Genomic DNA, 288,358 nt, shown 5'->3' with positions numbered 1-288,358 from the left:
AAAGTGAATTAGCATTTTGAGCTTAGTAATAGTATAAGTTAAAGTGCAATCAAATATAAAACATTATTTCTAAATTAAAGAAACAAGTAGTCTAATAAAATTAAACATCCAGAAACAAGCAACAAATAAAACATCAACAATACATTTAAAATAAAGAAATAAAAGGAATTTAGATACTATCTACTGACCCAAATGTAAATTAATTTACCTTCGATGTCAATTCCGAAATGAATTTATTTCTCTCTTCTCCTGAATAATGACTTTTTTTCATGTTGCGTCTCGTAATGCCGTTTTATGTTGCTTTTTTTTTTTTTTTTTTTTTTTTTTGCAAATTATATACTTTTTTTTACACAACAAACACTGGACTTCATCACCATGTTCGAAGCATAAATATTGTATCTTCCACTCTTCCTTGAAAGCTTTAAGCGTTTCCGTTCCGTCATGATGCGCTGTGTTCTAGGATCTGTACATCCTTTAGCAATGTTTACAGGTAAAAGGGCTCCGCGCGCGCGCAGCGGGCATAAAATAGCTCTCGCTCGCAATTATTAGGCACCATCGCAAAACTGGTCTACAGTATCAAAAAATGTCCATACAACATACGATGAAAACTTGATAGTTTTCCCAGAAAAAATATTTCTTTTATTATATTATTTGCCTTATACTGCTTATATTTTTTGTAAAATTTGGAAAACAATTACATCAGTAGGTATATCAACCAAAGAATTAATATTAGTTTAAATAAATATTTGTGTGTTTTATTACGTTTTCGTGAAATTAAATAAAAATTCATGATTAAATTTGTTAATATTCTCGCGTGAGAGACGTGGAAACGTTCAGCATGCAGTGCTCTGCACAGACATAAGTACGGATCAGCTGAGTTGAAGCTCCCTCTCCATAGCTCTACTGCAGAGCGAATGGCAGTGCATTACAGGGTATTCGATAAATAACACAATGTCATTACAGTTTAAGAATTGATTTATGGAGAAAGTCGTCGTAATTCAAGTGAGGCAAGAAGGATGTATAGCCGGAGGCACCGATTTTGGCAGATTACCTCGATGACATTTCCAGTAGGCGAGCCAATATTGTTTGTGTAAGCTGCGAGAATGAGATGCGATAACATTCTGAGTAGTTCATATTTTCATAACAGCAGCTCATATCAATTATCCTTATTATGAAATACACCACGGTACAGTCCTACTCAAAGAATACCTTTAATAAATGTAAATGACTTCCGTTTGCAATGATTTTACAATACGTCTCCTACATTTTCTAAATTAAATTAATTCTCAATTAAAAGGAAAAAGCATTGCATTGCGCATATATATGTATATATATAATCCTACCCTTACCAGATCAATATACAAGATTTGTCCTGTAATAATCTAGGGATCGTCTACTGATGGTGCGACAATTCAAGTTAATAAAATTACGATTCTTCTTAAGAATCAAAATATAATTTGGTTAATTGGGTAAAATTGCATGCTGCGGAAGTTAGATTTATATAAGAGTATAATAAATAGGATTGTAATTGATATTACAAGGACAATAATTTCTTCACACGCAATTGTGAATAGAACAGAGAAGAAAGCATTTTAAAATATTCGAAATCGTACAAAATATCGGAGAAACCAATTTTCCCTGCACAAATTGCACCAATTGAAAAATATAATTACCATTCACAATAAATACTGTATTTTATGGATTCTAAAAAGTTGTTATTAATATAGAGGTATTGGCTGATTATATGAAATTCCAGCACAACATTCATTAGAATATGTAGAAATTACACTTTGGATTTTACTAAATGTATAGGCCTACTATCAAAAGGTGTTACATACCCCCTTAAATACTGTACATGTGTTACCTGTGCGATATCCGATGTTTAATTTTTTAAAATATAATTCATAGTACTGAAACTGCCATATTGAATTCGCACAAATTGTATTATTCGTAATTTTCGTCTCGAAAACCCCTAAGATATCTAATTTAATTTTTCACCCATTTTTGTCCAACTCCACCACTTTAGGAACAAAGTCGGACTAAATAGTACCTTATTCGTATTCTGTGATCGCAAAGATCCCCAGATATCGACTTTCATCGAGATCGGATGACATGTGATTTCTCACTCCCTTCTGCCTTTTCATCAGTACCTTAGGATATGGTATTTAAAAAATCTAAGAATGTTTAACCAATATTGTAGAGAGTAACCTTCATTTTAAATTTTACGTCTCTAGTTAAATATACTTTAAGGAATTTTTAAAATCGTCGACTTCTTTCTCTCTCCTCTCTGCTCGGGGGGGGGGGACAAATTATTTCAAGGGCGTAGCCTACATGAAATTGAATTTTTTTTACTTTCCGTGTACATTTTAGGAACAATTATGAGAGATGAGATGAATACTCTAACCCAAATTTATGAGTTAATCTTTGTTTTAATTTTAAAGGCTGCACGTCTGCTGGTTAAAAAAAATAAATCGGTATAATTATTTTGATCATTACTGCCTCCCATTTTCCATCCCTTAATGTTCGTATTTCGTAAAACTCAGACATAATCATATACTTTTTATTTTCGGGATTTACTACCAAACCTATGGCTTTATTTGCTTCAAGTAAAATTTCCGCGTTTTCCCTAATCGTTTGTGGAGTTTTTCCCAACATATTTTCGTCATCCGCATAGACAAAAAGCTGATACATCCCGTTCAATTCCAAACCCTCTCTGTTATCCTGAACTTTCCTAATGGCATATTCTAGAGCGAAGTTAAGGTGATAGTGCATCTCCTTGCTTTAGCCCGCAGTGAATTGGAAAAGCATCAGATAGAAACTGGCCTATACGGACTCTGCTGTAAGTTTCATTGAGACACATTTTAATTAATCGAACAAGTTTCTTGGGAATACCAAAGACACATATAGACTACTGTAATATTTGTTTAGTTTTTGGAGGTGACTGTCCATAGTGCACAAATACTCGGGCGTGCATGTTTACTCTTATGTCCTACCCATTCCACTGCGACAGAGATAACAGCCGATCTTGCAGCGGTGAGGAACTTGCTCTCCAGTTCACATTAAGAAAATCCATCTGCCAAAATCCCTGGCGCGACCTATACCATCAACGTTTTCCGCAAAGAAGGTTACCTAATCGGGGAACTTTTGTAGCCGTTTCTCAACCATTATTAGAAACTAGAAGTCTCGTACCTCGTTTCGAAAATAATACAACCAGAAATTTATTTAAAAACGACACTGCTTTACGGAAGCGGGAGAGATTAAAATGTTGCATTAGATAAAGTTCGTGTGGTTTTGTGCAGAAAACCATTATTGTTTATTCTTCAGACATACAATTAAAAGATGGAGCAGTATTGTTACATAAAATATAAATTTACCTTAATGTTCTATTAATGAGATTGAAAGTTTGTATTTGCTTCTCGTTTTATGTAAACAACAGTATTTTCATGGTGGCTCCTGCATTAGAACACCAGTATCTGTTTTGTACCGGTATGTCTGTACCAGCTTGAGCTGTACTGTGTATTTCTAAACCCCCTACACTCCGCTTGAGCTGTACTGTGTACTTCTAAACTCCCTCCTCCCCATCCAGTAATGTTGCACAACGTGTATTATTGTAAACTTTAATAATTACTTAAATATTGCAATTAGAAAAAAATTTTAAGAACATTTTTTCTTCCTTATGACATGAATAGTCATCATTTAAAATAATGGAATTTATATCCCTTTGCCCTGAAGTATATTCTACGGCTAAAAGTTGCCTACAAGAAAAGGTCGGGAAATGAGAAACTTTATAATTTTAAGAAATCCGAGTCGAATAGTAAGAGCTGGAGAGTTAATTACAACATAATCTAATCAATGGTATAAACGATCAACTGTTAATAAAGGAAAAGGATCAGTAAAGTCAACAGTATCAATATAAAATATTAACGTAAATACGTTTTTGTTCTTAAGTTAATTTAAGGAAATAATTCGTTATCAAGGACAGCCATGATACTACTCTACATATGTTGTAACACTCCTGTTAACAAGCTGAAGTCCACACAAGCTACAGAGTAACTGTCAGCGCGTCTGGCCGCGAAACCAGGTGGCCCGGGTTCGAATCCCGTTCGGGTCAAGTTACCAGGTTGAGGTTTTTTCCGGGGTTTTCCCTCAACCCAATATGAGCAAATGCTGGGTAACTTTCGGTGCTGGACCCGGGACTCATTTCACCGGCATTATTACCATTTCATTCAGACGCTAAATAACCTAGATGTTGATACAGCGTCGTAAAATAACCCAATAAAATAAATAAAATAAACAAGCTGCAAACGCCTTTATTTGTACAATTATAAACCTGTAATTTCCAAACTATTTGACACCCCGCAATGTAATTACGTATTTGAAATGGACATGGTTTCTCACGTATTTTGTGCACTGTTTATTTCGATCCATCTATAATATTTTGACACGCGTTTGAACGCGATCCAATTTGCAATTATTTTGCACGTTGTAATATTACAAAGACAATAAAAGTTTAATTCATAGAAATGTATACATTAATAAAGTGTATAGTTTAAAAGTATTTACTTTGTGACAATTTTGTGTATTATATGTTTCATTACTCTCTTCTTACCGTTTTTACTTATTGCAAGATATTTAACAGTTCAGCTAATCGTTTTCTGTAAGTCCGTTACATGTAGGATGTATCCGTTACTGAAAAACACGATAAACTAATTTTTGTACATCAGCATTATAAACAGTCTTTATCGTTAGTGAAAATCGTGCATTATATGCCACATTCTCGCATAACTTACGAATGGTTTTTAGAGAACCCCGACGTCCATTGCCACGGTCACAAAAGCCCGACATCAGTCCCTATCCTAAGCAAAATGAATCCAGTCTGTACAATCATATCCCACCTACCTCAAACTCACTTTATTATTATCCTCTCATACATTATCGCATTAGTGCAGTAAAAACGTTACTATGACAACCAAAACGTCATGACTTCTACGAAAGTATAACTTGTATCGTAAAGTTAACAGTAAGAAAATATTTGCCAATGATATAATATCATTGTTGTCATAGCAACTTCTTTCTTCACAGACCATGAAATCAAACTTTCCCTCATTACTAATCTGATGTTGTTTCTTTATTAATTACTAACCATAGCCGTGCGCTACGCTGCACTTGTTACAAATAAATATTACTGACTTGAATCTAAACACAGTTTTGTAATTACTTAGCGAATAATAGCTTTTTGTATGCTGTAAGTCCTTTGCTCCTGAATCATTCTGAAAGTTGTATTTTTTATTAGGTTATTTTACGACGCTTTATCAACTGCTTAGGTTATTTAGCGTCTGAATGAGATGAAGGTGATAATGCCGGTGAAATGAGTCCGGGGTCCAACACCGAAAGTTACCCAGCATTTGATCTTATTGGGTTGAGGGAAAACTCCGGAAAAAACCTCAACCAGGTAACTTGCCCCGACCGGGAATCGAATCCGGGCCACCTGGTTTCGCGGCTAGACGCTCTAACCGCTAAAAGTTGTATTTAAAACTATGAATTTAACTGTTATTGTCATGCAATACTTCCTGTAGTTATTCAGTCAATTCTACTTTTAAGATTGATACTACACTAGACCTAATAGACAATTTTATTGTTCAGAGTCTGAAATGAAATACACTTGTAAGACCTGAAGCCTCTTACTCTCAGCTGGAAGATTTCCTATTAAATGATAAGCCTATACTTCAACTTTAAATGATGGCGTAGAATTGACTTTATGTATTTCTTTTGCACCAAACGATGCCACTTGGAATAAAATGTACTTCTTAAGTTATTCAAAAAGTGTGTTGATAACGAATGTACGACAATGGTTTTAATTGATTCTGAGGGCCCTTGAATCTCAGGAAGAACAAATTTTACAACAGCAAAACATAATCCGTTTGGCTCATTACCCCATTCTTTATGCATTCCATTAATTGCATAGTTTCTTCAAATTATCTATTTTAACACAATTCAAATAAGTATAGTTAATATTTGGATTATAAAATAATGGAATGCTAAGCTAACGTACTATTACTACATACTAAATCAATACATTCTCGTTGTTCGTTAATTCTCTGAGATGAGAATGAATATGTACATAAATATTACTTTAAGAAACACAGGAAACAAATATGGGTAAATTATGAGCGCAAGAACACTATTGCGTAACACTTTGCAAAATAAAAAAGCTGCAGCGAGCTCAACGGTAAAATACTAATTTTTACTCTATATGACATGACGTATTATATTTTTGGTCCCGGGAAAATACTCATCTTTACGACAAAACTCTTACAAATACAATTATATTATGTTCTATGGACAAGAAGAAACTGAAGTGTATAAAATTAGAGTATTTTATGAGGACCAAATAAAATTTAAATAATCAAGTAATATAATATTGCGACAGGATATCAAGCTTTCAGTGAGTAAGAATCTATTTTAATCTTACCTGTCCTCGATTCACTCACGAGTTACCGTAATAGCATATAGCATTATGTCCATCTAGAGATCTCACTTTGAAATGGTGATATAATAATTATACAAATTGATTAAGTAGCTTCTGAGATTACTTCATACAAACACACAAACATTCTCTATATGTTAATAATGATAAGCATTTATATATTCCCATCATACAATAATATTATATACTTATAAAATAGTGTTAAATGAATAGCTTCCGTTTGTTGTTGTGGAAGGCCCCTTATAGACGAAGTCAATTGTTTTCATTTCATTGTAGCCTGTTAATCTGAGGTGGGCGATGATAAAACGCATTGTTATTTTAAAACTCGAGTACCTCGTTAAATAATGTCAGCCCTATCAAATTCTTGGCTAGAATAAAACGTATCGGAAATCATTTTTAAAGTCACTTTGGTTATGTAATATTTTTCATAAAACTCTATAACAAGCGAGTTATTTCGATTTCTTTATTCCAGGCCCCCTTATAAGCCCCTTTTAAATAAAGTATTTTGAATTCCATATAGCCTAAAATCTAAGTTAGAAGAAACTTAATTTATATTCCAATTTTCATGAAAATCGGTTCAGCCATTATTGCGTGGAAAGGTAACAAACACCTTGACAGACATATAAACAAAAATTTAATTTAAAAAAGCGTTTTTGATCTCAGGATGGTTAATTATACATGGTAACACCAATTACCTTTGAAAAAGCGAAAATTACTAGAAAAAATTTGGTTACAGATTTATTATTAGTACAGACAGATGGTACGTGCATATAATTTATTTGTTCTGTTTTCCCATATAAATCACCGGTGCCGGCATGTAGCCTACCGCCTACTTAGGATCAGAGAGACATATCTACAATTTCCCTATTTTTTAACCAACACAACTGTAAGAAACCAGAAATTGAGATCTATCTAAGGATCAGACAAACGTATCTGTATCTTAACTAGTTCGAATTTTAGGTGCTAGCGTATCTATATTTTATGAATAATAGCACGGATCAGACAAACGTAAGAGCTTATCCGTCTTTGGATTCTAAAAAGCAATACCAATTAATGTAATATTTGAAACGTAACAGCGCTTACGTTTCTCTGATCCTTGATAAATAGTTATGGTTCGCGACATTCCTCTTAATCGTATCATCTATTACCAGGGGCGGCTTTCGAAGATGGGCTGCGGAGCTGCAGCACCCCCAGACATTTGTGGTTCTTGTCTCATTTTATGTTGTGAAATACATTTTTTATACAGTCTCTATTTAGCGGCTCGAATTTTTTTTTTAAATTTCGCTCTCATTGACATGCACGCAATCGTTAGTGAAGTCACTTCCTCCCCTGGTGCTGCCAGAGCGAAAGCAGAGACAAGGACTACAGGTTGAAGCCACTTGCTTCCCTGGAGCTGCCAGTCTCGTCTCGGAAGGTTTGCGCGTTAGTTTTACCCCTCCCCCTGCTAGCCCCTTGCCATGAATCCAGAGTTTTCAGGCGCTGCAAAATTTGCAGCAGTTTGTCAGTAGCGTGCAGTTTTAAATACATTTTCTTTAACGTTGTGAGTATAACAAGTGCGACAATGTTTAATTCTGTACAATATTTACAGTTTTTTCAGTTCAGTACCTTAACAATTCAGGAGAAATGTGAAATTAAGTGCCCATCAGTTGAATCTCATAATGGAAAGAGCCGCTAAACAAAATAGCCTATTTTTTGCTAATGTATCCAGTATCCCTGCTTTCTTCTCTCGATCTCCACACAGTCTATATTAAATTAATGTGTTTGAAAGACAATTCCATCAGCTGAGGCAACAAGATGGATTTTTAAATAAGAATAGTAAATGTTGTTCATGAAAAGAAGGAGCCATTGCTAGAATGTTTTCAAACCATAATGGAATCTGAAACATCTAACAACATCACAATAAATGAGGCAAGCGCCTGGTGCGTGCTCTTGAAGATCCTGAATTCAATTTCTGGCTGAGGTTTTTTTTTTTTTTTTTTTTTTTTTCATTTATTGATGTAGCATGTAGATATGTTATACAACCAACTACAATATCGCCAGTTAGATATTTCTAAGGTTCAAATCTGCATATAAAAAAATTAAATTATGGTTTATTTAACGACACTAGCAACTGCAGAGGTTATATCAGCTTCGCCAGTGTGGCGGAATTTTGTCCCGCAGGATTCTTTTAAATGCCAGTAAATCTACTGACATGAGCCTATCTCATTTCAACACACTTAAATGCCATCGACCTGGGCCGGGATCGAACCCGCAACCGATTATGCTACCGAAGCCGACTCTGCATATCAAGTTTTGTTAATGCCATACAGACAATACGGAACAGTGCACAGTTGAGCAGCGAGATCTGTGAAAATGAAAACCCTAAAAAGCGTCGTAAGGTCGAAGGGATTCAGACAAGGGTTGCGGCAGCCAAGGAAGTGTGTGGCCTCATTTTCACACAAGCTAACACCCGATTCCAGTTCATAGATCATCTAATATTATCTTCTCTTCTCTGTCAAGAAAAATTTGAATGCTACAAAAGCTCATTTCCTGAAAATGACCTAAATGTATGTGTGAAGCTTTTCCAAATGCTCGATAAAGACAAACTAAAAACGGAACTCACTGTGTTGTATCAGAGACAAGAATTCAGAAATATCAGTGACGCAGTCAAGCTCTTGCAGTTTCTTCTATCTGAGAACTTGCAGGCCTCATTTTCAGAAGTTGTGGAACTACTACGCATAGCTATCACTATAAGCTTACCAATGACAACTTCCGAACCAGAACGTTGCTTTTCGTGTTTAAAGTGAGTAAAGTCCTATTTTAGAAATACAATGAGAGAAGAGAGACTAACCGCATTAGCTATGTTTTCCATTGTAAAGATTATGTTAAACGACATATCGGATTTTAGTAAGAAGAAGATTCAAAAGTTTGCAACCTACAAGACAAGGCGCATGGAACTAATCTTTAAATAAAGTAAGTTGCTTGGTTTATTTTTGTATGCAGCCCCTCTTAATTCAATACCCACGAGCCGCCACTGTCTATTACCCATGTTCTTTGTCAACAATGCATTAATTTAAATGATGATTTGTATCAGGAAAAGTATCATGCAGAAGGGAGGGCACAAAGAAATTATGATTCTATCGGCAAATATTCAAAACAGAATTCAATCTGAAATTGCATAGGCCTCGAAACGTTATGTGTGACAAGTGTTTAAAATTTGCAAATTTTTCTCCAGAAGAAATAAAGGACGACGTTTTGGAAAGGGAATAGGGATATCACATTAATCTCTTCCCTTACTATATATTTTACCAGTTTTGTGAAAAAAGTGTCATATTTTTTTTTTTTTTGTATAGAGGTCATTTAATATTACAGAATCACTGTGTATCACTAATTTTCTTACATACCTAAAAAATCACTATGAAATTGACATACATTCATACCTAAATTATTATCCCGAGTTATCTCGTGCACCTTAATTCCAGCTCTGGTAGTTGTCCCACTTTGATTTTCTCCTGAACTAATTACCAACTTATGTTTTTTTATGGATTAATTTATGAGGTACAATACCAGTGCTGTTATCAAGGTGTTAAATGTTGCTTGTCGTGTTAGACTCGAAAGCAGGGTATTACGCACAGTGCACATTGCATTCCGGATAGTAGTATCTGCTCTTGTGTCGAATTTGATTGCATTTTGAGTCTCTCGCAACACTACACATGAAACACTGTCTGGTTGGTTGTTCTTCTTCAGAGTTCGTGGAATAACTTCTGGAGAATGTCTACCTTTAAGCCGAAGGGGGTTGGGCGATTTTCCTGGCCATCCTGCCTTGAGTGATAGGACATTCGGGGTGTATTTTTTCGAAAATCTTAGGAATTACCACCATTCGATTGTCCAAGGGTGTTTTCCTGCCTTCAGATATCGTATACAAAACGTAGGAATTCCACAGGGCCAACTCGAGAAGATGAAAGAAGATATTTCTATAATTTCGCTTTCCACTATTTCGCGGGACAGGATAAGCTGCCAAGTGCTGGTCTACCTTGTCGACTCCTCCCATTGAGTTGTTATAGTCGACCACCATTTTCGGCTTCAAATCATCCTTGATGACGACCATCTCAGCACTGTGTATTGTGCTAAGAAGCACCACATCTTTTTTATCCTTCAACCTGAGGGTAATGTTCTTGCACCTCTTGAAGGGAAGGCCGCAGTTTCACCCTTCTTCAGCTTTGTTCTCTTCGTTGCTGGTGACATCTCTTTCCTACTCATTCTCATAGCCCCGTAAGTGTCTGTAGTGTGTGAAATGCATGTTGGATAACAGGGGTGACGTGTAAAATTGTCAGTTGTAAGACAATAGTCCCGGCCAAGTAAATACTTTATGAGTGTGATGACTACTTGGCTAGACATTGGAATATCCTTGTAGTCGTTGTCAAGAACGGTACTTTTCCAGCGTAAATTATACTGGACTAAGCGTACACGCTCTTAGATTCACAGAGCATCTTTATCCCAAACCTGGCTTGTTTTAGTGATATACTGTACCCACTCTAGTCGCCCCTTATAAATAAACAAGCTCTCTTCGATGGTGATATCTCTGTCGGGAGTGTATTTGTCGTCAAGATTCCGAAAAATAGGCCAGACTTCATTCAATTTCAGATATGGGTGGGTTTCCGGGTCGTAGTCCTCATTGTTGACGAAGTGCAGGAATTTCTCAATTCGACAAATTTCCTAGGCTATATAAGAGCGTTTTGGGAAGAATGGTGTAGCAGTCATTGAATATTTGTACCAGTATATCTGTTCTTCAGGTTTGTGAATAATGTTCTGCATTATCACTATGCCCAAAAGTACACGTATTTCAGAGTCTGTAGTAGGGCGACACGAATTATTTTCAGCATTCTGTGAACACTTATGAGCATGCCGAATCGTCTCCTCGAATATAATGTTGATGAGGTCATTATCAAAGAATAATTTTAAAATTAAAAAAATTTCGTTATCGGAAACAATGTTAAAATTTCAAGGTATGGGGACCTCGGAGGTGCAGAAGAAGTGATGCCAGATGTCTTCTATTCAAAACACTCTAGAAAAGGCGCGACATCACTGATCTGAATCTGTATAACTACGTATTCTGATACCGATGTTTCATTTCCTAATCTTCTACAGGAATATATTCCTGATCAAAAGTTTCGGAATCACTAACTTGATCCATCTTCATACAAAACAGCACAAAGAACACTAAGCACAAACAGAACCGCCAAAACTAACTAGCAGCTACTTACTACTGTGTGTAAATGCAATATGAACATAGAATTCAACTCGCAAGGAAGAAGCGCAAAACACACCACCAGATGTAGCAATATCACCAACTTCTGTAGCCATTTAGTAAGGGAAAGATTAATGGAAGGATGGAAACGTATATATTCTGGATTATAATCCTTAGCAGCGAAAATGGGACTCAAACTCGGGTTAATAAATTTTGACAGAAGTTAGCAACCCGAGTTAACTCGGGTTAATCAGGGATGTGCTTAAAAAAATAGAAATGGCAAGAAACTTCAAAATGTTCAGAAGCAATAGGCAAAAAAGGTAAAAGTGTTAGACTAACTTGAAAGCTGTGCTTTCCTATCCAAAAATAAATTTAAAGGCAATATTCTGCAAGGGGAGATTATCTGTTTATAATCTTACTGTTCTAAGCATATTGATATATGTCAGATGAAACGATCGGAAAAAGAGACTCGATAGATGTGGCTTCTTGTGTATGGAATTTTCTAAAAAATCAAAGAGGTGGGAAAGAAATAACCTTTTACGTCACAAGTGGAGCCAAAAATAGTCTGTGAGCTCGTATATATATAGTAGTCTTGATGGGGGGGAGTACTTTCGATGATAGGTCGTAGATTCTCCTTCTGGCATCTGATTGGTCCTTCGTTGTCCAGTTCGGTTGAGGTCTGTGTGAAGGGAAGTATTCATATTAAATACTGGCTCTCATAAGGTCCGAAAGAGTGACCTTCATACCATGCCCGATGTCCGGATGAAGGGGGAGGGCGCGTACATGTGGAGACCTGGTTTCTTGTTCCTAAGTTTGATCTTGGAATAGATTCCCCATGAGTTGCTGAGTTGTAACCTCTCGTCCTTGTTGATGTTGTTGGGATGTAGTTTGATGTGGAAGGCTTCTTTGACCAGTCTTCTGTATAAGTTGTCTTCTTTATCTAATATCTTGATATTGTCGAATTCGATGGCGTGGCCTGAATCTGCTGAGTGTAAGGCTATAGCTGATTTTTCGTATGGACCGTATTCGCAAAGTCGGATGTGTTCCTTCCTTCTATCTTCCACCGTAGTCCAGTTTGGCCTATGCATTTTAGACCGCAGGAGCAAGGGATCATGTATATTCTGGCTGATTGGAGGTATGGAAGTTTCTCGTTGACTTTGACTAATGAGTGGGAGATCTTGTGTGGGACGTTGTATACCGTCTTGATATTGAATTTCCTCTGTAATTTCCCAATTCTATCTGTGGTTACTTCTATGTATGAGAGGAAGGCCTTCTGTTTCATGTTCATAAGTTCAGGATCTTGTTCGTGTGCTTTTGGTCGTGGGTTCTTGTATGTGGACTTCCTTATATTGTTGTTGTCATATCCGTTGTTTTTTTTTTAGGTTTTGTGTAGGAATTGAAGTTGTGCTTGTAAGTTGTCAGAGTCACAAATTCTATGAGCGCGCTCAGTGAGAGTTTTGATGACCGATCTCTTGACTCCTGGGTGGTGGTGTGACGAGGCGTGTAAGTATCTATTGGTGTGGGTAGACTTCCTGAAAACCGAGTGGCCGAGAGAGCCATCACGTCTCTTCTTAACCCGTATGTCCAGGAACGGGAGTTGACCTTCGTGTTCTAATTCCATGGTGAACTGAATGCTGGGATGCCGTGCGCAGTGTTGCCATACCTACTGATTTAACAGGAGATTTTCTGTTTTTCCATTGAATCTACTGCTCTACTGACTTTTTTTTTGTCAAAAGTCCGAATTTCTCCTGCCTTTTTGGCATGCTGCAGTGACCTAGTTCTATGCCCGGATTTTCAACTCATTACTTTAGTACACAGAGGCCTATATTATGTCATCATGTCTTATTTTTGCATCTTATACACAAGTCAATGCTTTCATTTGTCTCCCTGCTCATATTGCGTCGCCACAATGATGCTTACTAGAAGCAAGGAGTCGGCTCTCGCCTGTAGTCCAGCGGCGGATTATGATATCAGCACACATAAGATAAAGACCATGTCTTATACACACGGCTCAGAGTTATGGGTCTCTCCAATCCACTCGATAGTCTAAACATAATTACAGAATGATAGAGAACGAATGTTTGACACCTTACCACGAAAGCGCGCGCGCGCACACGCACACGCACACACACAGTATATAATCTTCGTCCAACGTAAGCATGTGATAATTGTCGTCAATTTGCAAAATGAGACATTTCGGAAATAAAGTGTTGGAAAATCGCAAAAATATAAGTTAAATAATTAAAATGTTCATAATTTTTTTTTCTAATTAGATCACTATGGATACATACATTCAGGATTCATGAACAATAATTTAATATTTTAAGTTTATGATTTTTTGTAGCGATTTTCCAACACTTTGTTATTTTGGACGTATCCCCTTTTGCAAATCGACGACAGAATTGTTAGCTTATTTCATTATTGTTTGGAGGCCTCAGGGAACAAAGGAGGAACGAAACTTATTCAGTATAGTGAAGTTTGTTTCTGATTGTGTGCACGTGAAACAGTGAGAGAGTGAAGTGTAGGTAATGGCATTTTTGTGTTACATATCTTGCACGGTGATCTTCTAAAATGAGTGAAAGTGTCCCAGCAAGAAAAAAAAAAAAGTAAATACTCCCAGAATATTATAAATTATAGTGGGAAAATGGTGAACAGTTTAAAGGATAATTATGTAAAAGCAAGAAAAGGGATAATTTTTCGTCTGTTATAATCGCAGCTAATGCAGTACTGTATTTAATATCACCTTTAAAATAAATCGTTAGTGAATAAATGAAAATTTCCAGATTTAATGCGAAACATTGTCAATAAGACATTACTGTATAACAACAAAATTGCATGACTTTGATACGTACGCTGAGTAGAGATAACAGTAATTATATTTAGCAAAATTGTTCCATTTCATTGGTTAGTGAAATGCTATATAGTAATACAACAGTATCATCTTTCTTACAGTACACTGTTTTGTAATTAATATTATAATACAAAGAGGAAATTCATGTTTAATTAATTTACTGTAATCTCCTATTTTTTTTTTCCGATGATTTTCTCCTGATTTTCGTGAGTAGGTCGTGGCAACATTGGCCGTGGGTTGAGATTGGTCAGGAACGTGTGCAAGGTTGCTTCACCGTGTGGTCATATCACAAATGTCGTCAACATATCTGTACCAATATGAGGGTGATGGTTGTATGTTGGCTAAAGCTTCAATTTCGAAGGCTTCCATGAAAATGTTGGCTGCTATAGGTGATAATGGGGAGCCCATCGCCAGACCTTCATTCTGAGCATAGAAGTTGTTTTGGAACTGGAAAAAGGTTGATTGTAGACAGAAAGCCGCTAGTGTTGCCCATTCTGTCGGCAGATTTTGAGCTATGAGTTTCTGGTGTATGATGTAGGTGGCTTCGTTGAGTTGACTGGAACATTGGTGATCAATGAAGTTATGTCAAATCTGACTAGTAGATCTCTTCCTGTAGCTTAATTTTGTCTATAATCTCGATGAAATGGCCTGAATCCTTGATGTTAGATTTGATTTCGTCAGTGAGGGGTTGGTACTTCGTAGCCAGAAAACAAGCGCCCGCAATGACACTTCGCCTTGGCAGCATATAATTAGATTTTACCTAACTCTCCTTTTCTGACATAATGACATCAGAGTCTGAAATTTATTTTAATATTCAAACCTTTCTGACAGTAGGAGATATTAAAACATAAGAAATTAAAGTTTGTTTCATGCATAATTATTTCATTATTTATCAAAATTTTGCATTCGAAGTGATTTTTTCCATGAAATTTCATATTTGTTTTTTTATTTGTGAGTGATTTTAAGATTACACATGTATTCCCAATAGTTTCTAGTTGACAAGCAGCTACCAGGAGGCCATCTGCTAATAAGTAAAAACAGCCTTATCATCCTCGAATAGAATAAATTTATTGTATTCGAAATCCATTATGTGTGTGTCTAATGCCTGTGTGTCGGGTACCGCATACTGCGGATAGATGGCAGGACTGTGACCCATTTTCATGCTGCACATCACTTCGGTGGGCCACTTTATGCATGATGTGTTTCTGTGAAGAGTTATGTCGAGCACTATGATAAGTATATGCGTAAGTGTTCGTGTAAGTGTAGTAAAGGGAATGGGTGAGGATGATGAAGGTAAGCAAGGGAGAAGGTGAAACCCGGTGCCGGCATGTATTCTACTCCTGTCGAATAGCACTGAAGGGGGTCGCCAGGCTTAACGGGGACCGTCTGACGGACGAATCAACAGTGACATATGCCATCTCTTCGTATGAACTTGCGGAGAAATTTGATATTTTAACCCAGGCATATTGGTGCACAATCTAGTGATCAGAAGTTGTGCACCGCCATGCCATCTCTCCTAGTCCCGAGGTAGAAATATTACATAAACATTTCTGATCCCCACGGGAATGGAACCCGGGCCGGCTAGTCTGGTGGCAGACACTCCACCACAAAGGTAACTCAGCGAACAAAAAATCCAAATGTTAACTTAAAAATCTTTTAACAAAATGTTCTGATATTTCATTATGGCTTTTAATCTCATGAATATTAATGGGGTACGATAATTTCAGTAAGATATATTTATATAACTTATAGCGTCATAGTTTGGGATCGTAAACTACAGGTCATTCGTGTAGGGGGAGTAAGCAAGGAGGAAGGATGTTACAGGATTAGACCTCCCCCCCCCCTTTGAACGTAAAAAATGGCATATTTGGATAGGAGATTTCTAATCCATAATCGTTTTTCCTTACCTAATTTTTCACTATCAGAATAACAAAATCTACATGGACATAAGACATAGTCCTATCCCTCCTTCAACATATTCTTCTTCCTTGCTGAGTTCCATGTTCCATTATTGTGTTTAATTAAATTTATATCAATATATCTGATTCATTGTATTTTCTTGTTATGTAAAGTAAAGTGTCTCACCTATGATATATAAATACCTGTTGACTAAATATGATATAAATGATTATTGTGTAAGTGTAACAATGACACAAGCATTTTTATTTTACAAAATTAAACAGAAGTTAAAATTTGTTAAATATTGAATTTATGTAAGATTTTCGTATAAGGATATTCATGAATATAATATTAATAAATATATCGTAACATAATAATAATAATAATAATAATAATAATAATAATAATAACGATACGATTACATATAATTTAAAATACCGATAATGTAAATTGTAAAACATTTTAATAATAACCCTCCCACGCCAACCTTGACAAAATCCTGCGTACGCCACTGCATTCTTGTAACGAAGAAATAGGTTATGCTCTGTTTTTTTTTTTTTTTTTTTTTTTGCAGAGGGCAATTTCCCGCCGGTGAGTTTAAACGTTAAGGGCCAAATACATAGACATTCTTAGTGCGGGCTTCCGGTAGATAATCAGCGAACTAACGTTTTTCGTATTCATAAACCAGTGTTAGCGATATGATATATATGATAGGCCTATATGATATGATATGTGATGTGATGTGTGATATGATATATGATATGTGATGTGATGTGTGATATGATATATGATATGTGATGTGATGTGTGATATGATATATGATATGATATATGATATGTGACATGTGATGTGTGATGTGATAGGCCTATGTGATGTGTGATGTGATGTGTAATGTGATAGGCCGATGTAATGTGTGATGTGATAGGCCGATGTGATGTGTGATGTGATAGGCCGATGTGATGTGTGATGTGATAGGCCGATGTGATGTGTGATGTGATAGGCCGATGTGATGTGTGATGTGATGTGTGATGTAATAGGCCGATGTGATGTATGATGTGATGTGTGATGTGATAGGCCGATGTTATGTGTGATGTGATGTGTGATGTGATAGGCCGATGTGGTGATAGGCCGATGTGATGTGTGATGTGATAGGCCGATGTGATGTGTGATGTGATAGGCCGATGTGATGTGTGATGTGATAGGCCGATGTGATGTGTGATGTGATAGGCCGATGTGATGTGATGTGTGATGTGATAGGTCGATGTGATGTGTGATGTGTGACGTGATAGGCCGATGTGATGTGTGATGTGATAGGCCGATGTGATGTGTGATGTGATGTGTGATGTGATAGGCCGATGTGATGTGTGATGTGATAGGCCGATGTGATGTGTGATGTGATGTGATGTGTGATGTGATAGGCCGATGTGATGTGTGATGTGATAGGCCGATGTGATGTGTGATGTGATGTATGATGTGATAGGCCGATGTGATGTGTGATGTGATGTATGATGTGATTTGTGATGTGATAGGCCGATGTGATGTATGATGTGATGTGTGATGTGATAGGCCGATGTGATGTGTGATGTGATGTGTGATATGATAGGCCGATGTGATGTGTGATGTGATAGGCCGATGTGATGTGTGATGTGATAGGCCGATGTGATGTGTGATGTGATAGGCCGATGTGATGTGTGATGTGATAGGCCGATGTGATGTGTGATGTGATGTGATGTGTGATGTGATAGGCCAATGCGATGCGATGTGATGTGATGTGATATATGAATCCTGTAAAAGTAATCAGTCGACAGCCGGGGCTAGTTTAGCACGCTCGTAGCGCGGGCTAGCGAAATGTTTAGGCTATGCATAGCACCCTAAGCTTTTTGTATGTTGTAAGTCGTTTGGCTTCGCTGCACTTGTTGAAATAGATATTGACTTCAATATAAATACAGTTTTGTAATTACTTAGTGAATAATAGAATTTTGTATGTTCTAAATAGTTTTCTCCTGAATCATTTTGAAAGTTGTGTTTAAAATTATGAATTTAACTCTTATTATCATGCAATACTTTTTGCAGTTGTTTAGTCAATTCTACTTGTAAGATTGATGTTATATTAGACCTAACAGACAATTGGTCAGCGTCTAAAAAGAAATATATTTGTAAGAACTGAAGGCTCTTACTCTCAATTGGAAGAAGATTTGCAATTAAATGAGAAGGTTATACTTGAACTATAATAATGGCGTAGAATTGACTTTATGTATTTGTTTTGCACCAAACGATGTCTCTTGGAATAAGATGTTGTACTGTCTTATATTGTTTAAAAAGTGTATGGTTCTGGGAGCTCTTCAAGTTCAGGAGGAACAACTTTTACAACAGCGCAAATAATCCGTTTGGCTTGTTACCCCATTGTTTGCATTGCATTTATTGCATAGTTTATTCATTTTAACACAATTCAAATGAACATATTTAATATTTGAATCATAAAATAATGGAATGTTAAGTTAACGTACTATTACTACATACTAAATCAGTGGTCGTCAGCACTCGCTGAAATGTGCAATGGGTACGCGGTGCTGTCCCGTGTGCAACAGGAAGAGATAGAGAGCATACCCTCTAGCAGCTACAGAGTGCACCCTAGTGCATTGCGTTTTCCGCGGGTAAGAGAGACTAGCCCCAGCGTGCTCTGTGCTGACGACCCCTGTACTAAATCAATACACTCTCGTTGTTCGTTAATTCTCAGAGATGAAAATGAATGTGGTACATAAATATTATTTTAAGAAACATAGGAAACGAATATGAGTAAATTATGAGCGCAGGAATACTATTTCAGGACACTTTGTAAAATAACAAGGCTCCAGAGAGCTCAACGGTAAAATACTCATTTTTACTCCATAGGCCTATGTACTGTATTTTTGGTCCCGGGAAAATATTCATCTTTACGACAAAACTCTTAAAAATACTATTATGTTTTGTAGACAAAAAGAAACTGAAGTGTGTAAAATGAGAGTATTTTATGTGGACCAAATAAAGTTTAAATAATCAAGTAATATAATATTACGAGAGAATATCAAGTTTTCTGTGAGTAAGAATCTATGTTAATCTTACCTGTCCTCGATTCACTCAGGAGTTATCGGAATAGTATTATAGCATTATGTCCATCTAGAGAGCACACTTTCAAATGGTGAAATAATAATTATATAAATCGGTTAAGTAGTTTCTGAGATTATTTCATACAAACACACAAGCATTCACTATATGTTAATATTGATAAGCTTTTATATATTCCCATCATACAATAATTATATAAGTATAAAATAGTGTTAAATGAATAGCTTCAATTTGTTGCTGTGCAAGACCCCAATAGTGTTAAATGAATAGCTTCCATTTGTTGTTGTGCAAGACCCCTTATAGACGAAGCCTATTAGTCTGAGGTGGGAGATGATAAAACGCATTGTTATTTTAAAATTCGTGTATCTCTTTAATTATCAGTCCTATAAAAATTTCACATAGAATAAAACGTATCGGAAATCATTTTTAAAGAAACTCTTGTTATGTAATATTTTTCATAAAAATCAATAATAAGCTAGATATTTCGATTTATTTCGGGCCACCTTATAACTCCCCTTTTGAAAAAGTATTTTGAATGCCATATTGCCTAAAATCTAAGTTAGAACAAACTTAATTTATATATAAATCGGTTCAGCCATTTTTGCGTGAAAAGGTAACAAACATCCAGACAGGCAGACAGATAGACATACAAACAAAAATTTCAAGAAAGCGATTTTTGACTCAGGATGGTTAATTATACATATTGGCACCAATTATTTTTGAAGAAGCGAAAGTTACCAGAAAAATTTCAGTTACAGATTTATTATTAGTATAAATTTTATGATGTTGTCGTACAAAAATAGAGTACGAAACACGTTTATAATGTTATACAATTATTACATTACAAATTTGTTTCATAATAGGCTATACTAGTATAGTTACTAAACGCGTAATACTAAGTCCACAAAATAAGATAAATTGTGTGTCTTCGTACACATGTTTATATAAATACGTAATTTTGATTCCGTAAAAATTGCTTAAGCATAATGTATGCCTAAGAGTAAGATCCTTTGGTGCACAAACTTCAAATGTCAATAAAATGGAATGAACGAACGGGAGGACGGACGGACCGTCGGACGAACGAGAGAGTGGGAGGAGAAACATTTAAGAGGTACACGATGATCTTCAGCTCTCCTTTTTGTTGACACTCTGTTGTGATTCGTTCCCACTTCATGCGGGAGCTATTAGGTTACGTCCATATTCGGCTTCCTCCTTCAGAATCAATGTAACCAAACTTCAGATAATAATGATATGGAGTGAATGTTTCCTGACTTGTTTGCTCGTTCCAGTAACATACACTAGCATTTCCCGTTCCTTGCGCATACGTTACTCGCCTTCCGAAGTTAGTTGCGCAGTACGCATGCTAGCCCCGGAATCAGTTGTAGATCTCTTCTGGAAAAGTTCTTGTGGCTTTGGCTCGCCAAGGCCGAGGCGTGAAACCATAGTGCAAGGTAAAATATGATACTTTATGTACCTAGGCTGAAACTTACAATTTTGTTGGGAGTAGGCTACCTAATCAGATTAACTCCATATGTAGATGAAATTATTGGGGATCATCAGTGTGGTTTTAGGCGTAATAGATCAACTATTGATCAGATATTTTTTATTCGACAGATAATGGAGAAAAAATGGGAGTATAATGATACAGTGCATCAGTTATTCATAGATTTAAAAAAGGCATATGACTCGGTTAAGAGAGAAGATTTCTTATTGAATTTGGTTCGATTAATTAAAATGTGTCTCAGTGAAACGTATAGCAGAGTCCGTATAGGTCAGTTTCTGTTAGATCCGTTTCCAATTCACTGTGGGCTAAAGCAAGGAGATGCACTATCACCTTAACTTTTTAACTTTGCTCTAGACTCTGCCATTAGGAAAGTCTAGGATAACAGAGAGGGTTTGGAATTGAACGGGTTACATCAGCTTCTTGTCTATGCGGATAACGTGATTATGTTAGGAGAAAATCCACAAACTGTTAGGGAAAATACGCGAATTTTACTTGAAGCAAGTAAAGAAAGAGGTTTGGAAGTAAATCCCGAAAAGACAAAGTATATGATTATGTCTTGTGACGAGAATATTGTACGAAATGAAAATATAAATATTGGAAATTTATCCTTTGAAGAGGTGGAAAAATTCAAATACCTGGGAACAACAGTAACAAATATAAATGATACTCGGGAGGAAATTACACTCAGATTAAATATGGGAAATGCCTGTTATTATTCGGTTGAGAAGCTTTTATCATCCAGTATGTTGTCAAGAAATCTGAAAGTTAGAATTGATAAAACAGTTATATTACCGGTTGTTCTTTATGGTTGTGAAACTTGGACTCTCACTTTGAGAGAGGAACATAGGGTAAGGGTATTTGAGAATAAGGTGCTTAGGAAGGTATTTGGAGCTAAGGGAGATGGAGTTACAGGAGAATGGAGAAAGTTACACAACACAGAACTGCATGTATTGTCTTCTTCAGCTGATATAATTAGGAACATTAAATCCAGATGGGCAGGGCATGTAGGACGTATGGGCGAATCCAGAAATGCATATAGAGTGTTAGTTGAGAGACCGGAGGGAAAAAGACCTTTGCAGAGGCCGAGGCGTAGATTGGAAGATAATATTAAAATGGATTTGAGGGAGATGAGATATGATTATAGAGACTGGATTAATCTTGCACAGGATAGGCACCAATGGCGGGCTTATGTGAGGGCGGCAATGAACATGCGGGTTCCTTAATTTTATTGGGGGATTTCAATGCTAAAGTAGGACGAGAGGATATTTTTAAACAGACCATTGGAAAAGATAACCTACAAGTAACTAGTAATTATAATGGAGTTAGTTAACTTTGCCAAATCAAAAAATTTAATTGTGAAAAGTACAACATGCGGATGTACATAATAAATACACTTGGACTTTTCGAGATGGATTGTGAGACACAACCAAATAGATCACACAACCACACATCTTGATAGATAAACGAAGACATACTAGTATAGTAAACATTCGATTCTTCAGAGGGACAGACTGTGATTCTGAACATCAAAAAAATATATATCAGGCAAGTATAAACGTGTTCAAGGATGAGAATGGTGACCTGGTTGCATAATCTCATTGCATCCAGAACTGATGAAATAACTATTTTGGGCAACTCCTAATTGTACATAGACCAACTGTGATTCTGAACATTAAAAAAATATATATCAGGCAAGTATAAACGTGTTCAAGGATGAGAATGGTGACCTGGTTGCATAATCTCATTGCACACAGAACTGATGAAAGAACTATTTTGGGCAACTCCTAATTGTACATAGACCAACTGTGATTCTGAACATAAAAAAATATATATCAGGCAAGTATAAACGTGTTTAAGGATGAGAATGGTGACCTGGTTGCATAATCTCATTGCATCCAGAACTGATGAAATAACTATTTTGGGTAACCCCTAATTGTACATAGACCAAATATAAATGTTCGGTACGATATTTATTTTATTTATTTATTTATTTAAATTTAAATATATACAGAATAAAGAATATAATTACAAAGAAACCAGAGAAATAGAAATAAAATAATACAAACAATATAAAACAGGAGATACAGTAGTATTAACAAAATTTAAGACCGAATGAGCAGCGCTCGTGTTCGGTCGCAGTTCAGATATAATATTAATGAGTCTATAAGAGAATATAAAATAAAATAAAATAAGAAATAGAATTAAAATTAACAGTTACAAAAATTATATAAAACAATATTAATGTAAGAGAAATATAGAAAAAAAAAATAATAATAAAAATAAATAAGTAAAATAAAATAGGAAATAAAATTTAAATTTACAGCGGCAATGGAATTATATAATATAATATTAACACTAGAGAAGAATATCATCGCACGTGAAAAGTAGGATTATATATTTCAAAATTATAGAATACAAATATAATATAGGTTGATTAATTCATATACATAGGCTATAAATTTATTTAATCAAATTGAAGATATTAACACGTTTCTAATTTTCTTGTTATATGTTAGTGGGTTACATGTTAGAAGTTCTGGGTGTAATTTAGTTAAAGCATTGTACAACCGAGGGCCAAAATTAATGCTATGCTTTAGACCAGCAGATGTGAGACATTTAGGTTCTACCAGAGGCGTGTGGTGATAAATAATCCTGGTGGTGCACAAATATTTATGTTTATTATTATTATTATTATTATTATTATTATTATTATTATTATTATTATTATTATAGGTACTAACTACTACATAACTATTAACATATGTTAGTAGGTATAGATTTACATAATTTTGTTAGTCAAGAAATTGCAGTTAATTAGTTTCCTATGTAGGTCCAGTAATAGCAAAGTAAAGTGTTCAATTTCTATTGCAGCACACCGTAAATAATATTGTTTTCGCTATATTACGTTTTATAACACAGTTCACACGTTCACAAGCATTCGATACGTATGTCGTCTCATCAGCCTTAACTGCTAAAATGTCAGCAGCTTCCTTTATTTCTTTGAAATCTCGTCATGGCATACATCAGAATGGCTTGAAGGACTTCGTTCTGTATAGTGTTTAATGTGCTCTTAAACACTGTCCCTCTTTCCAAATGTTCCTTAAGAGTGCGTCTGATTCAGAACTGAAATTGATGAGGCCAAGAAAAATACTAGCGTTTAAAGATGAGTTTCCGTCTTCGTGATCTCTTAAAGCCAACTCAAAAGCTCCACAAAACCGCACGCACATATCTGTTCTTGGTAACTTTATCATTGTGAAGTGCAACAATCCAATTGAATCCAATTGTGTCTGTATATCTGTTTGACCCAACACTGCTAATTTAACATTGTTGATGTGTGCTGAAGATGTGGTTTTTAATTATTTCATTCATGTGCTTCAAATCAATCATATCTGCAGAACGATAATCAAAATTATTTAGTTACTACTCACAGTCCTAAATTCAAACAGAAAAATAAATTAAATTCATAAAACGTACTTATTTTTGTCAATAAATGTTTGCCGTCGAACAATAGGCAAGGAAAACAAAATACAGCGTCTTTTATATTGTAGCCGCATATTGCATTTTTCGTAAGTCCGAATGTTGAATTTTCTTGTCACTTCTCTGTTACTGTTCTTCGTCACTTATAATTTTAATTCATGTGTAGATCTACCCATCTTCTTTATTTTGATCTTTTCGTGTAAAGGTCTTATAGAAAATTACACATTTAAAAGATTTTGCACACTATTTATTGTAACATTTATGATGGAACGGGCTTGAGAACACATCTGAAAGTGCTCCTAACCCCTCCTACGCACACTGTACTGCCTCCCTACCATGCTCCAAAGCCCGCCAGTGAAACAGTACTACTGCGCATGCTCGAATGCAACAGTGTGCCGCAAGTGTTGAGCGGTAAACGTAAGTCCCAGGCGTCAACAAGAACAGTACACATGCAGTGTTATTTTTTACACAGTATTATAATAAAGAATTATGTCGCTCGCTTAGTCTACTGCAGCTCATTGATATACATTTAAAAACATGTGTTAATTGAAGAGGTGGTGCACTGCTCCTGTGCTCCTTAAGAGAAATCGCCACTGGGTTCTACTAATGTTAAATTAATATTTCGTCTTGTGTCATAATTATGTGTCTGTAATACAAACTTATTACGATTTTTATGATAAAATTTTAACAGCGTATACTTATAAATTTGTTCAATATTAAATACATTAAATTCAGAATAAATGAATTTAGTTGGATAATCTAAACGTTTCTTCAAACAAATTTTAATTATTCGTTTTTGTAGTAAATTTAACGGACTAAGATTACAATGTCATTGACATTGTAAAACATTAAGCTTATCGGCATCTCCAAAATGAAACTAATAAACGCTAACCAAGCAAAAATCATAAACGCGTATATCAATACAAAAACCAAAATATTGAAAACCAATGCTAACATTTGGTTCAACCAACAATGCTTAATACACAAAGTCACTCCGAAATATGCAACCATCACTAAAAACAGATCTTACACACAACCAGCACAGAAAACCAATAATCAATATCAGAAACTACGAATCAAAAATGAGATCAAATTCTTACACAAAAAGAAAAACTACTTGAATAAGAAACTTTACGACCTACATTTGCAATTAGCAAAATCTTTCGGCAACTTATGGGATACTATCTATAAAAATAGCCAAGAGAAAATTAACAAAGTAATCCAACAGAAATACGAAACACTACAGAAAAAGCTAAACAGCCTAATCAATAACCAACCACAAAAACAATCCAACAACTCTACACATAACAATAGAATAGTAAACTTAACAACTCTAAAACTAAACAATCAAGAAATAAACATCCTAAATAAAGGTCACAAACATAATTACCCCCCGAGCAATATACACAAGGTAATAGAATACCTAGCAATTGAAACCCAACATATTATTCAGAATAGCGACCACGAAAACAAAGAATTTTTACAATATAGCACTGCAAAAATTATAGAGAATTACGTCAAAGACCCAACAACTAAAGAAGAGTTCAAAACAGCCAAAAAACAATACAAAGAGCTAAAATCACTAAAACAAAAACTAGACGAAAACAACATCATACACATAAAAGCAGATAAAAATGACGCAATAGTACTGATGAATAAAACAGAATACATAGACAAAACCAACGCATTCTTTAATGGCAACCAGATCACAGAATTAAAATCAGACCCTACAGAAACATATAAAAAACAAATAAAAACTGCAATAAAAATGCACCAGATTTCATACCAAAAAACAAAACCCATAACTTTATTATGAAAAACCCTAAAGCACCCAACCTAAAAACACTGCCCAAAACCCACAAAACAGAAATGACAATGAGACCAATAGTAAACTGTAGAGAAGCCCCAAACTAGAAACTCAACAAACATTTATATAAGTTTCTAAACAATAACATCATCCAAGACACTCAACACACTATCATCAACACTAAACAAATTCTAAAAAAACTTCAAAAATTGAAAACCACGAACGACACCAAAATACTCTCATTAGATGTTACCAATCTATACACCAACATACCAATAAACGAAACCATCAATATAGTCACTAGAAAACTTAACGAGGCCCAATTAGACAATAACCTAATCAAACAAGTTACTCAATTACTGAAAACATCTTTAAAACGGAATTACTTTAAATTCTACAATAAAATATACACCCAATCAACAGGATTAGCCATGGGTGACCCCCTCTCCGGATTTTTAGCTAACATATTTTTACTAGATCTAGAAAACAAACACATAAACAACCTAAGCAAAAAATTCAACTTTAGTATTTACGCGAGATACGTCGACGATACATTAATACTATATGATAACACTCAGAACATAGACAATCAAATATTAAATGAGTTCAACAAATTGCACCAAAATATAAAATTTACACTAGAACAAAGTCACAATAAAAATAGTCTCAATTTTCTAGACCTCAATATAGCAATAGAACCCCCAATAATAACATTCAACATACACAGAAAACAAACCTCAACCACACACACTATAAACAACATTCCACGCACCCCATTACACACAAAATCAGTAAATTCCGTTTTCTTATTGACAAATTGCTTACAACCCCACTAAACAAAGATAATTATAACAAAGAACTAAATTATATAAAAAACTAGCTAGTGAAAACGGATATGAAAACCAATTAATCAATAAATTAATACAAAAAAGAAAATTAAAACTAAATAAAAAAGACTCCACTACACTCCAACCCGCAAAAATAAAAAAACAAAAAACAATGGCACAGTTTGACTTTCTACGGGAAAATATCAAACAAACTCTGTAATTTTTTCAAAAAAAACAAAACAACATAGCTCCCAGCACCAACAATAAACTAAACAATATAATCCCGAACAAAACCAACAACAACGAACCATTACTAAACAGCGGAATATATCAATTGAAATGTAAAAAATTGCCCCAAAACATACATAGGTCAGACTCGACGTAACTTCAAAATTAGATACCGTGAACACACCTCTGATTTCATTTACAATAGGAACAAATCCAAATTTGCACAGCACCTCATCGAAGAAAATCATGAATTAACAAATATAAATGACACATTAAAAATACTAAAAATCATAAATAACTCCACAATAGACACCGCGGAACAATTCCACATTATAAAAGAATTTAACTCAGGAAAACCCCTTCTCAACGAACAAATAGCTTATTCCGCCAAAACAAACATACACAACAACCACACAGGTCCCACCAATACCCCCTCCACTTCCTATTCCAGATGACGTACATTAGGAAAATACTGTAATTGAGCCCGCCATTCTAGTCTCAGCCATGTACCACACAGGAACACTCCGACATCAGCTATAATTGTAAGTATTTTCCATGCATCAGTTTTACGCGAGATAAATTTCAACTTAACAATAAAACAAAATCGTCTTAATTCAATCTATTAATACAATGTAAATTGTTGCAGACACGCACGGCTGAACTAGATATACGGACTCAACAAAAATATCTTGTATCATATACGTCTAAGTACTTACATACAGTAACAGCATCAATGATTTTCACAGTAGTCAACATGAACAACAAAAAATTAAAAAAACAATAAGCCTACATAAAACTCCAACAACATACAATACCATACTACAGATAATCAGTGAAAGTGCGTCAGAAAGACAGTGTTTTAACAGTAATCACAACCCAATTTTACGAAATAACAGGCTAACACAGCCAATCATAAATATGATAAAAGTGTTATAGTGTTTACAGTGTTTTATAGTGTTTTATAGTGTATATTTTACTTGTTTATATTTATGTGTCATAATATTGGTTTTAACATAATTTCCTATTTACCTATGTGGGCTTTCAAAAGAAAGAATTTTAACAGAATCATAACAAGCAACCACACACTGCATCAAGTACATTTATAGTAATTTTAGCCAAATCAAGAAATCATGATAGGTCACACGCACGTAAATCACCCACGACACAATAAGAGGCTAGGTCTTCACAACACATATTGACATACATATCTGAAGATGATACACATTGAGTATCGAAAACGTTAATATAAGTCCAAAAACATTAAGATAAGCAAAGGTGGAAAATAAAAAATTGACATTGTAAAACATTAAGCTTATCGGCATCTCCAAAATGAAACTAAGGACTAAGATTAATTTCTGTACTTCCACCACAAACAATTATACCATATTGAATGATAGACTGAATAACGGCCAAATAAACATTTCGTACAACTCTAATGGGTAAGTAGCATCGAAAATTAACGCATTTATAAATTTTTTTTACGAAGCCTCTTACGAAGATAAGTAATGTGATGAGGCCATTTTAAATTTTGATTAATAATGATACCCAGATATTTGACATACGTGGCTTCTTTCAATGGTGGACATTTACAACTTTTGGGATCTAAACAGTATACAAAAAAAATATAAGTTATATATAAAAGTATATAAAAGTATATAAAAAATATAAAAGTATATAAAAATACAAACTACTGAGTTATTTGTACCCAAATCCACACTATCTGAAGCCCAAATATTGGGATATAAAAACTGAAAAAGTAACTTACAATTCTCCAGGTATCGATCAAATTGCAACAGAATTAATACAAGAGAATGGAAACGCAATATCTAGTAAAATTTATAAGCTTGTACTTGATAATTGGGAAAAGAAAATTGTACCAGAACAATGGAAGGAGTCCATAATTGTACCTATCTTTAAGAAGGGGGACAAGACTAACTGCTGTAACTTCCGGAGAATATCACTTTCATTGACGTCACACAAAATTCTGTCCAATATTCTTTTGAGATCCTCTAATTGAGGTTCAGGCTGATATGTACAACTTTACCATGCAGTACATCTCACTTGATGATATGTGTCAGGTGTCGCCCTCGGTAGCGTAGTTGGTATAGCGCTGGCTTTCTATGCTCGAGGTTGCGGGTTCGATCCCGGCAGAGGTCGATGGCATTTAATTTTGTTTAAATACGACAGGCTCATGTCAGTAGATTTACTGGCATGTACAAGAGCTCCTACGGGACAAAATTCCGGCACACCGGCGACGCTGATATAACCTCTGCAGTTGCGAGCGTCGTTAAATAAACCATAATTTAATAATAATAATAATATGTGTCAGAGGAAGAATAATTGTTTGTATACATCTGAAGTCTGATTATTACCGTTAAATGTTACTAGTCAGCGATTTATGGAATGGAGGGGGAAAGGAACTGATAACCCTACTCCCTTATCTTCTGGCCTAGTTATCTTGTGAGTGATCCTTATTAGTATCACTTATGAGGTTCCAAACTGTCTTCTGACAGTTGACTGAACAACAATTCTTTTGAGAAGATTAACTTGATATGTAAGTGAAATTATTGGGGATCGTCAATGTGGTTTTAGGCGTAATAGATCGACTATTGATCAGATTTTCTGTATGCAACAAATATTGGAGAAGAAAATGGGAGTATAAGGACACAGTACATCAGTTAATCATACATTTAAAAAAGGGAAATGATTCGGCACGGAGAGGTTTTATATATTATTCTTATTAAATTTGTTATACCCAAGAAACTAGTTCCATTAATTAAAACTTCTCTCAGTGAAACATACAGTAGGAATACGTTAGGAGAAAATACACAAATTATATTAAGGAAAGCACTGAAATTTTACTTTAAGCAGTAATGAGATAGGTTTGAATGTAAATACCGATAAAAGAATGTGTATGATTATGTCTCGTGACCAAATTGGAAATTTATCATTTGAAGAGGTGGAAAATTCTAATACTTTGGAGTAACAGTAACAAATACATATAAATGACACTCGGGAGGAAATTAAACGCAGAATAAATATTGGAAATCACTTTTTTTATTCGCTTGAGAAGTTTGTCATCGAGTTTGCTTTCAGAAAATCTGAAATTTAGAATTTATAAAACAGTTATATTACCGGTTGTTCTGTATGGTTGTGAAACTTGGACTCTCACTGTGAGAGGAACAGAGGTTAAGGGTGTTTGAGAATAAAGTGCTTAGGAAAATATTTGGGGCTAAGCGGGATGAAGTTACAGGAGAATGGAGAAAGCTACATAACACAGAAGTGCACGCATTGTATTCTTCACCTAACATAATTAGGAACATTAAATCCAGACGTTTGAGATGGGCAGAGCATGTAGCACGTGTGGGTGAATCGAGAAATGGGTATAGAGTGTTAGTTGGGAGACCTGAAGGAAAATGACCTTCGGGAGCCGAGACGTAGATGGGAGGATAATGCTAAAATGGATTTTAGAGGGGTGGGTTATGATGGTAGAGACAGGAATAAGTTGCTCATGTTTGGGATCGATGGCGGGCTTATGTGAGGGCGGCAATGAACCTCCAGGTTCTTTAAAAGCCATTTGTAAGTAAGAAAGTAAGTGTCGAAAAACGCAGATCCAGATCGTCTCTGAACTTTAATTCTGATGTATAACTAAATATCATCTGTGTAGCAAACGCCAGGAACTAAGGCACTTAGTTTTGAATCGTCGGAAATTTTTCAGACTTAGAAATCTTTCAACTGTCGGGAAAGGGAATAACGCTGTTTATGATCTGTCATAAAAATTGCCTTCAAGACGATTACAACAATAGGCGGTGAATCCTCTCTTCTCATAACTGAAAGATGTAACATCTGTGTTTCAGATGTCAGTAACCAATTAGCTGGGAAGAATAAACAAAAATATTTCACTTAAATTGAACATTGAGGCATTGTGTATCCGGTGCTCGGCACTGAACAGTCATAGTGAATACTGTATTCGCATTGTAGTGTGTAAGTGATTGTTTCAAAACCCAAGCGTCGTGATTTTTTTCTTTAATAATAAGCTTACAGATTTAAATTCGAATGTGAATATAAGATGCAAGAGACTTTTCTTAATTTTGGTAATAAGAAATTTCGTACTGAAGGTACTTGTGACGCATAAACTAGTGATTCATCCACCTCAAGCCCACAGAGCGGTCTCCAGGATAGGCAAAATGAGGGAAAAACTACCAGCTTACAGAAGAATGTCTGCGTTCACTCGTCGAAAATTTTTTTTACATGGGGGAATTTAATTGAAGTGAATTTATTATGGCTGGCAAAGTAACTATCACATACCCCCATGTTTTAAAATTGCTACCAGTGCACTTCATTAGAACCAGGTACCCAGCTTCGAAGCCGTTAGCCCTGTGAACTTACAGTATACTTATTTCCCCCTATTATCATATTATAGGATTATCCAAGAAATTAGCAAGTTCTTTGTGATAGTAGAAGAGAAAGAATGGGGGAAGGGAAGAGGTCCATGGCTCATTTCTTTTAGGGCTCATCCCGACATTTGTCTTATTACTCAAGGGAAACCACGGAAAAATCTTGAGCAGGATGAGGTGTCGTGCTGACGACAAGCCAATTGGCTTCTGTAGGGACTGTATATGTTGAGATGGAAGGTTGTCGTTTAATCATGATTTATAATACAAGTACAATAAAAATACTTAAAAATTATATACAAGAAAATATGTAAAATGCATCTATGCAGCCAATAACTCGTCGACAACTATTTAAAATTTGATTTTATACAATGTCCCAACACTGACCAATTCTTACGGTAGTGGCTAGAAACATTTTTGTTTTATAAATTTAATTTGTATTCGCTAGCTAGTTAAATGAAAAAACGAATGAATAAATAAATAAATAAATAAATAAATAAATAAATAAATAAATAAATAAATAAATAAATAAATAAATAAATAAATAAATAAGTAAATAAATAATTTATGGACCAGTACTAGATAATGGACGCTGGCGTCTAAAATATGACAAGGAACTAGAGCTGGGGACAGAGCGAGTAGAACTGTTGAGTTACTCGGTTCTATCGGTTTATGTGCTTGGCAGCGGGGCACCGAAGTTACTCGGATAACCGTAGCCGTTACCGGTCAGTTCAAACGTTCAGAGTTCACGTGTTAATTCTAGCAGACAACAACGTAGGTACTGTTGTATTTAAATATTTTCTACTGCTGGACAAATTATTTCCTTATCCCCATGGCGGGCTGAAGGGCCTCTAGTATTGAAGAGGAGTTCATCCTATTATATGACCTGTCAAGTGAGCCTAATGAACACTGACAGTCTGAACATATTATTGTACATAATAATAATAATAATAATAATAATAATAATAATAATAATAATAATAATAATAATAATAATAATAATAATAATAATAATTATTATTATTATTATTATTATTATTATTATTATTATTACTATTATTATTATTACTAATATTAAAGTCCAGGTTAAAAGAGAAAGTATGAAATTGAAAGGGTTACATCAGCTCCTTGTTTATGCGGATGACGTGACTCTGTTAGGAGAAAATCCACAAAAAAATAGGGAAAACACGGGAATTTTACTTGAAGCAAGTAAAGAGATAGGTATGAAAGTAAATCTCGAAAAGACAAAGTATATGATTATGTCGCGTGACCAGAATATTGTGCGAAATGGAAATATAAAAGATGGATACTTAGGCCTATCTTTTGAAGAGCTGGAAAAATTAAAATATGTTGGAGCAACAGTAACAAATATAAATGACACTCGGGAGTAAATTAAAAGCAGATTAAATCTGGGAACTGCGTTTTATTTTTTCGGTTGAGAAGCTTTTATCATCCAGTCTCTTCTCAGAAAAGCTGAAAGTCAGAATTTATATAAAAAAAAAAATTATTACCGACTGTTCTCTATGGTTGTGAAACTTGGACTCTCACTTTGAGAGAGGAACAGAGGTTAAGGGGTTTTGAGAATAAGATGCTCAGGAAAATATTTGGGGCTAAGAGGGATGAAGTTACAGGAGAATGGAGAAAGTTACATAACCTGACATAATTAGGAACATAAAATCCAAACGTTTGAGATGGGCAGGGCATGTGGTATGTATGGGCGAATCCAGAAATGCATAGGCTATAGAGTGTTAGTTCAGATGCCGGAGAAAATAAGACTTTCGGGGAGGCCGAGACGTAAATGGAAGGATAATATTGAAATGTATTTGAGGGAGGTGGGATATGATTATAGATATTGGATCTACCTTGCTCAGGATAGGGACCGATGGGGGTAGCCTACATGTGAGGGCGACAATGAATCTCCGGGTTCCTTAAAAACCATAAGTAGGCCTATTGTTATTATTACAACTATTATTGCTGTTGTTATTATCATCACCATCACCATCATCATCATCATCATCATATTAGAGTGTTTGATCAATATTAAGATATGTTAAAAAAGGAAGTGCATTATATTTTTCTCCTGTTTGTGTTTATTGGATTTGTGTTACCTCATTAGTCATCATTTTATTTGTATTTATTTCTACGAATTATGTTACCTAATTGCTTTAATTTATTAATATTATTACTCTTCACCAAAGAGAACATGATTGTATTGAAGGCTAGTAATGTTATAAAATAAATAAACATTATGTTTTCAGTTTAAGATTCCACGTTTTATTGATTATTTTATCCACTCTCCGTAATAGTAAATAATTCTGTGTGTTATTTTTAAGTGTTTTAGGCAGCGCTTCATTGAGCCCGTTTCTTTCTATCTTCTTTTTTAATTAACATCAGCGTTTAACGTTTACCTCACATGTTAATTTATTAGCTGTTAGTATTATAAATTATTTTATCAATTTTATTTCGTCTGTCATATATAACCACACTGAAAGTGAAGTAGGCCTTTCATACAAAATAACTCCGCAAATAGTTGTAATCACGCAAATGAAATTTGCAACCGCCATTTTGCAATGAAGAGAAGCACTTTTTTCTCGTCAATTGGCAAAGCGAAAGCGCTTTACTACAACGCTTTTAAAACACGCTTGGTTTCACTTTCAAAGTACGTTCTAAAATCGACTCAATCCATCTAAATTTCAAATCTGCCGCCACAAATTTGTACTCTGTAATGTAATGACGTCACAGTAACTGCTCCGAACCGAAACGCTCCTTCCCCAGCCTTACAAGGAACTGTATGATTTGTACAGGGACAAAAATATAGTCGATAACATAAAAATCAGAAGACTAAGATGGGCAGGTCATGTTGTAAGAATGGATGAACCAAGGAAGATAGTAAATGTGAAATTTTATAACACCAGACCAGTAGGCCAACCAAAAGCAAGATGGGAGGATGCAATCCAAAACCACACAAGAGAACTGTTGAGAGTATTGGGATGGAGACGTCAGGCTGGAGACAGAGAAGAATGGAGGCGATTTCTAAAGGAGGCCAAGGCCCAGTAAGGACTGTAGCGCCATGTGAATGGATGGATGGATGGATGGAAATAGATAGGGAGACAGACAGACAGATAGACAGACACACAGACACATAAATAAATAAATAAATAAATAAATAAAAATTAATTAATTAATAAGTAAATAAATAAATAAATTTGCCACGACTTCGATGAGTCATTTGTACTAATTTTCTGGGAAATGAAGCTATAAAGTCATCGAAAATTTTTCGCGATTACAATACAAAACATTTCGATTGAGTCAAAAGTCCATTGAATTCTTGATGCCTAAAATAGATGTACTTAAAATAGAAAAGAAAATTATTTCCCAAATTTCAGTCACTGGTACTTTTTAAAACTCAAGATTACATACGCCACACTCAATTATGAATACTTGTGTCAGTTAAACATATAAACTTAAAAAAAAATTGGAACGGTAGGCCTATTTGCCAGTCTGGGTTGAGTCTGGGCCCATTCTTATAGAAAAAGAAAGGTTGAGAATCACTGCTCTAGTATACATAAGTAAATGTTTAGTCTTATGTTCGGAAACTATTACTGCTGAATTGACAACACATTAAATTACTACTTTTTTTAGCATTCCACGCATTGAAAGTACTTGGGAAATAAACTCTTAACAAATTGTCCCTCCAAGATTTATTGTTAGCAGAGTGCTAACTCTTTTTACCGAAAGGTGGTTTCTAAAATCAGTTTTTACAGGATTCATGCAATTGAATCCTCACCCACAATGTACTGTAGGCAATGGAGGTGTTGCAGCATAATATATGATTAAATTAATATTAGAGGAAACTGTTCGATTAACTTTTGATCACATAATAATTACACCAATTTTCCACATCCATTCCTGAATATCTACTGCTCAATACCTTCTTGAACATTGCCCATTCCATTAACATTTCATTTAAATGTACGTATTTTCTAGAACTAATTAGTTCATACACATCTCTGATATCTTATCCTTTAAAAAGTTTGAAAAGTTCAAATATCTTGGAGCAACAGTAACAAATAGAAATGACACTCGGGACAAAATTAACGCAGAATAAATACAGGAAATACCTGTTATTATTCCGTTGAGAAGCTTTTGTCATCCAGTCTGCTGTCAAAATACCTGAAACTTAGAATTTATAAAAGTTATATTACCGATCGTCCTGTATGGTTGTGAAACTTGAACTCTCACATTGAGAGAGAGAAACAGAGGCTAATGGTGTTCAAGAATAAGGTGCTTAGGAATATGTTTGGATAATTGATTTGATGGCGATCTTACTCGTGTTAATTGTGTAAGCATGTGCGGCTTACAGCTGTCTCGGTGCTTCTTCACACCATCCTCAGAGCCTACTAGATCTGGGCGTCATGGTGTGAAGAAGCACCGAAACAGAAGTAAGCTGCACATGCTTACACAATTAACAAGAGTAAGATTGCCATCTAATCAATTATTTATATTCAAGTGTTAAAAGTAGAGTACGAAAGATTCAACATGGAATATATCTGGGGCCAAGAGGGATGAGGTTACAAGAGAATGGAGAAAGTTACACAACGTAGAACTGCACGCATTGTATTCTTCACCTGACATAATTGGGAATATTAAATTCACACGTTTCAGATGGGCAGAGCATGTAGCACGTATGGGCGAATTAAGAAATGTATATAGAGTGTTAGTTGGGAGGCCGGAGGGAAAAATAACTTTGTGGAAGCCGAGACGTAGATGGGAAGATAATATAAAAATGGGTTTGAGGGAGGTGCGATATGATGGCAGGAACTGGATTAATCTTGCCTAGGATAGGGACCGATCGGGGATTTATGTGAGAGTCGCAATAAACCTTCGGGTTCCTTAAAAGACATTTGTATATAAGTAGGCCTAAATACATCTCTAGTATCATTTTCTCCATTATCAGAAGTTTTCTCAAGTCCACTATGGTTGTCGCATTTTTTCACATTTATATTGGAAGTTTGTAGCAGTTTTAGAAGTGGAATAACAGAACGCGACAAATGTGACTGCGGCTCAAAACCTGGTTTTGAGTATTATACGTTATCTTCCCTAATTTTTTACAGAAATGTCCAAGTACGGAAACCATTGAATGCTAAACAGAAACGGGCAATGGTAAAGTGTTATCCCGAAAGATTATCATTCCTTCGCCCGTAGATGGTTTATACAATATTTCTTTGCAGATGAAGAGAATAACTGCTTCATAGTCGTTTTGTTCACTGCAATCTCAAAAGATTGTGTCATGAATCACCAGGCAACCGACCTAATTACAAGTGAATTGTAAATTATTTAACAACATCCCATATTTATGCCTTACAATCCTTACAAGTTATGAAATCTGGACTCCATACACCAGCGGTCGGCAAATCGCGAGGCTTGCGGAATTTACGTCATATCTCTGCAGGGGCAGATACTCAATCGCTTTATGTATTACGGGTTGAGTTGCCTGTGACGTAATCCTATATGACGTTCTGCCGACCCCTGCCATAAGTAGCTGATCTCTCCCACTGCAGCATAGCATGTTCTTGTGTCTGGGTGTCACACAACAGAAGTAAGTAGTGTGGAAAACGCAGAATGTCGGTTGGGACCGGAACTGCTGAAGTCAGCAGCAGTGTGCCCTATCTGTGCCAGGTCAATAGCAAGAGGTACTTGTAGATCTGACATAGTCGCCATTTGAGGAGAGCTTCTTGTGCTTTAAGAACAGAAAGAAGGTAGAGTCAAATAGACAGAAAGAAGAGACAGATAGCGAAGAATTGAAATAGAAAGGAGAGAGAGAACAGACAGAAAGTGGAACATAGTAGAGCCGAGGAACAGAAATCGAAGAGAAGCGACATTACAAACAAAAAGAGAACAGACGCTAAGTTGAAAAGGTAAATTAGAGGCAAACGTAAAAAGGAAGTGACAGAAGATTCATCGAATCCCTATAATTGCGTGAAACGTTTGTGCTGTTCGTAAATATTATTGTGAGCATGGTTGGGATTCTAAGAATGTTTGGAATTTTTAAATAAAATTTTATATGTCTTTTCCTTTCGTCATTTAAATGTAACAAGGCGGGACCTCCTCGTTAACTACTTCATAAACACTCCTCATTCCATAAGGCCTAGTTTCGAGACAAAAATGTAACTGATATTGGAAACGATTCACACATTAATATAACTCCCAATGAGTTGTTTGAAATTCTAATAAATAATAATAATATATCATTACAGAAAATTGGATTCATTTGGAAGTTATTAATTTCACAGTTAATTCCATAGTTAAGTACTTTATAACTGAGGGGATCGGGTGTAAAACATGGTAACAAACATTTTGGTCAAAATTGAGATAAGTAGCGTATAATATGGTATCTTACATTCTGCGTCTAATGCAGTAGTTAGTTTTGCAATATCTCAATAGATGTCAGAAGTATACAGATTTTACTTTCCTGGTAACTATACAAATTGTTGCTTGTATAAGTGTTTACCTGCCTATAACTTCAAAATACTAAAACGTCACTCACCTTATTTTACTTCCGAACCCTTCAATTAGATTATGTGAAATAAACCATTTTATGTCTTTACACTCTCCTCATTTATAATCACACCCAGTTGTGTACGAGTAATAACAAATTATTAAATTTTAAATATTTAAATTTAAATATTTACCTTTATTTAAATTTAAATATACATTTATTACAATTATACTTATTACCATAAGAAAACCATACAAATACACATTAAATGTATGACAAACAGAGCTACATTAAAAAACTGTTATATACATAAAACAGGAATATAAATTAAAGAATTTACCCCCGTATGAGCAAACGCTCATGGGCGGAAGTTAAAAACCGCATTGTAGATAAACAGAAAGAAGAAGATAAATAAACAATTAATATAAGCAATGAAATAGTACAGATTGCAGAAACAAGAGCCTATATCATAAAGAACAATCACAGTTTAAGGGATTAAGTACCTACAGATTACAACAGTAAAAGTTTTCGAAGTATTCAACATTTTTTTCTCCTTTACTGTATCCTGTACAATAATGAAAACTGGTGTGTGTAAAACATTGTTCTTTTGCTATATGAAAAAAATATTTTTACGATTAAAAAAATTATATATATATATATATTTTTTTTTTTCAAAATTAAAAACGGTGGCAGTTCACTGTGCAGTGATGAAGCGTTTCCCTCATAACTCACAAACTTGAGAGCTTTTTCATGTTCTCTCTATTTCATTTTATTGCTGAAACTCATGTTTACAATACCATGCTCTTTCAACTACATTCCTTAATAAATAATGTATTTTTTTTTATTTTGTGTGAGAAAAAAATACTGATATTTAACCCTTTTTGAATGAATTTATTTTTATCAAATAAATAATCTATCAACGGTAGAGAAGTAATTTTATATCATATTGTACGTAGATATGACATGCAAAAATACACACAAAAAGCTTATTCACAGAATGTTGAATAGTTTCTGAGTTCTGTGGGAAACGCTTCATCACTGCACAGTGAACAGCCACCATTTTGAATTTTGAAAAAAAAATATAAATACATTTTTTTAAATCGTAAAAATATTTTTATCATATAGCAGAAGGACAGTGTTTTATATAACTTAGTAATTTTCACTATTGTACAAGATACAGTAATGGAGGGAAAAAATGTTGAATATTTCAAAATTTTAAGCTGTACCTAACCCGTTAAAACGTTAATAACCAATATTCATAAGTATGATATAAGAATAATATTTAGAAATTAATTATCTAACCCTATGTTCAGTTCCCTTAATAATTTTTTTTTTTATTTTCGGTTTAAATTTAATCAATTTAATTAATTGAATCGTTTATTGTTGAAAGGAGCTAAGTCCACTTTTTAAAGTTTTGAGATAATCGAAAAAAAAACTGTTTTGTGAATAATCTATCGAAGATTAAACCAAAATATATTGTACACATAAAATATATATGTACAATATATTGTGGTTTAATCTTCGATAGATTATTCACAAAACAGTTTTTTTTTTTTCGATTATCTCAAAACTGAAAAAAGTGGACTTAGTTCCCTTCAACAATAACCGATTCAATTATGATGTTACATTTATTTATTTCCCCTTTATGTTCCATCACGGCTGGCAGGACTCGAAACAACTTTGGTTTATACACACATAATTTCAGTTTTCAAGGTTTACTGCACCGTTTCAACAGACAGTGTAACCAAGCCCATAAATGTTTCACGTTAAAAGATAACAAGTCTGGAAATACGTGACGAGTAAACTTTTGTGCGTTTGTAATCAAAGAGCGACGTGAAGAAGACATGGAGAAAAATTCACAAATAGAGGGATGCGTGAAAGCGGGAAGGGAGAGGTGAAACAATAGAGAAGAAAGAGAAATGAGGGAAAGTGCAAGAACATGCGATAAGTCGCTGTGGTGCCTCATGGGTAGTGAGTGAGACTGTCATGAAAAAAGGCCTGGCTTCAATCCCCAGCTGCGACTAACATGAAATTCGTCGCAGACAAAGCTAAAATTGCGACGATTTTTTTACGTAGAACTACATCTTTGTATTCTGCACGATGGGTTTCCAACAGCTCAGTAACGATGTAGAAAAAATGTGCTACATTAGTATCGCTTACAACTTTTGAACAAAAAAACATAACTGAAAGAAAAGTATACCACCGTGTAGACAAAGGAATCTCATAAACGTAAACATTCGCATGAAACTGGTCGGTTACTCAAAGTTCGCGAGATAGGCCGGAAAATACAGGCCTCAAAAAGTGAGTTCCGGCGGCCATTTAATGCTCACAACTCCGTGAGATCTGAACCGATCCGGACGTTTGAGGTGCCTATTGATCGACCGCGACGAGATCGACTGAATAAATGAAAAATAAGATGATCTAGAGTAAATTGAATCATCAACTTTTTAAGCGATTGTGAAAATTTGTGAATTCTAAAATGTCTCGTTTATACTGATGATATTGACATTGTTGGGAGATCAGAAAGAGCCATCAAAGATGTATTCATCAACCTAGATGCTGCAGCACAGCAAATGGGCCTCAAAGTAAATGAGGGTAAAACCAAGTAGCCTATATAGAGGTATCAATCAATCCTTCAGAAATGGAGTATCTTGAAGTAAGAGGATACAAATTTGGAAAAGTTACCGAATTTAAGTATCTAGGTTCACTAGTTACCTCAGATAATAATGTGAGTGCAGAAATCCAACATAGATTCCTCACAGCAAATAGATGCTATCATGGACTACAAAAACTGTTAAGACCACATGATATCAGCCTCAAAACCAAGTGAAAATTATATAAAACATTAATAAGACCAGTCTTGCTTTATGGATCTGAAACCTGGGCAGTTGGCAGTGCCGACAATTGTTGACTGAGTATATTCGAGAGAAAGGTTCTGAGGACGATATACGGACCAGTAACTGATGAGGGCAGTTGGAGGAAAAGGTATAACTATGAATTATACCAACTTTTTAAAGAACCAGATGTTTGCAGAGAAATTAAAGCTAGGAGAGCCAGGTGGCTGGGCCATATCTATAGGAAGAATGAAAATGATCCTTGCAAGAAATTGACTCTCACTATACCTTTTGGCACCAGAAAAGTAGGGAGTCCTCATCTAAGATGGATGGATGAAGTGGAGAAGGATGTAATAGCTGCAGGTGTTAGAGGATGGAAAAGCATCGTTGGAGCGGTCAAGGCTGGAACCCGGCTGTAGAACCAAAGTAGAAGAAGAAATGTCTCGTAATTCACACGTTGAGAGAGTACATAACAGAGGAAAAGGACATCCAAAGACGAATGAAAGAAGCCAAAGACCACTGCTGCAGAGTAGAAGATGAAGCAAAAACAGTGCAACAGGGAGGTGGCACACGCGAACTTCGCGGTCTCTGCGGCTGTAGAAGGGCGTGTCACCTGAACCATTTACATAAGCTCAAACAGTGAATTCGTGTACTGTACACCACCAGACGGACGAGATGGTCACCTGGACCGATTGATACCCACGGAGACTGAACAGTCCGTGTCGCTAGTCGGCCAGAGACTGCACAAAGACCACGTACATCGACAAGAACATCGACGAATCATTAAACAGAGCAGCATGTGGCAACATCGTCATCATCTGAACGATCCGTCGAGACCAAAGACAAGCAGAGCGGTTGCTGAAGAACTTCACTTCTAAAATATTGTAGGCTGTTAGTCTGCACAAATGGCGCTCATCGAGCGCGGCCGCTCCTTCGGAACGGGGAAGTCGTCTAACAGCTCGCCGAAAAGGTACGTCGGAATGACGTATGCCTGCTATAGGTAGAGAATAGTCTACGCAGCTATCTGGTGTAGTGTGTATTATCAGTAGCTATTTCACTTTGCCTATCCACGGCTACATAATGGAGGAATCTAAAAGACGGAAAAGTGATCACCAGGCAAATTCCTTCGATATTACATGGGAAAATGCTAATTTTTTTCACAGCGGCTGGCGCCAATACTCAGTGCCTTATCTCCCACAAAACTTTGAAAGAAAGAGCAAAATATAATAATTATAATGCGTCATTACTAGTCCACAAATAGAGATACGATGAGTTTGTTGGTGAAGATCGCAGTAAAGAGGTAAAGGAGTTGAAAGTTGCATTATTACATGAGATAGGGTAGTTTAGAATTTATTAATCTTCAACAATTTAAATATCTCTCTTCAGGGAAAAAGTCAGCTCATTGTTGATATGTTGAATAAATTATGGAATTTGAGTCGTGAACTTACACATTTCGTAAATCAGTTTCTGGAAGATAATATGGCTCAGTTTTCAAAGATAGAAACTGCTCGTGATGAAGCCATATTAAACGAATATGTGCAAATATTTATTGGAATTCAAAATGAATTTAATTCTAGGTTCCAAGATCTTGTCTTAATTAGAAAGACATTTAAAGTTATCATAATAAATTCCTTCAACATCAGTTGAAAGAGTGTCACACTGACCTATGCCTTAGGTTGCGGGTTCGATTCTGGGCCAGGTCGATATCATTTAAGTGTGCTTAAATGCGATAGGCTTATGTTAGTAGATTTACTGCCATGTAAAAGAACTCCTGCGGGACAAAATTCCGGCACACCGTCGACGCTGATACAACCTCGGCAGTTGCGAACGTCGTTAAATAAAACATAACATTTAACATTTAACGATTGACTGCTTGAACTTATCGGCCTTCAATGTGACCTAAGGGCAAAAGACCGTTTGAATAATACTACTAGCCTGATTGAGTTTTACAAGACTAAACCTCAGCAATAATATCCACGACTACACAGACTGCCTGTGAAAATGATTGCTATGTTTGGCTCAACATTTATATTTGTGAGCAACTGTTTTCTATAATCAACTTTAATAAAGGCAGGCATCGAACATCTGTAACTGATGTTTCATTAGATCATTACTGTTCCTTTCAGCTGCCAAGAGCATCCTGTTTTGATGTACTGATAAATAAAAATACAACAAAATTATATTGTATATTTAAGTAGCTATAGAATTTCTATTATTTCTGTAAAATAAATATTTCTTAATTAATTAATAATAGTCCAAGATAATTTTGTAAACACTGAACTGCAATACATTTTATGAACACTCGTACTAGTACTTCCTTTTGTGTACATTTTGTACGAGATCACCCCTTCTTTCAGTCCACCCTTGTACAGAGCGCAGCCAACATCTGCATTCCTCTCACGAGCTGTGAGCCGACTCGGAGATCGCAAATCTCGTGCAGGCCTGGTCTAGTCTGTAAGCATAGTATTCTACAAACCATGAGTCCGTCTTATCTTTAGTCTGAAAATACAGTATAATCCTCCCCTGAGCACGAGAACACACTCTTTTAGGGGAGTGCTAGAATTTTGTAATTTACAATTTATTTGTATCGTATTTTCTGGCAATAAACAATATTATTACTTACTTACCTACAAATGGCTTTTAAGGAACCCGAAGGTTCATTGCCGCTCTCACATAAGCCCGCCATCGGTCCCTATCCTGTGCAAAATTAATCCACTCTGTATCATCATATCCCATCTCCCTCAAATCCATTTTAATATTATCCTCCCATGTACGTCTCAGCCTCCCCAAAGGTCTTTTTCCCTCCGGCCTCCCAACCAACACTCTAAATGCATTTCTGGATTCGCCCATACGTGCTACATGCCCTGCCCATCTCAAACATTATTATTATTATTATTATTATTATTATTATTATTATTATTATTATTATTATTATTATTATCAGGCTTTGGATCTGGGACACTTTAGCAACCAATGTACGCGCAACTTGACTACAGAGTTCCTTGAACAAAGTAGACAGACATACTGTGAATGTAAACAACGACGTCAATGTGCTGCATTATATTCTACTGTTAATAGTACGGTGGAAAATGAAGTAGGATACATACTTCACAAGCTTTCATGTCTCTCGGCGACACTGAAATCGTTAGCGTTACAATGAACAACCATGTAGTACATACGTGCGACTAGTTCGAGAAAATTGTTCGCTATGAATTGAAAATGCACTGTGATGGCCTGAATTCGTTTCGTAGGGACAGACGGAAGATCACTGTACCTCACGAACCGGATTGTACTCTCACGCACAGGTAAACAAAACTCAACGCGCCACCTCACTCCATCTATACTCCCTTGCACTGTTAACTTGACTTCATTCTTAAGTTGTCTCGGATCCTAAGCCTGATGATGATGATTATGATTATTATTATTATTATTATTATTATTATTATTATTATTATTATTATTATTATTATTGTGTACTCTCCAAACCATTCATCCATGCCGCCATTCATCCATGCCGCCATCCATCCATGCCGCCATCCATCCATCCATCCATCCAATCAATTCAACTCAATTCAATTCATTCAACTCAACTCAACTCAACTCAACTCATTCAATTCAATTCATTAAACTAAATTAAATTAAATCAGTTCAATTCTTTCAATTCAATTCGGTTCATTCAATTCATCCAGTTCATTCATTCAATTCAATTGACTCATTTATTCACCTATACATAAATTCAAGGAACGAAACAAATTCAAAACATTTCTTTCACCAGTTTCGCCCAGAACCACCCCCGTTGACAAACATTTCTTTCACCAGTTTCGCCCAGAACCACCCTCGTTGACAAACATTTCTTACACCAGTTTCGCCCAGAACCACCCTCGTTGACAAACATTTCTTTCACCAGTTTCGCCCAGAACCACCCTCGTTGACAAACATTTCTTTCACCAGTTTCGCCCAGAACCACCCTCGTTGACAAACATTTCTTTCACCAGTTTCGCCCAGAACCACCCTCGTTGACAAACATTTCTTTCACCAGTTTCGCCCAGAACCACCCTCGTTGACAAACATTTCTTTCACCAGTTTCGCCCAGAACCACCCTCGTTGATAAACTTAGTTGTAATATCTCCGGTTTACTTCATCACTGAGCCACTGGTGCATTTTCTCGGGGTTTTTCGTTTTTCCTCATCATTACAACGCCCTTCACAATCCGTTTTATCATCATCTCCTTTTAGAAAATACGGCATTTCCTTGTATTTTCTGGTGCTTACTTGTCAGTTTGCCGTGACACGGGTGTAGTTATTTTAGTTTCCTCGATTGCATTTCGGTGAATTCTTTGAACGACAACTTACCGCTCACTTAAAAGATGTAGGCTATTGCTTCCAGCTAAAACAGCTCTTACACCCCAATTAACACTTTGCACAGTTGCCACATTCGACCTACAACTGACGGGGTTTTTAGAATTCGGAAACGATGTGGCAACTCTCCTTCTACGTGAAGATGAAGGGAAGTTGTCAGTTTTTCTAAACGAGTGTTGTGATTGGTTACTAAGCGACGAAGACAAAATTCCTGTCTCATTAAGAAATACATTTATTCATGACAGCCAATTAGTAGAGGATGATAGAGGGTCAGTCAGCGAAGTACTTTCTGTGAAACATACTTTAAGATATTGAACGAACTATATCCTCGTGGTAAATCCAAAGACAAGCAGACGATACTTCTGATGGTTTTAAATGACTCCGAGGTCTTGGGTAACGGAGAGTTGTATCCTGGGGATTTCGACGACTCAAGACAAAGAGGTACGGAATACTGTCATCAGGGAATGATATATTGCGGATATACAGTAGAAGGCTGGAGGAACGAGTGATACCCGTATGAAGGGACAAGTTGATAAACCGGATGCAACTCACTCCACAGGGGAGTACAATAAGTCGACTGGGACTGCAATAAGTAAAGGATAGCTCCTCCCGCTCTGCAATGCTGTATTCATAAAATATACGGTAAAGGGAGAATTGAAAAATAAACTTAGAACATGTGAATTATTAAGTATTATTCCAGGAGTAACGTTTCTGCAGCTATATGCAAGGTATAGGATTAGTGAAAGGGACTGGGGTTGGCATGGGTTCAAATCCAGGTTAGATCGATTACGCCGTTGGATTTTTCCGAGGAATTCCCAACGGTTATGCGAATTTTGGGTAAACCCAATGATGAACCTCGGACACATTTCCCAAATTTACTATCTCATTATGAACAATAAATTTTATTGATATCAAAAAACAGCGGAGTTTATATTGTGACGCTAAACAACCGATCTAAAATTATCACTGGACTCTTCTCAATGCATCACAGAGTATATCGGAAATGATATTCTTGGAACCAGAAATATTACAAATTTGTGTACAATTATTAACAATCAATACAAATAAATAAAGCACGTTGCATGAGTAGACACTAAATTATGTTGGAAAACATACCAGTTTATGCATACATAAATTTGATAGATGTAATCCATAGCAACGGGAAGTTAAACATTTGCGAACAGATGTGATCAAAACACCATACATTACATGAAAAGATAAATTCTCTCATAACTGACTGGGCGGGAAACTGTATAAAAAATATAACTGATGACGTAGCAACTATACAACATTTAAAACAATTTGCGTAATGAAACTAGAAGAGATTAACTTTTAAAATGTACTTACATTACAAAAGGGATTTCTGCTGATGTGACAATTATCAGAAAAGTCTCCACATGAGTATGGTTTTATACGATACCTGTAATTTGTCATATTATGAAATATCATCATGGAATACTATCTTCCTGCTACAAAAGGTATTGATATTTTCACGACAATTGACGTATTCAGCATTCCTTACACTCAAGTAATTTTTTTTTCTTGTTATTTCAGTTTGTGTACAAGAAATTCTTTTGTTCTATTGGTAGGATATGTTTATACTTGCAAATTTGAATAATTTCAAGAGAAAAATTGTTCCGGGGCCGGATATCGATCCCAGGACCTTTGGCTGAACGCACCAATGCTCTTACCAACTGAGCTACCCAGGAACTTCACACGACACCGTCTCAATTTTTCCCTTTATGTCCACATAACTCGAGTGGGCTGACAAGACGCTAGACACCCACATCGAATCCACATAAACTCCATGTGACATTATGCAAATCTAGCTTTCAGATAAAGTTCTTTGTGGAGCAGACTTAAATAATTTGAAGAGAAAAATTGTTCCGGGGCCGGATATCGATCCCGGGACCTTTGGCTGAACGCACCAACGCTATTTTCCCGATTTAGCTGGCCAAAATATTATTTAAGTTATTTGAGTCAGGAAGTGGTTATTTAGTGACTTAAGATATCTGTAACAATTAAAATGCGTTTTATTTTTCTAAATAAATATAATTGTTTTTATAAGTCTGATCGTAAGCTCTGACAGTAATATAACAATCTTAATTCATTATTATCCTCTGATATAGCCAAATCATTTTCATTCTATCTTACAGTCTTAGCACTAAAAGAGATGTTTCTCTGTTATTGTAAGACGTTAAATAAAATGCCCACATACCATATTAATTGGGTCTATCAAGACTTTTTCGTATATAATATTCATTAAAGCTGCAGTTACATTTTATTTGTCTTATACGTTCTTTTCATAAAGGGTCAAGACTGCCAGAGCTATAAGAGAGAATGAAAATTATTATCCTAGAGGCTATCTGTGTTGTGATAGAATTTAATACTATAGGTTACAAACACTTATTCGAAGGAGGATGGCATCCATGGCTATTCCTCTGATGATATGTGTTCTTCGTCTGAAGATTTGTTTTCCTCGTCCGAAAAAAACATTTGCGACATTTTCAACATCTGAAATGTATGTTCAGTTGTAAGAAACATTTACAGAGTTTCCTTTAAATTCAAAATTCAAACTTATTTATTCAATACACGGGTTTTCACTAGGTACATTAGGCATTGCAGCCCAAAAGTGCACAAGCTTGTGCTCGAGTGCAGTAAAGGAATGGTTTTGATTTTTTTTTCCTTGGTAATTCCGGTTATGAGAGAATCTAAAGTGACCAATAACCTGTTAAACAGATTTAAATTACAAGATTCTCTCGAAAACTTCCTTGCAAAGCTTTGCCGGTATACACGGAAAGGTCAACACCTGTGGAGTAATGGTTAGGGCGTCTGGCCGCGAAATCAGGTGGCACGGGTTCGATTCCCGGTCGGGGCAAGTAACCTGACTGAGGTTTTTTCCGGGGTTTCCCTCAACACAATATGAGCAAATGCTTGGTAACTTTCGGTGTCGGACCCCGGACTCATTTCACCAGCATTATCACCTTTATTTCATTCAGACGCTAAATAACCTAAGATGTTGATAAAGTGTCGTAAAATAATCTACTAAAATAAAAAATAGACGGAAAGTGTTTGTTCCGTGCTTCTGCAGCCTTTTCGGATAAAGTGTCCTATGGGCAGCACAGCAATATTTCATGATCACGGGTCGTGCACCGGATTTTATGCATGGTAGGAGTCATCGGTCACCGAGTCTGCAGTACTACGTAGCTTCTCTGTCTTAATTATTTTACTTTGCTCACTCGATTCCTACAACGTCTCGATCATATTGTTGCTTTTCATGCTTCAAACGTGCTTTCAAACAATCATGTTATTTCTTCTTTATTGTGTACTACCGACCATCAACGTTTTTCGATATCTTCTTTCTGTTTCTCTGAGAAATCTCCATGACTCAATAGAAACATTCTGGCAAATTCCAATTTTTCTTTCATATTGATGTCTTTGCGTCGCATGATGTCAAATATTTATTTTCCAATCATAATTTGGCTACAGGTATTTCTAAATATAAAGAAAATTGAATAATTTGAATAATTTCAAGGGAAAAATTGTTCCGGGGCCGGGTATCGATCCCGGGACCTCTGGTTGAACGTACCAGCGCTCTGCCAACTGAGCTACCCGGGAACCCCACCCGACACCGTCTCAACTTTCCCTTTATATCCACACAACTCGCGTGGGCTGACGAAACGCCAGAGACCCACATCGAGTGCACACAAACTCTGTGTGACTTGGAATTGTGGTTTTCTGTTAACGGACACAGTGACGTATATATTATGCAAATCTAGTCTTTCAGGTAAAGATAATTGTATATTAAAAATATTAACTGGCCCAAGAAAATTTATATTTATAACAATAAGAATTTAATTGGCCTATTATAAATACATTCACGCGAATCCGCGATTACTGTTTTTCTAGATTAAAAATATTTACCTTCATAACTTTAAAACTGAGACATAAATTGTTAACAAATTAACCTTTTAATGGAGCTTTGACTATTTAGAAATTAATGTAATTGTGATTGAAATTAGTCACATATTTTATGTTCCCACTTACACTCTTAAAAAAAATCTATAGTTTTAATACATATACCACTTTTCGAAACAAAGAAATGTCAACTTGAATATACAGAATGTCGAGAGCAGGTATGCGCTCTGTCAGAGACGACAGAATTCCGACTGACTAGAGTGCTATGTTGTTAACACGGGGGAGAGGAAAAGGGTGATGTGGTTCCCAACTATTCAACTGTCAATCGTGTAGTAAATCATTTTTACCTAAGACAGTTTTAACAAAATCGACTTTTGGCCGGCTAGATTGAGCTAATACCCCACCGTACGTCGTTATAAAAATATTAACATAATTTACTTTCCATTTGGAATGTCAAAGCTTTATCCTAATTTATTTTATATGATGCATTTTTCTTTAACTGAGGAAAAACCATGATGAATAATTTTGATCTCGGGAATGAAAATTATTAACTGATGATTTATTTAATAACTTTTATGTTATTATTTGTGATACGTTCAGTTTCACTGCTTAATCTACATGACAGACATACTTCTTTGTATGGAATGTTAAATGTTATGTTTTATTTAACGACGCTCGCAACTGCAGAGGTTATATCAGCGTCGCCGGATGTGCTGGAATTTTGTTCCGCAGGAGTTCTTTTACATACCAGTAAATCTACTGATATGCGCCTGTCGCATTTAAGCACACTTAAATGCCATCGACCTGGTCCGGGATCGAACCCGCAACCTTGGGCATAGAAGGCCACCGCTATACCAACTCGCCAACCAGGTCGACTCTTTGTATGGATATTTAAGGCTGTTGAGAGACACGACATTCACATACAGAGGGATTCGCACATCGGTGGACAGGAGAGACAAAAACAATGCATATTGTACATATAAGCATTTGTCCTTATTGATGTTGCTTATAAGTTGTAGTGATGTTTGTACTTCAGTAACGTGAAGCTGCTTACCGTCACAGGAAGTACCCTTCTAAGGCCACTTTCAGTCGGAATGGAACCCTGCAATTGTGTCCTATTTTTACAAAATACCTGGTGTTTGTCCGATAAGTTGTCTGCCGTCTTGGATGCTTTGACGAAGTTCAGTACAGTAAAACCTCTCATAGAATTGAATAATATGAATATAATAGAGAAGAATATAAATAGTATTAATCATCTTAAAGATATTATTAATTGTGGAATAGAAAATTATTATCTTGTCAAGATAATGTTATTATTTAACTTAATTTCCTCATCAGAAGTAATTGCTAAATTACTATAATTTGGTTTAAGAGACCATTACTTGCTTTCAGTCATCTGATGACTCATTTATTTTTAGGATTCAGTTAATAAAAACATTTGTTGAAATACTTTCAATTACAATAGGTATAAATCTGTGATTCTGTGATTTGCCCCACAAATTTCAGAACATTGACCCACCCCTTTAAACCGACCACCCCTCCTGAAGACCAGTTTTTTTCAGGAACGAATATATATTCCCATAAGACCTAAGCATTTTACCCCCTTTAAGACGACCTTTCTCCGACCAACGACCAGAATTTTGGGTAGTAAAATAACAATTCACCCTCTTTAAGACGATCGCAGTGCATGCAAAATGCTCAGCACTGTAATATTATATACTAATTATATTCCTGTTTAAAATTAAATTTCCGTAGCTGTGTTGTAAAAATCATTGCCAGACATGGTACCTAACGTTACAGTATTTCGGTGGTGGTCCCCACGACTGTATATTAAAAGGTTTAAGGCTGGTTCACAATAAAGCGGAAATGGAAACGATATCGAAAACGAGAACGGAAAAAATGTTGAAATAAATGTATTTAAATGTGAGCAGTCACAATAGTTAATTGTGAATGCTTACATATAAATACATTTATTTTAACAATATTTCCGTTCTCATTCTCGTTGTCGTTTCCGTTCCCGGCTTATTGTGAACCAGGCTTTACTGTCTGTTCAACGACCAGTGCTATTGTAAGGAATTTATGAGGCAAGCACAGAAGAAATAGTTAAGGCAGCACACTGCTTCAGTTGTGATTTTTCCCTAGGAGTATCTTATGGCTAATCGAGTCATTATGGCGAGTTCACATACAGTGTGTTCTTTTGTTGTAAGAGCGTATTTCTGTTATAACGGAAAGTGATAAAGGAATATCCTAGCGGCAATTAGGGAATCAATTTAATTGTGGCAAAGCCAAATTCAGAGCGTTCTTGCTAACCCCGATCGATACACGAAGAAATGGGAAGAAAATACGAATAAAGACATTAAGAAAAGATAATGGCAGCCATTCCAAAATGTTAACGTTGTTTTTTGATGGTTCAATTCAGCACGTGCTATAGGGCTATCTATAAGTGGGTCAATTCTCCAAGAAAGAGCGACGACATTTGTTCTGTTCTCTGCATCGATAATTTCAATTCCAGTAACGGATGGCTGCAGAGATTTCGTGTGCGATACAACATTGTTTTAGGGAGGTTGCAGAGAAAGTGCTGAAGTGAAAGAAAACTCTGCTGCCGAGTGAAAATTAAGAGTTCCGCAGATTACTAGTGGCTATTGTTATCGTGACATTTTCAAAGTTATTCCCGAAAAAACACTCACAGTAAAGGGCAAACAGTAGGAAAATGACTAAACAAAGATTGACAATCCGTCTTTGTATGAATCTATGTGGAGAAAAAGAAGAACTGATAGTTATTCGCACAGAAAATCGCTCAACGTGCTTCAAAATCACCAACTACAGTATTTTAATAGGATTTAATAAAGGTAAAAGGTAAAGGTATCCCCGTAACATGCCATGAAGGCACTTGGGGGGCATGGAGGTAGAGCCCCATGCTTTCCATGACCTCGGCACTAGAATGAGGTGGTGTGGTCGGCACCACGCTCTGACCGCCTTTTACCCCCGGGAAAGACCCGGTACTCAATTTTATAGAAGGCTGAGGGAACCTTGGGGCCATTCTGAAAGTTTGGCAACGAGAAAAAATCCTGTCACCACCTGGGATCGAACCCCGAAACACAATTATTATTCATTTTTATTTAGGCTACAGTGAAATCATTTTTATTGAAATATGCAGCACACAGCTCAAATATGTGAGACAGTCACATTTTTTTTAACTGTACAGCATTTTAAGAAGACCACACTTCAGACGACCACTTTTATGAAGAGATTTCAGCGGTCGGCTTAAAGGGGTTTTACTGTATTTCAATACTGGATATGAGTTATGAATGAACAATTATTATTTATGCTCGCTTACGCCCAAATGTAGTAATTATACACCTGGTAGCAGACCTTTAATGGACCTCATTAAAGTACACCTATCCATTAAAGAATCAGAAAACACCATTCTGGCAATATGAAAGCGCAAGTATCGATTATTCTCGGATATGCAATCGAAAGACAACTAGCGAAACGTCACAGAGGCTGGAAATCCAATACTGTCGCAGAAGGTTATGTTCTGTTACTATAATAATTAGCGTTAATTGTAAATAACATTCAAATAAATCCAATTTGTCATCTCGTTTTTCAATGTCTAAATCAATTTCAAGGTTTAATTACATTTATTTTACTCTCTAGATTATATCAAGGTTAATGGCATTTGTTTCTCTGAAAAAATCAATACTTTCGCGTCTGTGCACATCTCACAATTTACGAGATATTGCACAAGGTCAGTTCCGCTCCACAGTCAGAGAAGACTAACATGAATACTTATGAATAATTTCAAGTTAGAAATATGGTCGAGCATAAAAAGTCGTATGAAACTTGTCTATAATGGTAATTAAGACTTTCGTATGAAAATTATGAAACGAGCGTAATCGAGTTTCATAAACATACTCGAGTCTTAATTACTACAATTATAGGCTCGTTGCATAATATACTATTTCAAGAGACCCGACAAATAAAACAGCGAAGGTTTCAGGCCTGAAGCATGTGTGGGTTCAGCCATGAGACGGTTCCTCGTATAGGATAAGGAGATTTTTCATTAGATTAGTATTTCGTGTTAATATTCTTATATGGATAGTAAGTGTGGGACGTGTAAGAAGTTCCAGAATGTGAGGCGGAAGTAACAGGTGGACAGGAAGGCCGAAGCGACGCTACGCTGACAGGAAACATGTGTCCAGGCGTGGAGTTGACTGATGAGGGAATGTATGGACTTTGCCTGCGGGTGGTCAGTAAGATGACGCCAAGCCAGGTTCCAAAAGAGATGATCTGGTATATGTCAGAGAATTGTCAGGACGCCGGAAGTAAGGGGATGTTCCAGTTAACGAACAATTTTTGAAGAACGCGTCTTAAGTGACGTAAGTGTAATCATGGCCAATCAGGATTCTTAATAGAGACACGTGATATATAGATAGGAGGGCGAAATGGTATGTTTGGTGGTTGAAAGTAGAGGATAGATTTGGCAGATAGACAGAAGGCATATACAACGCGTACGGAGAGGTCGCACTCCACATATTCTCGGCGAACCTAACTCGGAAGTATAACAATTTACGGACTTAGAATTTTTCAGTGGGTTTAGTGTTGTATCATTATTATAAGCCTGAATTCTTTTCTCATCATTATTATTACATTCGGAATAAATTGTCATCAAGTTATCAACTCTCCGTTATATTACTGGTGTTTTATAGTACAAAATATATAATTACGTGAGCTCAGAAATTAGTCTACCAACTTGCGGGAAGTGAGAGAGAGATATTATACACTTGGACGCGCATTTCTGCTAATCTGAAACGAACACTTAATAATAATAAACGTTTTCATATTTCTTACCAACAACTTCTGGTGTGCGCCTACATCATTTCAATCTACGATCACGTCTCCCAAACCCCATGTCCCGACCGTTTCTGCAGCTGACCTGGGACCTCATCCTTTACCGGAGTAATCTCGAGGAGGCTGGCGCCCAAATTAATCAGTGTACATAGTTAATTATTGACATCGACGTGCCTCCTCGAGATACTTTCCATATACGACTGAGCTGGCAGCCGAGGGCAAGGAAAGGCGTCGTGGGCAACTACGTCGACGACGACAACCGCTGCAGCCATAACATAGCCTACCTAGTAAACAGATCGAGAGACAGTCTGTACATATAGTAAAGTTGATCGTAACTCGGCAACAAGGAAACATGGAACAAATTTGTACTGATATATGAACTTTTTTCCAATCTTCTGTCTACCGATGAAGTGAGTCCCGCATATTACGAAATATTCTATTAGGAGAATATTCAGTGAATCGTTTTAATTCGTAAATAATGCGATTACGGCTATATGGATCATATGCGGAGACCGAGAGAAAGGTAGAAAATAGGAGAGCTTCGAGAATGCTGCGTTTGCAGTGAAAGACCTGCCCTTGGGCAGAAAATATGAGACACTTAAGTGTGCACATACATAATATATGCATGATGGCGAGAAGAGAATAATACAGGGATATCGAAATAAGAGTTAAACCAGTTAAATCTATACTAATTATAAATCTGTAGCCAAAATTTTTCTGGTAATTTTCGATTTTCCAAAAATAATTGGTGTTAACATGTATAATTAACCATCCTGAAACCGAAAATCTCTTTTTTGAAATTTTTGTTTGTATGTCTGTCTGTCTGTCTGTCTATGTGGATGTTTGTTACCTTTTCACGCGATAATGGGTGAACCGATTTATATGAAAATTGGAATATAAATTAAGTTCGTTGTAACTTAGATTTTATGGTATATGGCATTCAAAATACTTTATTTAAAAGGGGAGTTATAAGGGGGCTTGAATTAAATAAATCGAAATATCTCGCTTATTATTGATTATCATGAAAAATATTACATAACAAACGTTTCTTTAAAACTAATTTCCGATAAGTTTTACTCTATACAAAATTTTGATACGACTAATATTTAATAAGATAAATGAGTTTTAAAATTACAATAACGCCATCTAAGGCGCTGTACTGAAATAAAAACAAATTACTTCGTCTATAAGGGGCCATGGACAACAACAATCGAAAGCTATTAAACATAGCCTAAGAGAATGTTTCTGTGTTTGTATGAAGTAATATCGGAAGCTAATTAATTGTTTAATTATTAATTCACCATTGGTAAGTGTAGTTTCTCTATATGGACATAATTCTACAATGTTATTACAGTAACTTCTGAAACATATAGCAAGTAATATAAAGTATAGACATTAAAACTAAATGATATGTCAAACTTCATTAAACTCTGGTTGCATGTAATAGCAATTAAGAAACATGTTACAGGAATTGTCATTGCACCAAATGATTGCTCTCTGGACCAAAATGACCGCATTTTAATTGTTTAAATACAATTTAAATTAAGTAACATATTAAACGATTTATCCTTCTATCAAACACGAATGTTCCCTGGATCAAACGTCCTATTTTGATTATGTAATTACTTTATATTTATTTCTAACAGGTGCAGCGGAGCGCACGGGTACGGCTAGTTATTAATACAATCACTAATTAAGGTCTCTTCAAACGTCACGAAAATTTGTAAAAATGGGAATGAAATAAGTACAGCTCTAATGGATACTATTTATGATACTGAAACGTACTGTCGTCCCAATTGAAGGCCAATGCAATGTTCCATAAGGAGAAGCTGCATCATTACTTTTCATCCAGTACTATATCTAATCCTGAAGAAAAACTCCTGGTACAAACTTCTTTCGCTGCCTTTATTCTTTCCTTCCCCGAAGATGGAATAGATAGATCCGAAACATTGGATGTTTCTAAATCTACGACTTGTATGGGGAGGGGGGCAAAAATGTCGCACCAAGTTGAAAACTATTGAAACTATAGTTTTATACATTTTCTCTTTTCAAGCATTATCTCCAGTGGAACAGTTCCACGATTCATGTTTGTTGACAGTTTAATACGCAAACGCTGCAGACTGAAACAATGGTGTGTATAAGTCAAACACAAATTTCAACTGACATTGGCTAGAAGACAACCGCCAATTTCTATGTCTTTAGAGTCCTAGTTGTCGTAGAAACGTCTCTATCTGCCGCTAATGCGGAAATAGTCAGTCTTTTGTTCAAATCTCTCTAGTCCTGATTTCTACTTTAGAACAATAGAGAGTAGCCACCTCCCCCCATCCATTTCAACTGAGGATGGGTGGGTTTTGAGAGTGACGTCGGGGGCGGGTGTATTCGACGGGGGATGAGGCAGTGAATCCAGAGAGGGATCAGGCAAAAGGGAGGGTTTAAACCAGAGCAATTTTAATCACAGAGCCCATTCACTCATCCGCACAACTCCGCTCATGTTGAAACAGAAACAATTAAAAAACGAGAGGGATAGAGAGAGTGGAAGAGAGAGGAAGGGAGAGAGAGAATGTAACAAGCACGGTTCATTCCGCAAAACACGGCCTAACGAGCACAAACTAAAGGCTGCTGTATTTTTTTCAAACTCTCTAAACTTTCGACTCAACACAGAGGAAAATAATAAAAAAAAAAAAACACACAAGCGGAAAAAATAAAAGTGGTTAAATTTTATCTTCCCAATGATTCATTTTTTTCAGTCATCGGTGGCGTAGTGGCTAATGTGTCTGTTTCTCAAGCAAAGCATCGCATGTGGCTTCAAACCTTGCTGAAAATGATTTGAGGAAAAATCCTGTATAGAGGAACTGAAGACATATGTTATAGACTAGTGGTCGTCAGCACTCGCTGAAATGTGCAATGGGTAAGCGGTGCCGTCCCGTGTGCAACGTCGTGTAGCAGGAAGAAGTAGAGAGCATACCAGCTAGCAGCTACGAGTGCACCATGGTGCACTGTGTTTTCCGCGAGTAAGAGACGCTAGCCCCAGGGTGCTCTGCGCTGAGGGCTGCTTTGTAAATAACCGTTTTCGTTTACGACTAAAAGCGAAAAATGGGTAAAAATTGTCATGGTCCACCCTTACTTCATTTACAACACTGTAAATTGAATAGTAGGCTAGTCTGTACAGCTCAATTTATGAATTGTATATGCTGTAAATGGTATAGTAGTCTCTATAGCTCAACTGATGAATTGTTTATAATTACTGTATGTACAAATTTGTATAGCTTAATGAAAGTATGCTTGTAAATTGAATTAATCTGCTTACTTTGTATTGTATATGTTACTATAGTTTTGGTTGATGAATTGTATATGCTTTAAATTGAATGGTATTCTGTATAGCTCTATTGATGAATTGTTTGTGTTTGTAATTTGAAGTAATTTGCATGATATGTATTATCAATTTCTATATATTACAACTGATTGAATTGTTTATGCCTTAAATTGAATTAACTTACTTGTTTTGTATTATATGTTATATATCAACTGATGAATAATCGTTTGCGTTTGTAAATTTAATTAATCTGATTGGCTATGTCTATATTTTTAGTAGAGCCATCGATGTAGCTCAGTCGGCAGACTCGCTGGCCTGCTGATCCGGAGCTGCGCTCGGGCTTGGGTTGGATCCCCCGTTTGGTCTCATTGAATGGTTTCTTCTATGGTCTTCCCCAGCCGTGGGACTGAAGCCGGATGGTCTATGGCGAGTCCTCAGCCTCACTTCATTTCACCCCCTTTGGTCTGATTACCTGGTTGGCTTTTTACCGAGGTTTCCCAACCATAAGGCAAATGCCAGGTAATCTTTTGGCGAATCCTCGGGCCTCACATCATCTCACTACAGCTCCCCAAAATATTGTTAAAAATTGTAGAAAATTACAAAATTGTAAAACTATAACAATTGTAAAATATTGTAAAAATTGTAAAAATTTGTAAAAATTGTAATTGTAATATTGTAAAATGTTTCACTTGTTCCACATCTTAAACCTTCATTGCTCATGTAAGATCTATAGAATATAATAAATGAAATGAAATGAAAAAAATAAGATATCAGACGACTATGTCAGAGAAGAGTGGGTACATGTCGACTAAAAATCTCATTGGTTCATGTAGGTCTGTGTGTATCACACTGAGCTGAGAAACAGAAATTGAAAATGGATGTCAAAGTTAGAAAAGTTGTGGAGGACTACTGATTCAGTTATCAAATAACGAACTGAGTAACAGACCGACCGACCAACCGTGCAGTAAACAATCCAATTAAGTTACTCACGGTCCAACCAATTTCAAACCAATCAAACGACAGTACAACCAACCAAGCATCCAATCAACCTACCCAAGATCCAATCAATTTCCAACCAATCAAACGACAATTCAACCAACCAAGCATTCAACCTACCGTTGAAATAATGAACCAACGAAACACCTAGCTCAACAATCAGTCGTCCAACCAAACAACCAATCGACCGACCGTCGAACCAACAAATCGACCAACCAGCCAATCAAAGAACCGTCCGTACACCGAACTAACCGAACGACAGCCAAACCAAACAACCAACCAACGAACCATCCAACCGACATACCAGCAACCGAACTTCCAATGAACGACTGCCAGACCGCCAAACTAATCGACCGACCAACCGACCAACCGTACAAACAACAAATCAACTATCCAAAAGACCTTCCAGATTCCAACCGACCAACAGACCGTCCAACCAACCGATCGACCAGTCAACTAATCAACCAAACTTTTATGCCCCAAGGCTTAAGCGGCCTATAGCATAATTTCCTGCGGGGTGTTAAATTTGCAACACTCCAGGAACAGTGTCAGCGGAATACATGATTTTAAGCAGACGCACAATGCAATCCCAGCTTGTGAAGTAAATAGATGCTTAGCCAGTGTTATAGAGTTATGTCGCGCGTGCGGTAAATCACTGCCTACGATAAAGTATTCTTACGCCACGAATCACTGTTGGACTAATCAGATTGGTCCAATGGAACAAAGCATGCTTTTTAATTGGTTAAATTAAATCACGCATTGTTCGAACTTTTTCTTGCGCGTAGTCTCATTAAAGCGACTTATCACTGTATTGCACTGAATCGAATTAATTGTAACAGATGATTGATTAAAAGATCTTTAAGCACGTATAATCAAAAGGGGTTTAAAGCCCATCTCACCTAATGGATAGCGTGGGTGGTACCCCGGCTGGTAAACCGATAAGAGAACATAAAATGTGATGGTGAGAAGATTGGCGGCAGACAGTGATACAGTCAGTGATAGAGTCTGAGGAAGAAGGAAGTCGAAGGCAGGATCGTAATGGCGTCAGCTCCGACAAGAGATATACCATGTAAGTAACTCTTTATGTATATATTTAATAAATCAAGTATAGTTTCATTCACAACTAATTCAGTCTAGAACCTAAGTTCAGTAACCGTATAGTTTTCCTATAATATACTGAGAGCCCCAGCTCTTTCTGTAAAATCGTTTCTTTTCCATTATGAATATACAGTAACGGTGGTGTCAGAAATCCTGATAAGTGTGAGCGGGAGGCGAACGCAGTAGTCATCCGTTCAGCAAGTCATCCGACTTAAATTGATGGTCGCACAACACAACACAAACCAAACCAAACCCAACTCAATTAAACCAAACAACAACCAGGCTGGGCAGTATTTGAAATACATGTATTTGAAGTACATTTGTATTTTGTATTTTGTAATTTGTAAGGATTTTCGAAAGTATTTTTATTTTGTATTTAAATACATAAAATTGATGTATTTTGTATTTCAGATACTCAAAATACTTCCTTCTTCTTCTTCTTCTTGTCCAAGTTTTGGATTTGGATTAGAAGAATGAACTTTTGTCTTATTTGCCTACCCATTTCAGATGTGCTAGCCATACACTTAGCTTTCTTTCCACAACTGATTTTCTTAATGCCATAAAGAAATCTCTAACAGCATCAAGGATCCATCACCCAACACTTGCTAAATGTTCAGCATTATGGAATGCGTCTAGGAAACCCAAATCCTCAGAAATTGTATCAGATGTCTTGAAATATTAATTAAAGTTTCCTTGCGCAATTCGATGGAATTCCCTTTATGACTCAATCTCTCAAATATTGTAATTCAAACATGATATAACAGTATATGTGAAAAACTGGGATTGCCAACCTTCAAAGATGTTGAGTTTCAGTACCTTGAAAAATATTGTGCAGTTCTGAAACCCATTGCCGTAGCCCTTGATTTAATGCAAAATGAGAAGACGTGCTATTATGGCCAAATTTCCCACATTAATTTCCCTCAGAAACAGATTACATATTCTGTTATCTAACAATCTACGCCATCTGTTCCAAGTAACTCCAATCCTAATAAGTTCGCTTTCGTCAAGATTTAAAGCGATGTTTGATCTGACCCCAGAAGCAAATTGAGCTATTTTCGCAGCTTGCTTCCACCCATCACTTAAGATGGATGGCTACTTGACACTGCCTCACCAAATGATAAGAAGAGGACACAGAATATGTGCGTGAAATCAGCTGGGCGAAACAATTCTTGTTTTCAACTCAAGTACAACAGACTTTGAAAAGCAAACAGAAAAGAAATTTCCTACTGCGGAATATGAGCTCATACAATTCTTCAATGGCAAAGGGACAACCCTGTGCACTCTAAAGAATTACCCAACAATGAAACAAGCTTTTATAAAGTATAATACAAGTTTGTGTTCCGCTGCACCTGTAGAAAGACTGTTCTGTTTTCCAGGATTTTTCATTCACAAGCAAGGGGATCCTTATCAGATAAACTTTTTGAGGAAGTGGTTTTTTTGAAAGGGAGCAGTAATTATTCATATATAGCATAATTCCATTGCTGACTGGAACAAGGAAGAATGTTCAGTTACAGTGTTTATATAAAACTTCGAGGTAAAAATACTTAGATTTTCAGTAATATTGTTATTTCTTTATATATCGTAACGAGTATTTGAAATACAAATGTATTTTGAGTATTTGAAATACAAATATATTTAGGTTAATTTCTTTTTTTAGTATTTTTTATTTGTATTTCAAATCCTATTCTTTGAAGTATTTTATATTTGTATTTGAAATACTTGAATGTCAATATTTTGCCCAGCCCTGACAACAACTAACCACTACAGTTAGATCAGTAATGGGCAGATTCCTACAATACTTGCACTGTGCAACACTATAACGGAAAGAATACAGAATTCCATGCATGCGGAATCGATTCTCAGTCGAAGCGTTGAGGAAAGCTTAAGCATTAGGGAGTTCACTCGATGGTGTAAACAAAGTATAGTAAGTAGCTTGAATAGTTCAAACATTGAAATTAATTACACTGTTGTCATTTTTTCTTTAAATTTATATATCTCTACTTGGTCTAAAGAATCACCACGCTTAAAAAGAGTATAAAATAAATAAATGCTCATTTTAAAAATTAACACATTTCAGAGAAATATTTTTAATAATTTATAACATATTCATGAAATACAATCAGATTAATAAACTTCTATCCCAAGTTTATACTGACAAAGATCATTTTGAACGGCTCCACGATCCACTCCTACGACATCTCCATAACGTCGCATATTTTACAATGGCGCTCTAAATGGGATTTTCTAACATTTGGCATAATTTTTCACATACTGAACACTATATCCCATTTTCTGTGTCCGAAAATAAATAATAACTTTCTCACAGAGTATTCAATTAAGATCCTGACCGTCGTTTAACATCACTCGTGGTAGCCATGCTGTTAACTGAATCGCAAAAGCTCTGTTCTTACAGTATTGATTATATTCGTTCAAGCGCTGCAATCGATGTTTGTCGATCACGGAATTCAGCAAGAAAAGTCAAGAGCGCCTGAAGGTTAGCCAATCTTCAGAACAATTTACACGAATAATACCCAAGTCCATCTTTAATACTACAGTCCTGATCATAGCGGTTATTGACTTCTAATATGGCGGACCCTACAGGATGGATGTAGAATGCATTTGCGTACAATGCGTTTCGTAAAGTAAAATACCTACAACCACGTTAGGAAAGTGATTCTATTCATTCTATGAACATCCTGCTGCAATAATGTAAATACTATATTATCTTGTTTATAATTATTTGGCATAGTATTAACTTATGCTCAGAAAGTGCCAACGAAAAATGGAGAGAAAGATGCTGAACATCACACTCAGACACCGACTATGTAACGAAAACATAAGCAGCCAAACACATCTCAAAGACGCAGCAGAAACGACCGACAAGCTGAAGAAGAAATGGGCAGGACATGTTATGCGTCTCAACGAGAACCGGTCGACATGTACATACTTACCACATGGGACTCAAGGATTGGCAAACGCAACGTTAGAATACAGAAGACAAGGTGGGCAGACGGACTTAGATCAAGATTCGGCTATCTATGGTCAAGAACAGCGAAAGACCGACAACAATGGAAACTAATCACAAAGTGACTTGCAACCTAAACAGTGACTAGTGAACAGTGGACCCTTCAGTGTTAACCCAGACAGCATCCCAAACTATTACATTACAAAAGTGACCATCATTCCCGGAGTGGCTAACCAGGACAAGCCACTCTGCAGTCAGGAGACCCTTGCCCTTCACGGGATTTCGTGGCTAATTCTTAATTCTTAAAAGTAGTAATTTGATTATTAAGATCTAAGTAAACAACATGACAGGTTGTTACGTTTGGTTATAAATAATTATGTAGTTGTCATATGGAAATTGCACATTCATTCAACAATATTAAAGAAATGATCATAAGGTAAAATTTGCATAAATACAGAGTGGACATAAAGTCTAAATCCATTTTAATGAAATAGGCTAATGGTTATTCGGACATTAGGGCTATTGCTATGGGTATTCCAGTCCTGCAGAACTGTAGCTCCTTAAGAGCGACTGTCTTACCCCACCCACCTTTTCTAGCAGTGCGGTCATAGCGTTCTAATTACGCTCGGCTGCATCAACATTCATTCTCGCGGTGGTAGGTATACAATACGCTATTAAGAATCACAAATGAGCAGATAATAAAATCCTAGGAACATACCTTTAGAAAGTAAGAGAAAAACGAATGAGGGAAATAAATAAGTTAAAAGACATGTAAAATAAATTTTAAAATGTATGTGTGAATATAATGTAAGAAGGTCTACCTATGTATATATCATCCTATTACTAGTAAAGCCGATTAAGTCCACTTTTTGTGTAAAATAAGTTAAGTACAGTCCCCAACTTGTCTCTTACCGTGCTCTGTATTCTACTGAAATGAAATAAGTCCGAAATGTTACATGCAGGCAACGAACCAATTACTTTAATTTAAACATTTATTATGATTTTTCGTGCATTAATTAAGTTTTAATTCTTGTTTTTACAAAGCTTGCATTATTGGTCTTAACTGGTTTTACTAGTAATAGGACGATAAATAAATTGTACTTTGATAAGTGAGTAATAGCTATATGACCGGATGTCAATGCTGTCATTCAACATTGTAACACACTCCAGTCAAATAAATAAATAAATAAATAATAAAGAATAAATTATATTATATATACGGACAGAGAATGTAAACAACTCTAAGCGGAAATAGATCATCCCCAATAGAAGTGGAGTGAGGCTGACGTCATATTTCTCCTATTTACGGGTTCTGCAGGCCTGGTGTATACCAAATGTCTGCATCGGACGTTTTCGCTCGCGCCAAGTAGTTCATAGCATAATCCGATAGTTAGCGCACATGCATGATGGGTAAAATTGTCACGAGCGATAAATCCTCGGACGGTATAAGCAGAGCGTTAGACATTCGTTCTTGTTACAGTGATGAACTGTGTAGTAACATCATAGACGTTTATCATTTCAAAACTTTGCAGTGTTTAACTAACCTCTCCATAGTACAACTACAAAACTTTCTTTAAAATGTAGTATAAATGTTGAAGGTAAATATTTATTCTTCCCCCCCCCCCCACACAGGAGTGATTTTGTTTTTGCCACATCTGATAGATGTTATTGGATGTAAATGTAATTATTATAAACGGAGAACACAATCACGATAATGCAAGAAGAAGTATATCAAGTTTTCTAGTAATAATAATAATAATAATAATAATAATAATAATAATAATAATAATAATAATAATTAGTGCATCAATCTTTGCGTCTGTAACAGTTGTGCAGCATGATTATTCGTTTTATTATATTTTCTGTGACGTTATCTCTGTACTAATATTTTTATTAATCTACTGCTATATCAATAATATTTTGTAAAACGTTTCTACATTGTCGCAGTATATAGGCGGAACACTATGTATGGACCTATCATATTAGGCCTACATATGTGGTAAATCAAATATTGAATAATTATTAATTAGCAATAATAACTGTATATCGAAGTTTTTCATACTATTTTATTTATAACTTCATGTTCCTGTTTTGGTACGTTCCATTGACTGTGCCATTAAACGTTTGTCATAAACGCAGAAAATAAAGCCTTATTTTTACCGCGTGAGCAAAACATGTGTGTATCTTATCTGTCGCCTTCCATACAAGATAAGACATGTCGATGAGATGACCTTGTACGAGCGTATCACGACCGATCGTATCTCACTCGAGGGTGCGACATTCGACCGAGTTCAAGCAAGCGATTTAACTCCAATGCTGCACTCTGGTGTATACATATGTAATTCATCGTAATAAAACATGTCCGCCATTCATTTGACAGCACTGTGTCCAACGTTTGAAGGAGGTGCTCAATGTGATATCCATTTATGACAATGCCTTTTTTGTCCTACAATACAGCAGACTACCAGATAATCATACCCCTGGCATGGAATACTGATACGTCGCAAGCAATACTGAGAACAGAGGTTTCGTTGCGGATATGAGAGGGATTCAGCAGAGATGGTGTTGTGAATTTTCGTTATCAGCATGTGTGGGCTGATGAAAATCCCCGTACAGTTGAAATAAGGCATCAGCACCTATAAGCAGGCGTTCTTGGCGATAGATTAAGGGTCATATGTGCTACTACAGAGATTAACTGGAGCTCGTTATCAGGACTTTCTTATTAAGATATTGCCTACCTTCCTGGAGTATGTGCCATGTCAGCAAAGACTACAGATGTGGATCATGCACGATGGCACATCAGGATATTTTTTCCGCAATGAGCGTGAGCACCTGACGCTGACATTTCAGGACCGGTGGATTGATCTGGGAGGCCCCACACCTTGGCCTGTTCGTTCCCCAAACCTAAATCCACTAGACTTTTGGTTATCAAGAACAACCAGGTCATTTTCAAAGAGTGCATGATTCCTTACGCCGAAGGGCAGAGGAATGCATTGCCATGAATGGATGTCACATTCAGCATCTCCTACGACCAAGTGTTCAGATCTCAGAAAGTATGTGTTGTAGGATACATGTTTATTAGACATTATTTTCTTGTTTTGATACATACTAGCACCTCCTAAAATATTGGATACTTTTTAACACTCTGTATTTACTTCAATTTTATACCGTACATGTATTTTTCAGATGCAGCGAAAGAGTGTTCTGGGCTCCAAATCGAATTATTACACTAATGATCCTACAGTATCAGCATTTACGTTTCCGAAAGATGAGAGTTTGAGACAGCTGTGGATAGAATAAAGTACATACATCGAGTTTATTATGGACAATCAGCATCTTCAGTAGTGTGTGTGAAACATTTCCCAGAAAATTTCATTGTTCGATAAGATAAGTTTACTTGTGAGGATGGTTGTTATTTTTATGCCTCGAAAAAAATTCAAGTTAACTGATGACGGCTATTCTACAGTTTTTGAAAACCTGTCCTTATAACCTTACAAAAGTCTTACCTCCAAGCCGAAAGGATCCCAGTGAAAGAAGAGATAATTTAAGTAAAATATATCATTAAGTTTGAAGACAGGTGTGCAAGTAATACAATTACTTCATTTGAATTATCTCGAGGTGGTTTTAAAAGAAAAAGCGTGACTCCCTTCTTGTAACTGATAGCAAAGACTGTAGGAAGTGGAAGTGTATCACAAGAACATGTGCTTACTTATATACAATGTTTTAAGTAGGTTCTTGGTGATGAATATAACACGAAACTTTATGGACTAAAAAAAACTTGAAATTATGCATGCATTATGTAGTAAAAACTGTTGAAATATGCGCTAAACATTTTAATATGTGTAGTAAAAGTAGACTTTAGAGATTTATTTGGTTTAATTATGTGATATAAATGAAAATATTCTAAAGTAATAGGCCTAATTGTCATCAAGCTATCACCATATTTATTATATCAGTCTTTTCTATGTTTGAATTGGTACATTTTTAACTTTCTATCTGTCCAACTTTCTTCAACTTTGCTTACCTTTCACATAATTATTATGACATTAAACAACCTACGATTTCTCCAGATTCTCTAATGTAAAACTTCTGTTAACTGTCAGAATTAGTTTAAATGCTGAAAACGATATCTCTACTGTTTCACACTGAGAATGTCAGCAATTCGGAGCATTTCTTTATAGTCAGGATTTTTCTTTAACACACACTTAAATTTAGCAGCCACTGCCTTACCTTGTGATCCATGAAATGCTTCCAGCGAGTCTTTTACCTTTTGCACAACTGCAAGGGACTCTGTTAGGGGAGTACCCCCGTTTTCTAGCATGATGCTGTTGCTCTCTATGATGCAGAAGTTAGGAGACACATAACAGAGCTTGTTCCGGAGGTTCTTTTTTCACATAATTGTTACGAAGGAGAATCAAAAAGTAACCTTAATAATTGTTTTATTAATTGATTATGTACAATAAGACTACAAATACATCACTTTTCAATATAGTGTAACAGGAACACTTGCAATTAACGTAGTTGGAACTATGTTGAAAAGTGATAAAGTGTTTGTAGTCTTATTGTACATATTCAATTAATAAAACAATTATTATGGTTACTTTTTGACTCTCCCTCGCATATAACTTGGAAATTATTCTTATTTTTATCAGAGATAAAATTATATAATAAGTCCGGAAAGGCAAGGAAATATGTTAATATATGCATTTAAATATGCAAAATAAAAAAAAAATATATATATATATATATATATACATTAAAAAGGGAAAACCCTCAAAATATGGATCTATGTAAAACAAAGTTGGCTTCATTCGAACGTAAAAAAACATGATCGGTAAAGATCCACTTTTACTTTTTCAATATGCCAAATCAATAAAACATGAACTGCAGGAAGTTCTGCGGTCTAGTGATGAACTTCGTTGTGATGACTGTAACAAAATTGAAAGTATGTTGAGCCATTTATTACATTATTCAACTACAAAACAATTTGTAGTGTTTTTTGTAACGCAGTTTTACTCCTGGTTGAGTGTTAGAGAAGGCCGTATGGCCTTAACTCTGCCAGGTTAAATAAATCATTATTATTATTATTATTATTATTATTATTATTATTATTATTATTATTATTATTATCAGTACAAAAAAAATTGAAATATTAAAAATAAAATATATAAAGAATAAATATGAAGTCTAACAAGTATTAGTATTTTTTATTTAACCTGGTAGAGATAAGGTCTCCCTGCTGCTAGCAGGTAGTGAATTCCAGAGTCTTGGCAGGACTATTGCGAAAGAGAATGAGTATGAGGAGGTGCGATGAGATTGTATTATTAGTAGACCTATTGTTTCATGGCGATAGCGGGTGTTCACATTATGGTGGGGAGAAAGGTAAGTGAAACGAGACGACAGGTACGAAGGAATAGTCGACCTGGTTGGCAAGTTCGTATAGCGCTGGCCTTCTATGCCCAAGGTTGCGGGTTCGATCCCGGGCCAGGTCGATGGCATTTAAGTGAGAGTGGGATGGGGTAATATGATGATATTTGCGAGCATTGCTTACAAAACGTACACAAAGTTATGAGCACGTTGAAGTTTTGTCTTGTTGTCGTTGGAAATGTCAGTCAGTATAATGTAGGTATGTCAAACAGGGCAATACAAGTATCTGCACAAGTGACTTTTTTAAACTAGAGGGAAGATGGACATGTCAGTAGATTTACTGGCATGTAAAAGAACTCCTTGCGGGACAAAATTCTGGCACATCCGGCGACGCTGATATAACCTCTGCAGTTGTGAGCGTCGTTAAATAAAACATAACATTTAACGAAGGAATAGAAGAGTTCGACATTTCGAAGAGAAGGAGAAATGAATGTAAATATCTTCTTTTATCTAGTTTAAACCAAACTACCGCTTCCGGGGATGGGGTAATATGATCATATTTGCGAGCATTGCTTACAAAACGTACACAAAGTTATGAGCACGTTGAAGTTTTGTCTTGTTGTCTTTGGAAAGTCAGTCAGTATGATGTCGGTATGTCAAACAGGGCAATAGAAGTATCTGCACTAGTAACTTCTTTAAACTAGAGGGAAGATGAACATTTATCCTTTTTAGCACATAGATAATAGAATATACTTTTCTGTAGGTATAGTAATTTCTTGCCACTGGTACAGGGACAAAGGGACGGAATGCTGCTATTCAAGCCTGACTTCGTGTGTGTTTTGATAGACGAGCTGACGTTGCGCTGTTGCCAATCTGCGCAGACTTTCACTCTAATTTTCTAATTAACAATGCACTTAATTACAAAACACATAATATTATATTGTTATTTAATTTAATGTATTCCTTTGCCCCCTTTAATCTGCAGATTTATATCGCTTCCACTCTGCATAGTAAGACCTGAAGGTTCGCATACCGTACTGAGCCATCATGGATGGCAATTTAAAACAGCATGACGTCAACCACAATTCCTTTCTTTGTATAAAAATGTATTTAACTGTATTATTAATCACTGAACAACAAGAATTTTGCTTCGACTTAAAACAATGTGTCCCTTATGGTTTGATGTGCGCTGAATCCGAAAACACATCCCTTTTCTTCGCATCACGTAAGGTTTTTAAGATATACTATGATTTCACTTTTCGATAAGCGCTCCCCCAGGAAACATCGGGCGCGGGTTGAGGGTATAAACCAAAACAAAAGCTAATGCATTTTATGAGTTTATGACTTACTTTCGGTTTTGTATGGTTGTTGACATGTTCTTTTGTACTTATAATAAATAAACAGATATTGGTTCCTTCTATTAAGTAAATTTCATAACAATTCAAAGTGAGGTCTATGCAGTGTACAAAAAAAGTTTTGGTTTCAGTATTTAAAGGAAAAGTTTACCAGTTTGAGTGAAGGAAAATTAAAAGAGGACATTTTCATCGGTCCACAAATTCACAAAGTTATGGCTGACCCTTTGTTTGAGGAAAAACTTTCCGTTACAGAGAGAATGGCACGGAGCGCTTTCAAAGACGTTTGCTGAAATTTCCTTCGAAAGTCCAAGGCAGAAAACTACATAGAACTTATTGTAGAAACCATGTTAAGTGCATATGACAAAATGGAGTGTAATATATCTCTCTCTCTCAAAAAAAAAAAAAAAAAAAAAAAACTTTTTACGTTCTCATTTGGATTTCTTTCCTCCTAATTTTGGAGCGATAAGCAATAAGCATGGAGAAAAATTTCACGAAGAAATATCTGAAATGGAAAGGCGATATAAAGGAAGATCACCATCCAGCATGCTTGCAGATTATTGTTGGTTCCTTGCAAAATACAGTTATAAACGGAAGTCATCTAGAAAATTATTTTAAATGTAAGTTCAAATTTCGAGATTTTCTCATTATAGGCCTACGCATGAAGTATTTTTTTTATTGTTGTTGTGTTTTAAACTACGTAACATCATTTTTGTCTCCAGTGCACATTTGACAGTATCATGAGACATTTTGAATCGCTAGTGTGTTGTAATTTTATCAGTAGCAGTGAAAAATTAAAAACAAATTAGATTTGTCATAAAAAAATTCAATTCATTTTCCCCGGAAAATGGTACGTGATAGAGCAATTGGATTTTAAATTGAGATTTAGGGCACACTTATCAGTAATATTCACCTATTTTTATTTCGGAGCAAGACAAAAAGTAAAAATTTCTTGTGCAGTGATAATTCATGGCATGACAATTTGTCGATAATGCAAGAAGAAAACTTTCATAAAAAAATTCTTTTCGTCCTAGTCACAGAATCTGCTTGGTATCAAACCCACGTTCTTTTGGTAAAAGTCTTCAGCTGTCTGAGTGTTACAAAGATCGCAGCCTCGTTATTTCCCTCCCATCAGTTAACCCCGTCAACCGCTGATAAGACTCTAATTTCGGAAAGGCAAGGATTAAGGGCGTAACTTCCCGTCAGGAGTTGTTAAGCAAGTCGACGACCACGCCCTCTGTGAAACAAATACATCGATTAATATTTCACCAGCACTCTTTTGTTTGCTTGACGTCACAAGTAGTTGCCCGGACAATGAGCCCGCCGCGGGTGTAAATAGCGGAATCGAGTGGTCGCTTGGTCACTGCCCCATATTCATTACAAGCCGGAGCGAATGAAAAATCGACTATCCTGGTACTCAACGAAGGGAATTGGAGAGCGTACCCTACACTGCTGGAGTAATTTAGTAATCGTTATAGCCAATAACACAAAACAAATGTGTAAATTATTATTATTATTATTATTATTATTATTATTATTATTATTATTATTATTATTATTATTATGCATCTGGTTATGGAACTCAATTACTTCCACTGACTCGGCTAAGCTGGAGAATATTCAAAGAAAATTTATTTCCTTGTGTTCTTATAAATTTTTACCCAATTCTGATGATTATAAATATGAGGTTAACTGCAAATATTTTAATTACTGTAGTTTATTTGCCAGACGTCAAGATCTTTATTATTGTTTTTTTTTTTGTTCTTTGTTTTTTTTTTTTTTTTGTAAAGTCCTTAAGGGTGATATTGATTGTGAAGCTTTCCTAAGCAATATCAGTCTTCGTATTCCTGCTAAGGGTTTAAGATTTCATAAAATGTATTACAATATAAATTCTAAATATCTCTCTCTCCAGTCAGCAGATGTATAAAATATGCTAATTTGCATGGATCTAACTTGGATCCATTTAATGTGTAGTATATAGGCCTACTTTTGGAGTTTTATATCAGTTTAATTTACGTCTGTTGTTTAAATATGTATTATAATATTATTCTCGTTGTCTTTTATTTTATTTTGTAATTTATTCATTTATATGATTCCATCCTTTCATTTTCAATTACAATTACTTTTAATTGTCATTACTTTATGCACTTTAGTCATCCATTTTATTCCGTTCATTCAATGTCATTATTGTCGTTAATTGTAATTATTGTCTTTATGTGTAATAATTATTTTATGTACTTTTATTGTCATTATGTCATATTGTAATTATGCTTTGTGCTGAACTGTTATTGGCCTCTGGCTGTTGTACAGCAAAATAAATAAATAAATAAATAAATAAATAAATAAATAAATAAATAAACAAATAAATAAATAAAGACTCATTTCCCTAATATTTCACTTTCATTTCACTCAGGTGCAAGAAAAGGCATCGTAAAATAAATATATTAAAAATTACACACATGTAACGTTAAGTTCAAACACGTTACTCGATCTTGTGCTTCCGATAAAGAATTGTCGCTCTTTCGACTAGTAGTCTATTAGCGGAAGCATCATCACTCCGTGCGCCATGCTGTGCACAGATTGCCCTTTTGCAGAAATGAAATAACTTCTGCTCTGCGGTGTGGTTGTGGTTGTGTTTAAGAAAACTTTGTATGAGAAGAGTCATTCCTAGGTGCGTCGGCCATGACCATTAACTCACGCTGTCACTCATGTCTTCTGTATTCTAGTAATGCGAATACTAACGTCACAACGTGAGATAACATGTGTGCTGCAGTCATAAATATACAGTTGACATACGAAAGAATTAGGTACGCAGCTATGGACCAGTTCATAAGGAACAGAACTTTGGCCGCTAGCAGCGCTGTGAAAGTACTAGGGGCGCTAGGAGCACGTCAACTAACAACACGACCGCCAATAGCACGATCCGCATAGGGATTACATGATTGATTCTCACCTAATAAATTAGTATTAAAACTAATATGAGGCGTTCCGTAAGAGAAGGGCGAATCCGCCAAATGTACCTTCAGAGATAATCGATGTTCAAAGTATTTTACTTGTAAAAGAGATAAGGGCGAAGCCGTCAAGGACACGTCTGTAAATAATGATAACTACTTTGTACACTGAAAAACGAATATCTTTATTGAAAATTGCAATTAAATGTCCAATTTAATATTCCAACTTAATAGTGATCATAGAAGACATTATGAATTCACAAATATTATGGGAATAATTTGAAAACAGTAAAAAAAAAAAAGGTAAAGGGCATAAAATGAACTCAATAGTGGTAGACAATAATAATAATAATAATAATAATAATAATAATAATAATAATAATATTTATTTATTTTATTTATTTTTATTTCTAGTAAGATTGAAATGAATACAAGTTAATAAATACAAAGAAAGATAAACTAGCCCACTCGTGAATGAGTAAGACTCGTGCTCAGGAGGGGATTCCAATACAGACAAAAATAAAATTAAAATTGAGAGTGAAAAGATATTAAATAGTGTTTAATATGTTTAAACCCAAATTATAAATCCAATTTTTATATTTTTTTATTAATTTGGAGAGGATTCGTGGTCAAAATAATACTGGAATAAAATTTGTTTAATAATAATAATAATAATAATAATAATAATAATAATAATAATAATAAATAAAAACACTTAATCGTACTGTGATGTGACATATACAAAATGTCTGAAATTATTAATAAACAAAAATAACTAGATGCCTGTCATGTTATTACCAGGCTTCGGCCTAGGGACACAGAGTAACCAGTATGAGGTTTAGAGTACACGAGTATAAATGACGTCATGACTCGTGTGGGGTGACTGCAACAGCACAGGTGGGTCCGTAATGTGCATTACCGTTGTGTGTCTTGCTGCGTGGCTGCGCTACGTGTAACAGGCTTCGGCGTAGGAACACCTGATTGAAGGTTACAACTCACGTTAATACTTTAATGGTAGACATTTATTGTCTACACTAGGAATGTACTGTATATACTGCATCTGTACAGGGCGAAATATATTTTGTGCCGAACTATGACGGACCGTTTACAGGTTGAGACACGAAGTAACGGCCCGCACCATCTCCCAGTCCACTCGACAAATACAACACTATCGACCGTACGTTCTGAACTTCACGCGTTTCTGTGTCCAGGACCGAAGCCTGGTTATTACCCTTGCTATCCAAAGTGGTCTCACTTGTTCTGGGAAGAGAGGTGCTAATAATCCATCACATCATCTTCATGAAGATGTTCCTCTGAGTCGGTCACTGCTAGTTGCACGTTTTGGTTGCTAATCACGTCGTCCAGAAACGTTCTGAGGCACATAATTAAGGAGAACTTTCAAATCCGTTACTTTATCAGAAGTGAGCTTTATAGGTGTGACATAGTACCTCTTTGGCAAAACCAGCTGAGCGAGGTCGGCCTGTTTTTAATGAGACATTTGTTCACACCAACACTGGTTACGAGCTTAGAAATATAGGCATTCATAATCACTCAACTCCCAGAAACTGCGAAATACAGGTTGTATTTTCTCCATACCTAATGCGTTGAAGCACCCTCAAGTACATGGCGGGCTTGCACATGTCGAGATGTTTCCGTACTAATGTACGATTCACCTTTGTTCATTTTAATCTTTGCTTGTACGTTTATTCATTTTTCGACATGCCTCTGACGTTTCCTACAATAACCAGATATGCCTGGTTGATTATTACTGTCACTATTACTCAGTCTAAGTTATTACAATGTCCATAAATACACGTAATTCCTCAGTATAATTGTACTCGTCTGTGTGATTACAACAGCACTGAGATAATGAATGGCGCGCGCCTTCAGGCGGAGTGGCGTATTCGCCTTTCTCGTACGGAGTTATATGAATATTATGAACCTGTCACAGACTACGCAGTTTCTCCAACCTTACAAACAATGATAATTTCGATGTAGCACGGGAGAGCCTGCCAACGTCTGCCAGGCTTAAGTTGTAGATATGTGTCTTAAATATTCGGAGGAATAAAAAAAGAAAAAATTCAACCCTTGGCGCGCTCGCTCTTCTCTTACCGAACGCCTCATATACTCTAATTGAAATTAGTATTAAATTGTAACGAAACTAACATAATCTAATTTAAATGCTGCCCAAATTCACTCTCGCAAATTTTAAGCCCAATGATTGACATCAGGTTCCTAATAGAAACAACAACAACAACCAAATCTCTAGGCTTACAGATCAATAATATGTCAATTTAGGAAAATTATATTAAAGAATTTATTCCAAACAAAATTCAGCATGTTTTGCATATCACATCTGTGCAAGAAATAGTAAACATCATTACCATAAAGGCAATGTAGTTTGCATATTTCCACTCGGTAATGAGTTTTGGAATAATATTTTGTGGAAATTCTATATAGTAACAGTACATTCCCACTACGAAAAGAGTAATTACAATAATAGCAGGTGCCGAATCCAGGGAATCGTGTAGGCCATTTTAAAAAAAAAAGTACAAATAATGCCCACGAATATTCAGTATATTTTTTTCATTAATAAACTTCCTCGTATCTAATCGTGAAAACTTCGTAACTAATCCAAAAATTCCTATCATAAATACTTGTCAAAAATGACTTTAAAGGCTCATTCACAATTAAAAATTAAACATAACGTAAGCGTTAACTTAAAAATGTAAACGTTACGGTAGAACAGGGGCGTATTTTGCGGACTACCGGGGCTACCGGCGGTAGCCCAAGGAAATTACAAAAGAAAAAGTTTATAATATAACATAATGTAATAATTTTGTATTACCGTATTAGTTTTACCACAGTAATTAAAATTAAAGTAATTGTTAGATTTATATGCGCTCTCTGCTCTCGAAAAGAAACAAGTTGTCAAGGCGGCATCTCTGGAGAAACTGCTGCTACGAAGGGTAGCCTGTGACCGTTCCGCTCACGTCGCACAACTGCCCGTCCCCCACTCCCTTCAGTTTCTATCGTGCAATGTAGGTGGGTGAGTTGCCGCTCTCGTGATCGGTTTCTTGGAAGGCGCGAAGCAACAATATGCTTAGTACGCTAGCTCATTAATGTGATTGTATTCTTGCAGTGCAGTATTTTAAATTTGTGATTTGTTCGAGTGTCTAAGAGTTATATTAATTATGAATTATTAAGTTTTTAATTTCCCAATCAAGTGATATTCTGAAAAATATGGCAGAACAAGTTTCTGGAGAGGTTTGTGTTGAAAATGATTGTGTAATAGAAGGTTTATTAAAAGTGCCTTTTAACCGTCGTACATACAACGAGAAAGTTGAAATTGTGAAAATGGAAAGACCAACTCCTGAGTTAAATTTGTCCATGGACGTAAAAGAAAAACAGCGTGAGTACACACGCCATTTCACTTCAAACATCATATGGTAAGTGGAATTGGTTGTGTGGTAGTTCTAAACTGTCTAAACTATTTTGCTGGCCATGTTTGTTATTTAGCCGCGAAACTAATGTGTGGTCAAAAGACGGGTTTTCTAATATGAACTCCCTTCGAACGGCAGTCCTAAAACACGACAAATCAAAAGCTCATATTTATAGTAGCATGAACTTTGCAAACTTTGGGAAGACAAGAATTGATTTACAGCTAGATAAGCAAAAAGCTCTACACATCAACCAACACAATGCTCTTGTGAAAAAAAATCGGGAGATTTTACTGCGTCTTATTTATTAACGCAGTCTGCTTTCTAGGAAAACAAGAATTGGCTTTTCGGGGCCATAATGAGAGTGTGGAATCAGACAATAGAGGAAATTATATTGAATATTTAAGTTTCTTAAGTGAATTTGACCATTTACTGGCCAATCATCTTGAGAGTTCAACAGTATTCCGTGGTACTTCTCCCGCAATTCAGAATGACTTAATATTTACTATAAGTGGGATTATGATAAAGAACATAAAATCTGAAATAGAAGAAGCACCTTTTGTGGCCATTGTTGTTGATGAAACAAGTGACTGCTCTAATCAGAGTCAATTGTACACTATTTTAAGATACGTCGACAGTACTGCCAATGTTCAAGAACGGTTTATAGGATTCACAAATGTCAGTTCGGGCAAAACTGCTGCTGCTTTGTTTCAGCATGTGGAAGGTGTTATAGCAGAATACAATGTCGGCAATAAGTTAATTGCACAGACATACGATGGTGCTTCAGTTATGGCGGGAAATATTAATGGCTTAAAAACAAAAGTTCAAGAAAAGTATCCTCAAGCACTATTTATTCATTGTTACAGCCATGTTCTCAATTTAGTTTTGCAACAAACTACTTTATCCATTCCAGAATGCCGCATTTTTTTCAAAACACTGTCGGGTTTAGCTGCATTTTTCTCATCATCTCCTAAAAGATCAGAAAAACTCAAAGAATTTATGAAAAAGAAACTCCCAAAAGTAGCACCAACTAGATGGAATTTTACATCTCGGCTTGTAAATACAGTGAAGTAATACAGAGAACAACTGACTGCTTTCTTTGAAAATATCATTTGTAATGACTCTGAAGAAAACTGGGATGATGATGTAATTGTGCAGGCTCAAGGATATTTGTATTTTTTCACACAGTTTCAGAATATATTTCTTCTTGAAGTCTATGCTAGAGTGTTCGCACATACAGATGTGCTCTACAATATTCTTCAGACAAAAAGTCTAGACATAGCATACTGCTTGCAAGAGGTATCAAAGTTAAAACATACTATATCCGAGTTCAGACGTAGTGGGTTTCAGTCCATATGGAGTAATATGGAAAATGAAAATTCTTCAGCCAATACAATGGAACCACCATTAAAGCGAAGAAAAGGAGATGATGAATTGAAATACAGGCAGCTGTACTACAGCATACTAGACAGATTTTCTGATTGTGGAAAGCTTCAGTTCACACATCTTGTAGATTCTCAAAAATTTTCTGCTTATAGAGAAAACTTCCCGAATGGGGCACTAAACAAATTATTTCAGTCCTATAACAGTCACTTTGATCAAGTACGTTTGAAAAATGAATTAAGTGTAATATATTCAGCAGAAGTCTTTGATTTTTCGAACAAACCTATCCATGAAATATTATCTGCCATATATGAAAACCAGCTGAACCAAGTTATTCCTGAAGTCCTTAAATTGGCAACATTAATTGTGACAATACCAGTTACGTCAGCATCGGTAGAAAGAACATTTTCTGCGTTGAAGAGAATAAAATCCTAGTGTAGATCAACTCATACACAAGAACGTTTATCCGGCTTGGCACTGATGTCCATTGAAAAGTCATTTCTACAGAAACTTCGCAAGCGGCCCAACTGTAATTTCAATGACGAAGTCATGAAAGTATTTTCGTCCCAATCAAGACGTCTGGAATTCACATGTAAATAGGTAAGGAATTTTATTATAGGGTTTTTAAAATATATTTTGTGTAATAATAGGGTCAGTGGTAGCCCAGACCCTCAAACCAGTATACGCCACGGCGGTAAAATCAAGAGCATTCACGATGGGAACATAAACATAACCGCAAAGATACTCGGTAACCATGGAAACCTAACAACGACGCTATTTCCTCATATTCTGTCGTATACTTCAGCGCTCCACGATTGTGTACTGTTTGCAAATCACGTAGGCCCTAAGCATAAGCATGAAAGTTTGGAGTTTGCAAACTTTCATGTTAACGTCTTACGATAATGTTTATGTTAATGTTTATGTGAATCATTGTGAATGATCCCATTTGGTAGCCTGGGCGCAAACTTCTGTGTTTACGTTACGGTTATGTTTAATTTTCATTGTGAATGGGCCTTAATACTCCACCGGCAAGTCTATCGTGCTATCAGAAAGGATTGCGTTATATGGGAGTAAACATTTTTAAAAGCCTCCCTATGGATATCAAAAATCAAATTCAAAACATAAGATTATTTGAGGCCAAATTAAAGAAATACCTAATTTCTCACGCCTTCTATTCTGTAGGTGAATGTATGACATTCAACAATGCTGCATTAATATTTCTGTCTTGTATACGTATCAGTAATAACCTCTTGTATTGTACAAATACATTGTAAAACTATTTTGTATATATTTCAACTAGACTGTGACTATAATTAAGACTTTGTAGCATTATTAAGATTTTTTTTGTGTTCCATCTTCTAGCTATGAACGATGTACAAATTCCATGGAATGTAAATAAATACCGGTACCACAAAATAACGGCCAGATAACAAAGGACAGCACTCGACAAAGGTCAACAACCGAGCCGCATGGACAAAAGATAAAACTCTTCCATTGCCCATGCCGGAAATCATACTACGAACGCTTCAATGAGAAGCGGATAAACTATTCACGTAGAAAAGGCGGCAACGCGACAATTAATATAGCCTATTTTAGGAAAGAAAATGAAAGTTTAAGTGTGGTAGCTACAGTGAATTAATGAATCACATCGTGAAGAACAAACATGTTTCGAGAAATATAAAGGTACGATATTACGATTTTTTTCATTTTGTATATTATTATTTCGTAATAATATCCATGAGAGATTGGTAAACAGGCAGTTGTTTTTACACTGATATGACGCTGTGTTTTCTTTAGCATAGGTTTGAAGCCTGCGGCACATGGTAAAAAATGTCCCGAAGGGGTTGAAACACAAGCAAAGGAACTGTTTGGAGTTTCGTTCTTTGTGCTGTTTGAGGGGATTTAATTATCTTAATTAAGCATCCAGCTTGCTGGAATTAACATACAACAGAGCTGCCGGAAACCTACGCTGCATACAACCAGACAGCCGTCACTGTAGTCTATGCGTGTGTGAAACGCAGTAGGCACCATGCTGTCTGTCTATACAAGACTACACATCTTCGTTGTAGCAAAATCGGAAATAATAATAATAATAATAATAATAATAATAATAATAATAATAATAATAATAATAATAATCATAATCATCATCATCATCATCATCATCATCATCAGGCTTCGAGACTTCGGACCCAATAGAGCAGCAGTTCAGTCGGAAATCCGCATAACGACGTACTGATATAGTGGTAAAGCGTACAGTGGGTCCCCATTGCCAACAAATACGCAAAGGAAAACGCTCTGGATTTGAAGGTCCTGACGAATAATTTGGTTTTCATACAAACTGTGCCTGAAACTATTACACGGTTAGAAAAGTCAGCGCAAGAGATGCTGGAAGCCCTCAAATTAATTTAGAAAATGATGCAGAGAATTAATGAGACATCAAGTACACCGGTTACTGAACGTGTAAAACAGAAGTGGAAATCAATTTTATGTAAAAATAACGGATATGTAACATTGTGTAAAAGAAACAGTAAATTAATGGGCATAGAGTCACCCGAGAATAAAGGACTGTCTCTTAGAGACTGCAATGATGTTAGGTTTTTTCGTTTGCTCCTATCACGTCATGCGACGTAGAGCGAAGCTTTCTACAGTACAAACTTTGGCAGATAACCGAAAAAGATTTACGTCTGAGACACTGAGAATGTATCTTGTAGTAGGTACATTGCAATTCGGTACCGTAACTGCACTTCCTAAACACGACCAATAGGATAAATGAAAAAAAAAAGAATTAAAATTGCTACATGCTTATTTCCACCATTAACACTGTGTATAATTAAACACAAATGCTTATAAAAGACAGGAGAATAAATGCTTTTCACATTCTTTTGACATGATCATTTTGTAATGTATATTACTTTCAGAATGTACACATGTGTGTTTCCCCATACTACCATACTCTACTCTAAATAGCAACGTTGTTACCTCAACACATCTCTATCTACCTGCAGCGAGTCAATAACCTATAGTGCATGCACAGTAAACTTATTGTATCGGGTCCAAAGTCTCGAAGTCTGATCATCATCATCATCATCATCATCATCATCATCATCATCATCATCGTAGTGCAATTTGAAATACTGGACCCATTCTGTTTTGAATGTTCTGAGAACTGTGAAATAACAGAGTCCCTCAGTCATTGTGTTTGCACATGCCTATGTTGGAAGGAAGACCTTCTTCACTTGTCATAATCGGTCCAATATACATGAAACTCCTAGAATAAATTTGTGTGCATTATGTTAATAAAAACTTATCCATGTATGTGCATATAAGCGCAATTTGACAGCTTTAATCTTAATTGAAGAGTGTGATGCCACAGCTCGCGTAGTTTATTTGGACATATTTAAAATTTATACATAATGAGTAGTTGACAGCAGAATTGGTGCAAGTCAAAAATGGGTAATGAGGGTTAAAAAAAACATTCTGTAAAATACAGTGCAAAGTAGCAAACAATATTCAATTTATTTAAACTGTTAGTAGTCAGTGGACAGCACTAAGGACATGTTAATTGCTACTTTGCGCTGTATTTTACAACATTTTTACTTTAAACCTCATTACCCAATTTTGACTTACACCACTTCTGCTCTGAACGGTTCACTACATTATATGATTATGTTTCAGACTTCTATCATTGTATGTTAAGCTTGTTTTCTCCTAAAACAACGATAATCCTTGTCTAAAAGATTGTGTTACTGTGCATGTTACTTCAGAACTTCCTTTTTTCATTTCATTTATTGTATTCCATAGATCTTACATTAGCAATGAAGTTTAGACTTCTATCATTATATGAGCCGTTCAGAGCAGAAGTGGTGTAAGTCAAAAATTGGTAATGAGCAGAGGGCGGATCAGAGTGACCAGGTTCCGTGACTTCATGTTACTGATGCAGAGAGCAGAATGTCTCGGCGCGTGTTCCCTAGGTACAGACAGTGGGTAAAGAATTATACAGTACGTAGTAGGAATATCATGTTCCGCTTCGCAAACAGGTGACGTATGCTACTACTAGTAAAAGTAAATGCGAAGATATTATATGGGAATACGACTATCCGATGAACTACTCATAGTAGTGGCCTACTGGAAATAAATATTTACTAACGTGTGAGATGATAGAAAAGGCGAACCACACAACAATGGCAACTGTATTTTCTAATGCCATGGATATTTTGTGGCCTAATGGTATCAGGTATAATAATGTATTTCTTTAAGCACAGATGCTGAGCCCTATGTGATAAAGACGGCCAAGGACACAAAAATAATGTATCCTAAGTTGGTTCGCCTAGCTTGATTAGCACATGGATTCCATAGGGTGGCGGAAGTAATTCGCTATTCTTATAGTGACGTCGATAGCTTTATAGGTAATGTTAAGAAAATGTTTCTGAAAACACCTTCCCGAATACAAAAATTCAAGGAAATGGCTCCCGGGGTTCCCCTTGCACCAAACTCCATAATAACAAGATGGGGTAGTTGGCTGGACGCTGTCTTCTATTATGCCACATATTATGATCAAATTGTGAAAGTGATCAATAGTTTAGTTTCTACAGAGGCACATGCAATTGAAATAGCAAAATCCCTAATTTCAGTCGATCTTTAGTTTAGATTTCATACAGAAGAACTTTTGTCACTTACTGAAAGCCATAACGTTGTTACAAACATATGATTTACACATGCCAAAGACTATAAACATAGTGGAAGAAGTATCTGCAAAACGTAAGGAAACCAAAGCCGGAGAAGTTACGAAAAAAGTGAACGAGAAACTTTAGAATGTGTTAGCAAAAAAATAATGAATTTTCAATCATGTGTGTTGTGCGAGATGTGTTGCTGCAAAAACAAACAGAGCCCTCCAGATCAAAAAGTGAAAGAAATATATCAGATATTGATATAAGTTAGTATATTATTCGTATTCACCTATTACGTCTTGCGATGTAGAAGGGAGTTTATCACGATATAATTTTTGTTTAAGTAAGATACGCAAAAACGTTCACTTTCGACAATCTCCGCATGTACATTATTGTCCACTGCAATGCACAGACTACGTAGTATTCACTTTACACGTAAGTACAATCTACTGTTTTATAAGGGAGTACAAATTAACAGCCGTCATGTACAGCACAGTGTACGCATTCTTTTGACACAACTGTACGGACATTGCAGGTAGGCGCCCGTTGTGTACTTCTGCAGTCACCGTCTCTGCTTCAACATAAACAGACTATAGTAAATGGTGAGTAAACTTGTAAGAACAGTCACTCTGATCCGTCCTTTGGTAATGAGGGTTAAAGCGAACATTCTGTAAAATACAGCGCAAAGTAGCAATCAATATTTAATTTATTAATCTATTAGTAGTAAGTGGATAGCAAGAAGGATATATTAATTTCTACTTTGCGCTGTACTTTACAGAAGTTTTACTTTAAACCTCATTACCCAATTTTGACTTACACCACTATTGCTCTGAACGGCTCATATTTTTAAACTTGTTTTCTCTTAAAACAACGACAATTCTTGTCTAAAAGATTGTACAGGGACAACATTTTATTTTTACTTCAATTTTTATTGTACCAGAGTTTTTGAATGTACTTCACTCCCACCCCTTAAACCGTCTTCCACACAGATCCAAGACCGCATATACAGTCATAGTAGCCACAGTACGTTCCAAAAATATGTTCGCATTTTCCAGTGACGAAAGAGCTTTCAATATTGAATCATTTTCGCACAGGTACTGTCGTCCATTTGCCTACGTCGTATCCCGGTTTCCCCAACCAGCTTTTATATTCGCCAACTAGTGGCTGGGCTGTCTTAGCCCTTTTCTGAGAACATTAATTTCTGTTAGGAATTGGACGTTTACGTAATATTATACAACTGTTTAAAATAACTTAAATAAAAGGGCCTGGTTAAATAATTAACTGTCACGTGATTTCCCTCCTTTCTACGACCCTACGACATAACCACTTGGACGAACAGTAGGTAGTATGTCTGAGTAATTTTATCTTTTCGGGCAGAAGTGAAGATTGAATTTACAGTACGTAAGGTACTCTTTTATAGAGTAGGTACAGAATTATTTCAATATGAGGTACTAGTACGAAGAACTGGTAATTGGAATTAAGTACAATATACTATAGTGCGATAATATGCACATTAGAACTGAAGCCTGTATCGAAATGTGTTTAAATATTCATATTATGATTATTTTTCAATTTAACTTCATTCTCTATATTGTACGCTAATGTGCTGTAGACAATATAATATACACTGCATAATGAATACGTCCACATGGACAGCTCAGTTCGTGAGTAAAAACACGCATTGTTAATACTGTACTTATTTTGATTAAACAAAAACCTAATGAAAATAATTAAACTCAAAAGCGCAATATTTCCTAGTTTACATAAATGGATGAACTACTTTTCTTCCCTCCTATAGCTAGTAAAGTGATTTGTTTGTATATTACGTCAGTATCATCGAACTCCAGTCGTGGAAGGGGATAGCAAACGGCGTTGATCCAGAAGTATAGGCAAGTTAATATTAAAAATGTTAGTAAAAATAAAATGATGTCCCTGTATTACTGTGCGTGTTACTTCAGAACTCCCTTTTTTCATTTCATTTATTGTATTCCATATATCTTACGTTAGCAATGAAGCTTTAAGATGTGGAACAAGTCAAAATTTTACAAGATTACGATCAGAATTTTTACAGTTTTTTGGCGTGATGTAGTGAGATTAAGTGAGGCCGAGGATTCGTTAACAGATTACCTGGAATTTGCCTTATGGTTGGGGAAAATCTCGGAAAAAACCCAACCAGATGATCAGACCAAACGGGGGTGAAGTGAAGTCAGGCCGAGGACTCGCCATAGAGCACCTGTACATCAATGGATAAGGAAACTAGCCCTTTTATAGAAAAGGACTGAACTCATTTTGGGATTACACTGTACAATTATTTCTGAATAAACGGGTCATGTGTTTCTAAAAATGTTACATAAAGAAAAATGCAATTTAAAATGTCATATCAGGCATTTAAATGGATGTGTGACCTATTAAATGACAGTTACAGGGCTTTCTGTGATATAGAAAAAGCTTCTAATATGTTGAGGAGCCAGATTTATTCAAAATTTTACAATAGAACAATATGAAATATACAGGCACACAAAAACACACCCCAATGAAATTCTCAACACACAAATGAATTTCAGAAGACACAAACCCTTTGACTCTACATTACACCACACGAACACACCCTCATGCGAAACAAAACAAGAGGCGCCAAGACCAACAACAACCAGTTCTGAGGATGACCCATAATAGGTCGAAACATGCAAACCAGGTACGATAGAATTTAACACAAGGAAGTCTTATAATACATATTCCGAAGAGAATTTGTTGTTTACATCTTCCGACCATCAATGCACATGGGACCTGCAGACTACAACTGCCACTCGTATAGCCTATTGGGGAGGGGATGTAGTAGGTGGCATTGTTTATAACGCCTAAACATGAATGCACTCGAATGTACGTATAAAAAGCTTTCAACGGTAAAATATTATTATTATTATTATTATTATTATTATTATTATTATTATTATTATTATTAGAGACTAAAGATCTGAGAGCTCTCAAACTTTTTTGTATTATGAATCCAAAATCTCTTTTTTCAGTCTCGAGATGCATTAGAAATGCTAACATGCATAGATGCTATTTTGATTCATTCAATGTATAGCCTTAGTTCTCCGTACTGGAGTCATAATCATTATTTTATGTTGTAAACCGGTCTTCAATTATTTACAGTTATTTTTTTATTTTACTTGCCATTAATAACTGTCGAAAAATCATTTTATTGTGTTAGTGTCACTGTTGTTTAGTCAGCTGTCAGAAAATAGATCTTAACCTCACAAGTGATACCAAGAAGGCACCACTTACGAGGCAACTCGACCAAGAGATAATGGAGTAGGGTGACCAGTTTGTTTCTCCCTCCATTGTATACATAATCGACTAGCTATATAATTATTACCTAGTCAGACTTCCGATGCATACAAACAATTTGTTCTTCCTCTGACGCATATTTTCAAGTGAGATGTACTGCCTGATAATAGATATGAGCCAGAACCTCAACCAGAGAATAACTGTCACTGTAATCACTGTTATTTCATTTGTAATCACTGTTCTTCATTTTATATTGTTGTTTATTAAGGGGAAACTATACTGAAATTATTAACATCCATCTTTTTAAAGTTAAATTCACAAAACTTTTATCACTGTTATTAATAATAACACATGTACAAAATTTCATCCGCTTACGATAAGTAGTCTGCATTTTATTAATAACTTAATAAAATATTGTATCGCTTTATATAAGAAGTTCCTTGCGCCACAATTTACATTATTTTTTTATCTGATATTCACTTATATAATTATTTATATACATTAGAACAAACATTGCTATTGGGTTTTGCTGCACAGTGAATCAGTAAATTACTAGACATTTTTTATGATTATTAATATTTTTATTTTTTATTCTTTTGTTATAAAAATTCTAGCAATTTACTGGCCAGTTCCTTTCCAACTCCATTGCACATTATATCGCCGACTAACTACATATTACACTAATCATACCATTAATCTTTGTATTTAAATTTATACTGTTATTTACTATTACTGTTATATCAATGCGTTGGACTTGTATTGGCCAACTGCTGTTGACTAGCACATAAATAATAATAATAATAATAATAATAATAATAATAATAATAATAATAATAATAATATTATTATTATTATTATAATGATGCAATGAAGAAAATAGAAGTGTAATTTAAAGTTAAAATAAATTAAATAAGAGGAGATAATGAAAAATTAGACGATAAGAACAGTTAGTAGGAAAAATAAAGAAGAAACTAAGAATGAGGGTGAAGTGGAATCATAAGAAATGTGAACTTGGAATAACTAAACGGGAAGACAAATAATGGAACAGAGAAGAAAAAACAATTAGAATCTTAAGAACGAAAAATGAAGCTACCAAAAAAAAAATAGGAAAAAGAGAGAAATAAGAAAAAATAAAGAAAGGCAACTGAAGACGTGTTGGGTAGTTAAGAAGGAACACACTGAAAATAAATCGGAGTTGAAGGGCAGCAACTGACATCAATTTTCGTGCATATCTTGTAACCTTTTTAGCGTCGTGCCCGTTTGGCTGTCCCAGTACAGAAATGTATGACGCTAAACTAGGCTATCCATCATCGCCGACGGGGCCAGATTTGTGACCTTTTTGCTCTCGTTTCAACTTAACCGCCGGAGATATCCATCACCCCTCAAACATCTCTCTAGAGAGGGTTATCGCAGCCACTGGAATAAATTACAGGCTTAATATGATCTGAATTGCAGTCCTTCATTTTAAGACGCCTCTCGTTTCTATGGCAGCACAGATTTGCCAACATTCAACTTCTGATCCGCTCTATAATTCAACATGCCCGCCTTATTAAAATTTTTAATTAGTTTATACTTAGGAATTATTTATTAGAATAACGCCTTGGATGCAGTTTCGATACTCCTGGAGGAAAATTTCTACACCACACTTATCACAAAATATCTCTTTTTCTACGTCACAAGATAGCATGGATTTAGTATTATGGATAAAAATATATTTGTTGCTTACTGGGGAAGTTATATTATCATGCTCAACACTTGCTTTTCGGGGCATGGGACGACAAGTTAAGTGTCTTTTCATTGGACATAGGTAAGTGGGCATGAAGGAAGGGATGGGGAATTGATTACCGATAAGCAAAACAAGCACAAGCTTCTGTGTGTACTATACTCTGATCACATAAACAACTCACAGTGTATCCGCAACTGTGGATTGTTTACTTTCTTCACTAATTACAGCAATAATATGCACAGTAGAGAAGAAGTTTCATCACGTGCTAACGTTTGCAGTAGAGTTGTGGAGTATTGTGAACGGTTTTTAAACATCGCAAAATTTAAATCTTCATATCACATGAAGTTGGATGCAATATTTCAAGATTTTCTGCTAATCATTATATATATCAACAAAAAACGGAGGAAAATGTTACTGCAAATTATATAATAATGTGGAAATACAATCTAAAAACAAATATTAGTTCAGGAAAACTAAGCTACGAAAAAAAAAATATATACACTATATATATCATCATTATCACCCAAAACACGTATTAGACGTGGTGGTCTGATACGGTCTCACATCAGTACACCTCTTAGCCGGGTGACCAACGTATCTTCTTCCACGAGGATCATACTGAAGGATTTGTTCAGTTCATTCTTCTATCATTATTTTCCCAGTTTTTCCTTTGATTGCTTACACATTGTAATATTGCTGTGATTTTGAGTTCATTCAGTATATCATCATTTCTTTTGTCGTCCCTTTTTGTGCACATCTCATGAACTTCATTTCAGCAGGTGTTATTCTTGAGGAGTTTGGTGTTATGTTCCAAGCCTCACATCGTAAGAAAAAACTTGTCGGACAAGAGTTTTGTAAGTTTTGTTCGTAGAACAAATACGAAACCGTTTGATTTAATAGCCTACATGGACACGAACGGTTGGCAACTGTTGGAACTAGTTAGCTTTTCTTTACCGTCTACGAACGAATATCAAATGGTTTATAACAAGAAGTCCTTGTAGCTGTTTTGTCAACGGAAGTGGTGCTGCTTGAAGGCATATCTTCATACTAAATAGTTGGCAGGTTTTCATTTATCATATGAATTGAATTATTTTTCAAGCTAATTTGTTTGTCTATTATGTAAGCTGTACTGGATCTAAATTAAAATGGAAATGGAAGGCAAGATAACCAAATTGTATTTTTTTTTTTTCACAGCGTCCTTTACATTATTATTTGGTCTTCGAGAAGGTTATGATAGTATATAGGTGGCAGTGAATCTGCGCGCGCATGTTCTGACTAAACATTTTCTCTACTGTCAGAAACTGTTCCAGCGGTTAGACGATCGTTGTAAATCGTTTGAAAACGTCATACGAACAACAAATTAATAGTCAGCAACTATCATCTTGGCTACTACAAACGCGAAGATGGATAAGTACATGCGTCTGATCAGTGGCAACGGTTTCTTACTGCACAGCTCATGCATTTTGTCAAGACACTCGAGATATGCAGTACGGGAACAACGTTTAAGTAGAGGGGGTAGGAGTAAAATGGAAGGTCGGGCGTGTGTCTACCGAGTTCAAGGCAAAAACTAATCCATCCCCCTATAATTCGTAAGTAGACTAATCCGATCTCGTGCGCAGCTCTGTAGGAAGAGTGGGGGAGTGTCTGGACATAATGCATGAGCTTTACTACGAACAATATATATATATATATATATATATATAATTTATTTCTTCCTGTAACCGCTACAAGTTGCAGTAAGACAAAGAGTACCCTGATACAATAAATATGGAGTTATATATATATATATATATATATATATATATATATATATATATATATATATATATATATATATTGTATAGGACATACAAAATGACGACAAACATACAAATCAAAATCTGACTCAAGTAGACATAATTTTATTCTTTCTCGACCCACAAGTATTATAATGCTGGTATGTTTCAATATCCCTTCAAACAATTGCCTCCAGCGATCACTCCGCTGTAGTCTAGAAATATAGACATGACTGACGCTGCTAGGTGTGGAAAAATAATTATTACGAAATGCACTGCTACTGTAGATTCACAAAGCTATTGTTCACTTGGTGATACAGTAAGGAAATCTGTATCGTATTTCAGATTTTCTCCAATTATGTCTTGTGGATTAGAACTAACATTTTCAGAGTACAGATATTGTTTTTCTAAACATAGAAGGTGTTTCTCTTTCGATAAACTAAACTCTACATTATTCTTAACAATACTGGATAATATAATTTATTATTCTTGTCTGTAAAAGTAACTTTTATATTAAAAATTACGAAGATTCTAATTGTTAATAATTATTTTAAACGAAATTATTTGTTCATTGTGATTCTTATTCTAAGGCCATGGATCACTGGCACAAAGAAAAGTTTGGTAACCACTCGACTCAACATGTTTCCTTCGCTGATTTGTTGATGTTTAGAGCTCGATAGATATATAGTTCAAGCTCAAACAACTGAACAGATTCGTTACGAACTTCCTACCTCTGGTAATCAGTCCTGGTGTGAATTTTCATTGATACAGCTCCATTATTTGCAATGGAAGATGAAAGCCATAGAGTTACACGTAGGTCAACTACTCATGTTTAAGATATATTACAAATATTAGTTGACACAATAATGTAATTTGTTCTGTTATTAGTGCTTTCCAAGTTTCTTTTAGATTTTGTTCCAGACAGCGTAACATAATTATTCTTATTCCAATTTATTATTATTATTATTATTATTATTATTATTATTATTATTATTATTATTATTATTTGTATTAATATTTTTGATACTATTTCGCATCCTCAATAGCAATTGAGTCGTGTACACGAACTTTTACTGTTTTTTGTTCACGATCCCTAAAGCAGTTGCTTTTCAGACTGTTACTAGTCCGAAAAGCTGAAATTTAGCGGCCAAAGCCGAGTCGTCATAGGTGCACTTTAGCGAACTTTTGAATAAAAGAATTGATTTAATATGATATTATCTGTGTTTGCTATCTAAACTGGTCTTTATTTCACTGTCCTTAGCAACCTAAACAATGACTTCATTCACAGTACTGAATTCAAAATTTTAACTCACAACAGTGAATTCAATTTTTTTTAATCACTCCCTCCATGACAAACAACACATCAGCAACAATTAAATCCATACATTCAATCAATTATAACTTCTTCACAAACCATACATTACAAATAAAAGGCCTACAATTTGAGATGTCTCCTTTTTTTAAATATTAGTTTCACAACTGAAATTATCAATTCCTTAGGCATATTTTTAATTCCCTAACACATATTTAAGCGATCTAAGCGTGTAAGTTTAAATTTTTGAATGCATCCTAAATTTATAATAATAATAATAATAATAATAATAATAATAATAATAATAATAATAATAATAATAATTTATGTATTTATTTATATTGGCAGAGTTAAAGCCATAGAGCCTTCTCTTACACTCTTTATCAGGTCACAAAGTATACAAGCAATGAAAATTTAACAAAAAGTTAAAGAACAGAATACTAACATATTACAAAAAAAACTGCACACCTTAGAGTAACGGTTAGCGTGTCTGGCCGCGAAATGAGGTGACCCGGGTTCGAATCCCGGTCGGGACAAGTAACCTTGTTGAGGTTTTTCCGGGGTTTTCCCTCAACCCAATATGAGCAAATGCTGGGTAACTATCGGTGCTGGACCCCGGACTCATTTCACCAGCATTATCACCTTCATCTCATTCAGACGCTAAATAACCTGAGATGTTGATACAGCGTTGTAAAATAACCTACTAAAAATATTACAAAAATAATAAGAATAGCATAACAAAATCGACATTAAAAAAATGAAAATAATAACACAGTCTAGTATATACAGTCACGAAGCTCAATACATAGTCAATATGCATCCATAGATAGTTGCTAATCACTAGGATCGCTAGTGTCGCCTAATCACAGAAAATGCGAAATAGTACATACACAGTCTATTGTTCCAAGTACCCTCAAAACTCAAGCTTCGTGACGTATATACTAGACTGTGATAATATAATAGAAAAAAGAAAGTAAAATACAGTTCTGAAGATTGAAAGACATATAATAAAAGCAACTCAGTTATGGCTCGTAAAAGAAATTTAATCCTGAGAGAGGGTTCCAGGAAAGAAATATCGGTCATTTCTTTCCCACGTTAAATTGCGACCTTGAGCATTCTCTGCAGTATGAAAGCGTCGTTGAATAAAATACTTCGGAAAATTAATCGCCCTCACACTATCAGAACGGGATTCAAACTCTGTCCTCTTTAACAACAATAATGTAGATGACCGAGTTACGGTTGCCCCTATATTCGTGACAGAGGTCAAATTTTTCGGCTCTTGACTGCTAAACGGTTGATTACATTAGCGCATCGCTTCAAAGACTAGAATCAAACGCTCGTTGCAGCTCATCGAATATGCAATGGGGTCTGTTGTCTGATTGAGGACTCATGCTTGACGCGTCAGCCGAGATAAATGTGAGTCCAGCGCCATACATTATGCGGAATAAAATACCTGGCGTCCAGACGGAGCCCCGAGGATTATGTGCAAAAACAAGAGGCGTAATTAATGTCAGGGCACAGGGCGCCACTGTGAAAAACAAGTGCAGCGAAACGCGCGCAATGCTCTCCTACAATAAAAGGCCCGGACGCTGCTGACTCAACAGACGGCTGGAATTCTGTTCCTTACAAATTACATGTGACTTACCATCGTCAGGGAGCTCGGGGTAGGTTTAAAAGCGTAAATGGGATTCTTACTGCACCGTTAACGTACTATATATCATCTCATCGACTGAAGAAAAGCTCTACAGGTTAAAAGGAGGAGTTACTTAATGAAAGAACAAGGGGACGATGAGTGAAAGAACGAAAGAAAGATGAATGAAGAGCTGGAGTAAGGGGAATAGGGTATATATAAAGCAGCGATTAAGTTAATGAACGGAGAAGGAATGATCGAAAAATGGAAGAAAAATAAAGAGGGAATAAATAGTGATTAAATACTGAACGAATAAAGAAACTAAAGCTTTATTTACACGGTTCAGTTTTCCATGCGTGTACCCATTCAATCTGGAGAGAATTTTGAAAGAATCAACTTGAAAATGCACGTTTAATTAAGATGCATTTATATTTCGTGTCTTCATGGTGCGCGTGTTGAACATCATCTTCACTACGTATATACAGAGTGGAACGTAACCTTTACAATCCTTCTGGGATATGATATCTCGAATTGTAACAAACAAGAAAGTCTGATAATTTTTTGTACCCAGAAGGACGGTTTTCGAAAAAAAAAATGGTCTTTTGTAACTTGAAATTATGATTAATTTTTTCAATTAACTGCTCAAAATTGGATTTTTATCTCATTTAGGATGATAGAGTAAGCTATGTATGGCCATGTTGCAGTAGTATTTGCTTGGAAAATAACACAGATTTCCAATAAATCGCGTTAATAGTCGTGTACACATTGCATGGTACAGGGCTGTGACACGCTGGCAACATTGTTTCTTACGTACGCAAACCATGTGGCCGAGCTAGGTGTACGGAGCGGACGATACGGTTACATTCACTTCGTCATTGTTGCAGGCTGCGTGCAGTTCGAAGTAGCTGAAACACGACGAGATGACACATATTTCTAATCGTGAGTATCTGGACATGTTATTAATTTATGGCGAAACTGGTAACAATGCCGCTGCAGCTGCTCGCGTATACCGTGACAGATAACTGGATCAGGAGTGTGAAAGTTGTAGACACGCAACTGGGGGACACTTTGAACAATACCTTTAAAAGACACTGTAGAGAATGGTGTACAAAATTTAATAGTGTACCTCACATTAATGTGTATCATTTTCATTTAGTTTGAAAGGTATTTATTTCTTCCAAACATTGTATTGTATTGTATTGTATGGTAAGTGACATCAACTGTGTGATACTCGATGTAAAATAATACTGTATTTAAAGGATTAATTTTTTATGCATAATTTTTCATTCTACTGTGTTATCGATGAAACTGCCTTAAAATGTAACGGAAAATACGTGTTTGTTCGTACTAAATTTAGTGCTGAAACGATACAATAACGATCATTTCATCATAGATAACGAATAACATAGTTCATGGAATTAACATGTTACTATTACATACATTTTGATTTGACTGCATTCTCAACATATGTTTTTGCTTGCAAAACGGTATGTACATATGTTCATCCTCTTAAAACCCCTGCCAAGTAGGTGATTGGAGCGGTAAGTAAGTGGGATCCAATGATCTCGCGAAGTAAACATTGCTACTGTCTACAACATTGCAACATTCGTTTTCTGGAAATATTACAAAAACTATTGGTCGTAAGAAATAAAATATTATTTGACAAAACGTTCCCAAATGACATGATCTGTTATGTGTGTGAAGAATTGTGAAAGGTTACCTTCCACTCTGTATAATTGCTTAATATTAAATATCAATCAAATACTTAGGCCTACCGGTACTCGATTTTCAAAATTGTGGTTGAACACTTCATTGGGACACACATTTGCAATAATCTTCAATAAAGCTAATTGTACTTTCCGCCATTTTCAGCTTGAAGGGTCCACCATCACCAAATAAAAGAATTTTCAGTTTGTTCGTGGCCTCCTAGAACAACCAGCTGCTCGCTACATGTTACTGTTGAACGAAAAACGCACCGGTGATGGGTAGCTTTCCATTGCTACATGCGTTTTCATTTTCAGTGGAAAAAGGCATGCACAATTAAATGCGTTTCGTTCAATCTGGCATGCATTACTTGAATGTGTAAAGTTCAAAGAAAAATTGAACCGTATACATGCACTTATAGAAAAAGTAAAAGAGAGCATGGAATGAATGAAAAGGAAGAAAATAAAACAGTGTGACTATTATTATATAAACTTATTAATGCCATGTTAAATAGCGAAGAGTTACTTGAACAAGTGTACAAGTATATTTCAATGACAGTAAAATTAATCTAAGAAAATTTCAATACCAACACCTAAAACGTCATTGCATGTAAATTTTCTCGTCCTGAGAATGCATTCTAAATACAACGGAGTCTCAAGTGAAGTTGAACTGAACCACAGTCTCACTTTTATGCAATTTAATCAACAGATAACTTCATAATAATTTTCCACCTTGAATTTCGTCGTGCAAAATTACTATTATTGCTAATTTCATTACAGTTATGAGATTATAATTATTGCTTTTTGTTTGTGTTTGTTCACAAATTACAAGCTATAGTTTTTGTCATTGCAATATTACACTCATTAATTAATTAGTGTTTTAGTCTCAGTCTTTCAATTATTTTATGTGATAATATTATTACCTTTTTACGATTCTTCAAATATTAAAGGCTTTTGTCATTGTAATACTGCATTAATTAAATGTTTAGTTTTCAATCATAGTTTAGTATTCTTTTTATCATAGTTTCGTTACCTACATGTAGCTAGGTCTACTGTAAGTAGAGAATTGCTTTATTGTAGCACATTAAAGGGTTCAGAGCCATAGTGGGCCAAGCGCCATTTATTAGAAATGGAGAAAACAAGAGTTAAAATTAAATGAATATCATAATTCGATGAAACATATAGCAAGTAATATAAAATATGCACATTAAAACTAAATAATATTTCAATCTTCATTAAACTATGGTATTCACTTAACTTTAACCCTTGCTTTCTCCGTTTTTAATAAATGGCGCTTGGCCCACTATGGTTCTGAACACTTCAATTATAAATAGTATAAATTGACGAACGGCAAACAAGAAAGTAAAAGAAAGAATAGTCGGAAAATGAAACAACGAAAGAAAATATTTATTGAAACACGAAAGAAATAAGGACTGTATGTACCGTACCATTAACGAAAAATCAGGTATAAAAATAACCGAAAGAAAAGACGATGAAAGACAGAACAAAGAGAAAAAGTGGCAGGGGATTCATAGGACCCCTATAGTTGCGTGAAACGTTTGTTCTCTGTTGGGTGTTATTGTGGTATTTAGATTTTTAATGAATTGATGCATATTTATAAGGCTCGTGAATATGATTCACATATTTTCTGAGATCTGAACACTTGTTCATAGGTGGTGCTCAATGTGACGTCCATTCATGCCAATGCACTTTTCTTCCCTACAATACAGCACACTACTAGATAATCATGCCGTAGTTGACACCTCTGGCATGGAATACTGATACGTCGCAAGGAATACTGAAAACAAAAGTTTGGTTGCGGATATGAGCGGAGTTCAGCAGAGATGGTGTTGTGAATTTTCGTAGTCAGCATGTGTAGACTGATGAAAGTCCCCATGCAGTTGAAGAAACGAGGCATCAGCACTGATTCTCAATCAACTTATGGACAGGCGTTCTTGATGATAGATTAATAGGTGATAGATTTGGAAATGAAATGAATGCAATGCAATTTATGTGCTGTATTAGGCCTGTTCGTTTTTTCCATTTCTTAACTGAGTAAGGATGGATAAAAAAATTTGGAATCAATTTATAATATCATGTCTGATATTGTAGGTTAGGTGAACACACACGTTTCCATATTCTAACACTAATAATTTATGTTCATATTATGAGCAATTGTAAGAGTATGGAGAATGTTGACCTCTCGGCACACAACAAGCTTGGCGTAACTACGACGGCGAAGGCAATGCCCGAAGAAGTGAGAGTCCAACGAAGATTGTGAAAGACGATAATTTAGAAAAAGGCGCCAACAAAAGTGAATGAAAAATGTTAGGTCTCATTAAATAGAGAATGGAGGGAGACGGACCATGTAGGAAACCACGAAACACGAAGTTCAATATATTTAACACTTCTGAGTTTCATGGAACGACAATCGTGAAAAAGTATAATTACAGTCAACTCTGGATATAGTGAACTCGGTTATAGTGAACATTCGGCTATAGTGAACCTAAATCGTTGGTCCCGACCCGCATTCATTTAAAAGTGCATTAATATTTCCATTTATAGTGAACCCTAGCTTCGGTTATAGTGAACCTTGTATCTTGACATATTGTTATTTGAAGTCAGACCTTTTTGTATAAAATTGAAAGAATGTATTGAAAACAACATTCTAAGTTTCTTACTCCTTTAGTCAAAGGACAAAGATATGATTAATGATTCCTAGACAATGAGCTATACTGTAAATCCAGGCAACGCATAACGACCTTGCCTCATTCCACGTCGAAGGGTTGACATTCGGTTCTCAGGCACTCTACTGTTATTTCTAATCCTTCATAATCAAAAGGTTGCCTATTTTTCTCAGAAACATTTCCATTATGACTGATATCATTGAAACAACGGAAATGAAATTGCCTTTTTTATTAAAAAGGAATGGGCATTATGTCCAGAACATAAATGAAAGTAAGATTTCGATTGCTTTCAAACTCCATTAACCCTCTACCAGTTTCCATGTAGTGACCCGGGAAATTCCAAGGCTGAATACGCAGTCACAGCATAACAACGTTTATCATTTCTACCTGATCCAGTGTTCCAACAGTGAATGTACTGTATAAAAATGTCGAAGCGTTAAGTATTTTCTTTTGGAAGATAAGGCCAATGTTATAAGTGACATTGAACGTGGTCTTTCGCAAGCGGACGTGGGTCGACAGCATAGTTTAAGTAAATCAACTGTGAGTAACATTATGCAGTGTAATCCATTCGACAAAAATGAAATATTTTATTTTCTTGTTCACAATTTCATTCATTTCTGTCATTTAAGGTTAGGGAAGAGACACTTCGGATATAGTGAACCTCGGATATAGTGAACGAAATATGGAAGTCCGCAGAGGTTCACTATATACGGAGTTGACTGTACATTAAAATTTCATATAATCATTTTAATAATAATTGAATAATAAATATAAATGTGTGAGTCAGAGTAAACCACCGCGTCTGTGGCTCAAGTGATAGCGCGCTGGTCTTGCATTCAGGCCGCCCAGGTTCGATGCCCAGTCCGGTCGTGATGGAATTTGTGGTGGACAAGGCAGAAGTCTCAGAGGGCTTTTTTTTGGGGGTATAATAGTAAAATAGGATGGGGTGACGACTTGAGCGTAGTAGCTGACATAGGAAGGACCTGGTCCTTCGGATCCTTAGGGCTTATCAGATTACTAGTGTGCGGATCAGGGGCTGAGTAAGATGACCTACCTATCATCGTCGGATTCATGAATGCTACCCATGCCAGATATCAAACTTGAAAAATCATGAACTCGTCCCGGGTCCAAACTCACTAAGCCAAGCTAAAGTAAATCTTTGCTGTCAGAAATTAAAATATTTCTTTTTTTAGGTCGAAAATAAACATTTTAAGTCAGTAGGTGGATTTTAACTTTGATATACTCTAAAATTATGTGAACATGTAAGTTTTAATGTATTACTATGTTCAATACCATACTTGTTTCTAACTGTCTAAAACAGCTATGAGCTGTGAACTGAGAATAAAATATCCTACCCCATTTCTAGTTAACATTTCGAATTGGTTTTAATATCTCTATCAGATGGAAGAGAAGAACGATACTAAGTAGGCCTAAATGTTATTAAGTTGCATGTCTTGAGTTCGCAAAAGTAAATATGCATTTTATTTGCTGTGTGGAAGTAAGTTTGTGTTTCGAGTCCATTCCTTTATACTTTCATGTATTGTGTAAAATTAATTTTTGTTAATTTTAACAACTGCTACTTTATCTAGCACCTGTGCAATTGTTGATAGCGAGATGTTTTACGACGCTGTATCAACATCTCAGGTTATTTAGCGTCTGAGCGAGACGGTATTTTGGAAATATAATACTAAGAATTTTCTATTACCTGATATTCGCGTTGGAATGGAATGAAATTTAACTGGGGAGGGGCAAGAACGGCCCAGCACTGCGACCTATTGACATCTATTGCGATAACCCTCCAATGGAATGAGTTGCATGCCACAGATTCCCTACGTGCACCGCCCTAACCACATGACTCCTTTAACGACCTATCCCTACAGCCGACAGAATCCATATACCATTCCTGCTTCGGCAAATTCCCCCAAGGTCCCCTTGTCGGACCGAGGCGAAACTCCTCCACCGAGTAGATCCGCCTCGGGTGCCATTGTAGAAGTCATCCAACATCGCTGAACTACATTCCACGGAGGCCGGTCGAGACAGTCAACAGCTTCGGGAGGCCACCGGTAGAGTGTTCTGAAAAACCAGAAACGGGATGATGAGGAAAGATTGATGGGGGAGGAAAGGGAGTGGCGAAGATGAGTGGAGTTCCAATCGCTGATAAAGTTACCTGATATTCATCCATAGGCGTGAGGGAAAAATCCCCCAAAAAAAACCTCACCCAGGCAACTCGTCCTGACCGGAAATCGAATCCAGGACCGCTGGGTTCGGAGTTAGACTCGCTAACCCCTCAGCCACAATGGTGGATGATATTCGCGTTACAACTGGGGAAAACCCAACCGATCAGTCCATGAGGGTTTCGAACTCACGCCAAATGTACCTTTGGATCACATGAGCAGCGTCTGTTACGCCGGCCAGTGGCCACAGCGAAAGAAGCATCAAAACACAAAGAAAAAGTTCTTATTAATGTGCTGAGAGTTCGATCTCATCATTAAAATTATGCATCCCTTACTGAGTCTCTTATAGCAGGCATGTTTAATCTTTAACTGTTCGTCTGTGTACTACCTCCTTTTGAAATTAAATACAACCTTTTTTTTTTTTTTTTTCATAGAGTTCTACCTCCGTTCGTCTTTTAACTCTTCAAGAATTTTTGTTCAACTTTTTCCGATATGGGAAGATAATGTGAAGGAAAAAGAGGTTATATTGTTTTTGTGAAGATCAGATGCAATGTTCTTTTTAAGCTCACGATAGAACGTTTCTCCACTCTACAATTTTAACGCCTACGAGCACAATTAAAACTTTCGAACAAGTCAAAAGCCTCCGGGGGGGAGAAGGAAACTAATCCCTCCCCTCTCTCCACTTCGCTGGCAGCCTACAGCTAATAACATAGGTAAACAATTTTTTATACGAGAAAACTAGCGAATCTTTTTATCATCTTGAAACTCTCAATGAAACTAAGTCTTTCGCTACAAACTCATGCAGAAGTAGAAGTTCCACTTCATTCCCGACTTCATCCCTCTAGACAAATACACATTTACAACCCCTTACAAGCAAAACATTTCTATCAGATAATTTCTTTTTCAGATGATTTGTGAGAAAATTTTCTATCTTGTTTTCTCTATGAAAGAACAGTTACTGGTATAAGCTTTGTATAGTTTCAAATAAAATCAGTCTTAAATATATCACTGAAGACAAATGGTTCCATTTCATCCTATTATCTACCATTGTGTTTCATATTCTCATGTTATAAACGAAATAAGTTTCCTAGAAAACCATATTAAATCCAGTACCATATGCTGAAACCAGGTTCTGTAACGTTACAGTGTCCAAATTATTCACACTTTATGCATTCATAATCCATTTTCTATTAAATGACAACAAAAAGAGACATGATAAATATGACATAACATATTACAAGAAATTATGAATATAGTGAAGAAAAATACGCGGGTACCTATTCACCGTGCAATAATTATTATTTAGAGGAAAGCAAATCAACTTTCAATTTACATAAATACCAAATATCGCATAATTTCCTACAGAAACATGAAATACAATTAAAGATAATGCATTCTTAAAGTCCAGAAGCATAATACAGCTGCGTTTTTTGGGTGGATGTTTAAAGTTTTGCTTACAAAAACATAATATCGGATTCGATCCCATTAACTTGATTTATTTTGAATTATAACGCGTATATCCGACCTACCTATCCTACTTTACTAAAGGCTTTACCAATAACCAAAAATGTATTTAAAAATAGGCTTAAGGACTTTACTAATAGACGGTAATATATTATACACACTACTTAAAGGGTGTAATTGATATCTTATTTGAAGTGTTCTATCGGTGAGGAAGTGTGTTGCGTCAGTGAAGAGTGTAGTGTCAATGAAGTCCATTGTGCAAGTGAAGTATGTTGATGTCAGTGAAGTGGCTGTGCAAAGTATTTGAACAGTGAAATGGTTAGAAGTGTTAGTGAAATCAGGTAGAATCAGTGCAGTGAGTGAGTTGACAGCGAAATAAGTGTAGTGCCGAAAGGTACTTGTGCAGGTATGAACCTGTCACACTCGTGGGTCTTAGTTCGAACTTAGGGTTAAGATACAAATTAGATTTACTTTAAATGTTATTTTCAGTGACCATGTTTCATTTAATTTAGGATGCTCCTTGTTATTATTATTTTATTACTATTATTATTATTATTATTATTACTACTACTACTATTGTTATTATTATTAATTATTGTTTTTTATTAGTTGTGTTTATTATTAATTGTCATTATTGAGTGTAATTAATTACCACTGCCACCTGGTATATACCCATTTGCAGTGTGAATAAATACACACACATACATAAACAGAAATAATGAAAGGATTTGGTGGAACGGAAATTGCACTGATGTCATTCTACTTCGGTCACCATGACAATGCTTACGTCATATGCGATAAACTTAATAATGTGAACGAGTCCACTTCTATGCACAAGGGGACTCTGAATGAATGAATGAATGAATGAATGAATGAATGAATGAATGAATGAATGAATGAATGAATATATGAATAAATGAATAAATAAATAAATAAATAAATAAATAAATAAATAAATAAATAAACAAACAAACTAACTAACAAACAAAGAATTAATAAATAAATTTCCATGCCAACGCCCTTCGCTGCACTTGTTGCAAATATCAATGAATTAAATCTATTACACTTTCTAATACAGTTTTGTTATTATTAGTGAATAAGTAGTTTTTTATAAGTCATTTTTTCCTAATTACTTTCAAAGTTGTATTTAGAACTACGAATGTAACTGTTATTACCATGCAATACTTTTAAACTTGGTACCAAATTATACATAAAGATACAAAATAATACAATTACAACCCATCCGATGGAAGTAAATTTTAGACGAATCAATAACTGAAATCGAAAATGTCGCTGCATCCAGCACACATGACAACAAATAATTCTTAAGATATAAGACTTCAAAAACCATTTCAGAACATATGCGAGATCTTAACACTAAAGTACTTCTTCAAAACGCTAAACTCGAACACAATAAGGTTAAAGAATTAGGAAAATAAAATTGTACACATCAAAGAAGATAAAAATGATTCCGTAGTATTAATGAATTAAACCGATTTGTTAATAAAACTTTGGATTTCATTAATAAAAACCAAATAATAGAAATAAAATCTGATCCAACAGACTTGTATCAAAAACAGATAAAACAGGCTATCAAAGTCGCAACAATTCTTATTCCACAGAAGAAATCATACAGATACAGGAACCAAAACCACAGTATACCGAAAACCCATAAAGGAAGACTCACTCTGAGCCCAGTCGTTAACAGTATGCAAGCACTCATGCATAAAATCAATAGATTCTTTCTCGAATACTTGAATAATACCCTCAATATTGGAAATAAATATACATTATCAAATACAAAGCAACTTATAAACCGTTTACATAAATTGAAAGTTAATAGTAGACAGAAAATGATTTCACTAGATATTATACAAATATACCAGTAGACGAATCAATACAAATAATAGTTAACACATTACAGGAACTGAACATAGAAATAAGATTGATTAATCTGATTACAAATTTATTAAATGCCTCCTTACACAAAACTACTTTATGTTTGATAACAGAATTTACAGACAAACAAAAGGCGTTAGAATGTGCGACCGTTTATCCGGTTTCACTACTGATATATTTTCACAAAATTTAGAAAATCAAAATATAGTTAACATGCAGCAACAACATAATATTACGTTCTACTCAAGATACGTTGACGATACCATAATAGTTTACGATAATAATGCACAACCAATAAAATAACAGTCAGTGCATTCAACACCCGACACCCCAACCCAAGTTTCACTTAGGAAGAGAAGAAAAACCATTCAATAGATTTTCTGGACATTAACATTACACTTAAAATATCTAAATTTACATTTAAAGTCTTCCGAAAACTCACAACTACTAACTACACTATACATCAAACCTCGAATTACACTTTTCCCCCAAAAAATTGACAAATTCGGATTTCTTATTGACCGTTTAGTAAATATACTAATGAATAAATCCCAATATAAAAAATAACATAAAGAACTTCAATAAATAACGCAATTGGCCATAGAAAATGGCTTTAATGCTAAAATCGTAAGAATATTGTCAATAATCGCATTAGGATAAAAAAAAGAACACAAACCACCCTTTAACGAATAAACACTAAGAAAGAAAAACCATGAGTCACCATGGCTTCTTCTTCTTAATCGGTACTACAGTCCAAGAGAGCCTTGACTTCATTAATGATCCTCTTCCATTCTTTACGATCTTCAGCCTGCTTCATCCAATTCCGGATTCCAAACCTCGCCAAATCACATTCCACACAATCCATCCAACATGATCGTGGTCTTCCTCTCCACCTAGTTCCCTCTATTTGTTGTGTGGTAATCATCTTAGCCTTCCTAAGGTTTTCCATACGTCCAACATGTCCCAACAATCTCAATCTAGATATTCTAATGAAGGATTCAATATCTGGTTCTTTAAACACATCGTACAGCTGCTTGTTTTATCTGATTCTCCATGTATTGCCCATCTGTACACCTCCGAAAATTCTTCTTAGTATCTTTCTTTCGAAAATTTCTATTTGTGTACATGTTTCCTTTTTTAATGTCCATGATTCTGAGCCATATGTTGCCACTGGACTAATTAGGGTCTTGAATATGTTCAGTTTGATTTCTGTGGTTACTATTTTGCTTTTAAGCACGGATAAAAGCGCATAGTAGGTTCTATTGGCCAAATTAACTCTTCTCTGAATTTCATCTTTTAATTCATTATTATATCTTAATAATGAACCAAGATATACAAATTCCTGAACTTTCTCAAACATATATCCTCCAATTACTATTTCATTCCTGTTGTTGTTGGTATTATTCTGAGGTTCATAGCTTCTAGAAATTTTCATGTACTTAGATTTTTTGACATTGATCTTGAATCCCAGGTTTTACTTTGCGCATCTAATGCTATTAATGTTTCCTCTACATCTTTTAACCTTCTTCCAGTAATGATACTATCGGCAAAAGCTAGGATTTGGCTACACTTATTGAATAAGGATCCTTTTGTTTGTATTTTCCCCTTTTCAATTGCTATTTCTAGTGACATGTTAAATAATAGTGAGGCAATGGCATCACCTTGTCTTACCCCCTTCTCCAGTTTAATTTTATTACACAGATGTTTTCCTCTTTTAATAATAGCCTGAGGTTAAATATATAACATCTTACACAGTTCCACTAGTCATCATAACTTATAATGGGAAAATAAGTAACAAATTAAGTAACTTCTTTAAGAAGAAAACATAAATGTGGCACATAGAACATATAATAAGTTAAACAACATCATTCCGAACAAGCTTGGAGAAAATAACGCTCATTTGAAAGGAGGAATAACTTATATAAACTCAGTTGTGCAAATTGGGAATATAAATACATAGGACAGACCAAAAGAAATTTCCGGATAAGATATTGAGAACACACGTCAGATTTCAAGACTAACCGCAATAAGTCTAAATATGCCACTCATTTGATAGATACCGGACACGAACTAAGCTCCATTACAAATTTTAAAAATAGTAAATGACAACATATTGATTAATGGAGCTGAAGAATATGCTTATTTCATTGCAAAACATCATAGCCAAACTATAAAAAAAATGAACAGATCACAAATCCGCAAAAATTCATTATATCAATTGGCACGTAAGAATCATTTAACGGCAACTTCCGCCCGACAAATGAACGCGATCATTTTCAACCTTAAAACTTGATGTAAAACCTGGTGCATAAATCTTCCAGAGTCTGTCATACAAATATCATCTTTATCTCGATCACCAGTAAACACATCGCAATCTTATATTGCGAAATAATTTCTTTTCTTCATAGCCTAAACAATTGTGTGATCATAAAAAAAATTAATCATTATAATATTTTTCGACGTACTTCCAGATGCCTATGACTGACAGCACCTGTGTTGCACGAGCACGATGAACAGATACGATTTACACTAAATTAACATAAGCCGACGCCTATACCACAGATTTATTAACATGCTGTTCATTCATAATGCATTTGTTACACCGATTTTATCGACATATTCAATCTACATTTCAACAAATTTAACACCTGGAATTTTAACTAATCAATAGAATGTTAAAATTTCATGTGTTGCAATGAATAGTAACACCTGTATTATTCTAACACAGAGTACAATATTATGTTACAAATTATGGTGGTACCAGGTTTCTAACTAAATGCGTATGGTGTTAACAGAAATATCATTAAATGCTGATTTTATCTACAGTAATCTCACTAGAAGTTTTGATTTATATTATAGAGAAAATCAAAACTCGAGTGGGATTTAATGGACTATTACACGATTAGAAGAAACTATATAAAGATTGGTAGAAATAAAGTACTGTAATACAATAGAGTATTAATTGACTTACTGAAATACTAGACTGTCTTGAAAATGTATTATTATATCATCTCATCATTACAAATATTCCGCTAGATGACAGTAGTGTTTTATGAAAAGTTTTTTCTTGTTACTAGTTGTGCCAACTATACAATCTTCATTGAACTCCATGGAGGATTACTAGTCAAGAAGGCTTTGTTGATTCGGTTTAATTATCATTAAAACAGATGCATTCCACTTCAATTATTAATATATATTACACAATCTCTGATACGCGACTATCCATAATCTCATACAGCAGAAGCTATAACATAACCTAAATAACATAAACAAGATAAAATGATAGAAACGTTTTAATTAAAGATGATGAAATTAACATCAATCATTTTAAAAGGTACAATTATTGGAAGTACTATGCTGGCAAACAAAGAAACAAGTGCTAGGGAGGTGATAAAAATAAACAAATGCTAGGAAAGTGATAAAAATTGTAGGAAAAGCAGCCATGATTTGTTGAAACACGTTCCGTACCATTTTATTGGTCAAAAGTAGTGTGTCATAGTAAAAGTGTAATAGTCAATATAGTTTGGAGCTGTATAATATATATTACGTATCCTGTATAATAATAATAATAATAATAATAATAATAATAATAATAATAATAATAATAGTAACTAATAATAAGTTATTATTATTATTATTATTATTATTATTATTATTATTATTATTATTATTATTATTATTATTATGCAAATATGTGGAAAATTAATTTATATTTCTTTTAATAGTTTAGTAAACTATGTTAAATGTTAAGTGTTTTGTTTTCAATTTTCCTAATATATGTATCGTTCTTTCATTATTTCTTGTTACATTCTTCTTTCCTTCCTCTCTCCTTTCTTCCTTCTGTATCTCTTTTCTCTTACGAATAGCTGTTTCATTTAAATTTTTAAATCTGTGGCTGTGTTCTGTAGTGTCATCGTTTGTGTGTCTGTCATGCGACACAAAAGAGATGGAATGTAAAATATGACTAAATATGTGACTATGTACCGTCGACAGGAATGTAACTGATGGCATCGGTGACTAAATATTTCGGGATGCACACTATATCTTATGAGAAAATGTGTGACAATGACATTCTTTATTTGAAGCTCATCGAAAAGATGAGTGTCAGTTGCCAAGTTGATTGTGTGTGTTTACAATCACGACTTCATGCCACCGAGTTCTACACAATTTCACTAACGTTATGTCGACAAAAAAGTGTAAAAACGGGTTTAGAATAAAACCTTTCATGAACGATGAATTTTGTAGGTAATTTAATTGTGGTACGAATAGCATTTTACCATATGTCAGCACAGCTGAGCTTAGGAGGGTTTGTAACGGATTGCGGGCCACAAGTACACAGCCCTTCGAACACTTTCATAATAGTCGGGGATGTTGCCCTCTGCCAGTCTCACAAAACCACTTGGCTAGCTTCCACGCGTCCAGTCATCAGAAATCCGGCTCTCGGCCTACAGACTGGGTGGAATACGACACATCGAGGACCAGAGAGAAATGCGGTAAAACATAGATCTGCGTGGGAAACACTAAGAAGCTTGTTTGGGACAATGGGTAGGCTACATGTACTGGCTCCGACCGATCCACAGCGGCAGAGAAGACTAAAAAAAAAAAAAAAACGAAAAAGTTAAACAAAAATAAGAGTAAGAGAGAAATAATTAAATCGAGAAATAAATGAGAAGAAGAATAAGAAATAGGACAGGAAGAGATACCAGAAAAATGAAGGAAAACGTAAGAAAATGAACAAGGGAAGTAGTAAAAGAAATGTGATAGGGAATTCATAAGTAGGGAACGAATTTCTAGATGTAAAATTCCACCATCATTTACATTCTTAAACCATCCCCTGCGCTGTACCACCCTCTACTGGCCCGTAGAATAGGTCGCATAGTTTCTGGAATGAAACTGCATCGTATTAATGGTTATTAGAGGAGAAAAATTCACTCCGGCGCCGGGGATCGAACCCGGGACCTTGGTTCTACGTACCAAGCGCTCTAACCACTGAGCTACGCCGAAGTTCAATTATTCACAGCACCGGATCGAATCTCCTTTCTCTAGTGTTTTCCCCTTTGTGGTCTTACTCCATGTTCGACATATAAATGCTGATATATATATATATATATATATATATATATATATATATATATATATATATATATATAATATTCAAATGCCATTATAGTCTACAAGGAGCGCTCTCAATTGAGTCACTTCGTGGCCGGGATTCTACAGTATATATGCACTGTTGGGTGAAGAATCTACGCAAAGATTAATTTTCATTCCTACAGAAATATCTGTTATGGTAACAATGGTTATTAGAGGAGAAAAATTCGCTCCGGCGCCGGTGATCGAACGCGGATCCTTGGTTCTACGTACAAAGCGCTATAACCACTGAGCTACGTCGAAGTTTAATCCACAGCACCGTATCGAATCCCTCTCCGATCCCCGGCGCCGGAACGAATTTTTCTCCTCTAATAAACATTGTTACCATAAAAGATAAATTCTGTACGACTAAAATTTAATCTTTACGTGCAATCGTATTAGCTTAAATGTTTTATTTTTATTTCGGTCTACAAAAGAGAGTATGGGTCTATGATAACAGAAGAATTTAATGAAGGGTATGTAATATATTTTATGCTTGACCATGCCGAAATGTAGTAATTATACACCTGGTAGCAGTCCTTTAATGCATGTCATTAAAGTACACCTACTCATTAAAGTACAGGTGTTCAGCCAATGACAACTCAGCTTGCAGGTGTTCAGCCAATGACAAGTCAGCTTTGTACCGTTATAAAACCGCAAGTATCGATTATTCTCGGATATGCAATCGAAAGAGAATTAGCAAAAAGTCACGGAGGCTGGAAATCCAATACTGTCGCAGAAGGTTATGTTCTGTTACTATAATAATTAGCGTTAATTGTAAATAATATTGAAATAAATTCAATTTGTCATCTCGTTTTTCAATGTCGAATTCAATAATTAAGGTTATATCAAGTTTAACGGGATTACATCAAGATCAATGACATTATTGTTACGCGGAAAAAAATCAATACTTTCGCGTCTGCGCACATCTCACAATTCACGACCTAGAACAAGGCCACTTCCGATCTTGTCAGATACAAATAAAATGTATACATCTGAATAATTTCAAGTTAGAAGTATGGTCGAGCATAAAAAGTCGTATGAAACTCGCCTATAATGGTAATTAAGAAGCTCGTATGAAAATTATGAAACTCGCTTGCTCTCGTTTCATAAACATCCATACTCGCTTCTTAATTACTATCATTATAGGATCGTTGCATAATGTACTATTCTCTTCATATAAAGCCACATGCGAAATTAGTCCCAGCTCACGGCAAATTTTTCATTATGGTTCATTGAAAGTGTACCGTATGTATCTATTAGTTTAATATTCCAGAACTCGCAATAATGAAACGATTGTTTGTTCTGGTGTGTAGCTGCTAACGATGTCGAGATATTACTGACAAGGAGACGACACGTTCTGTATATCACCGAATTAAATGAGACTCTAAGATGAAAGTACAAGACGTACTGTTTAAAGTCATACCTGCTATGGGTGGCCAATGACCCCTCTTTTTGGAAATATTGGCTATTGTTTGTAACATACTTCCGTTAGGTGCCTAATAGGGAAGCATTAGAGTATGTAACAGCGTAGCTCATACAACGTATGACTTTAAAAAGAACGTCTTGTACTTTCATCTCAATCTTATTTCATTCGGTGATATACAGAGCGTGTCCTCTCCTTGTAAGTGATACCGCGCTGCATGGCAACTTTTATACGCAATTTCGTCGCCTTCGTGCCCGTAGCGCTGGAGGTGGCGTCATTGGGCGTGATCACACAGTTGTTTCGTGGCCTAACTACTAACAACATTAGCAGTCGTCTGTGGCTCATAGTGTTGTTACTGTAAGATAGGGATGTCAGGAGTCTAGAGACCTTCCGCTTACAGATCACGTGCAGGCACACTCTTAAATGAGATTCTACATAAATGTTACACCTCGTTTGAAGGCTAGAAATGCACGAGCCTGACAGCCTGTTGTAAGCATATGAAATTTTGTCACTCCTTGTTTCATCGCGTATACCGGAACTGGTGCCCATACTCGGTGTGGGAAAATACGTATTTATGTCAAAAGAAGGCGATATTAAAGAACTTATAAGGAAAGTGGAATCCAAGAAGAAACATTCACAAATAGGACAAGAGGAAGGAGGATGAGAGACAGGAGGTGAAAGAAAAATGTCAGAAAAGACGAAAACATAAAGGAGTATAAACATCTACCGGAACTTGTTTCTTTTTTCTTTTACGTCTATACTGTTATCGTTGTTGCAATAGGTCTATAAAAGATTGCTGCGAAATTGTCGCGAGAAGTAATCCGATATATTCTCTTGTTACCTGTCTTTTTCATTTGTAGGCCTAATGCTGATCATGTAGTCTACAATAGAGACTTCATCATAAACGACACTTCCTCTCCGAACTCTGATTACTTTCACCAAATACCGTAGAAGAGGGTAAAGTCGATCAAAATTTTGCATTTTCTTTTTATGATATTGATGTTATGTAATGGAGCGAAGTTCCTCAGAAAGTAGCATTTTGTCGTCATACCCTTCACTTTCGAAAGGCACGTTACAAGAAGAGAATTAAAATCTATCAAAGACTGATTTTTTTATCTGACTTGTGATCGAAGTTACTTGCTTAAGTAGGGTAAAGTCGATCACCATTAATTTTTAGTTTGAGATCGATTTTAATATGTTGCGGAGTAAAGTCAATCACTGTTCTTGTTTTTAAAAAACAAATTACGTGTATTACATAAATTTTATTTGTTGTAAGGGGTATAGAAAACAATAATAATCTACAACATATGCCTATAGGTTTATATAGTGCATTTTTCTTACTGTGATGATACAATTCGATACAATTGGGCCTATAGGTCTACACTATACAAACCTGACTATGATTGCCAACATATAAAACATAAAAACACATTTTAATACTTGACATATGCCTACTAACAAACAAAGATTTAAGAATTCAAAATTTGCATTGAAATACTACACTTCAATTATAATCTAAAATGCTATTCAAAATTGCTTAGGTTTATGTCAGATGTTATTTGAAATCTTCCCCTCCTCATGTCATTATCACTACGTTGTTCCCATCGTCAGATACAAAGGGGTATACAAAATATGTTCCTTTGGTCGTGCTTCTCTTACGCAAGAAATTCACCATAATTCCGTCTTCTTCTCTTCCCACTTTCCCATCAATATAAGCTCTACTATGACACTTTTCTGTTTATAAGTGTTGGTTCGAGGTATTTCGGTAAATAATTTATTTTTCCTGCTGATCCTATCTGCTTCGAGTAGGTCGATGGCATGATCGACTTAACCCTACAAAGGTACAAGTTTTCTTAAAGTAATAAGTTTCAATACTTACATTTACGAACTGCAAAACTGTTATTTCAGGATACAATCTAAACGAAAAGTACTTACGTATACTTACTGTCTCCTTTAATAGCTGACAATAATTTAGAGTTTGTAAGACTTTGTTTTCGTTTAAGAGAAAAAATTTGAGAATAACAGTTTTTACTTCAACGGTAATTACACTTTGTTCTCATTGTTGGCATGCGCAGGCTTTTTTTGTCCCTCTCGCTTACATTTTAAATGTCAGGCAATGAAGCCAGCATAACAAAATTGTAACAATTAACTGAGAGAATATATAATTTTCAATAAAAATCGCGAATGATCTATTATACACTCACTGATTGACTTTACCCACCTCTACGGTAAGCGCTGGAATTGAAAAATCCATTGCATTTTAATCACTCAGAGCTATAAACCGCAGAAAAATTCCGTGGTTTAATGCAAGAACAGCCAAACTCATTTCTTCATAAAATTGAGACAAGCTATGCAATCAGCTGAAAATACACTGTAATTTTATGGGCAAGAACAGCCAAAGTCGGTAAAATTTCGGACTGCTTAAGTGCTATAGACAGTTAAATTACAGAATTAGTTGCATTTATAATCAACATTAATAGTGCATAGTTTCAACTTTCAGAGAATGACCTTGGTTGTTATCGCATTAATGCACATTATATCGTTTTAAATTATATACGCTCATTACATGTCACATAACTCTATCTTAATGACATACATTAAAGTACTGGTATTCATTAAGTTATTTCAACTATCGATTTACAACTAAGCATATGCGATATTTATTAACATCGTACGCGCAACAACCCGCAAACCTTGAAAGCAGCAATCCAAAATGGCAGGCGCGAGTTTTGAAAGTGACATTTTCGAATCAACTTCAAACATTCCACTGGGAGTCATTCCCCAGATAAATTTTACAAACTGCACAATCACAACGTGTATTTAAAATAAAATCCATTCTGTTCATGTTACCGGTAATTTTAATATTCTAATAAATTGAATTCATTTCCTGTTTTTTAACGTGTGTTGCTTTGAGGTTAAAATCTGCAAACCAAAGTCCTGCAAAACAAAATAAATACGGTGTAGATGCAAAAGTGCTCACTGCCATGTTACAATAGTCGAGAACACGCTGAAAATACACTGATGGTTACCGTTTCATTATCAGTAATGTAACGGTCGTTACATAAATACACTCACGTCTTAATTACTACCATTATAGACTCGTTGCTATAGGCAGTTAGTTATACTCGAGCCCCTACAGCCGAGGCTGCGCAGAAGTTTAGAGTAGGGACAAATTGAAGCTTGCGTCCGCCGCCATGCTTTGGGAGAAGCACCGGCTAGCAGACGACTGCACTATACAATGCTGAATGTTTAATATATATGTTTGGTGTCTCTTGTAAATCAATCTGAATGGATACATGAAAAAAAATCTTATTAACATTTAAAGCGACCACGTTAAAGATATAATCAAACCTAGTTATCGTTAGTTTGACATGAAACGAAAGAAAGCTGTAACAATTTGATACCTTAACTAAAGATGTTGTACTATAGTTATTTGACAACATATAGAGCGAACAGAAATACAAATGCATATTGTAGTAATAGTTCAGATGAAAAGAAAATTATTAGTATTAACTATTATTAACAAAACACTGCCTGTGTAAGACGTTACATTAGGCCTATATTGTAAACACGTTTGCTCTGATGTGGACGAGAAATGAACAATTATAATTTATTCGCTTCCATATCACGTAATATAGGCCTACACCTATAAAATAGAAACACGTATCTAATGTTTTAGTTAGAAATATAAGTAGGCCTTCCGTGCAATAGCTTATTATCACAACTGTAGTATGAAATAAACGTCACAAGCATGAATTAGTCAATTAGTCATATAATAGAACTCGGGCCTAGTGTACAGAACATCTTGCCTATTATTATTATTATTATTATTATTATTATTATTATTACTATTATTATTACTATTATTATTATTATTATTACTATTATTATTATTATTATTATTGACTTCGTTAAATACTGTCTTACAACATTTTTATGTAAAGTCATGTTGTACTGGTAACCTTAAGCTGTGTTCTAACATCTGCTCTTTATGTAGTACTTTCTTTTATTTGGTTATTTAATGACGCTGTATCAACTACTAGATTATTTAGCATCGATGGTATTGATGATAGCGAGATGATATTTGGCGAGACGAGGCCAAGGATCTGCCATAGATTACCTGACATTCACCTTACCATTGGGGATATAAGAAAAACCCAACCAGGAAATCAGTGGGAATCGAACCCGCGACCGAGCGCGACTCCGGACCTACAGTCCTTAACCCACTGAGCTACATCAGTAGATCTTTATGTACTTTTATGGTCAGTTTAACAATTTTAAAATATGATTCTCGGGAGGAATCTGGGATCCATTTTCTAAAATATGTTCCTAGGCCCTAAGTGTAGAAAGATTGTACAAGTGTTTTACTTCTAGAGCACATTGTTTTCACACGATGTAAGAGTGGGTGGTAATATGCCATTGAATTGTCAACATCTGTATAATCGCTCTTTCATTTAAGCGACATATTTCTATAATCTCAGATGATGGTATGATAAAACTCCCATTATTCTTTCGTTAAAAAAATAAAAGAGATTTTGTTTAATGCTGGTAGGCTACGTACCATAAATTGGGTCTTTAGACTTATTACACCATATTTTTCTTAATGATTTAACAACTAAGCCAGCAATGAATACAATCACATTTTAACAATATTGTGTCATTGAGAATGATGTAAGAATGAGGGAATTGGAATCAATGTCTGCAGTAGAAGAGTCATGCCGCCTCTGATTCTCAAAACACTGAGAATTATTATTACAGTGCATTAGGTGCTTGGAAAATACCATTGGGTATATAGACATTTTTAGCGGACATCCCTCTCTTTGTAATATAATTTAAATAAATTATTTACGTATTTTCTAACGTATATAAAATAACGTAAGTAAAAATATACCATGTATTCGGTCATGGAAAATAAAAATAAACTAATAAGTCTATTTATGAGCAATATAAGGCGTTTATATTTAAAACAGTGCTTAGTTACAATATTTAGATTTACTTCTGTTATTTTATATTATACGTTAGAAAATACGTAAATCAGTTTAGTTATGTTACAGTGAAGGAGGAAATCCACTAAGAAAACGCCTATATACTCAATGGTATTTTATAAACTCAGAATGCTTTATAGAAACAATCATTCGTGCTCCCAAAACATGACGTCGCGCGAACCTGCGCGAGAGGTTTCAAATTTGTACACGACACCAGCGCCAATTGTGTGTCTAGATATATAACTACAACGTCTTTGGTTATACTGTTAGTTCATCGCTACTCCTTGTAAATTTTACCACCAAAGTAGAGAATAATATAGTAGTCCATGGTTGATTGTACGTAAAATTAACATTTTCAAGGTTAAAAAAGATTCGGCTAAGCTTCTGGAAATCCCCTACGGTGGCTGAGTGGTCAGACTTTTAGCTAGTCACGCAGGCAGTCCAAGTTCGAATCCCAGTCAGACCTGGGATTTTTTATTGAAAAATCCTCAGTGACACTTGTAGCGGACAAGTTCGCAGTTGGGTTTTTTTCGGGGTTTCTCCCATATTAAGCGTTTACATCATTCCATAGCATTTTCCGAACGCCAGCAGGCGACTCACGGAGAAGTCTAGCTAAGAGACAAGAAAGGTGCCTGCTCGATGCCTGGGTCCGTAGCAAACCTTAGTGTAGTCAGCTGCTGTGAGTTTGGGAATGCACCTAGCTTGAGAATTAGCGCAATAGGTCTTGAAAATTTTGCAGTGCAGGATCGCAGTGCCACCCTCAGGCAATTTCATTCCATTTCATTTCTAGCATCCGGAAAGTAATTGACAAAATTGAAACTTTAATACCATTTCACACTAATAATATGTACTCTTTTGTAAATATAAAGGCATAAGTTTTATGTGGTTCACAATATACTTCACAATACAGTAGGCCATAGCAGCAAATGAAATATATTAGGTTAGTAAATTAAGTATCTTAACAAGAATACGCGTTATTAATGTTTGTCAATTAGTTGTTATTCAATTCGCGAAACAGTCCTAATAAATAAAACTCGAAACGCTCATAAATATATCGGTACAATTAAAATTTCTCGTGACATTATATATGACAACTCCTTAACCAAATTCATATGACGATCAGCCAATTGAAATATTTTAGCGTTATATTTAGAGCTAAATTTATTGATGCTATAGATTTTATCATACTACTACTACTACTTTTATCATACTACTACTACTATCATACTACTAATAATAGGCAAGATGTTCTGTACACTAAGTTCCCAAACGACAGAATATTTTTTTTACAGTAAAACATCTTTAGGCAGGGTACTAGTCCAATAGAAACAAAACATTGTGATGGAAGTTTTAAGAGGGCTATGGGAATTTTTACGATATATCATTGCTTAAATAAAAAGTTAATGTACGCGGTTTGCCACAAATTTAGTTAATGCATAAAACAGTGGGAGTGGTGCTGTTGCCGGACAGTGCATCTTCTGTATGTTAAGACAACATATAGTCCAGTTTATGAAATTACAATGTTGAGAAGCTTTTTACTAAAAAAATATGCCGAAATCGGGGATTCAATTAGTGAGAGCATGGTGTAAAAGAAAGCGTGTAAAGGAACAGTCCAAAAATTGATGTTATGTATGGGTTGAGCGAAGTTGCGCAATCTGAGTATATAGAGTACAAATAAAAAAAAATGATATTGGACTGACATTTGCTATACACTTAAAATATATTTGATTTAGTAGGCCTACATATTTTAAGAAATAACTGGTTCCCAACTATCGAGCGACATGCCATTAGCAACGCGCCCAAACATTTGGCTGCTTTAGGATAAAACACTGCCGCACCATTTTCGTGCAGCGAGACGTTTAATCGAACAATATCTCGGGAGATGGATTGGACATAATGGGCCTGTTTTATGGCCGGCGCGTTCGCCAGATATCACACTCTGTAACTTTTGGTTGCCGGGTGGAATGAAGAGTACTGTGTGCTCCAAATGTCACGCAACACGGGAAAAGCTGTTGAATGCAATTGTGGAAGCGGGAAATAGGAATACTCCGAACACCTTCAAACGCACACGATTGTTAAGGGCTGAATTGTACTTGAATGTAATGATGGACACTTTCAACATCCCCTGTGAAGTGCAATGTACCACTATCCGTGCAAATAGCATACCATGCGAAATACCGAGCTTTCTTAGTTCTGATTTTCCACTGTCATTGACGACGTAATACAGCGGCTCAGGTTTAGTTTATATAAAATCATTTGTTTTGTGTTAATATATCGTTAAAAAGACAAAAATCATTTGTTAAACAGAGTTATACTCATGTGTATAATAACCAAAAAGCTCACTTCCTAGAATTGTATAAATTGTTTTCCAATGTTAACTGGCAATTGTTATCACAGATTACTGATATTGATGTTGCTACGAATTATTTTAACTCAGTAATATATATGCTGTAATGGATTTACAATTCCAAAGAAAAGAGTTTCAGCTAAAAAGAAATACCCATCCTGGTTTACAAAAGAAATTATAAATAATCTCAAGTTGAAAGAATATTTCAGGACAAGGATGCATTTATCTGAGTATAATAAAGAAAATTTTAAACAAATTAGAAAGAGAGTTAAAACTATGATAAATAATGCGTATCATAGTTATGTTCTTGAGATAGATAATACTTTTAAAACGACTCTAGAGTATTTTGGAACTATATAAAAATTAGGAGAACTAGCAAAAATATCACAGAAAAGTTAATGACTAGGCAAGATCACATTTTTGACAGTAATGATTCTATTTCGGAAGCGTTTGCTGATTACTTTCGTTCGGTTTACTCTGTAAACATATCACACAACTCTCAAAAAGAAAATACGGTAATACCGGATTTTATTAATTATTCATTAACAACTGAGCCTATAACTAGACAAGAATATTTGACTGCTACAAAAAAATTAAAGCCTAAAAAATCTTGTGGCCCAGATGATTTACCTCCTTATGTATTGAAAGCTTGTTTCAAAGTACTTATGTATCCTTTATGTTTGGTGTATAATTTAATTTTAAAAACAAAAACGTTTCCGAAAATGTGGAAATTAACAAAGGTTTGCCCTGTGTTTAAATCTGGCTATAATAGTAAAATTGAAAATTGTAGACCCATTGCAATAGTTTGTGCCCCGTCCAAGGTAACTGAGCAGATTCTATATACACGAATTTTCAACATGTTTATAGTCCAATTGATATAAATGAGCATGGATTTTACACCCATAGGTCTACCACAACAAATCTAATTAATTTTACACAAAAGGCAATTAATACATTACATAATCGCAGAAATTTAGACGTGGTATACCTTGACTTTTCCAAAGCGTTTGATAAAATTGACCATAAAATTTTAATTAATAAACTTTCAAGTTTTGGATTATCTTTTTCATACTTACAGTTAATAACATCATATCTTACAAACAGGCAGCAGTATGTTTCATTCAATCAAGTAAAATTAAAGCCATTCACAGTAACTTCAGGTGTACCCCAAGGATCCAATCTTGGTCCCTTGTTCTTTTTTCTTTATATCAATGACTTACCTAAACAGATTTTCCACTCTAAATGTTTACTATATGCTGATGATTTTAAATTGTATAAAGTCAGTGACAAACAACAAGACGTTTTTGATCTTCAGCATGATTTGGACAGACTATATAGATGGAGTACCGATAATTTTCTTCTGTTAAATCTTAATAAATGTTGCTTTATGACGTATTCTAAAAATAAGACAGTTGCTCAAAATTCGTATGAAATTAATAGTGTGAAGTTACCTAGAGTATAATCATTTAAGGATTTGGGTATTTATTTTACACACAACTTAGGTTTTAAAATGCACTTAAATCACGTGGTAATTGATGCATATAGAAAATTAGGATTTAAAATCAGAAATACAAAAGAATTAAAAAGTATAAATACTATTGATACTCTATATAAAACTCTAGTTAGGAGTAAACTAGAGTATGCGTCTGTAATATGGTCATCTCAGTTCCAGTCCCATCAGATGCAAATAGAGAGGATACAGAACATATTTTTAACGTTATTTATATTTTAAAAAAACATCACTTGTCGTCTTATGACAAGCAATTTTCATATAATCAGTTACTTTTTGAATTTAATTATAATACTTTAACATCTCGACGATTAATGAATAGTGAAATTTTACTTTATAAGACTCTTAACGGTATATTGAATAACTGTGATTTTCTTAAATTCCTTCAGTTCAATGTAAAAAAAAAACAGAATTGCGTCATAGGCAACCTTTTGTTATTCCCATCCCTAGAACTGTTTTCTTCAAGAACTCTCCATTGTTTGTTGTGTGTAATAATTACAACTCTCTGTCATTAAACTGTGATTCTCAATTATATTTCAGTTTAACAGTTGACAAATTTCATACAATATTAAAAGAATTGTATTTCCTTAGATATTTCAATTATGAAGAAGTGTACTATAATGTTTTTACTCTAGTTTTTAAATAATTTTGCATCGTTATATTGACATTTGGCACTATAGGCTATTAACAGCAATACTATATTCTAGCCAGTGGCGGTTCCTCGGGGGAGGGAAGGGAGGAACGTCCTCCTCACATTTTCTTCTTTTGAAAGTAAATACGAAATAAAATATGTGCCTTGAAGTTCGAGGAAGATTCGATAATTTTTAAGTTCACTGCTATAAGAAAAACTCGGTTGATCGAGTTTTAAACGACGCGCGCTCATGCGCTGTAGAAAACTGTGAGAAAGATACGAGATTGTCTGTGTGGAGGAAAGGCACTCCATTCCTCCTGTACTGCAGTTAACACACATAGACAAAAGCGCACTAGCGGCCAGAGAATTCGTGGATATTTGAAAGTTAAAGTCGGGTTTATGTAAAACAAAGAGGAAGTAGTTCTACGTAGTTGGGCCCTGAAATTCACTTCTATTCATTGTTTACTAGACAGGGCAATAGCCAAGTGTCAGTTTTGTACAAATATATTTGAAACTGAATGTAGGTACTCCAAACTACATAATTTTTAAGATAAAAAATTAATCGGCCACCGGCAGCTTTGAACAATAATGATAGTATGACTTTACAAGAACTGACATTCTTCAAAGCATGTGATACTGAATTTGTAAAATGTACATGTGGCAACACAGACCACGTGGGTGGGTGCAGTGTTCTCGCTTTCCTCAGATTATTTCCTATTCCTATTTCCGTAAAAGGTTCCGGTTATGAGTTAGTAGCTAGTCTCTTCCAACACGTGTGATGCTGTAGTGTGCTCGAAAAATGCTACGAGGTTGTGAATTACCTTGTAATTTTTAATTTGCGCATTTATTGAACAATGAATGGAAGTGAAAACATAATATATTTTGGACAATTTAGGAAACTCAGTTTACAAGAACAGATTATTGCTATACAGAAGGGAAGGCCAACTCCAACACTATCTGATTTTACATGTATGCATGTAGGCTAATTTGTAGCATGTTTCATTCAAGAAGGTGTCATTTCGTGCTGTTAACTTCTTTCCTCCTCTTAAGAAATATGCAGGAGCCGCCACTGATTCTAGCATGTATTACCGTTATGTATTTTCTTTATTCGTTTGTGTTGTTTGTTTTTTTTCTTATTATGTATTTTGTGTATGTATCTGTGTAAGCCACCTGTAAATGGAAGCCTGCTTCTGTTGGTGGTGGATTTAAATAAATAAATATAATACTGTTTACCATTTTAATGTACATAATTAACGATCATACTGTATAATGGGTTTTCTTAACCATTTTAAACTGAAAGTACAATAGTGTTGACATTAACACGGGTTGTTAAAAAAAAGTATCCAATATTTTAGGAGGTGCTAGTATCCATCAAAACAAGAAAAATGTCTAATAAACATGGGTCCTACAACATATAGCTACTTTCTGAGATCTGAACACTTGTTCATAGGAGGTGTTCAATGTGAAGTCCATTCATGGCAATACATTCCTCTATCCTTCGGCGTAAGGAATCACGCACTCTTTGAAATTTACTATAGCCAAAAGTTCAAGGGATTTAGGTTTGGGAACGAGTAGGCCAAGGTGTGGAGCCTCTCCGGTCAATCTAGCGGTCCTGAAATGTCAGCGTCAAGTGTTTACGCACAGTGCGGAGAAAATGTGCTGGTGCATGAACAACATCTGTAGTCTTTGCTGACATGGCACATACTCCAGCAAGGTAGGCAATACGTTAATAAGAAATTCCTGATAACGAGCCCCAGTTAATCTTTGTGGTAGCACGTATGGCCCTATTAATCTATCGCCAAGGACGCCTGCCCATACGTTGATTGATAATCGGTGCTGATGCCTTGTTTCTTCAACTGCATAAGGATTTTCATCAGCCCACACATGCTGATTAAGAAAAATTCACAACACCATCTCTGCTGAACCCCGCTCATATCCGCAACCAGACTTTTGTTTTCAGTATTCCTTGCGACGTAACAGTATTCCATGCCAGGGGTGTCAACTACGATATGATTATCTGGTAATCTGCTGTATTGTAGGGCAGAAAAATGCATTGCCATGAATGGACGTCACATTGAGCACCTCCTACGAACAAGTGTTCAGATCTCAGAAAGTATGTGTTGAGGGGCCTATGTTTATTAGGCATTATTTTCTTATAAATAATTGATTAAATGGCGATCTTACTCGTGTTAATTATGTAAGCATGTGCGGCTTACAGCTGTTTCGGAGCATTCTTCACACCATCCTCAGAGCCTACTAGATCTCGGCGCTATCTCAACTTCGCTGCCTGTTGTGTGGGTGCGTTCGTGTGATGAAGAGTTGTGTCAAATAGTGTATGTGTTCTGAAATTGATCTGTGTGTTGAGAATTTGATTGGGGTGTGTTTTAGTAATATCTGTCTCTATATTTCATATTTTTCTAGTGTGTTTAGTTTTTGGTTTTTGGGTTGTATGTGTAGGATTTCCATGTCTGCATTTATGTTATTGTATGTGTGGTTAGCATTAGTTGTGTTCGGCATATGTAGATGTATTGTGTCCTCTGGTTATTGTTTTAATGTGTTCTTTTTATCGAGTTTGGAATGATCTGCCTGTCTGTCCAATGTAGAAACTGTCGCAACTATTGCATGTGAGTTTGTATACGCCTGTGTGGTTGTATTTATTTGTTTGTGTTGTTTGTGTGTTGAGATGTCTTTGTAGTGTGTTTTCTGTTCTGTATGCTATGTTGTATATCTGTTTTCTGAATGAGGATGCGATCTTGTGTGTGTTTTTCTTTTCGTATGTTAGTATGGTGTATTTCTTGTGTTCTTGTGTTTGTGTTGTGTTTTGTGTGTTTTTGTGTTTGTTGAGTTTTTGTTTTGTCTTCCTTATGATGTTGTCTATTATGTTTTGGTTGTAACCATTTTCTTGTGCTCTGTATTTGATTGTGTTCCCTTCTTCATTGGCTCATGGGTATGTTGAGTAATCTGTGTACCATTGTCCTGAATGCAGCATGTTTGTGTTGTGTGGGGTGATTAGATGTGTTGTGTATGTGTGTGGTGATGGTGGCTGGTTTTCTATATATTTTGAAGTCGCAGGTTTCCTGTACGTCTTTCGCAAAACCGGGACGCTCACGTTAACATCAAAAAAGTTAATTCCCACGTTACGTTTATTAATCTTCTGTTTTTCACTGCTACATGGAAATTGAACATAGATTTACATTTGAATATTTTTTTCAATAATAAAATTTTAACAAGTTTCACTCTAATCGCTGTCACTGATGATACACGTAATAGCACAAAATTATAATCTCCTTAATAACTGTTTTCGTTTGTTCCCACGGCAATGATAGTGGAAAACAAACGCCAGTACGAAGAAGCTTAGGATATTAGTTCCAATGCAACAAAAGTTTCATTTACCTAAGTTGAACTTTTTTCGCTTATTCCCAAATATTCACACACTTCTTTTATAAGAAGTCTTTTGTGTGGCAATAGTTTACAGATAATTTTCTCTACCCTAGTGTAAATTTCTTCGTGCCCAAAATGATTTAAAATGAATGAATATACTGTCCACTAATGAAGTGTAACGTTTTAAAATTACAAAGTATAGTAAAAGCAAAAATATATACAACTCACATAAAAGAGGAAATCTTGAATCTCCAATCTCCAGGAGAACCTGTTAAAAAACAGAAGAACAAGTTTAATTTATATCTGCACTAATACTTACTTACTGGCTTTTAAGGAATCCGGAGCTTCATTGCCGCCCTCACATAAGCCCGCCATTGGTCCCTCTCTTGAGCAAGATTAATCCATTCTCTATCATCATATCCCACCTCCCTCAAATCCATTTTAATATTATCTTCCCATCTACGCCTCGGCCTCTCTAAAGGTCTTTTCCTCTCCGGCCTCCCAACTAACACTCTACATGCATTTCTGGATTCGCCCATACGTGCTAATTGCCGTGCCCATCTCAAAAGTCTGGATTTAATGTTCCTGATTATGTCAGGTGAAGAATACAATGCGTGCAATTGTGCGTTGTGTAACTTTCTGCATTCTCCTTAACTTCATCTCTCTTAGCCCCAAATATTTTTCTAAGCACCTTATTCTCAAACACCCTTAACCTATGTTCTTCTCTCAAAGTGAGAGTCCAAGTTTCACAACCATAAAAAACAACCGGTAATATAACTGTTTTATAAATTCTAACTTTCAGATTTTTTGACAGCAGGCTGGATGATAAAAGGCATTTCCCATACTTATTCTGTGTTTAATTTCCTCCCGAGTATCATTTATATTTGTTACTGTTGCTCCAAGATATTTTGAACTTCTCCACCTCTTCAAAAGATAAATTTTCAATTTTTATATTTCCGTTTCGTACAATATTCTCGTCACGAGACTTAATCATATACTTTGTCTTTTCGGGATTTACTTCCAAACCTATCTCTTTACTTGCTTCCAGTAAAATTCCCGTGTTTTCCCTAATCGTTTGTGGATTTTCTCCTAACATATCCACGCATAGACAAGCAGCTGATGTAACCCTTTCAATTCCAAACCCTCTTTGTTATCCTGGACTTTCCTAATGGCATACTCTAGAGCAAAGTTAAAAAGTAAATGTGATAGTGCATCTCATTGCTTTAGCCCGCAGTGAATTGGAAACGCATCTGACAGAAACTGACCTATACGAACTCTGCTGTACGTTTCACTGAGACACATTTTAATTAATCGAACCAGTTTCTTAGGAATACCAAATTCAATAAGAATATCACATAAAACTTCTCTCTTAACCGAGTCATATGCCTTTTTGAAATCTATGAATAACTTATTCACTGTACCCTTATACTCCTGTTATGCCGTTCCCATCTAACCCAACCTCCTGCACTCCCACAAAGTCTATTCTATATCTAGCTAGTTCTTTTGCTACTAATGTTATCCCTCCTATTCTATATAGACTTGTAACATTCCAAGTACCAAATCTCGGAACCTTATTCCTTTGCAGTGGTCGTGCCAGAGAATCAGTCCCATTCCGAGGCTTATTTGAAGGATTCGTAACAAGCTGTTTTTTTTACGGTGATAGCTTGTTAGCCCTTCGCCCAACCCCCAAGCTGGAGGACCACCCCTCATCGGCTGTCCGCGACTGCTTATTCAATATATTCACAGCTACCCTCTATATCTGGAGGCCGTCTCCTCGATCCGCAACCTGAGGACGCGCCATGCCGTGGTGATAGGGACCCACAATACATGGATCTGTACTAATATTATAATAAATAAATAAATATTCTGCTAGAGAGAGAACTGACAACTTTCAAAAGTACTTAATTTCATTTCTATATGCGAACGTGAAATCTTAAGACATCCAAATTATACAGGAAAAACATATTTAGATATATGATATATCGATGATGATGATGATGATGATGATGATGATGATGATGATGATGATGATGAACAGCAATCTCTTATGTCAAAAATTCAATTATAGAGAAGAGCGAAAAAATATTTTAATATCTTGATGAACAAATATCTAACATAAGAGTGTACGCCTATTTAGATATCTTCTTGTGACATTTGTATCCATGTCTGTTTTAAGACGTGTTTGCAGAAGGGCAGGGAAGACGTCTTTGATAGGCATAAAGTGTAATGTCATTTTGTTAATTCTTTCGACATAGAGGTTTCTGTTCAATACCATTGAGATATGACTTATTAGTCTATACCAGGGATGCAGAACTGTGCTACAATTGTGGCACATGTCACAAGCCGGTACACGTAACTCATCCCTTGCTTTCACATGTCGTCATTCTTAATTCTATCTAGCCTAGTGCAACCCTTGACCGATCTCAGGAACTTCATTTCAGGTGCTTGCAATTTCTTTCTGTTATTGCTTGTGAAAGCCCAGGTTTCTGATTTTCTGATCCATATAACAGAACTGGTACTGCTGTTTCATTATAAAACTTTATTTGTGTGTCTTTTCTTGTTTTATCCTTAGTGTTCTATTTATTGTGCCACATATCTGTTGGAACATTGGAAGTTTATTTCTACCTTCACTTGTGTCTTTATAAGTGACTTCACATCCTAAGTATTTGAAACTAGTGACCTGTTCTATAGGTGTATCATTTAATAGTAATATACGTTACAAGAGCGGTATGTTGACGTTCTCATGGTCGAGGAAAAGATTGAAAAAGCGAAACGTAGTTGAGCTTTTTTAATTTCCGAGAACATGAAAACAAACATACCGCTCGTGTATCGTACATTATTTTGTGCGAAGATCGTTTATTACATACCTGAAAGACGAATTTCTGATTAGTTGCAATGAAATCTCCATGTTGGTTTCTGTTTAATGACGGCAACTTCGGAAAACCAAACTATCTTTCTTCAACATTGTTGCTATAAAATGTTTTCTGTGTTTACTATACTCCAGCAGGCCGTGATATACGTCTGTCTTTTTTTCCCCCAGTCTATAAATGCGAACTTAAAACAAACGGTAAAGTTATGTAATGATTTATTTTTCATTTTAATATTTTAACAATATTATTTATATAACATATTGCAGTAATAACATCCGCATCTGGAATCTTGATTTTTTCACGGCTTCCTTAATGTTACTTGTATCAGGAATGCAATAAGTTTCGTGGAGTAGTAGACTTTACTTAATTTTTGCAAATATTTAAAAACAATAATTAACATTGCAATTTAGGTGAAATTGCAGTGGTAAGTTTCCAATTTATAATTATTACTATGTTAAACGTCTCTAAAAATAATATGTTATAAGCCTAAAGCAGTAAAATGAATGTCGCGCTTAAGCGGTAAGAAGAGGGAAATTGTTATGTGTGTTACGTTGGGAATACTGAATGTGGTATTTCACACTTACCGCATATTGGTTCTGTGCGGAAAACAAGCAAATACGCACGATCTCGCACAAAATAATTTTAGTTCTGACACTGTATTTTCCATTAAAAGCCACTGTCTTTGTTTTATGTGCTGAAATTTAAAAATTATACATCCCACTTATTCTTTGTAACCGATATACTGATTTTTGTAGATCTTCACTTTTATTTATTAAAACGTGGTCATCCGCAAATAGCATCATTTTAATACTAAAATTAGGAGTAATTTTAATACCATTACGTGATCTATTGTTCCATTCTCTAAAAATGTCGTCCATATAGATTAAAAATAAAATACTCTAACGTTTCACAGGAATACAACTAATGTTCTTTTTAAGAATAAATTAAATCAGAAATCAGTCCTTCCAAGATTTAACTGAGTACATCTTCAGATAGATCTCACCCTGAAGAATTCATTAGTGTTATAATCACAAAATTGAGATTACTTCTGAGGTACATATTTATGTTACGCAATGTGTTATTTCCCCTATTATAAGATTGTCTGGAGAGGCGGAAATCTGAATAATTTAGACATATTATATATTACATAACATAATATATGAAATTCGATATACAACGAAGGGAAACTTTACAAAAAAAAAAAAAAAAGAGAGGAGACAAAGGGAGGCGTAGTAGCAGTAGAATAGGATTGACTTGATGGTAATGTGGGAAGGGGATATAAAAGTGAGGCCTAGGGATGGAATCCAGTAATAGAACCAATTTTATGTTTTAAACTTCACGAGTATCTCGCACTATAACCTCAAATATATGGAAGTCAGCATGGAAACACAATGAGATGGGATTACTTGAGTTAGATATGAAATATGCCCCCGGTTTGTTTTTATACTGTAGCAGGTTATAGCCGTAATTTGTTAACTGCAGAATTTACGGCTGAAGGGCACTAGTGGCGGAAACGATTCAGCAAACCATTTCTTTCTCTCGCTGGAATGAGGGGTGCACGAACAGATCTGCGGCACTCGGATCCCAACCTAGCGGATGTGTCCACGTTCCTTACTCAGCAGCTGATAGACAAACTCATTGGTTTCTGGAGATGATACCCAACTGGGTGTCGTAAGTGGCTGATTTTATGGGTGACTGAATGACTTGCTGGCAGACTTCTGAATGAAAGAATAAACTAATGATTAATTTATTTCTCCGAAGTTCTGAATGTCTTAAACAGTGAGAAAGAATGAATAGACCTACTCGTGTTAATTAGTGAATGAAAAATAATTCACTATTAATATACAGTTATAGACTAGGGATGCAGAACTGGGGAAGAGAGGGGTGAACGCATGGGGAAAGAGTTTGTTCCCCGTGCAATCTTTCGGCTTCAGTGACGTATCTGTGACATTTCGCAAGCACATTGAATACCAGCGTATTCCGAATCTCACCGGACCGGTGGACAACAATGACACCACGCTGCAGCGAAATAGGAACATAACTGCTGGAAGGATCGATGGCTGTCATGGCGGTTGTACAAGTTGTTGCGAAATTTCCGTACTGTCATCTCGTTCAAAGAAAAGAGAGCATAAACAAATTATTTCTTGAACCAATGGTAATAACTGGTCTCTTGACATGTTCGCTCATAAGCCATTAACATATTTTTTACATTGTGTACATTACAAACAATACAGCAGAACACACCGCCATAACACAACAGTGCACGATGTCATTCGTTTGCTAATTCCCGGTCTATACAAGAACCAATCAGATTCACTGATGGCGGCTGATGGAGACTGCCACCACCTCTGCAAGCTGATGGAACCGGTGCGACACCGGTGGAGCATCAGTGACGTCATCGTTGAAATTCGGAACACCGTGATGCCATCAGATTGCTCAGTGCTGAGATTCGGAATATGCTCTACATATCTCTTCCTGTGAATAGCACAGGGTGGCGTACATTTTGAACACTTACTATGAAAAGTGTACGTACATAAACAACATACAGCATTTCTCAGAAGATAGCATTTTTGTTGCTTTGTAAGTAAACAATAAAAGTTAGAAAAAAAGTTTCAGTAAAAGTTGTTTCTTTTTAAAAGTAGTTCCCAATGGTACCTTCAATGATCCATGTTCTCATTTGAAATTTCGAAGTTGACCACATGTACTTCTACTCCTACTTCCGGTTTGTTACGGAAAATGGTACTACCATCAATCGATTCTTTACATAGGTTTCGGTTATCAAAATTTTTTCATGAACAATCAGTATCATATAGATTTCGAGAAAAAAGGCTGATGCAGGTGGTCTGAAACACCCGGTATAATATATTGAATTAATTCATTTAACGAAATTAACTCCGTTACGGTGAACAAAAACTCGCTTTCCAAAGAAGTGTGTGAACACGCGGTGCCACTTGGAATTTCTGATCGCAGCGTACATAGAATTTGCACAAGAATCTCCATTACCGCCATTCAAGAATCGTACAGTGCACGCACTGAATGGTGGTGGCCAAGCGAACTGACACTCTTTCTGCAAACAGTTATTCAACATGATAAATATGAATCCAGACCCGTAAACAGTCTTTTGACGAGCGAAGAGTCTCATTTCCACCGTTCAGCCTGAGTCAGTATGCAAAACCTGTATGTATTTAGGCCTATTCATGCTGCAATTGGTGAACTCTCGGGATAGTGATTAAAAATTACACCATGGGATTGTATGCACTAAAAAAATCTGAAATTATGTATGCATCTATGCAGTAAAAATTGTTGAAATATGGGCTAAAAATTTTAATAAATATAGCCTAGTAAAAAATACACTTTAGAGCAGCGTTTTCCAACCTTTTTCAACGTAAATAAAGATGTAATTTATAATTCCGCGGAAAATTCATAAAATTTAAACCAGTAGTTCCCAATCGGGGGGGGGGGATTTTCAGGATTTAGCTGGAATGAGAAGTATAAAATACAAATACATGAGATAAATGTACAGGGACTTCATTTTATTTTTACTAACATTTCTAATATTAACCTGGCTATACCTTTGGATCAACGGTTGATACCCCCTTCCATGGCTGGATTTCGATGATAGTGGCGTAATATACAAACAAATCACTTTACTAGGTATAGGAGAGAAGGAAAGTATTTCATCCATTTACGCAAACTAGGAAATATCACTCTTTTGAGTTTGACAATTTTCATTAGGTTTTTGTTTAATCAAAATACAGTACAGTATTAACAGTAAGTGTTTTTACTCAGGAACTGAGCTGTCCATGCGGACGTATTCATTATGCAGTGTATATTGGGTTATTTTACGACGCTGTATCAACATCTAGGTTATTTAGCGTCTGAATGAAATGAAGGTGATAATGCCGGTGAAATGAGTCCGGGGTCCAGCACCGAAAGTTACCCAGCATTTGCTCGTATTGGGTTGAGGGAAAAGCCCGGAAAAAACCTCAACCAGGTAACTTGTCCCGACCGGGATTCGCACCCGGGCCACCTGGTTTCGCGGTCAGACGCGCTGACCGTTACTCCACAGGTGTGGACTGCAGTGTTTATTATACTGTCTACAACACATTAGCGTACACTATAGAGAATGAAGTTAAATTAAAAAATAATCATAATATGGATATTTAAACACATTTTCAAAATGGTGGCTGTTCATTTCGATGCAGGCTTCAGTTCTAATGTGTGTATTTCCAATTACCAGTTTCGTCCTTCGTACTAGTAACTCATGTTGAAATAATTCTATACCTACTCTCAGAGTACCTTACGTACTGTAAATTCATTCTTCACTTCTGCTCGTTCCGAAAAGATAAAATTGCTCAGACATGCTATCTACTGTCCGTCCAAGTGGTTTTGTCGCAGGGTCGTGGAAAGGGGGGATATCACGTGACAATTACTTAACGAGGCCTTTTTATTTAAGTTATTTTAAACAGTTGTATGGGTATAATATTACGTAGACGTCCAATTTCTAACAGAAATTAATGTTCTCAGAAAAGAGCTAAGACAGCCCAGCCACTAGCCTTTACAGAGAGGCGAATAGAAGCAGGTGGGGGAAACCGGAATGCGACGTAGGCAAATGGACGACAGTACTTGTGCGAAAATGATTCAATATTGAAAACTTTTCCGTCACTGGAAAACGCGAACATATTTTTGGAACGTACTGTTTACTATGACCGTAAGGCTACTATGACTGTATATGCGATCTTGGATCTGTGTGGAGAACGGTTGAACTTCATTTGTAGAAGGGGTGGGAGTGAAGTTCATTCAAAAACTCAGGTACAATAAAAACTGAAGTAAAAATAAAATGATGTCCCTGTATTTTATGCCAGTATCATCGAACTCAAATCACATTGTAAATCTGTGAGTTCAAATTGAAGATCTAACAGCATTATTCGTACATGTGCTGAAAAAGGATCGACGTATAGAGGTAATAATTACAATAATAATAAAAATGTAATAATAATAATAATAATAATAATAATAATAATACTTCACCTTTTAATGTTTCATGAGTGACATATAGTATAATGCTGTTTTATGTTATACAAGCGTTTCCTCGTAATACTTGTGAACAAATCATACATTTAATTTTCTCATCATATTGGCAACAAAAAATGCGTCCTTCCATCCTACTTGAAGCTTTCGTTTTTGTAGAGGTGCATGGTTTCGAGAGAGACATTGGACGATACGCCACTCGCAGGTTAGAGACAAATAAGCAAATGGAACGAAGTTTGATTCCATTGAGTGAGAGGGTGGGGGTTGGGGACGGCAGGAAGTAAGAGAAATGCATAGCTATCATTGCGAGTCGCATTTTCAACACGGTTCCTATACCGCATTCGCTGAAATCTGACTCTTGTGGACTGGCTTTTTTCACAACTCTTTTCATTTTTACTCTTCCACTTTTCGCTACGACAACCTTTACTATTTTCATTTACTCGAGGCAGACCAGCGGATCATTCACGTCACACCGGTTGAAAATGGCTGCTTTAAAGATTTATTTGGTTTTATGTTGTGATATACATGAAAATAATTAGAAGTAAAAGGTCGAATTGTCAGCCAGTGGCGTATACTGGCTTAAGGGTCTGGGCTACCACTGACCCTATTATTACACAAAATATATTTTAAAAACCCTATAATAAAATTCCTTACCTACTTATATGTGAATTCCAGACGTCTTGATTGGGACGAAAATACGTTGATGACTTCGTCATTGAAATTACAGTTGGGCCGCTTGCGAAGTTTCTGTAGAAATGACTTTTCAATGGACATCAGTGCAAAGCCGGATAAACGTTCTTGTGTATGAGTTGATCTACAGTAGGATTTTATTCTCTTCAACGCAGAAAATGTTCTTTCTACCGATGCTGACGTAGCTGGTATTGTCACAATTAATGTTGCCAATTTAAGGACTTCAGGAATAATTTGGTTCAGCTGGTTTTCATATATGGCAGATAATATTTCATGTTTAGGTTTGTTCGAAAAATCAAAGACTTCTGCTGAATATATTACACTTACTTCATTTTTCAAACGTACTTGATCAAAGTGACTGTTACAGGGCTGAAATAATTTGTTTAGTGCCTCATTCGGGAAGTTTTCTCTATAAGCAGAAAATTTTTGAGAATCTAGAAGATGTGTGAACTGAAGCTTTCCATAATCAGAAAATCTGTCAGTAATTTCCATGTGCATACGATCTAGTATGCTGTAGTACAGCTGCCTGCCTCCTTTTCTTCGCTTTAATGGTGGTTCCATTGTATTGGCTGAAGAATTTTCATTTTCCATATTACTCCATATGGACGGAAACCCACTACGTCTGAACTCGAATATAGTATTTTTTAACTTTGATACCTCTTGCAAGCAGTATGCTATGTCTAGACTTTTTGTCTGAAGAATATTGTAGAGCACATCTGTATGTGCGAACACTCTAGCATAGACTTCAAGAAGAAATATATTCTGAAACTGTGTGAAAAAATACAAATTTCCTTGAGCCTGCACAATTACATCATCAACCCAGCTTTCTTCAGAGTCATTACAAATGATATTTTCAAAGAAAGCAGTCAGTTGTTCTCTGTATTACTTTACTGTATTTACAAGCCGAGATGTAAAATTGCATCTAGTTGGTGCTACTTTTGGGAGTTTCTTTTTCATAAATTCTTGAGTTTTTCTGATCTTTTAGGAGATGATGAGAAAAATGCAGCTAAACCCGACAGTGTTTTGAAAAAAAAATGCGGCATTCTGGAATGGATGAAGTAGTTTGTTGCAAAACTAAATTGAGAACATGGCTGTAACAATGGATAAATAGTGCTTGAGGATACTTTCCTTGAACTTTTGTTTTTAAGCCATTAATATTTCCCGCCATAACTGAAGCACCATCGTATGTCTGTGCAATTAACTTATTGCCGACATTGTATTCTGCTATAACACCTTCCACATGCTGAAACCAAGCAGCAGCAGTTTTGCCCGAACTGACATTTGTGAATCCTATAAACCGTTCTTGAACATTGGCAGTACTATCGACGTATCTTAAAACAGTGGGCAATTGACTCTGATTAGAGCAGTCACTTGTTTCATCAACAACAATGGCCGCAAAAGGTGCATCTTCTATTTCAGATTTTATGTTCTTTATCATAACCCCACTTATAGCAAATATTAAGTCATTCTGAATTGCGGGAGAAGTACCACGGAATACTGTTGAACTCTCAAGATGATTGGCCAGTAAATGGTCAAATTCAATTAAGGAACTTAAATATTCAATATAATTTCCTCTATTGTCTGATTCCACACTCTCATTATGACCCCGAAACGCCAATTCTTGTTTTCCTAGAAAGCAGACTGCGTTAATAAATAAGACGCATTAAAATCTCCCAATTTTTTTTTCACAAGAGCATTGTGTTGGTTGATGTGTAGAGCTTTTTGCTTATCTAGCTGTAAATCAATTCTTGTCTTCCCAAAGTTTGCAAAGTTCATGCTACTATAAATATGAGCTTTTGATTTGTCGTGTTTTAGGACTGCCGTTCGAAGGGAGTTCATATTAGAAAACCCGTCTTTTGACCACACATTAGTTTCGCGGCTAAATAACAAACATGGCCAGAAAAATAGTTTAGACAGTTTAGAACTACCACACAACCAATTCCACTTACCATATGATGATGAAGTGAAATGGCGTGTGTACTCACGCTGTTTTTCTTTTACGTCCATGGACAAATTTAACTCAGGAGTTGGTCTTTCCATTTTCACAATTTCAACTTTCTCGTTGTATGTACGACGGTTAAAAGGCACTTTTAATAAACCTTCTATTACACAGTCATTTTCAACACAAACCTCTCCAGAAACTTGTTCTGCCATATTTTTCACAATATCACTTAATTGGGAAATTAAAAACTTAATAATTCACAATTAATATAACTCTTAGACACTCGAACAAATCACAAATTTAAAATACTGCACTGCAAGAACCCAATCACATTAATGAGTTAGCGTACTAAGCGTATTGTTGCTTCGCGCCTTCGAAGAAACTGATCACGAGAGCGGCAACTCACCCGGCCTACACTGCACGATAGAAACAGAAGGGAGCGGGGGACGGGCAGTTGTGCAACGTGAGCGGAACGGTCACAGGCTACCCCTCGTAGCAGCGGTTTCTCCAGTGATGCCGCCTTGACAACTTGTTTCTTTTCGAGAGCAGAGAGCGCATATAAATCTAACAATTACTTTAATTTTAATTACTGTGGTAAAACTAATACGGTAATACAAAATTATTACATTATGTTATATTATAAACTTTTTCTTTTGTAATTTCCTTGGGCTACCGCCGGTAGCCCCGGTAGTCCGCAAAATACGCCCCTGTTGTCAGCAAGCCATCATCATTTTTATCATATCTGTTTCTTTGTATTGGAATTGATAAGCTTACATTTTTAACTTTCCAACTTTTTTTTTAACTTTGCCTTCCACGTAATTATTATGATAGTAAACAAACAACGATTTCTTCAGATTCTCTACTCTGTAAATTCTGTCATCTGTCAGAATTAGTTTAAATACCGAGAACGATGTCTCTACATCACATGATGTGTGTAGTACAGTTATTGAGCGGCTCGATTATGTTTTAAGTCAAAGAATGCCACACTGCGCATGCTCCTGGCCAAAAGCCTGGTTCATACCATGAAGAGACATTCGTGCTTCTTTCCTGTTTAAATATTACATATATATGTTGAGAAAACTTAAAATATGGGGGGAGGTTACTATTTAAAAGGCGTCTATACAAATACAAAACCATAAAATGCTGTAGTTTTTGAAATGTTAAAAAAAATGTTATGTTTTATTTAACGACGCTCGCAACTGTCGAGGTTATATCAGCGTCGCCGGTTTGCCGGAATTTTATCCCGCAGGAGTTCTTCTACATACCAGTAAATCTACTGACATGAGCCTGTCCCATTTAAACACACTTAAATGCCATCGACCTGGCCCGGGATCGAACCCGCAACTTCGGGCATAGAAGGCCAGCGCTATACCAACTGAGCGAATCAGGCCGACTGTAGTTTTTGAGAAAAAAAAAAACAAACCTGAAATATACAGAACAGCCGAGAGCATTCTACCGTATTATGAAATCATCTACAAGCGAGCGAAGTGGTCGAGTAGGTTAAGCGTTTATGTCTACAGTAAGGGATCGACTGTTCGAATTCCGACACGTTCAATCATGTTTTATATTTTTAAACTTGGAAAATATTTACACCGTTTTCATATGGCTTCATATTAATATATTGCCTAAATGCTATAGTCTATTAATAATATTAGGCTATTTACAGTATTTATCTTTCCACTATACATCGTTTTAATTCTGTATATCAATTAACTCATTCCAAAGACGTTGAAATTATACGTGTGGATTTCGGTGATTTTAATTTCTGCTTCAAAGAAATAGTTGTTAAATAAATTAAACTATGTAATGTCACATTACTTTTCCGATGGGCTAGAAGTAAACATACCATTATATTCTATTACTTCCAATGCATATAGCAGACAAATACTGTAATTACCTGATTTAAGCGTTCAGCTTTCATTTCCTTCATAATGACAGAGATGAACGTTCGTGAAAGAATAATTGCTCTCTGTGAGAACGGTGTGAGCGCTTAAGAGGCTGGTCGAAGGTATGGGGTTCCTGAATCCACAGCTAGGAGACGGGTTAGACGTTATAATGTTCATGGAGAAGTTGCGAAACGTCCAAATCCTGGCAGACCACGTGCTTTTTCAAGACAAGGCAAAACTATGTCTTACACAGAGCGGTCCGAAATTACTCTATTAAAACCGCGTTGGAACTAAAGGCAGGTCTGGTTTTCCCCTCTCTACAAAGACTATAAAGAGACGATTAAGAAGCCGTGTTATCAGGTCTTTTCGTGCATTGAGAAAAGAAGAGAAAAGAAGCCATTACTAAGGAAGAAGCCGTGGATCGTTTAATGTTCGCGAGCGATCGGGAAGACTTCGATTGGAGAAGTGTTATTTTTTGAGACGAAGTCAGTCTCGACGGTTCTGTTCGTGTATATCGCCGAGTCGGGAAACGATATGATTCTCGCTTCGTTGCTACTCTTGCCAGGAGTAGTCGCGTGAGTGTTGAATGTTGGGCCTGGATGACGTATACAGGAGCAGGAACATTAGAACGCATCCACGGCAATCTTGACATGGCGAGTTATGAATATTTCTTGCAAAACTTCTTGTTACCTGCAGCCCATTTAATTTATTTCGAAGGACATATTTTTTTTCCAGCAGGATAATCACCCGGTTCATACTTCGGATAAGCCGTACCATAAACGATTTTCGTACATTTAGTGAATAATGCTTACACTTTCGTAGTTTCCGCCATGGTCTTGTATTGAACACGCTAGGTCAGGGATGTCGAACAGCGCTCTCGAGCTGTGAACTGCAGAGCCTTCACTCCTCCCTTACCGTGCAAGGGTTGAACACAGATAACAGGCAGTCCGGGCGAATGATAGTAAACAAAAGCGAAACTGCGGCGGTTGGTACTTTGATAACTTTTATGCATCTTACCAATTTATTAGGAACTCAGTTTAGATTTGCACTTGACGAACTGTGATAAAGAATGTAGCCTATATGATGACGGATGATGATGATGATGATAATAATAATAATAATAATAATAATAATAATAATAATAATAATAATAATGTTTTATCTACTGGGTCATTCCATGAATGCTGTTCGTTAGTGACGGAAATAAATAATAATAATAATAATAATAATAATAATAATAATAATAATAATAATAATAATAATAATAATAATAATGTTGTTAATATCATGTTTAAAATATCAACTTTGTGTGTATGTGTTGTAGCAGTGCAACTTCAAATTGAGAAACGTAAACTGTTTTGATGTATAAAATTAATTACTTTTAGCGTGACTTGAAATTTGTTCATAGTTTTTGTTACAGATTAAAAAATATCTCCTCCTCGAGTTCGATCCTTTAGTGAAATGACATCTGCAAGATCTCCATGAACATTAAAATCTGAGTCGACACTCCTTATGAATACACGTAGCTAGCTGTGCCGTATCTTTCCGGTCGGTACTTTCATCAAGAGCTATAGTGAGTAATAAATGAAAGTTTTCATTCTTGCTATCAGTTGTTCCTCCAAGTTATCTCCCATTTATTATACGCGCTCTGCAACAATATTACGAGAAAAACATATATATTTAAAATCATTAACGCATTCCGGACATATCCCTTTTGCAACAGATATGAGACAGCCTTTCACAAATATTTTCTCTTAGTAAATAGCTTTCAAGCCGTTGCAATAATTTCACAAATTTTGTAGCTAGCACGACCCAAGCTTATTGTACTAACACCCGATGATTATGGAAGGTTTTCTGAATTCAATCTTGATTTTACTTCTTCTACAGCCTTTTCACGAGTGAAACCGGATAACTTTTCTGGTCCATAAGCTTCAGCATGACGTGTAGAATTAAAGTAACTTTTAATATTATGATGGCTAATGTATCCAAGTTCTTTTCTACATATTAAGCAATGTGCCTTTCCGTCCTTTAAGAAAAATAAATATTTATCTGTCCACTCACTATTGAATCGTCGTTCCACATCCATACCAGCCGCCAGAGTTGATAAACACACTCGTACAGAACACTGCTACAGCGAGCTGACTGACTGTCGTTTCAGCTCAGCTACGGTAGGAAACAGTATTAATCGTTTCACAGCTTGAGAGCGCTGTTCGACATCCCTGCGCTAGGTAGTGGATCAGAAATTCACTGATATAAGTCTGGTTGTTAACAACGGGACAAGGAAATTTCTCGTAATGACTAATCTGTGGAGAGATAGGAATAGTGTAGGTCTCATATTATAGATTTACATACTTCATATAAATCATTCTTGATTTTTATTAAATTACACATGGTTGTGACTCCAATCTCGTATTCTGACATTAGCCACAGTTTCTTGTTTCCCGAAACCACTCAGCTATTTGCACTTTTTATACTTAGCACAACACGATTTCTTTTGATACTCGTGGAAGACATTTTATATAGAAGTCATACAATACGACAACTCGAACAGTAGACCTTACTGTGTAAGGATAAAGTCTTGTAATCTCTCTCTCTAGAAAAAATAAATTGCTAATATAATGTACAATGGCATACTCCGTATATTTCTGTAAGGAAAAAAATCGAGAGAAAGACAGTCCGATAATCCACCAACTGGTTAATAAGGTGACGGATAATCGGGGTTCTACTGTATAGTGTTCTGCCCAGGGGCAGGTTTTTCACTGCAAATACAGCATTCTTCAATCTTTCCTATTCTCTGCCTTCCTCTTAGTCTCCACATATGATACATATTGTGACAGCCGGGTGTCAATCGTCTCTGTGGGACGCGTGATCGAGTCTCGACGGGGCTGTCACAATATACTCGTATCTTAATGTCGTCTATCAGCTGATATTTTCTTCTGCCCCGGACTCTCACCATTCCTCCCAGTGTAGCCTACATTTGTCAGTTTCTCTTCAGCCAATGACCGAAACAATTTTTCTTCTTCCTGATCTGTTTCAACATCATTCTTTCTTGACCTACTCTTTTCAGCACAGCTTCATTTCTTATTCTGTCTATTTCACACGCTCCATTCTTCTTCCATATTTCAAATGTTTCTTGTCGTTTCTCTTCACTTCGTGGTAATGTCTATGTTTCTACCCCATACAATGCCACACAGAGCACTTTACTAGTCTCTTGCTTAGTTTTCTTGAGAGGTCCGCAGAAGATCCTTCCTTTTTCTGTTAAAAGCTTCCTTTGTCATTGCTATCCTCCTTTAGACTTCCTGGCAGCAGCTCATGTTGGTGCATATACAAGGGGAGACTGTTGTACCTTTAAACACTTTTCATATTTTATTTATTTTTTTTTTAATTTCGGGAAATGAAATTTTTTGTATGAAAAAATGCCTGAAATAATTATTGAAGATTTCTTTACAACTTTCTGTGTGTATCTTCCTGTTTTACAGATCTATTAAGGATGAAAAAAATAAAATGAGATATGTAAAGTGTTCAAAGATACAACAGGTTCATGTACCTTGGAACATAACCACTTGTGGTAGGTTATTTTACGACGATTTATCAACAGCTTAGGTTATTTAGCGCCTGAATGAGATGAAGGTGATAATGCCGGTGAAATGAGTCCAGGGTCCAGCACCGAAAGTTACCCAGCATTTGCTCGTAATGGGTTGAGGGAAAACCCTGGAAAAAACCTCAACCAGGTAACTTGCCCCGACCGGGAATCGAACACGGGCCACCTGGTTTCGTGGCTAAACGCAACCTCTTGTAAATTGGAACACATGGAATATAGGTGGGAATAAAGTTGTAAAAACTAAAAATCATATTTAAAATGTATTTGGCATCATAAAACAGCGCAGGTTTCTTTGATTGAGATTTTATTGCCTGGAAGAGCAATAATTGCTTCAGCAGCTTTCTTCAAGACATCCAGATCAATTGGGGGCCTCTTAACTCCAGATTTACTCCAGAAAAACGAAAACCGATAATATCGTGTACTTTGGAACATGTTCCATGGTACAAGATGTTTTGTGTTCAAATGTACAAGATTTAAACAAATATGGCTCCCAAAACTAGAGATTCGAATAAATCGTGGAAATTAAAATATGTTATTACTCACCAGATAATAGGGAACACACTGTACTTGATTGGTAGTAACAAATACAATCTGGTTTTGTGTTAGAAAACATATATCAAAGAACGAAATATTTACTTTTGGTACTAAAAAAAATTATTTTGTCTACAGAAGTCAAACTTTGCAATAAATCAAACAAACTACGACCAGAGCTACTTAGCGGCTTTCTCTACAATGTACTTCAGTTTGAGTCCTCTAGGTAACAGCAAAAAAAAAAAAAAAAAAAAAAAAAAAAAAAAAAAAAAAAAACAAAAAATGTTCATGGGTACACTATGCTGAAGGTACAATAGTCTCCCCTACACCCCAAGTATTTGAAGCTGTTCACTTGCTCTACTGCCTCATTTAGTATTTTAACGTTTACCTCCTTTATTTTTCTTCCTATGACCATGGTCTTCTTCTTGTTTGCATTTATCTTCATCCCATACTGCTCACATCTGTCATTTAGCTCCAGTAGCATATCCCTTACTCATAACATCGTCCTCCTTTTCTGCCATATCATCAGCAAATCTTATGCATTAGTTAATTGATTATTTATTTCCTCGAAACACGGTCGGGACCTACGAAAGTACATGTATGAAAAAAAAAAAAAAAAAAAACTATCTTCATGCGGTTGAACTGGCATTACCAGATCGCAGACTACAGAGACGTCCCGCGACGGTCTGATGCAGCGTTAGCCCGCTTTTTATGTGGCTGAGCCTTAAGTGTCGCTTAGCGGACACACTGTACATTGCTCTTCTCTCTTAACGTTCCAGCTCGAAGCTGAAATTCCTTTATATCCGTTGCTGTCCCTGCTTCTTTACTTACGACTGTAAAGCTGTATAATCATCTCTGCTCTTATCTGTGTTTCTGACACACGCCATCTCTCTCTAATTGCGTTGCTTTCTGCCCGTCAAGCCGTCTGTCTCATCTGATTCTGTCACTCCTTGTTCCACTCGTGTTTATGTCTCTTTATGGCCACATGCTTCTCTTTATATGCAATCCCCTCGTCTATATCATGTTTTTAGCATGCTTTCTGAGATATAAACGTTGTTATGTAGTCTCCATTGTTCAAATGTAATGCAGAAACTAGCGTTTAGTTCTGTAGATATGTAAACTCGTCTCATACATGTTTATGTGCAATCTAGCGTATTCCTAAACTACAGTTCCCACAGGATGTTAACAATGTTACTAAAACTGCATGAAACTCTTGACCCAAAGTTCGAATCTCGTTTACGTAATTGATGTATCATTTAGGCCTTTGCTGAAGTAAAGAAATAAGATTACTCCATATTGTTATGGAAGGTTAAAGATTGGGATGCAAATAAATATATTTGGTTGTGACATTTGATATATATTTTTACTAAATTATATAGAAGACTTGACAAGTCAGAACACACGTAGTTCCATCTACATTCAAGGAATACGAAAGTTAATACACAGAAATACATAAAACCACAAACGACAACGCAGACATTTTAAATTTTTTTTTTTAACTTAACAACAGCACAAAAATGTTGAAAATTTAGGGCACCTTTTGATTATGGAGGTACATAATCTTGGTCTTAGACTAATACTCTGTTTCAAATCAGTCGTCGTGAAAAATGTTTGCTCTCTTAATGGTGAATTAACGTTACATCTAGTACTGTAAACATAAGTAAATGATGCTTATAAAATCTTTGAGAGTTTTGTGACAATGATTCTGTAATGCATATTTGTATAGTTGCATAATCTTATAGATTTTAAATTCAGAAATGGCGAGATTAAAAGGTAATCAATATGTTTTTATGCAAATTTGTATAATCCTATTGATTTTAAATTCAGAAATGGTGATTTTGAAAGGTAATATGTTTTTATGCAAATGTTGATTACATATTATACTTTTTGTAAAAAATTAGATAATCTAAATATATTTTTGAAGTTCCACCCCATGCAATAATGTCCTACTGGATACAAAAAGAACTAAATAAACTGTACCCAAAATGTGACGAAGAATGACAGAATTGTACACTTTTTCACGTAATCTGCTGCATAGGCAAAAACAGAGTTTAGAATGACGAGGAAGGGTAAAGAGATGAAAGAAATCTTTGAGAATAAAAATCTAAAATTATTTTAAATCATAAGTATCCGGCTATAGGGCAGATTCTTCTAATTTCGTGATACTAAGGTTTTGGTGCAAAAATAAGGTTCAAATTAAAAAAAAAAGCGTTTTTAATGTAAGTACATTATTAGATTTCAGGAAATTACATCTCAACATTTTTACGTCAAATATATTTATACAGTAGTTACAAACAAGCAATACATATAAACAAAAACATTAGCAAGAAGGGTTAGTATAATTTCGTGATAGTACAAAGGTATTTTCGTGAAGGTCCTCAAATTGAAAATATTTAGACACATTCAGTCAAATTTTAAGTTCCTGTATCAGATTCATATATAAAAAGCAAACAATTATAGTTCATTCGGTATATTGAAAAGCCTCGACATGTTTCATGAAACCACTGATCACAACTGACGCACGTAATCAATCTTTCACCATGATTGTCATCCTCGAAATTTCCAGAGCAAGATCAGCACAAATCATTAGGCTTATCATTCGACTTTTCTCTGTTTGGCTCCTCCTGAATATGATGCTCTTTCGTTTGACTACCTATTTTAATAGATTTGAGAGGTTTAAAATGTCATTCTCCTTGACTGTTGCTTTGATCCCTTATGGTCCTCGTCGAACTTGCCAAGAAAAATACGAAGTTTCTTTGAGGCAGTTTTCCTTTTTTTAAAAGACAATCGATTGCCTTTTCATATAGTTTATATTGTAATTCTTTCCACATTTGACCTTGCGATTATCTGCCATCTGAAACATGCACGACATGCACAATATGCCACAGATGCTATGAATATATACAAAAATATTGTACGTTTCTTGCATTTGATATTTCTTCCACCAGAGTGTGTTATTACTTACTTACTAACTTACAAATGGCTTTTAAGAAACCCGGAGGTTCATTGCCGCCCTCACATAAGCCCGTTATCGATTCCTATCCTGTGCAAGGTTAATCCAGTCTCTATCATCGTACCTCACCTCCCTCAAATTCATTTTAATATTATCCTCCCTTCCACGTCTCGGTCTCCCCAAGGGTCTTTTTTCCCTAAGACCTCTCAACTACCACTCTATATGCATATCTAGATTCGCCCATACGTGCTACATGCCCTGCCCATCTCAAACGTTTGGATTTAATGTTCCTAATTATGTCAGGTGAAGAATATAATGCGTGCAGTTCTGTGTTGTGTAACTTTCTCCATTCTCCTCTACCTTCACCCCTCTTAGCCCCAAATATTTTCCTAAGAACCTTATTCTCAAACACCCTTAATCTCTGTTCATTTCTCGAAGTGAGAGTCAAGTTTCACAACCATACAGAACAACCGGTAATATAACTGTTTTATAAATCATAACTTTCAGGATTTTTGACAGCATAGTAGATGACAAAAGCTTCTCAACCGAATAATAACAGGAATTTCCCATATTTATTTCGCGTTTAATTTCCTCCCGAGTGTCATTTATATTTGTTACTGTTGCTCCAAGATATTTGAATTTTTCCACCTCTTCGAAGGATAAATCTTCAATTTTTTTTATTTCCATTTAGTAGAATATTCTGGTCACGAGACAATCATATACTTCGTCTTTTCGGGATTTACTTCCAAACCTATCGCTTTACTTGCTTGAAGTAAAATTTCTGTGTTTTCCTTAATCGTTTGTGGATTTTCTCCTAACATATTCACGTCATCTGCATAGAGAAGAAGCTGATGTAACCCGTTCAATTCCAAACGCTCTCTGTTATCCTGACTTTCCTATGGCATATTCTAGAGCGAAGTTAAAAATTAAAGCTGATAGTGCATCTCCTTGCTTTAGATCGCAGTGAATTGAAAAAATATTAGATAGAGACTGGCCTATAGGGATTCTGCTGTAAGTTCGCTGAGACACCTTATTGTATGGTTTCGTAACAAGCTGATTTTTACTGTGATGGGTTGTTGGCCCTTCGCCGAACCCCCAAGCTGGAGGACCACTCCGTATCGATTGTCCACGACTGTTTAGTCAATATATTCGCTGCTATCCTCCATATCTGAAGGCCGTCTCCTGTACCTCCAACCTGAGGACGCGCCATATCGTGGTGATAGGGATCCACAATAAATGGAGAGTGTTGTGATGGCATTGCAAAAATTAAAGGGGAAAAAAATGGCCTCATGGAATGAGAAAAACGCTAAGAAGATAACCACTGAAAATAAGGCTCTGTTACATAATCTGTGCATTGATAGATATGCACATATTTTTCACCAAGTACACAATGCCAATATTTACCATTGAAAACAATTTGGACCACAAAACAGAGCAAGAAACTATCCTTTTAACAAAGGAAATCAGACGATGTATTCACTCACAGATTGAAAGTTGTAGACCTTACAACTCAAGTAATTTACAAAAAAATCCATTGACGTCACTGCAAGAGCTCAGGGAAACAAAATCTATGTTATAGTGCATCTTTTGTCATTAATACAGTGACATCATATTATTTTACTAACATTTCTAATATTAACCTGGCTATACGTTTGGATTAACGGTTGAGAACCAGAAACACCGTTTGCTACCCCCTTCCACGACTGGAGTTCGATGATACTGGCGTAAAATATAAACAAATCACTTTACCAGGTACACGGCTTCCCTCCCGTACACCTGCACCAACATTCCACGTGTCTCCGTTGCAGTCTTCCCAATTTGTAGCAGAACTTGATGTTTACACGTTGCTCCATTACGCTGTGACACTTCCTCTCACACTGACTACGTTCAACTGGTCGCAGTCTGTTTACACTGCCAGTCACATGCATTGCATGCTGTGTATCGATTCTCCCGAAGTCTCTTAAGAACCATGCGCATGCGCAAGCACATGCGCCAAGTTGCCATTCAGATATGACACCATTCACCGAACTTTTTAGACACACCACGTATATTATACTGTCTACAGCACATTAGCGTACAATATAAAGAATGAAGTTAAATTGAAATGTAATCATAATATGGATATTTAAACACAATTTTGAAAATAGTGGCCGTTCACTTCGATACAGGCTTCAGTTCCTTTGTGCATATTATCGCACTATAGACTATTGAACCTAGTTTCAATTACCAATCCCGTCCTTCGTACTAGTAACTCATGTTAAAATAGTTCTCTACCTAATCTATAAGAGTGTACGTACCTTACATACTGTAAATTCAATCTTCACTTCTGCCCAATCCGAAAAGATAAAATTACTCAGACATGCTATCTACTGTCCGTCCAAGTGGTTTTGCCGCAGAGTCGTAGAAAGGAGGGAAATCACGTGACAGTTAATTAACGAGGCTCTTTTATATAAGTTATTTTAAACAGTTGTATAATATTACATAGACGTCCAATTCCTAACAGAAATTAATGTTTTCAGAAAAGAGCTTGGCCTTTACATAGGGGCGAGCAGAAGCGGATGAGGGGAACCGGGATGTGACATAGGCAAACGTACGACAGTACCTGTGCGAGAATATGATTAAATATTGAAAGCTCTTTCGTCACTGGAAAACGCGAACATATTTCTGGAACAAACTATATACATTATTTCAGTACTGTTTGTGTTTACTATGACCGTAAAGCGACTTTATATACGCTTGGTTCTGTGTGGAGAACGGTTGGAAGTTTACTAGTAGAGGGGGTGTGAGTGAAGTACATTAAAAAACTCAGGTACAATACAAATTGAAGTAAAACTAAAATGATGTCCCTGTACTATACCATCAAAATTACATTTGTCACTGGTATAATGTCATGATAAATTTAAAAAGAAATATCACGAAATTAGCCAAGTTTGCCCTACCTCATTGTTAGCATGACAATTATTTCCTGAATTTCAAAATTTGTAAATGAAACTATAGTGAAAACGGAAGCTGCCAAGCTAATGTAAGATCTATAGAATACAATAAATGAAAAGAAAATTAAAAACTATCTATAGAATACAATAAATGAAATGAAAATTAAAAACTATCTATAGAATACAATAAACGAAATGAAAATTAAAAACTATCACGATACTTTAAAATATTGGAGACCTGAGAGGGTCTGTTTACAGGGAAGATTGAGAACGAACGTGGTGATTTCCCTTGCAACGATGTTAAGAAAACACCTCGCAATAAATCGTTATGTATGACATGTATTGGAAAACTTCATCTTTCAGGTTACGTTTCCCACGTCGATCTTTGCGATTATGTTTCCGCAATGAAATAATCGGAAATGCAATTTGCAAAACATATTGCGTTCGAAATAAATGTTGGGAGTTGTATGTCTGCGCAACCAAAGGTCCGGTAACCCGCCTCCCCCCATGTTCCTGTTAATCGCTTTCCAATAATATGCTAATCAGTAATCACTGAAAACAATTGTCCGGCAGTACGCTCCGATAAACCTGTAATTTTACACTCATTACACTCCCGAACGGTAAACAATGTGCGCCGAGTTCATTTCACACCCCAGTTCAATTACCGACGCAACAACATGTCTCTTCCATACTTCACACACGTGTGCCATATATACTTTCCCCGAAATTAATTTGCACACTAGAGGCACTGTCTGCAGTGCGATTTAATTACGTGCAGCACGAACCTTCCTGGACATTCGACAATTATAAAACGCTTGTATAGGGTCATATACGTCCATTCAGCCACACATACAAAGCAGGTATGTTTATTAAATGACACTATATCAGAATCAACATTTTGGGAGAGATTAGAAGATACAAACCTGCAAGCTAAGATCATCATCACAACTGTCATGCATGTGCTGTACGGTTCCCATGTTTCCATGAATATTTCGTCCACCGTTTCGTACTTCCCTTTCATATCCTGCCCACAATATTTTTTCGTCCTCTGGTATTTTATGTCCACTGTTATTTCGTCCACAGTTTAAATGTCCATTGTGTTATTTTGTCCTCTGAAAGTTTGGTCCACCTTTTATTATGTCCTACATTTATCTTTGTTCTCTTTATTAAGTTGTCCATTTTATTGTCTCGTCCAGTACACTGTGTCCAATATTCCTTATTGTCCATTTGCATAAATAGTTTAAAACTAATACACTTACTATTATACCACTACCACTACTATAATAATAATAATAATAATAATAATAATAATAATAATAATAACAATAATAATAATTAATAATAATAATAATGATAATAATAATAATGTGAATGAAAGTGGTATATATAATTGTTGTGGACTAGACTTGACAGCATTTCGGAAGGCGGTCTGCTGCTATATGCCTCGTAGCATTTCTGATATGTGACGTCACACGCTTGTACAGTAGAACCAATCGGAATTAGTCTCTAACAAGTATTTCCCGAGTTCGTTTGTTCACGTGAGTGTTTCAATACACTGAATAAGTAAAACTAATATTTACTGTGTGTGTAAGATAAATAAATGGAATGAGAGACTGTAAAAAGACAAGTATTGCACAGGCAGGCGCGGAAAATAGTGTTTAAGGCGTATAATTATTTTAAAAACGTTGACGAGCAGAACGCTGCCGGCCATCTTAATGCTGGCTGCAACGTTGCCAATGCGCAAGAAACGACTGCAGAAGCATGTGGTGTGGGATTGAGAACATTGCAAAGAATTTGTTAGTGAAGGAAACAGGGTTTGTTTGGTGTCATGCTTACAGTAATCAACGGCTAATGTCATTATTGTCTTTTGATAATTTAAATTCTCTCCTGCGCTATATGTATTGGCGCTATATGTATTGCACGTAAGCTTGAAGTACGATGTGGCAATGTTGTACGCTGCCTTGTTCTTTCTATCTGTCTCTCTCTCGACGCAAACGCTAGCAGACTACCGCCTTCAGAGTTGCCGTCGACTCTAGCATGTCCCGTCCTCTTACGGTTGTTATCATATAAGCTATTTTAAATGTTTTCACTTCAAAATTTAATACTGAAGCAATGAACTACATATTTTCATAAAAATGAACATTATTATGCTACAAAATAATTAATGTGTACAAAATCTGTTTCATGATACGTGTGTGTGTGTGTATTTTATTTTAGTACGTTATTTTACGACGCTTTATCAATATATAGGCTATAGCTCGCGCAAGGAACGATTACCGAAAAGCAATGGTGGCGTTGCTATCTTTTGTGACGTGTGTATGTAGGCACGCCGAGGGGTGAGAGATGTGGGCCGATGGAAGTACTGTCTCTTCCAAGAAGATGAACAAATGAGGACTTCGCTGAGGAAATAAAGAACGTAGCAAGAGAAAAGTTCGAAACTAATTAAACGCGCAACATATGTTTACGAATGAAATAACAATACCGTGCGATACAAGACACGTATTAACATGGAATGGAACAAACTAAAGTCGTAATGTAACTATCACAACGCAAGACTGATTATATCGATGTCATTTATCTTCCGACTGTACTCTTGAATATCATTCAAGCTATCTCGTGACCTTTCCTGTTGCCCTCTCTCTTCCTTATCGCATTGTTTCATTCCCATTCCTTCCGTCGGTATTCCCTGCCTGCGACACATATATCAAATGTTAATATTATCTTCTATAAAGCAACAAGTGTGTTAGTTTTCTGGTAATTTAATTGCGCTTAAAGAATTATTGTTGTCATGATAATTATTTCGAGACCGGAGTTGAAGATATACAGTAATTATCTAATGACAACAAACATAAGTTTAAAAAGCGAAATTTAATTACCTGAGGGTAACTATTATCACGAATTGTATTCGGCAAGATAATCCCAATGCGAAGAGCTGTAATTCTGAACAACTAAACAATCGAGGTTACAATAATAAGGTCCAGAAAAACAGTCGAATCGAAGCAGATATGATGGGAATAAGAAGCTCCTCGGAATAAAAACAACTGAAGATTGGAGGTTATAACATCACATTATTTTTGAACTCATTATCATTGCTTATCTATGTACAACTTTGAATATGTTTAATTTTATTATAAACCATTTTTACTTATAATAATTAATTGAGCAATTATTGTAATTACTTACTGTTCAATGTCGAGACTGCGAGTCTGACGTAATCGTTTCATTGCTGATACATGAAGCGAAGACGATACAAATAAAACAAATGGACGTAGGAGGAAAAAAAAAAACCATCACCTATTAAACTCTGAGCAGCATGCTTTAACTACGAGTGAAATTCGATTCTCACTTATCAATCTAGAGTCAGTGAGCTCGTTCATTGGCTGACAAATGATCGCGTGAAATTATCTGTAGTTATGTCACGAGAGGTCTGAGATTTATTAGGACTATTTCGTGAATAAAATAAAAATACAAATAATATATCTCTAAAATTCTCTCACAAATTGTTAATAATTGTATATTTACGAATACCTATCCTATTCGACATTGTAAAGTTGAAATAAATGAATATCGATTACTACAATAAAGAAATTGAATTGTATTCAGTAATGCCAATTGGGAAAAGCGAAATACAGGTTTAACAATGTTAATTATAGGTACTGCACTTTTCTCTTATTATTATATAGACATCGGATTTTTAGGCACTAAAAATTGCAGTTTTAGGTGCCTAAAATAAGCTCAAAATTTGTAAAATTAGGCTCTATTTTAATGAAAATAGGCATTTTAGGCACATCAAGGTATCATACTTATATATTTCACTGAAAGTTTTAGTTATACACTAAAATACGCACAAAAAAGTATGTTTAAACATTAAAAAAGAATACTATATTATATTTATAAACAGAGCTGCACAAATTTAATATATTGAAACTAATGAAATAATGATTATTGATATCAAGATTACTCATTTTAAGTTATTGAAATTCAGTTCCATGCTCAGACTTTATTATAATTATCTGCACAGTACACCACCAGAATTTTTTCTAAATTCTCCACAGTTAACCTTTGCCTTTTGTCACTGAGAATCATTTTGAAAGCAGAAAAACTTTTTTCAACCGAAACTGATGTGAGAGGCGCAAATTTTAAATTAGGTACAATAGAAACATCAATACTTACTGGAACATTTACACTTTCCCCCGATATCACTCTTGATACTTTTTCCAATAATGAAAATCCTACATTCTTATTTAATACGTTGTCCCACTTATTTTTAACTTTTTTCCCAGTTTCGCCCAAAGCAGAATGTATGTTCACTTGAGCTTCCTTTACTATTGCTATTTGGCTACAAAGAGATTGTTTTTCACGTTCTAATTGTTCAATGCTTGCAGGTATGAAAGAAAAGTTTGATGTTATGTAGGCAATATCGTTTTTCACTCGAGAGTCATTCAGACAATCTTTCACTGCTTTCACACACGCTGCATTATCAGTTTCAGATAATTTATCAATAACTGTGATCACTTCTTTAAAATACTTAGAATAATACACCACTGACTGAATCCAGGTTCCCCATCGTGTAACAACCGGCTGAGGTGGGAGTGGGATATCTGGAAAGTTCTCTCTGAATATTGAAATCCTGGATGGGACTTTACAAAAACATTTTTTTGTATTAGAAATAAACGAATTGACAAGAGGAAATTCATTCCGGATTGTTTCAGAAACCCTGTGAAGGCCATGTGCTAGACAGGTTACATGCGTGAGGTTAGGATAAAATGTTTTAAGAAGTGGAGCTGCAGCAACCATGTATGAGGCAGCATCAGTACAAAACAACAGAACTTTAGAATCGTCTGTATTACCTGAGTATAAAGACTGTAGGCCTTTATTTACAAAATAAGCAATGGCTTGGCTATTCACTTTCGAAAGTTCCTTAACACATACGAGGTGTGGAATCGAAGGTCCATCAGGACTAAGTTTTCCTACTACCATATTTGCTATATACCTATTCATAGGATCTGAGGTTTCATCCACAGAGACCCATATGTAAGAATCACCTATATCCTCCCGAATGGAAGCTAAAGTTTCATTGTATATTCTGTCTAAGTAATTTTTTCTTAGGGTCGACTCAGATGGGATATTTTGTTTGCAGTATTTTTGTAAAAACTGTCTTAAAACCGGATTTTCAATTGCATTTCAGGGAATGTTAGCAGCAACAAACGCTCTGGTTAAATCAGCATAGAAATTGCTGCTGAGATTGGATGAAGTAGGCTGTGTTAGTAAAGTTTGTTGCAGTTGATTTTTCTGCTGAGCTTTAGCCTTATGAGCCGCTCCTTGCACATGCTGCTTTAGGTGGCACTTCTTTTCTTGCGAAATCTAAAAATGTAAAGTAAACTGAATTAAAATAAAATCCTAATTGTTGTATTGCCGTATTTCTATCACAAAGTTAGTGGGTTCGAACAATCAAAATTTTAATTACCTGCAAATACTTTAACTATCGGAATTTAAAAGGTTAAAGTGTAGTGGTCTTAAAAAGAATTATACCTCAGGATAGCTCAGTCAATGCATAAATATTATAGGCCTGTTCATTAAAATTAATATAATTTATATATTTCAACTATTGTTACATACCTGTTTGCTACAAATCTTGCAGAATATTATTTTTCCATCATAAGTGAATTCTGAATATTCTGTTAGCCATTGCCGGATCAATGTAGATTTTGCACTTATATTTTTCGGCATTATCGCGTTAAACTTCACAGGAAAACGTCCTACCGCTCAAAACTTCTCAACACAAATAAGGTGAGGGAAAGAGCAACTGTTAACGAGCATTCAAATGAACCGTTGTTATTGAGATTCAATTGGACAAAAATACAAAGTTCCACTTATTGTTGCATTTCCTGGTAGTGTTAACACTAGGAGGGCCATTCTTTTAAATATTTTGTAACGGTTTACCCTACTAATTCGCAGTTTTACGACTTTTCATAAATATTTCAAAAAAACTCTTTCTCCAAAAATTGTGATTTTATGACACTCTGAAGGGCAGTACAGCTAATCGGTTTCAGACCGAAAACAGTCATTTTTATAGTATAGTATATCTCTGAATCGGTAGCAGCACATGTTGTGATTGTTGCCTGCTTCAAAACTAAAGTCGGCATTTATGCCTCCAAACATGTTAAATTCGGTGAAATCTATTGCGAGTGTCGTGAGATTCAAAACATTTTGTTTCCTTTATCAATGGTTTTATGGCCGGTGTGAAGGAAACTTTCCACTTTTTAAATGCCTTAAATTTCGCAGTGAATGCATATATAAATTATAAAAAGTAAGAGTAAAATGCGAAACTTTACAGTGAGTTAGGCATTTTTAGGCGAATATTAACAAATTTGGCTCTAATAACCGTTTTAGGGCATTTTAGGGCACTATAAAACTCTTTGAATACCTTTCAATTTCCATGAAACACAAATATTAATAATTATTTTTACTTTTCTCCTAAAGAAACAAAATAGGCATTTGCCCTAGAATCCGATGTCTGATTATAACAAATACGTTTTCATTATCCAATGAAATTATAATTTAATTTAAACATTTTATAATATAATTTAAATAACCTGATTAATACATTAATTAAATGAAGAATTGTTGAAAACGCAGTTATCAAATCTGAATAAAGGAGTGTAATTTTTTTGATAGCCTACAATGGACATGAAATTAGAAGATGAAGATATGGAAACAGAATTTCACACTTTATTTAGTACTTCGTCGTAACATTACACACTACACCGAGAACTAAGAACTATGTAATATTGTGTAGAAACAGCTATATAGCAATGCTTATGTATTCACACTACAGCGATACATATGTTGCTACATAGTGATAATATACAGGTCCACACCTGTGGAGTAATGGTTAGCTCGTCTGGCCGCGAAACCAGGTGGCCCGGATTCGATTCCCGGTCGGGGCAAGTTACCTGGTTGAGGTTTTTTCCGGGATTTTTCCTCATCCCAATATGAGCAAATGCTGGGTAACTTTCGGTGCTGGACCCCGGACTCATTTCACCGGCATTATCACCTTCATCTCATTCAGACGCTAAATAACCTAATGTGTTGATAAAGCGTCGTAAAATAACCTACTAATAATAATAATATACAAGGTCTTTGGGTTTGATATGCGCTGATGTTACATAAATTTGAAAATCTGACTTTCTATTTTTTGTTAATACTACTGTATCTTCTTTTTATATTGCTTGTATTATTTTGTTTCTATTTCACTTGTTTGTTTTGTAATTATATTCTTTATTCTGTATATTTAAATTTAAATAAAAATATTAATTGTTTAATTTCATTCATGTAATACAAATATTATAGGCTAAAATTAGGTTAGTTACCTGTGGGCGAGGGACCATGCGTCAGCTGTGCTTTATTTCGACCGTTACTCCGTGTTACAGGAAAGCATTTTCCATAGATCGACGAACACATTCTCGCTATAGTGTGTAACGGGACTAAAGCTGCGTCTACACAGTTCAATTTTCCATGAGCGTATGCATGCAGTCTAGGAAGAATATTGAAATGATCAAGTTTAAAACGTACGTTAAATTAAGATGCATGAAGATTTTGTGTCTACATGGTGCATAAATATATTAATTAGTATTAGCAATCAATCTTGAATTCATTGCTTGAATGCTTAAAGATGAAAGAACAGTTTAACCGTGGATATGTACCTTAATGGATTCATGCTGATCAATTTACGGGGAAACAGTTGGCGATACCGACTAAACAAACGAACGACCATGCGATAAATTGATAGCGATAAATCTAGCTGCAAAAATCATCGCGATGTTTGACTGTGATTGGTTGGAATTCAAAATTTCATTACACTTCATTGGTCGAAAATGTAATGACGTCATATAAACGAAATAGTTATATAAAATGATTGCATGGAGTTATGTCTACTTCTATTCATCCTCACATATAAAACAAGTGTGTTTATTAAACAACTCTGTTTTCGAGGATAAGGGAATAATTTCTTTACCGTCGCTACTGGCACCATTATCACCATTCACATCGTTATCATGTATATTCAATTCATTTATCATCATTTTGAAGTTGGTTATTTAATAATGCTGTATCAACTACTAGGTTATTTAACCTCGATGGAATTGGTAAAAGGGAAATGATGTTTGGTGAGTCGAGACCGAGGATTTGCCATGGGATTACCTGGCATTTACCTTACAGTTGGAGAAAACACTGGAAAGAACCCACCCAGAGTATCAGTCCAAACGAAAATCGCACTCAAGTCCGAACGCAGCCCAGCATCAGTAGGCGAATATGTTATCGCCCGAGCTAATTCTGTGGCTCATTCCCCATCACAGCAGACATGTTTATTACACAATTTCCTTTTCGCATTACATTATTACAAGACAGATCAAAAGATTAAAACAACGTACGTATAAGCTGGAATAATAATAATAATAATAATAATAATAATAATAATAATAACAATAATAATAATAAATCTTGAATTTGGTATTCCCGAGAAACTAGTTCCATTAATTAAAATGTGTCTCAGTGAAACTTACAGCAGAGTCCTCATAGGCCAGTTTCTATCTCATGCTTTTCCAATTCACTGCGGGCTAAAGCAAGGAGATGCACTATCACCTTTATTTTTTAACTTTGCTCTAGAGCAGCGGTTCCCAAACTTTTTCAGCCACGGAGCCTCAAGAAATGTTTAGCTTTTAGTTATATGTCTATGTTCTATGAAGCATATTACACACGATACGTAACATTAAAGCATGAATAATAAGATATGGGGTAAACATTGGTAATTTCGTTATAATTTCATGAAAATTAATTTAAAATGCAAATGTGTAAATATATCCTTATTCCGATTTTTTCATCTAAAAGACGATAATTTGCTGGAGAAATCTGGAGACATAAAAGATTGGACACGTTCTTCAACAAGTGCCAAAAACCACTTTTACAACTTAAGCTAAAAGGTTGGTTATTTCGTGATAACCTTGGCAATTTCGTGATATTACATTGATAATTTCGTGAGAGGTAGAAGAATTGTGGAAAAATTCATTAAAGTCAAATAAAATTCACATTTATTGTTACAAGACTTCAAACATAGTAATTCCGTCTAATATTCATAGCAAGAAAACATATAAATACATATCAACACATAATAAGAATGAAATCAAAGTAAAAATTGAAATTGAGAAGGGATCTTCTTTGCCCTGAAAGGGTGAACACTTTTATTACGGACTTTACTATAGCCTATATTACTAGGGTAACTCCAAAAGTAATGCATAACATTTGTTTAAAAATTATATTTTTATGCTACAGCTTTCCTATTTTCACAGAATATAGATTCATCCTTTAGGAACAAAATGTCACTTTTCCACATAATCCCCGTCCCTTTCAACTGCCTTACGTAACCTAGGAACGAGGGCCTTTAGACCAGCACAGTAAAAGTCTGGACCAACACGTCTGAGCCACTTTTTAGCAGCGTGCACAAGGGAGTCATCTTCTAACCTCGTTCCGCGAAGGGATCCTTCAGTTTACCAAAGAGATGGTAATCGCACGGTGCCAGTTCAGGACTGTAAGGCGGATGTTTCAGTGTTGTCTATCCGAATTTTCTGATCTGGTCTGTGGTCTTGAGACTGACATGTCTGTGCGTTGTCGTGTAATAGCAGAACATTCTGCTTCTCCCGATGTCGTCGAACACGACTCAGTCGAGCTTGAAATTTCTTAAGAGTTGCCACATACGCGTCAGAATTAATGGTGGTTCCACAAGCAAGAGTCCTTCTGAATCGAAAAACACAGTAGCCATAACTTCTCCTGCCGAAGGTGCACTTTTGAATTTCTATTTCTCTCGTGAATTTGCATGATGCCACTCCATTGTCTGCCTCTGTCTCCGGTCCAAAATTGTGGAGCCATGTTTCATCTTCTGTCACAATTCTTGCAAGTAAGTCATCTAGCACTTATCATTGGCACTTAGCGTGATAAATTAAACAGAAGTTACACTGAACCTATTGCGTCCCCCTTTCCTTTTTTATCACATCTTATCTTCAGATTTCTAAAATTCGTATTGTAATACAATTTTTAAAATAGTATAAAATGTAACGCTTAATGCTCAACAAAATTTCGCCTCAAACAGCTAAGATTTCTATCAGTAAAGCTAAGCCTATATGTCGACTACAGCTATATCTAAAATTCCAAAAACATTTCCTAAAATTTCATTAATATATAATAAATCATTGTACCAAATATCATATGCTTACCTTTAGTAATAAGCCTGTAATGTAATTACAAACATCCACAAAACTTGTACGCCTGAGAAGTCGACGCAAACTTGCTCTCTCTAAACATAAAAGCTCACTGAAGCAGCTACAATAGTCACACAAAGCATAGCTGTATGTTTCTGGAAACCGGACAACATATGCAATCCCTTGGTGGAAATTTGAATCTCGTAACACCATTGGTTAGTTCACGAAAGAGCAAAGAAAAAGTATCACGAAATAACCACTGCCACGAAATTACCAATGTTTACCCTATTATATTAATAAAGGAAACAATAGTAAAAAAAGTACTGGAGATAATGTTATTTAAATCTACAAAATGATATAACAAGTAGTTAAGATATTTAAAAAATGTTACAGTGTTACATGTACACTCGAAGTTAATGTGAAAAATGCGCCTATTTCTTGCAGCAGAGTTTGTCACTTTCCGTTGTCACAGAAGTGAGTTTGAAGACGTATATCTTCTTCCGCTTCCAAACAAGCTCGATATTTTGTTTTTGTAGCCATGTACCTCGAAAAGACCGAATCATAGAAATACGTAGTATCAAAGGACAGTAAGATAAATTTAACTTTTGAACTTAATATTGTGACGGCAACGTGAGATTCGATCTCACGACCGACGGAGGAGAGGCTAAGTCGTCCGTGTTTTGGGAGGGTTGCGCGCGCATCTGGTGCTTGCGGAGAGAAGAGAGGGGAAAGAGCGATCGCGGCGGAGAGGAGAGGGGTCCGGATTGTTCGAGTGCTTTCTCTGGAGTGCTATCTGGACGCGCGACGAAATATCAGGACTCGTACTTTCCAGAAACTGTGGTGTGAGTATAAATTACGCACGCGAGTGAACTTGGGACAGTCATCGATTCAGTCAGTCAGTAAGCCAGTCTTGTGTAGCAGTGAAGCCAGCTTCGAGACCAGAGCGCGACTTGAGTTGTGTCCGTAACTGTGGAGCCTGAAGCCCGGAGTTCGAGTGCAGTGGACCGCAGTTGGGGGACCTGAGTTCGAAGTGCAGCGGATCGTCTCTGAAGGTCTGGGGTTCGAGATTCTGTGAACGCGAGTGACTGAGCTAGAAGAACTAGCCAAGACAAACGAGCTGTGAACTGAGAACTGACCATTCTGTGTTGTAAATAGTGCTTTGTAAATATTAGTTAAGATTAACAGTTCATTGTTGTTCGTAATAGTCCAAGTAAATTGTCATTGTCGTCAGTGGATTGCACTAACGAATACTGTGTTACTATGTGGAGAGCAAATCCTATTGTTGAGATAATAAAGTTACATTGTTGTTTAGTTTAAAACGTTACAATATTATCAAAAGATCCTCCCTTAACTGAGCCCAAAATTCCGGAAGTGGTTTGCTTTTAAATTGAAAATATTCTTAATCTCCCAAAAGTACAATAAAGTATAACTATTAAAATAATAACAATAAATAAAAAAAATTTCTATAATAATTATAACGAAAAATAGATTATGCCTGACAGTGGCTGTCTTAAACCATGTTTATAAAGACCTCATATTCTACTGCAATGAGAGCTGCTGGTTTTGACTTCACTGGAAATGGATTTACAATCCACTCATACTTCTTTCGAATCGATTGCTGAGTGTCCCTTGGCAAGTATCAATTCAAATTTTGAAGCTAATTGCCAAGGTGTTCTTTTATTTTTGCTTTGAATGAGTCATTGTTGTGTTATTTTCTTCTATGAAGTTTGAAATGCATTATTTCGACGCTTTCTATGCAGAATGCTATCTTTTTCTTCAGCGCGGCAATTTTTTTCGTTGACATCGAATATAATCTTCCGTTTACCTTGTATGGATGTGCTGAATTAGTTAATTTTGAAAAAATGTCTGCCAAGTAACATAATTTGCACAAACATTCCTGATCAATCAAATAATCTGCTAGCAAACTGTTTTGTCATTCAAAAGTGAAGAAACTTCCGTTCGAAGTTCAAGTAAACGGGACAACGCTTTATCACGCGACAACCAACGCACTTCTATGTGTAATAACAATGACTTGTGTCCCATATCTTCGCACAGAATACTGAGCAGCCTACACTGCAAAGGTCGGTCGTGCCTTAACAAAGCTGATAATTTTGACGACGTTGTGTACGTAGTACTTGCTTTAAAAACGCTGGCATTTTTTTCGTTGCGAGACCGTGTTGTGTAGTACACAATGATTACTTGTGCAGGTTTTTTTTTAACTTCCTTGATCCTTATAACAGCGCCGAAACAGGACCTACCATGGCCCTTGCGCTATCTGTGCACACGTCAATGCAATTGTCCCAAGGTTTTCAATGAAATTTCAGTACCGTTTGTGGAGGATGGCAATGGCTTGCAGAACAAACTATCTTCAAGAAAGGACCTGAAAACTCGTGCCGCACAAACGTCATTAACACAGCTAATCCGGCAACATCCGTGGATTCGTCAACTTGTAGCGAAAATTTAATTTGACTGATACGGGAAATTATGATATTTTAACATCGTTTGATAGATTCTGTATTCGATTACGCACAGTGTTATTTGATAAAGGCACGCTGGAGATCGAGTTTGCAGGTTTTTCTTCCACGGGCTCCGCGGAACACACTTTGGGAACCCTGCTCTAGAGTATGCCATTAGGAAAGTCCAGAATAACAGATACGGTTTTGAATTGAACAGGTTACGTTACCTTTTAGAAGACTGCTAGATGGGGCCGAAACAGATCTACAGAGGCCTAATTCGTGAAGGATGATGATGATGATGATGATGATGATGATGATGATGATGATGCCATTAGCTTCTTATCAATGCGAATGACGTGAATATGTTATGAGAAAATCCACAAACTATTAGGGAAAACACGGGAATTTTACTTGAAGCAAGTAAAGAGATAGGTTTTAAAGTAAATTCCAAAAAGACAACGTATATGATTATGTCTCGTGACCAGAACATAGTACGAAATAGAAAAATTCAAATATCTTGGAGCAACAGTAACACATATAAATAACACTGGGGAGGAAATTAAACAAGAATAAAAATGGAAAATGTTTGTTATTATTCGGTTGAGAAGCTTTTGTCATCCAGTCCGCTCTCAAAAAGGCTGAAAGTTAGAATGTATAAACAGTTATTTTACCGGTTGTTCTGAATGGTTGTGAAACTTGGACTCTCACTTTGAGAGAGGAACAGAGATTAAGGGTGTTTGAGAATAAGGTTCTTAGGAAAATATTTGGGGCTAAGAGAGATGAGGTTACGGGAGAATGGAGAAAGTTACAAAACGCAGAACTGTACGCATTGTTTTCTTCACCGGAAATAGACCTAATTAGTAACATCAAATCCATAGGTTTGAGATGGACAGGGCATGTAGCACGTATGGGCGAATCCGGAAATGCATATAAAGTGTTATTTGGGAGACCGAAGGGCAAAAGACCTTTGTTAAGGCCGAGACGTAACTTAGAGGATAGTATAAAAATGGATTTGAGGGAGGTGAGATATGATTGTAGAGACTGGATTAATCTTGCTCAGGATAGGGACGGATGACGGACTTATTAAGGAAGGCAATGAACTCCCGGGTTCTCTAAAGTCATAAGTAACAGTAATAATGATAATAATAATAATAATAATAATAATAATAATAATAATAATAATAATAATAATAATAATAATAATAATAATAATAATAATAATAATAATAGTTTCACATACATTTAGTGAGTAGACTTAAATCTATGATTAACAACTGTTTTGCTATTTCTCGACATATATAGGATCTTTAAAATAAAGTAATGTAATGAAGAAAAAAGTAATATATTATTTACACAAGAGGCCTATATTTTTTTCACAATCAATTATATAAACAATTACACAACGCAGAACTGCACGTATTGTATTCTTCACCTGACATAATTAGGAACATTAAATCCAGACGTTTGAGATGGGCAGGGCATGTAGCACGTATGGGCGAATCCAGAAATGCATATAGAGTGTTAGTTGGGAGACCGGAGGGAAAAGACCTTTAGGGAGGCCGAGACGTAGATGGGAGGATAATATTAAAATGGATTTGAGGGAGGTGGAATATGATGATAGAGACTGGATTAATCTTGCACAGGATAGGGACCGATGGCGGGCTTATGTGAGGGCGGCAATGAACCTTCGGGTTCCTTAAAAGCCATTTGTAAGTAAGTATTCTCTGAATATGCTGTCTATCTGTATGCAGGATTCCTTTCGCGCAATTGTTCATATTGAGAATGAGAGAGTCGAAATAATCCACAGAATAATTTTACTAAAATTTAAGAACACAAAGTTTCATATCACTCAAAATCTCCTGTAATGGCTTTATTTTCGAATGTAATTCACAAATAAAATCGAAATAGAAAATGGACGATGTAGCTCTCTGTCACTAAAAATTACATTAGACAAATTATGTAAAAAATTTAACTACTGCATTACTTCTAAATTAGATGGAGGTAAATAAAAAAGATTACTGAAGGATTCAATGAAAGGAATTGTGAAGGAAATTAAGATCCGAGGCGAAAGAAAATATTAAGTGCTATTCATTCTTAGGCCTATGCGGAGAAGAAGAGGGCGGAAAAGACTTGGGAATGCTGGGCTTGCAATGAAGTACCTGGCGTTGGACAGAAAGCTATGAATTAAAAAATTAATTGATGCACAGGTAATTCTGCTTCTACTTTAAATTTAAAGTTCATAATTGCAAATGGATAAATTATTTTGCGAAATGACAAAACGTATTCTGTATGAAATTAAAAACAAAAACGAAAATAATTTTTTGCTATTTAGATGCATAGGAAATCATTTAACCCATGTATATATTGGACGACAGTACAAGAATTATAAAGTTCAATATCTCTGGCTATAAGACGGAATGGGAACGTGTATGCTATCTTTACATAGCAAATTTATTTTTATGTTAACTAATGTATAAGGTTATTCAAAAGTAAGTTCCCAATTTTAAATGGTAATAAGTTAATCAAATTTTTAGATTCCACAATAATAAAAACACCCATTGGTCCGTAAAGAAATGGGATTTTATTAAAACACGAAAAAAAATGACCACCACTGTGTTGTTCAATAAAAAAATAGTCTTTCTTCTATGCTATAAATGGCATTAGTAAGCACATTCCTAGGAATGTTTTCAATGACATCCGATATTGACTCTTTAAGTTCCACACGTGTAGTAGGTCTACTAAGAAATACCTTTTCTTTCAGATAACCCCATAACCAGTAATTAGCTGGATTTATGTCTGGTGACCTAGAAGACCAACTGTTCGGAAAATGCCTAATAATTACACGATCACCAAAATGTGTTGCGCATTAGTGTTTTTACATTATTGTGTATGTGAGGTGGGGCGCCGTCTTGCATGAAAACAATCTTTTCGATTTCATGATTCTGTAACCCTGGTATTGCAAAGTCTTGCAACGTTTGAAAATATCGCTGCCCGGTTACCGTCCCTGTTTTAGTTTGTCCATTTTAAGTTTCTTCATAGAAATATGATCCTTTTACGAAACGTGACGTAAAACCACACCAGACAGTAATTTTGATATCATGTAAAGGTAAAACCACTATAAAAATTATTAAAATTGCTCTCCTATTGAGCCGTCTGTATTCTGAACAAAATTTTTTGTTTATACAAGCATGACATAGTTACCATAGCAACGAAACACGCATCAATAAAAAAAAATTCAAACCTTCTAAACAGTAATGGTACCTATAAGAAACGAAATTGCTGATATGTACAGAAGATATAGCTGTTTCAAACTGGGAACATACTTTTGAATAACCGTAACTCGTATATATTATATTTTCCCGGATGTTTTCCCTTTCCCCTCTTCTTTTGGCCCACACCTACTCCGTTTGTCTTCCGATATATGACAGTGTCTTACTTCGTAATGCACTACTAATTGAATCACAGTTTGTCTACTTTGGAAGATATTGAATGTGGAATCTTTATGATTGAGGGCTAGGACTGAGTAGAAAGCGGATCGTGACCATTTTGTAATTGGTACAGACACAGGAACAAAATTTCGGCCAGCGGAATTTCCTAAGTTCCAGTTATAAAATACTGCGCATGCTCAGTTGGAACTTTGAAAATTCGAGTGGCCCAAATTTTGTTTCTGGGTCTGTACTAATCCGAAACATTTCATGCAGAGAGACTTGGGAAACCACAAACATCCGGACATGTCCTCCTTTTTAGGCTTTTGTCCGGGGTCCGGGCGGATTTTTAAAAATCAAGAAGTGTCCATCTTTTCGTCACTTGTACGCCTGATATTTTGAAACTAATGATTTGATGCCTTTTTAAAGTAATTTGCCAGTAGGTAGCAGCAGCATCGACGGAATATACTCTTTGCTACCGCTCGAAACTCTTTGCTCCTCCTTTTATAGTTCCCTTGGCTTTCATTTGCAGCTAACTGTAAAATCATTTTATATTATTAAGTTTTATCATTAGTATGCTATAATAAAATAGATATTGACATAATTTTAAATAAAAAATAAGCCTAAGCCTAAATATAAATAGATATTTTCTGTCCTCTTTAATAATTATAGTTATCTTGACTTTCATATGTAGCTAACTGTAAAATCATTATTATTAAGTTTAATCATAATTATTTTGTAATAAAATAGAAATTAACATAGGCTACTTTTAAGTATGATATAAGTCTAAATCTGTACTGTATATTGACGTAATTTAAAGTATAATATAGGCCTAAACCCACATCAAATTAGGCTACTACACAATATTTTGTCCTCTTTTTTCGGACAATGTCCTCCTTTTTGAAGCTCTGTATCGTCTTTTTTATCCACGTGAATCTGGTTACCCTACCTATCACTACACACCACCATGCTCTGTTACTAGTATACATGCACGCACACACTTATTTTATCACGTGCAGTCCAATAATGTTATAATTTGTAAATCAATTTAAAAAATAAGAGCTTTTCAACTTGAGACGCCTTTTCCCTTTACTTGCGTGATATCAGCTAAACACGGTTGTAATTCTTTGTACACAAGCCGTTTATTTCTTGTAAAATTACCACCCTTACCGGCCGACGACGCTGTGATGTATATTGAGGTAGCAGCGAGGCGCCCTGATGAATAAATTTACATGCCAATTTGTTTCGGTACGAACCAGCACTACAAAAGCTCTATATCCAGTCATCGTACAATCTGTGTCACGACATGACTGTAGATAGCTCGTGTTTTGTTTTAATACCACTTGAACCTCCTCTTAATTAATATAACCAGAGATAATGTGGCAGTATAAATATAATTACCCCCGTTTTAAACATCGTTTACCCCAATTCCACGTGCTTATATCCTCAGGGATTTAATTTACAATCATTATTGACATTTCATACGCCAACATTCAAATATCCGATACACTCATTGTTGTAAAACGAGATGGGTTCTTCACATGTTATTTCAATGGAAGTTAAACAGTTGAATGCTAGTGAAGAGCTTTTTAAAATCCATCTGATTTATAAATAATATTTCTGCTACATTTGTTGTGGGTTTATTTTTTACGGATTATACCACCGCCATCGGCAGTGATTATGCCGATGTACAAAGGCCATTAAGTTTGGTATGTATTTCAGAACTGGCATTATTTTAATTGTGAAATACTGAAATTTTAGCAACTTGTTGAACTTATATTGAAACCATTGTGCAGAAAAATATTAAGCCTAAAACTATAACGGCTAGATTTCTCTTTTAACATCCAATAAACCATATGACAATGAAAAATTAATAAATTCAATCTTAACACAAAGAGAAAAAATTCAATATTATAATTTGTGGGTTATTAAGGATAAAGATCAGAACAAGAAAATTTCCGCAGTACCTCAAAAGTTCCCTTACTTGTAGAGGAGTGCAGGTGCATATAAACGAGGTTAATTTTATACTATTTGCTCTTTACCTCAAAATCATGATCTAAAGTCAAGAAATAAATAGGCTATGTTGTTAACCAAATAATGGGTGAAGAAAAAATTAATTCATTTGTTCATAGTTTTCTGCTTGGTCAAGCCTTCCCCTTAGTCTCCGCATGTGAGCCATATAGCAAGTGTGCAATAAGTCGCGTCCGATTCTGAATACAAGTAGTGTTATCCTTTTTATTTATTTATTTATTTATTTATTTATTTATTTATTTATTTATTTATTTATTTATTTATTTATTTATTTATTTATTTATTTATTTATTTATTCATTCATTCATTCATTTATTTATTCATTCACTTATATATTAATTCATTCATTCGTTCATTTCAACACCGTGGATATCTGAAATGGACCATGACCATAACCAAGAAACATTAATTCACACAGAATCAACAACAGATTCACAAAGTAATAACAATAACACTAATAATACTAATACCTGTACAATAGGTAGGCCTATACTTGCACGAATACAACTGAAGTGTAACTTTGTATACACCCGGTATTTTAATGTTGCCTATTATCTTATATCTTCTTCTGACCCAACTATTCTTTCGGTTACCTTTCGTTTCAGCATATTCTTCAGTAGGCAGGTTCCTTTTAGCTAGTAACTAGCGAATTTCTTTTTCTCGTCCTAATCACTTTCAGCATTATTCGTTCTCCACGCTCTCTTTCTAGCACAGCTTCATTTCTTAGTTTGTCTGTCAATATTTTCACACGCTCAATTTTTCTCCATATCTACATTTCAAATGCAACATTAAAATACCGGGAGTATGCAAAGTTACACTTCATTTGTATTCGTGTAAGTATACAGTACCTCTTGTACAGGTATTATTAATATTAGTATTGTTATTACTTTGTGAATCTGTTGTTGATTCTGTGTGAATTAATGTTTCTTGGTTATGGTCATGGTCCGCTTCAGATAAAAACGGTGTTGAAACACATTCCATTCTTCTCCATATCCACATTTTAAATTCTTCTACAAGGTTGTTTCCGATCTCTGATAACGAATTTGAATGACATGTGCGTCAGGAGTCACACGACAGCTGAACTGTGGCGCGAGGTGACAGACCAGTAGTGAGTGATCTCAGAGTGCACGGCGGCTCACAGCAGAAATTCCCAAGAAAATCGAGCCTTTTTGAGAGGGGTACATAACAACCCTTTCCCATGCCAAGTGCAGTTAAGTAAAAATAAAATAGCCTGCAATAAACAAGGTTCCGTTACTTCCAAGAAAGGCATCTTCTGTGTACTTAATAAGATTGGTAAAGCTAGAATGGAATTAATTTGTATCATCTCGTGGAGTACGGCAACTTGTGACGGGGGCTGGATTTGCTTGCTTTTCCACTCTGGAATTAATCCCATCCGAGCTTTGCCAGTCTTATTAGGTAAACACAAGATGCCTTTCTTGGAAATAACGAAACTAGGTTTTTTGCAGGCCCCTATGATTTCTACGTAACTGTACTTCGCATCGGAAAGGGATGTTATGTACCCCTCCCAAAAGGCTCGATTTGCTTGGGTATTGCTATTGTGATACACCGTGCACTCTGATTATGAAATCACTCACTACTGGTCTGTCATCTCTCGCCGCAATTCAGCTGTCGGTGTGATTCCTGACGCACATGACGTCATTCAAATTCGTTATCAGAGATCGGAAACAACCCTCTGTAGTCATTTCTCTTCACTTCATCGTAATGTTCATATTTTTGCACCATACAATGTTACGTTCCACACAAAGCACTTCACAAAGCTCTTAAGATATTTTTCCAGAGGTCCGCACATGTTCCTTTTTTATTGAAAGCTTCCTTTGCCATTGCTATCCTCCTTTTAACTTCCTGGCAGCTGATGTTAGTAATTATGGTACATCCCAAGCTGTCGACTTGTTCTGCTGCATAATTTCGAATTCACACGTGTACCTTCTTTATTTTCTTTCGACACTATGGTCTTCGTCTGGTATGTTTGTTTTCATCCCATACTGGACACAGCTATCATTTAGCTCCAGTAGTACGTATATCCCCTAGTACAGCGGTGACCAAAGGGGGTGTCGTGATTACACACATTCATCAAACGGGTACGAGGAGTTTCCTGTACATTGCTGTGTGTTTCATTAATGCACTGAAGGTAAGCAGAGACGGTAATATGTCGCTCTACAAACTCTGTCTCTACAAGCAGTAAAAAGTGGTTTCGTAAAGAATGAGAAGGAAAACTTTCTTGTTGTTCTGTCTGACAAAATATAATATGTTCACTTTGCTAAACGGTTCAATTAGGAGTATATACAAACATTAATTGCCACGCTGAATAATGCCTTATTATTATTATTATTATTATTATTATTATTATTATTATTATTATTATTATTACTGACCACTAAGTATGTGTTTCTAAAATTCTTCTGTACGTGCATGAATATTGAATTTCTCCCTAGAATGATAAAATTATTAGGTTTTATCTCAATTTTAATCTTCTTAATCTTTAGATGAGGGTAACTATTTATTAGTTATTCATTTAATAATAATATTGTAGAAAAACTGACTCAGTATTGTGTGCCAACGAACTGTTAAAGGCCAGGAACTGACATGTCTTAAACCATAGCCAGGAAGAGAAAGATGAGATAAATAAATGTAAGGAAGTCAGCTACCTGATGGGGTTTTAAATATCTCGTGCTCTAACGCACGAATTTCTCAAAAGAGTAATGATTAAAATAGCTTAAATAACTGTTTTTAATTTTGAAAAACTACGAATTTCTCGATCAAGTATCGAGAGAAGAATTTAGAAAATTCCTGATTATATTCATGAGAAAGATTAAAAAAGAAAGCAAGAAAATCGGTATAACTTATTATTCACTGGCTCTTGATGACAGCAGTGACATTACTGAGACGGCAAAGCTTAAGATTTTTATCCGGGGGATTGATCAAGATGTCAGTACAGGAACCACCACTGGTTGTAGTTTTCATGCCTAGTACCTGTACTCCGTCTCCTTGCTTCATAGGCTGTCTTATTGCATGTAATCATTCCAGTTCGATTTTTGGTCACCGCTGCCATAGCATCATTACCTCTTCTGGTAACAATGCCATATCATAAAAAATTGACCATAACAATTCGAGACTTAATAGTTACCATTATTGTTGTTTAGCCAACTGTCCGAAGACACGTCTGAACTTCACAAATGAACCAACAAGGCATCACTCATGAACCATCTAAGTCAGGAGATAATGGGATAGGGTGGCCAGTTTCTTCCCCCTCCTCATTGCATACATAGCTGACTAGTAACATATTACACTGATCAGACTTCAGATGCATACAAACAATTATTCTTCCGCTGACACATATCGTCAAGTGAGATGTACTGGCTGATAATAGATGTATTTGATGGCCCAGAACCAGACTGTTCCAAGTCCATTTTACTTCCCCCCCCCCAGGAGAGCTACTTTGAGCTCCTGACATTCAAAGCTTCATGAAACAATTTGGAATGGCTTCATAGCAACCTTATGAAGAGGAATATTTACAATTTTGTTTGTTTCATATATGCAGATAGGAACTGGAACACAATGAAACACAAATTTCTTTCTTATAAAAAGTTGAACTTAGAACAGTCTGGTTCTCAGCCATTGACTGAATGTCAGGAGCTTAAAATAGCTCTCCTGAAAAAAGAATAGTAAAATGGACTTGGAACAGTCTGGTTCTGGGCCATCGAATATGTCAATCAGAACCTAAATCAGAGATATAGGTGCCATTACCGGGCACAACGTGTTCTTTGCAGCCCACTGCACTCTGTTATAAGCTTATGAATTATAAGATAACCTGCTGCGGGGTATATCTGCAGTGTTGTGTGCGAGACAACAATGGAGGTAAAAGAAAGACTTGGTGGCAAACATTCTTGTTACTGCTACACAATCCAAAAGGCAGATATTTGAACTCGGTTCCACGGTCTTTGTTAAGTCAAGTCGTTCTTAGCTACCACAATGAATTTATTGTGTAGGCAGGACGACAAATAAAAACTGAGATTGATGATAATTTAAAACAGACTCCTGGTTATAATTTCCAGGACGACCCAAATACTCATCCTTGTGCAAAATTGAGTGCGAGGTTTGTCGCATTTATTGGAAATAAAAGACGAACGCATCACGTCATCTTAGTTCTAATGACAATAAAGTAGGAAACTCTTCTGTTTAGCTGCTATTAAATTTTTCTTTGTGTTTGCAAGAAAACACCAACATGTTAAATGAAAATGTTTGTTCCTCACATTATTTTTGAGCTAGATAAGCAAGCACAAATTATAAAACAGGATGCATTACCATTTCGGAATGTGAGCAATGTTACTTTCGCGGCATAATTTAAGATTCCTAAATACCTCTGTCCAGAGTATCTCCATGATATGGAAAGATACCATACTACCAGTAACGAATATATTCAAGAAAAGAGTTTTGCTGCGAATTATTACTAACAGCCTTAAGAATATACGTGGCATACTGCTTACCGAGTAACTGGAACGAGAAAATACTGAGGTTACTTCTAATATGGAACCATGGGAAGGTAGAGACACTATTCGAAGAAACCGGCCTACCTATGCTGTCTTTTGAAGCATCTGGTATCATAAGAACTCATACTTACATACTGCCAATGCTACGAAAACACAGGTACAAAAAAGATGAGTGTGGAATTCTTTAGCATCTCTTGAGGAAGAAAGGAGTTGAAAGCAGCCGTGGATACATAGGTGTCATTATTGAAGCACAATAAAAAGCCAAAAATTATAAGTAGAAAAGGTTTCCCACAAAGTAATGTTTAGCAATAGCAACACATTCCATTGCTGATTTGATAAAGGCTTTTTAGTCTCTCGAATATATTATTCACACACAAATGCACAGAATATTTCTTATTGTACGATTTTTCAGTCAGAAAATATGTATTGGTACATTTCTACATTGGCTGAGAAACAATTGGCAGAGTAAACGATTCAAATTGCTGTATGTAATAATAAATTATACTAGATTTACGAGATCTTTAAGCAAATTTTAACTCTGTGAAATTTTTTCAAATTTTAAGGTTTTTAAGCTTTCATTATTTTTAAATATTAAGCGTTATTAAGTGAATCGATACAAATAAATTGATAGGAATAAAAAACAACTGAACAATGAAAATATTCACTCACAATATTCAAGTCGAAAACAATTTCGTATTCAGTTATGATCTCGTAGCAGTGACACAGATTCAAAGTGCCGTGATATTTTCAAATTTGTTGCATTTTATTTATATTTTCATTAACAAACGTAAAGTCCTCTTAAGTTCTCGAATATACACAGTGAACTGTATGTAATGTCATTAATTCTGGGGGATGATTCCTTTAATAAAGGGCTACAAAAAGTAACGCAACAGTTCGCAGTATTATGAATAGTTTTTCAGTAAAATGTGCATTTTAAAATATATGAATTACGAGATCGTGCAACTCTGTGTAATGAGCAGGGAATAGGGAATGCACACAAGACTGTGTTGCTCTGAACAAACCCTTCACCTGGCTTGTTATGAACAGGGGAATTGAAAGTCATTGTCACTTATATTCTTTTTAAACTCGTAAGTAAAATTGAAATGTTATACCGTTTAATTATTGTGTTTAATCTGTATTAGAAAGCCAAGAATGAACATTGCTCATTTCATGTTAAATAAAATCTTGGAAAATTTAAAACAAACTGTATAACCTAATTTTAATTAAATATTCAGAAAATGTAGAGAATAAGATACGCTTATTTTAAACTAAATTGAAAACATCAGGACATATTTCTACTCTCTAAGCTCAATTGAATATTCTAAAGAACATAAATAATAATGATACTTATGTCATATTATAAAAGAAAGTTTTAAAACATTTAGGACTTTAAAGAAACAATTAAAATACCATATCCCTATTTTACGTTAAATGAACTAAATTAAAAATATTACTTTTATGCTCGACCATGCCGAAATGTAGTAATTATACACCTGGTAGCAGTCCTTTAATGCATGTCATTAAAGTACACCTACTCATTAAAGTACAGGTGTTCAGCCAATGACAAGTCAGCTTTGTACCGTTATATAACCGCAAGTATCGATTATTCTCGGATATGCAATCGAAAGAGTCACGGAGGCTGGAAATCCAATACTGTCGTAGAAGGTTATGTTCTGTTACTATAATAATTAGAGTTAATTGTAAATAATATTCAAATAAATTCAATTTGTCATCTCGTTTTTCAATTCTAAATCGATTTTCAGGTTATACCAGAGTAATGTTCATCTTATTCTGTGCCAAGGTCAATGAAATTCGGCCTCGGGAAAAATCAATACTTTCGCGTCTGCGCACATCTCACAATTGAGGTCAGTTCGCACATAACTTGAATACTTTCAAGTTAGAAATATGGTCGAGCATAAAAAGTCGTATGAAACTTGCCTATAATGGTAATTAAGACGCTCGTATGAAAATTATGAAACTCGCTTGCGCTCGTTTCATAAACAATCATACTTGCGTCTTAATTACTACCATTATAGGCTCGTTGCATAATGTACTATTAAACTATTGGATTTAATTTTAATTAACAATTTGTTGTTATATAAATCTAATTATTGATTAAAAAAATATCCGTTTGTCGTACTACAAGCATTTTCTTCAGTCAATTATAAATAGTACCATCCCACTTCAATTTTTAAAGTAGTAACTGGTAAACTTACATAGAAGAAATCAAATTTCCCTTAAGAGCAATTGTGCATGTTAGGTTTAGATTTCTCGTTGTGGTCATCCATCTCTGACATTATGCGAGCTGCATCTTGTCGTACAGGATTGTCAGAGTGCAACAAGTTCAAAATTCCTTCGGAAAACGTATTATTTGACTTTCTTGTGTTAAATGTTATGTTACCTTGTTCACATGTTTCAGCCTGCTATTGGCCACCCTCAGAAACATATATAATATAACATTAAACACAAGAAATGTCAAATAATACGTTTTCCGAAGTGATATAGTGTTTTTTTACTGGGTTATTTTACGACGCTGTATCAACATCTAGGTTATTTAGCGTCTGAATGATATGAAGGTGATAATGCCGATGAAATGATTCCGGGGTTCAGCACCGAAAGTTACCCAGCATTTGCTCGAATTGGGTTGAGGGAAAACTCCGGAAAAAACCTCAACCAGGTAACTTGCCCCGACCGGGATTCGAACGCGGGCCACCTGGTCTCGCAGCCAGACTCGCTGATCGTTACTCCACAGGTGTGGACGATATAGTGTTAGAAGTAGTGTAATCAAGATGTATAGTTTAAAATTCCTTTGCAGAACGAAACGTTACATTTGTTGGATTCAAATTTCTGCACATTTAAAGGATAAAACTAAAATGATTTCAATCATGTATCATCATAATAGACTGCTCTCTTAAAATGACTGAGCATATCGGGATTTAATTCAATTGTTCTCCCAAAAAACGCTATGAAATGTTTCATATAAAATAATTTTTTGCTCAGAAAGAAGCAAAACCGAGCAAGATTGTATTAAACTTTTTTGTTTGAAATATCTCAAAGAATAACCTCTTAAAACTAATGAAATTACTTACGGATCAGCCTGTATATTGTAGGAGTATATCATATTTCCTAATAAATGGGAAAACTTTCGACAGAATATAAGATCTATGCTCATTACTAGGACTAGGAATTGTATGCCGTTACATTGCACTTCATGCTCCTCTGACTTAGGTACCAGTACGTAATTGCGTTGGGATGGGTGATTTCAGTGTGTTTCGTTCAGCAGTGAAGTTCAGTTGATCGGTTACAAGACGACCGAATACTGCTATTCAACGTCCTGTGAAGTAGAATAATAGCAAGATGCCGAGGACGAAACTTGTAACTTAATTTCAAATGGGTAAATTTGTAGTAATGATACAGATTTTAAGATAAATAATGCTTGTGAAAAATATCAAAATAGGCTATTCCCCCATTGTTTCTACAGAAGTGAAACGAAATTTCTCTAGATATAAGGCTGTGTTTTCTAGTAACAGGAAATCATTCTCCTTTGAACATTTAAAAGTGCCGTTTGTTATTCACTGCAACAATATATGAAACGAAAAATTATGTAAAACAAAAACGTAATACACTATCATATTAACATAGTGAAATAATAAGGCTGATACTTGTCAATGTCATATTCGGTGTATTTTCTACATTCATAAAATAGCATTTAGTCGATGATATTGTGACGAACCGAATAGTTGGAACACGAAATAGGAAAAAATGTAGCAAACAAGATAAAAAAACTACTGGACAAATATTATGGATATTTAGCTCTATGTAAAATTTATGACGATTTGAAATGAGGAAATTTATAATAATGATGCTGAATTTGAGATAGATAATGCTTGTATAAAATATTTTAAATATGTCCTCACTGTTTCTGCAGAAGTAGAACGAAGTTTTTCTAGATGTAAGGCTGTGTTTTTTTAGCAACAAGCAATCATTCTCCTTTGAAAATTTGAATATATGTGCTTTGTTATTCACTGCAACAATATATGAAATGAAAAATTAAGTATAACAAAAACATAATACACCATCATATTAACATAGTGTAATAATAAGGCTGATACTTGTCAATGTTATATTAGGTGTATTGTCTACAGACAGAACATAAAATGTCTTTAAATCGTGCAATTTCTGTTTAATAAAGAAAAGTTCTTAAATTTTTCTTTAGCAGAAAGTTGTGTTTCGAAATCAAGAGAGTGGCTTTCAACCACCAAAATTCGGGGATTAACTTACAGTGATGACAAGTATGAGTTCCAACGAACGAAGGACACTGCATTAACTCACCCCAACTCTGAGACGTACTCAAAGTTAGAGGCGATGGTAGTATAACGGCATATATTTCTCAGGCCTATTCATTACCCATTATAAATAAAAATTGAACACACTGTATAAATGACCACAATCCTACCTCCTACTCTCTGCATTACTCCGTACGTTGCAGAAGCAACAAAACTTGGAAGGGGGATCCCCCAGGCTCACGTGACAGGCTTCTCTGTCCCGCTATAGCCTTCAGCCCGTTTCTTGTACTCTTGTGTCGTACATCTGGCTCACACGAAAGGTTAATAAAGCGAAAAGAGAGAGAGAGGAGAGACCCGCAGGGTTAAATCTACCGCCGGTAGTCACGCAACCTTGTTATTACTGCGAAAATCAACAACGGGACAAAGCACGTGCAGGTAGGTCATTCTTCTTGCTCTTACAACAGATAAGTTCCGGCACTTCCTGCGCTTTGAATTTAAGCACTCAGATTCAAATTAGCGCCCTGCACCGAAGTGTTAATGAGATAATTGAAATGGTAATTGAATAATGACTGTTATAAATCAGTCCGCAATATGTTATTTGCCTAGAGAGAGCGACGGCTCTCTCATTTCAGTTCACTCTGCCAACTACCATAATGCTATATTTTAAAATTAACTCGTACCTAATTATGAATACTATAAACATAGAAGGAAGAAGAAAGATAATAACTTTATTTTATCTATAATGCTAAGGATATAACGTAACGTAAATTTCTCCATAAAATTACATAAATTGTAATAACACAGATCTGTAAAATTAAGGGTCATAAAAACTTTTTTAAAAATCTATGCTACATTTATAGTTTCTTGAGCTGCTGAATCAAAACTGACAAGCAAATATTCTGACTGGGGGCAAATAAAAAAGTTAATGTTTTTCTTTCACCATGTTAATGTAAAAAGTAGTGCTTATACACTCGACCGCAATTACGAGAGCCGTAAAAAAATTAGTTCGGCAGGGGCCGTTAACAGAAGAAAACACAATTTCATTGGAAAAATTTATTGAAAAAGACAAAGCAATTGTTGCGCTGTTTTTCAACATAACCATACAGGGTTGTCAGAATCCATCAAATTTAAAATTCCTTTGCAGAACGAAAGGTTACATTTGTTGGGATCATAAGTTACATAAAATTATAACATTTTTAACGTTTCAACTAAGAAAGTTTTAAGTTTTAAACAAGTGTTATCGTGAACAAGAAACAATAAAAAAAGAAGGATAAAGTGTATGAAGTATGTAAATCTATAACATGAAACTTCAAATATTCCTACCTTTCCGCAATCATCATCAATCCTTCGCCCTTAAGAGCCCGTCGTTGGCAACCGAACTTTTAATGAAATCCCGATTCACTACATAGGACGTTAAACACAATATCACGAAGAAAATTAAGAAATTGCGTTTTATGCACTTGATTTATAAACATTTTTTATGGTACGGATTATTCGATTTTTTCGATTAACCGTTCAGTCCATCCCCTTCATTATCATGAATAATAGGCTGTACTTTTGAACAAAGAGAAGCGATGTTGGCGGGCATTCTCTGACTTCTCTAAACATTTTTATTGCATATTTTTTGTCCTATTTTAATTTTATATTTCGATTTGTGTGGTATTTCATAGAAGAATACTTGACAATATACCTATTTTTAATTCTGGTATGTTTCAATTCATTATCTCTATAAACCAGTCATGTTAATTGTTGCTCATAAGCGCAAGCGCGCGCTTTAGAGCTCAGGAGAGCCTGACCGCTTTACATCGGAAAGGAAAGAGACAGACGAGTGAGGTAGTGTATACCGCTTGGTTGAGCTATGTACAGGGATGGCCAGCACTGATTCAATGGCTAATGGGAAGAGATCTTGTCAAAACTGTATCCATGTTAATTTTTAGATTTGTCTGAAAAGTATAAGTGCATTATAAAAATGTAATTTATAATTTTAATGCTCATTTTTACACAGGTTTGCTTTTTTCATTCAAAAAGAATATTTTTCAAATTTTTTTATAGAAAAGTGAAATTTTCAGATATAAGCCTATTTATTTAGTAGCCTTAGAGGTACTGAAAGAATGTTTTCGTAAATCTAATATACCGCAAATACGTATTACTGAAGATAGTGTATTACAAATTTTGAAAATATTCGCATGGGAAATTAATATTTGTAAGGAAATGAATTAACAAAGCAACTACAGTTACATCATAAGCAAATGATACGTGCCCATGTGTTGTAAAAATGTCAGCTTCAGCAGATTTCGAGAAAATAATTTAATATTTTATGATAGGAAGTTGCGCATCAATATCACCTTAAAAGCATAATGCGATAAGAGTTTTGTTATGGAATATTAGTTACACTTAAAACATATTATACAGTACCTAGGTAATTTTGCTTTGTATTTTAATATTATTTTGATTAGTTCATTGATTAATTTTATAAGGCTAAAGATACCACCAAGATCAATTCCAACTTATCATGTCATACTCAATCTCTTTTTCTTTATGAATGATGCGTTTCATTCACTTAGTACAGTACAGTTGCAGGGACTATGGAATTTATGTGAATATTCCTTCTTAACTCTTTATTATGTTATTAACGTTTAAAACACAACTGCAATATTAAGAAATTGGTGTAAATACTTTTGTTTTACAGATAGATAATATCAAATAGAAAGAAGCCAAGTAAAAAAACGACTTAAAATTTCAGGTTCCGTTCGAAGTTTGTGCGCTACTGTTTTTTTAATCCAACTGACTGCTTATTCCTCCTTCCATACGTTGCGCTTGATTCCCACGCACGACGTCAGGGTCAGAAAAATGCACTTGCTTGGACATCACTGCTCAAAACGGTTGTTACTGGGAGCGCCTGTAAGTTATTGTATCCTGCACAGCTAAGATGTCAGAGAAGTTGCCGACCTTGCACGGAACTTAAGTACGATTTAATTGCAGGATTTCATGATAAAGATAAATGGATGAGGTTTTTGTAGTGCAACAAATTGCAGAAAAAAGAATATTAAATTTATTGGATATATATATATATATATATATATATATATATATATATATATATATATATGAGGCCTTTATTGATTTGGGAAAAGCGTACGATTTTGTTACACGCACGTATTATGAAATTTTGAAAGAATCTGCGCCTAGGAAATTAATTACTTTATATATAGGAATTTTTTAGAAATAATCGAGAGCATACAGATATTAAATAGGCGAATACCTATCACGATGAAGCTGCAGAACTAAAATCTTCAAGAAAGTGCCTTCACGTTGTAGTTTAATTTACATTTGGGATCGGTTTTACAATGGAAGGGAAGCTGCAGAGAATGGACATACCTAAAGACAATGGTTATCTATTTATAATTAATTCCGTAGATGATGTCCAGGTGATTTTCGCTCAGGGCGTTGAAGATCTAGAATTAATGCTTTAAGAGATTGTATACCCATTATCAGGAATATAGAATAGATATAAATACAGTAAAGCATTTTATGTTTTTATGTACGTCTAAAGGAAAAACGCATGTGAGGAAAAACGTAAAATTGAAATTACATATAATGACATAAATAGCATATGAAGGCTGTACTTGGAGAGCAAGTTCAGTCAATTTAGTAAACTTTTCACAAGAGAACTGTGTAACTCTATAGTTAAGCTATTTTCGCGTCTACAGGGTGATTTGTAAGTACCTGTACTAACTTTGTAGGTGTAATGTAGAGGTAAAAATAATACTAAAATTTTCTATACAGCTTTTCCCGTAAATCTTTACTTTGAGAGTTATAATGCATAATGCCCCATCTTGCTAGGCTTAAAAACGTAGGCTAATAAAGTCTTCGGCTGTGTCACGTTTGCCTACATAGCGAATGCGGTAGATGTTTGTTATTCGTACATCCCACTACAGTTGATTCCGACTTGAAAGGATTTTTTTACTGTGCGTAGGTATGTACTGATCTTTGACTCCGTTCAACTCATTCCAAACAGTTTCACAGCCATTTTGAGTTCGTTTCTGTAGTTCTGCTACGTTCGGAATTTTAATGGCATAAACGAGCGCCTTGAAATAGTCCCAAAGATAGAAATCCAGGAGTTCAGGTCCGGTGATCTAGCTGGCCAAGCAACTGCTCCTGCACGACCTATCGTACCACACGCAACTGATGCCTACTGAACTAACGACAGAATGAATGTACACTAACGAGACGTGGTGACAGTAGGAAATACAACCGCGTCATAAACTAAACATACTTACGTCTATAGTAAACAAAGTCCTATCAGGTCGGAGTCGACTATGGTGAGATGTACGAATAACAAACACCTACCGCAGTGGCTATGTAGGCTAACGTGATACATCCGAAGACTTTACTGGTCCATGTTTTTTCAAGCCTAGCAAAATTGGGCATTATGCATTATAATTCTGAAAGTAAATATTTGCGGGAAAAGTTGTATAGAAAATGTTAGTCTGATTTCTATCTCTACATTACACTCAACACGTTTGTACAATTACTTATGAATCACCCTGTATAATGCAGTACTCAAATTTATATACCATATATTCTTGAATGATGTAAGATTATTTGTAGAAAATCTTAGCAGTTTAGAATCAAAGCTGGCTGATATACAAGATTTCAAACTCATATCCAGAAGATTTTACGACAATGCTTATCTTGTTCCTCCTGTATGAACTTCATTTTATAAGAAGCAATTATTTTACAAAAAGAAATAGTGATTTTGGATTGCTTGCTCATAAGGAATAAACCATACTCTCAAATTGTGATAACGCTTATAATTTCTTTAGTTAAATCATCGTGTGTTACGGAACGTTTCGCCCACACCTGTGGAGTAACGGTCAGCGCGTCTGGCTGCGAAACTAGGTGGCCCGGGTTCGATTCCCGGTCGGGGCAAGTTACCTGGTTGAGGTTTTTTCCGGGGTTTTCCCTCAACCCAATATGAGCAAATGCTGGGTAACTTTTCGGTATTGAACCCCGGACTCATTTCACCGGCATTATCACCTTCATCTCATTCAGACGCTAAATAACCTTAGAAGTTGATAAAGCGTCGCAAAATAACCTACTAAAATAAAAACGAAACGTTTCACTGTTTCTAAAGCGGTAACAGTTTCATTAAAGGACACAATAACCAACGACAAAAAAGAACGAAAACAAATCAAACCAGAAGTACCCACACTAAACGCACTATCCAAAATACACAAAGACAAGATACCAATCAGACCACTAGTAAATTACCGAAATACACCGGCACACAAATTAGCTACAATAATAATCCGTGGAGTACACCCTGTGAAGGGCCCATACCGACCAGCCGGCTGCTGGCCTCACGCCCACATGACGAAGCAGAAGTGGACGATTATCCAACCAGAATGGAGGTACAGTGTGGTTAGCATGATGATGCCTCCCGCCATTATAGCTGGCTTTCGTAACCGGATTTCGCTACCTATCGTAACTCCCCAAATGCATCACGATGCTGGGTGGGCACCCGTTCCATACATTGGCCAAAATTTAATGAAAAAAATTCTTCCCCCATGAGAATTCGAACCAGCGCACATTCCGTAACCCGAGTCCTAGGCAGGATGCCTTAGACCACGACGCCACGGTGTGGGAAAATTAGCTACAAACATGGGCAAAATCATTCGAAACAGCACAACACTTGTAAACTCCACAATAGTAAGGAACAATATAGACCTAGTAAACAAACTCAAGAACAAACGCATCCCACACAGCGCAACACTAGCAACATTCGACATAACAAACCTATACACTAACATACCAATAAAAGAAACATTACACATACTAGAACAAATGCTCAACAGTAACAACATACCACAAGAACACGTCAAAGAAATCCAACAAATTACAGACACTATCACCAAGCAAAATTACTTCACATACAATAACAAATACTACACCCAAACTGAAGCCCTACCTATGGGATCACCCATCTCCAGGATCTAGCCGAAATGTTCATACGCAACATAGAATAGACACACATTCTAAACAAAGACAACAACAAACACGTAGACAAAATCATTTACTGGCACAGATATGTAGACGACATACGAATACAGTACAAAGGAAACAAAAGACAGATTGGAAAGCTACACACAGACACGCAAACAAAATACGTGCAAAACTAGAAAGGGAAAACAACAAATCCATAAATTTCTTAGACATCACAATAACAAAAAGAGGCAACAAGCAAAAGTTAAAAATATACAGAAAACTCACTACTACAGTAACAAATATACACAACACCTCTAATCACCCCACAGAACACAAACACGCAGCATTCCGATCCATGATACACAGACTCATCAACAGTTCTATGAGCCAGCAAGACTATAAGGAAGAAATACACATTATCAAATACATAGCACAGGAAAAAGGATACAACCTAAAATAATAGACATCATAAGAAAGACTAAACACAAACAAGAAAAAGCAAACACAAAAACAAAACAAGTTCATCACACTAACATACGAAAACAATAACACATACAAAATTGAATCATCTTTCAAGAAATTAAATACAACATTGTATAGAAAACACATTCCAAAAACGTATTAACACACAGACAAGATACACAAAAACAACTTAACAGGTACATATGTAAAACTATCATGCAATTGTTGCAACGACTTCTACATTTGATAGATTGGAAGATTATTATTTGTTGGCTTCCTAATAAATAACTTAATAATTAGCCACTACATTATTTAATAAGCAATGTATGATGTTAAATAAGCATAAAAAGAAATAATATGCAGTACACTAAGAGAATGTAACTTAAAGCAATACATCGCAAAATAGAATTTTTAATAATCTGAGCATTTGTTTATCCAACCAGGTTTGTGCTCCAATTGGCAAGATTCTGCTGTAATTGGACCATTGTCTCCTGCAGTGACAAATCTTACAGAAACGAATCTCACTCACATTTGCATAGAACCTACGAGTCCACTGACTGCTCCAGTAAATAACTTATTGGCTAATTGATTTAATCGATAACCGGTGGGCCCAATAATTAACGCATTTATTGATAAGCTGAATTGTTCAATTACTGATGATTCAATTATCTGTCTGTCTACCTACCTACCTACCCACCTACCTACCTACCTACCTACCCACCCACCCATCCACTTATTTATTTATTTTTAATTATTTATCTATTTATTTATTTATTTATTTATTTATTTATTTATTTATTTATTCATTCATTAATGTGCAAATACAAATGAAAAATGAAAAACAAACATACAAATAGATACTACCTAAATGAAAGAGAGAGATATAGATATAAATGAAAAATACAAAATAAAAATAAATGAAAAACATATAAATATAGATATCATAACCAAAAGATGTATAATGTAGATATAAATAGCAAATTACAGAGTAACAAATAGATAATAATATTATTTAAAATCAACTACTACCTTCAGCATATTAATAAGAAAATGTTTATGTTCCACGTAAGAAATGCTGAAATCTAATCAATCTGATCCAATGTTTTACATATTTCATTGAATTTTAAACACATTTTTTAACACTTGTGAATTTTTATGTGCTGAAGTATTTGGTTGAATGGTCGAATTTCTAATCAGACTAACTAAGCTTATTATTTCGCTGACTGGCTTACTACCTTAGCGATAATGACTGACAGACTAATCGGTTTGCTCAAAATCTGATTGGCTCAATAACTCATTGTTTGATTGATCCATTGGCTAGCTGAATAGTTCAATGACTGACTGATTGATTGATTCGATCACTAACTGGATGGCTTAATTTCTGTTTGAACTACTGTTTGATGTACTGAATGTTTGAGTAACTATTGATTCTTTAGCTCGATGAACAAAGGAATGGTTAAATGACTAACACATTCGCTCATTCAATGAATTATTAATATTCAAATTGAATGGTTAAATAGTCGATTGAATTGGTGACTGAATTGTTGGATGTCTTGCTGTCTAAGTGAGGAACAAAATGATTGGATAAATTATGCGTGACTGACTCACTAGTTGAATGTAGGAAGAGCTGAGTGACTCGCTAAGAATACCCGAGTGACTCATTAATGACTTACTGATCATATACAGACAGACTGCGTAATTAACTTATTAATACACTGGGTTACAAGAAAACAGACCTATAAATAATGTATTCCTCCATTAGTTAGGGGACCTTTAAAGTTAGTGGATTGTCGGGTTGCAGAAGAGACATTTAACGGGCCACTAGTTATTGGATCGTTAACCAAGCATCTTGGATTTCACAAGTGACCCAATAGGACGTGAATGAATAAAAATTGAACATCGGCCGCTAGACTAATGTGAGGCATTGCTTTTATTGTTGTCAAAATTTGCAATAAATATAGACTAATACGAACCGAAAGAAATCAGGAAGAGAAGTTTCAGTGAGAAAGATAAATATGCCTATTTGTTATTAGAAATAGCGCACGAGTGCATTAATTTTATATAAAATAAAGAGACAGTCTATAAACTACATGAACTAGAGTCTGTAATAAAGAAAAAATAATAACTTCGCTATTCGAAGAATAAATAAATAAATAAATAAATAAATAAATAAATCATTGTATATCAGTGGGTAAGAAGAGATATTTCTATCTACAAAAATGATAATTTTGTTTAACTACATTATTATTATTATTATTATTATTATTATTATTATTATTATTATTAGCCTATTATTATTATTATTATTATTATTTACAGTAACTGCATTATTATTGTGTTTACAAAATTGGACAGTGTACTAATATTTTGTTCTCGAAAAGAAGATCTTGTAAAGCAGAAACATATATAAGAAATTTGTCTATTTTGAGAATATAATTTCGAAGGTTTTTTTTATATATCTGCAAATGTATAGATACGATGTATCACTTTTTAGCCATCGATATGCAATATTATTATAATATCGTGTATATAGGCCTATTACACAAAATATTGCATGTCTGAATCTCATACAGGTAACATTACGTTGACTCAAAATATATTAAACTATTCGCCAATATACAAAACGTACGTAAGATGACTGTCTAACGGAGGAATAAATATTATTATAGGAGGGAAATCAGATATCTACGTTAGTGAATGCTTTAACGGGCCAATAACACTAAAGATGTTTCTTGCAACGCGTCTTTCGAACATACTGGTCCGTTAGCGGCTAACGAAGGAATAAATGCGTTCTTGCAACCCACCATGAATGAGCTACTGTTGGATTTGTAACATGGTATAGTTATTACATCGTAAGATTTATGTCCGAAATTTCTTCCTAATTCGGTCTATGCAGAAGGTACTAGGTGTCGTCGCATTGTTTAACCTGATACTAGAGTTATAATTCATAGCTATTCTGTTCCCCGGTCTCTTGGGCATAATTACTAAGTGCTGCCAATTAGAAGGCATTGTGCTGTCTGTGTCCCCAGAATGGTGGAATCAATATGATCCATATTCATAAAAGACCTGAAATCATTACTTGAACACGACTCAGCGCGAACGGAAAGAATAAAAATCGATTTCACGCAACTTAAATATCTGCGAGTTCAGACAAAGGGGCAAATGAACCATTATTGGTATGGGAAGATGCACAAAGGAACAATGGTGAACAAGAAATTCAATATCTTTTCTCAACATTCTTTATACTGATGACGACAAAATACGCCGCTATAGCACAGTGGATAGCACGTGCGCTTCCCAATCAAGAGGTACCTGGGATCTATTTCTTAAAACTTGACATTTTAAAAATGTAATTTTGACAAATAACAAATGACGCCTCACAAATGGTCAACTTTCTGTTTCATAAAGCATTCCTTCTGTCAAAAAAATCGTGACATTTCTACAAATTGTCATGACAATTTACAATTTACAGTTTATCAGAATTTTCTCACATATTTCATTTTATGAAACAGAAAAATGTCAATTCATTTGTGACAATTCTACATATTTATAGAACTGTCATGAATTTCTGACATCTCATGTTTCGTATGTCATAGGAAGTTGACAATTTCTTGGTGCAGTAGTTGAGCCATATTGTATTTGAGACTATTCAATAGTATTGTAAATTTGAGGGGAAATACATTGTTTTAAGTAAATCATGCTCAAATACTAGCAGCAGTAGTAGCAGCAGAGAAGGTAATGATTATAGGGAACAACGCAGGAAAAGGATTTTTAAAGAAAGAATAACTCTAAATTACATATTCAACCAGACCAAGTTAATGATTTTCGTCCAAAATGTTTGAGAAGAACACTTCGTGAGGACTCCTTTAAGAAATGGAGTGAACTTCCTGGAAAAGGAAAAGGTGTCACATTTTATTCCCACTGGAAGAAAGGGAATGCATGGATTTCCAACAAGAAGGGTCTCTCCTGCAGCCAATAGACTGAAGCGATCAAAATGAGCTGCAACGTTATTCCAGTCACAACCCTCCCAGGCAGAAGCCTTGGTACTACCCATTGCAGAAGATGCGATGAGCAAGAAACCTTAGCCCATGTATTGGGTTTCTGCCGGAAGGGAGAATTACTGAGAATTGACCGTCATAATAAAATTCGCTCCATAATTGCCAATGAACTTCGCCGCGCTGGTAAGTATGAGGTGTACAAGGAAATTGGGTGCCTTTCTGCTGACGGTTCAACTCGAAGAGCAGATATCATTATTATAGACCGAAAAAAAAATTGTGGACTCATTCTCGATCCCACAGTCCGTTTTGAGAACAGCGAGGAATAACCTAGAGAAGTCTGCAAAGAAAAACGGACAATTTATCTGCCATGCTGCAGCGATTTTGGGACCAAATATAACATTAAGGCATGGGACGTTATAGATATTATAATTGGGGCTAGAGGCACAATCCCACGGGAGTCCTTAGAAGTCTTCCGAAAATTAAAAGTTCCTGACAGCACCTCCACTGCACTGAAGTCATTGATGCGCATAATTAATCATCATTATATTCTTTATAAAATGTAATTTGTCTTGTAGCCTAAATTGTTTGTTGCATTTCCAATAAATTTTTCAATGATAGCCTACCTAACTAGGGTTTCTATTAAAGGAAAAATTGAATTAAATATAAATATTCATTTAGAATTGATTAGGAGGCCGATTATTAAACCCTGGTTGGGACGGCTATCAAATATCTATCTGAAAAAATTTCGTATTAGCAAAACATCAGCTGAAAACGTAATGAGCAACATAGGAGATTTGCTGCACAAAAAACAGATGTGTATGCCATTCCACAGTTCTTCATAATAGCAGGCAATTTGTCAAGAGTTGATGGAATTACCAAATGGTTCCTTGATAAAAAATTATGCTTCTTTTGAAAACGAGGTTGTATTTGTTGACAGGACTGTCGTTGATTTGTTTAATGAAATTTTGAATTGTAGTGGCTGTCTTAGGTCTTTTCTGAAAACATGTGCTGTTAGGAATTGGACTTCTACGTAATATTATACAACCATTTAAAATAATTTAAATAAAAGGTCCTAGTTAAGTGTCACGTGATTTCTCCCCTTTCTAAGACCCTCCTGCATAATCACATGGACGGACAGTAGATAGCACATCTGAGTAAATTTACCTATACGGATCGGGAAGAAGTGAAGATTGAATTGACAGTAGTACGTAAGGTACACTGTTATAGAATAGGTACCGAATTATTTCAACAGGCGCAGGATAATGGCTCCCCCATGTCGCCTGATTTGAGTGCTTTGCATTATTTCCTTGGAGTTACTGTGAAACAGCTGTGTCTGCTAAACATCCTACAAGAATTATAGAAGAATTAAATAATTATATTTAAGAAACCATACATTCAATTTCAGAAGATATACTTGAAAACGTTTTTGATAAAATGCACAAAAGAACTGAAGCGTGTATCGAAATAAACGACCACCATTTTCAATAATTTGTTAAAATATCCATATTTTGATTATTTTTTTAAATTTAAATGAACTGTAAGTATTGTATGTTAATGTGTTGAAGACAGTATAACTATACATTGCATAATAAATACGTCCGACTGGATAGTTCAGTTAGTGAGTAAAAACACTTACTGTTAATACTGTACTGTATTTTGATTAAATAAAAACCCGACGAAAATTATGGAACTCAAAATCATAACATTTCCTAGTTTACGTAAACAGATGCTCTACGTTTCTTCTCTCCTATATCTAGTAAAGTTATTTTTATTCTATTTTACACTACAGTCGCGCTCAAACCTCCTGACGTTTCCCGAAAGCCAGTAACATGCGAGCGCGATGTTGTCACAACTACTCTCTCCGTCTGTCTCTCAGCGGCGGTACTTTTAAAACTGTGGAGCGCGACCCTTTACCTGAGGTTTGATAGGGAGATGCAGAAGACATAATTATTATTATTATTATTATTAGTAATAGTAATAATAATAATAATAATATTTATTATTATTATTATTATTATTATTATTATTATTATTATTATTATTATTATCTTCAGATTGCATCGATGAGATTAAAAGTCACAAAATATACAAAAATTAGTTGAGTCAGACGTAACTCGCTGAATTTATATCGGTTTTGAAAGTTTTACTTTTATTAGGGTTAATAAAGTTGTCGAATAGCACAAAGACGCAGTTTGATCAAATAAATTGAATGATAGGTTTAATTTTAAATAGTAATTTTCTGTACAAATGAATTGATTGAATTGACATGGCCCTAAATAGCATTATGTCCATGCTGTCAGAGCACATTCTTACGAAAATAGCGGTTATTATATGCCTGTGTTTCGTTTAAGGAAAATGATGAATTAATAAAACGCACCTTTTGCGCTGCAAATTTCTACTCCTGTGGCAGAGCTAATGGTGATCCAACATAGTCGTCGTCAGCCCCCTCACCATCAGTTTTACTGTCATCTGTGTCACTGTCTTCTTGTAAATTAATGACCACTGGTTCTAAAATGTTTTCCCGACCTAACTCTTTAGCGAAACCTTCCTCTTGTAATTTCACCGCGTGTTTCACGCATTTCACCCTGTCCTCAATTGTCACATTGTCAAGTTTCTTATTTACAAGTTCTTCCACATCCGACATTTTAAAGTTTTGTTGTTTCCAGCAACCTCCCTTTTCACCCGCATCCAAATTAGTTCTATTGCATTATACTGGCAATGATAAGATGGGAGTCTTATCACTTCATGCCCCATTTCATTGGCCAGCTGATCAAGTCCATACATTTTTTCACTGCTTTTGAAAGGCAACACTTTCTCCAAAAGTTCTGACTTAGTTTCTGATGGAGAAAAACTAACACCTTTATTTTTCAGCCAGTCACTGATTTCATCTTTTTTTAGAGGAAGTATTTGGTGTTCTATTAATGCTAACGGAATGGTATGGAGAATTTTCCATTATAATTATACTCCCTTCCCCTACATGATTTTGAAATCTGTTTAAGAACCAATCGCGAAATGATTGTGCCGTCATTTCTTCGTGATAATCACTGGTTTTCTTTGATCTGAATACCCATTTACTACCTGGAACGAAACCTGTTTCAGCTGATCCTACATGCAAACAATAAGTCTACCTCCCTTTCCTAAAGGCACTTTAAGACCTCCATTTCTGTTTGAGTTTTGCCAAACATATTTCAAAGAATAATTTTTGTTGAACCACGTTTCACCAAGGTAAAATGTGGGTCGAGTGTCACCTGATGATCTGATCATGTTTATTTTGCGCAGAAACTTCAGTCTTGCGGCAACAATATCATTTCGTTCCATTAGATATTTTCGCCCATCAATGGTTTTCCTGTAGCGGAATCCCAACCGATTCAATAATCTTTTAGTGGAAGAAACTGAACCTGAGTAATTAATTTTTTTCTAAGTAGTACGGTTAGTTTGTCAGCTGTCGGAAATTTTCTGTTATCGTAAAAGTAAAAAATTGTACGTCGTACAACGTCTTTTTGGAAGTCGTCTAGATTTGTAACTCTTTTAGGAACATTTATATGCTTTCTAGGAGAATGGAACAATTTATCGGCACCCTGTGTTTGCGCTCTTTTAACTTCTCTGCATACACGGGACACTATAGAGACATTTAAAGAACACGCCTCGGCAGTCAGTGCTTGACATTTTGAAAAGTTAAGATTTTTACGCATTTCTTCAGAAGAGTATTTCCTAAAGAAATTATAAACACTAAATACTATTTTTAGAATTTTACTGACATATTCTCTCGATCAACCATTCCCACTTGTACTGGGCCCACTAAGAGACATATTAATTGTTTTGAGAATGCCAAATTGCCAACACACGAAAAATATATTACATTACACTTTCATGTACCGTACTTTAAACAGAGCCAACTGCATAGAACACCATCAGAAATCCAACTGACATTTCAATTTAGTAGTCTCTCTTCTCTCCTCTCACAAAGAGATAACTGTTTATATTCTGAAGAGACCCTTTGTTTGAAGCTGTAAGTTCATGCTTCTCAAAATTCTTACATATAAACATTCCTTATCGCATCGCAGCTGTATAAACATCGTCCACTACTTCATTTCTGGAAGTCAGCACAAAAGCAATGAGACAGAGGCAAATGTGACGGAAAAAAAGGAAATCTTACGAAATTACAATGAAAACAGTACTCTTAATCAGAAACAACTCTCTGGTTCATTAGAAATCCCATCATCCACATTAAGGACAATAATAAAAAATCGCGAATTAATCTCTGCAGCTGCGACGTCGGAAGGATGTAAGCACAAGAAAGTGAAGGTGATAAACATGAGGACTTGGAAACACGCACGCGACAAGTAACTATAAATTACTTTTTTCGAAAGAATTGAGTACAGTATATATTGTAAATGTATTTGACGTACAGTATAGTAATTACACAATGGAGTAATGCTGTATTACCTTTCATGAATCATGTATTTCAATAAAGAATAATGCTAATAGATACTGTATATAAGTCAAAATTAGTATACCCGTCTATACGCGGTCCCGATTAATACGAGGTTTACACGCGGTCCCTTGAACAACGTCTTATCGGGGTTTTACCGTATTAACCCATAAAATTGGAACCACTAGGGGTAGAAATGTGATTTTTGTTTCTATGTTTTCAGAAAACATTAAACATTCATCAGATATACATGCAGGGTCCCAACAACATACCAATTTTCCCAGCGCACTTGTTATTTGATTTTGAGATTTCCAAGCGGCGACTATGCGGCGGGTCTGCGTAGCCCATATGTTGCAACGCAGCACTGCTGCTATTGGCTATCGCCGATAAGCAGAAACACCTGCAAACGTCAGGAGGTTTGAGCGCGACTGTAGTGTCGTCAAACGTCAGTCGTGGAAGGAGATAGCAAACAGTGTTTCCGGTTCTCAATGGAAACAAAATGATGTCCGTGTACAAGAAGTCAGAAACACATCGTATGCTTATTCCTGATAGAACGCCATCATGTGTTTTCATTTCAAATAAAGATCCATTAAATCTTTTTTCGAAAAATTATATATTTTATGAACATAATTTATGGACAACCTGACTTAAAGACACTGAATATAAAAAAAATTCAGAATTGCGGTATAGTTTAGGAGAAATTTCTATACACAAGCCGACTATCTGCCCAAAATCACTCTTCAGGTATCATAAAGGCTGTAAAAGTATATTTGGCAGAAAATGTATAAAGAGATTTCTTCAATAGGCTATAACACTGCCTTCTCACCACAGTCTCATAATAATAAAGTGGAAAAGGAGATCAAGGAAAAGATGTAGAATTCATGTTGTGGAAACAGACTGTGTGTTTAAACTATGAAGAGGAGTGGCAGTTATGATAATGTCAGATAGGAGTGGGTTCTCATAAACCCTACTTGTTTGTGTGTCGCACTCCCCTTCTGTCCGGAGTCCCTCTGTAAGCCCACACCGAAGTCAATTATACGTGTAACTTATTGGTAAACATTGACCCAGGATTGACTCCGGGCTAAGTTCTAGTGTATTTACAGCACGTCTCAATTAGGTAAACTTGTGGCTTAAGACAGGCCACAGCTGTGTTCCGTAGCCAAGGCAACAGAGGACTTACTCACAGACGAAACAAAATACTATCTTAAAAATGCTTTATCCATCACTGGTATCTAAACTGGTCTTTATTTCATCGTCATTAGCAATGAATCTCCTTAGCTGTGAATTAAAAACATTTTCCATGACAACCATCACATTAGCAACCATAAAATCAGTACATTCAATCATTTATAGCTTCTTCACAAACAACACATTACAAAGAAAATGCGTACAATTTAAAATTAAATTTAGATACCAGTAATGAATTTAGATAGGCCTACCAGTAATGGATAAACTATTGTATAATACACGAGAGTAAACAAATTTTACTCTCTTATACTATAAATTACTCTTCTAGGACAGTTCATAAAGTTGTATTTTACCCACTGTTACTACTGCGTAAAGTGAATGAATGAATGAATGAATGAATGAATGAATGAATGAAGTGCATTTATTTAAACATAATAGATACATACATTATGTACACATGATCCTTCGCAAGTGCCTGTACAGCCATTCTAAAACACTAGTGCGTCAAAAGTAAGTAGCCTAATCACTTTACGCACTGCCAAAGAAAATGAAATATTCAATGTACAAACTTCAATCATTAAGACATTAATGCATTACCTAGATATTTCATGATGTAAATATTACACGTAACACAAATAAATAACAATTTAACATTCATATTTATATTTTAGTCAGTATTATTCTGAAGTTACATCTGTAGTACCGTACACATTGCAGCAAAATATTATAGCAATCAAATTTTGCTAATCGCAATGTTGATTATATAGCCAGTTTATACGGCCATAAAATCGTGATGATGAAACAATTTCATGGATACTTATTTCTTAACGGTTCTGACTTTACACGACCGTAAAATTGTGATCTTATAACCTCTCCAACTTCAAATATTTATTCAATGTAAATATGTGCTATCGCAGAAAAAGCATTGTATGATACACATTCGTAAAGTTATCTTTTTGGCACAAGTGTAAAGTCTGTGAAACGAGACAAAGCCGAGTATCACATACTTTACATTTGTAACAGAAAGAGAATCTTTACGAGTTTGTTCCTTAAATAACTATTTCCTTTTGATATGCCTATGTAAATGGTTTATTTAGCTACTCTTTCTGTTATGTAATCATTTTCTCGATAGTATAAAATTCAATATAGTTTTTATGAGTTTAGATACAAGATTTTCAGACAGAGTTGTTCCAATCTTAATCGTTAATTATATAAAAGTGGAACAGATGAAGCAATGATGTTGACAGTTGTGGCCTATTTCTTGGTGATAATAATAGTCTAGTAGTAATAATAATAATAATAATAATAATAATAATAATAATAATAATAATAATAATAATACCCGCAATAATGATAAAAGTACTACTAATAATAACGTGTGTACCTAATACCTACCCACTTCACATGCAGTATAAAATGATGATTATAATCATCATCATCATCTGCCTTCAAGTGTTAGACCCCAGTGGATCTGTTACGGTCTCTTGCCAGTGTTTCCTAGGTCCTCCTAAATTTCTTCGACCTCTTAATAATAATAATAATAATAATAATAATAATAATAATAATAATAATAATAATAATAATAATACCGGCAATAATGATAAAAGTACTACTAATAATAACGTGTGTACCTAATAACTACCCACATCACATGCAGAATACAATGATGATTATAATCATCATCATCATCATCATCATCATCATCATCATCATCATCATCATCATCATCAGCCTTCAAGTGTTAGACCCCAGTGGATCTGTTACGATCTCTTGCCAGTGTTTCCTAGGTCTTCCTAAATTTCTTCGACCTCTTAATAATAATAATAATAATAATAATAATAATAATAATAATAATAATAATAATAATAATAATAACAATAATAATAATAATAATAATAATAATAAAAGTACTACTAATAATAACTTGTGAATGTAATATTTACCCACTTCACTTGCGCAATACAGTGACGATGATGATGATGACGATGACAATAATGATACTAATAATAATAATAATAATAATAATAATAATAATAATAATAATAAAAGTACTACTAATAAGAACTTGTGAATGTAATACCCACTTCACTTGCGCAATACAGTGATGATGATGATGATGATGATGATGATGATGACGACGATGACAATAATAATAATAATAGTAATAATAATAATAATAATAATAATAATAATAATAATAAACAACAAGAATTTTGCTCCGACTTAAAACAATGTGTCCCTTATGGTTTGGTGTGCGCTGAATCTGAAAATGCATCTCTTTTCTTCATATCACGTGAAGTTTTTAAGATACACATACTATGATTTTACTTTTCGATAAGCGTTCTTCCACGAAACATCTGGTGCGTGTTGGTGTGTGTAAACCAAAACAAAAACTAATATATTTTATGAGTTTACGACTTATTTCCGGTTTTCTTATGGTTGTTGGTATGTTCTTTTGTACTTATAATAAATAAACAGATATTGATCTCTTCTATTCAGTAAAGTTCATAACAGTTCAAAGTGAGGTCTACGCATTGAACAAACAAGGGTGTGGCTTTCAGTATTTAAAAGAGAAGTTTACCATTTTGGGTCAAGGCAAGTTAAAACAGGACATTACAAGAAGCAAAATTAATATATAATTCAACTTTTAAAAGCATACCAAAATATGATTAAAAATGGACATTGAAAGAGATAAGTAGGGAGAAATTATTAACCATAGAAATGGGTTATTTGAGGCACGCAGCAAGGTCATCTAGAATGGATAGAGTGAGGAATGAAGACAAAAAAAAATCCGCGGCGCAATAGCCCATTAAGAGCCAGGGCCGACCAACTGACTGCTGGCCTCACGTCCACATGCTTCCGCAGAGGTAAATGATCATCCAACTACAACGGAGGTATGGTGCGTTGATGATTTCCCAGTCCTTTTAGCTGGTTGTCATAAATAAAAGCATTTCGTTATCTATCGTAGCTCCCCAAGAGCATCACGATGCTGGGTGGGCACCGGTCTCATATCTGGTCGAAATTTCATAAGAAAACGTCTTACCCCATAAGGACTCGGAATCAGCGTGCACTCCATAACGCGAGTGCTGGATCTTAGAACACGCCACCACGGCGCGGGGCGGAAAATGGGAACTAAGAGAAACATTGTACAGGAAACTGAAGTACAGCTAAGACGACATGGACACATCATACGTATGAATGACAAAAATTAAAAACTAATTAAAACATAGCTGGATGTCACAGGAGAGAATGATGCGAGACAGACAAGCCACCTCATGAATTGACGGAATTAAATACAGCATATCACAGAGAATATTAAATTACAAAAAAAGAAATTAAAGTATAATCATCTGTATAATATAATCTATATGTTCAGAAAAACTACAAGATGTTTCATAATTCCTATTACAAACTTCTAGGGGTTGTAGAGGGGACTAAGTAGATAAAGTTTTGATAAGAAACTCATGTCCGGAATGTATCGTTTCGATGCAAAATAAGTTTGAAGATCGATTCGATTTAAAATCTCCCGCCTCACGGTACACAAACAAAATGAGCTGAGTGCGACTTCTGCAGTCCCTGATATTATGTATCTTCTGTTTGCAATCAGTTCTACGGAGTTTTTTCCTCCCTTTTTCGTTTCTCTTTTTTCTGTTTTCTGTTTTCCGCTTTCTTAAACTAGTACGTACACAACACTCATGCCCAAGGCGGGACTCGAACCCACAACCTTTCGGACCAAGCGATAGAGACATGCCGTGCCCCTAACGCTTGAGCCATCCAGGTCGGCAACGGAATCTGCTTTCACATCAGTTGTGATTCAGTACAGAACGAGACAGACGATATTAGATATCAGGGTACTGCTGTCTCGTCCTGTATTTTTTTTATACTGCTCATTGACAATACAACTGATGTGAAAGCCGACTCCGTAGAAGTGATTGTAAACAGAAGACACACGATATCAGTGGACTGCAGAAGACGCCCTCATCCCATATTGTTTACCGTGAAGCGGGAGATTTTAAATCGAATCGATCTTCAAACTTATTTTGCATAGAAACGATATATTTCCGGACATGGCTTCCTAATCAAAACTTTATCTATTTAGTCCCCTCTACAACCCCTAGAAGTTTGTAATAGGAATTCTGAAACACCCTCTATATAAATTTACTTATAGAGAAATTCCTAAATAAAATTAACAATAGTAATAATAATAACTAGGGAGCGGATTTTTATGTGCTAAAAAATTTAAATATATTTATTTTATGTGCTGAAAAAGTACGAAAATATTTGCTAAAAATAAAAAAATATATATATATTTTTTTAATATGACAAAAATACCTTACTTAGAGTAGATTGAAAAAAAAAATGTTACTAGGTACTCACCAACCACACTTCAGTATCAGTTGCTAGTAGTAGGCCGAGAATTGCGTGAACAAGAAAGGTCATCTCCAAATTCTCTATCACAAATGCATGCCGATTATCTCTGAACAACGACTTATACTGTGAAAACGATCTTTCCACATTACAGGACGTCAGAAGTGCATATTTAAAGAGAGGAATGTCACAAACACATATACCGTCAATTTCACCTACACGCACACCCTCCAATACTTGAGTAACTTTACACCTTTTTTATATTCACTGTTTTTCCCAAACACTTTCTGGAATTTGTCCCTTAGTACTTGTACTTCTGAACCTGGTAGCAAGTCTAGTTTAATTTCCACGGCACGCACCTCCTTGTTTCAGACAACACGTTTGTGGATGTTTCGAGTTTCTTTATGGTGTCACACAAAAAGCTTACATTTGCTGATAGGAAAGCCAAATCGTTTTTTAAACAACCATCTTTCAATATATCTTGAAGGATATCGATTGACGAAGCATCGTTTTTGTCCAGCTCATTCACAACAGACGCAAAACTTTCAAAATTGTTTGCATAATATACAACGGCACTTAGCCATGTACCCCAGCGTGTGACCACGGGCAAAGGAGGAAGTGGAAGATCTGGATATTTCTGTTTGAACACATCAATTCTCGAGGGTGATTTATAGAGTCGGGCAAACAGCCTCTTAAGGCTACCACACACAGAAAGCTAAGCTAAGCTACGCAAGCTAAGGAAAAAAATAGCTCTAATGCAGTTATATGGAATGGCACATACAGAGCGCTATGCTAAGCTAAGGTAAGCTAAGCTACGCTAAGCTAAGTTTCACAGATCGCCTAGGAAGCGATTTTCGTAGTTGTAGCTGACTTCGCGCATGCGCATAATCAGTTGTTTTCCCGGCATCTAACAGACGGTTGTGTGTGTGTAGGCCAATTTTAATAGTTATTTTATTGTTCGTACTAATTATCATGGAAGGACGACCAAGAGAGGAAATATTGATTGAAGAAATACAAAAATATCCCTGTCTCTATGACACGAGTTCAAATTATTATAGGGACACAACCAGGAAGGACAACTGTTGGCAAGAAATAAGTGGAACTCTCGGGATTGATTGTACGTATCTTTTATTATTTTACATAACTATTGTACCCACTATAATTTAGATACTGCTTATAGGTAGGTAATATTCTTTTCACTCTATGAAATTAATTTATTAAATTGCATTAAAGTTTGTATTATTATTGTAACTGATGGGGAGTTCATTTCGAACAGTCAATCTTGATTTCTTCCTCTATGAATATAAGCTATTTGCCATGGTACACTTCCTTCATTCATGAAATAACGCATAAACTCTTGCCTAACATTGAAAGCCTCTTGAGTAGCATTGCAACCTACACGTGGAATCGAATCAAGACATGCGTCTTGTGTTAAAATTTCCTGTTCACATTGTCCTACTGGTGTCACGTATATATTCTGCCTCATATAATTGTGAAGAACACACGTTGCCTTTACAATTTTATCAACTAGTTCCACCCTGCATCTAAAAGGTTTTTCATAAACCCCCCATTGCGAAACCAGAATACCAAAAGTATTTTCAACAATACGTCTGGCTCGTGAGAGTCGGTAATTGAACACACTTTTTGGCTCATTGTTGTGAACTTGATCACGGGGAAAAGGTCGCATGAGATATCTCTTCAATGGGAAAGCCTCATCCCCAAAAAATACGAAAGGCAAACTCTGACCGTGTGGTACTAATGGTTCATCTGCAGGTATATTTAAAGACCCATCTTTCAATGCCTTCCCGAATACACTATTTGAGAAAACGCCACCATCACTATTTCTTCCTTCGGCACCCACATCGATCACTGTAAAACGGTAATGTGCGTCTACAACTGCTAATAGTACGATTGAAAATGTTTTCTTGTAATTATAGAACGTTGTTCCACTATTGGATGGGGCACGTATAAGTACATGTTTTCCATCAATAGCCCCTAAACAATTAGGAAAATTCCACAGTTTTTCAAAATCTTTTGCTATCAATTTCCACTTTTCCTCTGATGGTATACGTAACACTTTGTCCTGTAGTCGATTCCAGATGGCTTCACAAACGTCATTTACTATAGATGATACAGTTGAGGTTCCTGTTCTGTAACTATATGCTATCGTTTTAAATCTGTCCCCAGTTACCAGATACCTGAAAGATACATATTGTTTTAGGCAAAGAAGTAAAAAATATGTGGAAAAAACTGAGGGATTGCTTCAGAGAGGCAATCAAAAGACAGAAAGATACAAAAAGTGGACAGGGAGCAGTGAAGATGAAAGAATGGAAATTTAAAAAACAAATGCAGTTCCTACTCCCTTACATGTCTACAAGAAGTATGCTAACATAATATGTAATATGAGAAAGCAATCTTTAACAGTAACAATAAAGGTAATAAATGTGGAAATAAAGAATTTGTCTTAACAGTGCGTTATACTGCCTAAACAGTAATAAGCAATATTAATGTCTTTTTACTTGAATTACACACAGGAATAGTTGTAACATTAAAAAAAAGTTTCAATTTTATTAATGGTGCTATTATTGTGTGTATATAATTATTATCGAAAGTAAAAATAAAATAAAATAAATCGTAGTACATACAGTAGGCCCTATAATATTTTTAGCAATATCTATGTTGCATATGATTGAGTCCCCATAAGGGGCCTCCAGTTATCATCTGATACACATGTTTCCTTACAGCACCTATACAAATATTCAGATAACTCCAAGTCAAGGTGAAGAGAACTCGCAGCATGACCCTGCCGAGACTGAAGATAGCGTTACTGAAAACAATGATGACCCAACTATATCTGGATGTTCTGCTGCTGCCACTACAGTAGTTGATAATTCTCCAGTAGTCACTCAACCACCCAGCCATCCAGCAAAAAAGCAAAAAACCAGCCTTGCATCGAGCAGTGCTGAGAAAGTAATTGAATACCTGAAGACACGCACGGAGAATACAAATCCAATCGACATTTTTTTCACATCGATGTGTGAATCAACAAAAAAATTGCCAGTGGATTTACAAATCCGAGTGAAGAGGGAAATATTTCATACAGTTATGGCAGCTGAAGAAGAAAATTTTTGTAGAATAAATCAAGGACAAAATTTCACTCTGATTTCACCCCCCATAAACACAAATTCCACCCAACCTACTGTTGTAATTGTGAGCGAGAATAATAATACCGTACTCAACGATATGGTATAAATATTGATAATAAACATTGTTGAAACTTTTGTTGTGACAGTAAAATATAAATAAAATATCTTATTTAGGAATAGACCCATGAATAATGTAAAATTCAATAACGTAATATTGAAAACATAGCGAACATAGTAATGTTATGTTCTTACCTCAAACATATTGCTAATCTTTCTTTTGGTGTTATAGATTCTCTCCAATTTGTACATTTTTTTTTAATATCATCCTCAATAATAGAAAGAAGTTCATGAAACTGCTCCTGATTCAGCCGAAAGTAACTTTTAAATTCTTCATTATTTCCATGCAATTCTTGAATCAAATGATGAAATTCACCATGTATTCCTCTAAGTCTTCCAATATCACGTATCCAAAATCGTCTCCTAGTTCGGTTTCCTTCTCTTTCTTCATCTTCCATGACAGCAGCCAATAAAATTGCCTCTTCTTCAAATATTGTAGTTGGATATCCAGCCATTTTGAAACATCTGTTTTACTTAGCTTAGCTTAGCTACCGTTTCGTGTCATAACACATCATAGCTTAGCATTGGTTAGCATAGCATAGCTTAGCTTAGCTTAGCTTAGCTTGGCTTAGCTTTCTGTGTGTGGTAACCTTTACTCCCGCTCGTCTCGCAGGCGAGACTAGCTGGCCGATAACGCCAGTTCCGAGAATCGTATTCTCGAGATTGGCACTCTCGGGAACGAGGAATACCTGGTCCCGGCCTGTTATCGCACGGCCGACTTATCGTTACGAAATGCGTACACTGACTGCCGGCTTAATTGCCGCTCATCACTGCAATTCGTGACTCTTTCTGAAATTTTAATGTTCATGAAGTAATTTAAGAAGGCACAGCAGTGTGGTATGCAATAATACAGCACATTATGATTGTCGACATTTTTACAGAAGTCACACTATTTTAATGAACTATTTATTGTCTTTCTGGAGAAGCAAAATAATGCAGCACTTTCAGTCGTTACCTAATCCTAAGCTAGTCTAAAACAATAACAAGTTATGGTTGGAGCTATGATATACTTTCTCGCTATCAGCATTTCGTTGACATTCCATATTTAATCATTCGATAGTGTTTTGTATACGCTATAGTAATGGATATCACACGACTGTATTATTATTATATTGCGCGTTCACATCTGGATGTTTCGTTGTTATGGAACGGCATATTCATCAGGATGGGTAATTATTGCGCTGTGCAAGGACGAAATAAAATAATACTTATTTATATTATTGTAAAGGACCAAAGACTCTGACAAAAGATATTTTTGTTTCCCAACTGATAAAATGCTGAATGTGAAATGGAAACACTTTTGCAAGGGGAAGGACAGAATTACGAAATAGAGTAGATCCTTTCACAAATTGATCATAATTACTTACAAATGCGTTTTAAGGAACCCGGAGGTTCATTGCCGCTCTCACATAAGCCCGCCATCGGTCTCTATCCTGAGCAAGATTAATTCAGTCTCTACCATCATATCCATTTTTATATTATCTTCCCATCTACGTCTCTGCCTCTCCAAACGTCCTTTCCCTTCGGCCATCCAACTAACATTCTATATGCATTTCTGGATTCGCCCATACCTGCTAGATGTTCTGCCCATTTCAAACCTCTGAATTTAATATTCCTAATTATGTCAGGTGATAGTACAATGCGTGCAGTTCTGCGTTGTGCAACTTCCTTTATTCTCCATCCCTCTTAGCCCCAAATATCTTCCTGAGAATCTTATTCTCGAACACCCTTAACCTCTGTTCCTCAAAGTGAGAGTCCAAATTTCACAACCATACAAAACAACCGGTAATATAACTGTTTTATAAATTCTAACTTTCAAGTTTTTTGAGAGCAGGCTGGATGACAAAAGCTTCTCAACCGAATAACAACAGGCATTTCCCCCCATATTTATTTTGCGTTTCCTCCTGAGTGTCATTTATATTTGCTTTATCATAACAACAGAGAATAAAAGAGGGTTATTATTATTATTATTATTATTAAATTAGTTACTTTACGACGCTTTATCAACTGCTATAGCTATCTAGCGTCTGAATGAGATGATAATGCCAGCGAAATGAGTCCAGGATCCAGCGCCGAAAGTTACCCAGCATTTGCTCTCAATGGGTTGAGGCGAGAAACCTCAGCCAGGTAAAGGCTGGTTCACAATAAACCGGGAACGGAAACGACAACGAGAAATAATCTATACCTATAATAAATCTGTAAGCGAAATTTTTCTGGTAATTTTCGCTTTTCCAAAAATAATTGGTGTTAACATATTAATCATCCTGAAACCGAAAATCGCTTTTTTGACATTTTTGTTTGTATGTCTATCTGTCTGTCTGGATGTTTGTTACCTTTTCACGCGATAATGGCTGAACGGATTTCGATGAAAATTGGAACATAAATTAAGTTCGTTGTAACTTAGATTTTAGGCTATATGGCATTCAAAATACTTTATTTAAAAGGGGGGGGGGTTATAAGAGGGCCTGAATTAAATAAACCGAAATATCTCGCTTATTATTGATTTTTGTGAAAAATGTTACATAACAAAAATTTCTTTAAAAATGATTTCCGATAAGTTTTATTCCAGGCAAAATTTTGATAGGACTGATATTTAAGTCTGTCTGTCTGTCTGGATGTTTGTTACCTTTTCACGCGATAATGGCTGAACGGATTTCGGTGAAAATTGGAATATAAATTAAGTTCGTTATAACTTAGATTTTAGGCTATGTAGCATTCAAAATACTTTATTTAAAAGGGCGGTTGTAAGGGGGCCCGAATTAAATAAACCGAAATATCTCGCTTATTATTGATTTTTGTGAAAAATGTTACATAACAGAAGTTTATTCAAAAATGATTTTCGATAAGTTTTATTCCAGGCAAAATTTTGATAGGACTGATATTTAAGGATATAAAAGAGTTTTAAAATAACAATACAATACATTTCCACCGCCGCCTCAGATTATAGTGTCGTTGTTCCGTAACTGCTATGTGCAGAATGTTAAATTTTTTAGTAGCAAGAAAAACAAATTTATTCGTTCTATGGCAGTAGTGCATAGGAGATCGTAAATTCTTACATTTTTACACAATCAACTCTATTAATTTGGAGTGATTTATTAAAGGATGCATTCAAGACTAATTTAGAAAAATGTTAAACGAGTTATATTTGCACCAAATGAGTGGTCTCTGGACCAAAATGATAGCATTTTAATTATTTAAATACAATTTAAATTAAGTAACATATTAAACGATTTATTCTTCTATCAAACACGAATGTTCCCTGGACCCAATGTTCTATTTTAATTATGTAATTACTTTATATTTATTTCTAATAAGCGCAGCGGAGCGCACGGTTCCAGTTAGTGTTAAAATAAATGTATTAAAATATGAACATTCACAATTAACGAGAAGATTGCCGGAGCCCGGAAACGGGAACGTGAAAGTTAATTGTGAATGCTCACATTTAAATGTATTTATTTTAACAATATTTCCGTTATCGTTGTCGTTTCCGTTCTCGGTTTATTGTGAACCATTCTTAACTTGTCCCAACCAAGATTCGAACCGGAAGCCGATCGTTTCACAGTCAGGTGTGCTAACCGTTACTCTACAGCGATTATTATTATTATTTATTATATCATTATTATTAGTATTACTGTTATCATCATCATTATCGTAATCATTAGGATGATTATGATTATCAGGATTATTATAATGGTTACTATTTATTACTGTCTTGTAAGTTATCATTAGGTACAAGTATTAGAAATCTAATTCTTAATTTGTTATTCTCGTTCCTATAACATAGGATAATTATTGTAAATCATATAGGCCTATATAATTTTATATTGTAACATGGCTAGAATACAATAATGATTGTTCTGTAACAATAATTTATAACGTGCACACCAATAGAAAGTGTAGTTTTCTATAGTATAGGCTGGGAACGGAAACGAGAACGGAAATAATGTTAAAATAAATGTACAGTATTTAAATATGAGCATTCAGAATAGTTAATTGTGAATGCTTACCTTTAAATACATTTATTTTAAAAATATTTCCGTTCTAGTTCTCGTTGCCGTTTCCGTTCTCGGTTTATTGTGAACCAGCTTTTAATATTTTCATGTTTCATATCATTGTGTTACAAACAATTTTTTTATTTAGTTGCTATAAAAGATAGCCTAATTACTATAAAGTGTAAACCATCTTGGACTATATAGCCTCATTTTCAACTACCTTTATTAAAATACCAATTAATACTATCCGTACAATAACGAGTTTTCATGCGTTGAAGGGTTCCGTACAAATTTTACGGAACAAACGTTTGAGTCATGTCCTGCGCTAACAGGTTAACTCGCCGTTATTCGAGAACCAGTAAAGATTTTGAGTGGCCATCACTTTTAAAAGTAATTTCCATCCTTTCTCAACATTTCTCTCGCTTTGACCCCCCATCTAACGTGAAAAACAAAAAAGTTTGCCGCTTACCAGAGGTGAAGTCTGAACAGATCAATCTCCATCGAAGTTAATTTTTTTTTTTTTTTCACTTTCCAAAAAAGATTTTCAGTTCGATTTGTTTTTCTATGCTTTCCTTATACATTGAGCTATCAATCCAAAAAATTACAGCGCGATTGATTAAGTATTATAGGAGCTACGACATGATATATATTTAAAGAACCGGGAAACGTATAAGCCAATGCTTCCTATAGGAGCACGGTCCGAGCGATATTGCTTTCTTATCAGTACTACAGTCCCGCCTAGACCTCCGAGACTGTCGGGAATGACCTAGTATCGGTAATCTCGGGACCAAGAGAATCTCGTGTTCTCTATCAATGAGTCATTTGGCTACGTTAGGTACTCGCGCACTGCTCGGGACTGCGGTGATTACGCAACCGAGAACGGGCGATAATATGAGGCAGTCTGCCCGACTCTAGTGATTTAACGAATACTTTTTTTTCCATTTCACACCAACTTATCCACATTGGGGTGCAGAGCTCGCATAGTTTCACATAACCTGTGTAGAGCATGGACCACACACGTTACATGGATCATTTTTGGAAATTTCACTATAAGGCCTTTAGCTGCTTTTTTCGTATACGCTGCACCATCTGTAAGTAGGAGTAACACATTGTCATACTTCACCCCGTTCGGCCACAGTAAATGCATAGCTTCGTTAAATAATCTAGCTACTGTGACATGGTTTGCTGCTGCTCACAAGCAGTTTTGTCATTCTTCAACACACCAACAACAACGTTTCCTACTTTTCTACCACTTGGATCGGTTTTTTCGTCAATGCTCACCCACAGTTTTTCACTTTCACACACTGACCGAATTTTCTGTAGTTTCCTTGTAACATTTTGGGAGGTAATGTTTCCTTAATGTCGATTCCTCAGGAGGTTCGACGTTGAAGTATTTAGTCAGGAAATTTTTAAGTTCCACATTATTTAATTTATGGAGTGGAATACCGGCTGCAACAAATGCTCTGCATAAATCTAAGTAATATTGGGAACACTTTGACGGTCCTACGTTGGAAGAAGCTGGTCCACCTATTAGCACTTGTCGTGAATGCACACGTGAAGCAGCGGCAATGCGCTTGTTTCCAGACAAATGTTGGGTTACCTGAGAGCGTTGATCTGCACTTAACTGATTTACCTCACGGTTGGCAAAATAACACTTTTCCGTCGGCAGTAAAAATGTTTAGATAGGTAATAGACACACACGTCTTCACGTAAATGTTTCTAATATAGCTATACTGACTGACAATGTCGGAGAGAAGCTTCCTATAGTGACGCCACTACATCTACAGTACCGTACCCAGCTTATGCATATGGCCCGATAACAGGGAATCACAACAAGATGTAGGCCTATATGCCTTAATTGCTAGGTATGAGCGAGGGGAGAGAGATTTGTTTAAATTAAATGTTTATACCCGAGCTCTTATCTGTTGTGTTTCACAAACAAAGCGTGGAATGAAATCATCTTCAGCAACAATACACATTCCTACTATTATGTGTTGCAAGTTCTCTCCTTCTTGTCCATGTTAATTTATTCTCTAATAATTACATTGATATGCTGGCTAGCAGTTCTCAGAACTTGAGGCGATACTATTACGAAAATAGATCACGGATGCACCACACAGCGCCTGAAAACACGAAGCAACCAAGAATCTTAAAAAAGATAACGTACTTCTGAGTGATATAATTGATTTAGTTTTAAAATATTTAAAAGTTCTTGTAAAAAATTATTTAAGTAAAAAAACTCAAAGATTTATGTGTTTATAATAGACTTCCTGAAAATATGTATTTACATAATTTTTTGTGAAAATATGTGTTTTTACAGTATGTGAAATAAAATTCGGGTTTTAAACTTGAAACTTGATATTCGGAATTATTAACTTTGTTAATTGTGTTCTAACACAATAAAAAAGAATATTTAATTACATAGGAATCCGCTCCATAATAATAATATTGCCACCGGTAGCGCATTTGCCTGTTAACCCGGAGTTGCGCTCGGGCGTTGGTTTGATTCCAGCTTTGTCTGATTACCTGATTCGGTTTTCTCCGAGGTTTTCCCTACTGCAAAGCGAACGTGAAGTAATCTATGGCGAATCCTCTGTCTCATCTCGCCAAATTCCATCGACGCTAAATAACTCAGTGATTGATACAAGTCGTTAAATAACCAAGTAAAGAAAAGGCCCTAACAACCTTCATCCTAACAAGTACGAAGCCCCAAGGTCGTTACGATCTTGGGTTTTCTATCCATCTGTTGAGGAACTACCAAGTGGCCTTCTCCTATTAGGACAGTAGTTCAATTTAGCTATTGGATAATATTGTGTATTAGACATGATTTATACAGATATTATGACAGATGGTGATGTAGTCCAACATTGAGTCTCTAAATTAGTCTCTTAATACGCATTTCACAAACTGAAATTCTCTTAGATCAGATTTCTTGAGAACCATGCTTCACTACCATGGCATCCAATTGATCTTTCTATGATCTTATAAGGCGTAGATGGGTATAACTGCGGACAAACAGTTTTTCAAAATAATGTTGGCAATTCTCATTCATTTTGAATATTTTTTAATTTTTTTAATTATTTGTACATACTGTTAAGTTATATCCTAATAATTAGATGTGTGACAGAGGCACAATGTCCAACACAATATGTGCAGAGGTGCACTAACTGCGAGTCACACATCTGTGACACAGTGCATGAGGGTTGGCCACTAAAGGAAACTGAGAAGTGGAACTTAAACTGAGAGGATTCAATCCGGCATCGGAACTGGAGTCCGGTGTAGCTTAGTGGATAAAGCATCAGCACGTAGAGCTGAAGACTCGGGTTCTAGTCCCGGTGCCGGAGAGAATTTTTCTCCGCTCCACCAATCCTTCGTTAATCTAAATAGTTCCACACTCGCTGCAAACAAGAAAAGTACATTCATCATGGTAGTATTTCCTGAATTGAAGCGGAAGAGTGTCAGAGAATAATGAGGGGCAAGATGTCCAATTCTTGAGATCATTCCACCAGTACATGGACTCCGTAATCATCTTGTAATCATGCATCCTCTGTGTAAACCAAACTGTTATAACGGAGATACAAATACCCTTAAAAGTTTATGCCCCTACAATTTGCCACTCTAGACTATAGCCTTTAAATACTTTGCAGTAACAGTAACAAATACAAAAGATAATGGAGAGGAAATTAAACGCAGAATAAATATGGGAAATGTCTGCTATTATTAGGATGAGAAGCTTCCGTCATCGAGTCTGCTTTCAAAAAAGCTGAAAGTTCAAATTTCTAAAATAGTTTATTGCCAGTTGTTTTGTATGGTTGTGAAACTTGGACTCTCACTTTAAGAGAGAAACAGAAATTAAGGATGTTCGAGAATAAAGTGCTTAGAAAATATTTGAGGCTAAGAAGGATGAACAGTGCCGGGTATTTATGGAGAACGTGAAAATCACGACATAATGGATATACATTATATTTTTACTAATCTTTACGAATTAAGTGATTCTGATTAATAATATGGGGGTAAAACAATCCTAACAAATTGCGAAATAGAGTTCTAATGGCAAAATATGAACACATTCGCGAATTATTACTATTGCATCGTTTTATAGCGAATTTTATATTCTGAGTTTTTTTTTCGAATTTTTTTTTTCACTTGAATTTGTTTTATATCCAAGTAGGTTACATTGCATGGTATTCCAGGTGTTCTGATTACATTAGTGGACTCAAAAGACAGAGAATTCAAAATTTCACTAATAATTTGAAAGTATTAATTTGAGGGCTGCAAGTTTTTTTCGTTTTTAATGAATCTGTGTTAAATACAATCTCAATCCAACAAAATATTGTGTATTGGCCATACCGCACCTTTACCAGAATCCAACGAACCCTAAATGTTCATTATTTGGAAAGTAATATTCATACTGAGCTAATATTCCAATCCCAAAATAATTCTATTTTCAAAAATTGCCATTAATCTCCGCGAAGAATGCAAATCAATCTCCAACAATCTTCGTCGACACCAATATTAAAAAGCACAAATGATAGAATTAATCTCCATAAATACCTGACACTGGGGATGAATTTACAGGAGAATGGACAAAGTTACACAAAGCAGAACTGCATGTATTGTATTTTCGCCTAACATAATTATAAACATTAAATCCAGAATTTTGATATGGGCAGGACATACAGCATGTAAGAGTGAAGTCGACCTGGTTGGCGAGTTGATATAGCGCTGGCCTTCTATGCCCAAGGTTGCGGGTTCGATCCCGGGCCAGGTCGATGGCATTTAAGTGTGCTTAAATGCGATAGGCTCATGTCAGTAGATTTACTGGCATGTAAAAGAACTCCTTCGGGACAAAATTCCGGCACATCCGGCGACGCTGATATAACCTCTGCAGTTGCTAGCGTCGTTAAATAAAACATAACATTTTTAACGTAAGGGTGAATCCAGAAATTAAATTAGAGTGTTAGTTGGGAGGCCAGAGGTAAAAAGATCTTTTGGGAGGCCGAGCCGTAGATGAGAGGATAATGTTAAAATAGATTTGAGGGAGATGGGATATGATGCTAGAGACTGGATTAATCTACTTCAGGATAGAGACCGATGGCGGACTTACATGAGGGCGGTAATGAACCTCCGGTTACTTAAAAACCATTTGTAATAAATAAGGCTATACCCTATTTAGTGTATTGATAAATCCGCCTGTTCACATAATACAAATTCCTCAATCTTGAATAAAGTTCACGTTGTTTCATACAAGGAATTGGCTGAGATAACCAAGAAAGAACAGAAATAATAATAATAATAATAATAATAATAATAATAATAATAATAATAATAATAACCAAATTTAATTTTTATATTGCTCTCAGTTCCTAAGCTGAAGTTCAATCATTATGATACATAGGCCTAGGTATTCTTAAAGTTTTTTTTGTTCAATTTCATGTCTTAGCGGTACAGAAGTCTGTTTCGAACCGTGAACCGCAGTCAGTCGCATGGAAATATATAAAAGCTTCGAAGCAAAATTCAAGGAAAAGAGCTGTGAAGTGTGGAGATTTAATTAAAAACGAGAGAATAACACACGTTCTCGTATTTATAGGAATGGATAGGCAGACATGTTATTAAAAAGACAGGAATTCAGAGAATTGTGTTCGTAATAACAATTCTGGGGGAGAAGCTGTTAAATTAAAATGTGTTACGGTAGTCGAAAAAATGTGAGTGTAGTACGTACCCAGCCAACATTTGCTGGCTAGTTTCATAATGCAAAAAGAACATTTCGATGGGGTTTGGTTAAAGGGAGATGTCATAAAAATGAGTTTTGAGATATAATGAAAATTAAACTTAGAACGCGTATTGCAAATAATTTTCTACACAAAACACATAAACTATTAATATTCCTTTTTTTTTTTTTTTTTTTTTTGTACACTCACTCGCAGAATTAAACTTTGCGTACTCACCTGGGAACGAAACTCGATTTGCGCAAAAAAATGACTTAAACCCCTTCACCCTAGCACCATAGTCTAATATATACAGTCACGAAGCTCAATACGTATTAAATATGCATACAAAGATAGTTGCTAACCACTGGGATCGCTAATATCGCCTCATTACAGACAATGCGAAATAGTACCGATACAGTCAATTGTTCCTAGCACCCTCACAACTCAAGCTTCGTGACTGTATATACTAGACTGTGCTAACACCATCGATATAAGGAATCACAAATTTGAGTTACAGGATTGGTCATAACCTTTGCCTTCGGGCCCAAAGTGAAAGCAAACTCAAACTTTGAATATTATAATTTTTTAAATTACGGTAAACTACTAATTTTCACAAATTCGCCACATCAGTTACCTGTGTGCCCACTATTTGCCTCTCGAATAGCATACAATCTTATATTATGGGTTATGAAAAAAGTAGTTGCATCAGGGAATGAGTATTATTGCAGGAATACAAAATGTTTCCGTTTTTGAGAGAACCTGGTAACATCCTTGACCCTCAGCAGTTTTGTTCCCTGCACGATTTTGCACTCTGCTTTAAGTAAAACGCAACACAATAGAGGCAATGACTTCTTCGGGAATGCAGAATGGCCTGCTGCATCACCAGATCATATGGTGGGAGAGCATTTCGGGGAAATATTCAAGGACGCAGTAGAGTTTCTGTTGATGCAAGAAAGAGAACACCATAAATTCATAAGTATTCTCAGAATACATTGATGGCACACCTCATTGCCTTTCTAAACGACAATGAATGGAATACAAACCTTTTTGTTACACTATTAGATCCTATCCTGGAAGATTTTTTGCTGTTCTCGTGGAAAATATTGGGACACAAAGTAAGTGTATGTATGTATGTATGTATGTATGTATGTATGTATGTATGTATGTATGTATGTATGTATGTATGTATGTATGTATGTATGTATGTATGTGTGTATGTGTGTATGTGTGTATGTGTGTATGTGTGTATGTATGTATGTATGTATGTATGTATGTACAGTTACCCTGAAAAAGAATGAGACGATTCTTGGTCGTCGGAAGTTAAAGTTCTACAGCGCGGTTCACTCGATATCGACGTAGGGATACATAACATGACGGATAGTACAAGAATTGTTACAAGGACCACAATAAGAATCACGAAGAAGACTGCCATTTAAGGCCAGGATTTCACAACATAGCTCGAGTCCCAAAGTATCATTGCTTCACTGTACCGAATGGCAAATGCCTGCTAAGGGATCTACATTCTGGACTGCTGCTATCACTGTCTTGTCTCGGTAGCTCATATAGTAGCGTGCCGGTTCCATTGTATAACCGAAACGTCTCGTGTTCGATCCCAGTTAAAACTTTTTTTTTATTGAGGTGTAATTAATTTGTTCAGAGTTCCTCGACTGTCTAATTTGTCGAAAAATATGGAATAATTTATGCCCAATTTCTGGGTCTTACAAGTGGGCTGAACCTCGTCAGAAAAAATAAATAAATCTTACTTGGAAGTTAAAAGTATTCTTCCTCAAACAAAAATCATAAGAAACAAAAAGAGACCTGTTAACTTAAAATCTTGTCCACATGCCATCAGCTTCTATTACAGATCTAAGTCGATCCGGCATGGATGTCACGAGATTGTGGAATAAGTTCTGATCCCCGGCGAGATCTTCCCAGGTGTCAACAACTTGATCCCACAATTCGTCTCGATTTCGAGGGCGTCGGTGGGCATAGGTGGCTATCCTTCTCTTTTTCAATTCCGCCCATAAATTCTCGATGACATTCAAATCAGGTGACTACGGAGGCCAATTAATGATTTCGATCTCGGGTCTCCTTTGAAACCATCTTTGAATGCTTGCAGCATGGTTATCCTGCTGGAACAGCAATGTTCCTTCGGGAAAACGTTCTCGGGCGGAGGGAAGGAATACATTTTCCAGAATGTGCTCGTAAGTTTCCGCATTAAACCGGCCATCGATGCGTTCTATAACGCCAGGTCCATCGTAAGACATCCACCCCCAACACGATATGCTAAAGCGCCCCGATCTTTCACGTCGGTGCACATAGCGCTGATCATGTTGAAGACCATCCTCACGATAGACACGGACAGGACCTTCGTAATCACTCGAGATGGTTGTTTCGTCGGAGAAAATTACATTTGTCCAATCGAAATCCACTCGATTGGTAGCGAAGGCAAGACGGTCGACAGCTTGTGCTTCCCCCAATATTTCCATTTGCGCAGCCCTCCGGCTCCTAATACCGCGGTTCCTCAACCTGCTGATCACAGTCTGTGAAGAGCCGGGAAAGTTAGATGCTGCTCTTATTTCGTTAGCAGTCAGAAAGGGGTCCTGTCGAACTGTCTCGAATAAAAGAGCATCCTCTTCCAATGAAGAAATCCGCGGACGCCCAGGAATAGGGCGATTTTCGACCTCCCCAAAATTTTGGTAACGATGAACCCATCTCGCGGCTGTACTTCCAGGAACACCGACCAAACGGCCAGCAGATCTAGCCCCATATCCAGCCTCAACTAGAGCTATAACTCGCTGTCTCATGTCACGTCGGTTCGCCATTACGATGAGAAATGAGAGATGACGATAATACTTTAGTGTAGACAATGACTATTTAACATGATATAGAATTATTGAAATAAGAGGCATCTTGCATAGTAAGAGTTAATAAATCAATCCTAAATTAAATATCTAAATAACAGGATATAACAGGAAGTCCAATTGTTGCGAAACTAATCAAATTAAATTTAATTACATTAAATAAACAAACCCCAAGTTATGACACCACATTGCTACAGCTAAATTGTATGTTATTAACATAAGCATTGAATAGGTCCGTGGTTGTGCGTTGGACGACAAAACCAAACATCGAAAGTTCGAATCTTGCCGAGGAATGTAACTTCTTGCTTTTTATAATGTAAATCAGACTTATAACTACAATCATTCATATTTCTTACATTATTTATTTATTAATATTTATAGCCAACATTGAATTTGTAAAGAAAAGACTTTAGAAATCTCATATGGAATTTGTGATCTGTAGTGACATAAACATAGATTATCTCTCGGAACTTTTCCGTAAAAGTAAATTAAATTCACTTCTTGAAATTGGAAACCTTATTCGTAGGGTCATTTTCCCATAGCATACAAGCTGAAGTAACATAGCCATTGATAAACGTTTTGTACACAGAATTAGACTGAATTCCTATTCGACAGAACCTATAATCAATGGCTTGTCTGACCATGATAAACAAATCCTATGTGTTTCCAATGTCACTGAACAATTTCAAAATATTAATTTAAAAACTAAGAAAGGATCGTAATTGCTGTATCTAGTGATTATTTACATTTATGTCTACAAAATGAATCTTGGAAAAATATATATGATACTGGTACTACTGATATTAAGAGTAAATATATTGAATTTTTCACTTAATTTCATAATCACTTCAGTGGATGTTCTCCACTCAATGTTGTGAAAAAATTCAAAAGTTAAAACATGTAGATAACGCAGGGACTTCAAAATCTCATGTATTAAAAAGAAGAATCTATATGTAATGAGTTGCAATGTAATGATCTTCATGTTCTTAAATACTGCAAGAAGTACAGTGTAATTTATCAAAAATTGTGAAAGAGGGAAATAGAATATATTTGAGTAGAAAAGTACAAAATTCAGATAATGCAATTAAACCTATTCGTAATATTATTAAATTTAAACTTGTAGATATCCTAAGAAAGAAAATATTTTTTCATTAAAACCAATGATTATAAAGTAGAGGATCCCAAATCTATTGCAAATTCTTTTAACGTATTATAGTATATAGTACAGAAATATTATTGACAACTTAAACATTCAAGATTTTGCAAAAGATACTACAATTGGTTACTTAACAGATGCATTTAATAATTAGTATTAATATAATTATGTAATTAGTCAATAACTGCAACAGTGCTTTTTCATTCAATAATAGCATGAATAAAATTGAATGAACATTCAATTAAACACTATCGCAAACACGTAGATAAAATAGTTAAAATTAACTGAAGGGGTGAGAATGAAATAATCCAAAGCCATACTTCTAACAAAAATTGTTTTGTGCGAGTGCATTTCTTACACATATGGGAAAGCTATTAATAAAATATTGTAATAAATTACTCAACACATGACATAGCCTAAGGACTCTAAACCTTTGTAAAAGTTTGTCTATTATATATATTTTGTAATTTCATTTTAATTGTTAGTTTTTAATATATATGCATTTACATTGTATATGTGTGTATATAAATGCATTAATTAGATTAACGTTTATAATACTATAACTTGTAATTTTGTATTGTTTGCGATTATTAACACTTAATCTCAGGACTTTCTAAAACTCTATTTCAACGTTACTTAGCTATTTCAACGTTATTTAGACAAAAAAAAATAGTTTGTGTAGACTAAGAATCGAACTCGCACTCTTCTACACAACACGTAGAAGTCTTACCGTCTGAGCTATTGAAACGACATGAAAGCTTTCTTTTCTGTGCGGAGTGTCGATCTAGTCATGAAGGTCCATTGTCGATTTAACTACACGATTTATGTAGCCTATATGTTTATCTTTTATTTACGTAATATTATCACATTTTTTGCAGTTTTTGAAGTGAATTTCGGAACGATGCTAGTAACAAACTAAATAGCCTGAATTTAAGTAACTCAATATTCGTTATCTTGTGTATCAGTGCTGTGGTCTCCGATCATGCGCAGTGTCTTACATCTGAGACTTAAGAATATTCAATCGTCTCATCCTTTTCCAGGGAAACTGTACATATTTGAAGAACGGAAAGTCACTACTTTTTAGTACACCAACTTCAGATGTCTTGGCGTGACCTGATAGCACATCATTTATAATACGAAGTTGTGAATAGGCAGAATTTTAAGCAATAATGTTTCTCAACTTACATTGCACTTTTTCTGAAATTAGTGAATTGTTATTTTGGATAACGTTTGTGATACTTTATCCACTATATTAAGAGCTTCTGAGAGTTTTAGTTTAGACGATTCTAACAGAATGACGCTTTTGGACACGTTTTTAAAATTAGAATCAATGAACAGAATATCTTCTAATAACTGTTCAGAAGGCAATGATTTTACAGCTGCAACAGCGGAACTGTCTGTGCTATCCAATGCATTTGTTACCTCCATTATTTTGCCGTAATGTTATGCATAATAATTAACAGCATCCAACCACGTTCCCCAACGGGTCAAGACTGGCTGCGGGGGTAAGGATATTCCAGGAGTAATTGTTTGGAACAGCAACACTCTCATTGTAGTATGTTTGACTGAATTCTTGTCTACACTGAACAAATGTTAAGCTTTGACTATTCCAACCACAGTAATGCAAAAACAAGTGCTTATAGTACGTCCGCTCAAATGAGAGCCACTTGGAACGTGCGATTGGACACACTTACCGCAGGGAGCAAGTAAGCACGCGACACTGAACAGGTTCCATGTAAACAACGCTGCGTTGCCATCTCTCCCTTCTGAAGACTGAAGTGATCCTTCGTTTGCATCTTGTATATACAGAACTAAAACACGAACACCTTCTATTCAGAGTCCTTTGAGTCACTATTTAAATCAATTACACAAGATTCCAAGCCAGCTTCTAAGGAGCGTTAATCACTTTCTTCTGTCTCTACATGTTTGATATACCCGCACTTTACCCAATTCTTTTTAATATTAATATCATCCATCACATTTACTATTAAATCACGTACTTCTTCAACAGATTTATTTCCCAATGTATTTTCTGATCGGACATTTCTGTTCAGTTCCGACCAAACGAATTCTATGGCTTTGAGACAATAATGGTTGTGGGGGGGGGGCATAGTATAACATGGCCGTATTTTGATGATAGTTCGTCAATTACATACATCTTTTTTCTATGATGGCTACGTTTTATCTCCTGTAACAGATGTAACCTTGTTGTTGGGTCTGGCGTGGGCAAATGGATGTTATTTTCACATATAAAATATGTTTTAATGACATCTATTGTTGATGTAGTGGTAGGTAGGGGATTCACAATACGGGAATGGTATGGGACATTATCCATAATGATGATGATGCCTTGAGAAATTTATTTAACTTTGGAGCTATTTTATTTTGATAAAACTCATACACGGTTCGTTGTAGTAGCCTAAGTCTGTTACTAAACCATCGATTTTACGAAATTCTTCTTTCATATTTCGATCGACGTTTTCTTTTGTTCATTTAGCTTTTCCAGACATAATTCTCTTTATTGTTGCGCGAGACACACCTGTAGCAGCACTGGTATTTTTCAGTGGTGTCCGGCACTTACCCGCACCGTCTTTGGAATACGTATAAATATTAATAATAATTAACACTGTTCTTGTACAATCTTACCACGTTCTAATAGCGATTGTATGGGTTTACATCTACGACTATTGTTATTATCCGTTTCCCAAGGACGTCACATTATAAATACAATCACAATGTATGGGACACAAAAGCCACAACATGCACTTACGGTCTGCTGCCTTGTTCTGAGCTAATTGTATTATACTTGCGGACTCGTCTGAAACCGAATACTATATGAACTTGTTCTCGGAGCACTGACTTAGATCTGTCAACAGCGCTGGCGTACCAACAACCAGCCGCGTGCTTCAAGACTGAAACCGCTGACGCCTCCCGCTCAAGGTAGGTGCAAGTGGCTCTCATTTGAGCGGACGTACTATACATAGGTATACATTAGGTGTAGCTGCTCTATCTATTTGGACCGGTCACAACTCTTAACATGAACTGCTTATACTACGAGACCGGGCGGTCGCTCACCTCCTCTATACTACCGTACATCGGCAACCTGATTGCATGATGCGTGTGGCAATTCAACGAAGTCTAGTTATTACATTAAATCTTTTCTTAAAACATTAATTTCTGTTAGGAATTGGACGTCTACGTAATATTATGGAACTGTTTAAAATAACTTAAATAAAAAGGCCTCGTTAAGTAATTAACTGTCACGTGATTTTCCTCCTTTCTACGACCCTGCTACAAAACCACTTGGACGGACAGTAGATATCATGTCTGAGTAATTTTATCTGTGCGGGTCGGGCAGAAGTGAAGATTGAATTTACAGTACGTAAGGTACTCTTTTGTAGGTATAGAATTATTTCAACATGAGTTACTAATACGAAGGACGAAACTAGTAATTGGAATTAGATACAATAGTCTATAGTGCAGTAATATGCATAAACGAACTGAAGCCTGTATCGAAATGAACGGCTACCATTTTCAAAAATGTGTTTAAATATCCATATTATGATTATTTTTCAATTTAACTTCATTCTCTATATTGTACTCTGATGTGCTGTAGACATTATAATATGCACTGCATAATGAATACGTTCGCATGTATAACTCAGTTCGTAAGTAAAAATATTTTTTGTTAATACTGTACTGTATTTTTACTAAACAAAAACCTGATGATAACAAAATTATCAATCTCAAAATCACGATATTTCTTAGTTTACGTAAATGGATGAACTACTTTTCTTCCCTCCTATACCTAGGAAAGTGATTTGTTTGTATTTTACGCCAGTATCATCGAACTCCAGTCGTGGAAGGTAGTAGCAAACGGTGTTTCCGGTTCTCACCCGTTAATCCAAAGGTATACTCAGGTTAATAATAGAAATGTTAGTAAAAATAAAATGATGTCCCTGTAGAAGTAAAAAACAAAGAATATAATATATGCATATATTTTTATTTACTGAATTACAAATTAAAGCTAGAATAACAAAATTGTATAGTGATGAAATTACCTGATATTGAAATATTTTTTGATAAATTAGGAGAACTATTTACAAGAAACCATCTCTGAACGAGTCTGAATTACTGGCCAAGTGCCTAGTAAGTTTGCCTTTGAATTCAATTTTATTTGGACAGTCCCTGATGCCAGCAGGTAGCGAGTTCCAGACTCTTGGCAGGGCTATTGTGAATGAGGGTGAGTATGAGGAGGTGCGATGGGATGATATTGTTAGCATTATTTCATGGCGAGAGCGTGTGTTCACATTATGGTGGGAAGAAAGGTAAGTGAAGCCAGACGACAGATACGAAGGAATAGATGTGTTCAAAATTTCGAAGAGAAGGAGAAGTGAATGTAAATTTCTTTTCTTATCTAGTTTAAGCCAACCTATTGCTTCCAGGGATGGGGTAATATCATCATATTTACGAACATTGCTTACAAAGCGTACACACAAATTATAAGCACGTTGAAGTTTCGTTTTGTTGTCGCTGGAAAAGTCAGTCAGTAAAATGTCAGCATAGTCAAACTGGGAAATTACAAGCGTCTGCACAAGGGACTTTTTTTAAACAAGAGGAAACATGAACAAATGTCCTTTTTAGCATATAGATAATAGAATATACGTTTCTGCAGATTTCTGTGATTTTCATGTCCCAGTTGAGATTATTATCCAATGATTGAATTGCTCTGACTTTTTCCACTGTCAATTTTTTAAAAATTGTAGCACAACGTTTCGAAGAGTGGATCTCTCTTCATCGTCAGATGAAAACCTACTGTGGGGATCGTTACAAACAGCTAGCCTATCTGACTGATGTCTGCAAACTCGTATCGGGCTTACTCAATGTTATTACGAATGAAGACGCAGTTTTTCAACTGCAGGTTGAAAGTGAAGGGTGCTATTCATAGACATTTCGCAGCACGCGCTACGAGCGTGCTAAGCTAGCCCCGGCTATCCACTGGTTACTTGTACAGAATTCAAATCATATCCTATCGCTAACACTGGTTTATGAATACGAAAAACGCTGATCATCCACCGGAAACCCGCGCTAAAAATGTCTATGAATACCGCCCAAAGTGACGAAAATGCTTACAGTAAATGATAAACATTATTTGAACCAGGAATGCATAATTAAAACATTGTAATGTGTAATTTATTTCACTTGTTTCCATAACATACATTTTTAAGAACTAGAAACACACCATATTACAGAATGTAATCAGTAGGGTATGCTTCAAAATTACGCTATACCGGTTTTAAGAAATCGAAATACTGGAAATACTTTATCATATTCATGCAGGATGGTGCACCTCCTCACATCTTTAATTCTGTAAATGAATTTTTAGATACCATTTTGGTGGTTGTGTTATCCGTAGGCACTTTCCTTTAACTTGGCCTGCAAGATAGCCAGATATTAACATAGCAGATTATTGGTGCTGGGCTATCTGAAGGAAAGAGTGTTCTTCAGTAAATCTACAACAATGGATGAGTTAAAGATTCCATCACACACACTGTAGCAGATATTCCAGAACACGAACTCAGAGCTGATGTAAACAGCATTGAAAAGATGCTGTTACTTGTACAGTTGGAGTCAGCGATTTTGGCAGGTGACCTCGGTGGCATTGCTAGTAGGCGAGCCAAATGTTGTGTTTGGACTGCAGGAATGAGTTGCGATAAGGCTGTCAGTCGTTGTTTATACACACCAGCAGCTCGTATCGCCATTATCATAAAACACACCACAGTACAGTCCGATTCATAGGAGTGCCGTAAATAACTTTTCTTCGTAATAATTTTACAGTTCGCCTCCACATTTTCAAAATTAAAAGAAAAAAATGCATAACCAGACATAAGAAATTATTGCAAATGTTTATTACTTCATGAAGCGACAGGCGAAAAAAGGTATGAATTGTGTTGAATAGTCAGCCAGTCTGTTGATTATAGAATAGTATGTGTGTATATATATATATATACATTTATATACATATATACAATATATACATATATATGCAGTATGTTATATATAAATTGTCTTTATACTTTATAGTAACGAGGAAAAGATTATGCAGCTGCAACTGGAATTATCTCGAAAACTGTATGCCGGGAACTGGTCCCTTTTCATACGCACGCACACACACAGACTACTACAGTTCTATAAATTTGGTTATATGTACATTGTTTTTGGAGATGACTGTCCATCAGAATCCACTAGGATAATCGGGAATGTATATTTACTGTTATATCTCACCCATTCCAGCTGCAGTTTCCTTGCGACGAAGATAACAACCGACTTCGCAGCTATGAGTAACTCGCGCTGGAGTTCTGATTAACAAAATCCATCTGCCGAAATCGATGGCGTCAACTATACAAGAACAGATTGGTAGACACTTGCGATGATGTTGCGACAATAGATAGTCATGCAAAAATATATATTTTGTGTAACAAACCAATGCCCGAATTTTTTAAATTTTGTATAAAGTCAATAAAATATAAGCTATTACGTTTATTTCTTACTTTTGGAGGGCGTACATCAATTGAGCGCGAGGTTGGTTTTGGGTATAGGTCAGTTGAGCGCGGGGTCAGTTTAGGGAATACATCAGTTGAGCGCGGGGTCAGTTTTGGGAATGCATCAGTTGAGCACGGGGTCAGTTTTGGGTATACATCAGTTGAGCGCGGGGTCAGTTTTGGGTATACATCAGTTGAGAGCGGGGTCAGTTTTGGGAATGCATCAGTTGAGCACGGGGTCAGTTTTGGGTATACGTCAGTTGAGCGCGGGGTCAGTTTTGGGTATACATCAGTTGAGCGCGGGGTCAGTTTTGGGTATACATCAGTTGAGCACGGGGTCAGTTTTGGGTATACATCAGTTGAGCGCGGGGTCAGTTTTGGGTATACGTCAGTTGAGCGCGGGGTCAGTTTTGGGTATACGTCAGTTGAGTGCGGGGTCAGTTTTGGGTATACATCAGTTGAGCGCGGGGTCAGTTTTGGGTATACATCAGTTGAGCGCGGGGTCAGTTTTGGGAATGCATCAGTTGAGCACGGGGTCAGTTTAGAGTACACATAAGTTGATCGCGGGGGTAGTGTTTCTTAGGCTTAGTGATGACACGTAGCGCGTGAGAAAATTTGTGTGAAATGTAAGCCAGGCTTGGTGGAGCAAAATTCAGACATTGGGGCTTTCTAATGAGTATAAAGATAACAATACTGTCAACGGTAAATGGTTGCACTGGGTATTCGGTCTTTCAGTTATTCCTCCAAATGAAGTAGGAGATGCATTTGTTGAAGATTCAGATAGTAACCAACCTCTTAATGAAAATATCACAGCCTTTGCTGATTACTTGGTACCAAATTTCATAAAACTGGATTCGTTATTTCCCCCTGAAATATGGGCTTTCGACATTGCTACATCATACAGAATTAATAATGCACGTGAGGCGTTCCACAAAGCGTTCTCTCTGAATTTTAATAGTGCGCATCCTCATATATATTTTCTTCAAGTCATTATTGAGACACAAACTAGCACATATATTAAAATGAATAACAAAGGAAATACTGTTAGAGACAATCCTCATATAAAAGGCGGAAACAATAGCCTATATAGAAGAATTACTTTGTAGATATAGATGCGGAAATATTACAAGAATTGGTTTCGTACAAAGAGTGGCCTACAATTATCCAAGATGTTAAACAATCCATTACTGGCACGGGAACAAATACTTTAAACTCTGACAAGTACCAGGTTATGGGTAAGGGCATTTTAAATTCTGACAAGTGCCAATTTATCGGTACGAGCATTTTTACAAGAGCAGCATTTTTAACCATACCTGTCAATGTACAAAGAGTCCTAAGTGTCTACAAAACGGGAAGGAAAATTGCTGCGGCTTGTGTTAAACTGACCGCCGCGTTCAACTGATGCATCCCAAAACTGACCGCCGCGCTCAACTGATGCATCCCAAAACTGACCGACGCGCTCAACTGATGCATCCCAAAACTGACCGACGCGCTCAACTGATGCATCCCAAAACTGACCGACGTGCTCAACTGATGCATCCCAAAACTGACCGACGCGCTCAACTGATGCATCCCAAAACTGACCGACGCGCTCAACTGATGCATCCCAAAACTGACCGCCGCGCTCAACTGATGCATCCCAAAACTGACCGACGCGCTCAACTGATGCATCCCAAAACTGACCGACGCGCTCAACTGATGCATCCCAAAACTGACCGACGCGCTCAACTGATGCATCCCAAAACTGACCGACGCGCTCAACTGATGCATCCCAAAACTGACCGACGCGCTCAACTGATGCATCCCAAAACTGACCGACGCGCTCAACTGATGCATCCCAAAACTGACCGCCGCGTTCAACTGATGCATCCCAAAACTGACCGACGCGCTCAACTGATGCATCCCAAAACTGACCGACGCGCTCAACTGATGCATCCCAAAACTGACCGACGCGCTCAACTGATGCATCCCAAAACTGACCGACGCGCTCAACTGATGCATCCCAAAACTGACCGACGCGCTCAACTGATGCATCCCAAAACTGACCGACGCGCTCAACTGATGCATCCCAAAACTGACCGCCGCGCTTAACTGATGCATCCCAAAACTGACCGACGCGCTTAACTGATGCATCCCAAAACTGACCGACGTGCTCAGCATCCCAAAACTGACCGCCGCGCTCAACTGATGCATCCCAAAACTGACCGCCGCGCTCAACTGATGCATTCCAAAACTGACCACCGCGCTCAACTGATGTATTCAGTTCAGGTAAAATTTTCTCTTGCGCTCAACCGATGAAGTCCCACTTTTGGAAATCCTTGTGTATTTCCGATACAAACTGGTTTCCGGGTAATAATGTAGCCTAATTGCTTTATAATTAAAATAAAAAAGTTACACGAACAAACCTAAAATATTTACTGATTGTGCTGTAACTCTCGAAGCAGAAATAGATTACAATGCGTAAATACGCAACGTACATACAGTGGCAGTAAAAAAAAAATAGAGCCATGCTCGTTTGGAGGTAAAGAGCAGACTTCTACCTACTTGTACCGTACGTACACAGTTCTGCGCAGCAGTTGTTATTAGTTCGTGTAGCAGTAAACATCTATACACCACGCTGACGTCCTGGAATAAAAGTTGCGTGTCTGAGGCAGCACAGAAAATAGGAACGTAAACATAGAATGTTAAAAAAAATAGAGCTACGTAATGTCATTTAAATATACTAGTGTTTTTGAATAGCTACTTTTTTATTACCGTGCATCCATGCTATATGCATTGTATTAGGTATATTTTTCAACTCAGAACATATTTTTATACAGATGGGGAGAACAAAGCATACAACTGAAGATCAACGCAGTATTATGTTTCGTTTGTCGCAAAATGGCACCAGTATGAATCAAATTGCAAAGCAACTAAATGTTTCCCATAAACGAGTACAGAACGCAATAAAACAATCGAAACAAACTAAAGCGATGCCCGAAAAACGAGGAACACCACGAAAAACTTCTCTGCGCCAAGACCGGCTGATATCTAGAGCAGTTAAAAAGGAACCTTTCTTAACTGCAGCACGGTTGAAAGAGTTATTATCAAATGAGAACAGTCTAAATGTATCAAAATCGACTGTAAGACGACGGCTGTGTGTTGCGAAACTCAATGGTCGACTAGCCAAACACAAGCCTCATGTGTCCAAACAAAATATAAAAAAGAGATTGGCATTTGCTAAGAAACACAAGGTGTCGTAATGTTTTGTGGTCAGACGAATCTAAGTTAAACAGATTCACCTCTGATGGGAAAGTGTCCGTAAGGCGGCCACTAAACCAGGAAAACAATCATAAATACACCATAAAAACTATCAAACATGAAGTGGTAACGTTATGGTATGGGGATGTTTTTCATGGTTCGGTATCGGTCCCATATTTTGCATCAATGCCAGAATGGATAAGGAAATGTATAAAGGTATTTTGAAAGATGTCATGTTACCTTATGTCGAAGAAAATATGCCACTAATATGGCAATTCATGCATGACAACGATCCGAAACATACTGCTGGAGTAGTATAAAACTTCCTTAGAACGGAAAATGTTCGTGTATTGGAGTGACCACCGCAGAGCCATGACCTAAATCCTATTGAAAATTGTGGGATATTGTTGACAAAAGAATTGATAGTTCAAAGGCCACAAATCTGGACCAACTGTGGGAAGAAATCCAATATACTTGGTACTCACTTCCAGTAGGTCTTTGTCAGAAGTTAGTAGACTCTGTGGGTAAAAGATGTCGTGCTGTTTCCAAGAGTAAAGGATATCCAACCAAATATTAAATTTAGACATGTTGGAGTAGTTTTTCCTATTTTGTAGCAAGTGGCTCTATTATTTTGACCTGGTACATTATACGTACATAGTGCAGATATTTTTTTATTATAAAGATTAATGCAAATAAAGGTCATTACGTTTAGTTTATGTTGTCTTGCACATTATACAAAATGACTGCAGTAATAAAACAATTGTATGTTGTTATTATGTGTGTTACTTTACTACCTTTCAACACGGCTATATTTTTTTGACTGCCACTGTAGGTATTAATACAGTAGTGTGCAAATTTAGTACACACTAAGAACTACAAGAATGAACGAAGTTTAAAAGGAAATGCAGGTGAACATAAAACATGTTTTATTTCATGCCATAAACAAGTAAATCAAGACACTTCTTTTTTCCATAGTTTGATTTTCTTACAGTTTCCAAGTTAGACAGTTTTCGATAAACGCGGTTAGTTTTATAAGCCTATAGCTTTACAGTAAATTCAAGCGACCAGAAAAAAATCTCCTATGGACAGTTTATGTTTGTTGTAGGTTTTTATAGCGACATTTTACTAGGGGACGAGAACAGCATATTAAGAATTCAAATTCTTTCGTGTATATTTTTCTGCAAGAGTAGTAAATTTGTCAAAGGATGATGAGAAATGACGTGGGAGGAATGGCCTATAAATATAAAATGCAGATATGTTTCAGCCACTCTGAATTAGATAATTTTGTTTGAGAAAGTATACTATATTGTCACACCAATAAAATTTAATCTTGTAATCAAGTGAGATATTTTTAGTTTCTGTAGAATTCGGTTTGTATTTTATTTAAGAAAGAAGAAAGGTTCTTGCTTTTATAATATATTAAACTATATCATAGGGCCTATATATAATATTTTTACTCATAGAATTACCATTCGAATGGAAATTAAATGCATGCGTGTTTTCCTACTTCTGATATACTATAAATGCAGAACGTTATAGTGGATTATTTTACGACGCTAGCGTCTGAATGATATGAAGGTGATAATGCCGGCGAAATGAGTCCAGGGTCCAGGATCCAGCGCCGAAAGTTACCCACAAATATTATTAGAAAATGCAGACTCTAAATTTCTAAAAATTTTATAAGGAAATGACGTCACAATTAGGCAAAAATTACAAGGTACCACAACAATACTATTAGAACTTAAATATCTGATAAAAGAATAAAAAGGTTACTAATAATATCTTTAAGAATTCACTTTTCACTTTAAATTAAATTTTCCAAAATTTGAACATTTTCACAAATATTATTTCATAACTCCACAACCATTAGGGATAGAGTTCTGAAATTTTGTACACTGATTTAACTTGCATTTATGCAAAAGGAAGACTAAAATAATGCCCATTTCTTTGAAAATAGAAAAATTAGATCACAAAACATTATGTAAATTCTAATATATTTTATATAGGACAAATAAAAAATTAACTGTATTAAAATAAACAACTCTACATGTCAGAGTAGTCTACTTTTCAGAAATAAGTGTTTATTACATGCAGGAAAAATATTAAATATGTCAGAGAGACCATAACAATGTTATGGTTACCAAATGATGTAACTACATAATATTTTGTTTTTTTCATACTCTAATAAAACTAGTTTGAAAAATATTATTATAGACATCCAACATAGAAAACTCGGTGCGCAGAAACCAGCGGGCGTGACTGTCTCGCACAGATGACGTATGCTCCCGTTTCCAGCATGCTCTCAAGCCTACTGCAGGGGAGTAAGAGGGGTCTAGTTTGCGTTTCGCGAGGAGTGAGAGCTGAGTTTTGTTTGTAGGATACCTATAGTGACCTTTTTTATATACTTTTATCAGATATTTAAGTTCTAATAAGTCTTGTTGTGGTACCTTGTAATTTTTGTTCAATTGTGAGTTCATTTTCTTATAAAATTTTAGAAATTTAAAGCCTGCATTTTCTGATAATATTTGTGGTCGTTCACGTACATATACCCTTAATGGAATGAGGAAAAACCCTGGGGAAAACCTTAACCAGTTAATTTGCCCCAAACAGGATAAATGGCTGATAAAGATGGTGGAGCAATGACAAAGGTAACGGTAGATTAAACAAAATTCCTAAAGGAAATTATTTCTACGGCTATATTATCACAACTAACAGCCTGAAAATTAACCCTAGCCCTCAATGCTGTAAAGTTATGAAGATACATTCCAATGTCAATACGATAACAAAAGTCAAATTAATTTTCCAACAAATCATTCTGTAAGTAATGATGTGGAATCATTGAAAGGACGCAATCAAACAAAAGGTGCAATTCTCCCTAGATTTTAATTTAATTTCATATCACACAAATAATTTATCAACAATACAGAATATCATAAAGAAATCGGTATTAAAATTGTAACATTACGATTGTAACAATCAATTTTTCTTCCTTGTCAGAATATCCGCAGTGCAAAATGGTGGGAAGTGTGATGGAGTTTCTGCCATTACACTTGACTAGAGAAACACCTGACTGCGGTTACGCGCAGCTGCCGGCAATTGTTTTGAGATTGATTCGTTAACAGCTGACTGCGTCACTTTAACAACCATGTTAACAGGCGAACTGCGGTTAGAAAATCTTTCGATTCTTCATCCAAGAAATTTACAACACGTTTAGTGGTTTTCATACCACAAAAATGAATTAAATGGTTTTCGGAGCGGAAATTAATTCATATTTCAGCATTTACAAGCAGTCAGGTTTTCATTCACAGCTGGACTTCTGAATTTATCCAATATGAGTAGTGATTATTTTTATACATTTCCCATCTGTTACCAGCTAAATGTATATTAGGACCTACTGCATACCACAGAAAAGCATTACAGCCTCCATGAACATTTGAATATTAATGACGTACACTTTAGGTAACGTAATTCCTGCTCTTTAATCCTTTTAAGGTTCTTTATTGGTCAGAATGTTTTATGAACTCTATATAAACAATGATAGCAACATTTTGGAACTCGCACTGTAAGCTGGAATGTCGCGCGATCGATTCCCTTAGGGGTTATTTTAATTTAGTAGTCTGACCCAATATTTTGGGTTTGCCCTGCGACACTGAATAGCTCACAATAAAATTTAAAATGAAAAATTATATAAACAGGTTTCAGACAAAAGTGAATAATACATAAGAAAAAAATAGAACGAAGTGTAATTTAAATTGAATGTACACCATAAAGATGCTGACGAAATATCGCCACAGAAAACTTTATTATGGTGGTGACGATGGTATCTTGAAGATCTCTCGTCAGCTTGCATTTTTCCCTCCACTTTACAAAGGCTTTCGGGATGGTGCCTCCCTTTCCGGAGAAGAGACCGGTAACTGTGATTTTTTCTATGTTGTATTTAGCCGATAGGTGCTGAATCGTGGGCTCGTAGATCTTCTTTTTCTCTTCGTTCACTTCAGATGGTTGAGTGGCTGAGATTTCAAATCTGATGGTAGGATCAGTTATTTAGGCTGTCTGTTTATTTCTATTTATAGCTATGATATCGATCCTACGATTGCTTCCACCATCAGCAATACAATGAACTTCCTCGTGAACGTCTATATTTTTTGGATCGAAGTGCATCTGCGATCATAGAACGTATGGTGTTGTGACGTTTTATTCTGAGTACTTCTCCCTGTGGGCAACTCCCAAGCACATGTATTATTTATTATTAGAATTATTTATTAGAAGTACAAAAGGACATACCAACAACCATAAAAACCCGGAAATAGATCATAAACTATAAAATGTATTAACTTTTGTTTTTGTTTCCAACTCCAACCAGCACCAGATGTTTGCTGGGGGAGCACTTATCGAAAAGGGACTCATACTATATATCTTAAAATCTCAAGTTATACGAAGAAAAGAAATGCATTTTCGGATTCAGCGCACACCAAACCATAAGAGACATATTGTTTTTAAGTCGGATGTTCAGTGTTGTCACCCCTCCCATGTTCTCAAACAGATATTGATTAAATCCTTTAAATAGAGTTGAACAGGCTGCTGATAAAGTGCATCCTTGTAGTACTCTTAACCCTATTCGACTTATCTCTGTCATTTTGGACTGATTTATTTGCCGTTTCAATCGTTCGAAATTTATCACATTAAAGATCTAATTTTCTTCGTCGTTGAATTTTAAATAATTTAAAGTACTTTTGGAAATTAGTAGGTATGTTTCATGTCAAAATTTGGTGTCTTACTCAACTTCTATGGTTATATAAAATTTAAATATTGGCTACCAAAACTTAGTTTCAGCTTAAAGTTCGTCACTGTTTCGAAGGGAAGTAGTATATCGATGGTGCTGAACAGCAACCTAAGATCTAAAAATATTCAATTTTAAAGGAAAGCGACAAAAAAACTTAAACATCTTGTTAATCAACAAATATCTGACACAAGAGTGTATTTAAATGTGTTCATGCCATGATATATGATTTGTTTGCAGAAAATTAGGGAAACACTTTTTGTTAGGGATAAAGTGAAATATATTTTTTTCATCTTCTTTACATACTTACAAGATTTATGTTCAACACCATCGATATCTGTTATCAACACTACGATTGAAAATGAACTAGTACAGAGTTAAGTAGCCTAACGCCATTATTATGTAGGAAAATAGTATAATATATCTCATTTCCAGAAGAATATTGCCGTATGTCAAAAATAACACATTATTACTCGTAAGTTTGTAAATAATTTCCAACACTGTTCTATTGGTTGGAGGTATGAAATTCTAATAATAGCATAGTAAATTATCAAAGGTTATGATACATATTTATTAAAATATTTTTACAACAATATTTTACTAGGAAATAGCACATCTTTACAAATCACAGTTTTAGAGTTACGACACTATTTTATTGGGAGTGTGATGTGTTACCACAGAATTAGTACAGTGATAAATTTGTCCACTATTTTGAAAGAAAGTAGTATATATCACAATGAGAAGTTACATCGATATATTATATATCTTCACTATGTTGAACCTAAGTAATTACGTGCCATGACAATTAGATTGAAATTGAACTAGTACAAGGATAAATAACTTTACTAATTTCAAGATAAGCAGTGTGTGTGATTTCACAATTGAGTTAGATATCAAACTTGTATAACGATACGAACTTCGCAATTTTAAGGAAATTAGTATATGTGGTTTCACAACTAGATTTGAAATTGAGCTAGTTTTATACCGACTACAGTATCAGTGGAAATAATGGGGGTGGACTGAACGGTTAATCGAAAAAATCGGACAATCAGTACCATGAAATATTTTCATGAATTAAAAGCATAATAGTTTCGTAATTTGAAACTCCTAATATACCACAACTACAGTGTCTTCATACTAAACACCACACTATATAATATGCTGGTTATAACTAATTAAAACGTAAAAATAGTGAAATACAGTAATATGTAGCACTTTGTTCTTGTTTCATTTCACTAAATCCCGCACATTTCTACTGCCACTCTCGTATTCTTATGTGAGTTGAGCCATGGTCTTTCCTTCCCAAACCGATAACACGTTTTCTTTTGACATTTTGCAGAGAATGATTAAATTATGCACGAGTTTTCAATTGTGTGGAAGTTCTTGGAGAAATTTCTTTGAAAGGATATAGTGACTATTTTACAAGTTGTGAAAAACACCCCCTCGAAAAAGTAAGCGTTTCTACTGCTGGTAACAATAACATTCCCAATTTCCTACTGCATGCAGTGTAACGGTAAAGCTGGTAATAACTCTCTGTAGCAAAAAATGCGTAGGCCCACTAACATAATATGCTGTACTTCGTATTTTTCTGCAGAAAAAACAAGAGAAAGGCAGTCGGATAATCCACTAATCGGTTAATAAAATGACGGGTAATCGAGGCTCTACTGTATTACAATTTTACTGCGTCATATTATTTTTGACCAATAAAATGGTACGAAACGACATATTTCAACCAATCATGGCTGCTTATCCTACAATTTTTATCACCTCCCTAGCATTTATTTCTTTGTTTGAGACCATTGTATTTCAATAATTGCACCTTTTAAATGATTCATGTTTATTTCATCCTCCTTAATTAAAATGTTTCTATCATATTATGATTTAGGTCATGTTATATGGGATTATGGATAGTCATGTATCAGAGATTTTATATATTTAGCCTATAACTGAATTGGAATTCAACTGTCCATAAAAAATGAAACTGAATCAACAAAGCCTTCTTGGCTAGTAATCTTCCACACAGTTCAATGAAGATTGTGTAGTTGGCACAACTGATAACAAGAGAACAGCTCATCATAACATACTACTGCCATCTAGGGAAATATTTGTAATGATGAGATGGTGCAATAATACATTCTAAGACAGTTTAATATTTTCGTAAATCAATTAATATTTTATTATTTCAGAGCACTTTATTTATTCTAACCTCTATATAGCCTAGTTTCTTCTAATTGTGTAATAGTCAATTAAGTCCCACTAGAGTTTTGATTTTTTTTAGATAAATTTTCAAGGTAAGTAGTATACGTATTGTGACAAGTAGACTTTAAACTGAGCTAGCAGTTAGTAAATCTTTAATTCACTATTTTGAAGAAAAGTATTATATTTTGCGATATAACAAGTAGATTAGATATTGAACTAGTAAACCGATAAAAACTTTGCTACTTCAAGGAAAGTAGTATATATGTTATCACTAGGGAACGGATTTCTAGTTCCGTACCTATTTTTTGCTATGCCTAGATATCTCTAGGTTTCATGTACGCAGGATCCCCCTATTAACATTCTATAGGACTTATAATGCCTGAATGAACCATAAGCTCCTATGAATGCTTGAAACCTATGTTGGTTTCTAAAAATGCCTTTTAGTATTTTGGGTATATTTGGAATAAAATTCCGGTACTAAAAACGCTAAAATGTCCCAAAAGTTACAAAAATAATATTTGAAATATATATATATATAAATAAATTTTCTTACGGACAAACAATGGTCTGGGAAGTTCGTCCTATATTGGTCTTAGGAGAAGAGGGAAAAAGATTTTACCTAGTATCCTGGCACCGAAGTTCGTTTGGAGAAGTTCATCCTAGCATAAAACGGGTGGTAGGTTATTCAGGTTAGGCGAGAGTTTACAAATTAGTTTTCGTGTCAATGCACTCTCGTTATGCGAAATGAACCTGACCAACCAGCCATCAGTCTCTTTCACTGATATTTGAGTCTTCAGTTCAGTATCATTCATTGTCAGCATCAGTTTTTTGTACATAATTTCCATCTAAATTGGAATATTTACAAAAATTGAAATTATTAATTGTTAATTTTATCCATAGTGTTAAAAAGTTTCAATATTTTAGAAGGTGATAGTATACATCAAAACAAGAAAAAAATATCTACTAAACTTGGGTCCTACAATACATATTTTCTGAGATCTGAACACTTGTTCATAGGAGGTGCTCAATGTGACGTCCATTTATGGCAATGCATTTTTCTGCCCTACAATACAACAGAGTATCAGATAATCATACCATAGTTGACACCCCTGGCATGGAATACTGAAGACAAAGGTTTTGTTGCGGATATGAGCGGAGTTCAGCAGAGATGGTGTTGTGCATTTTCGTAATCAGCTTGTGTGGGCTGATGAAAATTCCCATGCAGTTGAAGAAATAAGGCATCAGCACCGATTCTCAATCAACTTACAGGCACGCGTTCTTGGCAATAGACTAAGAGCCATACGTGCTACCACAGAGATTAACTGGGGCTTATCAGGACTTCCTTATTAATGTATTGGCTACCTTGCTGGATTATGTGCCATGTCAGCAGAGACTACAGATATGGTTCATGCATCATGGCACACCAGCACATTTTTTCCGCAATGAGCGTGAACACCTGACGCTGACATTTCGGGACCGCTGGATTGACTGGGGAGGCCCCACACCTTGGCCTGCTCGTTCCCCAAACCTAAATCCCCTAGACTTTTGGTTATCAAGAACAACTAGGTCAATTTCAAGGAGTGTGTGATTCCTTACGCCGAAGGGCAAAGGAATGCACTGCCATGAATGGACGTCACATTGAGCACCTCCTATGAACAAGTGTACAGATCTCAGAATGTGTGTGTTGTAGGACACATGTATATTAGACCTTATTTTCTTGTTTTGATGCATACTAGCACCTCCTAAAATATTGGATACTATTTTAACACCATGTATATATCTATAAAAACTTCTAGGGTGCTACGCATAGACATTTTGCTAGCCCGCGCTACGAGCGTGCTAAACTAGCCCCGGCTATCGACTGATTACTTGTGCAGGATTCATATCATATCATATCGCTAACACTGGTTCATGAATACGAAAAATGTTAGTTCGCAGATCATCCACCGGAAGCCCGCGCTAAGAATGTCTATGAATATGGCCCCTAAGGTCCTAAATTGGATTTTATAGTCCTAAATCTCTGTTTTAGCACGTAGAAATCCGTTTCCTAGTTATCACAATCAGATTTGAAATTAAGCTATTAAGCCAATAAAAACCCTGACTATCTCGAAGGTGAGCAGTACATGCGTTGTAATAAGTAGGTTTGAAATTAAGTTAGTACAGATAACTCGACTATTTGAAGAAAAGCAGTACTATATTGTGTTATTCTAACTAGGTTTGAAAATGTGTTAGTACAGGAAGAAGTAGCTTTACTATTTTGAAGGAAAGTATGAGTAGTACAAGTTTTATAAAAACTAATTCAGTTGTACTGCATATATACAGACTTATTACTTTGTTTTATTACCTTTAAGTGAAGTATTGTATGATTGCAAAAACTGTCATTGATTCTAAAACCTTTACTGTTTTAGGTGAGTGAATACAGTGCAAAATTCTTTCTGAAAGTTCTACGTTCTGATGCAAGCACGGCAAAATTGTGTCAGTCAGTGTGAATCTTCCCCATCTCTTTTCCCTCTACCGTTTCAGGAGGCTTTTCATTTCGGAGTATTTGCATTTATTAAATTTCCCCGCTCTTCCCACAGAAACGTTGCGTTGTGGCTTTAAAGCATTTCCACGTAATGGTATGCTTCATCTAAAGCTTGCGTTAGACTCAAGGTGTTAATTCATACCTTCCATTTCCTCCCTCAGTTCATGCCTCAGAATGTGTAAAATTTAAAATTATAAACATTTCCTCTGGTAACTGTACAAACACTAGCCCTTCACTGTGTAACATCGCTCCTTTTGTTTCTGCGGAAAAAACGTAGACAAGATTTCGTATTTTGTACCAGCGGTCAGTTTTGCTTACCCATATATTATTTTAAAAGAAGATACGTTGAATATTTTTCTGTTTCCAAAATATCTGATTATGTATTTTAAAGTGATTACCACTTTCAAGTTTTCTTGATGATGGAAAATAAATGTTTTACATAACTTACTGTAAGTCTGATTTGTGTTTACTTTTATCTCTGGTTTTCTCCTATCCCACTGTTTATCTGTTAGTTTGCCTTTATCTCCGTCTATCTTTGTGTTTGTATACCTGTTTGCCTTTTTATCTGTATGTATGCCTGTCTAATCTGTACATGTTTGTCTTTCTACCTGTGCATGTTTGTATTTTTCCATTTGTATATCTGTTTGTTTTTCTAATTATATAGGCCTATATTTGTTTGTCTTTCCATTTGCATTCTGTTTCTCTTTCCACCTGCACATATATATTGCATTTATCTATCTGTACCTATATTATTTGTCTTTCTGTCTTATATTTCTTTATCTTTCTATCTGTATGTTCATAAATTTGTCTTTTTGTATCTGTACATGTTTGTCATCCTATTTGTAAATCTCAATGCCGGTGAAATGAATCCGGGGTCCAGCACCGAAAGTTACCCTGCATTTGCTCATATTGGGTTGAGGGAAAGCCCCGGATAAAACCTCAACCAGGTAACTTGCCCCGACCGGGAATCGAACCCGGGCCACCTGGATTCGCGGCCAGACGCGCTGACCGTTACTCCACAGGTGTGGACTTGAATAGCCGTTCTGAACAAGGTTGCACCCCTCATTTCTCATAAGTTGACTTTTTAGTGAATAATGGTTGTTAATAATGGGCTATGTGTAATGCTTGTACTCGTATTAAAAATCAGCACACATGTCATGTCTGATTGTCAACCTTGCTCTATAAAATTAAAAGTATGCACAGTAAAATACGTTTTCTCCATTTTTTTAAAAGAAATTCGTATTTACTGGTTACAACCTGGTTCTGGGCAGCTATTCAATTACAGGCCTGTATAATATATCCGTTTATCTTTCTGTCTGTATGTCTTTCTAACTGTGCAAGTTTGTTTTTCTATTTTTATATATGTTTTTTTTCTAATTATATGTACTTGTTTGTCTTTCTATCTGTATTCTGTTTTTCTTTCTACCTGTATGTATTTCATCATTCTATCTATATATCCTTTTTGTATAACTGTTTGTGTTTCTAATTATACACTGCATAATATATGATTGTCTTTCTACCTGTACATGTTCGTCTATCTATTTACATACCTGCTTATTTTTATAATTATATATATATATATATATATATATATATATGTTTGTCTTCCTATCTGTATTTTGTTTGTCTTTCTACGTGTATATAATTTATTTTGTTTTCTATCTGTATATCTCTTTGCCCTTCTACCTGTATCTGTCTTTCTATCTGTGCATGTTTGTCTTTATATCTGGTTTTTGATTGTGTGTATACAGAGTGGCCCATTTAACTCTTTGACCTTCGATACAGTGTGAAATATTTCATATACAGGGTGATTCACGAGGAAAGGTAAAAAATTTAGGATACGATATCTAGGCCATTTTGAGTGAAAAAGTTCATATGAACATAGGTCCGTTTTAGAACGATGGCGGAGCTAGAGAAATTTTTTGATAAAACGTCTCGCCCCAATGTGAATCAGACGTTACCATATGCTGCTGACGTGAGACAGAGTCACCAATCGCAATGAATGACGTAACATTGAAATCGACATTGTGAGCGATGTGGAGAGAAGTTCATTCACCTCACAAACCGGAGGTGGGGCACTACAGAACCCGCACATATTAACAAGCAGTTCAGTCAGCTACCTACAGTAGGCCCTACAGTAGTTATACAGGTACAATTATCGGAAGTGTTAAGTTGTGTTTTTCAAGATGCCTTATAAATTTGCGAGTGCAGAATACGCCGATATTGTGCATGTTTATGGTTTGTGCGATGGAAGTTCCTTGCTTGCCGTTGCTGAATGTGAACGACGCTTTCCGAAGAGAAGGGTACCAGATCGAAGAGTATTTACTGTATTTGGGGTTGAATGAAAGACTTAGGGGGAAACGAGAAAGGCGCTAATCAATTGTATTTTGGATGCTGCACGCCGCATAAAGAACAGACAAGAGCAAATCTCCCGAACGACGAGCGCGATTCACTCCCGAGCGCAACAGTGCATTGAAGCAGGAGGAGATACCTTTGAAAATGTGCGGAAACATCGACCCCGCCGTCTAGAATATTAGGTATGTATGCATATGTGAAAATAAACTTTAAATTTGTCCGTTATCTGTCTCTAAATGCGACTTAATACAATGAACTCCCAGGCGTTTTTGTGAAATCAAAGCGCCATATCTCCGTCCCCGTTCAAAAACGGAGCTATATTCATATGAACTTTTTTTACTCAGAATGACTTCAGAATTCACATTCTAATTTTTTTTAAGTTTTCTCGTGAATCACCCTGTATACACAAAGCAACTATTACAAGTTAAATTACATCTGGGGGGACATCTGATAAACGTATTGTATTTTTGTGCATGAAATAATTTACAAGATATTAGAGTCAACTTTCTTTTTTTTTTTTTTTTAATTGGAACCAACTATGTTTTGTATTGTAAGTGTTGCATTAGCTCTGTCTAATAATTGGCTACTTTACAGACTGTTTGAATGTCTCCGGTAAGAGCAAACACAAGCAATGTCTGACCAAGGAACGAACAGAAGGAGGAAACTTCTGGTTAGATTCGTGCGTCAATTACATCACAATCACAATGTACTGTAAATTTTAATACTATGAAAGTGAGACATAAAAGTAGTGTACAATAAATAATAAACAATTATTCTTAAAAAACAAAACACAAAATCTCCAGTGTGCAATCAGATTTCTTCCCGATGTCTTACTGTTAAATTTTTCAGTACAGAACTGAAGAAATAAGAGTTGTGTTGTTAGTGTACAGTACTATGGGTCTGTTCGATCTTGAATTACGTCAACATTATAAGGAAGGGTGCGTCAGACATTGTTTATGTTTACTCTTACCGGTGACTTTCAAACAGTCTGTAAAGTAGTCAGTTGTTATTAGACAGAGTTAACGCAACATTTGCAATACAAAACATAGTTGGTTCCAATTAAAAAAAAAAAGTTGACTCTAATATCTTGAAAATTATTTCATGCACAAAAATACATTACATTTACCAGATGTCCCCTTTGATGTAATTTAACTTGTAATTGTCGGTTTGTGTATATCTGAAATATTTCACGCTATTGAAGGTGAAAGAGTTAAGTGGGCCATTCTATATATTATACAGAATGTTAAAAATAAAGTATCCAATATTTTAGTATGCATCAAAACAAGACAATAATGTCTAATAAACATGAGTCCTACAACACATACTTTCTGAGATCTGAACACTTGTTCATAGGAGGTGCTCAATGTGACGTCCATTCATGGCAATGCATTGTTCTGCCCTTCGGCGTAAGGAATCACGCACTCCTTGAAATTTGTTTTAATACGTTAATAAGAAAGTCCTGATAACGAGTCCTAGTTCATCTCTGTTTTAGCACGTATGGGCCTATTAATCTATCACCAAGAACGCCTGGCCGTAAATTGACTGAGAATCGGTGCTGATGCCTTGCTTCTTCAACTGCATGGGGATTTTCATCAGCCTACACATGCTGATTACGAAAATTCACAACACCATCTCTGCTGAACCCCGCTCATATCCGCAATCAGACTTTTCTTTTCAGTATTCCTTGCGACTTATCATTATTCCATGCCAGGGGTTACGGTATGATTATCTGGTAGTCTGCTGTATTGTAGGGCAGAGAAATGCATTGCCATGAAAAGACGTCACATTGAGCACCTTCTATGAACAAGTGTTCAGATTTCAGAAAGTATGTGTTGTAGAACCCATGTTTATTAGAAATTATTTTCTTGGTTTTATGCATAGTATCACCTCCTAAAATATTGGATACTTTTTCTTTAACACTCTGTATATCTGTTTGTTTTTCTGTCTCCACATCTTTGTCTTTCTACATGCATTCTGCATCTAACTGTTGAATTGCATTATATGAAATACTATAAGAGAAAGTATTCTGACGCTACAGAAGATCTATTTCGAGATTTTCACTTCGTATGAGAAAGTCTAATTTGACAGTGGAAACTTGGTCCCGAAGAGTTTGACGTAACCGAATAGTCGTAATGTATCCTATCCAATAGACAGAGAATTGAGGGAGACAAAGCGTTGAAAACCACGAGTCACATTAGCCTATAAACAGAACAGTGTGACTCTCAGACCGTGTGGAAAACCACGAGCCACCTGCCATATTAATCATAAAACTTACACTTTTCATCCCCTGATTTTGTTACCAGGATTTCTCTAGCGACTCTTCGATATAGATGTACTTACGTAAAAGAAAAGCAGATAATCTCGTTTAACGGATACTTTTCAGAGAGAAAGAGAAAGACGACAGAAGAAAGAGCTGAAGGTCACATTCGGGGTTACTTTAGAAGCTTTGTTCATAAAAAGACGGAAATCAAAGACGATAAGGTTAAATTGGAGTCTGTGGAGGGGTAAAAACACACTGATTCTCAGCATGTGGAGAAATTGGAGGAGGGAGGCGAGAAGAGTGCGCGACGCAACAGCCTTGAGATGATTGCCAATCAATTAACGGCGCTTGTTCAGCAGTCCTACAGATATCGGGTTACATGGATTTTCTTCCACTGCTAATTGGGACAGGAAATAATCAAGAAATTCAAGGCAAGCAGAAGTAAACACACAGGCCGATACTTCCCAACCTCGCAACCCCAACGTCTTTCGTATTAAATTTAAAGTGTGGAGTACATCACATACTGATATAAAAATTTTGAATTCAATATTGAAAAAATCACATAATACTGCAGTAAATTGGTTTCGGGTGAATGGTTTCAGTCTAAATTTAAGTAAAACTCAAAATATAATATGTTCATTGAAAAATACATCGAACGCCGAAGCTCAGTCACAGGTAAAATTGTTAGGACTTGTATTGGATTCTAGCATGGGATGAACATATTAATTTGTTAAATAATAAGTTATCAAGAGTAATTTACGTATTAAGACATTTAAAACCTTTACTACCAAAATTCTACCTCATAAATTCTTATTACGCCTTTTTCAATAGTACTGCGTGTTCAGTTCAAAGCGTGTCAAGGCTCGCTGTATGCCGTCATGTGGCTAGTCGTTGAGCCTAGAGAATTCAATCTTCCTACACTTCCACAGAGGCGAATTACTCATGTGCCAGAGAAGTTGCCTAGCAAGTACAGTGTTCATTCTGAAGAGTACTTACCGATACGTACGGTAACACCTGTAGTGGCAGGAATGTGAACTGTTTGGAAACACGTACTGAGGTGAGTTTTTTTCTTAATGTCGGGATATGTGAAGTGGGTTAAGACTATTATATACGTATTTGTTGACATTAACTTCGACTGTCAACACGCACACGGAGCATTTGATTTGTATTGTGGAATGTTGCCGTACGCAACCGATGATAACAAATACCCTGCGTACGACGTGTCCGCGCAAAACACAGTTCGAAAGAGGTTATGGTAGCACACAGACTTTACAGACCGCCATCTGTTGCTACGACGTTCAAGTTATACTGTACACGTTCTCAAATTCAGATTGAACGCCTTGATTAATAGGCAACTTCTCTGGAGCTGAAACTCCCTTCAAATAGCTGACTCACAACAGTGACATCATGACACACTTTGAAATGAACATCCAGTATATTATCAAATGGTCTTTATATTTGGGGAAATAGCAGTAGCATATCCAAGATTTTCATTCTATAAGGAAAGCTATATGCATTTTAACATATGACGCACACTGTAGACCACTATTTATTCAAAAAAAATTTTTAACTGTCATAAATTTATATATATTCTAATGTTTAATGAAAATTAAGAAAAACCTTAATACTTATCACCTAAAACAGAAGTTCATCACTATAATATAGCCTTGGCGAAAATGTGATCGTGCGCCGAGCCACTGTGTAACCTGCAACGTGTATACCACCTATTGAGGGAGGCAGACACCCGAAGGGGAAGTGAAGCAACTGTCTGACTTATCAAAGGATTTTCATTTTCCTTACGTCAAGTACTTAAATATAATTTTATACAGTATAAGGTTACAAACTGATATTTAGTACTTGTAACGAAGAAAGAAATTAATAAGAAAACATAGGACACATCACAACCTAAAATTAACTGTCTTCAGAATGTCTCTACGACAGTTTCAAAATCAGGAATTAGGTCACTTACTGCCAGTCGTAGTTGATCACGAAGGTATTTGTCTGTCAGTCCTGATCTAAATTTTTTTTTTTATATTTTCATTGTTGAAAATAATTTTTCACAAACGTAAATTGTAGCGAACATGGCTTCAACAGAGCAAGCGAAAGAACGAAGCTTCAGATATTTATTTTTGGGAAAGATTTGAAAAGTTCAAGATTTGTCAAGTCCTTACATCTAGCTTTAATTGTAACATTACATTGTAAATCTGTCAGTTTAAATTGAAGATCTAACCGCATTATTCGTACATCTGCTGAAAAAGGATCGACGTACAGAGATGATGATGATGATGATGATGATAATAATAATAATAATAATAATAATAATAATAATAATAATAATAATAATAATATTATTATTATTATTATTATTATTATTATTATTATTATTATTATTTTAATGTTTCATAAGTGACATGTAGTATAATGTCTTTTGATGTTATACAACCGTTTTCCTTGCAATACTTGTGAACAAATCATGCATTTAATATTCTCATCATATTGGCAGCCCCCCCCCCCCAAAAATGCGTCCTCCCATTCTACTTGAAACTTTCGTTTTGAAGAGGTACATGGCTTCGAGAGAGACATTGCGACGATACGCCACTCGCAGGTCAGAAACAAATACAAACGGAACGGAGTTTGACTCCAGTGAGTGAGAGGGTGGGGATGGGGGAAGTAGGAAGCAAGAGAAATGCATAGCTATCATTGCGAGCTACACTGTGCTCGTGAGTCACATTTTCGCCACGGCTGCTATAATACAAGGTACAATTATTGTCTTTCAGAACTTAGTGTTATATTAAGTAAGTCTAAAAAATGGTTCAATTCTATTGCTATAATAAGTTTAATAAGTTACCACAAAAGGTACATGATGCAATTTACATACAATTTAAATCTGTTTTGTATAACTGGTTAATCAACCATCCATTCTATAGTATTAGTGAATTTCTTGACTCCACTGTTAATGTATTCTAAATTTATAAACTGCATTGCTCTGTATTATTAGTATTGGTTATTGTTGTTGTTATAATAATAATAATAATAATAATAATAATAATAATAATAATAATAATAATAATAATAATAACAATAATAATAATAATAATAATCATTATTATTATTATTATTACCACCAGTATTGTATTTCCTTTGTATTGTTGTATTCATCTGTTATATTTTATGTCAAATATTATTTTATATCTCTTGTAGTTTAGTAGGTCTATATTTTATGTCTATTGCAACAAACTGTTACTCATGACATTAATTGACTGATGATACCTTCTGTCCTTATGTACATTTATCATAAAGGGATACATTTTTTCAATTGCGATTCTTTGTACCCCGTTTTTATGGTCTTAGTACAGAAATCCTTGTAAAAGTGTAAAATACGATTTTCAGAATAAAATTTAACATAAGATTTATGGGTGAATACGTCACTGATAGAATTGCCGTTAAGGTAAACATCGACAGTGACAATCAACATCTCTTTTTTCCAGATACCCTGAAATCTCAGTATATCTTCGCTGTACTGGGATTCTTGAGATTAGCTACCCTATATCCATTGAGAGTAAACATGTCACTTGCAACAGTAACTATCATGCTCTATTAACTTCTATCCGCAGCCCATACGGCCGCTCTCATTTGCGCTGCAAATGCGTCTATATTCTGAATTTTCTCCCTTCACTCAAATTTACTCGCAAACTTTTCAAATTAAACACGTCGATTGCTGATTGTTGTTGACTTCAGATTGTAGCCTGGTTCATTACAAATCGTTTGACGCTGCTGTCAACGTCCTACCAATTTTCATTCTCGAGTTACACTGCCTCGGCTGTCGCGCGATTAGCCAATTCGTGCCTCAAATTCCTTCCTTGCTCATATCGCTATATGATGTCATCTGTTTCAAAGCAAGGTCACGTTGAATGCAGTGATCCTTCGTCTGTTAATCGCCTTTTATTTAATTGGAATATGTTATGTAGTTTGGAAATTATAGGCGAGACAAAACTAGTACTGAACCGAACTTAAAAATTGTTGATAATTTTGTTTCTTTCATATGAATTTTCATTCTAAATATTTCATACACTCTTTCAATAATTCACTAAACACAAATATTGTTTTTACAAGAGAGCGGATATTTCTCTGAGAAATTCACGTCTCTGCCAGTGACACAGTGAACCTCCAACAATAGTGTGAATTCTACCATGTGGCATTGGGAGGAGCAGTGTTGGCTCCGCCAAGGGATCTGAATTGTTGTGTGTTAGCTCCGCTACAAACAAACAAGATTTAAGACTGACTACGTTATTTCTTCATTAAATCATACCGGGTTATTTCTGGATAGTCATCGTGGATCAGAGAATGCGCATGCGAATCTGTTAGCTACCTGATCATCAGTAATAAAACGAGTTATGATTGTTGCGGACTAGTAATACATGAGCCATCGACTTCGAGCCTTCTGAAATGTTTAGCCAAAATGGTGTAATTTGTAAATTCACATTACGTAATCAGTCGTAAGTATACAAATTATGTGCGAGTCCTGTTTATTTATGTAATGTCATGTGGTAGAAGCATTCATATCATATTTCGGAGCAAGAAAAAAAGTAAAAATTTGTTGTTCAGTGTTATTATTCATGCCGAAAACTTCAATTGCAGTAAGGATATCGAAATTAATTCAAACGAATTACTTTAATAAACAACTATTAATATTTGCTTAATTGTTAAACTTCTCGCTTCCTAAACAAAATAGCAATGACTAGAAATGATGAAGTCTTCATACCTTTTAATGAATAGTATCGCTATTGCGTCATGTAATGTAAGCATTCATATATCACTAGGGAGCGGGTTTTTATGTGCTAAAAAATTAAATATATTTATTTTTATGTGCTAAAATGTACAAAAATATTTGCTAAAATATATTTTTTAAATATGACAAAAATACCTTACTTAGCTTGGAAAAAAAAAATGTTACTAGGTACTCACCAACCACACTTGAGTGCTAGTAGTTGGCCGAGAATTGCGGTGAACAACAAAGGTCATCTCCAAATTCTCCATCACAAATGCATGCCGATTATCTCCGAACAACGATTTATACTGTGAAAACGATATTTCCACATCACAGGACGTCAGGCGTGCATATTTAAAAAGAGAAATGTCACAAACACAAACACCGTCAGTTTCACCTAGAGGCACACCCTCCAATACTTGAGCAACTTTACACATTTTTTTTTATCCACTGTTTTTCCCAAACACATTCTGGAATTTGTCCCTTAGTACTTGTACTTCTGAACCTGGTAGCGAGTCTAGTTTAATTTCCACGGCACGCAGCTCCCTGTTTCAGACAACAGGTTTTTGGATGCTTCGAGTTTTTTATGGTGTCACATAAAAAGCTTAGATTTGCTAATAGGAAAGCCAAATCGTTTTTTAAATAACCATCTTTCAGTATATCTTGAAGGATATCGATTGATGAAGCCCGATAACAGGGAATCACAACAATATATATTGCCTTACTTGATAGACATGAGCGAGAGGGGAGAGATTTGTTTAAATTAAATAATGTTCATTCCTGAGCTCTTATATGTTGTGTTTCACAAACAAAGCGTGGAATGAAATCATCTTCAGCAGCAATAAACATTCCTAATCATGTTTTGCAAAATCTCTCCTTTTCCATGTTAATTTATTCTCTAATAATAACATTGATATGCTGCCTAGCAGTTCTCAGAACTTGAGGCGATACTATTACAAAAATGAATGACGGATACACCACACAGCGCTCAGAAATACGAAGCAACCAAGAATTCTTAAAAAGATAACGTACTTCTAAGTGACATAATTGATTTAGTTTTAAAATGTTTAAAAGTTCTTGTAAAAAATTATTTAAGAAAAAAAACTCCAAGATTTATGTGTTTATAATAGATTTCCTGAAAATATGTATTTACATAATTTTTTTGTGGAAATATGTGTTTTAAACTTGAAACTTCATGTTCGGAATTTTTAACTTTGTTAATTGTGTTTTATCACACGCAAAAATAATATTTAATTACATAGAAATCCGCTGCTTACATATCACTAACATCCCCTGTCGCTTCATCCCAAACTTTTCTTCACACACAATAGTGAACTACTAGTACTGGTAGCAGCAGTATTAGTTTTAATAACAGTAGTACTACTTTTAGCAGCAGCAGCAACAGTAGTATTGGTAACAGCAGTACAAGTAGTAGCAGTAGCAGCAACAGTAGTATTAGTACTAGTATTGGTAGTGGTAGCAATAGTAGACTCAATAGTAGTACACTTAATATTTTAGGAGAAAAATTCGCTCCGGGGATCGAACCCAGGTCCTTGGTTCTATGTACCAAGCGCTCTTACCACTGAGCTACGCCGAATTCAATCTACAGCACCGGACCGAACTTCTCTCCTTCGATGTTTCCCTTTGTAGCCTGACTCCAAGTTAGACATACACTGTATTGACGTGTATCCAGTATCAACTGCCATTATACTAGGAGCGCACTCAGCTGAGTGACTTGTTGGCCGGGAATCCGCAGTTATTATGCACTGCTAGCTGAGAGAATATTATAGATATATTAATTTGTCCTACAGAATTTATCTGTAATATTGACACAATATTTTAGAAGAAAAATTCGCTCCGGCGCCGGGGATCGAACCCGGGTCCTTGGTTCTACGTACCAAGCGCTCTGACCACTGAGCTACGCCGAATTCAATCCACAGCACCGGATCGAACTGTCCTCCTTCGATGTTTCTCTTTGTGGCCTGACTCCAAGTTAGGCATATATGTATTAACTGCGGATTCCCGGCGTCGAAATTCAACAAAAGTGAGAATTTACTAACAGATTTTTAATAGCTCCCTGTCAGGGGCAGAGTTCTTTCACGTGTCATAAATCTGCAGTGCTTGGTTAAAGTGACAAAAGTCAGTTTTCACAAACCTTTTTTGATAATTTATTGACAACTTATACTGGTTTATGTCGATTTGATTTTTTTTTCTGTATGAATTATTGTAATGGGAGGAATACCTATGTATTTTTTTTCCAAACGCAAAGATGTTCCGTAAGTTGTCAATAAATTATCAAAAAAGGTTTGTGGAAACTGACTTGTGTCACTTTTCCCGAGCACTATAAAAATATAGCTATGACACGGGTGTGCTAGCTTTAGTAGCTCTTGTCTTCAATCGGGTTTGAACGCGCACACCTCAAATCCGAAGGCTTGAATGATAACTGCTAGATTACTGAGGAGATTAATACACAAACATCGCCTATACATACACAATTTTTTAAATGTGAAAATCGCACTTAAAGCTTGGTATCATTTCAACATATTCTACCTCTACAATATTATCGTTTATCAAAAATTCAAACTAGCCCGTCACATTTGCTCCTCTATCTCCTGCATGTGCAGCAGGCATATCATTAGGAGAATTGTAACACAGCTCTTACGGGTTAGCTGAGTACCCAGTTATTTCGCAACTCAAACACAAGCCGCTGTGGTGATGCTTGTGTTGTATGCCGGCTTGATTGACAGCCCAGAAATTAATCGTAATGCTATCCTAAAAACGGAGAATGATATATTACTTACACCAGTCCATGGGAGAGGGATTTCCTTGACACGCGGGTCGATACGTCATCATCAAGTGTCAGAGACCCTGAGGCCGCTCTCAAGACCAGGAGTCGGACAGGGTCTGTACAGGGTGCCTAGGAAAAGTAAAACAATTCATTATTACAACTGTGAACAAAATCATATGGTAAACGCTGTAAAATAGTAATAAACCTACGCATACGTATATGTAATAGTAATATGCGTTACAAGAGCGGTATGTTGACGTTTTCATGTTCGAGGAAAAGATTGAAAAAGCGAAACGTAGTTGAGCTTTTTTAATTTCCGAGAACATGAAAACAAACATACCGCTCGTGTATCGTACATTATTTTGTCCGAATATCGTTTATTACATACCTAAAAGAGGAATTTATAATTAGTTGCAATGAAATCTCCATCTTGGTTTCTGTTCAATGACGGCAACTTTGGAAAACAAATATATCTATTTTCAACATTGTTCCTATAACATATTTTCTGTGTTTACTATACTGCAGCAGGCCGTGATATACGTCTGTCTTTTTTTCCCCCCAGTCTGTGATGAGTCTGGAATCTTGTCGATTTTTTCACGGCTTCCTTAATGTTACTTGCATTACAAATGCAGTAACTTTTGTGGTGTTGTAGAGTTTACTTAATTTTTGCAAATATTTAAAAACAATAATTAACAGTGCAATTTAGTTGAAATTGCAGTGGTAAGTTTCCAATTTATAATTATTACTATATTGAACGTCTTTAAAAATAATATGTTAAAAGCCTAAAGCAGTAAAATGAATATGACGCTTAAGCCGTAAGAATAGGGAAATTGTTATGTGTGTTACGTTGGGAATACTGAATGTGGTATTTCACACTTACCGCGTATTGGTTTTGTGCGGAAAACAAGCAAATACGCACGATCTCACACAAAACTTTAAATTAAACTGTCAGTGTTCAAAATTTAAAAATTAGCAATGAATATAAACTAATAGTACACAGTGAAAATTGTTTATATCCCAAACGTTCTAAATGTCCACCATTGAAAGAAGCCATATGTGAAATGTCTGGGTATCATTATTGATCAAAATTTAAAATGGCCTCATCACATTACTTATCTTTGTAAGAGGCTTCGTAAAACAATTTATAAATTCGTTAATCTTCGATACTACTTATCCATTAGAGTTTTACGAAATGTTTATTGGATATTTTTAAATATGGTATTATTTTTTGGGGTGGAAATACAAAAATTAATCTTAGTCTGTTAAATCTACTACAAAAAACGAAGAATTAAAATTTGTTTGAAGAAACGTTTTGATTAGCCAACTAAATTAATTTTTTCTGAATTTAATGTATTTAATATTTCACAAATTTATAAATACTCTGTTAAAATTTTACCTTAAAAATCGTAATAAGTTTATATTAAAGACACAAAATTATAACACAAGAAGAAATAATAATTCAACATTAGTAGAACCTAAATGTTTCACATATGCTGGTCTAAAGCCCTCGGTTGTATAATTCTTTAGCTAAATAATTACAACCAGAACTTCTAACACGTGACCCACCAACATATAACAGGAAAATTAGAAACGTGTTAATGTCTTCAATTTGATTAAATAAATTTATAGCCTATGTGTATGAATTAATCAGCCTATATTATATTTGTATTCTATAATTTAGGAATATATATATTTTTTTCAAAATTGTCCAACTTTATTCACGTACGATATAATTCTTCTCTATGTTAATATTATATTATATAGGCCCTAATTTCATTGCAGCTGTATTTTTAATTTTAGTTCCTATTTCATTTTATTTTCTATATTCCTCTTATATTAATATAGGCCTATTATATTATATAATTTCACTGTAGCTGTAATTTTAATTTTAGTTTCTATTTTATTTTATTTTGTATAATCTCTTATAGGCCTATTAATAATATATCTGAACTGCGACCGAACACCAGCGCTGCTCATTCAGTCGTCAAATTTTGTTAATATTACTTATCTTCTTTCTTTTTTTATTATGATTGTATTATTTTATTTCTATTTCTATTGTTGTAATTACATTCTGTATTCTGTATATTTAAATTTAAATACTAATAAATAAAACATCCAAGTTCCAGAAACTTGTAAAAATGTATTCCCACAAATGCACTCGTTTAGGCGATTAATAAATGTTATACCCTTTTCCCTTAAAATGGTTTGAATGCAAACATTCATGATGCTTCACTTCGATTACTGCTTACTGGCTTAAGTGTTACTTTGGCGCAGATACTGCAAGGTGTTCATAACATGTGCGTCCGTTTCGTCTGCAATATTCGCCGCGGTGATCATGCAACACCATCCCTCATAATGTTGTCCTAGCTCCGTCTAGAACAGTGGTCGGCTGGTTATGAGTTTGTGACGTTAGAGCAGGGGTTCTCAACCTTTTGAAGATTGTGAACACAGGTCTAATATAGGCTTAATACTAATTGAGTGATCACCATGAAATCGAATAGGTTCAATAGGCCTGTATGAGTACATAAATAAAATAAAAAATAAACAAATTTTTAAAACACTCACCAGAATGACAGCTTTGAACTTCAGTTTTACTCAAAATTTCAGTGATATCCAAGGAGAAATCGCTTGTATCTACACATAAACAGTCCTAGTGAATTAGTTTTTCGCGATCTTGCCTTGTTCTTGAGGTATTTTATAAGTGAGAAAGTTTTTTTTTTTTTTTTTTTTTTTTTTTTTTTCACTTAGGTACCTTGTCACGAACATGGCCAAACATCTGAGAGTAACAGTCCGTAGTATTTGGAGCTTTTTGTATCTACTGCTCCCCAAAGGCTATGAATTTCTGCTTTTAAGCAAATATTTCATCGCTAAGGAGGACTGGATATCTATCAGTTGAAGTTCCACACGAGCACCCATATTATTCTTTTGAATAATATTGATTTTTCTGATTAAGTCCACACTGTATTTAAAAGAGTTACACATAGACTTGCCAACTGTCCCGTACTTTCCGGGACAGTGCCGATTTCGACCATTCCGTCCCGCGTCCCGAAATAATTTGCACGCACATCAAAATGTCCCGATTTCAAGGCATATTAGACATATACTGCTGATTTTCTTTCCTATCATATTGTTGGATTTAGTCTGGATTGGAAGATATTTCCGAATAGTCTCATACAGACATGCTTCCAATATGTGACGAAACGGAGAAATGACTCTAGTACGCATGTTCAAGGCAGGAATTTAATTCTCGTTGATATATTACCAGAGTAACGGGTGCAATGATCATACCTAAACTTAGGGCAGGTTTGATCACAACCTACAGAATACTTTACGAATCATCTATTCTTTGTGCTCATCTTATGCACTTTGAATTTAGTTTAGCACCATTCAGTATTTCGTCCACTTTGTTCCACTTGATGCGTCATTTATAGTTTTCGACGGAAAAGTGGAAAAAAAAAAAATTATACAACCACTTCTACAATAGATATAGATATCAGCGAGAACAACAACAAAGACTTTTCAAATACCGTAGCCCCTCAAGTGTGGTAAGATCTGATAGCTCTGGTGATAAATCATGTAAACGTCTCTGTGTTTTCCGAGGAGAATGGCTGAAATCTTTTGTGTGCGTAGGTTAAGTTAGTTCGGGTTAGTTCAGATTACATATAGTTAGGTTACTAATTACATTAATATGATGGATTCCTGGTTTCCAACGAGTTAACATTTCTTTTATAAGGAATTTATATTGTTTGGCAACTTGTTTTGTGGTGATTTTGGTATTTTTTTTTTTACATATGAATCGAGGTGATACTATTAATAGGTGAAAATAATTAGTGCAATAAAATTGTCACTAACAATGTTTGTGTCCCTAATTTTTACTTACGAAAGTTAGCAAGCTTAGTTACACATCATGAAATACGAGAAGGTCTATCAGGTCTCTAACATAGAATAATGGATAGATAGAAACACTACATACTACAAAGTTTGAATTGAAAACAGAACCTTAGGAGCATTCGTGCTCGCGATCACATTTAACTCGCATGATGAGAGCACCAAATGTCATTAAAAGAGCATCATGTTGCTCGCGAACATCAGGTTGTGAACGCCTGCTTTCGAGCGTGTTCACTCTTGCTGACAACGTGAAATGAAACAGTAGAGTTACAGTCTCACTGCGGCAAATAAGACATATCCGTGGAGGCATGTAGGCCTACATTATTGTTCGATAGAATTAGTGAAAATGTGAATTAATACGGAGTTATTGTCTGCATGCTAAAGTACGTTTGTTTATACATGAAAGACAAATCCCAAAACAAAAAGGATCTGACTGACTTCTATAGAAATATTCCCCAAGTAAGTGTCCCCCACCTTGCTAGACTTACAGTTAGTGTACGTTCGCTAGGAGAAAAACCAGGGAAGGAGTGAAATAAGTGAGTAAGCTACCGAAGCAGTGGTTGTTGTTACACAACTCGACACGCAACTAAGGAAGCAACGTTGCAACATCGATTAGAGTACGTCACAAACGTCCGACTTACGATGTATGTTTACTTTCACTAATAACATTTGTCATTTTTGTTAGCCTATATTATTACTATTGTTATTATTATTATTATTATTATTATTATTATTATTATTATTATTAGTATTATTAACCCGCCAGTGAACGGGCCATGAGAAGTTTGTAACTGCACGGGTTGGGTCTTTCAGACTCACTTTTTAATTATTAAAAAAAGTATATTTATTTGAGTCATATAATAATAGTTTTATTATTTATACAGTTAACATAATAAATTTGTGAATTTCACAAATTTCAGAATAGTATAACCTATAACAATTGAGTCATATAATAATTATATGTTTTTATCAATACAGCAATTCGCAATCTGTGATTTGTGGTTTTAATTGCACTGCACTTAAGATGATGTCCAATGTAGTAGTAGTAGTAGTGGTATTTATTTATTTAACCTGGTAGAGATAAGGCCGTCAGGCCTTCTCTGCCCCTCTACCAGGAGATTCCAACTACAATATCAACAATAAAATTACAATTAGTATTAAATTTACAATTACAATTACAAATAATATTACAGTTAGTATTAAATTTACAATTACAATAAAATCAAAGTACGAAAAGATTACCTGAATAATTAAAGCTAGATAATTTATCATAGAGAAACAAAGAATATTTTATATTTACTGAATTACAAATTAAATCTAGAAAAACAAAATTGTGTAGTGATGAAATTACTGAATATTGAAATATTTTGTGATAGATTAAAGAAACTATTTACAAGTAATCAATTACTGACCAAGTGCCTAGTAAGTTTTCGTTTGAATTCAATTTTATTTCGACAGTCCCTGATGCTAGCAGGTAGCGAATTCCAGAGTCTTGGCAGGGCTATTGTGAAAGAAGATGAGTATGAGGAGGTGCGATGGGATGGTATTGTTAATATTGTTTCATGACGAGAGCGTGTGTTCAGATTATGGTGGGAAGAAAGGTAAGTGAAGCGAGACGACAGGTACGAAGGAATAGAAGAGTTCATGATTTCGAAGAGAAAGAGAAGTGAATGTAAATTTCTTTTCTTATCTAGTTTAAGCCAACCTATTGCTTCCAGGGATGGGGTAATATGATCATATTTACGAACATTGCTTACAAAACGTACACACAAATTATGAGCACGTTGAAGTTTCATTTTGTTGTCGCTGGAGAGGTCAGTCAGTAAAATGTCCGCATAGTCGAAATAGGGAAATGCAAGTGTCTGCACAAGGGACTTTTTTAAGCAAGAGGGGAGATGAACATTTATCCTTTTTAGCACATGGATAATAGAATATACTTTTCTGCAGGTTTCTGTGATTTGCATGTCCCAGTTGAGATTATTATCCATGTGAATGCCAAGATTTTTTACTGAAGAACTGAAAGGGATATGCACTGTACTTACTTTAACAGGGGAAATGTCGAGGTGTTTTACAGCGTCGGTTTGCCGTTTGTGTCCTAATATAATTGCTTGTGTCTTTCCAGGATTGATTTTAAGACGGAGTTTCTTTGTCCATGTCACAATCGAGTCAATGTCTTCGTTCAATTTATCTATAGCGTCATTTACTCGGTCTAAGCGGGAAGAGATGTAGCATTGAAGGTCGTCAGCATACAAGTGATAGTTACAATGCCTTACAAGAGATGTAATATCATTGACATATATTGTGAACAACAATGGTCCGAGTACCGACCCCTGTGGTATACCTGATGTTATGTCAAGCCAGGAGGATCTTCGATTCCCGGATACAACACATTGTTGTCTTTCCCGTAAGTAGGATTCGAACCAACTCACAGCAGTCTCTGACAAATACATATTTCTCAATTTATGGGTGAGCAGGTCAAAATTTACAGAGTTGAAAGCTTTGCTAAGGAAAAGAAATGTTAGTATTGTTACTTTATTGGAGTCGATTGCTTCACGAATGTCTTCTGTCACTTTAAGTAGAGCAGTGCTTGTGTTGTGTCCAGCTCTGAAACCTGACTGATACTCGTCGAATAGTTTGTGTTCGTTCATGTAGTTAGTAATTTGTCTGTGTACGATTCTTTCCAGTGCTTTTGAAATGGCTGGCAGGATACTGATTGGTCTATAGTCGTTCGGGTCGGTGGGAACTTTGACTTTTGGAAGAGGAAGAACGAAAGCTTGCTTCCATATTTTAGGGAAAGTTGAAGTGATTAGGAACTATTGATTATATGTGCAATCGTAGGTATTACTATCTCTTGTATTTTCTGTAAAAGTATTATGCTAATGTTGTCTGGCCCTTGGGCTTTTGTCTTGATGCGTCGGATGGCTTTCATTACGTCAATGGGAGTGACGTCGGTAAAATAGAATTTGTCTCGAGTTGGGGGAACTGAGTCAGGCAAAACTGTGTCTTGTTTCGTTGTGTCGTTCAAGCTCGGGTCCTTTACAAAGTGTTCGTTCAAGCGGCTGGGATATGTGGTTGTTGTAACATTAATAAATGTTGCGCCGTATTATATCACGTCAGTAATCATCACATTTCTTGAACTTCGTAACTGTTTATAATACAAACTGAGTTTTCTTGTTGAATCTTTCGTACATTACTTTTAACACTTGAATATAATTAATTGATTAAATGGCGATCTTACTCGTTTTAATTATGTAAGCATGTGCAGCTTACAGCTGTTTCGGTGCTACTTGAGCCTTCTGTGTCTCGGCGCCATCTCAACTTCGCTGCCTGTTGTGTGGATGCGTTCGTGTGATGAAGAGTTGTGTCAAATAGTGTGTTTGTTCTGAAATTGATATGTGTGTGGAGTATTTGATTAGGGTGTGTTTTAGTGTGTCTGTATATTTCATATTGTTCTAGTGTGTTGAGAGTTTGGTTTTTGGGTTATATGTGTAGGATTTCCATGTCTGTATTTATGTTATTGTATGTGTGGTTGGCATTAGTTATGTGTTCGGCATATGTAGATGTATTGTGTCCTCTGGTTATTGCTTTAATGTGTTCTTTGTATCGAGTTTGGAATGATCTGCTGTCTGTCCAATGTTGAAACTGTCGCAACTATTGCATGTGAGCTTGTATACACCTGTGTGGTTGTATTTATTTGTGTTCAGATGTCTTTGTAGTGTGTTTTCTGTTCTTTATGCTATGTTGTATTTCTGTTTTCTGAATAGGAAACGATCTTGTGTGTTTTTGTTTTCGTATGTTAGTGTGATCTATTTCTTGTGTTCTTGTGTTTGTGTTGTGTTTTGTGTGTTTTTGTTTTGTCTTCCTTATGATGTTGTCTATTATGTTTGGGTTGTAACCACTTTCTTGTGCTATTTATTTGATTGTGTTCACTTCTTCATTGCAGTGTTGTTGGCTCATGGGTATGTTGAATAATCTGTGTGCCATTGTCATGCATGCAGCATGTTCGTGTTGTGTGGGGTTATTAGATGGCACACTATTTGAAATAACTCTTCACTACGGACCCACACAACAGGCAGCGAAGTTGAGATTGCGCCGAAACACAGAAGGCTCTGAGGATGGTGTCAAGTAGCACCGAAACAGGTGTAAGCCGCACATGCTTACATAATCAACACGAGTAAGATCGCCATTTAATCAATTATTTGAGTTTTCATTTTAGGAATGTTATACTCGGTTATATTGATAGAAATTATTTTCTTCACTAATGACCTTGAAACAGTTTTAGCAATTCACTGCCTTCTTCTTCACTGAAAAATAGGTCTACATTTTTTTATAATATGTGCAGCTTGTCTCTGTAATGAATGATCTCTTCCATCAGGAGAAGTACGAACATTACAATTATTGTCATCACTACTATGTTGTTCACTCTCTTCAACAGACTTCCATGGACGCCACATATTTCACTAATTTTAATGTACACTAAGAAAACTAAACAGATAATGCAACTATTTAGTGTTCACCTCTGTGCGGAACGAAGGAAACAGTAGTAACTTGTGTGGCTCTCTGCTTTCAGCCCCAACTCCTGGTTTTTCTCCGAGCGAACTTGCAATAAGATGTTGTGCATAAGATTTGGGACTACTTATTCATGTGAACAGTTCTTTTCGTGCATGAAAATCTCAATACTCAGCACAGCAATCAAATACCAAATCTCACTTGAAAACCGTTCTTCGCTATGTGTTATTCAAATAACGACCACAAATAGCCTATCATATAAAATAACAAACAAATAATAAAAAAAACCTAGAAACTGTGGTGGGCATGCACATTAAAGTGCCTCATAAACAGTACCTGTGATAAGTTAATTGTGTGTTGCGGAAGAAATTCTTTGTAACATGGTTATCGTACAGTAGTGACAAAAAAACCGGACCGACCCTTGTATGTGATTTCAGAGTCACAGATTCAAATTTTGCTAGTCACAAAACACATCCAACTTGTATAATTAATTGTAAGAATGAAATTTATTGCATTTGTTCGATTCTTACCGTCTTTTGTTCCTTCAGTGCCTCAAACTTAGACGAAAAAAAAAAAAACTTTGAGAGTTTTATTTCCACCTGGAATCAATATTACATTTCTACCTCTATTCGGCAAAGATAACTGCGTGTTTTTACATCAAACAGCAGTACATACGTCTGACTTCACTATCCATATTGAAATTACCACAGTTTGACACAATACAGACCACAGGATTCTTTTGTATCAGCTACAAGGGTCGGTCCGGGTTTTTTCCACTACTGTACTTAACATCTCTACATCAGTTTGTGTAGTAGTACGTAATGAGATAGATCTGAATGTAAATTCCGGAAAGATAAAGTATATGATTATGTCTTTTGACCAAAACATAGTACGAAATGGAAACATAAACACTGGAAATTTATCCTTTGAAGAGGTGGAAAAATTCAAATATCTTGGAGCAACAGTAACAGATATAAATTACACTCGAGAGGAAATTAAACGCAGAATAAATATGGGAAATGCCTGTTATTATTCGGTTGAGAAGCTTCTGCCATCCTGTCTGCTATCAAAAAAGCTGAAAGTTACAATTTATAGCTAAAACAGTTACATTACCGACTGTTCTGTATGGTTGTGAAACTTGGACTCTCACTTTGAGAGAGGAATGGAGGCCAAGGTTGTTCGAGAATAAGGTTCTTATGAAAATATTTGGAGCTAACAGGGAGGAAGTTATTGGACAATGAAGAAAATTACACAATGCAAAACTTTACGCATTGTATTCATCCCCTAAGATAATTAGGAACATTAAATCCAGAAGTTTGAGATGGGCAGAGCAAGTAGCAAGTACGGGTGAATCCAGAAAGGTATATAGACTGTTAGTTGGAAAACCTGAGGGAAAATACCTTTGGGAAGGCCGAGGAGTATACGGAAGGATAATATTAAGATGGAGGTTTTAGGGAGTTGGGATTTGACGGTAGTGACTGGATTAATTTTGCCCAGGACAGGGACCGATGACGGGCTGATGTGAGGGCGACAATGAACCTCCAGATTCTCTAAAAGCCATTTGTAAGTAAGTGATTAGGAGTAGCATGAATTAAAAGCCAAATGTTCTGTTGTTACTTTTCCAGAAACATACAATTTGGAGCTACGATTTATAGCGTATTAATAGTAGTTTATCATTTTTATTTGTGTAAAAATATTAGTTAAAATTTTACGACATTATTATTATTATTATTATTATTATTATTATTATTATTATTATTATTATTTAAAAATGTATCTCTATAAAACTTAATAAAATTACAGAACGAAAAGTTTTATAAAACCTGTAATTAATAAATACCTGCGATTTAGATTAGTTCACTCTGCCATTAATATTAACGCGGACGTGTTAAGTACAGCCCGCCTATGTAGCTTACATGTGATGCGAATCAGTAGGGCCTACTACCCCAGAGCACCGGCTGCAGATTCTCTTACAAAGGAGCAAAATCTGCTCTTAGGAATAAAGTCACGGAGCACGAACCCTACCGACCATTGGTCTAGAACAGTGGTTCCCAACCTTTTTTGATTAACGACACAGTTTACTGAACGCCCACGATATCGCGACACACTTATTAGATTTTATTAATAGTAGAAATAATACTAATATAATAATAACTAGTACATTTATTCTAGAAAAAAGAGGTGGTGGAATTCTCTGTAGAATATTTTATAGCGGACGGGGAGATGATTACTGTTCACTGCACGGGAATTTTGTCGTTTTTAACCTCCTTTTCGTCCAACTAAGACTTTCAAGATCTAAGCGGAGTTCAAACAAAAATTATATTAAAAACATAGTTATTCACACATATTTCGGTTCCATGATGAAAAATACAACAAAAAGGTGCCGGAACGCCGTTCCAGCGCGTTCCGCCAGAAAAGGAGCTTTGATAACAACTTCTATGTAGTGTTGTAGTTAGGTCGATGTTAACACGCGATCGAAAATTACAAAAGAACAAGCAGCAACTTGAGTGGCATTAGAAAGGAAACAAAAGTATGTGTCAAAAATCCTAACCTATCTATGCTGGAAGTCCGATAAAAGATTTTCGTTTCTGAAAACTCGCCTATTTTAATTAATGTGAAATCTGCAGTTGGTGGGTTGCACAGAGTTTCTTTATACGTGGTCTAATGGTTGAAAAACTGAAATGAGCATTGTTGCAAGTGTTCACATTTCATTGGTAAAGTCTGTCGCAAAATAAAATGTACCATATCAAAAACTTCGTTGCAAATAAAAAATACGTTGTAAGGAGACTTTTGGATGGCATAAAATTTATTTCTGAAATCCAAAATTTCGCAACACACTCCATAGAACTGAGCGACACACCGTTGCGAACTCCTGGTCTAGAAGATCGCAGAGAAATCCACTATCTTCCCCTCATCTTGCATATATTGAATTTCTTCACTCCTGTTTATTTCGCGTCCCGTTTTCAAAATATATCCACCCACCATAACCTAGACAGAGGATCACAGCACTCCTCAACCTCTCACCGAACATCCTCATACTCAACTTCTTTCACTCTAGTTTTGGAGTTCCCTATGGAATGATGTCAGAGACTGTCAGACATCGAACGACTTTAAGGATAAACTAAGAAAAAGTTTATCAATTAATTCTCGTTAGTAATTGTACACTGAGGTCACAAAATGGGCATAACCTTCATGTATTATGACACTACGATGGGTATGGTTGATTGATTGATTGATATGGGAATGTACCCGATAGTTTAATGATCCAAGACATCGGTATGAAGACCTTCATTTTCATAGTACAGCTTAATTCTGCGCCATGTCCTGGAAGAGATGATCAAGGGTCACTTCGTTGAAGGCTCTTCTACAGCTGCTCGTAATTGTGACGTTGTGTTATAGCGGTGATTTCGCACATTGTCTTTGATGAACCTCCAGAAAGCATTATCAGGTGTTGAGAGGTCGGATTTCGTGGAGGCCAGGCAAAAAGAGCTTGATCATCTACAGGTCCTCTTCCAATCCTCTTCTTCCAAGGTTCCGTTAATGGGCCAGCATACCAGAACATGCTTAGAGAATGGTTGGTGCCACAATTGCAACAAACTGGTATCAAAGACACTTTGGTCCTGCAACAGGACGGAGCGCCAGCACACTTCGCATTGCAAGTGAGCCGCTACCTGAATACAACCTTTCCCAAACAGTGGATAGATAGAGCGCTGGACATATAATCCTATGGACCGTGTTCGAACCCCGATGTACCAAATATTTATAACTTGTGTTGGGCAAGCCCGTGATCCAGGTAACACAGGGGTTTCTCCGGGATCTCCGATTCCCCTTATGACATTCCAAAAAATCTTCCTTATCACCTCATTTCATCGCTGCTATAGCGTAGAGCAGCCTCCTATGGCGCACCCTGGGCAAAGGCTCTGTCGGTATTTTGGTCTACACAACTGGCATCATATGGGCGAATGACGAAAGTGAAATACCTTGCATTAGCATATATATGAGGGGATCAGAAGCAAAGGTGTACAAGGGCAATTAAGTTATTTGTGAGAAAATGTGGTTGAAAGTACTTAAGATTTCGTAAATTCAGTGAAATTCTTTGTTTAAATTTTATTGTATGGTGTGGTTAAAAGATGCATCCCTTTGCCAATAAAATTTTAAATGTTTTATCTTGCTCTGGATGCACTTAACTCATGTTTTTAGAAATGCCACTTGTACCCCTATGCTTCTGATCCCCTCATATAATGTTGTGCATACAGAAAATTGAAATTATATCTCCTTACTCAAGTGCATGGCAAATGATTTACATCGCGATATTTTTGACGTGAATTCGTCCACAAATTGGGTTCAATAGTAGGGTTTCATCCCAGAAAGTCGATCGACACACAATGAGGCGAGTTTTGTTAAACGACAGAATGTTCGCAGTGATACCAAACGATTCGTAACGACCCAATCCCAATGCAGCAACTATCAGCACTCGACAAATTAAATTGCAAAAATTCAAGAATGAATCCTAGTGACGTGAGAAAATTAAAAATTTCGAAGCATATGCAGTTTAAATGCGAGTGGGCGTATAAGCAAGGGCTAGGTAACGATAGAGCACGACGAGTACTATAGCAACTAACATGCTTACTCTCATAATGCATACAAGACGGCGACCTGTAATGAATAAAATTGACTACGTGTCGCATTGTATGGGTCAGAAACATGAGCATTACGACGAAGTGAAGAGAAGCCACTAGAAACATTTGAAATGTGGATGTGGAGAGAATGGAGCGTGTGACGTGGACAGACAATGGGAAATGAATCTGTGCTAGAAAGAGTGGGTGAAGAAAGAATAATACTGAAACTAATCAAGAAGAGGAAAAGAAGTTGGCTCGACTACTTGGTAAGAAGAAACTGCCTACTGAAGGATGCACTGGAAGGAATGGTGAACGGAAGAAAACTTCGGGGCAGAAGAAGATAATAGATGATAGACAACATTAAGATACGGAGTTACTTATTCAGGCATGAAACTTACCATTGTCTCCATCATACAGTTCCCCTCGATTTTTTAAACGAGATTTTAAGAAAATTAACTAAAAAGCAGCAACTACAGCATGGCTCAAGAAATAAATCATCACTAAATGTATATAAGTTACAATTAGGAAATAAATACGTACAATGTGTCACTTATTTTCTAATGGTAAATTGAGTACTGATGGTGTTCGGCTAAAAAGAATAAAAAAAACTTAAGAATAACTGTTTCTCATACAAATCAAGTAATTAAACGTTTTTTATAGCAAAGTAGTATCCGGAAATTTTCCGTGTCGAGATATAACGATATAAAGAAATGAACATTTCAAGGAATGTCAAAGTGAAAAGTAACTGACCACTACTTCCAAGACGTTGATCTAGCTTTCATAATTTTATATGACTGGGAATGTGACGCTTGAGATGTTTATCCGCATAAAAATTCGCCATATCTGATTAGCACTGCTGTAAACTCGGAAAGATCAATTCGCATTAGCCATAGCAACATACAACGTACGATCTCTTAGAACAGAAGAACAGCAACAGGAACTGGAAGCAGCATTACAGGAATGCCAGGTGGATGTGCTAGGCATAAGCGAGGTAAGACGAATGGGAGAAGAAATTATCGAAAAACCAAATGCTGACATATTTTCCTATATTGGTGAGACGAAAGGTCATAGAGGAGTTGGATTCATCATCAATAAGAAACTAAAATCCAATATTAGGGAAATAGTAGGTATCTCTGAAAGAGTAACAGTGCTGTCTCTAGAGTTAAGGAAAAGAAAAATTACTATAATTCAAGCATATGCTCCAACAGACTCAGGCACAGAAGAAGAAGTAGAAAACTTTTACATCGACCTAGATGATACTCTCAACAATTTTAGAGGAGACGTAAACTTTGTCATAGGAGATTTTAACAGCAAGGTGGGAACGAAACAACACGAGTTAGATGGCCCAATCGGTCCATACGGCTATGGAATTAGAAATTTGAGAGGGAGTAGATTAATCAGCTTCGCCGCAGGACAGAGATTGAAAATAATGAACACGTTCTTTAAAAAGACGAATGATAGTAAATGGACATGGAGATCTCCAGACGGAAAAACAAGAAACGAAATAGATTTTATTCTCACCGACAAGGGAAGTTACGTAAAAGACGTACGAGTTAGTAACAATCTCAAATTCGATTCAGATCACAGAATGGTCAGAGGAATAATTAACATCAGGAAGAGGGGCAGAAAGCATATTTGGGACCGAAACATACAAGCTGAAAACATAAACTATCCAGTATACAAATCAGAACTACAGAGGAAAGTGCTAGAATGGAGAGATAACGAACATACTGAAGTCCAAGAAATCTATTCAAAGTTGGAGAATTGCATAAAGAGAGCGGGAGAGGCCTCTACGCCCAAGAACAAAATCGGCAAGAAAAGAAGCAGACTAAGCGAAAATACAATAAAACTCATAGATCAAAGAGAGAAATTAAAATAAGAAAGAGACATCTCCGACATAAAGAAGATCGAGTATGCAGAATTTAATAAAGTGACGAAGAAGGAAATAAGAAAAGACTTGCAAACTTTTAAAAACAGACTGGTGGAGGAAATCATGCAGTCTTCCAAATCCGTAAGAAGAGTCAAGAGGGAGCTGAGTGAAGGGAAACACTGGATGCTTAGTTTAAAAAGTCAAAATGGAGAGAAAATCACACAAAGAGATAAGATTGTTGAATCGGCAACTTCCTTCTATAGACAACTGTACACGAATACAAGAATTGTTACAGCGGACTCAACAGAAAAGTTCATACAGGCGCTTCCCGATGATGAAGAAGTACCTTCGATCCTCGCCAGCGAAGTGAGAATATCTATAACAGAGTTAAAGTCAGGCAAAAGCCCTGGAGAGGATAGCATCCTTAATGAACTGTTGAAAATCGGCGCCGATGAACTCATACCACCAATGACAGAGATATTTAACAAGATTCTGCAAAGTGAAGTTATACCTGAAGAATGGACTAAGAATACAATAATTCTTTTACATAAGAAAGGCAAAAGAGACAATATAGATAATTACAGGCCCATCAGTCTCATGTCCAACATGTATAAAGTGTTTTCGAAAATAATATTGCGCAGGATCACAAGAACGCTGGAAGAAAATCAACCTCTGGAGCAAGCTGGATTTCGTTCCGGATTTTCAACGGCGGACCACATTCAGACATTGACGCAGATCATGGAAAAAGTCGAGGAACACAATTTGAAATTGTATATAGCCTTTGTGGATTATGCAAAAGCTTTCGATTCGATAGAACATATTAGTGTTTTGAAAGCACTTAAGAATCAGGGTGTTCCAATCAAATATATTAGACTGCTTGGCGTGCTGTACCAAAGAAACACAACAAAAGTGAAATTGGATACAGAAGGAACACCATTCAACATACAGCGAGGGGTGAGACAAGGAGATCCCTTGTCACCGAAGATCTTCAATTGTGTATTGGAGGAGGTCTTTCGCAAGTTACCTTGGGGTCGCAAGCACGGCATATCTATCGACGGAAGAAAACTGACCAATCTACGCTTCGCTGATGATGTGGTTCTGTTTGCCAGATCCAGGAAACGATTGGAAGAGATGCTGAACGAATTGTGCGAAGAAAGCATGGCAGTAGGGCTAAAAATCAACACCAGCAAAACCAAAGTACTGACAAATGACGCAGAAGGGCAGATGATCGTCAACAATGCGAACATCGAATTTGTCACGCAATACATTTACCTTGGCCAGACTATATCATTTCAGAACAGCATGGACAAAGAAATTGATAGACGAATAGCATCGGCATGGAGAAAGTTTTGGAGTCTGTCCTTCATCCTAATGGACAAGAGCCAGAAATTGCAGAACAAGAGGCAGATCTTCAACAGCTGCATTGCAGCTGTACTTCTATATGGGGCGCAATCCTGGTCACTCACCAAGAAACAGGCATTAAAATTAGGAAGATGCCAAAGAAGAATGGAAAGGAAAATTCTCGGAATAAGCCTGAAAGACAGAATCAGAAACGAAGAAGTACGGCGACGAAGCGGCGTAGAGGACGTGGTAACACTCGCTAAAAGGATGAAATGGCGCTGGGGAGGACACGTGATACGAATGCAACCTACCAGATGGGCACACACGGCGACACTGTGGGATCCAAGAATTGGCTGGAGAAACCGTGGACGACCGAGGACCAGATGGAGGGACGAGTTCCAGTTGCAGCTAGGAGGACTATGGACCAGAATAGGACGCCAAAGAACACGGTGAAAGGACGCAGTCAACCAACTTTGAGTGGGAGTAACAACCAGTGCTAGCGAAATTGTGGGCAAAGAACTAGGAATGTAAATAGACCATCAGGTCGGCTCTTCTGATGGTCAAGACTTGAGCACCCCTGCCCAAGCAGGAGGCCTTGCCCCACTGGGGATTTACGGCTTTATTATTTTTATTATTATTATTATTATTATTATTATTATTATTATTATTATTATAAACTGCTCCATATGCCATAGGCTATACATTATACGCTACATGTGTGCTAATTCAACATTTGTAAAATGATGCACTTTTAATCATTGGAAATTAAAAAAAAAAAAAACAGGTCTGACAGAATTTATATGTGATGTACAAAGAAAATTACTCGACCTCAACAGCCCTTAAAGTATATGATATAAATATATATACAGGGTGAAAGTGAAATGACCCTGCAGATTTTCAGAGCGAATAGCTCATGTTGTATGTAACATAAAAGTGTAATACCATATTGGTGGGAAGTTCATAGTATTCTCAGAGAAAAAATGTATTTTTCCAAATGTTTAATATAGCTCGCGCAAGGAACGATTACCGAAAAACAATGGTGGTATTACTGTCTGTTTGACGATGTATGTAGGCACATCGAGGGAGCGATAGGTACGGGCCGATGGAAGTACTGCCTCTTCCAAGAAGATGAACAGATGGGGACATCGCCTGTGGAAATGAAGAGCGAAGCAAAAGAAAAATTCGAAGCGAATTAAACGCGCAACATTATGTTTACGAATAAAATAATTATATTCTGCGGGAGTAACGCTCCATCACTATATAAAAAAATAAACGCACTTGGAACAAGACACGTATTCACATGCAGTGGAACTGAAACTAAAACCATAATGTAACTACCACAATTCAAGACTGAATCTATCGATGTCGTTTCTCTCCCAACTGTACTCTTGAATATCATTCAAGTTATCTCGTGACCTTTCCCGTCGCCTACTCTTCCTTATCGAATTGTTTCGTTCGCATTCATGTCATCGATAATCCCTGCTTGCGAGACCTATACCTTCTTATTCTGTAACTATTGCGAGTAGGATAGTGATTTTTGTCCATATGGACAGAAGATCTGACAAATAATTATTTATCCTTCTGGCATATTTCAATAGCGTGAACGATTTTCGTGTAAATTTAATTTAAAAAACACTAATTTGAAGCCCCTGAACGGTGTGATCAGGTTGTAACGTTGTAGCCAGAGAGGGAGAGGAGAGGTAGTTCACCTTACAGGTCTGAGTTCGTTGACCTCTTGCACCTGTGTTACAAAAATAAAGAGGAGTATGTTAGAGGCGATGTTGCCAGACTCCTAAAACTTCCAACCTAATTTTTTAATTAACTATGCATTTAATCACAAAACGTATTAGAGGTTTCCTACTCATTTAAGTATATCCTATTGTCCATTTCAATCTGCAGGATTATTTCACTTCTACCTTGTATACATACAATTGACTATAAAGAACGAACAAATTCACGGGGTTCTTGTGCCTCATACAAATTGTCCCCTAATTCTGGTCAATTTCGATTAATTGCCATGATATAATGATACCGCTCTCTCAATATTTGGTGGTGAAATTATGAATGTGAAACGCAAAATAATTGCACGTCCAAATTTAGTATCATGTTTATTTTCAATGTCCGCTGAATTATTTGTCAAACGTTGACATATCTCAAGTCGTAACTTTGCTTGCTGCATTTTAATAAATTTCAAGTTATTGACTTCAACTTTCAAGTACTAATCCACCATCCACTGACGATTTAGCTTGGATTGAATTCATCTGGTCTAATAAGAGTTTGTGTAACTTCGTATCGTAAGACTGAAATGTTTTTACATACGTCATTCAATCCAAAACAGGGCTTAGAATATTTATATTAATGGAGGTAAATTTTTCATTTTTTCGCAGCTTTGTAAAATCCCTGCCATATGACAGCACTTCACCGACATTTTAAAATAATATGACTATGTTATTAACTGTCGGCTCATTGAAATGTATATCTGCAGTTCTCTCTTTTGTAAATATCATTTTCATTAGAAACTTGTCGGCCATCAGAAATTAACTTAGCTTGCGGCAGGAAGTTACTACATTAATGAAATATTTGTGCCTAGTAAGACGGTTGATTGATCACAGTTCACCATATTAGTCAATCCCCGAGTTGAATGACGTGCATCATTGTGAATTAAAGCGTTTAAACGGTCTTGATGAGAATCAGACGATCTTCCTGAATGTGGTGGGTAGTTCATATTAAAGTGGTCATTTTGTGATCGAGAAAACCATTATCATGCAATGGTTTCTCGGATGACAATACAAAATCAGTTACCTAAGAGCTCAATTGGGAGGTTATTCCCACATCCATTCTGCTCTCCTGATTCCGGCACAATCAGACGTCCATGTTTCCCTCTCCTACACTATCTGACTTTCATGTTTTCCTCTCTCTTTCGAAAAATCCGGAAAGTCTCCTTTAATAACTGAAGTTGCTCTTGAAAATTGGCTTAGCTATTCTTCAATTCCAAACCTCAAGATTTCTTCAGGCGTGGAATCGATAAATTGTCAGGAAGTTGGGATTGTCATATAGGGTAAAGGTGCCTAATTCGGTGATATCCCTAATTCCGTTATAAAATTTCAATTGACTGCCATGGAGTTGTGGGCTCTGACTTTTAAGTTTTTGAAATACCTAACAGATGCCAGGAGATTTCTTCTTTTCAGTTCTATTGACTACCCGCCTTTTGAATAGAAGCAGTCGACTGCAGAAGCTTTTGTTCATTGAATTTGGTTGACCAGTAAGTTTTTCTTTCTCTTGTGACCACTCCTGAAGAAACATTTTATATTTGAGGTAAGAATTAATATAACATTATAAAAATTATATATTAGTGTAGATTATAGTCAGCTGAATCAATGTATATGATTATTTAAACATTATGAGACAATAACAATGCTACAGGAGCTCTCCTATTTTCGGATTTATTTTCATATTTCTCCTTCCTGGCTCACTTGACCATTGATTCCAACGCTAAATTGTGAAAATTAATGTCTATGAAAGAAAATAGTTCGTGGAAATAATAATAGAAATAAGTTATAGAAAACATCAATTATAATTATAATAAAATAATAGGGCATATATTTAACTTAATTAGGTACTACTATTGTTAGGATTATAAATAATGAGAAATGGTTGTGTTATAATTCAATTTATTCAAATTTAATTTTGTATTGAATTTAATTTTCAGTTTATTTTGTTCATAATATATTAATATGTTATATGTATTCTGTAGTTACACAAGGATTTTCTATGAAATTTGTCAGTTAGGCCCTTTTTCTATGTTGTAATTTCTTGCTTAATACGTATTAAACAATATACCATGACTTTAATGTGTTTTTCCAAATACACGTTTGTTTTCTGAGCAGCTAAAGAGGATTATTTTAGTATCACGGAATTAGGATATCACTCACGGAATTAGAAAACCACTATCACGGTATTTGAATCCCTGTCACGGATTTAGGAGCCACTGTATAACAATGAAGAATCATATATTATATACCAAACTTGTGAAACTGTTGACACTGAATGTTGTAAAACTTTAGCTAAAGGTCCAAATAACGTCATTTAATTGTTATTTGAAAATTTTTATTACAATTTTAGCATAAATATAGACTTTATTAAACATGTCACGGAATTACGCAACCTTACCCTACACTGTAATGATATATATTATTGATTAGTTTCTATGTGTAAAATATATAATTTTGGACTTAATGAAAGACGTTATGAATTTATGCATCAATCTAAAACTGCTGCTATTTAAAAAGAAGAAAATTATTGTGAAAAGGAAAACAAAGTAATTAGTATGCGCGAAAAATTAAGTAAATTAAAACAAGAGACAGTAGAACTCAAATTTCTTTATTAGTAACTTAACTTCTGAGCGTTGTATAATTTGGTGTATCTTTACTTGATTTAGGTCAATAATTTTAATCTGAAATAGCTACCCCTAAAATCGGCTACCTAAAAGCATATTCTGTTCTTGAGAGTCCACAAGACAATTCAATCCAATGCAACAAAAAAGTCTACATTTTTTAAACACCTTATGCGAACGAGGCCGAGTCTGTGAGTTTGCCTAGTACTTAGGCGGGATGAGATGGCGTTGCCTCGTTTTTAAAAAATAGCAACTAAAGTAGGATATTACATAACTGCCGAGATAGCATATCGAGTGGGTAATAGCATGTAAATTGAGATTAGGACAGGGTAACGATTTCTTCTCCCTCCCTCTTCATACCGTCAGCAAAAATCTGACTCAGGAATTCTAGTATATAAGATGGTAAATACAGATAGTGAAAATACAACCGCGATCATGGGGAAACACGCCATGTATAGAGATGTTCTTCACGGAAAATAGGGGGGTTAATTTGTACGCGGCACACGAGATATTCAAATGATTTGTAACAAGAAGAAATATTTTGGAATAAGATGTAACTTATCATTTTGTATATAATATCGACCTAGATCAAGCCTTAGCCTGGCCTGCTATGAACCTAATATACCACGCTCGATATTAGACATGTAAATATTTAACATCTTCATATTACATACCATGTGTGTGAGATACCAAATGTCTTTTTAATGGATGGCCTGGCAACATACTGACAATAAGAGGAGCCTTTCTATTTAGTAATTGTTAATGTCCCTTAATCTTTGAATAAAATGCTGGTGGTGGTGGTGGTGGTGGTGGTAGTAGTAGTAGTAGGGTGGTAGTAGTTATGGTGGTAGTAGTTATAGTGGTAGTGGTGGTATTGGTAGTAGTAGTGGTGGTAGTCGTGGTAGTAGGGTGGTAGTAGTGATGGTGGTAGTGGTGGTAGTAGTTGTGATAGTGGTGGTGGTAGTAGTCGTGGTAGTAGGGTGGTAGTGGTAGTAGTGGTATTAATAATAGTAGTAGCAGAGGTGGTAGTGGTAGTGATAATTGTGGTGGTGGTAGTGGTAGTGGTGATGGTAGTAGTCGTAATAGTAGTGGTAGTAGTGATGGTGATAGTAGTCGTGGTAGTAATGATGGTGGTGGTAATAGTGGTGGTGGTGGTGGTGATGGTAGTCGTAGTTGTAGTAGTAGTAGTACTAGTAGTGATGGTAGTAGTAGTAGTAGTAGTAGTCGTGGTAGTAGGGTGGTAGTAGTTATGGTGGTAGTGGTAGTATTGGTAGTAGTAGTGGTGGTAGTGGTGGTGGTAGTAGTCGTGGTAGTAGGGTGGTAGTAGTGATGGTGATATTGGTAGTATTGGTAGTAGTGGTGGTATTGGTGGTGGTGGTAGTCGTGGTATTAGGGTGGTAGTGTTGGTGGTAGTAGTCGTGGTAGTAGGGTGGTAGTAGTGGTGGTGGTAGGGTGGTAGTGGTGGTGGTAGTGGTGGTGGTAGTAGTGATGGTGGTAGTGGTGTTGGTGGTAGTAGTAGAAATAGTAGTACAGGTGGTAGCGGTAGTGGTAGTGTTAATTGTATTGTTGGTGGTAGTGGTAGTGTTAATTGTATTGTTGGTGGTAGTGGTAGTGTTAATTGTATTGTTGGTGGTAGTGGTAGTGGTGATGGTAGTAGTCGTAATAGTAGTTTTGGCCCCAGTTGATCCGGATGCCTTGAAGAAAGCTGCTGAAGCAGTTATTACTCTCCAGGAAATAAAATCTCAATCAGAGAAGCCTGCTCTAGTTTACGATGGTAAATACATTTTAATACGATTTTCAGTTCTTACAGCTATATTCCCACCTATATTCTACTGTATGTGTTCCAACTTTCAAGGGAGTATGTTGCACGATACATGAACCTGTTGTGCCTTTGAAGAAATTACATATCCCTTCATTTTATTTTTAATAGATCTATAATACAGAAAAATACATAGAGGAAGTTGTAAGGGGATCTTCAATAATTACTTCAAGATTTTTTTCATTTAAAAATTTCATTTCTCAAAATTAAAAAAAATATAATATGCAAAGTCTGTAAAGGTACAACAACCTCCCCTAGTAAGGCGGCAGAATTAGCACTTCTAACTGTAGAAATAATAGTGAATGCAGAAGTAGGATGGTGAAAAAAATTATCCTATTACAATCTTACCACCACCTGCTGCATATAATAGTTAGGCCTATTTACTATAAAAGTGTTTTTTTATTTTAGCAAGTTATTTTACGACGCTTTATCAACATCTTAGGTTATTTAGCGTCTGAATGAGATGGTGATAATCTCGGTAAAATGAGTTCGGGGTCCAACACCGAAAGTTACCCAGCATTATACAAGTGTTAAAAATGACAATTTGTGTGTAGGGATATTTGTGAAACGAGGCAGTAGTCAGAGTGGAGCAATCCTACGAGAAAAGTAAATATCATTTTTAACATTTATTATGTGAGTCTTAAACTATATTTTTTACACAGCCACTCGTAGGTGCTGGTATGGAGACAATTTCACCGAATTTTTCACTGCTGTATTCTCCCTTAGTTGAACAATAAAACTTCATCACGATACAAGCAAGCGCTGTTCAGCCCAACGATATAGAACTGCACTGTAGATAGAGATGATTCCGGTCAATATTCGTGTCTCTCCTATCTTTTCATAATAAATTCTTCATAATTCGCGTAATTATCAATAATATAATTTTTGAAGAAATTTATTTGTGTACGTTTCTTAACCAAAAATCGTTGTTTTTAGAGTAGGCCAGGTGTTGTTTGAACAGTTTTATTCATCGTTTGCGATTGTCACACCTGTTGGGAAAAAACTGACAATTGGCGTAAACAGTTGAAAGTCGATTTCAAAATATATACTTTTCGCTCTAGTGTTAAAAGTACTTTTCGCACACTACCGTATAATAGTCAATTTTAACACTCTTAACTGCTGTTAAAAGAAATAACTGTCGAAAATATGATTATCCTATCTCTATCAAAAGCATCATTTACAGAATACAGGTTGATTCATAAGTATCTGTACAAACTTTGTAGGTGTAATATAAAGGAAAAATAAGACAAATGTTCTACACTACTTTTCCCATAAATTCTTACTTTCAGAGTTAAAATGCATAATGTCCTATCGTGCTATGCATAAAAGACATGGGCCAGTAAAGACTTCTGATGCGTCATATTCGCCGCCTACGTAGCGACTGCGATTAGAATTTTGTTATTCGTACACCTCACTACATTTGATTCCGATCTGATATAACATTGTTTCCTGTACGTTTTATGTCGCTGTTGTAGTTCCTACTGTTTTCAAGTCTGGTAAGTACACTTTCATTCTGACGTCAGTTCAGTACTTTTTAGTTGTTATGTATGATATACGATAGTTTACACAAGTAGGCGCCATACAGTTGATTGGGGAAATCCCTACAGTGGCTCTGATTTGTCGGGTATTTACGATCGGATCTTCATCTACCATTTCCAGAACGTTCTCCTCAAAAACCCATTCCATGCAGCTGAGATCGATCTGGCCGTGGTGCATCACGAATGCCATACTCCATGTTACCACAGTCTAGTATATACAGTCACGAAGCTTAATACTTACTAAATATGCAAACATAGACAGTTGAAATATGCATCCATAGATAGTTACTCACCACCACGATCGCTACTACCGCCTCATCATAGACTCTTTCCCTAGCAGACCATAAAATGTATTGTACTTTCGATATCGTGTTCTTTTGAAAAAATTAAAACCTTCCTTCCACTATTGAAATATGAAATACATAGGGTTTATATATTATTTTCGTAAAATATATAATATATTCTATAAACTCACCTTCCTGGATCTTTCGGAAGAAGGATAACTCTAACCTATTTTTCTTACAATTTATAGTACTACAAACGTCTCCTTGTCCCATATTATGATTCAGATTATTGTATTTTAGCCATTTACATTTATTACAACCGATAACGAACATTTCACAGTTTACATAGCTTTTCACAAAAATGCGAAATACGGCACAGTCAATGCTTTTTCGATCTAGACCAGGCTGTAATGTTTGTTCGGGTTTTCTATTTCAGTGTATAGAGCTCAGTGAAATATTATATTATAACTTTATTGCTTATCATTGCTAAGCTTTATTAATTAGTGTAATGTGTCCATAAGTTCCGTTTACTTCTTGTTGCATAATATGTTGCAGAAATAATTACAAAACTGTGTTATTTTAATGTGAAGAGAATTTTACATGTTAACATAATATGTTGGCGTCAACATTTCAAGTTTAGAATGGAAGCTATTTTGAGGCTTAATAAAAAAGAATTTATATTGTGATTTCAATTTAGCACATCTAACTTCCTTAATTTTAGACAAAACATTTACCATACCACTCCTATGAAATTAGTCTAGTTACTTCGTCTCTTAAGTAGTAGATAAATACAATAATTCAGTACTCAATTGTAGTATTGAAATACAGACAAATTGAATGCCCGGGGTATCATACATGACATTATTCTTAATCATAATGTATGATTGCAAATTTAGGAATATAAGTTAAATATAGTAAACATAACCTTTAATTTTCATATGAATGGCAAGGCGTTGGAGATCACTAAATTTGGACAGAAAGGGGCAACTGGTACAGTAAACATAACCTATAATTTCAACATACCTAAATATCCGTGCGCTGCAATTGAAAATTATTGAATCGTGCATAAATGAATGTACAAGTATTTCGCAATATTTAATCGAAATAAAGGCAGGTTTTACACATACGAACAACGTAATTTTCACACCATAAATAATATTACATCTTAACTCTCAAGTGAATTATGTCTGAAGTGTCTCATAATCATTATTTTAAATTTTATTAATGGAATTACACTACATTTTAGAGAAACATATGTTACTGTTTATGCATTCCAACTAATTTATATGGTTGAAACGCCGCCCTTCGTGATCGGGTTGAGTTACATGGTCTGCCTTACGGCCTGTATCAGATCACGATGGCTGTGGCACAGTCTATTGTTCCTAGTACTCACAGCGCTCCAAGTGGCTAGCAACTATCCCGAGATTTGCAAAAAATCATCCCAAGCTTCGTGACTGTATATAGTAGACTGTGATGTTATACCTGTCCACAGCTGCAAAAGTGTGATGGTTTGGTAATCTTCTGTTTGGATGCACCTCCCTGTACTGTCATCTTGCTTTTCGTGAATTGCTTTCTGTTGCATCTTAAATGAGGTGCATAACCGCGTATTCATTGTTTGAGGAAGCTTACTGAGCTAATGACTGAATCAATGTGTATTTACGATACATTGTGACGATAGGAACTACAACAGCGCCGCTAAACATAGGTATATAGCCTATAGTAAACAAAGTCCTATCAGAATGGAATGAACTAGTGGGATGATGTCGCTATGTAGGCGAACATGACACATCCGAAGGTTTTACTGACTCATGTTTTTATGCCTAGCAAAATAGGATATTATGCATCATAACTGTGAAATTAAGTTATATTAATGGATAGCGGTAGTCAGTCATAGAACAGTCGAAAGTAAGGATTTGCGAGAAATTTTTATAGAATTTTTCAATCTTATTTTTTTCTTCTATATTACATGAATAGAATTTATACAGGTACTTATGAATCACCCAGTACAAATTTCGTTCATATCATTATAGTCAGTGACCAGAGTCCGAATTTCAGGTGCTAAAAGTTAAGAATGACGCTGATCGTAGCTGAATAGTTGTGGTGCTCGTGAGGACGGTTTTAAGTCTAGTTCACAAAAGTGCGATATGTAATAATCAGGGAAAGGATTTATATGTAAATACATATTTACTTATAAAGCTAATATAATTTATATTTTGCATTATCTTTATGTTTCACAATGTGTAGGGTTGAAAAATCCTACTTTTATTTTCCATATTTTTCCATATTTTAGAGTTTAGTACATATTTTCGTTAATTTCCATATATTTTCCATATTTCATATAAAACAGTCCATATTATATTAGGTTTAACAATAAAACAAAACAAAATTCCATTAACTTTTAAAAATACATTTCAACAATAGAGATTTAAACACATGTTCAGTAATCCCTTTAACATCAGAGTTATTTGAAAATTAGCAGTCCTATCAACAATGGGAAAGTAAGTTACAAAACTGTATTAATTTAATTTAAAATTTTTAACAGACTTCAGTTGTGCAGCTCAACAGTTAAATGCCAGTCAGAGTACACATAGGTTCAGTTTTGTAAATCATACTATAAAGACGGTAAATATGCCAAAAGTACGTCATTCAGTCAATTTAAAATCAAAACTAACAAGTTACATTTCAGAATTTAAAGAAGATGGTTTATCAACTGACAATAAAATATTATTTTGTAATTTGTGTCAGTGTGCAGTATCATCTACACAAAAGTTCCTGGTGCAACAACACATTACAACTAGTAAACATCAGGCCAACAAACAACTAAATTCCAAGCAGAGACAATTGTTTTTAACACAACCAACAACATCGAATGTAAGATCTGAGTTTAACATCGACCTGTGCCGTTCTCTCATCTCTGCTGATATTCCTCTCTACAAACTAAAGAATAAGGTCTTCAGGGAATTCCTTGAAAAATATACTCAACATACAATCCCGGATGAGTCAACACTTAGGAAGACGTATGCTCCATCCATCTACGATGAGACAATACAGAAGATAAGAGATGAAATTAAAGATAGTTCAATTTGGGTTTCCATTGATGAGACTCCCGACAAAGAAGGTAGACTTGTTGGTAATGTAGTTATCGGTTTGTTAAGTGAACAATATTCTGAACGAATTCTTTTACATTGTGATGTTCTAGAAAAGTGCAATAACAAAACTATAGTTAAACTGTTCAACGAAGCTATGGGTATCCTGTGGCCAAAGGGTATTATGTACGATAATGTGTTATTCTTTATTAGCGATGCTGCCCCTTATATGGTCAAAGCTGGACAAGCATTATCTGTTGTATATCCTAAATTGACTCATTTTACTTGTGTGGCGCATGCATTTCATCGTGTGGCAGAAGTGGTCAGAGACAATTTCCCTAAAGTAGATTTGTTGATTTCATCAGTGAAAAAAGTATTTCTCAAAGCTCCCAGTAGAGTTAACGTGTTGAAAGAAATGTACCCTGAAATTCCATTGCCACCAAAGCCAATTTTAACTAGATGGGGTACATGGCTAGAAGCAGTTGAATATTATGCCGAACATATAGACTCTATTAACAATGTTCTCCTTGCATTGGACTCTGAAGATGCAGTCTCAATTGATACTGCGAAAACAGTTACCTGTGACATAAGTGTGAAGAATGACTTAGCTCACATTCAGCATACATTTTCATGCATCATAAAAACGCTCAAAAGTCTCCAAAATAGGCACCTTTCACTATCTGAAAGTTTTGAAATTATAAATAGTACTGTGGAACAACTGAATCGTGGTAGAGGTAAAGTTGCAGATGCAGTAAGAGCTAAGGTGGACACTGTACTTTCAAAAAACCCTGGATATGAAGAACTACAAAAGGTTGTTGCTGTGATGAGTGGTGAATCAACAGTGAAGATTAACTTGGACTTATCCCCAGCAGACATTGTGAAATTGAATTATGTACCAGTTACTTCTTGTGACGTCGAACGCTCTTTTAGTCAGTATAAATCTATCCTCAGAGACAATAGAAGAAGATTCACTTTTCAGCACTTGAAAGAAATGTTTGTAACCTATTGTTATGGTAACAGACAATAAAAATTGTGTTTTGTTGAAACTACATTGGAAGATAAGGTACGTCCATTATATTTTTTGTTTAGTTTGATTAAAATGTACCAATATTTAACGTACATAGTCATTTTTTTTATAATTTTAAGTCCATATTTAATTCCATATTTTGGTAAAAATCCATATTTAATTCCATATTTTGGTAAAAATAACTACATATATATTTACATATTTCATATATTTTTAGTCCATATAAATCCGTTCCCTGGTAATAATAGACAACAGAGTCACAAAGACTTGACAATGGATCTTGTAAACAGTGTGCTAATTTGTAAGTGGAGGTTAAAAGACTCCCATTTACTTTAGTTTTTTATTAGGGTAATGAAGAAGGTGTTCCATTATATTTTACTATGACTATTACACTCTTATTACGTCATACTACTTTTGACCAATAAAGGACGTATTTCAACCAATCATGGCTGCTTATCGCACAATTTTATCGCGTCCCTACCATTTGTTTCTTTGTTTGCCAACATTTGAAACTGCGCTGGTCTGGACGTCACAATATATATATATATATATATATATATATATATATATATATATATATATATAAAATTACAAACCACTCCAGTCGATGCACAGCAGTTTCAAATATGACTCGCATTGGCATTCAAGAACAAGAATTAATAAAAATCACTGATTATACCTATGCATCTTCTGAAATCCGATTTACAAATAAATGAAGAGCACCATTCGGAAATTCTGAATAAGTTGAATACACCATGTAGGCATAAATCAACGAGTTCCACTTCTATTAAGCACAAGTCCAATATAACATGAATTGAACCACCAACAATATTCAAATTTGAAAATTGTACATTCAATAATTATTCCTTTTAAAATTATTCATTCGGAAATTCTGAATAAGTTGAATACACCATGTAGGCCTAAATCAACGAGTTCCACTTCTATTACGCACACGTCCAATATAACATCAATTGAACACCAACCACATTCAAATTTGTAAATTATATATTCAATAATTATTCCTTTTAAAATTATTCATGTTTATTTTTTATGTCGTCGTCGTTAATTAAAACTTTTATAACACTTGTGTATATTAGTTAGGTTATGTTATAGCTTCTGCTATATGATATTATGGATAGTCACGTATCAGAGATTGTTTAATATTGAGATTTATTGAAAATCATCTGTCAAGTGACGTTGATTACTGGGATTCGGATAATTGAAGTGGAATGTTGCATTTTAATAAAAATGAAACTGAATCAACAAAGCCTTCTTGACTAGTAACATTGCCATCGTATATAGATCGAGAACTTCTCGACGAGAAGGCATTGCTCACTACTGCTATTTAGCATGCATCTAGCATAATATTTGTAATGTTGAGATGGTACAATAATACATTTGAAGACAGTTGTATTTTCGTAAGTCAATTAATATTTTATTGTATTGGAGTACTTTGTTACTTCTAATCTTTATATACTTTCTTCTAATCGTGTAATAGTCAATTAAATCCCACTCGAGTTTTGATTTTCGTGTTCCACCCGCAGATTTATCGATAAAATCAAAACGTCTAGTGAGATTACTGTTGATAATTTTATTTTAATTAAATTATAAGGTTTCTTTCTCAACTCGTTACAGTTGCACAATATTACAAATACCAAAACTTGTCTTTAGTAGAATAAAGTGACAATGATGAAGTTATTGTGAAATATAGAAGACAAAAACGATTTAGGCCAAGGATAGAGTTTGATACATTTGAAAATGCGTTTGAATCCAATGAGCGTTTCAGGTCAATATTTAAGCAGTTTGAAATGTTACTAGAAAATAATATTTCATATCTTCAGCATGAATAGCTTCCTATTATAGTCGTATTTACATGTCATCCTACTAGATGGTCTATACATAAATATATCAAGTAGGTTATGGTCTGCTAGAGTAAAAATTTATTACTTACTTACTGGCTGTTAAGGAACCCGGAGGTTCATTGCCGCCCTCACATAAGCCCGCCATTGGTCCCTATCCTGAGCAAGATTAATCCAGTCTCTATCATCATATCCCACCTCCCTCAAATCCATGTTAATATTATCTTCCCATCTACGTCTCGGCCTCCCCAACGGTCTTTTTCCCTCCGGCCTCCCAGCTAACACACTATTTGCATTTCTGGGTTCACCCTGGCCATCTCAAACGTCTGGATTTAATGTTCCTAATTATGTCAGGAGAAGAATACAATGTGTGCAGTTCTGTGTTGTGTAACTTTCTCCATTCTCCTGTAATTTCATCCATCTTAGCCCCAAATATTTTCCTAAGCCCCTTATTCTCAAACATCCTTAACCTATGTTCCTCTCTCAAAGTGAGAGTCCAAGTTTCACAACCATAAAGAATAACAGATAATATAACTTTTATAAATTCTAACTTTCAGATTTTTTGGCAGCAGACTGGATGATAAAAGCTTCTCAACCGAATAATAACAGGGATTTCCAATATGTATTCTGTGTTTTTTTTAGTTGGTTATTTAATGACGCTGTATCAACTACTAGGTTATTTAGCGTCGATGAGATTTGTGATAGCGATATGGTACTTGGCGAGATGAGACCGAGGACTCGCCATGGATTACCTGGCATTCACCTTACGGTTGGGGAATACCTCGGAGAAAACCCAACCAGGTAATCAGTCCAAGCGGGGATTGAATCCGGGCCCGAGCGCAACTTCAGAGCGGCAGGCAAGCGCCTTAACCGACTGAGCCACGCCGGTGGCTTATTCTGTGTTTAATTTCCTCCCGAGTATCATTTATATTTGTTACTGTTGCCCCCAGGTATTTGAATTTTTCCACCTCTTCAAAAGATAAATTCCCAATTTTTTATATTTCCATTTCGTACAATATTCTCGTCACGAGATATAATCGTATACTTTGGGTAAAAATTGTTTAAGGTAGCAAAAATATTATGAAACCTGAATATAAACTTAGATAGAAATCTAAATTTATTATAGTAAGCTACTAGACTTTTCACTATACTCTTATGAAACAAGCCCCGGATTACCATTGCTGACAAAATTAGTTCTGCGTCCATAAACTTTAGAGCTTAATTCACCAATAAGTCAATGCTGTTTGTTTATTCCTATATCAGCTGTAAAGATTCGTGTGCGGAGTTCGAGTGAAAGTTTTGACGTGAGGTCATCAGTTCTCTTGTCAGTATAAGGGGTTAGGTACAGCTTACAGCAGTGAAATTTTGGAAATATTCAATATTTTTTTCCTTCATTATTGTATCTTGTACAATAATGAAAATTGGTATGTGTAGAACATTGTCCTTCTGCTATATGAAAAAAAAATATTTTTTACGATGTAAAAAAATTATTTATATAGGTCTTTTTTTTTTTTTTTTTTTTTTTTTTTCAAAATTCAAAATGTACAGTTCACTGTGCAGTGATGAAGCGTTTCCTTTATAACTCATAAACGTGTTAACTTTTTCATGTTCTCTCCCTTTTATTTTATTGCTGAAACTCATGTTTACAATCAACTACATTCCTTATTAAATAATATTTTTTTCTTATTTTGTGTTAGAAGAAAATACTGATATTTGACTATTTTGTATTATGAATTTATTTTTTATCAGACAATGTATCCAAGATAGAGAAGTGATCTTGCTTCATATTGTAGATGACATGCATTAATACATACAAGAAATTTCATCACAGAATGTTGCATAGTTTTTGAGTTATGTGGGGAACGCTTCATCACTGCACAGTGAACTGAATTTGGAAAAAAATGTAATTATTTTTTTAAATAGTAAAAATATTTTTTTCATAATATAGCAGAAAGACAGTGTTTTACACCTACTAATTTTATTATTGCACAAGATACAGTAATGGAGGAAAAAAAAAGTTGAATATTTCCAAAATTTTACTGCTGTGAGCTGTACATAACCCATTAATTGCGATACAGTTCTCAGGAATTACATATCTTGAGGGTGTATTTTAAATTACACGATAAATTAATACAGACCGTCTAAAACTCTAAAGTTTTTAAGAGAAAGAAAACAAACTGAAGGGTATTATTAAATACAAATTTTAATCGCCGAAAGCATGTTGTTTCTAACCAAGGAGTGTTTCATTTCAAAGACTGCAGAACGCGCTGTGTTGGTTGTTAGGCAACAGAATCAGACAGACTGTAAACGTACATAAAAACAAGTGAATCACGGCTATAATCTTCCTTTGCGCTGATGATAGCTAATTTGATGGAGGGACCGTCGCGAATAAACTCATTAATTAGTTTGCTGGAAAATTAACGAAGAGAGTGGGATTGTTATGGCGACGGGGCTTCAGAAATAAAAGAGCGTCGCACACGATCTTACAATGTTCCCATGAAGTTGGTTCGGCTTAAATTATTGTACATTTTGTAATGTTGCCACGTTTAATCCTCCTATGAAGTTCAACAACTTTCGCCGCAGTAATAGAAATTTATATGAAATAACGCTTAATAAATACCTATGCGAAACGTCATGCTGAAGACCACTTAGAGATACGGTCTAAAAAAAAAAAAAAAAAAAAAAAAAAAAAAAAAAAAAAAATACAGTATGTACTATGTAATACCAACGCTAAATTAAATTCTAAAATGCTGAAAAATGCACAGGATGTCTCTGAAATACTCCGACAAATAAATAAAGCAGTTCATGTAAACACAGCCCATGTCCATAATGTAGGTTGTAACTGCAATAACTAATTTTATACATCACATTTTGAACATGCACTTTCTCCCAGAAACTTTGTGCTGTGGCTCGACATAAAAAATAATGAAAAGAATATCATAAAAGTAGGCTATATGTAGAAAATTGCATGGTGTAGAGGCAATACACTATATTTTTCAAATATACAAATTGGCCCACATAAATTGCTATAAGTTAATTTATCTTAAATGGATCAATGAAACTAAATACTGACTTTTCCTAATCTCATTAGAGAACGGGGCCCTTCAGGCTGTGTTATGGACGATATTTCCTTGGGCCCCACCACTGGAATATGGAGGCAGCTCTGATATTTTGAAAAGGAAGATGAAATTTGATTTTGGACATATCGATCTCCTCAATAAATCGAAAAACTTTTGTTTGAAACATATATTCTAAAGCGGGATCTTAAGAAGTTACAGTAGCTTGAAAATAATGCAGACACTGATAAAAACTCCATCTGCAACTTTCGCAGCCAGCAAACCCGGGCCGCCTACGTGATAATCTGGCGCTCTAGACCCCGCAAGAGTTTAATAAAGTCTTAATAATATTTTAGGTGGCAGATGCTGTAGATGTTCCTTTTATTTTACTTATCCACAAAAAAGTAACTAAAGAGATAACTTCAGGTGAGCGGGCAGGCCATGTGGCATGCCCAGTACATGCAATCTATCTATCCCCGAACTTGTTTAACAAATTATTCATGTATACGTCTTGCAAAATGTGGTGGCACACCATCTGTTGGTACCACATTTCCCAAGAGTGTATATAATTAAATCCATAGCTGACAAGAGCTCAACAATTAAGACAAGCTAGTTTTAAGATATTAGGTGGCTTTGAAAAGATTATTATCAAAATTTTGTTGTTGTTTTTCTTTCTAAAGTTTGATTCTCTGATTTACAAAAAGTAAAAACGAATAGCTACAGCATCTACCACCGAAAATATTTTTTTAAGCAGCGAATACATGAAGTGTATGGCACTATTGCGCCCTTTATGTTGGTAAACGTTAAGAAGCCATAATATGGGAAGATATACATCTTGGATCTCACAGTCCGGTTTGTAGGGTAAGGTTGCCTAATTCCGTGACATATTTAATAAAGTCTCTATTTATGCCAAGATTGTAATAAAATTTTCAAATAACAACTAAATGACGTTATTTGGATCTTTAGCTACAGTTTTTACAACATTCAGTGTCAACAGTTTCACAGGTTTGGTATGTAATACATGATTATTCATTGTTATACAGTGGCTCCTAAATCCGTGACAGGGATCCACATTCCGTGATAGTGGTTTCCTAGTTCCGTGAGTGATACCCTAATTCCTTGATACTAAAATAATCCTCTTTAACTGCTCAGAACGTGTATTTGGAAAAACACATTAAAGTCATGGTATATTGTTTTAATATGGATTAAGCAAGAAATTACAACATAGGAAAAGGGCCTAACTGACAAATTTCATAGAAAATCCTTGTGTAACTACAGGAATGCATGTTACATATTAATATATTATGAACAAAATAAACTGAAAGTTAAATTCAATACAAAATTAAATTTGAATAAATTGAATTATAACGCAGTTATTTCTCATTATTTATATTCGTAACAACAGTAGTACCTAATTAAGTTAAATATATGCCCTATTATTTTATTATAATTATAATTGATGTTTTCTATAACTTATTTCTATTATTATTTCCACGAACTATTTTCTTTCATAGATATTAATTTTCACAATTTAGCGTTGGCATCACTTGTCAAGTGTGCCAGGAAATAGAAATATGAAAATAAATCCGAAAATGGGAAAGCTCCTGCAGCATTGTTATTGTTTCATAATGTTTAAATACGGTACTCGTAATCATACACATTGATTCATCTGACTATAATCTACAGTAATATATCATTTTTATAATGCTATATTAATTCTTACCTGAAATATAAAATGTTTCTCTAGGAGCGGTCACAAGAGAAAGAAAAACTTACTGGTCAACCATCTTTCACTCAACAAAACCATCTGCAGTCGACTGTTTCTATTCAAAAGATGGATAGTCAATAGAATTGAAAAGAAGACATCTCCTGCATCTGTCAGGTATTTCAAAAACTTAAAAGTCCGAGACCACAACTCCATGGCAGTCAAATGAAATTTTATCACAGGATTAGATGTATCACGGAATTAGGCATCTTTACCCTATCAAATTCTAACCAGCCACAAGAAGTGCCTGAGGAGAAGAGGGATATTTATATTCCTCCTGTAAAGTTATATAAACATAGTTATGAACTTGAAGATATCGAGATTATACCGCTCATTGTGATACTAGGGCAATGTACAAGTCGGTCGTTCCCTGATCATACGCACTGCCTCCTTTATGGGACTCATAAAATATCTATGCAACAAAACTTTTTTGTAAGACTGCACCCAAGTTTACTGAAGAAAAACAATACAATTTCGGACTGTACAACAAATTTCTTCAAGAATTTGCAAATTAAGACAACTAAAGGTTACATTTAAATCCTAAAGAGCCACTTAGCCACGGAGTAGCTCTGACGGTAGCCCGTTTGTCTGCTCATCCGGAGTTGCGCTCAGGCGCGGTTCAATTGCCGCTTGGGCTGATTACTTGGTTAAATCTTTTTAGAAGGTTTTCTCCAACCGTTAGGCGAATGTCAAGAAATCTATGGCAAATCCTCGGCCTCATCTCGCAAAATACCATCTCGCTATCACCAATTCTATCAACGTTAAATAAACTAGCAGTTGACACAGCGTCGTTAAATAATAACCAAGTAAAAAATACTTGTGTAATAATGGCATTCTCTGAACTTCTGATTCTCCTTTCTTTCTTTCTTTCTTTCTTTCTTTCTTTCTTTCTTTCTTTCTTTCTAACAATTTGGAAAACAGATTTTTCAATTGTTCCACCCTTTGTGTAACAATGTTAGTTCTTCGAAAAAAAAATTCTCCCTCTTTTGAAAAAATATTTTTTGCTCTTTCACCCAGATTGCAATATTTAATATTGTAACCATGTATTGGAATGTCTAGTATTCTTTGTCTTATAGGCAACCTCTGCAATGGTTACCAAAGTCTGTTCAGGGAATTGATTTCAGTATTCGTATGTGACTGTCGTATTTGTTTTCAGTTTCTTCCGGAAAATCCTGTAAAACTTTCTTTCATCGTGAACACTTAACTGCATATCCGCAGAAACACACTCAGTATTTGTCGTATTATACGTAGCTCATTTTTCAGAGTTCTTTTTGTGAACTGATGTTGATCAGAAATTAGTTTTCTTTATAAATTCGTTGGATAGCAGAAGGCTCAAGCATAATTTTCTATTTGTATTGAAATGTACCACAGCGCCAACGTGGTAATAGTTTGAAATACAAGAAATTGTGTTTACATAACATTTCGTGTCATTGTTGTACCACATACTTTTATTTCAATCGTTTTTGTGTGGTAGCTACTGGCTTTAGTAAAATTATCATTGTTTTCGATTTCAAAGGGATTTATAAAGTAAAGTGAAAGACTATTGAAGCTTATGTAGGGCCTATACATAATTATATAGGCTGTAATGTAAAATTAGGTATTTTATTTATGTTTTATTATTATTGTGTTAAATTATATTGTGTATTCTTATTGTATTGTGTATAAAATTGTATTGTGTATTGTAAATTTATTGTGTATTGCTTATCATTTTATTGTGTATTGTTTATATTGTGTATACCACTGCCACCGGGTGCTTGCCCACTTGCAGTGTAAATAAATACATACATAATGTTCTATTAGGGTGAAATACCGGTACGGTAGTGGGGGGAGGGAAGATCGCAATCAGATGTCTCGCTCAAAAGTGGATCGCGTATTTAAAAACCGAAAGTGGCAATTATGCTTAAGCCAAAAATTTACCTGCCAGAAACTCATCAACTGCACGCGGCGGTCATTTGGGATATCAGTGGGTATATAAACTACGCACGGGAGTCAATTCTGAGTATATATCAATTGAAGAAGATCCATTTCCAAATTACTGTATTAGTAACATACACGTACCATGTGAAGTGATCCGTCTTTTCGTTAAACAGGCTGTTTTATGTGCTTGGAACACCTGACTAATGCGATCCGGGGACGCAATCAGTGTTACCACCCATTACATACCTTACGTGCGAGGAACACGAGCAGTGTTACCACCCATTATATTTTTAGTAGGTTATTTTACGACGCTGTATCAACATCTTAGATTATTCAACATCTGAATGCGATGAAGGTGATAATGCCGGTGAAATGAGTCCGAGGTCCAGCACCTATAGTTATCCAGCATTTCCTCATATTGGGTTGAGGGAAAACCTTGGTAAAAACCTCAACCAGGTCACTTTCCCCGACCGTCATTCGAACCCCGGCCACCTGGTTTCGCGGCCAGACGCGCCAACCGTTACTCCACAGGTGTGGACCCCATTATATTACTTTGTTTATAATAATAATAATAATAATAATAATAATAATAATAATAATAATAATAATAATAATTATTATTATTATTATTATTATTATATGATCGTTATATTTTGTATCAAATTGTATATACTGTATAAATGTATATAAACATTTAGGGCCTATAGTGCCCACTAACGAGCGCAGTTGATGTGTTTATAGTATAGCTGTTCGCACGCAGATGATGTGTTTACAATATAGCTATCCGCGGGGAAGTTTATGTGTTTACAATATAGTTGTCGGCGCGCAGTTGACGAGATTTTGACCTTTCCGCACGTAATCGATACGCACCCTTCAAAAACTTTGAGAACTACTGGTTTAGGAGAAGATTATAAAATTAAAATTAAGTACGTATAATGTTAATAGAGATTAATTCGAGCACTAATAAATTGACACAAAGCAATAGCTTTCCTCTCTCTCTTGTACGGAGGAAAGACCCGAAAACTTGCACTGCAGAATGAGGCTTATTGTGCCTACCATTTCCATTCTGTGAATGATTGGGTAGCCAAACGGCCTCGCTCTTGTACTATTACAGTACACCGTACCGTGAACTTAACTCGGACTATGGTATGGATGATTATGATGATGATGATGATGTATTTCACTCTTTTAAAGGCTAGAAATTTTATGATAAATTTATAATTGAGACGTTTGTAGGCAAAAGAATTTGCAACATAATATAGTTATGCAAATCTTTCATTGCCTTTTATGGCATTTTCGCTCATATTTTCACAACAGTAACTTGAGGTAATTCACATTAGCATAATAAGTTCACCTTTATAATGTATGTCAATTAAAGGTGTATCATGTATTTCAATATGTGGTACTAATCTTCACATAAAAATGGAGTTAATATTTCTGCACTGATGCCGTACAGTACATAATTAGGCAGATTTCTAAGTTGTCGGGTGCGAAATATTTTCTGCTCTTAGCACATTCTTGTAAGTCGAGAAGGAACTTTCTACGGCGCAAGATGTCATTGGCGCATATTTAATAGATGCCATTGCTCGTGTCCCACAAGGTAATTCTACTGTCAACTCATACCCATGAATAACTGAACACACTGTTTTCATCTTTTCATACCAGGAACTCATTTTCAGAGTATTTACTGATTTATTAGTACACACTGTGCCTACAGATCAAGAAAACAACTTCGGTAAAAAAACTACTGTTACACTTGGCCTATCCTACCTCATTCTCTTTTGAGACCATACTGCATTCCATTCTTTTCTACTGTCAGCAGCCCCCTAGAAGGTTGTGAACAATTCTACAGCAAAGTAACATATGCGATCTGTGTAAAAATTGATTGATTTATGTAAATAAGTGGTAGCTCTTACTTACTTACCAATGGCTTTTAAGGAACCCGCAGGTTCATTGCCGCCCTCACATAAGCCAGCCATCGGTCCCTATCCTGTGCAAGATTAATCCAGTCTCTATTGTCATATCCCACATCCCTCAAATCCATTTTAATATTATCCTCCCATTTACGTCTCGGCCTCCCCAAAGGTCTTTTTCCCTCCGGTCTCCCAACTAACACTCTATATGCATTTCTGGATTCACCCATACGTGCTACATGCCCTACCCTTCTCAAACGTCTGGATTTAATGTTCCTAATTATGTCAGGTGATGACAACAATTTGTGCAGTTCTGCGTTGTGTAACTTTCTTCATTCTCCTGTAACTTCATACCGCTTAGCCCCAAATATTTTCCTAAGCACCTTATTCTCAAACACCCTTAATCTCTGTTCCTCTCTCAAAGTGAGAGTCCAAGTTTAACAACCATAAAGAACAACCGGTAATATAACTGTTTTATAAATTCTAACGTTCAGATATTTTGACAGCAGACTAGATGACAATAGCTTTTCAACCGAATAATAACAGGCATTTCCCATATTTATTCTGCGTTTAATTTCCCCCCGAGTGTCATTTATATTTGTTACTGTTGCTCCAAGATATTTGAATTTTTCCACCTCTTCGAAGGATGTCTCCAATTTTTACGTTTCCATTTCGTACAGTATTCTGGTCACGAGACATAATCATATACTTTGTCTTTTCGGGATCAAGTAAAATTTCCATGTTTTCCCTAATCGTTTGTGGATTTTCTCCTAACATATTCACGTCATCCGCACAGACAGGACGCCGATGTAGCCCGTTCAATTCCAAACCCTATTATCCTGAACATTCCTAATGGCATATTCTAGACACACAAAAAAATATGGATTTAATTAACTGATTTTTAAAGGGTCGTGTTAGTCATTTTTAGATCTTATACTGTGGATCCATTTAACCCTTTTTAGCTTCAATAAGATTCATCATTACAAGCTTGTGGGCATAAAACGCAAAAGTATGTTGGAATTTTCTAATTAATATCCAAGAAAAAAATAGGTTGAAACCTAAGAATCCGGCTTTAATAACTATTATTGCTATTTAAAATCAGTTTCTTAATGCTTGTTGTTAAAACATTTTAAATTTCATTCTTATTTTTAAAATTACTCCGCTTATAATGACATCTTATGTTCTAAATGATATTGCCTTAATTATTTGTTAACATATGTTGCAGAGTCACGCATTTTAGCCTAATACATATTTTTCATAACTAACGCAATAATTAATTTTTTTTTATAATAATATCATTTTTAATTTTGTATTGTCTATGACCATTAACACTTATCGAAAACAAGTCTCACTGTACTCGCAATCGGCCACTTAATGCCAGTACTGTGTAAAACTCAGCTTCACCGTTACTAAGGAATAAAACTGGCGGGTATATGGTTTAACTTGCTAACTTTTGCATGACAGGAAGAAGTCTTAGCCAACTGAACTATTCAGACGGGACGTAAAGTCTTTCTTCTGCCATGGAGGTCCAAATGTCGGTATTACTGCACGATTTTTATATATTTTTTTATCTATTTTTACAACTCATTTACATGGTTTGCAGTTTTTCAAGTAAGTTTCGGAACTAGTTCCAATAACAAACCAAATATATTGAATTTAAATAGGCCTAACTGAATTACGCATTATCTTGTGTATCTGGTGTGATGAAGTATGTTGGAATAACTTCTATTGGACCTAAAAGACCTAAGTCCTTTAAACAACCAAGGGCTGCCAATACTTAAGTTTATTAATCAATTTTGAAATACAAGGCGTAGTGCAAGTGATGAAATGAAGGTGATGATGATTACTCGTAGCCACGTGGGCCACTCGTCGCCCTCTTCCGCGCTTCTGCTAACAGCAGAGCTACATTATAATAATAATGATAAGTGAATGCCTGCCTCCAATGATCATCGCGCCTTTTTATGGCCTGCCCATAGTGACGCTACGGTGACATTTGAAATCCGCGTGATCGCCTCTACTCGGCTTGGCGTCCCCACGCTATAACCAGTGCAATGACCTGATTCTGGACTTTGAAAGATAAGCCCTTAGTCATTAATCCCAGTACATACATGACTGAATTAGTAATTATCGGTCAGGTCTGCACGAGTTATGAGGATGGAATACATTTTAGACTTACAATGTTAAAATTTTACTCTTAACATTAATTACAATCATTACAATTATAATCATACCAATTACAATCACATCAAGTATGTCTCCACAACAAGTGGCGCTTATCACACTGGGCTCGGAGCCTCCGATCATGCGCAGTGTCTTGTATCTGGGACTTAGAATATTCCATCGTCTCGTGGGAAATGTATAGATCCAGAAACAAAATTATGATACCTGAATTTTCCATGCTCCAGTTATAACATACTGCGCATGCTCAATGTTTAATGAGCATGCACAGTATGTTATAATTGGAACTGGGTCTGTAATTACGTAAACTACTATATAGGTAGAACAAGCGACGGCTTTCATGATGGTGATTATTTTATTAATTTATTTACCTACGTATAACGACGATTATGTGACAAATTTACTTAAGAGAATGTTGTGAGGAGATATGAGTTTAATGATATTGGTGGTGTGATGATGATGAAATAATATTGTTAATGATAGCAATGCTTATCTCGTGATTGCAATGGTGCCGATTATTATGCCATTTATGTTTGCCATCAAGTTTTTCTAGTTACATTACAATTTTCATACATGATATTCATTCATTCACAGCACAATATTGTATACTTGGTTATTAGTTTCTAGAGTAGCTCAATATCTGCCCATCAAATATGGCATAAAAATTAACCTTCATTCAATAGCGACCCCATACGTTAGAAGTCGGATCAGGTATGGAGATTATACATATGAAAAAAGCGCACAATATAGGCTACTTACTCCTGCAAACTAAACATTCCATTAAAATGGTGTCGCTACATTTTGTGGAACTATGAATCGGTAAACAGGGAAATTCATATCATGGTGACCTTCCGTGCATCTATTGCAATCTGTGACAGATGCAGAGAAAGCTGCAGCACAACACAAAGCTTGCAAAGTGGACGACTGAAATGCTGACAATCCAGAATTTAATTAAATCTTTTAACTTCAGTAATCACAACCCGCATCTGACTAAAACCGCAGGCATTCATTTGCAGATATTGACACTTCGCTAAATGCATTTGTAAACACTGACCAGAATTCTCTATACTACTCTGTGAAAACATCATTTCACTTATTCGGTTTCCAGACTCATTGCATAATTATTATTATTATTATTATTATTATTATTATTATTATTATTATTTTTGTGCCATGTATTGTGGGTCCCTATCACCATGGCATGGCGCGTCCTCAGGATGCGGATAGAGGAGACGGCTTCCAGATGTGGAGGGTAGCTGCGAATATATTGAATAAGCAGTCGTGGACATCCGGTAAGGGGTGGTTCTCTAGTTGGGGGTTGGGCGAAGGGCTAACAACCCATCACCGTAAAAGAACGCTTGTTACAAATCCATACATTCTTCACATGACATAATTAGGAACATAAAATCCAGACGCTTAAGATGGGCAGGGCATGTAGCACGCATGGGCGAATCCAGAAATGCAAATAATAATAATAATAATAATAATAATAATACTAATAATAATAATAATGAATTATAGAGTGTTAGTTAGGAGACCGAGGGAAAAAGACCTTTGGGGAGGCTGAGACGTAGTTGCGAAGATAATGTTAAAATGGTTTTGAGGGAGGTGAGATATGATGGTAGAGATTGGATTAATCTTGCACAAGATAGAGACCAATGGCGGGCTTATGTGAGAGCGGCAATGTACCTGCGAGTTCCTTAAAAGCCATTTGTAAGTTGTAAGTATTATTGTTATCACTGTCATCATCAAGAGCACCGTAGTGATAGCAGGAATATCCTAATTCCAGGAGCTTTCAAAACAAGAGAGTCAGATATATATATATATAATTATATTATATATATATATAATTATATTATATATATATAATTATATTATATATATATATATATATATAATTATATTATATATATAGAGGGAACCCAAGAGTTCAAATTAAATTGAGACGATTCTGTTCGACGCCGGAGTGGGTATCCGGTGTGGCTTAGTGGATAAAGCATCAGCACGTAGAGCTGAAAACCCGGGTTCAAATCCCGGCGCCGGAAGGAGTTTTTCTCCGTTCCATTACTCTTTCATCGCAAGAGAGTCAGAGCCGCAGGAGAATTAAAAGACACAAAGTTCGTATGGGGCGAGTCTTTATGCTTAGATAAACTTGAATTTATGAGACTGTCCCTGCAATATTACTTTGCATGTCTTAAGTTAAAAAATTGTTAATATTAGTTAATATTAATGTTGACTAAAATATTAAACTTGCATATAAGTATAGTGTGTCAAAATATGCTGTAGGTTATATTGGAGTAGGTGAAATGTCGCGTGTGTGACAATTGCTGTGTCATCTTGCAGTAGGTCAAATGAACCTTGTGACATTTGTTGTGTCCTAATCATCCGGAAACGTTGTTCTTTGTTAGTCGACTTGATGTCATTCGTTGTACATGTTCCTGCCAATTTGTCTAATAAGTATGAATATCTTCAATGATGTTTTTAACTTTTAATTTTGTCTTATATCTGTATTTATCTCTCTGTCCAGTCCTGTTAAACCTAACAGTGGGCGTAGAAATCTCATGTGGGATGCTTGTAATTTGGAGTTCAAGTTCCATTTTCACTGCTATATTTTAAAGATACTTTTCCTGTTATGTTATGTAGCCGTAGTTTTATACTTAAGGACATTTGTTTTCCAAAATTACGTTGAATATCTTAATTAATTTTGTTATACCCTAGCAATTTTTATGTCTATATCATTGTTTATATCAGGAAGTAAGTAACATTAATTCAGATTTCCCTCAACCCAATATGAGCAAATGCTGGGTAACTTTCGGTATTGGACCCCGGACTCATATCACCGGCATTATCACCTTCATCTCATTCAGACGCTAAATAACCTAAGCTGTTGATAAAGCGTCGTAAAATGACCTACTAAAAACATTAATTCAGATACCTGTTCAATAATGTATCCTCCTAATTCTAGTTTTGAGCCGTGCACGTCGGTTCGATCACTCGGGCAGCTCTTCAGCACCTAACGTCACCTACATTATCGGCATATTCTCGAATGTTCCATCCTAATAACAGCAAGGATTTGTGGGTAGACAAGAGAGGGGGAAATACTGTTCTCCAACCAGGAGATTAACTATGAAAGGAGGAATGTGCTTACTATTGCGTCATCTATTGGAGCGAAATAGATAGATAATATTATCGTCATAACGTCAGTCAAAAAAAAAAAAAAAAAAAAAAACATGCGCTCTACTGAATATGTTATTTCCTGTATGGAGGAATTAAAAGACCAGGATATTAACCGTTATCTAATTTTGTAACTAGGGTAGTATAAATATGTGTATCAGTGTTATCGTTTGTGCTTTGGGAGTTAGCCAATAGAGATGCGTGTACCCACGTGTGTGACCTTATGACATCTTACGACATCAACATTCATACATAGCATTACCCCGCTGCATCTCATTCCCCTGAGACTTTCTATTGGTTGGAATACAGTAAGAGGTTTTCTGGTCAGCAGAGTAGTATCGCATCGACATTAGGAAAGTCGCCTTTGCCTAGTCATGCAGAGAGACTCGTAAACTCGCCTCTCCCTGATCATGTAGAGACACTCAGGAACTCGCATCTCCCTCGACATGTAGACGAGTTACACTCAGAAATTACTTATCGTTACTCGGAGATTTGTCTTCGTGTAGAGCTGTAGACGAGAAGGGTTTGAAATTGTGCCGTGCAGATTAATATTGGATTAGTACTGAAGGTTCGAGGACGCGAAAGTTATACGTTGGCTACGATCAGTTATTCTGGAAGGATCCAGATTATAGTAACGTGTATTGGATATTGAGAGATTCGACTGTTTGTAAAATATTAGCTTGGTGTTTTCTAAATTCTTTGAAACATTTCCTCCTCTCATTAGTCTATGCTATGTTTGTAATCATTTAATATTCTACAGATGTGTGTTTATAATTTATTAGTAGCCGAGTTAAGATTGAATTCGACTTTGAGCCTGAAGTAACGTATTAGAGTACATTATACATACTAGGTTCAAAAAGTTCCCGGAATTTGCTAGCATCATAGAAACAACGTACCTTAAACACTATTCTACAGCATTTCCTTCAAAATAGTTGCCTTCCGCAACAACACACTTTTGCCAACGCGTGTAGAGTTCCTGGAAGCAGGCCTGGAAGCCATTTTGTGAAACCCGTCTTAGTGCTCTCGTCGCGTTTGCGATAACCTCTTCAGCATTGAATCTCCGTCCTTTCAGATGACTTTTCAGACGGGGAAACAGAAAGTAATCAGGTGGTGAGAGATCAGGAGAGTATGGTGGGTGATCCAAAGCAGTTATGTTGTGCCTGGCAAGAAAATTCTTTATAATAATTGCGCGATGAGCAGGTGCATTGTCATGCATAAGGAACCAGTTGTTTTCTACCCACTTTTCTGGACGTTTCCTTCTCACTGCGTCCCAGAGGCGACGGAGGGTTTCTACGTACAATTCTTTCGTTACAGTACGACCTTCTGGAATGAACTCATGGTGCATGAGACCGTGAGAGTCGAAGAAAACTTCCAACATAACTTTGCTTTAAGTGAGCTTAAATGCGACAGGCTCATGTCAGTAGATTTACTGGCATGAAAAAGAACTCCTGCGGGACAAAATTCCGGCACATCCGGCGATGCTGATATAACCTCTGCAGTTGCGAGCGTCGTTAAATAAAACATAACATTTAAAATAACTTTGCCTTTGGAAGTGTGCCTAGGAAATTTTTGCTTCCGAGAAGATGTTTTCGATTTCCACTCAGATGACTGTCGTTTAGGGACTGGGTCGTACAAGTAGCACCAGTTTCATTTTGTTTAAGAAATCACCATCTTCATCAGCCATACTGATCATGTCCCCAGCAAAACACAGAACTTGATGTTTGTACTTTGCTCTGTGGACATAATTACAAAATGCGACGAACAAACGAAACACTATGATAAACAATTGCCTACAACTCAAAACCAATAATTGCCATTATCAACAAACTTTAAGGAAATGACATCATGAATGTTACCAACAAAACAAATGTATAATATCCCTTGTTATATATTAATACGAAAAATGGTAGTAAAATTCCGGGAACTTTTTGAACCTAGTAGTATTATGTTATCGGCCATTAATTCTTTTTATTTTTATTAGTTTTATTAACTCAATATTGTTACATATTTTCAATTATTATTCTCTTATGTCAGTTAATCTCACTGTACTTACGTGTATTCTTTTACATATTTAATTAATTATATGTTATATTATTTAATATCCTGCATTGCTTATTTGTATGCTTCCACTGCGGAACTTGATCAAATCCACATCACTACATCACTTTCACCACCTGACCTAGTAGTCGTATCCGATATGTAGTGGCGTTACAAATGGTAGGTAGAGATGTTGTTGCGTCTCATACTCTTCTCAAATCTTTCCCACACATTCCCATAGCTTTTGTTTTGTCTATAGAGATTTTCATGTTAAATACTTTTTAACAATGTTATTTAACTGAAATGTTCCTCTCTGTAGATCGGTTTCTGATGTTGTTGTTAAAAATAAATCATCTGCATATAATATCACTTGACGTGAGTTGCTGTTTGAAATTTTTATTTCGTGTTCAAATACTCCCTCGTTTTCTTTTACGATTTTGTTAAATATAAAAAGAATATACTTCATTAACAAAGAAATTAATAGTTTGGTATAGATATTTTCATGAGAGTGTAACTAACTATGGACTGGAGTGTTCGATCCTGGATTTTGACAGAATTTTTCTAGTTGCCAAATTTCTAGAACAGACACGGAGTTCACTCGGTCTACTGTAAAATTCCCGAGGTAAAAGATGGTCGGAACGTGGTGCAGACCACACCACCTCATTCTAATACCGAGATCTATGAAAACGTGAAGCTCTGCCGCCATGCCTCCATATGTCATTTATGTGATGTATGGAACGACAACCTTTGCTCTTTACCTATCTCCTGAGGCTGAATTATTTGTTGTTACATTTTTAAAGTTCAATATAATTCCACACTTCAAAAAAAAAAAAAAAAAGTCACTGATAAGAGGAAAAATTCTGAAAAATTCTGAAAAATTCTGCAGGTTTAGTTAGGCCACAAATGCAGGTATATTATACTATACTTCAGGTCTCTTCACATATTACGTCATAATCATGTACGAAGTATGGTATAGTATACTATACTTTCAGGAGTCAGAAGGTTAAATAAATTATTAACGCTATCATCATCACCATCATATCTGTGAATTTCTTACGCAACTAATCACCGATGAGCGTAGCTCAGACGGTAGCGCATTTGCCTGCTGTTCCACGGCTGCAATCAGGCAATCACGCTTAGGCTCATGATCTGGTTTGGTTATTTCCGAGGTATTCCCGTACTGTAAGGGGAAAGTCAGGCGATAATCACATGGCGAATCCTGTGCCTGATCTCGTCATACCATCTCGCTCCCACAAATTCTTTCGACGCTTCATGATACGACGTCGCTAAATAACCGACAAAAAAAGAAGTAAATATGTAATAGTCTATTGACATTGAAAGTTTTGAATATGACTTTGAATATGGAAACATAATATTTAACTCTAATGCCTTCAATCATAAATTAGCAATCTGTATTCTGAGAGCTACTAGCTATTTCTATCCGAAAATGTCGATAACAGTAGCCTATATGCACACAATGTCACAGGAAAATAATTGGTCGAATTTCGTACCTACAGCTGGGCTTCTTTTTCCAACTTATTCCCAACGATTAATGAATTATGTCCACTATTTTTCCCGAGACATGCAACCATTTTGAACATGCAATCTTGAAATTCAACATGTGAAAACTGTTTATTTCCTTGATAAATAACAAGTCAACACTGAACAATAGCTAGTTCACACTGAAAAACTGAGAGATTCTTTTATCAAGGCTCTGAAATGGATGTAATGGAAACAAAAAAGAGGAAAAAAGTGCTGGAAACATGATGGTACATAAATCTACAGAAATACACGCAGATCCGTAATTAAGGAAATCTTTCTGTGTTGCCACTCCTCTTTATTTATTGCAGCGCTGTTGCAACGTTGTCGGCTGTACCGATAACCGAAATAACTCTCTGCAATTGTCAAAGAAGCTTAGAGTTGGAGCGATATACTGTTCTAGGCGACCTACGCACAATAAATAATGAAATGTCTATTTCCCTTACCACCCGCTCGCTTCTCTGGTCCATTACCCCGTTCCAGCACCTGGGTATGCAGCCCGCACTGTTCGTGCCGGGGACTCTGTCACCGCCCCTAAAGGGTGTGTCACACCAGGGAGTAAACACAACAATGACAGCTGCGAACAAGGGACAAAGAAGGGAGAGTGAATTGTTTTGTATGAGGAAACTGAATAAGTGAAGTTTGCAATTGTTATGTATAAGTGGAGAGAATGGGTGAATGAATGAATCTATGTAAGCATGTTTATGTTTACAGAGTGAGGCACTTAAAACTGCCTCTTCTATTATATCCCATACTGTTACCGATATCGACGAGTTGGATTTAAAAACACAGAAGAGCTCACAAAGCTGGCCTATAGACAAAAATAATTAGAAAAAAATTGTATTTTCAGTACGATGTTTTACTTTTTTAATGAACAATATAACAATAACCATAATATAGAATAAATTAATCTAAATAAAATTAGAATAATAATGAATTTACCGCATGTTTCTAATGCAGATAGTTAACTGAATATCGTTATTAAACTTAACTTGTATCCTTTAGAACAGCGTTTCTCAACCTTTTCTTTCTACGGAACCCTTTTAAAGCTAAAGTAGAACTGTGGAACCCAGCGGAATATTAGTGATATATATATATATATATATATATATATATATATTAAATTACCAAATGTATTTTTACCACTAACATTATACATTCTTATTGATGTCACATATTATACATATTTAAAAATTATAAATAATATTGTTGAACTATATTTGCTGTTATTACAAAGATTAATAACTGGCTTAGTTTTACCACTAACATTAAACATGTTTTTTCAGTAAATATATAACAAGTATAAATGAAATTAAGTCCACTTGCATTGTTAATACTGTTTTGAAATTCACACTCAAATTCAGGTACTTAATTTTTTTTCAGAAAAAAAAAAACACCTA

The sequence above is a fragment of the Periplaneta americana genome, chromosome 14 (assembly GCF_040183065.1).
Source record: "Periplaneta americana isolate PAMFEO1 chromosome 14, P.americana_PAMFEO1_priV1, whole genome shotgun sequence".
NCBI lineage: Eukaryota > Metazoa > Arthropoda > Insecta > Blattodea > Blattidae > Periplaneta > Periplaneta americana.
The sequence above is the reverse complement of the archived record's forward strand: the minus strand, read 5'-3'. Positions refer to the sequence as shown.